General features: G+C 37.2%; 9 protein-coding genes across 18 annotated transcripts; 6 read left to right on the forward strand and 3 right to left on the reverse strand.

The window, feature by feature from the left end:
* Positions 1–3,712: 3,712 nt before the first annotated feature.
* On the forward strand, positions 3,713–24,560 carry ttbk1a (tau tubulin kinase 1a; the record flags this gene model as incomplete). Its single annotated transcript, XM_081357153.1, has 14 exons — positions 3,713–3,781; positions 5,061–5,208; positions 6,899–6,972; positions 7,477–7,617; positions 7,750–7,854; positions 10,231–10,296; positions 10,423–10,515; positions 10,656–10,781; positions 11,137–11,291; positions 12,234–12,438; positions 12,604–12,770; positions 13,777–14,320; positions 22,351–23,858; positions 24,116–24,560. 14 exons carry the CDS (start codon positions 3,713–3,715, stop codon positions 24,558–24,560), a joined length of 3,846 nt encoding a protein of 1,281 aa, XP_081213279.1.
* A 1,934-nt stretch (positions 24,561–26,494) lies between these two features.
* On the forward strand, positions 26,495–34,015 carry slc22a7a (solute carrier family 22 member 7a). Its single transcript, XM_081357155.1, has 10 exons — positions 26,495–26,931; positions 27,636–27,739; positions 28,172–28,326; positions 29,678–29,846; positions 30,109–30,226; positions 30,331–30,440; positions 30,539–30,753; positions 30,858–30,966; positions 33,322–33,528; positions 33,691–34,015. Exons 1-10 carry the CDS (start codon positions 26,530–26,532, stop codon positions 33,770–33,772), a joined length of 1,671 nt encoding a protein of 556 aa, XP_081213281.1. The 5' UTR covers positions 26,495–26,529; the 3' UTR covers positions 33,773–34,015.
* A 544-nt stretch (positions 34,016–34,559) lies between these two features.
* On the forward strand, positions 34,560–36,007 carry wdr83os (WD repeat domain 83 opposite strand). The gene is made up of 4 exons (XM_081357154.1): positions 34,560–34,732; positions 35,166–35,271; positions 35,420–35,517; positions 35,683–36,007. The coding sequence occupies exons 1-4, from the start codon at positions 34,683–34,685 to the stop codon at positions 35,747–35,749; spliced, it is 321 nt and encodes a 106-aa protein (XP_081213280.1). The 5' UTR covers positions 34,560–34,682; the 3' UTR covers positions 35,750–36,007.
* A 4,643-nt stretch (positions 36,008–40,650) lies between these two features.
* On the forward strand, positions 40,651–169,103 carry cacna1ab (calcium channel, voltage-dependent, P/Q type, alpha 1A subunit, b). Its single transcript, XM_081357152.1, has 49 exons — positions 40,651–40,886; positions 61,360–61,626; positions 89,572–89,677; positions 90,114–90,253; positions 110,711–110,802; positions 110,883–111,035; positions 111,123–111,298; positions 111,389–111,492; positions 111,871–111,986; positions 112,185–112,226; positions 112,331–112,417; positions 112,535–112,741; positions 112,926–113,038; positions 113,233–113,345; positions 113,767–113,898; positions 114,032–114,104; positions 114,285–114,402; positions 116,086–116,153; positions 116,293–116,399; positions 118,533–118,665; positions 119,556–120,079; positions 120,502–120,803; positions 121,601–121,736; positions 121,811–121,940; positions 123,352–123,411; positions 123,498–123,604; positions 131,159–131,258; positions 131,353–131,513; positions 132,931–133,071; positions 133,158–133,359; positions 134,947–135,111; positions 135,196–135,306; positions 135,638–135,721; positions 139,085–139,201; positions 139,706–139,771; positions 139,949–140,043; positions 140,494–140,644; positions 141,625–141,752; positions 144,221–144,317; positions 149,203–149,308; positions 149,614–149,721; positions 152,866–152,969; positions 155,012–155,118; positions 158,719–158,863; positions 160,692–160,811; positions 163,568–163,603; positions 165,219–165,441; positions 166,385–166,617; positions 167,985–169,103. The coding sequence occupies exons 1-49, from the start codon at positions 40,666–40,668 to the stop codon at positions 168,639–168,641; spliced, it is 7,284 nt and encodes a 2,427-aa protein (XP_081213278.1). The 5' UTR covers positions 40,651–40,665; the 3' UTR covers positions 168,642–169,103.
* Positions 169,104–178,341: 9,238 nt separating this feature from the next.
* ier2b (immediate early response 2b) lies at positions 178,342–179,476 on the reverse strand. The gene has a single exon (XM_081357063.1). It carries the CDS (start codon positions 179,385–179,387, stop codon positions 178,884–178,886), a length of 504 nt encoding a protein of 167 aa, XP_081213189.1. The 5' UTR covers positions 179,388–179,476; the 3' UTR covers positions 178,342–178,883.
* Positions 179,477–184,331: 4,855 nt separating this feature from the next.
* On the forward strand, positions 184,332–190,339 carry stx10 (syntaxin 10). The gene is made up of 8 exons (XM_081357794.1): positions 184,332–184,428; positions 184,939–185,108; positions 185,318–185,412; positions 185,497–185,559; positions 185,638–185,739; positions 186,430–186,536; positions 186,630–186,724; positions 187,351–190,339. Exons 1-8 carry the CDS (start codon positions 184,394–184,396, stop codon positions 187,425–187,427), a joined length of 744 nt encoding a protein of 247 aa, XP_081213920.1. The 5' UTR covers positions 184,332–184,393; the 3' UTR covers positions 187,428–190,339.
* Positions 190,340–197,482: 7,143 nt separating this feature from the next.
* On the reverse strand, positions 197,483–206,948 carry nacc1b (nucleus accumbens associated 1, BEN and BTB (POZ) domain containing b). Of its 3 annotated transcripts, none has more exons than XM_081357551.1 (6): positions 206,556–206,948; positions 201,236–202,251; positions 200,412–200,697; positions 199,874–199,971; positions 199,008–199,311; positions 197,483–198,843 (listed from the first exon to the last, which is right to left on the reverse strand). In XM_081357551.1, coding segments are annotated over exons 2-6 (1,680 nt in total). In that variant the 5' UTR covers positions 202,227–202,251; positions 206,556–206,948; the 3' UTR covers positions 197,483–198,842. The 3 variants fall into 3 exon arrangements, with proteins under 3 accessions (XP_081213677.1, XP_081213678.1, XP_081213676.1); XM_081357552.1 differs by lacking the exon at positions 206,556–206,948 and adding an exon at positions 205,535–205,731; XM_081357550.1 differs by lacking the exon at positions 197,483–198,843 and having other exon boundaries at positions 198,871–199,311; positions 206,556–206,624.
* On the forward strand, positions 206,703–220,911 carry trmt1 (tRNA methyltransferase 1). Of its 8 annotated transcripts, none has more exons than XM_081357543.1 (16): positions 206,703–206,830; positions 209,038–209,440; positions 209,526–209,745; positions 210,306–210,493; positions 212,381–212,496; positions 212,587–212,699; positions 212,785–212,933; positions 213,279–213,362; positions 213,469–213,538; positions 214,589–214,723; positions 214,852–214,937; positions 216,555–216,663; positions 216,760–216,836; positions 216,994–217,113; positions 217,201–217,315; positions 220,558–220,911. In XM_081357543.1, exons 2-16 carry the CDS (start codon positions 209,061–209,063, stop codon positions 220,627–220,629), a joined length of 2,034 nt encoding a protein of 677 aa, XP_081213669.1. In that variant the 5' UTR covers positions 206,703–206,830; positions 209,038–209,060; the 3' UTR covers positions 220,630–220,911. The 8 variants fall into 8 exon arrangements, with proteins under 8 accessions (XP_081213669.1, XP_081213672.1, XP_081213671.1 ...); XM_081357546.1 differs by having other exon boundaries at positions 206,716–207,369; XM_081357545.1 differs by lacking the exon at positions 206,703–206,830 and adding an exon at positions 208,338–208,420.
* man2b1 (mannosidase, alpha, class 2B, member 1) lies at positions 220,869–233,088 on the reverse strand. The gene is made up of 22 exons (XM_081357541.1): positions 232,919–233,088; positions 232,280–232,382; positions 231,824–231,997; positions 231,088–231,281; positions 230,869–231,001; positions 230,293–230,438; positions 229,988–230,187; positions 229,777–229,897; positions 229,615–229,693; positions 229,423–229,532; positions 229,080–229,187; positions 228,373–228,489; positions 228,097–228,279; positions 226,941–227,038; positions 226,455–226,697; positions 226,245–226,346; positions 225,832–225,919; positions 225,526–225,606; positions 224,499–224,720; positions 224,269–224,418; positions 221,592–221,688; positions 220,869–221,513 (listed from the first exon to the last, which is right to left on the reverse strand). Exons 1-22 carry the CDS (start codon positions 233,009–233,011, stop codon positions 221,410–221,412), a joined length of 2,946 nt encoding a protein of 981 aa, XP_081213667.1. The 5' UTR covers positions 233,012–233,088; the 3' UTR covers positions 220,869–221,409.
* Between the last annotated feature and the right edge of the window lie 3,012 nt (positions 233,089–236,100).

Here is a 236,100-nt window from a genome sequence, read left to right on the forward strand (position 1 = left end):
ACAGCCGGAACGTCATTCAAGAACTGTATCAGCTCAAAGTGCTCAAAACCAATTGCTTGCTAAGTATAATCCATCTCTTCTCTTGTTTTTCTGGCTTGTAGGCTGGCAAAGGAGGGTTTTGGTGTCGACTAAATTGGTCAGTTGCAAGATTTTTGTCAGAGACGTAAGGTTATTGAAGAGATTTGTGAACATGGTGAGAGAGTTACACCGTCCTTCATAGTTCCCCCCTTTCCCTTCCTGGACATGTGGCTGCACTTCACTATTCAGTTTGATCACAAAATGGCTGTTGACGCTTCCCTTCCCTGGGATTCAGAGGAACTTAAATGATTATTCTTTGCTAATTGAGGTGACCTGAATGAAACCCCCTCTGCTTTTCGCTCACCGTAACCTCACATCCCATGGGTCCCCTGGAACGAAACTGAAAAAAAAAAAAAACCCTCACACGCAGATTAGTGGGAATACACGCGGCGCGATTTGAATGCTTTAGCTTTTTTCGCCAGCATTACGGCCTGTGCGCGAACAACACCCCTAAGAATGTTCGGAACCTGCTTTTTAGATAGTCGCTCATAAGGGAGAGGGTAGATAGCAGCAAATGTAGAAACTATTAAGAATATCCATCTGTCCTTTGGCCTAAAGTGGATTCCCTTTATTATGGGAATGAAGCAATAGCATTTCCACGCATTGTGGTTTCTCATGCAATATAAAATTTGACATCATCTCAAAATATAGTCACAAAAGAGTGCAATAATCGGGTTCCGGAAGTAAAAATCTCATTTATTTTCTCCAAAGGGGAATACATTTTTAAAGCTCACTTATAAACCTTTAAAGAAAGATCTAATGTTATGGGATTAACATTAGAGTTAGAGTTGTGAGATTGCTAATCAATGGTATATGCCTTTTTTAAAGGCATCAGCCCACATTATTTTAACTGATTTTGTTGATTAATCACGTATAACAGCTTTTTGTTGAATAATCACTCGTTTAAAACTACACTACCCATGATTCTTCAAAGAAATCTCCATCAATCAGAGAACTGAAACCGCAAATCCTGCCAAAATATCTTTTTAGAGCCTGCCTACTCCCATTAAGCACTGCGAATGATGTAAAGAGTCGGTCTCTTTATGCTCTCAAATTTTAAAGTAAAATATATAATTTCTACAGTATAATCAGCATCTATAATTTTATATTTCTCATGTTTTTATTTGATTTTGTCATTCGCGTTGCTTAATGGGATTGTAGTTCTTTCCTTCATTAATCATTAAAAACGGTTCGGTACAGTACGTAATCTTGTACCTGTCTTTTTGTCCGATGTCGTCATTCACCTCGTAGCTGGTTGATTTGGTTCATGGCTTATAACTCTTTAAATTAGACTTTTTATAAATCCCTATTGATGGAAAAAATACTTCCGGAACCAAGGTCGCCGAAAAAAGTGGGCGGGAACTGTTGCACTCTATGGAAATTGTCGATTGGCTGTAATTGAAGAGATTGGAAAGTAAGGCTATAATGGACGAAACAAGTTGAATAGCTTAATTCTACAACGGCTGTTACAGTCACAACAATATACTGCAGCTTTTAAAGAGCCCATTGATAACCAGCCACTGAAGGGTGTGGAAATGCTGGCTTGATGAACTTCAGTTGTATCTCAGTGTTCAAAAACCAACACATAGTGATTAAACTCTTCACTGCTCACATTCTTTTGCCAACTCATGTGAATTCGAACCAAACATGATTTCAATGTATTATATTTTCGTAAACAGCATCATTCATCCCTGTCACTGCCTGTATAACATTCAGACTATCATCTTCCAGTTGTTTTCTACAAATCTCCTTGTTTGCATCTATCAAGGGTACATCAGTGCAGGTGTCAGTAATTTGGCACATGAGTTGGCAATATTACGCTCTGTCACTGTTCTTGGCTGAACTTTGTCTACCTGATGTCATAGTGCAGTTTGTTCATAGATTATCCATAGAGCACTTCTCTAAGATGCTGCACTAGAGACTGCAGCTCTTGACGGATGCTGGGCTGGGCATGAGTTAGCGATTGAGCTACTGAATCTGAGCCGAGCTAGGCCCTGCATGTTTAACCAACAAAACAACGGTGCTGCATGCCAAATAGCATGTTATTGGGTTCTTATATGCATCTTTCTTAACCTTAGTTTCCAAAATTGAACCTTGGAGTAAAGTTTCTATACTGCATTAAACATTTTGAGTCTTTCATTTTAGTGCCGAATTTCATTTGTGTTAAGAGGCTGATGTTTAATTTAAAAGTAGCGGGACAGTGGTGTTTAAGAATCCAATGACCAATACAGTTTACTGTCAATCACCTGGTTTTAGAATTAGAGATCGACGATATTGTTTTTTTTTTAAAAATTGTATGACCGATACTGATTATTTTTGTTTACGTTGCTTGTTACCGTTATTAAATTAATTGTTCTATTTGTGCTTTTTGACTCAATACTTATGTCATATAATTTATGCAATTACTTTACGTGTGAAGTTTGTTTGCTATTGAACACACACAGATTCATTGTTGGAAACTATTTTTGCCAACTTACCAGATTCTGTTGCACTCTTTAAACTAAATAATTAAGCGCTGATAACTGACTTAACAAAAGTGTGTGAAAAAAAAAATTGGTCAAACTCATTATCTATTTACAATTGCAGTAGTGTTTGGCTGCTTTATTTTAGAGATGCACAATATATCGGTTATTAGCTGATACTGGATATTTACAGTAATTGTGCATGTCTGTTCCCCTTTTTGTAACATCGTCATTTAACACTCAAAGTTAACCTTTAAAAACACTAATAACTTAATAACACTTAAATGCAATCTTTAGCCAGTCTCAAAATTAATTCACTTGTAATATTTTAAAATGACCCATTTTTTACTGTTTTATTTGTAATTAATTTACACAAAATGGTATAGAATTTTAATATCAATCATTTAACACTTATCGGCCATAACATGAACATAATTATTGGCTTACCCATATTAGCCAGGATTTTAATATCAATGTACCCCCTTTTTTGGGAAAAAAGCTAAATGTGTTATTTTAATAAATGCTTAATCGTAAGGTTGTTAATGATTATTTTAGATGCGTTCATAATCTTATGGCTTAATGGAACTGTTTTAGTATCCCTTGTTAGTGCACATCGTAGGCTACTTGGCCTATGTATAATAGCATGTGCTGTTAGAAATATCCTCACTGTTTGTTTATGGGGTGTCATTACTTTTTTTGTTTTCTAAGCATTTCTTCCACTGTTTGTGGCCATTTTATTTGCGTAGGCATTTGGGTCAAAAAGTATGTGGGTCAATGGATGTGCCTAGTAGACTTTTCTTTGTCTGCTAGCAGCATAGTAACATTATAACGCTCAAAGCAGACTTTAATGTCAGCATTTTGCCTCTTGAATATGTATCAGTAAATAACCGCAGGAATAAATTGGTGTTCTATCTCATAACTTCTTTTTAAAACAGGCATTCCAAAGCTAATCTTTGGAATGTTACCGTTTGTTGAAGTTTGATGGCAATTGCATGTAGAAGCCAGCTCAACTGACCTATAGCACGTCGGCAATATGGCAATAGCGATGATGAATAGGTGATTTAACAATTTTTGGTGGCTTTTCACAGATAAATGGCTCGTTTAAGCTGGGGGCTGCCAGAGTGCTCTCAGGGTTGCAGTGCCTAGCACCAGCTCTGCAGGACAACGCCAACATGAACGGCACTGCAGAGCAGCAGGACATTCTGCCCCCAAATTGCATGGTCAAAGAACGATGGAAAGTGGTAAGTTTTCAAAAAATCAATACATGACATTTGTACACACAGGGACACACACTAAATTTGTTTTGGTGTAGAAACAATTTTCACTCAGAAATTGCAAGTAAATTTCACAAGCTATTACAAAGAAATGAATACATTGAATTAAACGTGATATTAAAGTGCAGGTGTAATGCTCAAAATAAAACATTCAGTTTGCTATCACTAATTTGACATAAAATTGGTGCAGAATCCAATATTTCAAGATTTTTTTTTGACATTTGGACTGTTTAACTATTTTTAACATAAAAATGTAATAGAAATACATAAGTTTAATTAAATTAGTTTTAAAGAAATTAAAAGTAGAAAATAAAAGTGACAGTAAAGACAGTTAAAAAAATAAGTTGCACATAAATGCTGTTCTTTTACATTTTTATTGATCAAACTGTCCTGGAATTTTTTTTTTACCATGTAAGTTGCAAATTTTCAGTAAAATGAAAAAAAAAATAGTATGTGGGTACATATAGAATAGATAAAGCTTCCCATCTTTTCTCCTATGCTCTTAGTAGATTATGTAACAGTAAAGCTCTTTTGACCCCAATCACTGGGACTGTCTTGTCAAAAGACATCACATAGAGATAAAATTCCTCAACAATTCCCAGTACAAGGGAGAAGAGAATCTTCTCACATGACTGATCACTTCCAGTCCAAGTAAACGGGCTCAAGAACCACTAGAACTAGACCATCAAATAGACATGATGATTTATGAGTCATTTGAAATCACAAATCTTCTGCTTGTTTTCTCCTTTGTCTTGTGGACATGTATTACTCTGTATGGTGCGGATATGAAATTTGCGACAAATTTATGCAAAGCTGACTAATGTTTGTTCTGCAGTGGGACTGCTGCACTATTGCATATCCCTGATCAATAGATTTGCCCTCTAGATTGGTCTATCAATGAAACAAGGATTATAACACGCAGATGTAGAAGAGATTCTGTTACAGTATTATTTGTTGAGCTTGTTGTTTTAGTCTGAATTGAAATCAATATCTCAGGAGAGTAAAATAAAGGTACTATTGACGCACTTGAAATGTAAATATTACCAAGTGCTTTTTGATGTTTCCCAGATGCTTCTTCCAAAAGACACTTTGCAAGGCTGCGTGCATTTTTATAAGATCATTGAATATTGACAACTTTTAATCACAACTGTTTCTCTGACTTTAGGTTTCCCAGCTCATACTTGAAATCAATACCAAATTAAACAGAAAAAAAAAACATCTTGTTGTGTTCCTTTTTGATGTACAGCTGAAGAAGATAGGAGGAGGGGGGTTCGGGGAAATCTACGAGGCGTTGGACCTGCTGACTCGGGAGAATGTGGCGTTAAAAGTGGAGTCAGCTCAACAGCCCAAACAAGTCTTGAAGATGGAGGTGGCAGTTCTGAAGAAACTGCAAGGTAAGACATGGTCATCATTAGGTCTTGGTTTTTGGTACAGCATCAAGATCACTCAATGACATTTGACATTGACAAGATATCACATTGTCCGATTACTGAAGACAGATTCCCCACAGAAATGCACAGGGTCATTCAAGTTATACAGTACCCTTTGAAGTCCTTAAAACTGTATTCTTGTGTTGTAATTTAAAGGCACACTATGCAAGATTTGTAGCTTAATATAACAGCTTTGAAATCATTTCGATAGTAAACGAACTCGTAGTAGGGCGAATCATCCCGATAGTTTGGGAGAGCAACCAGCAATGCAGGTTTGAGAGGTGGCGCCCCGACAAATTCTCGCGAGAATCACGACTTGCTTTGAAGCAGCCTCTATGGAAGACACTAGCACGCATTTCAGACGTGAATCATGGCAGAGTCGACGAAGAAAGCGCGGTCGTAACTTTACTCCACAAGTACCCCACAGTGACTCTAGGGGTCGCTGTTTGAGAAAAACGGAAACTGCATAGTGTGCCTTTAAGGAAGTTTGTCTACAAATTGCATACCCATTTATAATTCGTTTGTATACACTATCATTTAAAACAACAAAAGTGACTTATAATGCTACAAAAGATTTCTTTTTCAGATAAATGCTGATTTTTGAACCTTCTATTCATCAAAGAATCCTAAGAAAAAGTATATCATGGTTTTCTTCAACTTGATTTCATCATTAATGATAATAAGAAATGACTTCATATATCATCATTTTAGCAACAAATCATCATATTAGAATGATTTCTGAAGGATCATGTGACCCTGAAGACTGGAGTAATGGCTGCTGTAATGGAATAATATTTCACAATGTTTCTGTTTTGCCTGTGTTTCGATCAAATAAATGCAGCCTTGTTGAGTATAAGAGACATAAAACATTTTTAAAAATCTCACCGACCCCAAACCTTTGAATGGTAATGTATATTTTTAACCATTTATTAAAACCATTCTTAAATTACCATACTGACTTCCTGCAAATTTATCATATCCATTGCTAATATTTACTGACGTTTGGGCTGTTGTTTTCCCATCATTATGTAACTTCCTGGAGGATGATTTGATTAGTTAAGACACATAAAGGACTCATAGGATGAAAAATTATATTGAGGATACAGAAAAAAATGATAAATTAATTTACAATTAAGACAATATTTCCAAGAAAACATGTTGGAATCATTATAGAAAAGAAAGACTCAAAGAAACACAAGCCCTGCTGTGTTTCAAAGGCTTTATAGATTAAGTTGCATGCTAGTCGCATTGTATAATTTTATACAGTACTTAGTTGACATCATCATGACTGAGGCATTTATTAAAAGCTGTAAAGACTGACCATCCCATCACAGTGGACCATGTGCGTGGCATGTTGTATATTTAGCACTGTGAATGAAGCGGCAGTAACACAGCCTACGTGACTGCGAACATGTGAAGCTATACGCACACACTCACATTCTGATGATTCAGTTTAGCCATTAGTCATCAGAAAGAAGCAAAAAACAAACAAAAAAGAAGTACAAGTTGTCACATAATGGCATGTAGTATAAAGAAATTGTTGATTGGCCAAGTGGACATGGGTATTAGCCATTTAATCAGCTTGACTAATAATGCTATTCTTTATTTTTGTATATAAATTACTTGCACATGTTAATGTTATTTTCTTTTTTAGGTAAAAACCATGTGTGCAAGTTCATCGGCTGTGGGCGAAATGATAAATTCAACTACGTCGTCATGCAGCTGCAGGTAAACGACTCCCTTTCATAATATAGTTGGCGCATATAAAACCAAAGCTCATACACAGCGATGCAAATAAGTAATCCTTCATTTAAAAAATCATCATTAAAGGTGCATTGCGCAAGTCTCTGAGTTTTTGCAGAACTATGCCCCCTCTGGCGACAAGCGAAACTGCAACACTGCAACTGAACATGCATAACGTCACGCCCAGTCTCAAATTCCGACCCGAATCCCTCTTATTTATTTTACTGTACAGGATTATAGAGGCAATCACAGTGATCAGAGAAGGGCTCATTCAGCCCATCAGGCAATTGTTTAAGCATGTATGGGTTAGAAAAACGGGTATTTTTAACATGAAATGTTGCGCAATGCACCTTTAATCGATGAAAGTGGAACATTTTATAGTGCATCATAGATAACCATCACATGCTGGTTTCTTTCAAATTCTGAAGCTATCTTTACTGGTGTTATGGAGGTGTGAGGGTTTCACTTACACTTCATTATCACTCTCAGGGTAGAAACCTGGCAGATCTCAGGCGAAGTCAGCCACGCGGCACCTTTACCATGAGCACAACCCTCCGCTTGGGAAAACAGATTCTAGAATCCATTGAAGCCATTCACTCTGTTGGCTTTCTCCATCGAGACATCAAACCGGTAATATCTAATAGCCTTCCTGAAAATGTAATTGCCTTGTAATCATGTGTCTAATAATAAGATACTGCAACGCTGTCATTTGATTTCCAGAAGTGATTTTATTTATCAAGGATGTATGGATTTTCTTTCCAGTCAAATTTTGCCATGGGAAGGCTGCCTTCAACATACAGGAAATGTTACATGCTCGATTTTGGGCTCGCACGACAGTATACAAACACCAATGGAGAAGTCCGACCGGTATGTCACAGTTTAATTCCTTTTCAGTATTATTCATTGTTAATTTAATTATTTACTGCTGAATTATGCTCATTTGTTGTATGCGCTGAAGAAAAGTACATGTTTCCTGCATTGCAATGAAATATGACATTTCTTTCAATCAATATTATTGGTTACAATCCAACCATGATATTAGGTTGTCTTTTGATTGAGCCCAAAGGTCTGGTTTTATTAAGAAGCGCCTGAGATTTATTAGCAATAAAAAGCAATATTCACTGTAACACTGCAGGCTGGCAGAGAGACCAGCTTGAAAGCTCATGAGAGGTTTACAGAGCTCTCTGAATCAGGCACTGGGCTGTTTCCTCTTTTAGCTCATTACAAAGAGCTCTTCATTCGCACATGTTCCTCTCTTCTCCATCCTTCACACTATCTCTCTATTTCTCTGTACGTGCAGGTTTTAATGCAGCGGTATGAATATTTAATAAGACTGCATGCATCAGTGAGCAATGCCCCCAGGTTCAGCCTGAGAGAGTGTAATATTTTCAGCCCTCTTTCTCTCTCTCTCTCTCTCTCTCTCTCTCTCTCTCTCTCTCTGGCTCTCTCTATTTCTCCCTCTTTCTCTTTCGCCATTCCTTTCTGCACAGCTGAGTCAGCGGCACTCATTGATTCAGGCAGGAAACTGAGTGTCATCCTTTAGTCCATCTATCTATCTATCTATCTATCTATCTATCTATCTATCTATCTATCTATCTATCTATCTATCTATCTATCTATCTATCTATCTATCTATCTATCTATCTATCTCTCTCTCTCTCTCTCTCTCTCTCTCTCTCTCTCTCTCTCTCTCTCTCTCTCTCTCTCTCTCTCTCTCTCTCTCTCTCTCTCTCTCTCTCTCCCTCTCTCTCTCTCACTCACTCACTCACTCACCTGGGCAATGCAGTGCTGCAGCACTCAAGTGGTTTGGCTCTGCTTTTCTCCTGCAACCTTCAGGAGTTGTTTGTCTGTTCCTGCTGCAGATTGAAAATTTTGCTTAGGTTGATCCAAAACTACCTCTCCAGATCAATTAATAACTTTATAATGTTGAACAAATAACAAAACAGGTTTAAAACCAGACTGTAACTTTACTGTGAAGAAAATTCTTCACTTTAAATGCAATTGCAGCATGTTTTTTTATCCAATCTGTGGTATCCATTCATATTTATGAGATCCTAAAAAAATCATTTTTAGGATTATAAATAGTTTTGGTGTCCTCAGAACTGTATATGTTGCCTTTTTTTTAAATGCATACAGTATAAATAGGACAATGAAGGTCCAGAGTCATATGCTGCCATGTTTGCTTGTTAATATTTGTAAATGTTTTTAATTGTACCCCATTTTTTAAATATAGCTACTTATTTGTTATACTACTAACATTTTCCTATTGACAGCATTTGAAGGACATTGCATGGGGTCATTTGTATAATTTTGCCTGGTGCAAATGGACATTATTTCTGCTTTTACTTTTGTTTGACCATCTTGTCTTATTTTGCAGTTTTCGTTTGGGGTTTTAAGTTATGACGTGCATGTCTGACGTATTTCTCCATCTGTTCCCTTCTCCCCACACTCTCACCAATGGAAAGACTTTCATTGTGAGTGACTTCATGGAGTTCTCATCTTTGCTTTATATCTGACCTCATATTTTTTTCATTTATAGCATATATATATATATATATATATATATATATATATATATATATATATATATATATATATATATATATATATATATATATATATATATACATATACATATATATACAGTATATATATATATACAGTATATATATATATATATATATATATATATATATATATATATATATATATATATGTATGTATATATATGCACGCATGCATTAGGAGAGTTTGGCATTCAAGTTCAGCAAAAGTACAGTTTCTATAATTGTCAGTAAAAGAGTGAACACGGTAAGAGAAAATGAACTGCATCCAAATGAAATGTCATTTGTTCTGCAAAACAGATGCTGCTTGTCATGTCATTTAGTTAATCAAAAATAAATTAGTTGATTTGGTTTGTAAGAAAGTCCCATTGGGACTAATACACACTCATGCACGCACAGACACACAGGTAAATTTACGCGACGGAAGGTGTTTACCTTTTGCGTTGCGTGTTCAATGTTCTGGAAGAGTGGAACGCTATGTTCAGTGGAGTGTGTGTTGTGCATTGTGTATCCCTCTCCTGTTGCTACAAATTAAATTAATAATACATAAAATATACACAGTAATATTTTTGTCTGATTTGTTTTGATTTACCTAAATATATATAGAGAATTCTAAGTATTACAGATGACGAAAATAAAATGCAAAAATAAACTTTTCCTAATACATTTCTGCTTTTAGCCCAGAACTGTTGCAGGATTTCGAGGGACTGTTAGATATGCATCTGTCAATGCACATAAAAACAAAGTAAGTGCTTAGTCTATGTCTACTTATGTATTTATATCAAACAATGTATTTTACAGGATATACAATAATCTAATGTTATTTCCCTATTCATTTTAATGGAATTCTTGTGTTGTTTTTTTATTACAGGAAATGGGTCGCCATGATGACTTATGGTCATTGTTTTACATGCTGGTTGAATTTGCTGCTGGGCAGCTGCCGTGGAGGAAAATTAAAGACAAGGTGCTCTGACTTTCCTTGCCTGATTTGAAAATCAGAGTTTGTTATTTTTTTTTACTACATTTTTTTTTACTTGAAATTAAGTTTTATTTTGAATCAGACCACCATTGTTGAAATGTACTGTTGTCATCTGCATCTTTTAGGAGCAGGTGGGTCAGATAAAGGAGCGCTATGACCATAGGATGCTGCTTAAACACATGCCATCAGAGTTTAATGTCTTCCTGGAGCATGTTTTAACCCTTGACTACTACACCAAACCAGACTATCAGGTACCTACAATAGAAACTCTAACTCTCTATATATCTTATTATTAAACAGATGTGTACCAAATAGAATACTAAAATAGATTTTTATATTGTTTTTTCAATATCTTTAAAAATGTTTTTCCTGTTTATTTGACTGTTTATTTATTACATTTACTTTATATATTGTACATCTCTCTCTCTCTCTCTCTCTCTCTCTCTATATATATATATATATATATATATATATATATATACAGTATATATATATGAATATTAAATATTAAACATTATATAACAATGTATAAGAATTACATGGATGCATTTCATCATACAGAATCAGATATGAGTAGTCTTTACTAAGGTGTCTTTTCTGTGTCAGCTCCTGATGTCAGTGTTTGAGAACAGCATGAAAGAACGCATCATCACAGAGAATGAGGCATATGATTGGGAGAAAAGTGGGACGGACTCCACGATGTCTGCCACCACACCGACAGCAGCACAGCAGAACACACGGCCCACAGCGGCTATGATTGGGTAAGAACCGCATGCATGTGTGAACACATCACACACCATGTGTATATGCCTGTGGACGTGTGACCCTATCCATCCATCCATCCATCCATCCATCCATCCATCCATCCATCCATCCATCCATCCATCCATCCATCCATCCATCCATCCATCCATCCATCCATCCATCCATCCATCCATCCATCCATCCATCCATCCATCCATCCATCCATCCATCCATCCATCCATCCATCCATCCATCCATCCATCCATCCATCCATCCATCCATCCATATTGTTAAATATCCTCTTGTACACGAACACACAAATGCACCACACTTTACAAAACCCACACTAATTCACAGGCAGCCTCTCAAGGGATTTTGTTACTTGTCGTACATTGTCACATAAAAGCCGTACAGATGGACGAAAGGCATGATTAAAGTCTGAAATACTCAAGCAACTGAAAAAACAAGGGACAAGCTTGAATGTGTTGTCTTATTTGCTTTTCTTAATCACTGTTATTTGCATACTGATACATTTTGCAAACTGATTTATTAGTCACAAACATACAATGCTTCTTGGAACATTGTGGTTTGTTTTCAGTAGGTTTACATGTTCAGAGAGAAGAATACTCACTTCTGATGGAAATGTCACTGACTTATTTGAGTCCATTGCAGTTCTGGAAAGGCAGAGTTGTTGTATTGCTCCAGGACATGAAGAACATTTTACCATGAAATAGAAAAACGACTTTTAAAGGAGTTCCCCCTCTGATGCTTATTCTTGAAAGCTCTGGGTGATATTTACAGAAAATGACTCTATAAAGGTGAAGCATGTCATAAACAGATATTTTTTTAAACAACCCCAAGTAGGTTTCCCAAAACATTTTCTAAAGTCATTCAGGGTTGACTTGATTTTTTATTTTTTTTAAATTGAAATTGATTGTGATCTTTTCTTGAACCTTTAGGGTTATAAATGTAACCCAGATGCCTGGTGACCTTCAGAGGGAAAATACAGATGACGTTGTGCAGGACGAGCACCTAAGCGATCAGGAAAACGCCCCTCCGATTCCCTCTGGCCGGCCAGCTGCTGGTAGTCAGTTACCCACTGACGCAGATGGATGGGAGGAGACAGACTTTAATCGCAACAAACTCAGGATTAACATTGGAAAGGTGCAGAGCACTCCAATGAATATAATCCAATCAAATACTTTTCATGATCATATTTTAAAAAGCAATTTTGTTTATTTTAAAACCAATTAAACATAATCCATTTGAAGTTTCATAAGTCAGTTTTTTTTATATATATATTTCATTTTCTTTGATTTTATGTTGCAGGGAGGACAAGAGGAAGATGGTAGCCGGGGTGTGTGTCCTGTGTCGCCACAACGAGGAGGGTTGGACTCTCCGGGTATGCAGGTGCACTCACTCAGGTACCGACGGGTCAACAGCCCTGAATCTGATCGCATATCTGCCGCTGATGGACGGGATGGTTACGGACAACGGTGGGTCGAAATTTTTGTATCGAATCAGCCAGTCAGAAGTTAGATAACGAACCATCTGTTTTATAATATTAGCTTGACTGTTTTGAGTCATAATATCCACATGTAAAGAGATAATAATATAATGAGTAGGCTATTTTCATTGATGAAATTTTAATTCATTGCATTGTTCAAATAAAGGCATTACAACATGATTATTTCATATACACTACTGTTAAAAAGTTTGGGGTCAGTAAGATTTTTTTTTAAATAAATTTATACTTTTATTCAGCAAGGATGTATTAAATTGATCAAAAGTGACAGTTAAACATTTATAATGTTACAAAAGATTTCTATTTGGGAAACAAAATCTGTTATTTTGAACTTTCTAATCATCAAAGCATCCTGGACAAAAAAGTAGCACAGTTTCCACAAAAATATTAAGCTGTTTTCAACAGTGATATTCATAAGAAAATGTTTCTTGAGCACTAAATCAGCATTTTTGAACGATTTCTGAAGGATCATGTGACACTAATGATGCTGTAAATTCAGCTTTGTCATCACAGGAATAAATTACATTTTAAAATAGAATAAAAAACAAAATAGGTATTTTAAATTGAAATAATATTTTAAAATTGTACTGTTTTTACGGTAGTGAAATAATTTTTTTCTTTGATTTTTCCAGCAAAAATAGCTTGTGTATATATTTTTTTTATAAATAACGTGTTTCTGGAAAATCAAAGGAAAAAATATTTATTCTACAGTGAGAAATATTTTTTTCTTCTATTTTCCAGCAAAAATAATGTGTATATTTGTATGTATGTACATATGTATGTGTGTATGTATACATATATATATATATATATATATATATATATATATATATATATATATATATATATATATATATATATATATATATATATTGTTCCTGTAATAATATATAATATTGTGCTCATACTGCCCATTCATACTATTCATATTTTTGTGTCATTTAGCATCATAAATTCATTATTTATTCCTTTCTCAGCTCTCGAATGGACATCCTGGGTTCTCCTTCTCGGCATGTTTACTCCTCCCAGCCTGCTCAGATGCTGTCCATCGACGGTTGTCGCGGAGACCGCGGTCGTAATGAGGCCTCTGCGTCGGTGGACCAGGAAGCCCACAGCAATGCCTTCATCCGCTCCGTCCCACTCGCAGAAGAGGAGGACTTTGACAGCAAGGAGTGGGTAATCATAGACAAAGAAACGGAGCTCAGAGACTTCCACCACCTCCCAGGAGCCGAACCCACCACATCTGGCACCACGGATGAGGAGCCGGAGGAATTACGCCCTCTGGAGGAAGGAGAAGAGCGGCGGAGACATAGAGGGACAGATCCGTCAGTCAGGCCCAAGACGTCACACGGCGACCGGACGACACGAGGCATGCTGCCGCTTACGGAGGAGGAGGCGTCCAGGAGGAGCGGGAAAGGCCAGTCAACCTCAGCGGAGAGCCCTGTGCAGTCACCCTGTCACTCGCTGCCCTCCGGACGGCCACGGCGGAGAGAGTCAGAAACCAACGGACCTCAGAGACAGGTAAGACTATCCTGACTAACCTGCACTGACATTCTTAGCCTAAAGATGGAGTGCATTGCTGGGTTTAAGGTGAGTGAGGCTGAAAATATTTGATGGTGGTAAAGAAATCATGAGGTCCAGTTAGAAGCGATATAATAAATTGTTTGTTTACAGACACTTTTTTTTTTTTGTACATCATTCTTTGGATGCGGTGTGGGTGCAATGTTTTCGAGCTCATGAGATGCTGAAGAAAAATGGTCTGGATAAGAATTTTAAAATTAGATCAGGAAAAGGATGCTTATTCACAAACCAGCTTTATCAGCTGAGTACTGGATTTTATCAGCTAATAATGAAATAAATGATAGGGAAATATCAGATAAGATGGCAGGAACACTATACTGTAATTTCTTTATATTGCATTGCATCTTGCTATTTTGTTACTTCTCTGCTTGCAAATAAATGATATTATTTTAAAAACATATTAATTAAAATATTTTAAGTTTTACAAAAATTTTATACAAATTCAATACAAAAATGTTTATATATACACTACCATTCAAACGTTTGGAGTCAGTAAGATATTTTTTTTTGAAACATATTAAAACTTTCATTCAGAAAGGAATTGATCAAAAGTGACAGTAAAGATATTTATAATATTAAAGATTTCTATTTAAAATAAATCCTGTTCTTTTGAACTTTCTGTTCATCAAAGAGTCCTGAAAAAAAAGTATCATGGTTTCCAACAAAAATATTAAACAGCACAACTGTTTTCAACATCGATGATTATGAGAAATACTTTGCATCTATTAAAATAGAAAACATTTATTTAAAACTGTAGCAATATTTCACAGTGCAGCTGTTTTTACTGTATTTTTGTTTAAATACAAAAAGCATAAAAAAACAAACAAAAATTCTTACTGATCCCAAATTTTTGGACAGTTATGTAAAGGGATGCACGATAAATCGGCCGTCATATCGGTATTGGTCGATAAGTGTTAATTTTTAATGTTATCTTTATCGGCTTGATAAGAAAATGTTGCCAATATATTAAAGTAAATAATGGATTATTTCCTTCAGCTGAGATACTTCAGATGTGCACTGTTCGCAATGATGGTTTTGAATTGCTTGAAATATGATTGCAATCACTTCAAAAAAGGAGTGTAACATGCACAGTACAAGTCTGTCATATAGGTTACTTAAAATTATAATGAGAATATTATAGTTGTGTGCTTGGGACATGGCTTTTAATGGTGAGACTTTTGGTTTTGTAAGCAGGCTCTCAAAAATGATATCGGCCAATGTATCGGTTATCTGCTTTCAAATATAAAGAATTATCGGTTATCGTGTCAGCCATCATTTTCATATCGGTGCATCCCTTGTTATGTATCTGTATGTAAATGTTTGTAATAAATTGTGTAAAAAATATTACTAAACCAACCTATAATCCTCTTTGGAGCGCTTTCAATCTTGTTTTAAATGTGGTGCCTGATCTTTTCAGCCACCACACATACAGTACATCAGGAATTTCTTGTACCTTTAGAAATTTGTTCACTTTTCACTTGTTCCAAGAGCGAACATGAAATACTGGTTCCAGAGACATGTGCAGGAGACTTGGTTTAACTTAAGTCCCGTTATAGCACTTTTTCCATTTTTAAAATAGCATATCTGTCTTAAACCCAACTTTAATCTATATAAAGCCAGTGCTTTGTGATGGGGCGGTGCTATTGTCTCCACTTTTTACAGGGCGTGTGCCTATTTCTTTCTCCCTTTCTTCTCTCTCCATCTGTCACTCTCTCTTTAATTCACTGTCTGACACACAGACTCATGCCTCATCTCTTCTTTTCAGACCATCAAACATTTGGTTTTCACATGATTTGCTACAATGTAATGATTCTTCTTTGTTCATGATTTGTATTTTGGAAAACTTTTGTATGCTGAAGTTCAGCTGTAACCAAGGGGGTATTCAAGGCCATGTACACACTACAAAGCTTTGATCAGGTATCATTTTCATATGTAAAGAATAAGGAGTCTTTCGTACTACAGTTTTGTGAAATGGAGGTAACCATAGTGATTTTTTCACACCCTGCAGTTGTAAACAAGAAACATGGATACCAAACAGTGTTAGTGACTGATTAGTGTGCCATTTGTTATGAAATCATTTATGCTCATTAAGCTGATTTCATTGCATTAACTAAAAAAAATAAAATTGAGTTGCTGCAACCTTAAAGGGATTGGTAACCCAAAAATGGTTTTCAATCTCTGAAAAAAATCTGAAAATGGTTTTCAAAAATTCTGTAATTTACTCACCCTGATGTCCTTACAAAACTATATTTCTTTGTTTCTTTTCTGGAACATAATTTTTTATTTTATTTTTTGTCCATACAATGGAAGTCAATGGTAACCAAAACTGGTTGGCAACTTTCTTCAAAATATCGTCTTTTATGTTCCACAGAAGAAAGAAAATCATACAGGTTTGGTACAACATATAAATAATGACAGAATTTAAATTTTTTGGCTGACCTATCCTATTTAATATTCTAGAAATGATTTCACTTGTTTAATTCGGTTGTCACTCCTGTAATAACTGAACTCAGTATGAACAGAATGGGATTAAAAGTAGCTGCAGTGTGTACATGGCCCAAATTTCTTTTTTCCTTTCCAGATAGAATTACTAGATGATTTCTTAAATCTTCAGAAATATCCGGTTTGTTTTCAGCAGTTTTTCAGAAAAAAAAACAAACACAAAAAACTCTGAGAGTAAACTAGACCTTTGCTAATTGGATTCCGGGGCTGTGTATTTCTTGTCCTTCAGAAAAACACTTTTTTTTACTTTTTTTACTTTTTTTTACCTCAATACTGTGTTTGTGTCTTTGACTGCGTTCAAAATGAGGGGTCTACTGCTGAGCGTTCCTTCAAATTTTTTCAACTCTGACTGTTGCTTGTCTTTTTAGGACGCTCAGCACTAAACCATTCAGTAAAACTCTGCACTAATTCACATTAAAGTTATTCATTTTCATATTTTAATGTTTGTCATCCCTCATAGTCCAAAACAAAATGTGTGAGAAGATTTCAGACGCTCTTTACCACTAGGGTGAGCCAGATGACATATAGTAGACCAGCAGTTTTGCTCATCTTAAAAGTTAGCTAGCTAGTTTATTCTTCTCATTTACCCATGAGGAAATATAGCAGAGAAAAAAAAAAATCTGGGGCATTTTTCTGAATTCTGTTTAGAATAACTTGCCCCTTACATTGTTTCGCTGTAAACACAGTCACAGCCTTTTCAAGCTGAACTGAGATTGCTGGATTGTCTCTTTTGTATGATAGCCAAAATCTCAAATCAAAACAGATGAGGATGCTCATTTTCCCAGCAGTCTTCACCTTTTAAATGCCCACTGCCTTTTGCTCGGCCTTTCGCTCAAAATCACGTATGACACGTTGATTTCACCCACGGAGAAAATACCAAGGCTGCCGCTGGAGCCACAAAAGAAGAGTGAAAGAGGTGTTTGCGGTAAGCACAGTTTAGGCTAGTCCCTTTTGTACCTGTTTGATGAACTTGCTCATTGTTTTTTCTTCTGTTTGTCATCATTTTATCCATATTTACCCATTTTTATCCATGTGTGTTTGTGTTTGTATGCCTGACCATTCATTTTTCTTAAGTTGTCCGCATTTACAACGACGGTGTGATGATACCGATCGGTAAAATGGTTAAAGTACTCTTTGTCTGGAATCTCTCTGCTCATTGTCTTATACATGGTCACATGTGGCACATTTTTGAGAGGTGGATCTGCATCAAACGAACAGCCTCTGTGGAATAGAGGCTCTCAGTGTTGGCTGCCCAACCAAAAAGAAAAAAACATAGCTATCCCTTTAGCTTTGTCTCTTGTGAAACTTGTTTCCAGGCAACCCGTTGTAGGTCTGTGTAAAGAGAGCCCGTTCCTCTCTTTCCTCTGAGTGTCTGGCGTTCTCCTCACTGCATGCGACTGGGGAGATGCCTTAAATGTTACAAATACAAATCCTCTGTTAAGCTCGTGAATTTCAACGCTCGCTCTTTCTCGTTTTATTTCAGCTGGATGATGACAGGCCTCACACGGGCCCGCGTTCCAACCAGCTGCGACGTCTCGCCTCCTACGTCTTCTCGTCCTCGACGTTGGAGACCGAGCAGTACCCTCACGCCGGAGGATCCTTCATCCAGCGCAGCCGGTCGGCCGAGAGCAGCCCGGCTCACGGTAACCTCCGATCGGGCTCGAGGCGTCACGCTCCCCTGCAGCCGCCTGGAAGTCCGCGCAGCAGGCACTCCATGCTCAACGTGTCCCGCGTGCAGATCCAGCAGATGCTGGCCAAACTGATGAACAAAAACAGCTGAGGAAAGCTGACGTAATCTCTTCTCGCACACCGATGTGAAAGACTTTTTTTTTTTTTTAAAGGATGTTGAAATATTTTGGGAAAGATGAAGTCTTTTCTGATGCAATAAACTGTAGAGGGCTGTAAGAAGGGAACGACGTGTTAAAGGGAATGCCATGCTTTTACACACGCTGTTCATAACTCGCACTTTCTGCTTGTTATGAACAAACGCTTTAGTCATTTTAATCACTCTGTGAGTAAAAAAAATCACATTAGATATAGCGAACTATAATGATATTAATAGCCAAAATTCATTACCTGCAGTGGCTATTCGTGTACCTCAGTTGCATTTGCAGCTGTGGTCAACCTGAAACATAATACCGCTGCCTTTAATATGCAAGTTATTTTATTGTCTTCCATGCAAAAAAACATGTATTAGTATTATAATTTAAGTTATCAAACACGTTCTAAGCCATCATCCATAGTACACATTGTTCCTTACCTATACGCAGGCTTTCAATTTTACAATTTTTTTTTTCTGTGCTCTAAAGGTGCTTTTGCCTCACAAAGGAGATGTTATGCAAGTTGAATGAAAGTGTTTTAAATATAAAATGGAACCATAGGAGCAAAAGGGAATAATATGTCAATGCTTTTATAACCAATGAAGTGGCATGCTGGAGTCTGGTTATCTTTTACAGACGAAATATGAGATAAATGAGTCGGCTGTTGTGTCAGTCATACAGGAAATGAAAGAACAGCACGCATTTTGGTTTCTCTGCCACTGATTAAAATTAGTATAGCCATAAATTAAGCAAAAATAATATATATATATATATATATATATATATATATATATATATATATATATATAATATATATATATGAAAGCAGTTTCCATTAAATAGCATCTTTTTTTTGTGCGTGTTTAGGAAGGTGTGTAGATAAAAGCTTCCATATCTCATTTAATCATATATTTATGTGCATAGAGCTTTGAATGCGCTGTGTACGCATTATATCTCATTAAATACCTCCTAGTTAGTCTTGGGTTGGATGCACAGTTTTTTGTTGTATGTTATTGAGTAGCAAATTAATGTGTGTGAGACTGCTGTAGGGTCTTTTGTGTACTGTTCTCACTATTGCACTTTAAAAAAGACACCGAATTGGAGCCATAGCTGTTTCCTTGGCGATGTGATTGATTGCAATAAGATGTGAACGGTGGTTTTGAATTGAGCGGTACAAGATTGTCATTCTCAGTTAAAACCCACTAGTGTTTATACTGAAAAAAAGAACTGAAAATAAGGGCATATTCTAGAAAATATTATGTACATTAGACATTTAGTGAATAAATAGCACCTTGGTTGAATAAACTTCATTTTATGGATGTTGGTGGCTCAAGTTGTTTTAAACAACCTAGGCTTGAAAGTTAAATGGCTCTTGCAGTGTTGTTGTTGTAGCAGGCAGAGATCTTTTGGCAATATAACATAAGATGCATGCCTGGATTGTGAAAGTTGATGGAAAATGTATTTATACTTTCCTTTTGTCAGGAAAGAAAAATGATACGGTCATTAATTGTTTAGAAAACCATTACTTTTGCTAGATTTTAATTTATGTTTATGATTCTATTTTTTAAAACGACTTGACTAAAATTAAACTGTTTTTTTTTGTTGCAGAATAAGTGTTTTTAAACATATTAGAAACATGGGAATTCAGAAAAATTGCATTCGAAAATCTGTTGTTTGTTCACGCATACATACAACTTACAGTTTTGGAGTGTGTACTGCACCTTTATATGATTGAATTGTGCATCTTCAGTCAGTGCATATTGAAATTGTATTAGAACAGAAATGATACATTTCAAAAATGACTTGGTTTCTGTATATGTTTCTGGTACTGTCACAGTCATGGCTTCTCACATGAATGTACTGTTATATACCCAAACAGGCTGCTAACTCTTGCACTTATTTTGCACATTTGCTTTTGCCTGGATTACATCAATATGTTTAGCTGTAATTTTACAGTAATGGCACCGACATTAACGGTGCAAGAAAAGTCGTTATTGTTGAGACTGTCCAGGTCTGTTGACTGGGAACTACTGGAAAGACAGTGCAGTTCAAAACCTTTTTTGCATGACTAACAAATGAAGTTGGTCCATGAAAGCAAGTGAAACTAAGACAATTTTGTATGGCTTATGTTATGCCTTTATGTTTCCATGAATTGTATATTGATTATTGATTTACATACTAAGTGATCAACAGAGAAAATTCCTTAGTTTTTTTTTAAAGTTGACAATATTCAAAATATTTAATTGACAAATAAATTTGCATTAAAGCATCTTTTTTTTTAAGATCTACCATTACAAAAAGTTTTTGTAAAAGATCTTCTTTTCGTTTTAAGCACTGTTTACAAAATTTTCGAAGGCCTTTTATTTTATTTCTACCTGAACATCTGCATGTGATGCTCTGAAATACCAAAAAGAAATTCATTTAGTCTATCACATCCCACCACTGCTCTTATGAGTTTTTGATGGTTTTACTTTATGCCTATACACAATGCCTTTGTCACAATAACACCTTTAGGATGGAGGAAAATGCTGTATCATAGCTGTAATGTGCATGTTGTATGATATATTGTTGATTGCAGGGTCATTCTCTATAATGTATATAGTGAGATGTGATGGATCAAGGACGTTTGGAGCATAATCATGTCTGCAGGGAGTGATAATCTTAGCTTGGTGTTGTGAGAAGCTTCACTTGAACTACAATGAACTCTACTATGTTGACACCGATACACAGCTGAAAAGCAACAATGTACACAGAACAAGCTCTTGATGGAGCTGATACAAGCACCGACTGTTGTCAATATTTAATGTATTCAGTATATTTGCAATTAAAAACAACTATGTGTCAATGGTAACAGCGCTAATTTAAAAGTGTGTGCTGTTAAATAACAGTGTAAAACTAATTTGCAGAAGGTTTTATTTAACTTTTTATGTAACCAGGCAAGTAATTTAAGAGCAAGATTTTATTTACAATGACAGTCTGGTATTGCTATGTAATGTAAATGGGCTGTGATCTGTTAGATTGATGTACAATAAGCATATTACCTTTTCTATCACAACATCACTGTACAGTATGCTTGTAATATTTCCAAGTTTAGCATGTATTTTAAACTTTTTTTAAATGATAGGATAATTGTACATATATATCTAAGAAAGAGAAATTAAATCAATACTGTATAGATAAAAGCATGTTATCTGGTTGGTTTTAGTCTGTATGTATTGTATAGAAAACCTGTATGTTGGATACACTTGAAAAAAAAAAGCAAAATATGACTGGCTGCTGTAAAATGGAAAATTCTTTAACACATTTTTGTGCCTTTTTTATGTATGTAATCTAGACAATCTTAAAAAGCTTGTGTACAATTTAAACATAATTAAAGTCTTTGAGAAAAAAACATTGTTGTATTGTGTGGTTGTATAATGTATAGCAATGATTTTATCTATTAGAAATTAATAAAATGATTAGAAAAAGTATGTGTAAACTCAGTTATGAAGTACAGTATGTCTTCATATACAGTAAGTATGTGTTGCTGGAAAGTGTTTTCCAGGAATATCTTACTGAACAGGATCTCGTTGTTTCTCATAATTTTTCTTACACTGCCTTACCAATATGGCAGTATTGTAACTTTAGCATTTTTATGTTATCCTTTAGGGCCCAACCCCGGGTGAGCCCCTATTGTCACCTACTGACTACAGGACTAAATCCCCATCCTCTGAGAAGGAGATGTTTCATATCCTTCCTAAACTGCAGGCTAAGAGAGCCGACTTCCTCACCGTCATGCTTACAGGAAGCCTACACCAGCGACGGGCCTTCACAGCCACACCGCCTGAAACACAAGATGAGGGACCCAGAGATGACGACGTCACGAAGAGTGAATCTAGTAGTGGCGCAAGCGAAAAGAGCACCGAACCTAGTCAAGATGGGGCTCCTTCCACCTTAGTGGCCGATGATCCGCACAAGGAGTCAAAAGAACCGGGTTCTGTTGCTGAAGTAGATCCTGACCAAGAGGACGTCTCGAACACCCTTGTTTTGTTCTCACCAGGAGACACAAAGAAGTCTCCCAATGTTATAAATGCGACGGATGTGGATCAAGCTGTGGCGGGATCTGATGCCCCTCAAAATGAGCCGTTGGATGAAGTTGGTCGACTAGAGGTGCAGGTCCAGGAGGACATAAAGCAGGCAGAGAGGTCTTCAGATGCAAGGCAACCTGATGCAATTAGTGTTGACCCATCCATACAAACATCTAAACTGGTGGTAACTGTCTCAACAGCTTTGGTGGCCTCAGCCTCAATTGCATCACCCCCTTTCTCCAAAGTGGAGCGAACTTTTTTACACATTGCAGAGACAACCCATCTGAATGTCATGTCTTCCAGTGGTGCACAGGTTCTTGAAGTTTTAGAGGAGGTTGAAGGCAAATCACAATCCAAGCGGATAAAGGACAAGTCAGTCCTTTCTCTAGAGCCAGGAGGAGTTGCAGCGTGTGTCCAGTCTGAAGTGACCTCTCAAACTCTTACAGAGGAACCTCGGGTACTCAATGTTCTGCATGGGTTTTTGCCAAATGAGACTGCTAAAAAATGGGAAGGTCTTGTGCTTCCTCTACTCTCTGAGTCTAGGGAACCCATCCATCAAGGTTCATCAACTGAATCCAAACAGGACAAACAACTAAAAGAGGAATATCAAGAGGAGAACACAGTACCTGAAAGTGTTTCTAAACATCCAGGACCAAGGAGCAAAAGTCGAATTCCTATCCTAGTCCCAGAAGAAGAGCCAGGATCTGAACAATCCCTGCCCATCAAAGAGCGACTGCGTAGAAGAGCCATGCAGCAAGACCTGGCCCGTCAAGCTGTAGAAAGACAACGTCAGGGCCGCTGGATAAGACTAAATTCCAGGACTTCATCCTCACTATCTTCTGGAGACGAGCCCAAGAGACCTTCAGAGACTCTTTCTACTACAGGCTCAGAGGAAGATATTCACGTATCTGATGATTCTGTCAAGAAACTCAAGAAGAAGGCTGAGGAAAAGTACCAAACAGAGTGGCACAGCAGGATCCCACGGCCAGTTACCCCAATAAGAAAGCCTTCAACTAAGCTAGAAGTAGTGGCTCCTGTAATCCATCCTGAAGCTGGAAATGCAAAATTAGAACAAAAGCCAAGCAATGGGTAAGTTCACGTCAAACATGTTTGACAGCCAGGGTTGTGCACCATTTAGTATCAAATTGAGAATGCATTGAATTTGGATTGCAACTTCAACTCAAATTCCAATTCAGTTTTCAAATAGGATGAAGAACATTTAAATTCACACTTAAGAATTTAATGGGAGCCATTTCTTTAATTCAGAATTTTACACAATCCAGTTGACAGCATACCAAAAATATGAATATGGTCAATTAAATTGTATTTTGTTTTATTCACCTTAGGTCAAAGGTACAACCACAATCAGGATCAAGTGCTCCACCACTTCACACAAGATCAAAATCAACATTATCTTGTTCTACCAAGCCAAGTGGAAGCAATCGCATGCCTCTCTCCTGTATTCCGGCTTTGTCTCGTCGCAGCATGAGCACCACAAACTGCACTTTCTCTTCAACCCGTATCGCCAGTCCTTCGCCCCATAGGCTACCCATACGAACTGCAGTTAGCGAATCTCGCAAGCAGCCGTTTGCCCTCCGTACCACTGTGGATCTCCCACTGAAGTCTAGGACTACTACTTGCAGTGGTCCTGCAAAGGACCCCAAACCATCACCAAACCAACCCACCAATACACATGTAAGGAATCAAACCAAAGCTTCTGCTCATTCAAAGAACACAGTACCCATGAAAAGGGAAAAAAGCACAAGCAACAAAACAGCTGCAGCCAGATAAGACACTGTGACTGCTGTTTACTGGGATTGTTTCTTCTCAATTACTTGAACATATTGCCTCAACATGTAATCGGCCCCATTGACCAAAATTAACCTTTTAATTAATTTAATGTTCTTCCTAATCTACAAATGGCTATAGTTCCAATTTTGAATTCTGTACCAAATAATTTTATGTTGTACTATAAGGGTGAACAATGTTGAACTTACACTTTCACTACTGGAAGTTTTTTGGAATATAATGGAGGAAATGTCACATTTAGCTTAATCGGTGCTATACTGTATATGTGTTGTTCTGTTGTGCATATTTAATTCAATATGTTTTTGAAGGTGTACTTTATTATTAGTTAGATGCCAAGTTGTCTTTGACCCTTGACACACAATAATAATGTATAATTATTTACAACATCTAAATCAATCATACAGTATATTATGTGTATTTAGGCAGCACAAACTATTATAAGACCACCAGACACACAGAACATTGTAAAATCTGCCACATATCCAAGGACAAATGCACAAATTTTCTCTGGTCTGCAGCTCGGCCCTCTTTGTAAACCTTGTGATGATGGGCATGCCTTGTCTTTAGCTTGTTACAAGTGTTTGATGATACTGCTGTATGCTTGTATATATTCTTTTCAGTATTTCTTGCAGAGACCTCTTTATTTTTATCAGGCAAAGGAAATGGTAAAGTATTTGGGTTTTAGTTTTCTTAAAGGAATTTATTGTGGGTTCTACACTGAGTTATCTCATTTTCTAAGCATGGCAGAAATCACACATTATTAATAATTGTCAATACGGATTATTTCTAAATGAACAATTTTCACCTCTTTTGCTCTTATTACAATGGTGAGATGTTAAGTGAGATATCTGTTGGAACAAGGAGCATAAAATGATCAAGTCTTAGTCGTGTTATGTTGTTGTTTTTCTACAAGTGACACATTCCTTCATTTTTGCACACAGACTTTTAAGTAACTCAAATTTGGAATTAAGTAAAAAATTAAGTATAATTAAGAAAATAAGTGACTTCAACTTGGCCAATTAGAGTTTGGTGAGTAATCATTTCTACTCAGTTGAAGCTTACCTTGTACATTTAACTCCATCAAGATAACACTATATTAAGCCATACTTTTAAAGTATAAACTTTCCTTAAAATATTTAAGTAAACAGTACAGTGGATATTGTGTGGACAACATAATAAAAGTAATGTGGTACCCAGCCAAACACGAGACCTCAATACTTGGTGCACAATACACAATAACGGTAACATTCATTGGATCATTTTTGAGTATGAATGTGTCATTTTGAGTAAAACGAACTCCAGATATCACAAAAGAGCAAGTTACTAAACCTAACAACAAAAGCAAGGGTAAAACAGTGTAAATACATCTGGAAAACAGTGAAAAATGCAACCTTATTAATTATTAATGCCCCAGTGCATGATGGCAACACAAGTATCAGAAAGTTGCGTAGGTTTTACTAAATTTTATAACGCTGATATTTACGCTTTCATTTCTACAATCTTAAATTGACTTTGTTTTTTTTTGTTTTTTTATTCTTGCCTGAACTAAAATAACATTTGTTTTTTCTGTGGTATTTACTTCACCACAGAATCATTTTTTGTGTAACTAATGTATTTTCCTTTTCCTCTCTCCGGCTAGTCAGTTGAGGGATAGTGAACTTTTGAAGCCTGGGATTCTTCTTTTTCTTGTGCTTACCAAGACAAAGACCTCCTTGTGTCTCATTCAGGCCCTGAAAAGCGTGACAGGGAACAGTATTATGATAACATATAGCAGTTCAATTCAATCTCCTCAGACAACTCGCCGTTCACTGTAGACCAAACCAAGTGTGTCTCTAGAAAAAGAGCAAATTTCATTGGGAAGGTCTCGATTCTGATGGGTGAGTAGAACGAGCATTCGCAAAAGAAACAAACGGATATCAAATCTACTTGGTAGCTAATCTAACTTTCAGCAATGAGGTTTGAGGACGTCCTTCAAGAAATTGGTGGCTTCAACAAGTTCCAGTTTCTGGTTCTATACATCCTGTGGCTCCCACGGGTCATCCTTCCACTGCATTTCCTGCTCCACAACTTCATCTCAGGTGTGCCATCCCACCACTGTGCCCTGCCTCACTTGGACGGCCGGTACACAGATGGCACAGAGAAGGACAGTGAATCGGCACGGATTCTGGCTTTTGGCATCCCACGTAATGCAGATGGCTCCTACAGCTCCTGCAAGATGTACCCTATTCCCTTGGACTTCAACCCTAATGGTGACCTGTCCCTACTGTATGGGAACCGATCGAATGTGTCGGTGCCATGCCAGCACGGATGGGCATATGACCGCTCACAGTTCACCTCAACAACCGCCACAGAGGTAAGAATGTACAAAGCACTTTCCTCTATTTCAGCGGCCTTCAAAGCCCCCATTGTCAAAGACAACATTAGAAAGGCCCCAATATATATATTGTAATTCTGATGTAATGACAAAGCTGCTTATTTTTACACTTTTTAATTACAATTATTAAAAACTAAAACAATTAAATTCTATAATTCAGGGTTTCCATCAGGGTTTACACTTTTTATTACCAATGAATTTAAATGTTTTTTTTTTTTGTCTATACTTTAGTGATTATGGGGATTTTACTGACAAATGTTCATTTCTAGTTTTGCATAACTAGAATAATTCCTATTCATTATAGAAATTTCCATGACTTTTCTGGGTCTATAATTCACACTGAAAATTCAGTCATATGTCCTGGTTTTCCAAGACCATGACAAGCCTGGACAAGCAAGTTGTTGAGGGAATTATTTAAAATAAGAAATACGATTCCAGTTTGCAACTTGATTTTTAGCAGTTCTAGCTTATTTTAAAGCATGTTTTGTCATATTATAAATCATTGTAAGCCATCTTGAGACCCCCTAGTTGAGAATCACGGCTCTGTTTTATATGTTGATGAAAATGTATTAATTCATTTTCATGCTGTTCATGGACTTTATTTCTCCCGTATGTTATAACAAAGACAATATAAGAAATCTGCAAGGACTTTATCATGGTGTGATTTGTCTCTCTTTTTCTAGTGGGACCTGGTATGTGACGACAAAAAGCTAAACCAAGCCCTTGCCACATTTTTCTTCATTGGAGTGACAATCGGTGCTGTTGTGTTTGGCCAGTTGGCAGACAAGTATGTTATTTTTTATCAATATTATGTTCCATGCTATTTTTTTCTATGACCAATTATTTTCTACTATTTTTTTTTTTTTTTTTTTTTTTGATCCATGGACCATATCCGAGTTTCATTTGGCTCAAAGTTGGTCACATGATTTTACTACAATAAAGTGTCTTTACTCACATGTCTGAGGTTGACAAATTATGAATTGCCCTTGATTTGTTCTGCATAGTTGATTTGTACATATGCATAATCGTTCTTTGGTTTTACCATAGAGTTTTTTCTCAAGTTATACTCGTTATTTGTCACGGAACGCCACGTCTAAAACTGCTTACCTCAGGCTATTTGTGTAAAGAGCAAGAGACATTTTCCATGTGATTTTCACTCTTATAAAATGGTCTAATAATATCCTGTGTAGTTAAATATGTCTTTTAAATCATTCCACAGGTTTGGTCGTAAGCCAATGATTCAGGTGTCCTTTGTGGTCAGTGCTATTTTTGGAATTGTCGAGGCTTTTTCTACATCTTACGTGATGTTCGCCATAGCAAGAACCTTGTGCGGACTTGCCTTGACTGGGATGTCTATCACCACAGTGGCCCTGTGTATCTATCAATTTATCATTTCTTTAATCTTCAATCTCTCTAGTCAACATGATCAAAACTGATCCTATTTACTTTCTTGTGAATTATTCATCAGTGCATGTTGTCCAATGTATATAAATGTATATACACTACCATTCCAAGGTTTGCTGTTGATAAGATTTTGTTTTTTAAAGAAGTCTTTTGTGCTCACCAAGGCTGCATTTATTTGCAGTAAATACATATTATAACAACTTAAATAAAGTTTTTCTATTTAAATAGATTTTAAAATGTAATTTATTCATGTGATTGCAAATCTCAATTTTCAGCATCATTACCCAATCTTCAGTGTCACATGATCCTTCAGAAATCATTCTAATGCACTCTAAAAAAAAATGCTGAGTTGTTTCAACCCATGTTTGGGTCAAATATGGACAAACCCAACTGTTGGTTTAAAGGGGTCGTATAATGCCCTTTTCACAAGATGTAAAATACGTCTCTGATGTCCCCAGAGTGTGTATGTGAAGTTTTAGCTCAAAATACCACACAGATATTTTATATTCCATATATATATTTTATAGCATGTTAAAGTTGTCACTTTTTGAGGGTGAGCAAAAATGCACTGTTTTTTTGTCTGTTCCTTTAAATGCAAATGAGCTGCTGCTCCCGGCACAGAGGGTGGAGCTTCAACAGCTTGTGTCCTTTTCCCTCACACAGAGGTAAATTTAAATAATTTTATGTACAAAGTCAGAAAGATGGAGAGACTCAAAAGAAGTAGTGACAACATGTAGACAACATTTCTGAATGGATAGTTGATGAATTTATGTAGCTTATCTGTAGTTATCTTCTAGTCATTGATTAGCATATTCTGTCATGATAATCTATAAAACACGTTCCCAGGGGTGGGGTTTATGTAACTTTTAGGGTTTGTGATGTCACTAACCCGGGAGGAATGTTGTGTAAGCCGTTTGTTGTAGTCCTTAAAAAGCAATTTCTTTAAAAAAAATATATCTCCCTTTGCTTTGAACTTTGAGCGTTGTAACTTTGCAGATGTTGTTCATGCTCAAACAGCATTTTAATTACATTTTTAAACCCAACATTTGGACTTGTTCATATCTGAGCCAAACATGGGTTGAAACAACTCAGCATTTTTTTTAAGAATGCAATAGAATGATTTCTTTATATTTAATATCTAAATATTTTGCAACATTATAAATGTCTAACTTTCACTTTTTAGCAATTTGATGCATCCTTGCTAATTAAAAGTATTTTTCAATTAGTTTCTGGAAGCAAAATAGTTGAGAAAGTATCATGTTGCTTAGACCAGATTATTCACAGTATTGTTTTCACTGACTCTAACATGAACTCTGTACAGGTGTTGAGTGGACAGACGTTAAACATCGCACATTTACGGGTACCATCATCAGTCTCGGATGGAGTGTAGGGAACATGCTTCTGGCTCTTCTGGCATATCTCATCAGGGACTGGCGCCACCTCATCCTGGTAGTGACATCACCCTGCCTTATTGGCATAATTGCCTGGTGGTGAGTGGTGGAACTGCAAGTGAAAGAATAACGGGTTATTGGACCAGAAAAAATTAGTGGGATTTGAAATACAAACAATTAAAAAGGAAGAAAATATTGTCCGATTTCTATTCATTATGAATTAACAAATATTACAGATATTTAAATAAATATTACAAATATATATTTATATTTTTACAAAAATATAATGCATATTTTTAGGCCTCTAAATGTGCATCATGACTACAAGACTATTTTTCTCCTTTGCAATTAACCTCAAAAGGTGGGTTCCTGAGTCAGCAAGATGGCTGCTGGCCAAAGGCAGGGTAGAAGAGGCGCAGAAGTATCTCACTCAGTGTGCTAAGATGAATGGAAAGTGCACTCGTAAACTAGAAACTGAGGTAAACACACCTAGCCGAGCTTTCATTTGTTATAACCAATTTTGAACACATCCTTTATCTCTTCATTAAAACAAAATAAAACATCTGTTATCTATATACTATAGACCTTAAAGAAAATCACCATTTCTGAGGTCTCTGACAAGGATCATTCCTACCTTGATCTAGTGAGGACACCGAAACTGAGGAAGATTGTGCTTTTGTCAGGGATTTTCTGGTATGTGAGGACTTGTTTTCTCTCCATTGTGATATAAAAGTCAATAGCTGCTGTTTTTTTTTTTTTTTTTAAAGAACAATCTTTATTTTAATTGACAGGTTTGCAGTTGCTTTTACCTACTATGGCATCAGCTTCAACATCACTGGGTTTGGTCTGAACATTTATCTCACGCAGTTTGTCTATGGAGTCATTGAAGTCCCAGCTAAGGTTGGGACCTACTTCACTCTGGATCTGATTGGACGGAGAAACGGCCAGGCGTGGTCTCTCATTATAGCAGGAGCTCTGATTGGACTAAACAGTATAATCCCAACAGGTACTCCTTCGTTCTTTATCATGCTGTATCTTTGTCTTTGACCTCTTTACCATATTTGATGGTGGATATATGAATTACTGAATAATGTGCTATTTCATCTGCAGAGTTGGCTGTTGTGCGTACAGGAATTGCAGTTATTGGGAAGGGATTCTCAGAGGCAGCCTTTACCATTGCTTTCTTGTACACATCTGAGCTCTACCCTACAGTACTCCGGTATTTAAAAAAACATAGCACATGTAAAGTTTTAGATAAAATTATATTTAAAATGTTATTTTAGATTAAATGTTATTGCCAAAGGTTTCTCATATTTTTCATATGCCACGGATCCCCAAATATGATCATCCTCGTATGAGGGACCCCCATCTTAAAATTTTAAAGGGGTGGTTCGGGATTTTTGACATCGGACCTCATTTTTAAGTCAGCCTGGTTGTTATTCATCAGTGGAGACATTTTTTTTTAAAAATTATCCAGTCCTTATATTTGGATAGTTAGCCGATGCTAGGCTAGCGCGAGTCAATGGGTATATGTTAGCCAGCCATTAAAAACCGTTTTACCCACTCCACAGTGCACCAAACGCAAATCAATTATAACACTAGACTATCGATGTATATGTCCGTTGAGAGAATAATGTTAGAAATCAAACATTACCTTTCATCTCAATGAACCCAAAGGAACTAGTTTCTCAGCAGCTGCGGAATTTTACTATGCTCTGGTTAGTAATGCGGCAAAAAGTAAACACACAGTGTGCCTGCGGCAGGTAAATGCCGGTACTCTTGCATCATGTGTGGACCGGCTCACTCGGTTGCCTAGGTAATCAATATAACTCCGCTGCTGCTGTAGACAAAGGCTTATGATTATAGGGAACAAATTATAACTAATGCAATGTGATGAAAGGTAAGTTTGATTTCTAACATTATTCTCTTAACGGACATTTGCATCGATAGTCTAGTGTTATAATTGATTTGCGTTTGGTGCACTGTGGAGTGGGTAAAACGGTTTTTAATGGCTGGCTAGCATCTACCCTTGACTCGCGCTAGCCTAGCATCGGCTAACTATCCAAATATAAGGACTGGATAATTTTTTTTTTAAAATGTCTCCACTGATGAATAACAACCAGGCTGACTTAAAAATGAGGTCCGATGTCAAAAATCCCGAACCACCCCTTTAAAGACATCAATATTTTTATGAACTGAAAAGTTAATATTATAAATCTGAAATTAGTTTGTTAGATTTTTTCTGTTACAATTCCTATCTTGTTTCCCCTGTCTTTTGTTTAAGGACTCTTATTTTGAAGTGTATTTTTGTTTTTATTGATCCTGCTGTTTGACTTCCTGTGATTAGTTCCTATTTTATTCAGATGTGTCTCATTTCGAAGGCTGCGTCCTCTGGAGGTCGCATTTGTCAGCTGCTTATGTCATCAATGATGTCTCATTTCTTAATAGTAAACATTACATCCCAAAGTCATAGTAAAAAATACAACAACTTATACTTCAGAAGGAATAACGGTCAATGTAATAATAGTTACTTTTTCTGAAATGAGACATCCTTGATGACGTATACAGCTGACAAATGTAACCACCGGAAGATGCAGCCTTCGAAATGAGACACAGTTTTCATTGCTGCCTCGTTTGTTCCCATAGTTTCCCTTGTTCGTCTCCATAGCAACTCATTACCCACACCTGTTCCTTGTTCCAGCCCTTGTTATCTTGTGTAGTCTTGTTCAACAAAAACTGAAAACTTTGACTTTTGGCTATTCATTTACACATCTGGTGGGCCGGAAATGAAAGCTTTTGAAATTTTAAGGGTACGTTTACGCGATAATGACATTGTAAACATGATGTAAACATTGTCAAAACGATCCCCATTCACACGGATTCATGAAAACGAATAAAAACTCTGCATTATGCTGCCAGGCCAGTAGTTGGCGATGTTACTTTGTAAAGAAACGCTACAAACACTATTCTTGGTCTGGTTTTGTCAAGTGATGGCTGTTTCGATTTTTACTCTGTGTTTTCAGTTTGTTCCTAATGTCCAGTGTTTCTTTAGATATTTTGAGTTACCTTGTTTATTTCTGTAGCTAAATAAATAACGCATTGCATTAGGGGTCCAGCTCTCCCTCATTTCTGAGTCTGCTCAGCATTAAAATTATAGATTTTTTTCTACTCACTATAATAATGTACTGTTAAATGTATTATTTATTTATTGTTGAATAATGTAATTCTAGTTTAATTTTTATTTATTTATATTCATCAAATGTTTATTAATGTCTGATTTATTTAATTAATAACTTACTGCTTTTTAATTTCCATCACATTTTTATTACTTAATTAAGCTAATTAATTAATTTGCTTAATTATTTTTTGTTACTTATTATTGACTTATTTATTTTTTAACAAATTATTATTGATTTTTTACTTTTCCACGGACTCACTGTGACTGTCACTCCAATGCGGCCCCCTGCGGGTCCCTGGACCCCAGATTGAAAACCCCTTATTTAATCCATATTTATGAGCTACCTCTTGTCTTTGGAATGAAGCAACTCACTCTGCTTCTCTTTATCTTTCATAGGCAGTGCGGCTTGGGCTACACCTCTTTTATAGCCCGTATCGGAGGTGCGCTCGCCCCCATGGTCATATTATTGGAGGACATGTGGCGCTTCGCACCGCCTATAGTGTTTGCCGCCACTGCAGTTTTCAGCGGATGTGTGGTCTTCCTGCTGCCTGAGACCACCAACGTTCAGCTTCCTGAGAACATTCTGGATATAGAGGAGGGGAGGTATAGTATCAGATCATATCCAGTATATAAGGGTGCCAAAATTGCTTTCTGCTGAATCACACAAAACACCACAACAACAAATATTAAATTCCATAATACTGCATCTTGATATAAGATCCCAATGTGAAATATTGATCATTAAATTTTATTTATTTATTAAAGGCACACAGTGTCCACGGAATCAGAGAGGGATGTTGAACTCTCTGAGATGAATTCTGGGGCTCTACAAGAGAAGGACTCATAAAGGCAACTGTCAGAAGAACAATGACTCCTTACAGTTCAACATCCTTACGTACAGCTGTGAATACATAACATCAACTGCAATACATTTTATGGTGCACAAGGGATTAAAAAACATCTTTGAGGTTTCACAAGACTAAGAAACAAATTAAATGTCATTGAATTTAAAAGTCAACAAATTGCTGTCTGTTAAAATAAGGTGTTTTTTGTATTTTATCTTCTGAAAAGAAATAAAATGTAATGGTGCAAATGTTTGAATGGTTCTTGTGTTCTTGTACATATGCATTGATCTTGATATGAAAAATAAAACGTTGTTATATCATGGAATTCAAGACATGCAGACGAAGTGTCCATTGTCAGGTATTAATGGACGACGGCGAGGCGTGAACTGTGCCTCCATGGTCATTTGCCAAATAACACATTTTTAAAACATTAGTTTATATTTTAAATAGTTTTACAATCGAAATCTAAAGTTTTTACAAACAAGTACTTGGTTTCCCTGGTTACGCCTGACGGTTTATTTACTAGGTGTCCTCTATCACTTTTTAATGGACACCTTGCAGCCAATCAGAATCGAGTTTTCACCCAGACCATGCTCAGTCTGGACCATGGCATAAACCTCTTTGACTGAAATTTAGAATTTATTAAATGTGGCACTTACACATACCACTATTTCTTAACAGTTATACAAAAATGTATAACTTACCTATACATTTTTTTTTGACTCAAATAAATCGTTACCACTATCATCTGAATTTTCAACGCATTAACACTCCTTAGCGGCAGGGGGTGCTAGTGCACCACATACAGCTTTACATACAACAGGCGTAGTAGAATTCCACAGGTCAGCTGTTCGCTGACGTGCTGATCTTAAACCCCTCAAAGAAATTTTCATTTTATTAGGATTTTAAAATATGACCCAAAACAGCATGGCAGACCCAAGACGACCGAATAAGATCTTTCGGTGAGTATTATGTCTATGTTTAACAATTGTTTAATAAACTATGTGGAGAGGTGTGATTGGCTCTCGTTAGCATCACTGTTAGCCGCAGTTCGGCTAATGATTAGTAGAGATTAAACCAGATTTTCACTGAAGATAGATTTATGTTTTTAACCTAATAATATACTTTAAATTAAATGGTCATTTTATTAATGTTAATTGTTAAATTGTATAAATATTAATTCAATAATGTTAAGTAGTGCTTATTACTGCGTTGCATATTTATGTTATTATCTAATCCTTCATTTATTTCGGGTTGTCCACCTAGATATCGTATGGCTATCTCTGATGAAATCATGTGATGTTTGTGAATATGAAATCGATGCTGGATTAAATGACAGACAGCATTAATAGCATAGACTATTAATAGTCGAGGCATATTGTGTTTGTTTTACAGCTACAAGCCTCCCAATACCGAAACGAACCCGACATTGGAAGATCCTACACCGGATTACATGAACCTACTCGGCATGATCTTCAGTATGTGTGGCCTGATGCTCAAGGTGACCTCATTCTCATCTACAAAAACTGTTAACAGTCAACACTGCTGTTTACTTCATGAATGCTCACTGATTGTGATTAAAACATGAGCTGAATGATTCTCAATGATTATGTAATGTCAAATTGTGTTTCATTTGTGTATTTTGGCAGCTTAAATGGTGTGCATGGATTGCAGTGTATTGCTCGTTCATCAGTTTCGCCAATTCACGAAGCTCAGAAGACACTAAACAAATGATGAGCAGCTTCATGTGAGTTGCTTATGCTCATTTGTCATTCTCATAATTAATTCCAGTGTTTTTTTTTTTTGTTTTTTTTTTATTGATCGATGTTAACGTGTAGTCTACCTGAAGAATTTCTCAAATGTTATGCTTCTGGGATTGTATGCCAAATGAAACATGTATTCATTCATTCAGGCTGTCCATATCGGCAGTCGTGATGTCGTATTTGCAGAACCCGCAGCCCATGTCGCCACCGTGGTAACAAATAATCCAGACCCAGGGAGATATCTCAGCAGGGACGGCATGAGAACCAGCTGATCCTCCCACTGTCCTTCTGGAACACAGGGACATACACTCATCAGCCCAGCTGGCCAATCAGAGGCTGTCAAATTGACCAGTGTAGCTCCTGTTTGACCTTTTTTCAAGTTGTCTCTGTGCTCACTGATTTTTATGTATGTGACTGACCACACTATGCGAAAAATATTCATATGATTTTGAGAAATAAATGACTGTTTTGACATTTCTTTGTGGCTGCATTTTTCATATATACACAAGTAATTAGTGCTAAGTAGGACACTTTGATGTGCATAACTAGCAGGCGAGATTTTGTAGATTGATGTTAATGTATTCATGCTGCTGCTGCTTCCAACTATATGTGTGGACAGAAGTTTAATAAGCTTTTTATTTAGTTAGATTTAGTTTTTCCAAGTGTGCTGTAATATACAGTACCGTACAGACATGCCAGATTCATTCCTCTCTCAGTGTGTCCAAAATGGATTCTGCTCGGGCTTAGAGGATTTATGGAACAACTGGCAACTCATGAATTGGCATTTTTGGAAGTATTGTTATTTTTCTTATAAAGAGGAGCAATGTGCATAGTCTGAAGGCAGTTTCTTTAAAAATCGGTGAAAAAAAAAAATAAATAGTCTGTAACCTATTATGCTATGTTACCACTATGGTTTAAGCACTTTTCTGACAAGATTATAATCTATATAATTATAATATTATATGATTTATTTATGTGATATGTGTTCTGATGGCAAATCTATCCTCTGATTTCTGTTTATATATATATATATATATATATATATATATATATACATTTAGACATGAAAAACACGAGCAATTAAGCATGACTCTAAAATAATAAGAAACATTATTTATTTATTATTTAACCTTTTGTGTATCGAATTTTATTAAATGTCTTATGACGAATGTTTTATGTCACTAATGGTCAAAGCTGAGTAAGACGTTGAGTCAGCATTTTACCGTCATCTGACAATTCAGACTCTCTTACGTCTGATCAATCTTATTGGATAATTCATAATCTATAAAATAATAAATCAACCCAATAATTATAATTTATTATGACTTATTATATGACATTTTATTGTTTGTGGATATTTATTTTTGCGTAGCCCAACGACTGATCAGTGAAATTCGCATTTACATTTCTCGCATGAATAATAATTTGTGCATCTCATATAAACCTGCGGATGGAATGAAAAATTACACAACCACACACCGTCTCTCACCCATCGCGCAGCAGCAGCAATCAAAACGCGTAGTTTTAGTCCGCGCGACACTCAGTGCCATTACAGTCACGTATTCGTTACGCGCACAGAGCGCGAGACTCATCGTATCGTACAAGTGCATGCGGGTCTCGCGCCACGTAGAGTCGTTTCTCGAGAGCCTTCGAGAGCTGTCACTCCTGAGAGGAATACCAATATTACACTGAGAGAAAATACAAATTATCTGTTTTGTCCAAGAAAAATACTTAAAGACAGAATGCTCCGAGCTTGAAGATGGAAATGACCTCCTGCTCTGAGAAAACGGACCTCGGACCATTCAGTTTGTGGAGTTTTATTGTTAGTTTTGTCAGTTATAAACTACAGGTGATCCGGACGGGTCCAGATTTCAGGATCTTCTCAGAAAAAACACAAACCTTTCTGGTAAGTGTTTTGTCTCTTCTCTGTTCAAAATCGCTTATTTTTCTGTATAGCCTACATAAAGATGTTTATACATCATATTTTTCTCTATATACAAATAATTAAAATATATAGCCTATTTTCTATAGTCAAATATAGCCTATATAGCCTAGTTCTATAGCATATTTTCTTTAAAAAAATATATAATTAATATAATGTAAATTATAAAATTATCTATCTATCTATCTATCTATCTATCTATCTATCTATCTATCTATCTATCTATCTATCTATCTATCTATTTATAAACCATAAACCTTTACCTGAAATATCTGGGGCATCACAGAAGAATATTTAATCTTTCTTTGGTTGAAACGTACTATGAAATACCATGGTATTGCTCATTTGCCATGGTAATACTATCTTTGAACTACCTTGGAGTACATACCATGGACTATATCAATGTACTATGATTTTACTACCTTATATATTCAGTGTACAATGGTATCACAGCAGTGAATTTTTGGACTTAACACAGGACTTTTGTATTTGTTAGATGTTCTGCTGCCAGCCTTTTGCTGTTGTGTGATGGCTTTCAGCCAGTGTTCACTCAGCAGGTAGCATATTATCTATGCTCTGAAGGGTACTAAATGCTAGCAAATCATTTTATTGCATGTTCAAACATTTTCCTTTGTCCTTCTATTAAACAATACACATGTCAGCTGCAGAATTGGCTGAGACTGAATTTCATCAACCATTTCTGATAACAGTTCAATTAATTTTTCATTTGCAGCCATATAAATTGCATGATATACTGGCGAGTTAAAAATCTAGTTCAACCCAGTAAAAGTATTCTAGAGTTTGATACTTGACATCTTTGAGTAGGGATTCTCATGGCCATTATTTTTACGGGTAGGCTAAGTTTTTGTGGTTTTGGAGAACTTTGTAAATAATTGCATGTATTCATACACACCCACACAACGGTGAGGCTGTCTGTGGGCTGGTGCAATAGAGAACCAACCCACACCAACAGCCACTTGCTGTAACACACAATGATGAAAATGAAATCATCCAAAATTGGATCTTACAACCTTTTGTGGATATGTTTATGGTTTACCTCGCCATTATAGTGAGATTTATGGTCTTGTCGCTTCAGCAAACAAAGCAAAGAATGATTCTTTTGTCTTGTCCAGGAAGCAGCCAATGCATCACAACCTTTAAATGAGGAAGAGATGTGTTCCTTACTAAAAATACAAAAACATGAATGTCACAATGCTGTCAACCTCCAGGGAGGGACCTTGAAATGTGTGAAGGCCTTTCAGGATGTCTTCTGGTTCTCCTTCACCTCACTGAATATATTCCCTGTTGGAACTGGCATGCTAATTGCGATGTCTTTGCTCTCCATTGGCCAAAAATAAAGAGGCAGATTTAGTTAGTTCCATCTTTAGTGTCTGATCATTGAGACAAGCTGTGTCCCTCCTAATCACGGTCTGACAGCAAATCCCGCCTGTCAACAAAGAGCACAGCCTCAATTAGGAGTGTAGTGTGAATGTATTCCATTCACAGTTTGGACTGTGCTTATCTTTTCCCGTGCTTTACTCCATCTGTGCCTTTCTTTTTATCTATGTACTTTAGGGAAGGTCACTACAGCATTTGACACCTTTTCAATGCCTTGCTTTCGGAAACAGAAGTGTAGAGGTGTTATTGGCCCGTGTTGCTGCATCTCAAAGAGTCCCAGAAATCCCAAAAGCATAAACACCCGCTATTGTTTTTCTTATGCATGTGTGTGTTATTAAAAGTGTTGAGTGTGTATGTGTCACTTTAAATTACTTTATTCCACCTCTCGTGTCACAGTGGACAAATTCTTCAGGCACTGTCAGCATATTGTAGTACTGGAGTGCATCATTTATTTTCACCTGACGTTGGTCTATTCCATTTTTTCTAAACATCTGTGCAGCCTTTTTTAATTAACCTCCCTTGGTGCTTTTTTCTTCCCTTTGCTTCCCTTTCCCTTTTGATAACATGTCACCTATTTTCCCCTTCACTGTCCTTCTTCTTTTTTTGGTTGCTGTCAGTATTATTACTATTATTTACAGCATCATGAACACCATCACAACATTTTTCAACAAAAAAATTATAAAGTGCAATAAGAAATCAATCAAATGATATATTTTATCCTCATTTACATTTATGAATTAGTTAGTTGATATAATTAGTAAATGTATAAAATACATTTTTTTTAATTTTCAGTTATTTTCCAGTATGTATTTATTTGAAGCATTATGAACAACATCGCAACATAGGCTACGTATTTTCCAATAAGAAAAATAGAGAAATGGTATTACAATTTTTTTTTAATAGTAGCAATACCAATACTATAATAATAATAATAATTATTATTATTATACAAACAGGGTATTATATCAACAGCTTCATAAATGAATAGCATAGTATGCATTATAAATCAATGGAAGGATAGATTTTATGCTCATTTACGTTTATGGATAAATCATTTTACTGATTCTACTGATATAATCACATATTATACTCATCATAAAAGATAAAAGATCTTTTTCTTTGAATTTCACTTAAATATTCATAGTCTTCAAAACAACAATGACAACAGAAAAAAAATCACACCAAAATAATTTCTGCCAATACAGCCTGCGTCCGAAACTGCATACTCTCTTGAGTAGGTACTTATTTTGAATAAATAATTACTTTACGACCACTAAAAAAGTAAGTTTGTATAATATGAGTGTGTGTAGTATGAATGTAATCTGGATGTTCTACATTCGTCATGTTGTCATTATCATGTGACCAGCGTCAGTTGCGTCGCTTTACTGCCATTCATAAATCCTCTCCCGCGGCCTCATGGGATAGTAAAGTGTCCATTGTATGCACACTTCAGAATCTCGCCGGAAGTAGTAGGTCATCCGTGTACTTTTGCCTACTCTTTTATGAGTAGTGTGAATTCAGACGTACTTCTTTTGTCACATACTATTTTCCCCCTACTATATAGTAGGGAAGTATGTGATTTCGGATGCAGCCACCTTCACCTCTCTACTTTTCTCCCCATAGAGCCATGCTGTCTCCCATGTATGCAGACAGCTCAGTCATCATGGAGAGAGCGCCGTCCTTGCGGAAGGGTGGGAGAGTGCAGCCACAGGGCCACAAACTGCGCTGTCATCCTCCTACCAGCGGGAGCAGTGTTTGTGCCAACCCCACCTACTATCATACTGTGTATGACATGAGTGATGAAGCATGCCAGGTTGACTCCTTTGACTATAGCAAAACGAATGGAGGGGAAACCGTGGTGATGGATGGGACACTTTACTCTTTGATGCCCAGTGATTCTCTGGTTCCTCCTGTCAGAAGGAGAGGGGGCCTAGTGGACCACCGTGATGTCATCAAAGCCCACCAGTCCCATAAATTGCAGAGCACTCCACAAGCCAGACGAAAACAATGGGAGTGAGTATTAAATAATATGTTACTTTTTTTAAAGGTCTTGGGTCTGACGAGTTTGTTTGTTTGTTAGTTTAAAGTGTACTAGAAAAAAGTCCATCAAAAAGCACCAATCTTGTGTTTTGGCACTTTTAGTCATCTGATGACATTTAAGTTTACTGTAATTTTGCACAAGTAGTTTAATGTCAATGCTAGTCCTATGAATTGAAATTAGCTACAGTATAACCTCGTTTCAAATGAAATGTCAACAATGGTCCACATTTCGATGGCGAAATACACCCACACACCATTCATCTTTATTACTATTATTATTTTATAAACCAGAGTTGGAACGTTTTGGTTAGACCTAGTTTGTTTCCATGCCTCCTCTAAAGCTTTCAGGGAGCATGTCTTCTCAGACTGTCACTCAAGAAATTAATCTCCTATCATATCTCTGAGAATAAAGGGCAGGTCATGAAGGTGTGAGTGTGTGGAGAGGATGTTTATGTTAGAGCCACAGTGATGGACACATTGATGGACATAGTGATGGTCCCTACTTCATTTGGATCCTCTGTGTGGTTGTGCCTGACAGCAGTTAGTGAATGTGGAAACCTTGAGCTCTTGGGGAAACAGAAATCTGCAATGGAAAGAGAACAAACTCAGACAAAGATGGAAACATTAAATAAGGCAAAACAGCTGTGGTGAAGGTATGTTTGGCAAAGATGTTTGTGTAGTAGTGAAGTGAAAGCCTTTTATATTCTTTTGTTATGATTAGTGGAAACATGCTTCTCATAAACTTGTCAGTCTCATAATTGGAGCCCGACAGCCCGTCAAGATGATGTATTTCTGTGGCACTGTAGCACCAAACAGAATTGCAAAAATCATATATATATATGGTTTTTGCTATTCTGTTTGGTGCTAATAGTGCCACATATATATATATATATATATATATATATATATATATATATATATATATATATATATATATATATATATATATATATATGTGTGTTTAAAATGAGGAGAAGATCTACGTGATAACAGAGCCGTAAAACTCGTTAGCGCCAACTAGTGGCCGATTTCTTTCAAAATTCTTACAGACCTCTAGGGCCATGAGTCGAACATGCCCATCGAGTTTTGTTCCGATCGGCTTCCGTTAACCTTGTCTAATAGGTGCTCAAACTTCATTAGCCGATGACGGCCATGATTTTCGAGATACGCCAATGTCCTCATGGCACCTTGGACCAAGACACAGCATACCAATTTTCAAGTCAATCGGACTAACGATCAGGTGGTCATAGCCCATTTTATGTTTTTTTTTTTATATATATTTCCAACTCATGGTCAGAATGAATTGCTATAAATGACATATTTATAGTTGTTTCTGGGAATAGGGGGAAATCATTTTACCTAAATATAGTTCATGTTAGAAAGAACATGTTGTTTTCTACCTTGACGTTGTTAGCACAAAAACTTGTGTCATCAGCTGCAGGTCTCTGGTGTGTAGAAGAGTATGACTTTGTTTCTGTTTTGCGTCACGGTGGGACTGCTTAAAAATGAACACAGAGTGGCAGTCAAATCCAGTCACGATTTCTGTTGCGCTTTAGGGGTGTGGAGGCTTCCACTTTCATTGCTCACCCACTCATTCTGGCAGCCGTAGCAGCGGGGCGACGTGAGATAACAGGTTACTGACAGAAAATGCAATCTCACCTCATTTCACTCATTTCCCCTCACTCTCTTCTCTCTCTCACTTTCCTTTTCTTGTCTCTGGCTGTAATTAAATATGGGCCCAGGGAGTCTGTCACACAGCAGAGTGGTAGAGAAATGCACAAACAAACACTCACATGTATAAGATACACCACTAAACTCATTCCAGCTATGCAACACATATTGTGCAGACATTGAAAACCTTCATATTCAAGTCTTTTTGTGATATTGACCATGTGAACTCTTTTGTGGAGATGGTCAGATCTGTTCTTTTGTCCATTGAATCACAAGCTGTTTCGATCATTTCCAAATTATGCTGGAGAACATTATGTCAGCCTGGAAACAATTTTAGTGGTATAAAAATACTAATTTTATTAATTATATAATTAATAAATGTTATAATAATAATATAAAAAGTAAGATACCATATACTAGGATAGTTTCATGAACTGCCTGGGACAGTAGGTTATTCTTACTGTTGAGACCTTTTCCTCATATTCTCTCAAGGTAAAAACATACATTAGACTGTTTCTTTCTCTCTTTCCCACTCTTTCTCTTTAGCCACTGCCTTGTGCTCAGTGTTTTCCATAAACACGGGGTATGTCTCTCACACGCTCTCAATTAGAGCAGTGCTATATTAAAACATCCTCTTAAATAGAATAAAAAAAACACTTAGCTGTTGCTTAGCTGTGTATTGCATCTCTTCTCCATACCTTCATCTGTGTCCCACATACCTCCCCCTTATCTGTGCTGTAGACTGCTTCACTTCATATTTCAGTGGTTTAGGTTTAGAATGAAAGGCTGAAAATCAAAACACATGAGCCTCAGGCTTTTGAGCATTTTACATATAGACTGCACACACACACACACACAGAGTCTTATACAGAGACACTTGGCAGCAAGTATGGACAGATCAGCCGGCAGTGTGACAAGAGGGCAGCTTTTGTGCGGACGCTTCCACAGTTTCTGTTGGCAAGACAGACCTAAGCCACATAAATAGGGTGGCTGTGCTATTTTTAGCAACCATAAAATTGGCTTTTTAGCATTTCCAAGGCCGCAATGAATTAAAGCGTTGATTTAAGACAGAGAAACTGGGATGATTTGTGGAATGTGATGTTACAGTTGTGAGGGTGCTTGATGATTAAATGTCATCTAGAATGATCTTGGCAGCTGCAGTCCCTTTCCCAAAGACTGAGAGGATGCCAACAGATGCAAATGTAGAGACTTCCTGATTAGCCTCTGCAAATAGTTTCCATGTTGATTTATACCAGTGGCGAGGGAATAAAATGCCAATCGAGTGGACCTTGGCAAAATGTTCCGTAGCCTATATGAGAACATTTTTGCGATGTTTTTTTTTTGGTACAATTATTGGTACAATTATATACAACTGTACAAAAACGATATCTTCACTATTTACTGAGTTGCACATTTACTTTAATACATTAAGGCTCAAAAGTTTGGGGTTAGTAATATAAAAAAGAAGCCTCATATGCTCACCAAGGCTGCAAAAAGTTGATTAAATATACAGTAAAGAAACAGTAATATTATGAAACAGTATTTCAATTTAAAATAACTGTTTTCTATGTTTATATACTATAAAATGTAATTTATTCCTGTACTTACAAAGCTGAATTTTCAGCATCATTACTCCAGTCTTCAGTAACACATGATCCTTCAGAAATCAATCTCATATGCTGATTTGGTGCTCAAGAAACATGAAATTAGTTTGTGCTGCTTAATATTTTTTGAGGAATTGTTTTCAGAATTCTTTGATGAATAGAAAGTTCAAAGAACAACATTTTTGAATTGCATCCTTGGTGAATAGAATTATTAATTTCTTTAAAAAAACCCGACAATGAATAATTGTACTGACCCCATACTTTTGAATGGTTGTTTTTCTTGTGCGATGTTAATGTGGTGAGAGACCTGTTAAAAAGTTTGAATGTCATTGCATTAGATGACAAAATATCAAACCAAGTGGCATTTGCAAACACATTTTTTTTTTAAGTAACCAATCAATGTGATTTTTAGTGGATGCATGTATACGTAGATGCAGTTCCCTTAAAATTAGGATTTTATTTGCTTTTGCATAGCACTTGTAGATTTGAGCTAAATGTTGAGAAAGAACAGAATAAATACATTTAAATTAAATTAAATAGGAGAAGTTATTGTACAAAGAGAACATGAGATTCACAGCTGGATACCGGCCATAAGATGAAACATAGGAGATGAAACATTGAGTTTTTTGTGCTTTATTCATGAGAAAACACTTTTGTGCTTGGCTGGGCAAAAATTCACATTTGAAGAGCCTTATATTATCTATATCACAAAACCAAAAAAAGCTTTTTAATTCGCAGAGGCAGCATAAACCTGTGCATGAATCATAGTTGTGGGGAAAAAAATAGATTGAAAGTTGATTTTCATGCACAGTTGACAGAAAAGATGATATGCAGAGCAAGATTTAAGGCTCGTTTTATGATAGCAATCAGATATTATGTTATTTATTTTTAATTTTTAAACAATTAAATGCAGTAGTTTTAGAACCGGCTAGTAAGGGCCAGTGGTGGAATGTAACGAAGTAAAAATACTTCGTTACTTTACTTAAGTACATTTTTCACGTATCTGTACTTTACTTAAGTAGAATCAATAGTGCATACTTTTGACTTTTACTTCGTTACTTTTTACAGCAATTATTATACTTTCTAGTCCACTACATTTGTACAATGTTTCGTTACATTTTCGTTACATTTTCTGATCAGTTTTTCCTCTTGCCAAAACAGGGATTGAAAAAAATCTCCATGTTTTCGGTGCTGACGCGTTCATGTAACATGTAACTGTGACGCTGCCAATAAAGCATCTAAAAGCTGTCACAAAGAACCGGCAAAAGTAATGATTATGAATATGTAAAATATAACAAGGAGACATTTTAATTGATGCTGACGCACGATCTTTGCAGTGAACGCGCCAGAGAGAAATGCACATTTCATACGGATTACATGCAGAGAACAGTCTGTTTTCTTTCGTTTTGAATTGTTCTGTTTAAAAGTACACATTTCAAGCTTTCTATATACGACTCAGGTCTGTGAGACAAGTACAGACCTGAGTTTCGGTTCATGAGTTTCACCAGTTCACGCGCCTGCGCCTCCGTGTCCTGATCTATTTTCTGCTATATTTACTTATTCATTAAATCCAGGCAATTGGTTGATGAAACATTGATTAAAATTAAGATACAATTAATACGAAACGAAATTCACTTTAAAGAAGGGCTTTTGAGGTCTCTGTGAATGTTCCTCATAAATGTGAACACAAAAAATAAAATGAATATTTTATGTTCTGTGGAGAGCCAACCCTTCTTCATCCAGTGGGTATATTACTTTTGGTTTGCGCAGTGAAATTCACAGAATTACTAAAAAATATTTTGCCACCTAAAAGTTAAAGATTTTTTTTTTTGTGTCACGTCCGTTACGGATTTATATTTCCCTCATATTAAATATAAAACGCATGTGTCTGTAGACTAGTATTTTTCTAATGTCTGGACTTCTTTATTGATGGAGTATGGGGAGTAGGCTATGGATATATAAACAGTTTCAATTGGTATTTGAGAATTTACATTTCAAGTTTTACATTTCAAGTTTTTACTGCAATTTGTCACGTCCTTAACGCTGGGATTGACCAATTTTAAAGAATTTATCCAGGTCTACGTATTGTATAATGTTAACTTCAAATAAGGGATGTGTCGCGATTCTGCCTTCTCACACTCACACCGCGACACAGGTTCGTGGATCCGAGTGTCGCGATTTCGGTTTCATATTGCATATTGTTACAGCCCTAATTATTAGAATATAGACATTAAGAGAATAAATTGTGTGTAAATAATAAATTGTTAAATTGTGAAAGTACTTTTACTTTTAATACTTAAAGTACATTTAAAATCAGGTACTTTTTACTTTTTACTTAAGTAGGGTTTTCATTGTGGTACTTTTACTTTTACTAAAGTAAATATGTCTCTGGTTATTTGTACTTTTACTTAAGTACTGAGATTCAGTACTTCCTCCACCACTGGTAAGGGCAGAACAAATGGTATGTACAAGGAGGAGGAAGTACATGGTCTCTGGAAGAGTTAGGCAAAGAGTATAGAAAATATCATTATCTTCATATAAAAACAATAGAAGTCAATGAAAAGTTTCCACCTTGATAAACAGTATGAGAAAGAACAAAGAAACATCACAGCCTATATTTAGTCCATGTGAGAGGATGGATGGATCAATAGATGAACATCACCTAAGGAAATTATGAAATATGAAGTAATCAAGAGGAGGAGTGAAACGGGAGACAGATTGAGCATTAAGACCAATGAGAACAGAATGTCCACTGAGCTATTGTTTGTTTTTCTTAGGTTATTTCCAATTTCCCTTCTCTTGCAGTCTAACTAAACCATAATCTTGCCCTCCATCCCTTCTTTCTTTTTCCTTTGGTCCCCCTTTACAACTTTCTTCTCTTATCTTCTTTTTATCTTGCATCAATCTAGCTGATTGCCAAGCGTGGCAGACCTGTTCCAGACAGAGGCGTCCCTTAGGACCCAGTTTCTCCAGTGTCTGTGTGCGTGCGTGTATATTGATCGCTTTCTGGTGTGGTTGCAAAATCGTTATTCCTTACGGGTTTCTTGTTGTTATTGAACTTTCAAATACACCTCAGCAGTTTTCATGCAACTATGTCTCTGCATTAAATTCATTACTCTACATAATTACTTGGCTGGATCCAAATAGTGTGCAAATGCATTACTTCAGTTTAGGCATCTGTGTCGTAAAGCAGCTCACTGTCTGGTTTTTAGGCACAATTTATTGAGCCTGGGATCCTGTCAAACCACAGTGTTCTCCCAGCCTGAGACTGCACCTCCTGCATCTCAATTATGCATTTGTGCCATACTGTCTTCCTGTATGAGATCTCAGAGGTGAGCTTGTTATGTGTGCTTGTGAGAGAGAAATTTTGGTGCTTAAAGAAATGTATTAAATCCTTTTCCGGTGAGGTAGGCAGAAACAGGAGAGTCATAATCTGGTAGGGAGTAAAGAATAACAAAATAAAAAACTGTTATAAAGTTCACAAAAATAGTCATACGTCTTCCTTCATACAAATCGAATGTTTCTCAGGGAACTCAAAACTTTTGCGATCGAACACAAAAACATCGAAGTATATATTTTTTCTCCCATATCATATTTTTTTCCCATCACCATGTTATTTTAGGGGCTGCGTACAAACCAGTTCGGAAACATTCTTTAAAATATATTCTTGTGTTGTTCATCTTTTGTAGTTCATGAAAGTGGACTCAGTTGTGAAAACAGATCAAATTCTACCTATGTTTGTGTGTCTTTCTGTGTATCTCTTGTTATTCATGAATGTAGGGCAGAACTCACTTTATTTTATCTCTCTGTCCTCTGTCGTTTCTCTGAGCCATTTAGATGCTAATGCAGGCAGTGAGCTCTTTCCATCTGCTGCTGGCCCAAAGGTCACAGCAGGGTCAGCTCAAATCTGCTCTGGGGGGCTGGACTGTCTGACCCTTGTTCACACCCATTCACACTTCCTTTTTTTCCCTGACTAATAACAAATGACACAATACACACATGGTCATGTTTAATGGGGTCTGTGAATCAGGCTGCTGAAGGTAAATGTGAGTGTTATTTACAGTGCATGTAGATGTTTATTTTTGCATGAAACAAATACCCAGTGTACCTTTTATTTCAAATGCTTCCACATCACTCTGAACTGTATTGCTTATTTTCAGGTGTCAAATAAACTGCAGATAGCCGTTGTCATATATTTATGTTAGCAAATAATACTACAGTATGAGTAGTAAAGGATGTTAAAGCCAAAAAAATTTGGCTATTGTACAGTTTGTGCACTCTCATTAAGCAAGTCAGACAAAGAGAGCTTTTTATTCAAGAAAAGATCTGCTGGGAGACTAACACGCTCACAGCAATCTTCTCAATGGATGTTATGCCATAAAAAATCTTTATGGCAGTGCTTTACTTCCCTCTCATATTCAGAGATTGATCTATTGCTTTCCATTGCCCTTCATTCATATTTTGTTGTCACGACTTGTCTAGATCCTTGCAGATTTCACAAGACACACATATGCTTTAATTTGATTTTATGCTTTAACTTCAAAACCATAAGTAATTCAAAGATATTTATTGGATATATTACTGTATGGATACATTTATTAGATATATTTACATCACACACAGCTTCAGGAACAAGCTGTCATGCCTTTCTGTAATGTTAGAGTTACTGCCCTCTCCTGGGCAAAATATTCAACTGCACTGGAAACGATGAAGATATTTTGGCTTCTAAGAGGATGAGTGTGTGTGTGTGTGTGTGTGTGTGTGTGTGTGTGTGTGTGTGTGTGTGTGTGTGGACTTCAACCTGAATGCACAGACTCATGGGGACTTGTGTCACCGTGGGGACCTAAATGAGGTCCCATGAGGAAACAAGCTTTTTGTGAAAATGTAAAAATGCAGAAAGTTTTCTGTGATGGGTAGGTTTAGGGGTAAGGTTAGTGAAAGGGGATAGAATATACAATTTATACAGTATAAAACCATTACGTCTATGAGAGTTCCCACAAAGATAGCAAACCAGACATGATTGTTTGTAAAAAAAATAATAATAAAAAAAAAAAATATATATATATATATATATATTATCATTGTTTTTTGTGGTTATTTTTCATGTTCACCTGCGGCATTTTGCCATCTTAAAAGTAAAATTAGATGGACATTAAAAAAAGTAACCAGACAAAGATTTTATTAGAGAAAAATTATGTATACTATATTTTTTTAAATAGAATTTACAGTGAGACATTGACATTGTTCCTAAAAAAAAAAAATCTATTTAAAATAAATGCTATTTTGATATTTCTATTCATCACAGAATTCAGGAAAAAAATCATCACGGTTTTAAAACTGTTTTCAACATTGATAATAATAATTGTTTTCTGGAGCAATGGCTGCTGAAAATACAGCTTTGCCATCGCAGGAATAAATTACATTTTAGAAATATATTAAAATAGAAAAACAGTTATTTTAAATTGTAATGATATTTCACAATATTACTGTTTTTGTTTATTTTAATCGACCCCAAAGTTTTGAACAGTTGTATATAATTTTACATCTATATTATATTATTCCATTATTATCTTGTGTCTGTAGATGATATATAAAAATGTGTAGAAGATATATGTAGTGTTTGAATTTAGTGACTAACGTAATTATCAACACACACAATGCTTTTTGCTTTTTCATTTGCTGTTAAAATGTACAGCATGGATGTTGTGAATTTAACATCGGCCTTCCTGTACTTTTACCCTCATCGTATTTGCCTCGAATAAGTTATAAATTAAAATGGCATTGTTAATGGCTGTTGACGAGACAAAACAATGTTTGAGGCCAACCTCAAAGCATTAAGCTAGACATTTCCTGAGTAAATGATTCATATCCACAAACTTTCCTCCCATGAGCTGTACAGTAGGGGGAGCTGTGAAACCTTGTTACATTTTTAGCCTGCTCTTCCAATATCAGACACACGGTGGCACTGCAGACAGTGCTGTTAGATTTCTGCAGCCCCACCTACTGTTTTGTCACCCTGTAATCACCCACAGCTGAGGGGATCTCCCATCTTGATTCACTCAAGCACTCGCTCCTCTTCGTCTCTCGCCCACTCTCTTGCTCTAAGCCTCGACACATACCATTGTGATGATCATTACAGCAGTAGTGTTACAACTCATTTTGACAAGCTCTGTCTATCAGTTTGATTGAATGGATTTAATCAGTATGATTGCCATGTGCTGTGCCTGAATTCTCTCTGATCACAGTTGCAGTGAAAGCAGTAAAAGGCTGCGAAAACCTGATCCACCATTAGAAAGGACTTCACTAACATTTTATGCCGTTCATGCTGTGAATAAGCTGCTCTCCCTCATGTCATTTTAAACCTGTATAACTTATTTCCCTCACACAAAAGGAGACGTTTAGCATGATATCTGAGCTGATGTTTTCCATTGAATAAAAGTGGATGGTGACTATGCGCTGTCAAGCTCCAAGAAGACCAAAAGAAAAGCATCATAAATGTAGTTTTTAAGACATGTGCACTATGTTCAATGTCCTCTTAAACCATACTCTATACTTACTTTGACTTAAAGTTATGTATGGAAAACCCAAATTAAAGTTGTTAACGGAAAATCTTGCATGGCAGCTGTGGTCACCATTCACTTTCATTGTAAGAAAACATTTAGTACATTCTGTTCTAAATTACTCCTTTTATAGGTCACCAGTTTCAAAAGACATCAGGATGAGCAAACAATGACAGAATGTTCATTTTCTTCTGCAGAATAGAAAAGAGTTTATTTTGAAGTACGCTGGTACCAACATTGGACCCTATTGACTTTCATTTTGCTGAGTCCGTTGCCATTTTCAAGAAACGGCTGAAGACACATATTTTTCGGCAGCACTTGATCCATTAATACTAACACTTTCTCTTCTATTCTATATCTATTTATAAAAACTAAAATAAAAACATGTACTGCGTTAGATTAAACTGGGAAGGGTCATAGCACTTGCATATTGTTGTCCTGTTGTTAGTTTAACTGCGTCTATTGTTCTCATTTGTAAGTCGCTTTGGATAAAAGTGTCTGCTAAATGAATAAATGTAAATGTATTTTTATTTGCAAAAAATAAAACGCTTTGTTTTCCATAAAAGTAGTTTTGGAACAACATGACGGTGCATACATTTTTAATTTTTTGGGGATGAACCACCCCTTTAAGGGTTCTTGTGGAATACCACAATTGTTTATTTCTGTCATTTGTCAGAAGCACCATTTGGTCATTTTCGCCTTTCTAGACTATTATCTCATCAACTGAATTAAGTTATCAAAAAACTGCAGCTCTTAGGTTTGTGGTTGATGAAATGCATCAGTGTTTATATACAGTACGTGCCGTATTCCCAGCAGCCACCATGTCACCAGTGTTCAGTTCTAACTAGCGTCACCGTTAAGTGCTCCAGCTTGTCTGAGTAGCCATGCGTCCCATTGCTCACATGTCTTCTCAGGGTCACTCTCCCTGATTGGCTGGCTGCCAGTTTGTGCTCGGCTCTTTTCTCAATGAAACGTTCAGAGAGTGTGATTTACGCTGTCCTAACGGCATGAGTGGAAATGAGATTCAGCAGAGTGCGGATGGCAAATGCAAACGCACAAAAACTAAAAAGGATTTCAAAGCGATAGATACAAAGCAAATGTTAATAGAAAGATTCATAAAAATCTTTCATTATTTACTCCAGCTTTCAAACCCATATGATTTCCTTTCTTCAATGGGACAGGACACATAGAATAGGTGAGTCAGTAGTAGTGCAATTTATTATGAAACGCATCAAATCTGATGTATGTGTGTGCGGTAAAAGAAACTTAACTAGTCGTTTCATCATCAGTCGAGTTTCGTAGTCTTCTGCACGAGACAAGCTCATGCTCATAAGCACAAACACACTCTCTCCCTGGCACACACACCTTTTCTCTCTCGATCTCGCCCTGAAATAAAATGGTATGCAAACACAAGACTGTACTTAATACAGTGTCTTGCTAAACACATCCATCTGTGTCACATACTTAAATATTTGCAGCAGCCTGTAGTACAACGAGGGTGCTCTGTTATATTTTATCCCACCTTGCTTCATGTTCTTGCTTTCTCTGAACAAGGACACTGAAAATAGGTCGTATCTTATTATTAATCCTCTCCCTTTGTCACACTCATTTTATCCTTTGCACTGTCTTTCTTTCTTTCTTTTATCCATCCATCCATCCATCCATCCATCCATCCAAAATTAAGTTTACTTTTTCTGAATTTAGAATCATTTTAATTTACCTCCTACCATAAATTTTCCAATTGTATGTCCTGTTTGCTACTTTAATTCAATTTAAATTTAATAATCGTTTTTCTCGACATAATGTGCACTGGCAGATTGTGCACAATAAAACCAGGAATTATTTTTTAAAGGATTTTTTTTTTTTTTTTTTGGTTTTATGTTGAGATAAAGCACTCCGATTAATTTATGCCGGAAGGACACTGATGCAATGCACGCACACGGAAATATACTTCCTTCTCTCTCTTTTCCCCTCCCTTTCCATTTCCATCTTTCTCTAACTCTTTTGACTCCTCCCCCTCTCTCTCGCCAAGTGTTTTCACTTTAATTGAAAGGCCTTCAGTGATGAATCAGGGCTGATTTGCCATTTGCAGTTGCAGGGAAAAAACGAACGCTCAGCACACTGGCTAGATGCATGGATGGATGGAGGGAGGAGGGTCGGAGAAATGGAAAGAGGGATCGATTGGCTGACGTGGTCACAGCGCTCTTGGCCAGACTCATTCACCGTCTCTCCTGCTTACTCATAACTTCCCGTCCACCTTTGATCACACCTCCTGCTTTTAACATCATTTCCTGCCTGTGATATGCTCTTTTCATTTTCCCTCTCTCTGTCTTTTAGTCTACTTTTTCATCTGTCCTTTTGTACCACATGAATTGTAAGCATGTACGTCATCTTGGTTATGTTACATTGTTAATAAGTGCTGATCATCTACTACTCCATAATGAAATATTAACGATATTTTGCTTGCAAAAATATATATTTCAAGAATACATGGCTAATTTTGAATGACTATCAAAGGAAAGATTATTTTTTTGGTCCAGATGGTGTAGTTGCGGCATCTGCTGATTAACCAGCCATATCTTGACCGATTAAGAATAAAAAGGGGTGACAGGTTGAATGACTCAGCGTTCATATTCACAACCTCTGAAAATGTTTTCTAATTCCATGTCACGGATTGTAGCGGTCTATTTTGGCAACGTAAATCCAGTGCAAATACCGTGCAAACAATAGTTGTGGTTACAATTTACAATGGGGACATTTGTTAACATGAACTAACAATAATTAATTTCTTAATCTCAACATTTACTAATACATTATTAAAATCAAAAGTTGTACCTGTTCTTATTATTTAATGAAGCTAACATGAACTAACAATGAACAGTTGCATTAATAAATAACAGAGATTAATAAATACTGTAACAAATGTATTGCTCATTGTATGTTAATGCATTATTGACTAAAGGGACAGAAAGCTCTCAGATTTCATTAAAAAGATCTTCATTTGTGTTCCGAAGATGAACGAAAGTCTAACGGGTTTGGAACGATATGAGGGTGAGTAATTATTGACAGAATTTTCATTTTTTGGTGAACTACCCTTAAATGGATTCAAATGAATTTAAGGGAATAAAGAAAAAGAAATAAAAATGGTAAAAGAAGTTCTAATAATATTTTATTTTAAAATATGCACACAATCACTCTTAGTCATATGTTTAATGTTGAAAGCGCTAATTTTTTCTTTTCTCATCACACTGAGTTATGAATTACATGAATCATGTAAATGATAGCATATTCAATTCAATTCAAATGCATATGCATTTCAATTCAAAACAGCGAAACTTGATGATAAAGTTGAGTTTGAGTCACTGGATATTACTGTCAGTTGTTTAACGTAAAACACTTGTCAAATATGAAATGTTTAGCTACTTACATTTTACCACACACTATTTCACTGTTACAACTGAAGCGTTGGAATTCGCACTCGTCTTCTGTGAACTGTAAGGCCTGTCTCTGATTTGATTAGCCATCTTTTCGAGCAGTGTTAGACCGCTGAAGCAGACAAGCCTAAAAATTTAGCTTTTAAAACTTTTTGTCATCCTAACAACAAACAGAGCAGTGCAGAATAGTGCGCAGCAGAGCAGCATTTACAATATCAAATATTGAGATTTGGGGGTGGGGGGTTGACGTATCCCCCTCAATATCTATTGTGGTTATTGCCCTGAATCCATTACACTTGGATGCACATTACAGAATAAAAGATCTGTCGCTACTGAATACGATTTACATTTAATTAACCAAGACTATCCTGACTCAATATACGAAAAATGCAGTTATGTTGATATGTGGCTTTGCATTTGGAGAGGAGATTTTGGATCATATCCTATCAGGACAATGAGCTCGTCTGTACATCAGTGAGAGAATAAGGCCATTGGTCACTGCTCAGTCTGTCCCAGTGACTCAACGATCATTTCAAACATCCTGGATGTTGTCAGAGGGTCAGAAGGGCCATTATCTCAGCAGGGAGCGGGCCGCTCTGACTCCCTCTGATCCTCGACTATGCAAATTAAGCTTAAATGCATGTGTCTTTATATTGTAGATGTTTCTGTGCACATACACACTCAGCGTGTGTGTGTGTAAGTGCTGATCCTCCTCAGTAGACTGCTTACTCCACAACAGTCTTAGGCCATTAGCTGAGGCCAGCAGTGCAGTCTCACCCCTCCATTCGCTCTCTCCACCTCTCGCTCTCTCCCTCCATCCCCCTCATCAATCAGTTCATTAATTAATACACACTCAGTCCCTCTGCAAACACACAGAACAGCCAAAAAAGACCAATCTCCTAATTACTGTGGCTCTTCTCCCATCCTCTCCCATTCCTCTCTCTGTCACTTAATTCCCCCCCACTCATAAACTCTCCCTCTTCTGCTATCCTTCTCTCTCTCTCTGAAGAATCTATCCATTTAACCTCATTGGCCTAAGAACTGGATGAAAAAGATGCAGATAAAGACAAGATATTTTATATAACGAAGTAAATGTCAGATAGCATCTGAAAGGCAGCAAAAACAATACGGTCAAGGTTAAGTTTCGATACAAGAGATTGTTCTGATACAAGAGAATCATCACACAACGTGACAGATTCAAGAAGACAAACCACAATTAAGTATACGATTCATATTTAATACTAATATTTAAATGAATCAAATTTAATATTAAAGGAAAGGTCAGCCAAAAATGTACAAAAAACTTACATAAACATAGACAAATCTTTAAAAATACATATGTGTAAATGACTGTATGTGCATAACACTTGAACTCATCAGTTAACATTAATGCATTAACTAACAATGAGCAATACATTTGTTAGACATTTAGTAACCTTTATTAATGTTAGTTAATATAAATACAACTATCTATTGTTAGTTAATGTTAGCTCAAGTCCATTAAATAATATTAACAGATATAACTTTTTGATTCTAATAATGTTTTAGTAAATATTGAAATTTTCTAGGTCAGAAAGATCAGTTCTGATCATTTGGAAGTATATAGAGCGGAACCTTTCTTTGTACTGAAGCACCTTGGTACTTAATGTATTGCCTAATAAAATATTAACCAATTGAAGACAGGCCAGCATGCATCAGTGCATAGATATAATTCTGGGTAATGCATTGTCAGGTTGGTGATGATGTGTATGTTTGTGTACATTTTGCAGTTTGAATGAAAGAAAGAAAAAAGAAGTGACAGAAAAGTGAGTTGGAGAGTGAAGACTAATGGAAGAGAAAAACGACAAAAGAGATGGTCTTCCGGTCCCAAAGCTGTATTAGGAAAACATCCACACACTCATACTTACACTTGGAGATGCTGCAGAGAGTTAAACAGATCAAAGTTTAATAATGAGAGCTGGGCTGGTATGCATGGCTGCTATGAATTATTTAGGTTTATGAATCATTGAGTATAGAATCGTTTTCTGGACAGAACTCAAGACTGGCTCAGCCTTAAAACTCAAGTGCAGATTACTGGACACAGGTGTATGCAATTGGAGACACACAAATATGATATAGCTATTTATTTAAAGACAGATAGCACAAACATTTCACAAAAGAAAGAAGAGTTGTAATGACAACAATAGATGTAATGTTCAATGAAGATAAATAGAAGTTGGACACTGTTTGTTGAATGTTTCATGACTTGATTGCCACTAAAAATGGAGAAAAGTAATACAAGTAAAAGTAATTGTCCATATATTTATTTAAAAAAGCAGATGCTAATTGGTTTGATATGTATGTTCTACTGGAATGCAGTTCATGCAGTTTTAAGTATCTAAATATATTTTTGGGCCACTGTATTGTTGCATTGTCCCTTAAACCCAGATCTCTCCTGGCTGAGCATCAGAGCGAAGTTTGAGTAAGACTATTTCTCCGACTCTTCCTCCAAGACTTCATAAGAGCAACTTGTTTTTGGGATTATAATGACAGCATCTATTGCCACAAGTGTAGTCTTGTCACATCTGATTGCTTTGATTGACACCTCCAAGCTGGGGCATTTGTTCTTGCTGTGGGTGAGCGAGGTGCTTTCTAATGTGTTGCAGTCACAGAGCAGTAGAGTAAGCGAGTTCTCGAGCATATTCTAACCTCTTGAGACAGCCTGTAAAGAGGCTACACACACCTCCTGCTGCCATACACCGAGAAAAGCTGAGGATGAATCTATTGCACTCGCTAGCCCGGTTTAAATATAGTAGCCCCCCCCCTCCGTCTCCGCATACGCGCACTTTATTGCTCAGAGACTCATGGGTTCTTGGCATGTGGTGATTTTCTGTGCATCCTCATGTGCTCTACATGCTGTTTGACTTATTTCAATCATTTTAAAATGAAAATGCACCTGAAAAGTGATATAAAACAACATCAACATTACTAGTGGCACAGCATATAATTCCAACTCTATTGATTCATTTATCCATTACTTTTTTTGGTAGGAAGATAGGGCGAATGCCAAATTCTCCCAACCTAATTGTTTTATAACAATTAATTGTCTGCTTTCCTATTAGATCTGATGCTCACTGCTTGCTTGTGTGTGGATGGATGTAAGGGTTATCATGCTTCACGCTATGCTCAGTCAAAACACCATCTGGTAACCCTGTATATTCCTGAAGGGCCAGAGCTTAGAGAGCAGGTGGTTAGAGAGTTATATGTCTTACCATTATAAACAAACGCACTCATATTTGCATTCCCGACTTCCTTTTCCCATGTGTTCTGATACATTCTCTCGGCTTCTTGCTGTACTTGAGGCTAGATGGGCGCAGTGAGAGAGGAAGTGGAAGGATGGAACGAATAAGGAGAGGAGCGGGCCGGGGAGAGAGAGAGAGCAAAAAGCAAGCCAGAGGGAGAGAGAGAGAGAGAATGCGGGGGAGCACTGGGTGCTTCCTGCAGGGTTTCCGTGTGAACGCGGTCTGAATGACAATGGTGCACATCAGGGCCCCAGCACGACTCAGTCTCACGGCTCAGCCAGAAACACAGGAACGCATAGCATGCTGTTACATCTATTCTACACACAGGCATGCTGCACAGAATGCACACAAGATATATAAACATTGATTTAATTTTCTGCCTTATTTATTGCATTTGAACTGGTTCTGAATCAAATGTTAAAAATTGGACTGTACAACAACAAAGAGCTCAGAAATTAATTCTAAAATGTGTTGCTGAAGGCTAGCAGTGAATAGTCACCTATGTGCAGTGTGTGCTGCAATGGTGATTTCTCTCTCTGTCTCTCTCTCTCTCCCCTCTGTGCTGTGTGTTATAAAACCTTTTGTCAAATTGTCTCCCCAAGCGAATGCATTATGCCTTAATTAACCATGTCTCTCAACGCGGAGGCTCATCATCTTTGTTGCATTACACCAGGCGCTCCGGCAGATACGCTACAGACTGCGCATCCACGCCCCTTACCGACACTCACGCTCGCCCACTACCAGGACAACCACTCCACCTCCTCAGCGGGAATCCTCCCCTTTTATTGCATTATTATGGGCAGCTTGACTCGAAAGCTCCCGGAACAAGTGCGCTGACTAATCATGCTGTACCTGCACCGCTATATTTCTGATATAGAGTTTGTTCTTTGATTTCAGGACCACGGATAGCGCAGTTTCAGTGCAGGGGGATAGTGCAGTTTCAGCACCATGGACAGCGTCGATCTAGAGCGCCCGTTGATTTTACACTGCAAATATTACACATTCCTTCAAACAGAACATTTCCAAATTCAGTTCACAGCCCTTTAGTATGCCACCAGCTGTCTTCAGATGGAAATCGGACACGTTTTCTCAGCAAGTTTAGCTGGAGAGTAAACCCAGGGAATTAGCAACCAAAGGCATTTCAGAGGCTGGTGCCAGGTGGACAGATGGGCATGATATGAGCAGAGTGTTTTTAGGACACACACTCTCTCCTGAGTGTCTTTTCAGGCTGACAAACTGTCTGTTCAGAGAGAGAGCATCACATTGCAATGTTATATAAAAACGTGTTATTGGTTAACTGTACTGTAAGTTATCTGCCATATAGCCTACGCTAAAAAAATTGAAAATTATATTTAAAGGACATTGCATTTAATTTGACTAATTTTACAATGTAAAAAACAGTGGAACTTACCTCATAAAATTAGGGAAAATATTTAAATGTTTATAAGACACTGTATATTTTTGCAGTAAAAGAAAATGTTAAACTTATATATTTAAAATAACTAAAAAGTAAATCGCTTTATAGTTTATGGGCAAAGGGACATTCCCAGAATTCGGTTTAAACCATCAAACCATCTTTTTTTAAAAATTTTTTATTAAACTCTTCTTATTTATATTATTAGTTATATACGGTGCATGTCCGTTCAAACGTTTGGAGTCGGTAATATTGTTTTGAAAGACGTATCTTATGCTCACCAGGCCTGCATTTATTTAATAAAAAAATTCATGAAAAACAGTGATATTGTGAAATATTATTACAATTTAAAATAACTGTTTCTTTTCTTCGTTGAATATATTTTTAAAAAGTAATTTATTCCTGTGATGCCAAAGCTGAATTTTCAGCATCATTACTCCAGTCTTCAGTGTCACATGATCCTTCAGAAATCATTCTTATATGCTGATTTGGTGCTCAAGAGACATTTATTATCAATGTTGAAAACTGTTGTGCTGCTTAATATTTTTGTGGAAACTGTGATTCATTCATTCTTTTTTTTGTTTTTGTTTTTTATTTGATGAATAGAAAAAAAAAACTCATTGACCCCAAACGTTTTGAAAATAGTGTCCATTGGAGTGTTTTATGTTGCATTCATATTGTTTAGTTAATGTTTAATATTTTTGTGTAGTGTGTTTCCTGATGATGTTTTATGCTACTGTAACAAAATGTGGATTCCATTGTACCACCACTTCTATTATGTGTACATTTACATATTTTAATTGGTCAAAAAGATTTGTATATTAATATTATACACTTTAATGACCTACAAAAAATATAGTTACTAAAATGCTTCAGGTAATAGTTATAGTTTTAAGGTAATAATAGTTAGTTGAATAATAGTTTCAGGTAATTTTTGAACCGTAGATTTTTCAGTGTAGTGATTAATTATAGTAACATTTAATGTGGAATAAGGACACTGTAAAGTCCCCACAAATCCATACTTGGTCAACAAGTACACACTCCCTCTTCCGGAAAAGTGTATGACTCAGACACAATACGTATTGAGAGATATGAATCCATCCATCGCCTTTGGATAATGTCTCGTCTCACACGGTTTGCGAGAAGAAGCAAAATGGCACGCACTGTTCGGTTGAGTCTTGTCTTGGCCATAAGGAGGAGTGAGCTTGAGGATAAGCGAATCGCTACGGGGACGCGCGTCATGTGCTGCAAGGCTTGAGCACGAGCGTTAAATTGATCAGATGCTCTAAACCCGCCAGCTGATCTGAAGAGGATTGCGCTCGAGACCCCGCGTCTCCGTTTCATTTTCTCCGCCAAAAATAAAACTTTTAAATCCGAAATAATCGGTCGTCGTCCACTGAGGCGACAGAAAAACCCCGAGGCGGAGCATTTTAGGGGGGCTTCAGGCGATGGGTGCCTCTTGGTTCCTCTCGGTTACCACAGAAGATGCGAGCTCGAGCTTCAATCCACGCGCTCCGGCGCCTCTCCAAAACTGATTATGCTCGTTTCAACGACCACCGTCGGATTTTTCGCGTCTTGGATTTGTCTACGAGTCCTGGAGTATAGATGATAATTGTTTTTAGTGAAGAATTGAGGGAGAAACCGCAAGAGATCATCATTATATCTTGACATGGTGTTTTTTGTTTTCCCAGCGCGCGCTCACGCCCACCATATAGGACCGATATGGCTCTAAAAAAGCAGATAAACTTAAATGACTAAAATCAACAAATGTGACCGAGGTGTGGATTTTTTTGGGGAAGCCCCGTTGTCTGCATTTGCGAGTGTAATTCGAGAGTTTGGCGGAGGGGAGTCTGAATATTGCCATAGTATACCAAACATTGCGGATACCACAGAAATAAATTAATAATTAAAAGGTTTTCACCATTTTTCTATTCTATTTTCGTCTTGTGGATGTGGAAAAAAAAACAAGAATGCAACTCCTCAGAAAGACGTATTAGACCTAAAATAGTTGATGCTAATTTACATGTAATTTATTAACGCAATTATGCTAAAAGGATCTGTATGCACACCTTGCAAATGGCAAGACGACCCACACCGAGCTGTTGAGACGGGAAATACTTCTTAAAATGTGGATCCCACCCTCCTGAGGAAGATAATTCGTCGACATTTTATCTCTTTATGTTTGACTATTTGTTTGACTATTTGTTGAGCTGATTGCACCATTGAAAGGACATACTCCATCTATCCATCCATCAATCTCGTTATCCGAGTCCCTTTTTGGTGCTGACACGCTCTCACACACATTTCCCCAACCACTGATCTTGTTTGGTGCTTTATGATGGACATTTCTTAACCATGAAGATCAGATCTGAATGTCTGTGTGCTCTGTGCTGAGGCGGATGGGGTGTAATGTGGTGTTGTCACCCTGAGACTTCACCCCCTTCTCGGCTGCTTCGTAACGATTGGCGTTTGGTGTCTACAGAATGGCTCGGTTCGGAGACGAAGTGCCGGCCAGGTACGGCGGCGGGGGCTCCGGTCAGGGGGGACCCGGCCGCGGCGGCAGCAGGCAGGGCGGCCCGCCAGGGGCCCAGAGGATGTACAAGCAATCGATGGCCCAGAGAGCCCGGACCATGGCCCTCTACAACCCGATCCCGGTCCGACAGAACTGCCTGACGGTCAACCGCTCTCTGTTTCTCTTCAGTGAAGACAACATAATTCGAAAATACGCCAAAAAGATCACCGAATGGCCATATCCTTTACTAAACCCAGATACGAGGGCTCCTGGGAACAGGTACAGATTTGTAATATGTTATAGGTTAGTGATGGCTCCTTCACTGGCCCCTGCTTGATGCTGCCTCCATTTCTTCTAGACATCTCTATAATGTAAGTTAATTATTCATCCAAATCATTATAATTAAGCACAAAGGATGTAGTGATTAATATTCAAACGCTACTTTTTATACATTTAGTTATTTATCGTTGGTTGTAGAACATTTTGAGATGCTGAGCAACAGTCCCAGCACCAGATTTCTCTAGTTTTTTTTTTTTTATATATAATTCTTTTAAGTTGCCTACCATAGTATTACCCTTTGGTTTGGATTTTAGGACAAATACCATTTCTAATGCCATGGTATTTTTTAAAATACCTTAAAGTAGCATGCAAATAAGATAAATTCAGTATTGTGGTACATCAAAGCACCATGTTGTTTTTGGATGAGCCGTCACTGTTCAGCAAAGCTAATGTAGACATGTTTTTTCCCACTTAAAGTAGTCTATAAATATTCTTTATTATTCCTGTAATATTAAGGAGATTGTACCGCACTCTTTTACATTTTCTATAGAACATCTTAGAGAACACCCCAGTACTCTACCCAATAAAGAGGGAGGTGGTTGCCAGCGTGGGCTAGGCTGGCATTGTCCCCTCTGTGGAGCCAGGCCTGATGTGCATGTGTTTTCATATCCATGTGTAAGCATGTGTTAGGTGTGCAGGTCTGTGTTCAGAGGCCTGTGGCTGCGTGGGTGTGCGTGGTTTCCCGCTGGCTGGGATTGGTGGAGTGTGCAAGTGACTGTTTGAGTGCCTGTGTGAGTGTGGAGGGGGGCTGCTGATGTCAGCATATGAGCTTTAATGGAGCCTTGCAGTGTGGAGCGAAAAAACAAGGAGAGAGATGAAGTTACCTTTCAATACTGTGTGTGCACAGTTGAGTAAACCACATCAAGTAGTGGCTTAGTCAGAATTGAGCTGGTAGTCCTGATTACATGAAAACAGAGAGTAGCGAATTGTGAAAATGCGCATAAAAAACATAAGTAGTTTGAAGTCAGTAAGATTTTCCTCTGGTTTCACAGACAAGGCTTAAGCCTAGTTCTGGACAAAAATGCATGTTTGAGCTGTTTTAACTGAAAGCAACTTGCACTGACATATCTTAAAATATGTCAGTGCCATTGCTTTCTCTCAAGATGCACACCGGTAATGTTTTAACGTTTATAAAAGCTACTTAGATGTCTTAATTAAACTAAGGCCTAATCCTGGTGTAATCTAAGTCTGTCTGTGAAACCAGGCCATTGATTTTGAAGACAAAAAGTGATAGTTCACATAAAAATGAAAAATTTTTAAGTAGCCTGTATGACCTGGAACACAAAAGATTGGACCCCACTGACTTTCATTGTATGGACAAAAGACCTTGAGACTTCAAAATATCTTTTTTTGTTTCACGGAAGAACTCATAAATGTGTGGAACAACATGAGGTTGACTAAAAAATGACTGATTTTTTTATTATTTTTTTGTGACCTGTCCATTAAAGATTTAATGTATCTTGTATTCTTTACTGCTGCTTGTCATCTACCAAATTTATTACATTAAAAGGTTCTTGCAGAAGACTTTTTACAAGAGTATGATCCCTGAATTGGTAAAGTTCCCTTTCACATTGAACTTTTGGGACATCGACTAGGCCAACGCTATTCTTCTTCCCTGTGCATACACTTATCCGGAAAGACATGGATCAAGGCAATGCAATAGCAACTTTAAAGAGACTTTAATTGATCAGTTCTTCTATCATGATTGGCAGACTGCCATGAGTTGAGGTGTATGATAATTTCTCTAATATTAGCTGTACTGTTACAGAGAAGAGGTACTAATGCTAATGTATACTCCATCTCTTGGAGAGTCGTCGCATGTAACTTGCTGTTGAGTTTAAAAATCTCTGTAGAGTAGAGGTTATTCAAGAACTGGACAGGGCAGCTATTGTGATAACAGTCCTTCTCTGCCACCGTTTGGTTTTAATCTGCAGCAAAACTTTCTATTGGTCAGTTTCCTTAGCTCAGTATATTGGCTGGTTGCTTATAACTTCTTTTTCCATCCGAGTGCTAATAGTTTGGTAAAACAGTGCGATGGTTGAGGTGTTAGACTGTTTTAAAAATACTCTGTCGGAATGATGAGTTTATAAGGTCTTTGCTTGTATGAGTGCCAGTAAAAAAATTCCCTCTCTCATGCTCCTACGCCTCCCCTTTCCTTTTGCCATCTCTCTCTCTCTCTCTCTCTCTCTGATTCTCTCAGACCATCTGCTCATTCTCTCTGTTGTCTGTATGGTGGTGGTGCTTCCTGGGGTTCTGTTGGACTCACTGGGCATGAGCATGTGAGAGGAAACGGTAAAAGAATGGAAAGAGAGTGATCTGGGGAGGTACACTCATTTCTGTCCTTTTGGACGTGCGTGTGTGTGTGCATGTGTGATGCAAGTGAAACAGATTTGTAGCTATTTGACCAAAGATAGCATCATAGAGATCAAGCACATGGTGTTAATTTTTAGAGCAGGGCGGAAGTTTTTTTAAATGACAGTTAAAGATCAGTTTGATCAGTCATATCTCACCCCAGAATTAAAAGATAAATATAATAATGTAAAGAAAATTAAGCTATTATGTTAGGATTTTTAAAGTTATTGTTTTTGCATATTTACATTTGAGTGACAGTTAAGCACATTTCCTATCAAGTTATCCTTTTCCTAAATTCAAAGAAAACGTATTCTTTATTCTTACTCTACTGTAATGCTGAAAAAATACTGATTTAATTTACTGAATTACGTACAGTAGATACACTTAATTTACTTATGGTAGTGTCTTTAAAATAAGATTAATGAAAAATATAATTTTACTACATTTTAAAATGTAATACAATAAAAATTACTAAATTGAGAAAGTAAGAATATCACTATTAAGAATATTGAGAATGGGAAAGTGTCCTGGACCGGGTAACACACCCATTAAGGTTCTTTATAGTAAAGTTTGCTCAGTAAACCTTAAAGGAGAACTTTTTTTTAAAATTTGGAGTGCTGTGAGTGGATAACTTTGAGAAATAACAGGTCATGTGAGTGATTCCTTCAGAGTGAACACGGTGAATCTGACTGAAGTAGATGTGAAAGATATGAATAAAAATTATGTTATTTCAGCCAGCGCACATACCTGTATTTACATCCTGTTTTCGGTCGAAGTCCATAGTAATGTCCACTCACATGACCTGTGCACTTGTAATGACACATCAAGGATGTTAAGAGGCTAAAAGCAGGTTTAAAACTTGCCCCATTGAAGTCAACAGGGTGCAAATTTTAAAAAGAGGATAACACGGTGTAGGCAACACCGATTTTTGTCATTGTTTTCTGTATTGACAGCACTCCAAATTTACAAAAAAAATGAGCTCAATGTTAAAATTGACCGGAGTTCTCCTTTAAGCAAAACGTCCCATGTTAAGAACCATTTTGGAGGAAAAGGTGGTGGGAAAAAAAATCTTAGTACAAAAATAATAACATTTTCTTTGCAAATTTCATGCAAATTGTTCTTTTTCACATTTTCTTTATGCAAAATATATTTTATTTTAATAAAAAAAAAATGTTATTAATATTTTGAATAATATTTTTTTAAATATATTTTTTCATGTGAGTTTTGTGTTACATTTTTATACATTTTTTGTGCTATCTTAATTTTTATTATTTTTTGTTTAATTTATTTTTGTTTCAGTTTTTAGGTTTAAAGTGTCCTATTATGCTTTTCTTTTTTTTCTTTTTTTTTTTACATTTTCAACTTTCTTTGAAGAAGGTCTGCAAATTTACAAATCACAAAGTTCACTCGAATGGGAGTTATGCTCTATATCAGTAAGCACCGTTTCTGAACTCCCTGAAACGCCTTGATTGTAGTCAACAATTTTATTCCGGGAACATAAATGTCACAATATCCCTCATTTAAATAATTCCCGCCCAAGTTATACACATAAAAAGGGACGAGGCCTGGTTGAGCTGCATTAGTAGTGTACTAAAACTCGCGGTTATGGTAAGGGGCGTGACCAATCACAACACACCAATCAAGCTGACCAATCAGAGCACATTGCGCTTTTCGGAAGGTGGAGCTGAGACAGGAATTAAACAGGGGTTTTCCGAAACCAACTATAGTCACAAGTTCCTTTGTTATCAACACAATTCAACTGAACTTGCAACCCTAGTTGGCCAACGGTGCTTTTGAGAAACGCACCCCAGAGCGTTACTGACAGACTGGTAAGAGAGGTGCTGCAACAATGTAAATATGTGAAAAATAATTTTTGAACACTCAAGCATTAAAAACAAAATAAAGACTTTGTAAAAGGGCATAATAGGTCCCCTTAAATAAAAAAAAATAACCCTGAATATGACCGAGACATGTTTTGTTTTTTTCTTGCTTCAATTACCTTATGTTAGGATGGCATGGTCAATGGCATGGTAAGCCCTTGCATTAATGGATTGCACAGTGATGTGTAATAACAGAAGAACAGGGGTTTGTAAATGTTTCGGCTGGTTTCACACTTTGGCCTCGTGTCTAAGCTGAATGGAGATTGTGCATCAGCAGTAACACACAGTGGAGGGATCATTGCTGGGTGAGTGGAGACTTGGTAGGGCGGCACAGCCTGTGGCATCAAACACACAAGCACACGCACATGAACTAAGGCAGCTAAAACAGTGACACCTGTTCTGTAGGATCAATCTCCTCAGGAGACCAAAGGAAAAAGGAACCGGGCCAGGACTCAGCACCAGCCTATGGCATCACACACACACACCATGTGGGACATTCACGCTTCAGTGTGCAATCGTAGAGACACACAAGAAATGGATACATGCTCACACTCGCACACCCACACACACATACCAGATACCAGACACTAAATCCATTGCTTTTCTCTGGCTAGAAAACACAATCTGGCTCTCCGCTGCAGTGCAGACTAGAAGGGATACAACATAGTTTGAGCAGAAGAAGCATCTAATGGTCTGTGTGTGTGTATGTGCATCTGAGTGTTACTCAAAGAGTAAGGAAAACGTCACAATGCACTTCACAATAACCATGTTTATTGTGTAACCCTCTTAGACACACAGACACACTCTCCCACACATATTCATATTGAAATGCTCTTTTTTGCTTCCCAGTTGGACATTTCCTTCCTTATTGCCATAACCTTTAGGTACCCTCTGCTGGTAAAAGGTCTTTTTTATGAATACCAAATAATGTTTTTTTTATTAATATTATTAATTTTGTTGTCCTGCTGATGCATTTGCCCTTCTATTTGGAGGAAGAAAGTCCAAGAAAGCTTTGAGATCATAACCTTTTTGCAGCTCCCATAATGCTTTGCTAAACCACATTTAGATGCTTGGCTGGACCCAGGTTGCAGTTGATTGGATCTCAGTAGATTTGAGACTGTGATTTGATAAAGAGTTTAATTGTTCTCTAGAGATGCTTGATATGCAAGTACCATATTTTTAGCGATGATTTGTAATTTATAATTTGATATTGGGTATGTATGGCAAGCTTTTTGTCATGAAGTGCCATTTTTAAGTTTACGAGTGCCACTGTGCCACAACCCAAATTCCTAATGGCTAACATAGAAATTGTACAGAACCTTAAATATTCTAAAGCAATTTTTCATAAAATTTGTTTTCAATTTGTCAAAATCCTTTTTACAATCAAGTTTGTTTTCTTGTTTAAATTAGACTTTGAAAAACAGGTTTCCAATGGGCCTATTTTTGCATTTTTACTGATTGGATAGCTATCCGTTTTGTTAAAATTGCTCCATTTACACTTGGCAACATAAATGTGTCTCTGCAAAACCAATATAAATCTAATCTTCAATTCCTGCACTATAAGCAAATAAAACAGATTTAAACAGTTATATTAAATTGTAACATTTCACAATATGTCTGTGTTTTTGATCAGCTTTTCTGAGCATAAGAAAATTCTTTCAAAAACATAAACATCTTACCAACCCCAATCTTTTGAGCAAACGGTATTGCATAGAGGTTTCAACAGCATATCTGCTTTTAAACCTCCCAGGGTGCCTTGACACATACAGTAGACTTAAATTGCATCGCTTTAAAGTATTTTTGTTTGTTTCTTCTCAGTAATGGACAAAAAAAAAGTCTAAATTCTTTTCCGTGGTAATTGACAGATTGTCATAGTTGATAAAGCTTAAGTTGCTTTGAACATGGAACATTCCTTTCTTGTATGTGTGTGTGTATCAGTGGGCACAGATCACCCTCATCGTTCAGAGAGATTCAAGAGTTCTTTCCATTGTCTGGCATGATGTGTTGGACGTGAGCCATTGGCTGTTGTCCAAAGTAGCTGTATGGCCTTAGTGTCACTGCTGTCACTGTAAGGAAAGTCTCACCTTATGAGCTCCCATGTTCCCTCTTTAGTTTACTGTGTCTTATGGTTAAAGACACAGTTCGGATTTTATCGACGGCTTTAAAGTGATAGTTCTCAAAAAACTGAAAGTGCTGTCAACATTTACTCACCCTCATGTTGTTATAAACCTGTTGACATTCTTTCTTTTGTGGAACACAAAAATATGCTTTTTTCATAACAGGAACCGAAGGTATTATGCTCCAAAAAGGGCAAAAAACTATTCCATACAAGTCATCTATACTGTATCACTGCTGTAACAGCATGATGTGCAATATTTGAATTGAAATGAACATGAATGTGGAATGTGAATGTAGTTTTTTCGTGGAATATTGCAGTATTTATTATAAATGATTTATTCGTTCACATCATTATTTTTTTTAATTCACTTGCTCTCGTAATCTTTAACCAAAATAACTTCCCCTTCCTCTTGTAATGACTTATCTTCTCTTTTCTGATGATGTGTTTACCGGCAAGTGGGCAAGCAGCCTGTCACTCACATGAGATCACAGCAAAAGCAAACCACAACGACTAATCAATTCCTAACGGACAAAATCAAGTCCCACCCTACATTTTTTCTTGTTTGAGAAGCTGTTTTACTCGCATATACGTGACATTAGGATACGTGTCCACCAAAGCGCTTTTTCACACGGCTGGCGTATTTTTCCAATTGTTTCCAATGGGAGCGCTGTGTTAATAAAACGGCAGGACCGTAACGCCACTTATTTCACGCTGAATCGCTGAGCGATCAATGTTTTTTTTACCGGTTGTTGAGAGTTGAATTTTTTTTTACTTTGGGTAAAACGCAGCGCTCATCACTGTCAGCTGTCCAATCACAGTAGAGGAGGGGCGGGACAAAAACCACATCGACCAACCGTCACATTCTGCTTTTACAATGTCAACAGATGACAACAACAAGCATAATAAAGGAACAAAATAATTTAAAACAAGAGCCAGAGCAAATACTTTACACTGTATCAACATTTTATATAGAAACAACACAGAAACAAACTATCTGTGTCTAAGCGTCTCAACTGAAAAAAAAAAACGCTACGCTGCCAAAATGCTATCAAGTGCCCACAGCTAGGCCTTTTCAGCAGAGCGCCTGGTGGACGAGCGGCCTTAGGTTTCGTTTCATGCCGACTAACAACATGGATTCATGGATCATATGGCTTCATAAGACTTGGAATATTAATTGGCGGAATTTTGTGTGAGGGTGAATAAGTTTGCCATGTAGACTGTGCTCATGTTCAAGTTAGCCTTGCAAATTCACCACACTGACCAACAGAAAGCTGCTTGGTTTGAAAGTGCTTCATGCATCTCTACGCAATGGACAAGGGAAAATGGAGACTTTTTCAGCTGATGTGGTCAGCTAATGTGACCACACCTTTACTGACCCTAATCTTCTGAACAGTACTGTACGTTTTAGGGAAAAGGAATGTATTTTGCAGTTGAAACATCATCAGGACTTAGACCCAATGTGATCTCAGCCCCTGCATCCCAATTTACATACTATCCACCCTAAATATAGTATTCAAGAATCTTGAATACAGTTTGGGGCGGATATTATGCGAATTGGGATGCAAAGAGTGTAGCATATGATAAGTCTTCACAGCCTGATGCCAAAAAGCAATGACAAATAGCTAGTTCATGTATTTTAGGTAGACAGGGATGTTGTGAGCCCAGTTGCTTGATAAGATCAGTAAAGTGAAAGAGAGAGATATAGAAAGGAAAACTGAGCAGATGCTGCTGGTTTGTTCTTTTGTTTATTTAACAGCCTCTTCTGTGCTTTTCTGTTCTATCAACATGATATTTATTGGCCTTTCAACCAGGCACCATGTTTGCAGCAAGTTTGCTCATGTTACAGGCTTATGTGTGTTTTGTACCCATGCCCCTTTTCCATGTGACTTAAAAGTGCCTTTGCCTCAGGTATCCCACATTCTCTTTGGACTGTTTCTGGCCCTGGTTTTATATATCGGTGGCGTTTCTCTGCCCACTGGGCATGAGCAGTCCTGTTAAATATCACAGTGTGTGCTGTGAAGCATTTCCTGATTCTTTGTCATGTACGCTTTTGGCTCCTCTCCTCTTCTCTTCTTAATAATCTTCTCATTATAAAACCATGCGACTGTAAGAACATCTCAGTACGTGGCAGAAAACAAACCCTCCGCCACCTCCGATGGCTGAATGAGACTGGAGGTACTGTGATATTTTGCCCCCGTTCTTGGTCAGGAGCCATGTTTTCATCTGTGTCCTGAATCGATCAAATAGATATCCAGCCTAATTGTTATTTTGCCATTAAAACACTGCATTAATGAGAGGATACTAATAGGAGTGCTTATGCAAGGGAGGGTAATGATAATAATTATTCTGATGACAGTGTGATTTGGCATTACAGGGGCTGCTTAAGGAGAAACTGAGAGAGCAGGGGAAAAGGGATTGGCAAGGGTGAGGAGGGAAAGAAAAATGAGTATAGGTGGAGGAAGAGACTGTGTGTGTATTCAAATCAGTTTACATTAATATAGAGCCGATCATCCATTTATTCTATCCATTCTGTACTATCTATCATTCCATCTGTCATCATTTGTTCTATCATTCATTCTATGTATCATTTTATCACTGTATCATTCCATTCCAACATTTTATGCTATTCATCATTGTATTATTTTATCATTCTATCTCTCGTTCTACTGTTCCAATTCTTTGTTATATCATTCTATCTGTCATTCTAGCTATCATTTGTTCTATTGATCGTTCTTTCATTTTGTCTGTATGTCTGGCCGTCTGTCTGTCTGTATCTAATATGTTTATCTGTCATCCTTGCTCACATCCTTCTCCTCTCATTCTCAGAGTATTCTCTATTCCTCAAAAGTACAAATGTCGTGTGTGTGTCACTCCAGCAAAAATAATTCCATCCAGAATCCTCACAATTAGGAATTTTGTGTGAGGGTGAAAAAGTTTGCCATGTAGATTGTGCTCATGTTCAAGTTAGTCTTGCAAATTCACCGCACTGACCAACAGAAAGCTGCTTGGTTTGAAAGTGCTTCATACATCTCTACGCAATGGACAAGGGAAAATGGAGACTTTTTCAGCTGATGTGGTCAGCTAATGTGACCACACCTTTACTGATCCTAATCTTCTGAACAGTACTGTACGTTTTAAGGAAAAGGAATGTATTTTGAAGTTGAAACATTATCAGGACTTAAATTACTGTAAATTTGCTGCTCAAACAGAGCCAATTAATAAGTCCCCCAAGTGGTTGCTCTATTGTAGCTCAGGTATGGGTTATAACAGAAAAGTTAAAATTGTAAACACATGAGACCTATGTCTACATAAAGTAAAAGTATAAGTTACTAATTAAATTAATTACTTAGCTCAGAAACTTTGATCTTAGAAGTATTTGGTATGAAATGTTTGAGTTTTTGATTGTAGACCTGTAGACATCATTGCAGATCTGAGCATGGTTTGAGATACTATCAGAGAATTTCTTGTCAAACTAAAGGAGACTCTCAAGAAAAATTTGAGAAGCAGAAGACTTTGCTTTCCATTTTATCTTGGTGTTCTCTAGGAGAGCGATTTTGAGATATTAAAGAGATCTCAGTTGTGATTTTCCTTTCCTGCAGATACTGTAGTCATCCATTTATTTTCAGGTTTGACCAAGTTGGTGTGTTCTGACAGAGCTAACATGTGATTTGGTGCGACAGCCTCCTCTCATAGATCAAACAGCTCTGAAATAAAAGTGTGCACTAGTGAGAAGTCACAGCTAAGTGTGTGCTAGTGAGAAGTCCTCTTGCCCTCATAAAATACACACACATTATGCAATCTAAGCATTGAATGACAATGAATGAGAAACTGTACAGATATGCAGTAATATTTTACGGTATCAAATATTGGTACAGATCAGTGTTAGTATATTATATATGATTATATTTGTATTACTGTAAGGGTTAACAGTCTCCTTATTAGACATGAATTAGGATGCATGCTAGTAGTTTGTAGTCAGATACACACACACCGCAAGTCTGATGTAAAGATCACCATGGTCTGATGATTGCTATTGATTCTGACTTTATATAGCTGTTTTTGGTTACCATGGTAACTCGTGGGTCTACCCCTGCAGTAGCACACAAAGCCAACACATATGCGCACAGACGAAGATGGAAGGAACTATCTAGGGGATGCAAGCACACTCAAGGCAGTATACAATACCTTTTAAAGATGGGGGCGAAGAAGGGGAAGTGTGTTAGAGACAGAGAGAGAGAGGCATCAGCTTTCCATGTATCCTTCAGGGAGCAATGTGTATGATACATGCAAGTTGATTGCATGTACATGTGGTGTTTGACTGAGAGGTGAGAGGTCGCAATCCACTGTCATCTTAACAATAAAGGGGATGGGTGGTGATAGCCAGTGTTTAAGATGGTAACAGAAAGATTGCAGGTTTAGTCCTCAGTAGGAGCGGCCCATGAACTGCACAGTTAAACCACCCGTCTCTGCCTTTGTGTAGGGTGTTTGACCCCAGCTTAATGGAGGAGAAGTGACCCTGCAATTAGTGAACTACAAGTGGAGATGGTTTGGATAAAAGTCATCAGCTAAATGCACGGCAGAAACTCATTTTCCTAATCAGTATTTGTCTGGTTTTCCATTTAAAATATCTAAGCATCCTTAACGTGAGATAAATATACTTGAAAAGGAAAATGTGAAGTTTGAGCAACTTGAGAAGCCTAAATCTTATAAAATATTGTTAGATTAATGCTTAAAGAAAGTGACTCAAAATGGCCAAATATTGACCTTTGAAAATAAATTCACTCCAATGTAGTTACTATTCATTTAGCATGTGTTTTTACAGTACATTAATTACTGCAACGGTAACCTGGGATTAAGTCTTGTGCTGGAGGGCACAGTGGTAATGAGGACAGTGATTTCGGTAAGTCTTGGGTCACAGCAAGCTGGGATCAGGCTGTTGAACTATATCTGCAACCATTATAATATCAAAGCCATAAACTGGTTTATTTGTGAAATATTTATAGTATTATATTTTTCAGCATAACTCATCCCACAATGTTTGTGCTATTGACATACAGTAAACTATTCTTCAAATTGTGTGGCTTGTGAGGAGAGGTGTGCGGTTACTTTTCTAAGATGATTTTCATCTGGTGGAAAATAAATGAATATACTGTATGGTGAATATATACGTGTATATACAGGATATATAATATATCTAAAATTAAAATAAAATTTATTCCTGTGTTTGAAAAGCAGCCATTACTCCAGTCACATGATTCTTCAGAAATCATTGCAATATGCTGATTTGGTGCTTAAGAAATGTTTCTTATTATTATCAATGTTGGAAACAGTTGTGATGCTTAATATTTTTGTGGAAACCGTGATAAAAAAAATGTCACGATTGTTTTGAACATTGAAGCAGGGCTTGATGCATACTTTTTCCCTAGGAGCACGTGCTCCTAATTTGAAAAAAGGAGTGCATAAATAACTTTAGGGGTGCAATGAAAATGTATTAAATATTTTTTATAAAGGGATACGAGGATACATTTACATGCAAAATGGTTTAATTTGTTTGAATACAAAAATGACACTTTAAAAAATATATTTCTGCTTCAAACTGTATTTATTTAGTAATTATAAAAATTATGTATATTCTAAACATTAAATTAACTGCCAGATCAAGTTTATTTTGTAACAAAATGCCAATAATAAACAGAATAATGCAGGACTTTTATTTATAAACAAGGCCCAAAATACACTCGGACTATTATAAAAAAAATGTCTTTACTTCTTCCAGCAGCTCATTAAAATACACAAGGGAGATGAAATATGCATGCTTACAAATATCTAAAACATATTACAATACAAAAGTTAAGGGAAGTAAACATTTTCAAAATTCATTTCAAAATTCATTAACCATATGCGCGGTATTAATTGATTGCGAACTGCTCTGAAACCGCAAGCCTATAGAATAAGCAACCATGCAGCGTTTTGACTTTGAACGTGCAGCATTCATATTTATTGAAGTAAATCATTGTCAAAAATCACATTAGGCCGTATCACGATTCCCGTTTTCTGGCCTCAAATTTAAGACCTCTTAAAATGATAATTGAGAATTTTATTATATCATAAGTTATGACCTTAAATTTGACAAAACTGACTTTTTATTCACACGCTTTTTATTTAACATTCAAATGTTAAATACATTTTACGTTTCACACAGATCTATTTTAAGTCGCTAATGCAATTAAAATGCTCGCTCTGTGGAGCCCTGTGCAGATCTTCTTGTCAAAACTGCTTTGTTTAAACAGACACAATACTTGATGATGTGAATAATATTCAAATGCAGTAGAACTGCTTAAAGATGATGTTGATCATCTCTGTGGCATTCTTTCCAAACATATTGGTTGCATACTCTGATCGGAACAGTCACAGTCATCAATATGTGTCAAGTGTCTTTAGAGATCCCAGAGGTCAAACCTTCAATCCACTAATCCCTCCATGAATAAGTCGAGATTTAATAGGCTGAAATTGCATTCATACTAAACAAGTTGCGTATTCTAGAAATCTCAGCTGTGGTTATCAGTTGCGTGGCATTTTGCAGTATAAAATGTAGTTTAATTGGGTTTCAACTCCTTTGCAGACACTCTTCTCTCTGTCAGTCGTCAGTGTTTTTTTTTTTTATTAATTAATTTTTCAGTCAGGCTCTATTTCTAGTAACTGGGACAAGCTTGTGGTCACCGTGCTTCAGGCATCCAGCGAATTATGGTAATAAAAAAATAAAAAAATTGTAAAATGGAGTCCTCTTAATTACTGCTATACTCCTGCATGAAGACACAAGCCCTGATTTAATTAACCGTTTGACAGTTGGGAAATCTCGTAGTCCTTTAATTACACTCATATCCTGTAGTATTTTCAAACTAATGATTTCATGATTTTTCACATTCTGGTCACTTGAATTAAATTCAACATTAGATTTTGACAGAGGTCTTATCAACATCTTAGCATCTTACTCCCAGCATTAAACTCTACAAAGGTGCTGCCAACTCCTAAAATCCTAAAAACAATTTTTATTTAGAAGTTGCTTGTAAGTTTCACAATAAGTTTCCATAAAACTGCACATTGAATTAAATGTAAAATTTTGAAGTAGAAAAACTTTAATAAATCATTTTTTTTTACAGTGCAAAAGTTACTGTAAGTAATGCAAAGCTCCTTTGATTCAATGACATTTAGCAATCACATGCAAGTATCACAGTCTTTCCATAAAGATGACAGAGAAGTAGAGAAGTTAAACTTCTTTCCTTTTTCCAGAGATGCAAATAGGCCACTGTGAGAAAAACAGGGTTTCATAGGGGAAGGACCAAGTCCCCAAGATGATGATCTGGTTCCATATATAGTACACAGAGTGTAAATAACTAATGTGGCTAATTCTGTGTCCATCATGATTCAAGGGTGACTCACTGCCTGGTCCACACCTGTGTGTGTGTGTGTGTGTGTGTGTGTGTGTGTGTGTGTGTGTGTGTGTGTGTGTGTGTGTGTGTGTGTGTGTGTGTGTGTGTGTGTGTGTGTGTGTGTGTGTGTGTGTGTGTGTGTGTGTTTTGTTTAAGCACTGTTGATTATTTTTAGGAGATCTAGACTGGACTAGACGAGCCTGATGTTGCACTGTACGTTGTTTTTATTTGATTATATTAATGTAAGGACATTTCAACTGTAGCTGCGTTTCCATTAAAGATTCGCGCAAAACTTTTGCGATTTTTTTCTAAATATCGATAAAAAACTATTGCGAAATGACGGCGTTTCCATTAACCGATGCTATGCGACTAAAACGTCATTTTTTCCTCTCGCGATAAGTCATTCCAAAAATCATGGCAACGGACGTTGGTAAGTTTATATATATATCACAGCCACGTACCGCACTAGACATTATTATTATTAATGGAAGGAAACGTAGGCGTGTTATCCAAGCATTAATGGCAAGGAAAGACCTTACTGTGTCTGAGCGGCACATATGAAGTGTTTCTGGGTTTTTCTCACTCATTTCTGCTCCGAGGTCTTGATTGTGGCATTTCTTTGATGTTTAGAATCCAGTATTTCTGTCATTCTTTTGTCTTTTATGAATTAAATAAAGAACTTCGTCTCGTATTCTGTCCAAACACACCGCGCCTTCTACGTCAGGTGACCTGTAAATGCGCAAAAACTGTTTCCATTGCAGTTTTGCGAAATATTTATTTTTCGAATTGCCTGAAAAACCACCTCATGCGAGCGTAAAAACTTTTTTGCGATAAACGCGAGTTTTTGCAAAATTGACGTGTTTCCATTGAGCGTATTTTCAATTCGCAATTTCAATTTGCGCAATTTGAAGGGTAATGGAAACGCGGCTACTGTGTTCTATGTGGAGCTCTAAAAGCAGAACATCAAAGAAAACAATTATTTTGGAACGTATGTACAAGTTCAAAATCTGTGTGTGTGTCTGTCAGATGACATCGTCTTATCTGAATGAATGTTTCACCTGAATAAGCTCATATCGTCAAAACTATATAGGAAAGATTTCAAATATTTATTTTCAGATATATTTATAGATATCTTACATAGATATAGAGTGGGTTTCAGATATACTTTGTTTCTACACCTGAACACCTGGTGTTTTTAAATTCATATTAGCATCAATTGTACTCAATTGTATCTTGGTTTTGAACTTTGATTCCTTATACAAGTGTTGATTTCACACATTTTTGTGGGTCATGACATTAGAAATCACGTTTGCCTTGAGCTCCAAAAACAGCTCGTTTGGATATTGCGGGATCTGTGACATCACACAGGCAAATGCATTTGCATATGACTTCCTTCAGAGCAAGACATTGATGAATAGTCATTGCACCATAGGCCCCGCCCACTGGCATTCAGTTGCTTAATGGCTGACATTTGACGTTATAATCACTGATGCTGTCTACACTGGATACAGTATACAGATGCGCGTTCAGTTTCTGACATACTCCACGCGTGACGTAATTTTTACACAGGTTTATAAACTTGCGAAAGCACTGGTTATACCGATAACACTGGGGGTGGGGTCGCATTTGAATGCGTGCATGCTTTTTTTACTTTCGCTTCCGAATTCGCGATCATGCGTACTCTGTGTATAAAGGGAGCAGCGCTACTGACTGCATATTTTACAAGATGAGATAACTGTCAATGACGCTCAGGATCTGTTGCACACCAAAATCCTCCGCCATTGTCTCTGTCTGGTCATATAATAAGTGAAATCTGACTCCTGCTGCTCTTTGCTACGACTCTGCAGCTTTATGGAGCAGAGCAGACACTTTCAGTTTATAATTGTTGGATCTGTTGTCAAACTGAACTAAATGGTTTTATTTCTATAAAAAAGCAAAACGACAGTGGGGGTGGTGCCGAGGTGGCCATATGTAATCGGTGTACGGCCGAGCACTGTGAAACACTGGTAACACAGACTACCGCAACAAGCCTAATGTAAACAAGGAACACTGTAGTGGAGAGTTCGCAAAGAAACTTTTGTTGAAAGCAAAGCAGCCGACTGATCTTACAGCAGCTGCATTACAAAATGTAAGTAAATGATTTCATAATGCTAAATGACAGTTTTATACAGTATTTTTCAAAACACTTGTGTGCAATAGTTAGTAGGTGTTGATAACGTTTCCAATGCAATGATGTCAGCCAATCATAACAGTAGCATTTACTGACAAACCTTAAAGGAGCCGCCCCTTAAAGTCGACATGAAATCAAAATTGACCCTATTTACTTTGTTAGCGCATATTACTAATCTTGTGGTAAACAATTAATCCGTGCAAGTTAATACACAGAAAAAAAATTGTTTGCCGTGGTAATCTTTAATCAAAATCTGAAAAGTTGCTTCCAGTCTAGAATGGCGTTCCTTTTCTGACGACGTCAGTTTGACTGCTTGGGTTGAAAACGCTTAACCACTCTCCTCAAACCGTTAGTCTGCTATGAGCGAGAGATGGAGAGGAGGAGAGCTATAGTAAAACCCTGCCCTCTGTTCAATATTCTGTTTCACTTGGAAATACGTCACAACACTGGAGAAAAGTCGTTTGCAACTTCCCGACTTTAAAAACAGATCATTTTAGACAGAGAGTCAAGAGAAGAAATCGTTTATTTCCTACGTGTTTTTTTTTTTGTTTTTTTTTGCCAAAACATTACTCGCATTATAAGTGAAACTTATGGAAGCTTGTTTCCGCCACAAAATAAAAAAAAAAAAAAGATAATTGCGACTTTTTATCTCACAATTGCGAGTTTACATCTCGCAATTCTGACTTTATTTCTCAGAATTGTGAGATATAAAGTCAGAATTGCGTGAAATAAAGTCAGAATTCTGAGATATAAAGTCAGAATTGCGTGATATAAAGTCAGAATTCTGAGATATAAAGTCAGAATTGCGAGATATAAAGTCGCAATTGCGTCTTATAAAGTCAGAATTCTGACTTTTTTTCTCGCAATTGCGACTTTATATCACGCAATTCTGACTATAACTCAGAATTCTGACTTTATATCACGCAATTCTGACTTTATAACACATAATTGCGAGTTTATATCTCGCAATTCTGACATCTTTTCTCAGAATTGTGAGATATAAAGTCCAATTCTAAGGGGAAAAAAAAGACACGCAATTCTAAGGGGAAAAAAAAGACACGCAATTGCGTGATATAAAGTCAGAATTCTGAGATATAAAGTCAGAATTGCGTGATATAAAGTCAGAATTGCGTGATATAAAGTCGCAATTGCGAGAAAAAAAGTCAGAATTCTGACTTTATAACACGCAATTGTGACTTTATTTCACGCAATTCTGACTTTATATCTCAGAATTCTGACTTTATAACACGCAATTGCGACTTTAAAACACGCAATTCTGACTTTATATCTCGCAATTCTGAGAAATAAAGTCAGAATTGCGAGATGTAAACTCGCAATTGTGAGATAAAAAGTCGCAATTATCTTTTATTTTTTTTTATTTTGTGGCGGAAACAAACTTCCATAGAAACTCAAGGAACATAATAAAATAATTTAAAAAATCCATGTCATCATGACCCATTTAATAGAAAATGGTTCTATAAAATCTAAAATATGATAAAAATAATTGTGTAATAAATTATGAAATATTATTTAAAAAATCATTTTGATTTTATTATTTGTAATAGAGTAGTTATTTTTTCTGGATAATTTTTTTAAATTCTTTTTTTTGTAATTTTTAATAAAATTATTGCAATATTATTTTTTTCTGTAACAATTGACACGGATGTTGTTTTTTGCTTCATAACTGGGGTTATTGCAGGTCACAGTGGATTGTTCAGAACATGCATACACCTTATCAACAAACGCACTGTAGTCTTAACTTATCAATACCCCTCATTGATCCGTGAATCCTTTTCCCTCTGACCCAAGCATTTTTCTCACTCTAAATGAGAAGGGGATTGGGGAGAGGTTTTTTTTTTTCATTCGGAGGGTGGGTTGTGCAAGCTCTGACTTTCCCCCCGGGGTCCTAAATCTCCCATGGGACAATTTAGAAGTTGCAGTGCTAAGACTGCAAGCTTTTAGCCTCTCTTATCAGGGCCTGGCCTTGCTGACATGCGCGTCTTACACACATACACACGCATACGCAGGTGCGCCCCACCGGTTAGCAGTAGATCTCCCAGATTGCATTGGGCCATTGACATTCCATCAAATCCCATCAGCACTTGCTTCACTTGGCTGAAGCTCAGAGAGTTCAGTTCAGCCCTGGAGCCAAAATGTTACGGTGTTCTCTGACGATCGCACAACGCTGGGGTATTGACATGGAGAAATATGTATTACAAATGGTCACATTCAGTTCTGTAGCTCGAAGTACAATAAACATGCAATTACTGCACAAATGCTTCTTTAAAAGAAGAAAAGTGTTGATATGTTTAAATCAAGTAATGCTGATGTAGCCTCACTGTGGCGGGTTGTGCTCGGTGGCATATTGTGCATTTGCTGTAGCTCCGATCAATACAGAAGCTCTATAAAACAGAAAGAACTCTCAGTGCCTGGCCACAGTAATGTAATGCATGTAGTCCAATGTGGACAGTATTCATGCAGGAAATATATGGAGAGCATATACAGTGTGGCTGCTCTAAAGGCCAAATGGTGATAAAATCAAAAGTACACTATACGTTTCAGGCTTTCGATAATAACTAATATACATATTTCGTTTTTCAGTTTCATGTATTATCCCTAATTTATTTAGGGATGTAAAAACGGTTTATTCTGTCCCTAAACCTCTATCCCTAAACTTACCCATCACATAATTATTTTTTTGAATTTCAAAAAATTAATTTAGTATGTTTTTTTTATATACCATGTTTAATATTATATTATATATATTTAAGACTTCCGTATGCCTTTTTATGGAGCCGGGCTCATGACACTTTGAATCAGAGTTTTGAATTGACTAAAATTAAATTCACAGAAGCTAATCAAACGTTTTTTATTGCCTTTTTGAAAGTTTAAATCCGAGGTGCTATTGAAACATCTTACGCTTGCAAGTTGCGAGTTTGGATCCCCAAACAATTACCTGTTTTTTATTTTATTTATTTATTTTTATAGAAACTAGACCCAAAACTCACTCAGTTTGGCCAGTGGGCCACCCTAATTTCTTTGTGTGTTTTTACAAATATGTGGTCTGAAAATTAGTATTTATTATGCATGTCCGTGTGTGCATGTCTGTTGTATGATATGCGAACACATGATCGCACTTGTGGTTGAGTGTTTTTAAGCCATCTGATGATAATCTACTTCCTGAAGCCCACTCGCAGAACAAGCAGAAAAAGAAATCTGCATCTCTTCTTTCCCCTCCACCCACATTTCCCGTTTTCTCATTCTCCCTCTTCTCTGTTTATACACCCATCTTTCTTTCTCACACTCTCCATTTCAGTTTCTCTCACTAGGGGCTCTCTCCGTCTGTTCTGCCACTGTTTATGTTCTTTCTTCCCTCTATCTTCTCTCTCTCTCTCTCTCTCTGCAGAAATGCTGAGGCGGCAGTAGCGCTCTGACTGAATTAAGATTGTATGATTGATGTGCAGCACTCTCAAACGAGAGCGAGAGAAGGAGAGAACGAAATGCAGGAGGGAAAGGAAGGCTGAAAGGGAAGGATAAAAGATAAGACGAGGAGGAGTGAAGAGAAAACAGGGTGGAGTAAGCAACAAAAAGCTTTTCAATACTGGGCAGACCGACAGAGAGAAACATGCAGATGTCAGGGTGTGAAAGGTGCCGGATTTGACGTTTAAAGACTGGAGAGAAAGAGGAAGTGGAAGAAATTGGAGTGTTTGGTGTTTACTGAGATTATGCAGAAAGACTGAAGGATGAATGGAAGAATGAGAGAGAAATTAAAGTGGAGAGAGGGAGTGAAAAGGAGGCATATCGAAATGACGGACAGACTGTAAATATGAAAATAGAGAAAAGACATTTGACAGAAATGTTGAGTGAATGTCTGCTATATCTGAAACGTACTGTATACGTACACCCATGATTCTCCTGTTCACACACAAGGGTAGGTTTAGAAAAATATAGGGTCAGTAAGGTTTTTAGAAAATTAATACTTTTATTCAGCAGTAAGAATATAATGTTACAAAAGATTTCTATTCTAATCATCAACACTAAAAATGCTGGGTTGTTTCAAGCCATGTTTGGGTCAAAAATGGACAAACCCAACTGTTGGGATTATTTATATATATGTATATATATATATATATATATATATATATATATATAAACCAACGGGTGGGTTTGTTCATATGGGACCCAAACATGGGTTGAAACAACCCAGCATTTTTTAGAGTGAAAGAATCCATCACAAAAAAGAAATTCCATTTTAAAATACATTAAAATAAAAAATGGTCGTCTTAAATTGTAATCATATTTCACAATATTACTGTTTACCGTAAAAGCCTTAGGGCCCTATTTTAACGATCTGAAACGCAAGTATCAAGGGCGAAACGCAAGTAACTTTGTGGGCGGGTCTTGGGCGCTGTTGTTATTTTCCCGGCGGGATAAATGACTCTTGCGCCCGACGGAAATCTAAAATGGCTTGGTCTGAAGTAGCTTCATTATTCATAGGTGTGGTTTGGGCGTAACGTTAAATAAACCAATCAGAGCGACTTCTCACATTCCCTTTAAGAGCAGGCGCGCTTGTTCCATGGCGGATTGCTATTATAACGGCGGATTTGCAGGCGGCAGGAGCGGTTCACAGCCGAGGAGACTGACGTTCTCGTCAGGGCCGTAAAACAGGCGTATAATAATTTGGGTAAATGTGTACACTAGATTTATGCCTATTTTTTCACATCTTCATGGACACAACAATGATTTCCCTCATGTGTTAATATTTTTCCTTTTAATTATGTATGGTTTTCTAAAAATGAAAACTGCTGAATCTGTGTGTAGATGAGATAAGCAAAGTGTATGCGCATTGTGCACACGCTACATTGATTATGGCCAAGCATGCGCTCTTAAAATAGCATATGAATAACATGCGCAACGCGCCACTGACTTTAGACTAGGTTTTTCCTGGTCAGTGGCGGAATTGTTTTCTAAACCTGCAAAATAGCACCAGGGAACGTTTGCACCAGAACACGCCTCCTCTTTGCGCTGAACCGCCCCCGGGAGCGCAAGTTCATTTCCTAATTTACCGACGTGCGTCTGTCAAGGGAAAAGTCCGCTGTGCGCTGGTGCAAAATAGGAATGATACATGCGTCGGTGTACAAAGTAAATTGCGCTGGGTGCAAGATAGGGCCCTTAGCCTTAGTGAGCATAAGAGACTTAAAAAAAACATTTATTACTCCATTTCTGTTGGCTAAAACAGTAGTTTCATATTTTGGTATGACCTTTAACATTTTAGCTGATTCAATTTTGTTTTGTTCTTGATAATTGTTTTGTCATCAAAATTTTGCTTAAACCCAATATGAGAACTTACACCATATAGTTCCCCAGAAACTGTATCTCCGTTCCTGGTCAATGATCTTTGATGATCTTTGACTTTTTTTGTAGTCAAAATGTAAGGTATGTGCTCTTACAGAAATTGGGCTTAAAAATAAACCTTCCCTGAGAAATATTCCCTGCAGATAAAATTATGACAACAAGAAACGGTCTCTGCTATATTCATATCGAGTATGAATCATATTTTACATCCCTGCACATTAGAGCTGCAATCATCCTGTTAACTAACCTTTAGCACTACTGCAAGAGATGCAGAACGAATCAGTGGGTGAGATGGTGTTTGTGCGATAAAAGGACAGATTAAGAATATAATACCACAAATGTTTGTATAGAAAAAGTCGAAGAACAAGGCAGGAGAGAGATAGAGAGCAGTTCTCATTTACACTATTACAGAATGTACAGAATTTATTTCATAATTACAACATATTTTTGGTCAATTTTCAGCAGGTTCTGGAAAGTAAGCAGGTCGTTATATTAATATTTCAGGCACACAGATCATAGCTGTAAAGAAGAACAGCTTGAAATTGTGGTTGAAACCTAAGAATGTTTTTCCATACAGTCTATATCGATGTCACAGCACAACACAAACTCTCAGCCAGAATAGATCAGTATGATCACTGGCAGCAAACACATATATGTTTCCAATCTCACAGGTGGATGGTGTGTGCTGCTGTTTCTATGTAAAGCAGAGACACGTTTGTTTGGATTGCTCAGTGGAATCTGACCAACAAACAGCGTTGGGTCAGTTTTCATAAAAGAATAAAATTAAACTGAGCTTGTTTTAGTTGCAGGATTGCAATTAATTTAAAAATACACAATCTTTCATATATATATATATATATATATATATATATATATATATATATATATATATATATATATATATATATATATATATATATATACACACACAAAGTATATACCACGTAAAAATTTGGGAACTTTGGGGAAATTAGTCTAGATTTTGAATTAGATTGTTTTCCAATATGATTTCATTTCATATTTGGACAGATTTACAGTGAATGGAAACTAAGACATTTTACTGGCTAATGTCAATGAGATATTGATACCATCTCTCTGTTCAATCTAGAGCGGAATCTAGAGCAGTACGTAAAGGGATATTCACTGTTTTTGTTCATAAAATGAAAGTCAATGGGGTCCAAACCAACATTGGCTATTGGACATTTAAAAATATATATATCTTTTGTGCTCCATAGAAGAATGTCACACAGGTTTGGGATGACATGAGTGTGAATAACTGATGACATAATTGTAATTTTAGTTGAACTATCCCTGTTTTAGATGTATTAGAGCAGACTGTTTACATGAGTGTGTTGGTTTTGAATGTAATGTTACTCCAGCTGCCGAATCAGGATCTTTCTGCATATTGCATCAGTAAACCAGCCCTCATGAGCATGCAGTTAGCATCCAGCAGTCAGCTCAGTGTCTAACACAGACTTACCGCAATGAAAACCATTAAAGGAATCCATGATGGAGGAAGAAAGCTATAGAGAGTGCGTTAGAGTGAGAGAGAGGGGAAATGAGAGAAGAGGGCACTATGACAGTGGAGCAACGAACAAATCTCTGTGAATCAAGAGTCACTTAGACCTCTAAAGACCCGAACGCAGCAGGATGCAGTAGAATTTAACGTCACAAATAATAAAATACAGAAAAAGAGAGCGACAGAGTGAAAGAAATGGGTTTCAAGGAGGAGAGGAGCAGACTCTTTAATCTGTCATGTATCTATTTTTAGTGTAGCGTATATGGAACAGGAGGGGGAATTCATAACTGAAGGCTTTTTAGCATGATGGATCACACACACGCTCGCTTCAGGTCCCTCTGCAGGAAAAAACTGAGCAAACGAAGAGGAAAGGAAAATGCAAAGATGGAGACAGGAAGACCACGGTGTGCCAAAGACAATGGGAAAGCGAGTTGACGAGAGCCCTTGCTGAGTCTTGTGGATTCTTTCATTCAATTTGTAAGGTTGTTTGTTTTATTTCAGTTGAGTTGTGTGTATCTCATCAGCTCTGTTTCCCCCTAAAGCACACAGTCAGCTCAAATCTAGAGCGCAGAAATCCCTCAAAAATAAAAAAAGGATAGAAAAACCCTGGCCAACACTTATGTCCATCAAACCCATGCATCTACAAGATGTGTAATTCTTGTCATTAACTAACAAAGTGCTGTCAACTCAAAGGTCAAATTTGCAATGAAGTTCTCACTGTTATTTCTCGCAGGAAGTGGCAGAAGTGTTCATTTGAGCTTGGTTTTTCAGATTAAACATTTGCACACACAAACTAAAGGTGCGTAACTAAAGGTCAGTCCTTTTCAGTTTCAGCTGGCAACAAGGGTTGTTACAAATATGACAAAGTTGAGTTCAATAAAGGAATGCACAATGACGTAATGGGAGGTGCAGACAATGCAAGTCTTGTGACTCGTTGTCCTTTAAAGTTTAAACGATGCCCATGAAAAGTTTCTAAAGCCCGAAGGTCTAACTGACCGTATTAGACGACTCTCCTCTCCTCTGGATTGCTTTCTGATAGTGTAATATGGAGTTTTTAGTTGTGAGCAGTCGAGCATTAATATGCTGATGCTTAATAATGCAGTGTGTGCATGGGAGGGAGTGTACAGTAGGTTAGTGTATGTGAGGTGATGGGGAAAGTAGGGACAAGATGAGGTGGTCATGGGAAGGTTTCAAGGACACTTTAAAAAAAGTTATATTAAAAGGAAAAAAAATGCCTTTTAGAAGTTAGTTGAATCTAACAAAGCCTCCCATTGGGGACATCCTTAATGGTAAAAATTTGATTCCTTCTTAAAACGAGAATAAATTGCAAAACGCAATTTAAGATGAATTTTCTGCAAATAATTTAATTTATCATCGTTTAATGCTATTTAGATACTAAAAAAAAAAAAAATCTGATTAAGATGTAAAAAAAAAAAAAGATTTCTATTATTACTGTGTAGCTAACTAAGCGTGTATGTTTTTGAGAAGAGACAAATATGTATACCGTATATAGAAGGAAAACGTATATATTTGGCTGTGTGCAGACTTTTTAATTAAAGCAGAAGAGATTGAAAGAGGGACCTGGCACCATCACTACCTCTTATTAGTATAATACACATTTAAACTGCTGATGGAGAGATGCAGTAGAGACTCTCAGATGCTGGCCAAATTTTCATTTAACAGCTCTTCTCTCTCTCTTTCTCTGTTGCCAGCTCTCCCTGCCTTTCCTTTTCTTTTCCTCCTCATTTAAATACATCTACATTCTCTCTGTTGTCCTTCTCTGTCTTATTTTTCTCTCCTTCTCTCTCTCAATTACCCTTGTACAGAAACAGAACAAGAGAGAAGACTGTTGAAATGAGAGGAAGATTTCAGTTGTTTAGTAGTTTAGTGTGCAGCACTCTGCAGCATCTCTGTCTGTGGTTTCTGCCGTGAAGGGTTTGCACAAATGCTCGCATTTCATTTCTCAGAACATCCGCTCTGCACATGCTCACTTCAGCGCTCGAGTGGTTGCCATGGATACCACTTTAAGTCTCCCAGCATGCATTGTACTGCTAGCCGTGTTAGCCCTGAGCTAACTGTCTGTTGGTGATTTCAATAAGCTCTGAATAAGCATAAGTGTGTGTTTGTGTGTTAGGACTTAATCATGATGTGAGCTTAAGAGGTCTGTCTTTGCTCTTTTTGCACCACAAAATAACTGATTTAGGCTACTTTGAACAGTTTACATGCAGTATACAGACAGATTGGTGTGAATTCTCGTGGCATGCTCATATGCACGGCTCCAGACTGCGACCAAATGGATGCATTTTGCAAACTTTTTCCTGATGATGTGACTAAATTTTGTTCAAGGTCATCAGCCCAACTGATAGAACTGCCATTTTTGTTGCATATGAGCAAACGAAACGAAAGCAAAACCCTTATGCTTGTTATTGCGCTGCTCGGACAGATTATTAGCTCGGACCAATAATAGACAATGCATTGCGAGCTCAGAACAGGTACTCGCGAGCCGATCTTTGTCTGATCACATGACACTGTTACTACACAGCGCTGAGAGATCCAGTGAGAAAGAGTTTGAATTCGCCACAGAATTAATAACATCCCTACAAAATCTAGTGAGAAGCATTCAAATTTGGTGCAGAATTCTCAGCTATAAGGGTTTCCAGTCCACAAATCACCAACGTTCACCATGGATTTAATGTAGTAGCACTAACTGTAACCATGGTATTGTGGCAGAAATAGTAGAATGTTTTTACATTATTCATTTCAGGGTTCGTACAGCCTTTTGAGAGTGAAAATCAAGCGCTTTTTAAGAACTTTCAAGTGCTTCACACAACTTTTTCCAGCAGTTCAAAACTCAAATATTTATTTATTATATTTCATGTAATTTTTAATGTGATGACCAAAAACATTGTTTGTTCATTCTACAGATATTGTCCCCATTTGTAAAACTAACAGTTTCAAGACTTGGTGGCAAACAAACACTTTTATTATTATATTATATTATATTATATTATATTATATTATATTATATTATATTATATTATATTATATTATATTATATTATATTATATTATATTATATTATATTATATTTAGCCTAAATCTTACAAAATTGAGTTTTATTTTTAAGAATAATCAGTAGGTTAAGAAAAATGTTTATTAGTATTTATTTATAATTATACTTTTTTTTATCTTATCTTATCTTCTAAAACGTCTTGAGTTAATGTATCTTGTTTTAAAAATATGTTTGGATATTTTCTAGTGAAAACAAGACAAAAATACTGATTAAGAATACGTTTTTGCAATGTGTTGAAATATATTAAATATACGCAGTACATATAGTATCAAAGTTTCATGAACTTTATAATAGTTTGAATGAAGATTTATGCTTGTCATCATATAGTGTAATGCAAACATATTTATCCATGTAATTAATCAAATGTTACAAAAGTGTGTAGCAGTCTTCACACAGACTGCATGTGTTTTTGTATGTGTGCTTATCTGTGTCACATGCATGACATAAGCGGTTATGGCAAGTGCTGAGAGTGTGTGTGTGTGTGTGTGTGTGTGTGTGTGTGTGTGTGTGTGTGTGTGTGTGTGTGTGTGTGTGTGTGTGTGTGTGTGTGTGTGGTAGTGATGGGAAGTCCGGTTCTTTTCCACAAACCGGTTCTTTCGGACAGGTCGTTTCAATGAACCGGTTAAAAAAAACGGGTTACCAGTTCTTTTACGTCCTCACGTAATGACATCAATTCTATCATCCCGGCGGATAAAAATACATTCAAATAAAGGCATTTTTAATCATAACTTCAGTTAAATAATAGTAATCATCGTCATAATCATCTTCTAAGTTTAAGTTGATTAACACATTATAAACATTTACTTTGCACCCTTAAAACCTTGGCAAGAGTTTACGTCAAAGATTTATATCAACTTACTTAGAAATTAAATTAGCTGTTCCTGAAGATAATGTTTTAGTATAATAATAAATGTTTAGTTTGACAGTTTTACAATCCATTCATTGTGTTTCCAATCTTTAAAATTATCCGGTGATAAGACAGTAATTTGTTTCCAACATGTTTTATTTTGTTACACTTATTGATGTTCAACAAAATACTTAAGAAACATGCAAATCGTCCCTCTTTAAAAATTGCACGCATGCTCAGCTCATCGGTTCTCAGTAGGCTACAGTATGTCGAACGTGTCTGAAAGAAACAGTTCTCGGTTGTGTACTGGTGTAACCTGTACGTTCGGTAGTACGCGCATGCGCAGTATCAGCTGCTCATGCTCATCAGTTCTCTCAGCACAGCATGTCTCAGTTCAGTGAACTGTTGGATTTACTGGAGTAAAATATACTCCGGGATATTGGTTTATTTCGAGTCGGAGGGACTGTCAGGCATGTCCGAAAGAGTAACATTGGTAACTTGTGGATCAGCGCTGACGCAAGACGCAAACTGTTTTGAACGATTCAGTCCGATTTAGTGTACTGGTTTGACCGGTTCACTAAAAAGAACCGGTTCAAAAGAACGATTCGTTCACGAACCGGACATCACTAGTGTGTGGTATCAGTGCCAATGGCAGCTGGTAAAGAGACACACAGTAACTGGATAATAAGTGCTCTATTACAGCCAGGCTGAATCTTTCCACAATCATCTATTTTATACAGCCCTGCAGACATGTGTGTGTGTGTATGTGTGTGTGTCTGTGTGTGTGTGTTTATTTTTGTATGTATATGTGTGAGCCCAGGCCTACAGCTCCGTATCACTTACACTTGAACGCACATGGTTTATCCAAACTCTGCAAGCGGAAAACATTATGTGCATGATTTGTTGTTGTAATATTAATTCCTTAATACAATTTCTAGTAATATTATAGCATAATAAAATTTTGACTTTATATTTGGTGACATTTTTGTAACATTGCAAAGTTCATACATTTTTATGTTGGCAAGGTGATTTTAATATCATGGTAAAAAAAACTTTTGAAATATAAATGTTTGATATGAGCCTTAACTTTGCCTCTTACTCCGTTTGAGTGGATGATTTTAACCACCATCATTGCCAACTGCATCGTACTGGCTCTTGAACAACACTTACCAGATGGAGACAAAACTCCACTGTCAGAACGACTGGTAAAGTGCAATACACACACTCATACACGCACACACGCACATTTACTTAAATGCTTAGCTATCTAAATGGGGACATTGCATAGACTTCTGCATTTTTACAGTTTTTACAACTTTATTTACTGTATTTTTATACTATTTTTACAAATGCACTTCAAAGTATACACTTCACAAAAACACTTAATTTAGTATGATATATAACCTGTTTTCCTTAAAAAGTCCCCATAAGGTCAAAATTTAGTGGTATTACTAGCCTTGTGGGGTAAACCATCCATTTGGTCCCCATAATGTAGTGAATATCACACACACATAGTAAAAGAATAGTTTAACACTGCCATATAAACATTTCATCTACTCCTTTCTGTTCAAGCATGCACAGGACAATTTGAAAGTCACTTGTTAATAAATACAGGTACTGTGTGTTTTCTTTCTCTCACAGGATGACACAGAGCCCTATTTCATTGCTATTTTCTGTTTTGAATCGGGCATTAAGATTCTTGCGCTGGGATTTGCCTTCCACAAGGGCTCCTACCTGAGAAATGGCTGGAACGTGATGGACTTTGTAGTGGTGCTCACGGGGTGAGTTAAACAAACACGCTCACTGCATGGTGTCTGATGTCATTGCTCTTGTATACAAACTGCAGAGACCAAATTAAATATAATTTGAGCTGCTCGATTTATGAGTCAATATAAACAATTGTCAGATGACTCTCTGGAATATTTGATTCTGTTGGTCGATGGTGGAGTTCTGATGTCAAATATTTTTGTGTAATAATTTGTATGTTTAGTGAAGGACTGAACATTAAAATTGGAGTGGCACTTTTTGACAGATTAATTAAAAGAGTCATTTGTTCATGATACAGACTACACTATTCATTATTTTTACTTTTACATGCAGTTAGAAATGACAAAGCAGACTTTTCTTTTTGTCTGTTTTATTAAGCATTTCATGGCCTTTTTAAGCTCTTAACTTGGATATAAAATAGATGATTTGTCTGTAGATTGCCTTATGACTGCACATTATTCGCAAAATGTATGCTAAAAGATATACTTTTCGCATGGCCTAAATTAGCCTAGAGAACAACACGCCCCCTCTGGAACTCTCTGTCTGAAACAACAATACACACACAGCAGAGGTCTGGTTGGATGCTGGCTCCCTCATGCCTTAATGAGCACACACACACACAGACACACACACACACACATGGATTCTCAAACACAAGGCAGATCACAGCAGCACCTTAGGGAGCAACCATCAGGGCACGTCTGAAATGTCACCTCACAGGGAAGCAGAGAGAGAGAGACAGACGGGTGTGTTGTAGTATTGCAGTTCTAAAGAAGGGCAGGGTCATGTGACTCCATTACTCCATTCCCCTGGGCTTTGAAATATTGGAAAATTAGAGAGAGAGAGAGAGAGAGAGAGAGAGAGAGAGAGAGAGAGAGCTCGGTGTTGGTTGATGTGGAAAGATATATGGACTGGAGGAGGAGGAGATGAGAGGCTGAAGAATCCATGATGGAGTGAAAATCCTGAAAAGCTAATTTATGCTGGTTAGTGCTGGTTTGGTTGGCAAAATGCTAGTCAATTAGCATCATCATTATGATTGACAAAGGGAGGCTTGGTGGTTAAGCGAAAGGACTAGTTCACCCAAAAATGGAATCTCTGTCATAATTTACTTGTCGTTCCTTTCCTGTATTGCCTAATTTCATACATGGGACACAAAAGTCTCTTTTCTCCAAACTGCTCTTTTCCATAAGTGAATGGTAACAAATTTGTCCCCATTAACACTGGCTTTGTATAAAACAGCTACATGGACATTCCAGTAAATATATAAATACATTTTTATACAAAAGGGGTCAGCAAGGACACATTACTCAGCAAGGACACATCAAATAGGTAACAGTAAATGCATTTATAATGTAAAAAAAATCCGTTTAGTATAAATGCTGGTCTTTTTAACTTTTTATTCATCAAAGAATTCTAAAAAATGTATCACGGTTTCCACAAAAATATTATGCAGCACAGCTGTTTTCAACATTGATCATAATAGTAAATCTTTCTTGAGCAGCAAATCAACATATTAGAATGATTTGTGAAGGATCGTGTGATGCTGAATACTGGAGTTATGATGCAGAAAATTCAACTTTGCATCTCAGGATTAAATTATATTTAAATTATAAGTATATATAAAAATACAAAACTTTTATTTTAAATTATAATAATATTTTACAATATTACTGTTTTTACTGTTTTTGATCAAATACATGCAGTCTTTTTGAACATAAGAGACTTCTTTCAAAAAACATTTTAAAAATCTTACCGAGCTCAAACTTTTGAATGCTAGTGTAAATATATTTTAAGTGTAAGAAGTCATGCAGGTTTAGAACGACATGAAGGTGAGTATATGATAATGGAATTACTTTTGAGTGAACTGTCTCTTTAAAAAGATTGGTAAGATCACCAACATATCAGCATCCAAAACATGTTGACGAGCAGTGCTTGTCTTTTCAACAGAAACTTGTGAAAGTAGAAATGATGGGAAGAAGGAGAGAAAAAAACTAGAACATGGAGGATAGAGGTGGAGGGGGAAGGGAAGAGAATGAGAACGATGGAAACGTAATGGAGCAGGGCGAGCGGGTGTGTGTGTTTTTGTTAGCTGCTGCAGTAACCTGCTTTTCACTACTGCAGATGATCAATCAACTAGCCCTGCTTTTAGACACAGCCAGATCTTCACACACACAAGCAGCTGTATAACTGAACATGGCTAATCATTAACTACATCCTCAATACACACATTTTTACTCACCGTCGACTGCTGTGTGCGCATATTGGATACATTTGTAAGCATCAGCTGACATTCACAGCAGTGTGTGTGTGTGTGTGTGTGTGTGTGTGTGTTAGAGAGAAAGAGCTACACTTTGATGATACAATGCATTCTCCTCCATGCTGCTTCCTGTAGCTTTGATTTCTATTTACAGACAGACTCATACATACCTTTACTTACTGTAACAAACACGCATGCATACTTTCATGTTGGACTGTCATGTTGTGTCACTTTTGGAAGAAAGTGATAGTGTTTTTTTCTCTTTCTGTCCAAGAAAAATGTATTTTATTTTATTTTATAATTATTTTTTATTTTTTTTAATTTCTATTAATTTTTATTTTATGATTTTATATTATTAAAATAGTTTATTAATTATATTTGTATTTTTATATTAATTTATTTTACTTTTTATTAAAATACAATCTTTTAATATTTTATATATATATATATATATATATATATATATATATATATATATATATATATATATATATATATATATATTAGGCATGTTTATCCCCCCCCCAAAAAAAAAAAATGGGGGGGGGGTATTAACATTGCCTAAGACTTTTGCACAGTACTGTATATATATATTTTTTATTATTATTTAATTTTTTATTAACAGTATTTATATTTTACCAGCACAGACCTTTTAGATTTAGACCATTTACATTTAGACCATGACCCAGCAGCATAGGAACAGTCTGAAAAACATTTCCACTTTGAAAAGTATTTTAATATAAATTTTGTGATGGGATGTTTACTCAGTAGTCCTGATTTGATGACAGTCAGGTAATGGGCGCTAGCCATAGTAGGATTACTGCTCACTGCTTGCACAGTTGTTCAGTCCACTGCCAACATTACCAGCTGGCAGAAGCTTTTTCTTGGTTTTAAAGTTGTTTCACAGACCCATTTTTTTTCCTCATTCTGCAGCCATGCAAAACACAACTCTTTAAATATGATTAGCTATTTCTAAAAATGTAAGGACATGTCAGTCATAATGCTCTTAAAAGGACAAAATAATGAATATTTAATTCATGAAAGCTGATTGGTCAAAAGCTTCAAGATTCAGTCAATAAGATTGCTCGCTCAACATTTTAATAGTCTGGTTCATTGTTTGCTCTAAGCTAGTCCTGAAACCCTCCACCTCCCCCAGCTCCACCTGCCTAGATCTGCTACGGGATTTATGTCTATTTTGTCTATTTATGCAGCAGCAGCATATCTTACATGATCACAGCAGCGTGTCTATGTATCTATTCCATACTTTCTCTACAGTAGGCTTGCTACGATAGTCTGTGTTACCGGTGTTTCATCACTTGCCTACCGCGGCTCTGCAAAAAAAAAAAAAAAAAGTTTAAAGTGTTAAAAATATTTACCGCAATTACGCAGTATCCGTTTTTTTCTGTCACCTAGTGTTGTATGATCACGCTCTTATTAATGTGAATGCTTTTAAACCATTCAAGCGCGACAAGACTAAAGAGACTGCGCTGTAAGGCCGGTGACACACTGGATGCGTGGCGTGAGCGTCTCAGCTGCGTGGCGTGTCCGTTTTTATTTCGGCTCCCATGTTAACAGGTTAGAGCTTGCACACTGCGTGCGTGACACACGCGTCTCAGGCGCGGCTCGAGCCGCGCGGAAAACGCGTGCCTACTAGAAATAGAACCGACGCCTATTTTTCACGCGACACGCAAGCGTCTTGGAAGCGTTTCCAGGCAAAATTGAATAGGAAAAGATGTTTATATGACATTTTGACACGAATACATATTAATAAATGTCATTTTGATGTTTGAAAGTGTCTAGGGTTTGACATAAATGCAAATATAAATGCAATTTAAAAAAATATTATCGATTTTCAAATACTGCACCTGTCAATACAGAACGAAATATTCTATAGTCTATATTGCCGTCAACACTGCCGACGTTGTCTTAGCTGCTATATATTTATGTTTAACATGAAGTATAGGCCTTCCACAACTCTCTCCCCATATGTCAAATATATCACCAATATGTCACCTAGCAGCAGCAGCGCCGCGTCAGACACGCTTCTGGTGTGCAAAGACATGGAAAACGCGATGCAGCCGCCACGCAGCTGACACGCAACAGAAACGCCACGCTCACGCCACGCATCCAGTGTGTCACCGGCCTAAGTCCTGCCTATTACACACACACATGACCCACAGAAAAGACACACGGCAGTATCGAGTTCTCTTTCGGGCTTGAACAAACCATAACACGAGTGTACAGCTTATGTACGCTCAACGGCTGTCCAAATTTGCTCACTTGTTTTCATTCACTCTTTCAAGTGAACAGTATAAGTGGACTAACGTAGGGAATAGGCCTAACTTAGTGAATGAGGGTTTAGGGGGCGATTTCGGATTCAACCCATGTTCTCAAGCAGTGAAAAATAGAGGACACTGACAACGCGCTGACAGGCAGGACCGAGCAGGTAATATTTAATATGAAACAAAGTCTCAACTTTCAAATTTGGTCAGTCAAAGAAAATTAAACAATAAATAGGCCTACCGTTTTGTGGCTCTTTAATGTGTCGTGACGGATTGCCTCAATTAAAGACAAGTTCAAATCCACCAACGTTAATCTACTAACTCTCCTGACTGCTTTGTCAGACAAAAAGGGTGGATTTTGATTGGTCAGACTCAGATCGCATGTCAATCAAATTCCCTGCGAAGGATGAATTGACGCTAATTTAAAAGTGAAAGTGAAGTGCACACTGCCGCACCAGCTTTTTATAAACGATGTAAAAAAAAAAAATTGCATCGCCCAACCTATATTACCGGTGTTGTCACATGTCGATTAACCGAGAATATTATCACCGTCACATCTCTACTCTACAGCAGCAGTAGCAGTAGCTTAGCAAATCTAGTCCTATGAAGAGCAAATACATTAACTCTCCATATTCAATAACATGTAATGAGACCTACATTAGTTTTAGGTTGTTTCAGCCTTTCGACTGGCACGGAAATCAGAATTGCTTTGTCTTTTAATAAAAATATAGAACTTCAATTAGAATTAGTCTGAAATTATCAACAGAATATTGGACAATGATGTCGTTACATTTCATTGTTTCCTCTCACGTTTAAACGTTTAACCGTGGTCGTCCGTTTTTAGTGTCTGAAATGCTCTTTAGTGTCAGTTGAAAAAGGATGTTACTTCTGACAACGGCTGTGGTTGCAGGACTCCCTCGAGTGCCTCTCCATCAGCTCGAAAACTCTAGTTCTACATTTTAGTTTCACCTCGTGGATTTTACATCAAGACGTCAATGAAGCTTGACAGCGGAGTGACAGACTCTCATGACCTCTGAGCAGAGTTCGCTGCTGGTCTCAGAGCGGTCACTGGTCACAGCGGACAGTCTGAAAGAGCTCAACCTGAATCTGCATTTGAGTAGTTGACAAATAACGACATGAACTTGTTTTTTTTCAACATCAGGATCTTTTTAAAAGTCAGTAAATGCGTGTTTGTACATAATGAAAAGGCTTGAATATAAAATTGATGCATTTGTAATTTACAATATAAATATGATATATTATATGCATATATAATGTAAAATTTTGTATAGTGAACTATAATTGTTTTTTATTGTAGTTCTTAATTAATTCTCCTCCATTTAGTAGGACTGTGGGTATATTGAGTTTGTATGATATATTTCTTACAAACAATATGGAATGAGGCAATACCGTTTATACCGATATACTGTACTGTAGTTTGATACAAGCGCATCTGAAAAATAGCGGAGGACGCAGAGTGTGCTGCTGCGGGGAATGTGCATAATTCACTTTGTCCTACACTGTAAAAAATTTGCTGTAATTTTGCAGCTGTTTGCCAGTAACTTACTGTAGATTTAAATTTATGTTATTTACTGGCAACAGTTTGTTCAAAGTTAAATGAACATTATACATTAACAAGTCTTTGTCTTTAAAGAATAAAATTATAAAATAACAATCTAATGCAAAGCATTCTGGGAACCAGAAATCTTCATAAACCTTTTTCTGTTTTTTTCCTTCAGATTTTGGTTCCCAGAATGCTTTGCATGAGGATGTTATTTTAGTTTTATTCTGTAAAGATAAAGACTTGTTAATGTTTAATGTTCATTTAATTTTAAACAAATTATTGCCAGTAAATAACATCAATTTAAATCTACAGTAAGTTACTGGCAAGTAGCTGCCAGTAATACTGTAATTTCTACAGATTTTTCTAACAGTGTAAACATGAGCCATGCTTTATATCAAGGGCTTCATAATAACTCATAAGATATAGTTAACACGGATAGTTTAAAGCGGCTTGCCCCTTTAGATGCTCTGACAGATACAGTACATGCTCTGTTTAATGAGTTTGAGTTGTGGTGTTTTCCTCAGTGCATACCTTAAATTTCACAGGTATATTCTCACTCTGTAAATGTTAGAAATTCATGCAAATATTTCCATTTTGTTGTCAGGAGTGGACAAGCCTTATGCAAGTGAATCTCCGCTAAACGGACAGACTCCGGTGAACGAGCGCCAAACAGTATAATAATTCTGACTAAAATAAACATATTGCTAAAATATTTGTAGTTGGATAATAAATGTGCTATATTTGAAATTTTAAACCTACAAGAGAGTTTTTATGATAGCAGTAACTGTAAAGTGACTATTGCAATGGGTTAATCAAGGCTAATGGCCAATGTCTGTGCTTTTGTTTTTATTTATTTTCAATTTTTGCACATAATAGTCTAAATGTCATAGTCTACATGGTTACATTCACTATATTTTTTTTCATAGCCTTCAAAATGAACATTGTTTGTTGGACAACACTGGGCAGGATGTGAAATATACATATTTTTAAATAAATACAATCATTTTTATCCATGTAGAAAACGTATAAAATACGCCATTCAACCAAAAATGCAGAGATATGATTTTGTGGCCATATCGCCCAGCCTTAGAACTAAGTAGTACTTCCATTTTGAACCAGTACCGTTATTAGTTCCCTATCACATTCTGCATTACCACTGCCATTGCTTGTGCTCGTGTTGCCAATGTACAGCTCTTACTTGGCAGATTCCTGAGTCGTGACTGCGCTGGCTATTGGCTGCCTGCTCTGTGCCAATCTGTGACTTCACTACTGGCACACACAGCGAAGAGAGACAGAAAGGAAAAGAGCAAGAGAGTGAGCGAGACCAAGAGAATAACACCATGGTTTAGCCTGTAGAAGATTTCTCAGTTTCTGGACACACCTTAGCACTGCCATGTGCAGCTGTTTCCATAGCAATGTTATGTAATAAGAGAGAACCGTGGAAGGCCAGAGAAGACACCACTCTCTCTGCTTTTCTCACTTTATCGTTCTCTCTCACACTCTTTGGTTTGCCGTCTCCCTGTGTCTACACTCACATACAGTCGCTTATTTTTAAATTATGGAGGAGAGGAACATTTAAACATTAATATGGACCAAGATGAGCAGTTAAATTGGATTAAACAACATGGAACGGCATTCTGGTATATTTGTTAAAAAAAGACTACATTTATTTGTAGTTTGTGTGCAATTAGTCCAGTTTCTATTTGATCCAGTCCACACTGTCACCATTTTGTGAGTGTACTCACTCAAAAACCCATCAAAGTGTGTTACGTTAAGCATTATGCTTAATTGTGCATGTTATTTCAAAGATAAAACGTTTTCTCCATAATATTGAAGGGGAGGGGTGTCAGTTTGTGGAAGTAAAATATGTTCAAACATATATTTATACAGAAAGTAGTATTTTCTCGTAATACATGCAACAATCAATAATCAATCTGATTTTGAATCCGGCTTGCCTCTTACCCTAACCCTGATTCTTCCGCTTCTCTGCATCATTTCCTGTCTTCTCGCTAATATCACAATTTTTTCCCCCAAAAAAGACAGTGTGAACTTGTGCGCTTGTGTCTATATGATCTTTTTTGAGAACATGTCCAGGAAGTTATGTCTGTGGTAACGGTACCGTTGCGCCGACCGGACACCAGGTTAAAAGCGTGTTTCAGGAATAGATGCACTTTGAGTTGAGTGTGTTTGTGCGTGAGTGTGTGTTGATGTTAGAATAAGTGTGTTTCAGGGTGAGTGTGTGGTTAAGCCCTATATGGAGGTGAAGGGAAGGATGTCTTTCTCTAAATGACTGCAGAGCAATAATGATAATGGAAATGATGGCAGTGGTACAATATCCACACAGGTAGAAAACCTCCCTCTATCTCTCTTTCTCTCTCTCACCACACACACGTCATGTTGCACACATTAACATACACCTTCTGCGTGTGTGTGCTGGTGAAGTTGCTCTTTCTTGTCCTTGAGACGGCCACACACATGCTGGTTGCCACATAAGGACAGGTGGGAAGGACAACAACAGAAAGCCAGAGAGAGAAAGTAAGGCTCTCAGTAATAGACGGAGAGAGAGTGTGTGTGTGTGTGAGTGTGTGTGTGTAATAGAGAGAGACTGCATCAGTGTGTTATGTAGTTGTAAAGGGTAAAAGAGGTTTTCCATGTTTCTCTCACCCTCATTTTTCTTTCATCACAAATGTAACAGTGCAAGAGGGGGACTAATAGGGAAAAAGCATTCGTGGAAAAAGGAGGGCGGTAAGGGAGAGGTAGGGGGAATGTGAGAATGCAGAGAAAACGCGGGTGCTTGGTAACAATGAGCGGAGAGGATGAGAGGAGGGGGAGGGAGTGACCAGATCAGAAGGAGCAAAAATATATGTATATATATTCTAGTCCTTAGATTTTACTTGGTCGCCCCCCTTCAGTATAGGTCTAATGGATATTTAAGGATATATTGTCTGCCAGGAGAAAATCTGAGGGTACACTTAAAAATTTTTGATGTAGGATTTTCTCTCAGAAATTGCTAGTGAAGTTCATAAATAATTACAAAGAAATGGCAAGTAACACTGAAATTGTATTGTAATTGAAAGTATTTTCTTGTAAACCTCCAGTAATCTTGGAAACTTTGGAAAATAAGGTTTTACAATGTACTGTATGAATGCCTAAAGTAACAACCAGTGCCAGAATTTAACAAAAATTAAATCATTAATTTGCCCCTAAGATTCATTTGCTCTCTAACTATGTATTAACGCATTACGTTTTCCCATTAATCTCAAGTACTTCAATTGAATCAGTCCATCAAAATCATTTTTATATATAGTTTCTAAATATAGAATATTATGCTTAAAATATTATAATATTTGTGTTATAATAGTAATATAAAATACACAAAGTTTGGGGTCTATATTATTTTATTTATGTTTTTGAATGATTGTCACCAAGGCTGCATTATTTAATCAAAAATACAGTAAAAACAGTAATATGGAACTATTATTACAATTTATACCATGGTCTGGGTGAATACTCGATTCTGATTGGCTGCAAGGTGTCCATTAAAAAGTGATAGAGGACACCTTGTAAATAAACCGTCAGGCGTAACCAGGGAAACCAAGTTATTGTTTGTAAAAACTTAAGATTTCGATTGTAAAACTAATTAAAATATAAACTAATGTTTTAAAAATGTGTTATTTGGCAAGTGACCATGGTATAAGCGGGTTAATGCCCGACGAGGTGTCCATTGTCAGGTATTAATGGACTTCGGCGGAGGACCTCCGCTGCGCGTCGGACAGTTCACGCCTCGCCGTCGTCCATTAATACCTGACAATGGACACCTCGTCGGGCATTAACCCTTACTTAAATGATCTGTTTTCTGTTTTAATATATTTAAAAATATATTTTTTTCCTGTGATGGAATAAATGGATGGAATCAGCATCATTACTCCAGTCTTCAGTGACATACGATCCTTCAGAAATCATCCTACTATGCTGATTGGTTGCTCAAGTAACATTTATTATTATTATCAATGTTGAAAACAGTTGTGTTGCTGCTTACATTTTTGTGGAAACTAGCACTGTCACTAACGTTTATTTTGGTAATCAAGTAATCGTCGATTATTCTGCCGATTAATCAGATAACTTTTTTTGTGGTAAAAAAATTAGACCTAAGCCTTTAAAATGTCTTTATATATATATATATATATACATTTAATTCAAATGTTCACTTAATCTTTAATATTTGGCCATTTCTTTATGATAGAAATGCTACAGCCACTGTAATTTCTTGAACAAGAACATGTAGACAGCAAAGCATGCAAACTCAGAGCGAGGGTTTAAACTTTTATTTTAAAATCGCGATGAACAGTTCGCATTTTTAGAAACACGATATTCTCCTGTGCTGGCGTAGGTTTATAAATGATTTACCTGGCAAATCTGACGAAATAGTGCACATTGCATTCCCAGATCAAAGTGTATAAGCAAACCAAACTCACAGCATATGCAGAGATGGAGTTTGAGATGCATATATATATATATATATATATACACTCATGTCATTTTAACTTTTTTTTATTTATTTATTAATTTTTTTTTTTTTTGTTTAATTAGCTATATACTTATTTTTTACTGACGCTATAATGCAGATGTTACTCTCTGTGTCATTTAATTGCCCCTTGGGGATGAATAAAGTGTTTTGATTGATTGATTGATTGATATATATATATATATATATATATATATATATATATATATATATATATATATGCATCTCAAACTCCAAACTCCATATATATATATATATAAATGATAATAGTTGCAACAGTACTTGAATTTAATCGAGGAATCTTGACACCCATAGTGGAAACCATCTTTCAGGATTCTTTAAATAGAAAGTTTAAAGGAGCAGAATTTATTTTAAATAGAAATAATTCGATTACATTTCAATCCATACATATTTACTATCACTTTTGATAAGTTGAATGCATCCTTGAGCAATAAAAGTTTTAATTTCCTAAAAAAAAAAAGTTTCCTAAATAAAATAAAAAGTAGACTAATGCACATATGGGGCAACACTTTTGCCCACACATTTTAAATTTCTGGGGCATTTTTGTAACTTTGCCCAAAAGCTTAGTTAATTTCTGACACTGGTAACAAAATGGTTTACCTCAGTAAGCAACATGATTGTGGCTATCATTCATGTCTGTAGCACAAATAGTGCAGGTCAAGTTATGCACCCAGGTGTAATGCTGAGAGTTAAGGGCTAATCTAAATCCATAACCTTAAGTGTGAGCAATAATAACAGGGATATCAGCATTATCAATGACTAAGAGACTATAAGAAAGAAAGCTAAGTCAAGGAGGAGGAGAATACCATTTAGGAACAGTTGATAATTTTTAAGGAATTAAGTTATATCATCTTCCCAGTGGTGAAAATGGACTCTTCCAGCAGTCTGTCGCCATGCTGATCAGATCACACTCTCACACAGACGCCCGATATGAGAAGTTAACAAAGAAGAAACCTATTCCACCACTAACAAGAGGCCTATTTTACAAACTTTGGTACAAGAAAATAGATTGTGATACCAGATCCTTGTCGCACTCCCCAAACAAACACCCTCACATACCGCACAAATGCACTGTATTCCCAGATGCCCCGGCCTGAGTGTACAGCATTGAATAATGTAGAGTTCGGCTGCATATCAGGATGACCTACATTCAGCACGAACGAAAAGCTGGAGGATTCCTGCGCTGTTTTGTTGCAGGAACCAGCTGTTTTCTGGTGCCGGCAACATGTAGAGGACGTGCTAATGAGGTGGACTTTATGTAGTCAACGGTTAAACTGCAGATAAGTATGACACTGTGGTCAGTCAGTGAATTCTCACCATATAAAAGGGGGAGGGAAGGGAGATCAATCGAAAGGGGACACTTTATCTCTCACTCCTGGCCTGGTTGCCGCAGCAATACCGAGATTCCATCAATGACAGAGGTCCGTTGCCGTGGCAACGGTTATGAATGAGAGAAGGCTGGTAACCGTGGAGACTCCGTAAAAGAGGAATCGCCGGTTGCTATGGTGATGCCGTGAATGGGGAGAGACCTGGTGGCGTGATGTTGGAGAGAGACTTCCACGATCGTCATCCACATCTTCATTTTTTTTTTAAGTAAATGAGCAAGACAACACAGAATCTATTCTTAGAAACATTCTTAAAGCATACACATATGAACGTAATATGTATTATCATACACAAATAGACTGTAAACAATATTTGCCATTTCACTAACTTCAACCAGATATAGCCACGCCCTTTCTCCAAATCAGAAAATCCTTCCTGTCAATAATTTTTCATGGGTTGTGATATGTCTTTCAAGGGTGCTTTAATTTTTTGAAGTTACGTTACAAACACAACACCTACAGTGCAATAGAGGAGAGAAGGAGTGATAAACTGGTGTTGGGAGAAAAAGTAAAAAAGAGAAAGTCCTTTCTTCACTGTGTGTGCTCTGATTGATTGTCAGGTTTTCCCCAGCAGACGAAGGCCTTGACGCTCCTGTGAATCCCTCACTCCCTTCCTCCATCTCACCTTGTCATCGTCCTCTCCCTGGGGCCGGGATGCTCTTTCTCTTTACCTCTCTCTCTGTTGCTCTGTCATTCTCAGGGCTAACTGTGTGTCTTTCAATCTTTTCTCACCAGTGTGTCCCAAATCACACTTTATTCCCTTCACAGGACCCTCCCACTGGTGCTGAGAGAGAGGGCAGTGACTACCTCATATAACACTGTGAGAAGTGTTCTTTCAATAAAACTTGGCTGCCTATACAGTAGAGATGCGAAGAAAATGTTGAAATCGGTGCTACCAAACTAGAGAAAACAGAGATAACAGGCTTCCCTTTTGCCAAATCGGTAGGGAAACCTCAACACCCATAATGCACTGGGCATTTTGCACTTTACGGCCACCCCCACCAGTCTGATATGGATATGCTTGAGCAGAGTCAAATACCACATTGCTTTAGTAACAAATACTTCTTAGCAAACTTTTAGTCATAATGGTGTCGACTTGTATTGTTCCTGCGTGCAAGAATTCAAAGAGTAAACGTTTAGTGGGAGTGAGTTGCTTCCAGGTTGAAGGATCCAGAGAATTGTAGGCAGCGGCTAAAGGCTGAAAAGTATCGTAACTAATTTACTTTACTAATTTAATGAACATATAAGAATAATTCTGGGTAAGAAACAAGTTTTGTTTCATTGTTTATTGACTACAGATATAATTTTTTAAACAATTTCATGTGCATTTCTTAATATTGTACAATACTTTTTCAGACACATTTTCAATATTAAATATATTGGGAAATGCACATAACTGATTGTAAAGAAGTGGAATTTTACTTTATTTAAGAAAACCTATATATACGTGTGTATATATATATATATATATATATATATATATATATACTAGTGCTTATCAACGTTAACGATACTTTTTTCAGTTTAACATGTTAAATATATATAAATATTGTAGAATAAGAAGGACACAGTCACATGTTCTGTAAAGTGAGCACAAGTGTAATCGAATGAAAGCACTTAACTAAAGTTTATGTGTTTAACTTTACCAAATGTAACTTTCTGAATGAATGTTCAAATAAAGTTTAGCTTATTAGCGGTCGAAAACATGCTCAAATATGTGAACCAGGGTTATTATAGTTAACTGAAATCATAAAAAAATATTTGAAATAAAATAGACATTTACTGAATTAAAATAAAATGCTAATACTTAAACTTAAACTTATGGAAGCTTGTTTCCGCCACTGAATAAAACATTTTAACCCCCTGAGGTCGACGGTATCGCCGGCGATACCAGCTCGCTTTTTTTTTATCAGTGTAAAAGAAACTCATGAATACTCTGTTGACTTTGATTTTCCATAGGAGTTCCATACATCAATCGATTCTGTTAAATGTGTATTATTTTTGTGTATACTCACAATAAAAACATAGTGTTGTGCTTTTCGACAAATAAAGAAAAATTAACACGAAGCAAGTTCTGCCTTCTCTCTGTCCGTGTAGTCCATTCTGAAACGCGTCCGAAAATGAACCATAACTCAGTGAATACTTCTCACACATACAAGTGATATATGTCTTTATGAAGCTTGAAATCTCTTCTTTTAAATGAAGTAATTTATATAAAAAACAAATATTCTCATCTTGTGAAATTTGTATTAAAAGAGAGCGATTCCAGTCGACCTAATTAGAGCTAATTCAAATGTAATGTGACTCCGCCCACGGAGAGCGTGTGCTATTCAAACGCAAATGGCTGAGGTAATCCGCGCAATCCTGTGAACGCCCCCATCAGCTCGAGAAAACCAAAACACAAGTTTATTCAGAACATTACTTGCTTACACCGTCTTGCAGCGCTGTGAGGAATAATGAGGAATACGAGGAATACGAGCTGAGGAATACTAGTAAGTTTTTCCTTCTCGGGTTTCTGTTTATTGACGAATGAACGGCATGCGCTCTGTTTTTTCTCCATTATGGACGCGAGCTCTAAAAAAAAAACCACTAAAAGACTTTCAAACTTTCACAGAGACCTCAAAACAGAAAGTACAAATCCTTTCTTTAAAACGAATTTCGTTTTGTATCAATTGTATCTTAATTTTAATAATTTTTTCATTAACAACTTTCCTGGATTTAAAGTAAATAAGCCTATCGTCAACGAATGATGATGTTTTAGCAAACTGTATTGCTATACTGAGATGAGTAAAAATCGACTGAAATATGTTGAAATAAAATGTTGGCTATTTGTATAAGCAACGTAAACTGCAAATTAACATTTATATGCCCTAATATTTCATGAAAACAACTTTACAGTCAGGCGAAATATGAAAGACAACATTTTGTTTAGTAGATTTGGGTACAGTTTTTACTGTAGAATATACTGCCTCGTCAAATAAGCTTTTGTTTAGCAATTTCTATATATAAAATAGCCTAATATTTTTGTCAAAAATAGTCATCAACTAAGATGTTAGCTGTTCCAATGTTGGCTATATTCAAAGTAATGAATACATAGATAAAATGTAGGCCTATAATCTTTCTCTTTTTTTACAAAGAAAGAGTACACTTGAAATATTGTTGAAATTGTAATTATTGTTGTAATTGTAACCTTTTTAATAAAATAGCACAACATATGTACAAGATAGATGTAAGCAAAATCTTAAATGGTCAATATAAGTCTTCTTCTAAATATCTTTTGTCCAAGCATTGTGGCTCAGCCAGTTTCACACCTGTGTGAATGGCTCATCATTATGCAGAGTGGGTGGTAATTCAGGTGAAAACCACTCCTCGTTCACGCCCCCTCGCATATTGGCTTTCCAAGCAAAACCTGTTTTACATCAATTTAAATCAATGTATGGTTTTATTTGAACGATAAAGCAAGACTATTTTCACATAATTTTGAAGAAAAAACTATAGGCGACGACATCCATTGGTCAAAAGTCTTATTGACACATATTTACTATGTGTTTTGTGGCCTTAATTCAGAAATTTTAGTTTTTAGTTTTTTCAATATCCACGCATAAACATTATTCTCTCAAAAATTAAAACATGTACATACACGTGGCTCACATATTATGGTAGCCCTGTTTGTGCTTTATAGAGTGAATTTACACCTTTGCCATTAATATGTTTATAAGCAACTGAAAAAAGCACAAATGTAAGAGCATGTCAGAACATCTCAAGGGCCCAGAAAACCGCTCAGACTCCAGAGGGTTAAAAGATAATTGCGACTTTTTATCTCACAATTGCGAGTTTACGTCACAAGTCAGAATTGCGTGATATAAAGTCGCAATTGCGAGACTAAAAGTCAGAATTCTGACTTTATAACACGCAATTGTGACTTTATTTCACGCAATTCTGACTTTATATCTCAGAATTCTGACTTTAAAACACGCAATTGTGACTTTATTTCACGCAATTCTGACTTTATATCTCAGAATTCTGACTTTAAAACACGCAATTGCGACTTTATTTCACGCAATTCTGACTTTATACCTCAGAATTCTGACTTTAAAACACGCAATTGCGACTTTATTTCACGCAATTCTGACTTTATATCTCGCAATTCTGAGAAATAAAGTCAGAATTGTGAGATATAAAGTCAGAATTGCGTGAAATAAAGTCAGAATTCTGAGATATAAAGTCAGAATTCTGAGATATAAAGTCAGAATTGCGAGATATAAAGTCGCAATTGCGTCTTATATAGAATTTATCCTAAAACTATAATAGTATCCTAATGATAGTAAAATAACACTGAAGTGAACTTGAATGCTAGTTTGTTGCATTCTTAGTGCTGCCACTACGGATGCTATAACTAGTTATTCAGAGCTACAGTTTAGAGGTAATCTTGCTGAGTAAGTTAGTTAAACTGACATTTACAGCTAGATGCCTTGTATATCACTGGAGATGGGTTGTCATTGGCTTTTTTGACTGGGCCAATAAGCATCCACCTAGCAACCAAATAGCAATGTGCTAAAAACCACTCAGAACATATTAGCAATCACACCCACAATAGAATCATGTTTTTCCATGGCCAACCACTATATACTCGCATATGTTCTTCAGAAATTTTTTTTAAACAAATTGTTATTCATCAATCCTAAATTGTCCCTATTTCAGTATTGGCCAGTTAGTGTTGTGTTCAAAATAACATCCTATGAAAGGCACTTTCTTTGACAGCTCACAACAGAGAGTTCTTATCAGCCAAATAGATTTGGACAGGCCCGCTCTTCTACTCTAACCCGAGAGCAGGGGCTACAGCCTTTCATTTCAAACTTTTGCACATATACACACTCTTTTCCTCTCTCCATCTGTCTCAGACTTGTACACGCTAACACACACATACACGTCAGTCCACTCTTCCATCAAAAATACCACAGGCCTTTTAGTGTGTAGTAGGATATGAGCGCTGTCAGCGGTGCTCTGTTATTCTGACTGCACTTACTGTACATAAAGTGTTCTTCACCGCCTGACCGGGAGGCAGTTTATTCCTTCCCGCATCTAAGTATTCACTGTTCCACAAAAATAAAGTGTAAACTGATCTTATATCAGCAGCCAAAGCACTTTAGTCCTGATCTCAGATCCGTTCTTTAAGTGTTGAATGTAGATTTGCGTCTGTCTTAGGCTTATTTAATCACACGAGATGGGTCATAAATAGGTGTTATTTGTTACGTGAGACAGCAGATATATGTAAATGAATTACTGACCGTTTCATCCAAATATCTCAGTTGGGTTTGCTGAAAGAGGGCACAGTCTGCTGATCTGTGATCAGGTTTTCAATTTAGGTTTGGTTGTGAATATTCTAGACAGATCTTATATGCTTATTATATAGGGTTGGCGCCATCTCCTCCTCATTCTCAAAACATTATTGCACCATGTGACATCACAAATTAACTAATATGATTCATTGATTGAATTAGTCACAATGTTCTTGCCAATGGAACGGCTTAACAGAAAGAGCTGAAAAAGCAGAAGACATTAGAGAATGAGTCAGGAGACAAGTTTGCTGCATTCTGTCCAGTCTCGCTTAAGTCCATCCATCCAACCATTCTCTCTCTTTTCTTTAAGCTTACGTAGGTGTTTGCTGCATGTGATGGTAGAGCAGTTAAAGGCCTATTGACTGAGCCAGTGGCTGGCGCTCTAGATCATAACCACTAATGAATGAGCTCTTAGCAACATTGGCATCGCTGCATATACAGGCGACAGCAGAAGGGAGTGAAAATGTGTTGGAAAAAGAGCAAGACCTGCTAAATCCTGAATTCAGTGTCATTGCTCAACTATAACTTTTTCTTTTGACTACAGATATAATTTTTCTAGAATTTTCAACCCATTTGTATGCATTTCTCAATACTGAGAACACTTTTTCATCCAAATTTTCAATAATATTGACAATTCTTAAATAAAAACTGTAGATTTAAAAATCATGGTTTCCCCTTTATGGTTGAATCACAGAAGCTACACCAGTTACCTTTGCCAAGAGATTCAATTTATTATGTATCATGTGTCAGACAGAGAGAAACAAGCATAAGAATAAGGCTACATGAGAGGTCTTCATCCCAGATTTCTCTGTTCTCCATTCCTTTATCTTCTCATCCCATCATACTAGATGTAAATGGTTTCTCTGGCTTTATGTTTCTCTGCCATTAAGGTTCTCATGCCTCTACCCTCATAGCTTTGTTTCTCCTATGCCTCTGTTTCTCCTATGCCTCTACCCTCATAGCTTTGTTTCTCTGAGGTGGTACAGTAAGGTTGAGCTTATATACATTACAGAGCAGCTTCCTTTTAAGGTAACAAACATGTAGCTTAAGCTTTAAAAATGGAACGTATATGTCATACGAACACATGGCACAATTCACTTCCATATTAAGAAACTATCTCTGTTGTTTACATCAGTTGCATCAGTTGAACACATGTTACAATGTACACACCCTGTACAAAATATAGCTCATCCACCTGTCTCATGTGACATGATCTTCACATGGTTCATGCTATCTATAGTCTCCTCATGCACTGAACACATGCATAACTCTGGCTTGACAAAATACATTATGAAATTATGAATAAAAATGAATAAAGAAAAATAATACAAATACGTAACATTAAACAGTAAATTTTTCAGTCTTCAAAAACAATATTAAAATGGATTCCGAATTTTTTTTCCCATCCAACAGGCCAATAGTGTCCCACAAATGAAGAATCACTGCACCCCGAGTCAAGTCAAGTCAAGTCATCCTCATTTATATAGCGCTTTTAACAATGTAGATTGTTTCAAAGCAGCTTTACAGAGACAAACGTATAATTTAGGGTAACAGAGATTGTTTTGGCTTTATAGAGGTTCTTTAATAAAGTTATTTTCCAGCTAAAGTTAGTTTTGATTGATTCGCTTCCGTCGCAACGATCATTTGTTATTTTAGTGTGAGCGCGCACACACACACATGTCTGGTTCACTATTTTTGTGGGGACTCTCCATAGACTTAATGGTTTTTATACTGTACAAACTGTATATTCTATCTCCTTACACTAACCCTACCCCTAAACCTACCCATCACAGAAAACTTTCTGCATTTTTACATTTTCAAAAAAATATAATTTAGTATGTTTATTAACCCATTTCCCTCATGGGGACCGCTGGCTGGTCCCCACAATGGAGGTGATCTCAGGTTTTACTATCCTTTTGGGACATTTGGTTTCCACAATGTAATATAAATCAAACGCACACACACACATGTAAAGTCACCAAGACATCAATATTTAAGTTTTTTTGAATTTTGGATGAATATGTTAGCCTTACGGTTATCTATAAGCTAGTGTGCTCCAAAACAATAACAAAATTCGCATTTAGAAGATATAAGCATTTAAAATTACAGTCTCTCACTTCCACCAATATGGATCAATGATTTTGATGACATCACTCTGCACTTCAGCTTCTCATCAGATTTTCTGTCCAATCAAATGTTCTGTAGAATCTAAAGCGTCCCGCCCCCTACATTTTAAATAGATGAAAATCAACGAAATCGACTGATGCGACGAAAATCAGTCAATTGTTCACACATTTACTATTTTCTAAATGGTGAATGGCACATAGTGCACAATATGGGAAGGCAACTATTCAGACAGTGTAAGTATGCTTTCCATTGGGGCAAATTAAGTATGGTTTCACATTAGGGTTAATCGAATCGCCGCAGTGCGCACACAGTGTGCTCCGGTCCAGAGACACTATAGCAAAGAGTGGATCATATGCGCGTGTCAGCGCATACCAGAAAATGTATCAGACCCATTTGAATTCTGCACAGAAAGCTATATTTTAAAGAGGTATGGAGGAGATTAGGAGGAGAAACGGTTAGAGATAAGGAGGAAACTGCGGCTTTACCGAGCTGAACGGCTCTGATATAAACTAAACGCTATTGGCTATTTTAAAAAGGGGAGGAGCTATTCAGTATGTCCAGCCCTGTCGCCCTGTTTCAGTAGAAATTACATCAACATGTTGAATAATGCTGCGCATTTCAAGGCACTTCAGTGGGCCTTTAAAGATCAGATGATCAGACCAGTGTGTGATGTGAGAACAGAGTAGTGTGTGATCAATTATTTACCTGCTATTGACCTCTTCTCAGGTTAGTGTGTATGCATGTGACTATACTATTGTTTGGGTCCAAATTTCTCCCCATAAATGAGATAATATGACAAAACTTCCTTCGAAAGAGATGTGAAGAAGTCATAATAAAAAAAAATAAAAAAAAAACATCCTGATAAACCGATGACTGAATCCGAATGAAAGAGCAGAAAGTAGATTAAAGCTGTTAGGTTTAATGAGCATGTATTAACTGTTTGTTTTTCTGCCTCCTTTTCTCTGTTTCAGTATCCTGTCCTCCGTGGGGTCAGAATTAGACCTGCGGACATTGCGAGCAGTCAGAGTGTTGCGGCCACTAAAATTGGTGTCAGGAATTCCAAGTGAGTGTTCTTTCTGTCTGCATTGATCAATGTCTGACAGAGCTCTTTGTGCAACATGCAATAATGTCATTACTCTCCAGGCCTGCAGGTGGTGCTGAAGTCTATCATGAAGGCCATGATTCCACTTTTGCAAATTGGCGTGCTCTTATTTGTGGCCATCCTTATGTTTGCCATTATTGGCCTGGAGTTCTACATGGGCAAATTCCACCAAACATGCTACGACAATGTCACATGTGAGCTTTTCCTTAAAGACAAAAGAAAATCAGTTGACCTTTGAATTGTATGCCTTTTACCAAAACCTGTGCATTTACATTATTCAGTTGAGATTTTTGACGAACAGCCCTGTGGTGCTCGAAGCTGTCCGGACTATTCGTTGTGTATGGGATACTGGATCGGGCCAAACTATGGCATCACACAGTTCGACAATGTCCTTTTTGCAGTGCTCACTGTTTTCCAGTGCATCACCATGGAGGGTTGGACGGACATGCTTTATTACGTAAGAGCAAAAGCCAATGATTTAACACTGATTCCATTTTTTAAAATTGGATCTAGATGACAATATTTGATAAATATTTGTGTATTACAGAGCAATGATGCCTTAGGGAGTTCATGGAACTGGATGTACTATGTTCCCCTCATCATCATAGGATCCTTTTTTATGCTTAATCTGGTGTTGGGTGTCCTTTCAGGGTAATATCTTTCTATCTATCTATCTATCTATCTATCTATCTATCTATCTATCTATCTATCTATCTATCTATCTATCTATCTATCTATCTATCTATCTATCTATCTATCTATCTATTGTCTTGTGTGTCATCTATCAATCGGTCTATTGATTGTTCTTTTATTCATCTATGTCTATTTATATCTGTCTATCTGTTGTTCTATTTGCATATTGTTCTATTGTTCTATCAATCATACTACCTATTTATTGTTCTATCGTGTCTGTTGTTCTATCTATTGTTCCATCCATCCATCATTTGTATAAAACGTTCCTATATTTGTTTTTGATTAATAAGTTGCTAACTATATAGGTATCTTTCTGTCCGTCTGTTTTCCCCCCAGCGAGTTTGCTAAAGAAAGAGAGCGTGTGGAGAACAGGAGCGAGTTCCTCAAGCTCAAACGTCAGCAGCAGATAGAGAGAGAACTCAATGGATATCTGGAATGGATTTGCAAAGCAGGTCTGTGCATAAAGGACATAAACAAATGCATAGATATAAATGAATGTCCTGAATTATCTGCAGAATGTAACCATTCGTTTATACTGGTTTGGACCTGTTTGTGTTTTTGCATAAAGAAAATGCATCTAAAAATACTGGAAACTTAAAATTTTGTATACATCCAGCATTTTTCAATACTCTCTCTGTCTCTTTTTTCAGAGGAGGTCATACTCGCTGAGGATGACAATGGCCCCGGTGACAGTATGAATGTTCCTGTTTTGTGCATGCTAAACAAAGAATTTAAACATGCTGTAATGTCTAAAATGCAGTAATAATTCACACTCCCTCGATGTGTTTTTGCCCAGGATCTCGTCGCAGGCCCACATTAAAGAAAAACAAAGCTGACCTTTTAAATCCAGAAGAAGGAGAGGACCACATGGGAGATGCAGTTGGTAAGAATCATTCAGATCATATAGGAAAGCAACTATGATTATTGAATGTTTCTTTAATTTGTAACACAGAGGAAGTGATCTGAATGTTGTCACAATGTTATGTGCGTATGTTCTCAGGGTCGCCTTTTGCTCGTGCGAGCATAAAGAGCGGGAAGGGTGACGGAACTCCGTTTAATAAGAAAGAGCGCCGTTTTCGCTTCTTCGTTCGAAAGATTGTAAAGACTCAGGCGTTCTACTGGACCGTCCTCAGCCTGGTGGGACTCAACACACTGTGCGTGGCCGTCGTACACTACGATCAGCCCGAGCTACTGTCAGACTTCCTCTGTGAGTTGTTTGTTTGTACATTTGTTATAGTGGCAGCTATTTTTGAATTTGACCAGCATTATTTCCCATTGTTCATTTCACTCCTCAAATAGTTTTCGGTTTTCTCTACTTTTGCTGTCAATAAACTCCTTACTCGCCTCTGTTTTCTTTTATCCCACTTTCTGTCTTTTCTCTCTTTCTCCAGATTATGCTGAGTTCATTTTCCTAGGCCTCTTTATGTCAGAGATGCTGATTAAGATGTACGGACTGGGGACGCGTCCTTATTTCCACTCCTCATTCAACTGTTTCGACTGTATCGTGAGTGCCCTTCTCTCTTGGCCCATTTAAAGTCTCACTTTCTCTCCCTTTCGCTTTTTTTTTTTTTTATCTCTGCCTCTGTTTTTAACCTCCACAAGCCGCTGACCTACATTAGATGCAGACTTAAGTCCTTGTTGGCCAGTCCTTAGAGTGTTCCTTATTTGTTTTGGGATTTGACTGTGTACGTGTTTCAGGTCATCGTTGGCAGCATATTTGAGGTGTTCTGGGCCATGGTAAAGCCAGGGACGTCCTTTGGAATCAGCGTGTTACGAGCTCTCCGACTGCTTAGGATCTTCAAAGTCACCAAGTGCGTTCTGTTGCTTTCATTCAATCTCTGAGTCACCCATCATTTAGATTTTTGTGTTGTCCCCCTCTTGAGATTTGAACCAAGAACAAGATTACACTGCTGATTTTTCATGTCTTCAGTTGGGGTTTGTTTAGATTAAAGGAATAGTTCAAGCAAAAATTGTTTTCTCATCCTCACATCTCCAAACTTCTTTTAACATGGAATACAAAAAGAGATCATGCTCTTTTCCATACAATGAAAGTCATTGGAAACTGGGGCTTTCAAGCACCAAATCAAATGCTATATTCCACATCTTATTTGTCTGAAGAAAATACTGGAATTAAGCCATTTGTCAATTTTGAGTTTGAAGCAACGTCAGGGGAATAAATGATATTAGAATTTTAGTGTTTACTATATTCCTCTGTCTCTCTGTGTTTTTCAGATACTGGGCGTCTTTGCGTAATCTGGTAGTGTCTCTTCTGAGCTCCATGAAGTCCATTATCAGTTTACTTTTCCTTCTCTTCCTCTTCATCGTGGTCTTTGCTCTTCTCGGCATGCAGCTGTTCGGTGGACAGTCAGTATAGATCTACATTTCGCTGCCAACTCTCTTAATCAGTTTCTCAGTTATATACAGACAACCAATTATTATGCATAGCATGTTATCATTGTAAAAGTCCATTTGATGTTTTTTTCTATTTTTTTGCCAGGTTTAACTTTGAGCAAGGCACTCCTCCCACAAACTTTGATACTTTCCCTGCTGCCATTATGACAGTGTTTCAGGTAGGTTATGTTAGCTTCCAATACCTTGCAATCTGCCTACATATACAGCATTCTAAGGCACGTACAGATATAGAAAATAGCTAATTATTCTTAAAAGAACTTAGATTTTATGTGATAAAATAGACCACGTTTGTGTGTTTCAAGAGCACCTGTTTATATAGTATATATGTGTTTATATAGATTCTAACAGGAGAGGATTGGAACGTGGTGATGTATGATGGCATTGAGTCTCAGGGAGGGGTGGACAAAGGAATGATCTTCTCCGTATTCTTCATTGTCCTCACACTCTTTGGCAACTGTATCCTTCTTAATCACATACAAACACAAGCATTTTCGTTACTACATAATGGGTTGGTAAATTTTTCACCATGTACGCATTTATTTGATAAAAAATACAGTAGAAACAGTAATATTGTGAATTATTATTATTATAATTTATTTTAATATATGTTAAAATGTTATTTATATCTGTGATGACAGCTGAATTTTCCGCTGCCATTACTCTTGTTTTCAGTGTCACATGATCCTTCAGAAATCATGCTGATTTGGTGCTCAAGAAACATTTCTTATTATTATCAATGTTGAAAACTGCTTTTATTATTTACCATAATCAATTTTTTTCAGGAATCTTTGGTGAGTAGAAAGTGCTGGAACAGCATTTATTTGAAATAAATATTTATAGGACTTTTTTAAGTCTGCCTACATGATGTGAACTGATGAATTGGCAGTTATTGTTAGGCAAGGCAAGGCAAGTTTATTTATATAGCACATTTCATACACTATGGCAATTCAGAGTGCTTTACATAGAGAGGAATAAAAATAATCACAAAATAAAGGCAAGGAAAATTCAAACAGTTATTCAAAAAGGAATTATAATAATCACACTATAACAATTCATAGAGCTTTGCATAGAAAACAGACACAAAATAAAAGCAGCGGAAATTAAAACAGTTATAAAAAGGAATTGGTACAGTACTCATTCAGTAAAAGCACAGCTAAACAGAAGTGTTTTGAGTCTGGATTTGAATGTGACTACTGTAGGAGCACATCTGATCTCTTCAGCTGCGGCTGACATAATAGCTAAAAGTGGACTCGCCATGCTTAGAGTAAACCCTTGGTATTTCTAGTTGATGTGATCCTAATGATCTGAGTGGTCTGTTGGGATTATATTCAGTGAGCAAGCATATCTCCAATGTATTGAGGTCCTAGGCATTGAGTGATTTATATACCAGTAATAATACTTTAAAATCAATCCTAAATGTAACTGGGAGCCAGTGTAAAGACCTGAGGACTGGTGTGATGTGTTCATGTGTTCTGGTTCTGCTCAGCGTTCTGTATGAGCTGCAACTGCTTTACGGTCTTTTTGGGAAGGCCAGTGAGGAGTCCATTACAGTAATCCACCCTGCTGGTGATGAAAGCATGCACAAGTTTCTCTAATTCTTGTCTGGAAACAAAGCATCTAATTCTTGCAATATTTTTGAGACGATAGTATGCTGATTTAGTTGACTACTGAAAGGTCTGACTCCAGAATCACACCGAGATTCCTGACTTGATTTTTAGTTGTTAGACCGCTAGCGTCAAGGTATGCGTTCACCTTGAGAACTTCATCTTTGTTTCCAAACGCAATGACTTCCATTTTGTCTTTGTTTAACTGAAGAAAGTTTTGGCACATCCAACTGTTGACTTCATCAATGCATTGGCACAAGGAGTCAATGGGGCTGTAATCGTTAGGCGATAGGGCTAAGTAGAGCTGTGTGTCGTCTGCAGTGGAATATCTGTAACTGAACTTTGGACTAGGGATGTCACAAGATAAGATATTTGTCAATGATGCTCAGGATCTGTTACGCACCAAATCTGCCATCGTCTTGTCAGTCATCTCTCTTTACTCTCATCACGTGATAAGTGAAATATGACACAGTGTCTGTGACAAACTTTGTAAAACACAACTACTGTCTGTTGTTTCTTAACCCTGTCCTCTCAGACACACTACTGAATGTATTCTTGGCTATCGCTGTGGACAACCTGGCCAATGCTCAGGAACTAACTAAGGTTAAACACAATTTCTCTGTCTCAGATTCAACATTCATGTAAATTTCTCCCCAGAACCATTTAGCTAATTTTTATATGCCATGCAGTGGTTAGCAGCTGTCACTACTGAACTTTTTTAATTTAATTTTTTATTTTCTAGGATGAACAACAAGAAGAGGAGGCCACATCACAAAAGCTTGCTCTCCAGAAAGCAAAAGAAGTTGCAGAAGTGAGCCCACTGTCTGCTGCCAACCTCTCTATTTCTGCGTGAGTTACTCTACACACTAAAAATCCACACCTTTACAAATACAGATACACACACAAGTTTGCCTGTCTATATGGGTATGTTTCTTTTGACTTCTACTTTTCTTAAAGGTGTATTGCAAAAATAATGACTGCTGTGGATCAAACAATCAGAATTCAGGGGACAAATTTTGCCAATGTTGTGCCCAAAAGTAATAGCTTGGTCAGAGATACACACACACACACACCATAGCAATGAAGCCATACCCAGTTCTTCATAAATATTCATGATCAAAAGGTGAAATTCTTACAAGACACCTCTGACACTCAGTGACTCGTAAATACCATGAATAGGCATATATATGCAAATGAGTCAAAATACACTTGCACATTAATGTGACAAACTGACATAATATAGAACACTTCAACGTTATTACTGTAAGAGGCCTTGTCTTATGTCACAGGAATTTGATTAGTTTAAATGCTTAAAGCCTAGCTTAACTGAGTTTAGCCCTATCAGCTTAACTTTATCATCGTGTTTGAGTAAATCCACTCTAATTCACTTTCCAGCAGACTTGCTTAAACCTGCTTGATCATATAGTATGAAACCCCCTTAGGACCATTTATGTTTTTGTTGTTAAGGGATAGTTCACCCAAAAATGGAAATATTTGTCATTTACAACTTTATGTTGTTCCAAATCCATATGACTTTGTTTTATTGCAAAGAACACAAAATGTAGATATTTTACAGAAGGCCTAAGCTGCTCTTTTCCTTGTGTTTGTAATGCAGACAGTAAACAGTGGCTGCCAAACCCCCCAAATAGACCAAAATAATACCAAGAATACCATGACAATGCATGACTATATAAGTATTTTGAAGGCATGCCTCAGAACACAAAATTAAATTTGCTGTTGAACTACCGTTGTATGTGTGGTATCTGTTTGTGACGTGGGTTTTTCTAAGGTGTTTGGTTCCTCATTAAATTCTTCATTCAGTTACTAAAAATGGTCAATAATGTTTTCATTTTTTTGTGTGTGCGTGTATGTGTGTGTGTTATAATCAACTAACACTTACACTATGACCTAACCAGGCATGATGCGACAAGTTTTCTGTGATAAAATTTGTCTTTCCACACTGAAAGTAAAACTGCCGAACGTCGTGAAACAATCAAGCAGAACATATTTGATGTTTAACACCGTTACATGGAGATTTAAGTCACTTTATTGTGTCTGATTAGGACATGGTTACACATTTATAGTGAAAATATACAGTTAGTCTATTTATTTTTGTTTAGTAAATAAATATGTTAATAACTTGACTGTGGTTAGTCAGATAGGTTTAAGGATAACTTGACACAAACCTGGAATTTGGAATAGTTAGTCTGCCAGCTAGCAGTTTTGAGAAGTTTTATATTTTCCTTATTTTAAAAAGCGCAAAATTCCTGGTTTATGCCAAGTCATCCCTAAACATGTTTGACTAACCAAACAAGTTACCTTCAGTGAACGGGACCCTGTGAGGCCTGTTCGCTTTGTCAGCTGTTTTCTGTGATAGTTGTGGCAGCGTTGTTTTTATGTTCCTTGTTTCACCCCCCTCTCCTCAGAGTTACAGTAAAATCTGAACGTATCGATGCCACAGACAGTTTACTGGACTGGTATTTATTTATTTACTTACTCATTTTTTTGTTCTGTATCCCTTTTTCTTTTGCTTTCCGCCTCCCTCATGTTTTGTATGGGTGTTTTTTTATGTTACCTGCTGCTGTAGCTGCAGTCTTGTGTTGTAGCACTGAGGCTGAGGTATCATTGGCTGTGATAACACACTGTCTCCTCCACAGCAGCATTGCAAGCACAGGGCTGCTTGTATCGCTGTTTTGGTCTCGATCCATCTCTGCCTTCCTCTCTCAGTCTGTCTGTCTGAACATGTCTCAGTGCTCAATGCTATTGTTCAGTATGTCCCCCCTCCTTCCCTTCCCCCTCCCCTTCACAGAATTCATGAGCCACATCCATGTTCTCTTGCTGGGGACTAAGGGACACTATCATTTCCTTCCACCCTGGGTCATTGCTCATAGGTGCTTTAGGGGAGGAACACTTAGGCATTTCTTCCTCCCTTGGTTAAAATCATTCTCTGTTTCTGTCTGTCTGTATTTCTTCACTCTGTAGTAAAGAGCAGCAGAAGAACTCAAAAGGTTCTAAGTCAGTGTGGGAGCAGCGCACGAGCGAGATTCGCAGACAGAACCTGATGACCAGCAGAGAGGCACTTTACAATGAACTCGATGCAGAAGATCACTGGAAGGTCAGAGACAATTCATAGATCCCGAACGAAGAGTGATGATGACATTTTTGTTTTTAGAAAGAAAGAAAGAAAGAAAGAAAGAAAGAAAGAAAGAAAGAAAGAAAGAAAGAAAGAAAGAAAGAAAGAAAGAAAGAAAGAAAGAAAGAAAGAAAGAAAGAAAGAGTTTCATTCAATTATTACATTTTTATTCAGCAATGATACTTTCATTTGATTGAAATGACAGTAAAGACTTTAACATTGTTACAAAATTCCATTTCAAATAAATACTGTTCTTTTGAACTTTCTATTCATAAAAGAATCCTGAAAAAAAGTACGGATTACGGTTTCCACAACAACAACAAAAAAAGCAGCACAACTGTTTTCAGCAAGTCAGCATATTGAATGATTTCTTAAGGATCATGTGACACTGAAGACTGGAGTAATGACTGCAAAAAATATGCATTAAAATAGAAAACAGTCATTTTAAATTGTAATAAAACTTCAATTCTTGCCAACCCATAACTTTTGAACAGTAACACCAATTAAAACACAGTTAAGTGTAATCTTTAGCAAATCTCAGAATATCCATTTATCATGCTGTACGTTATAATGTTGCGATCCCTAAATTCATTTGCAGCATTTAAATGATTAACTTTGGTTTTTAGTGTTTTATTTAACTTATTTAGTTAAAATAGCTTATTTAGACAAAATAATATAGAATTTTAACATTATATGTAAATAATTATTTTATATTGACCATTATTCTAATATCGGTGCTTTCCCAGTTCACAATAAAACTGGTTTTGTAACATATTACTGTAAATGGGTCAATTTTGATTTAATGTTTACCACTCTTTTTCTTAGGAAAGTAAAAATGTTTAATTGATCAAATCTACTTTTTGTATCTCTAGATGAACTACCGCAACCGTCCTGACATGAAGACCCACTTGGACCGCCCACTAGTTGTTAATCCTCAGGAGAACCGCAACAACAATACCAACAAGCCCCGACCGGGTGAACCAAACCCCCAAGAGCTGAACCAGCAGAGGAGTGAAGAATACTTGCAGCACCAGCCCCGATACCACCATCATCACAGTCATCATCATCACCATCACCACCACCACACCCACTCCAGCCGCCAGTCCCTACACCACCCAGAGCTGGGGGACGCAGGGTGCGAATATGCCCAGAGAGGAGGCGAGGACATGGAGGGCACAGGCGAGCACAGACGACCCCGACACCACCAGCACAGAAGGAGGGATGAAGATGGAGCAGAAAGAGGGAGGAGACACAGAGAACACCACAGCAGAGGAGAGACAGGAGGAGAAGTAGAGGAGGGCCAAGAGAAGAGGCAGAGGAGGCATCGCCATGGAAACCATGGGGATGGAGATGGAAGGAGGGATAGGGATCGGAGTCGACAGCATCTAGCTAGAAAGTGAGCGTGCTAAATTTGTGTATCTGTGTTCGTTTGAAACTGCACAGGAACTTGATGAATTGAATTGAATCAGTGAATGATTATTTTGTTCAGTGAATCATTTACAAGAATCATCTAAATGAATCGTCTGAAATAAATCTTTGAACAATAATAAAACTAAAATAGGAATAAAAATAAATAAAACTTTATATGCATATATTTAAACATATATATATATAAATACTACAACTAATAACAATGACAATTAATATCATAAATTAAAAATTAATGACATTAATAAACACTATAATAATATATGAATGATACTAAAATAACACTGCTCAGAAAAAATGAATAATTCTAAATCTAAGCAGCTAATTACAGTGTTACTGTTGTTTCAGCTGTTAACCTGTCTTCCCCTGTTTTTATTTATTTATTTTAAGAGAGGCTAGTTTATCGTTGGCTCGTCCAATTCAGCCAGGTCTATCTCACACGGAGAGCCAGTACAGTGAGGATCTGGACAACCTGCGAAACAGCAGCAAGATGGCCATCCATGACCCTGATCCTGATCTGTATGACCCCTACTGTGACCCAGAGCAGGCTAATAATCTGCTGAACCTGCGTGGACCAGATCTCCATGACAGCAGTCTCATTCTGACAGACTCCACCAAAACCCCCAGCAAACTCGACCACACTGCCATAGATATGCCCCCGATTTACCCCTCACTCAACGCCAAGTTACAAGGTGAGGGATGTGCATGTGTGATTACAGAAAACTTTTGGAGGATTTACTCGCCCTCATATCTTTCCAAGCCTATATGCCTTTTTTTTCTTCTGTAAAACACAAAAGAAGATATTTTGATACGTTTTTTTAATGTTCATATAATACAAATCAATAGTCCAGTGTTGTTTTGACCCCCAACTTTCATTGTATGCGCAAAAACAGTTTATAACAGTTTTATAATCACATGAGGGTGAATACATAAAAAAAAAAAAAAAAAAAAAAAGTGTGTGAACTTTCTCTTTCTCTGTAAATCTTAGGCCCAAATCTATACACCTTTGTTCACATTTTATTGCATTGATTTTAAAAAGAAAAACTGAATTTAAATGTGGTCAAATGTGTTAAATGTAGCTTGAGATTGGTTGCTGAAATATACAAAATTGCTCACAAATTTTTTTTTTTAAGTATAATTTTTAAATATACAAATTGCAATTATATAAAAAAATTGCAGTTCAATCATGACAACTCTCGAAATAGTTTTAGCATGTTCATGATTATGGAAATGTTAATGTATTTGGTCTTGGCGGACTAGATCTGCTACACTGCTGCTGTTGATTATTGCTGCTGCTGCAGAGCAAGTATGGACTTGGTACTGCCAATAGAGGGCACAGATTCTGTGCAAGCCTATCTATAAGTGACATTATGCATTGATGGTCAGACAATTATTAATGTTTAAAAGCTGATGTTGGACTGTTTTATACTTGATTATGTTTGTGGATTTCTGAGCATTTCTTTCTTCCCACGTTCCCTTCATTGTGCAGTAAACAAAAATGCCAACACAGAACCGGCTAAAGAAGGAGAGAAGAAAGAAGAGGAAGAAGACAATGGTGGCGACGAAGACGGACCCAAACCCATTCCCCCATTCAGTTCCTGTTTCATTCTATCCACAACCAACCCGTAAGTGTGTTCAAGTGTGGAAGTGCGTGTGTGCAAAATAAATTTTACTTATCATAACCAATGTGGGTTTTCAGGTTCCGGAGATGCTGTCACTACATACTGACGCTACGTTATTTCGAGATGTGTATTCTGTCAGTCATCGCTATGAGCAGTATTGCATTAGCGGCTGAAGATCCTGTATCGCCAGAATCACCTCGAAACAACGTAAGACTAATGTTCTGAATATTTTTTGTGTTGAAACTTTCTAACCTTTCTAGAAGTAATGTTCTGCCTACTTGAAAATACCACCAACCAGAACAATTTTAGGCATTCAGCATACAGCAGCTATGGTAGCTAGCTATGTATTACAAGTTTTAGAAGAGATCTTAACATTAGCCGCGTTTCTACTGTCGGGCCTAAAGCCGGCGTGCTAGTGCGTGCCAGGGCCAGTCGTGTTTCCACTGTCACTTCCGGGGCTTCCTCGGGCCTCATCAGGGCTTCCTCAGGGCCAACGGCCAGGGTTTTCTGGCCCGACGAATACCTTGGTCCAAAGCGGGCCAACTCGGGCTAGAAGAGTGGTTACGAACAGAGGCGAAGATTACCTGAGCCGGGAGACGGCAGCGCCAGATGACTTCATATACCAACTAACATCAGCATTAAAGACTTTCAAAATCATTTACCTCAAAACTCACTTTCATGTTTGAATGCCTTCTGTTTGTGATCCAATGTGGATTCTGATCACCGTATAAGGTAGAAATATTTATACGCGATGCAAAAGACTATGCACACTAACCATTACCATAGTAAACATGGGAAATATGAACGCTTGAAGAAATCAGACAAATCATAAAGGCTATCACAGTCATGTTTTTTTTTTTTATCCGTCAGTAGCCTACTGTCATTCTAGTCTCTTTATACCACACTGGGAGAGAGTGGTAAAGCTCCTCAGGTCGTATTTTTGGTGGCATATATTCTTTATAAATGTGATGTAAATACAGTATGTCCTGTAACTACAAATAAACAGAAACAGACGCGACTGAATAAGTAAATCTGTCCTTTCTTTTTTGAAATAGACCTAATGGTAAACCACTTTATTTCTGTGTGACTAATGTGCAATTTTGACACAAATTAATTCATTATGATAAATGTATCACTTTGTATTGTAAACCTGTGGTAAAACATTGATTCTTGGGTTTTAAATATGGAAACGCAGTGTGGTTTTGGGCTTGATGCTACAGGCTCGAGGCTTTTAGCCTGGCACGGCCCGTTTAAAGCCCTGGCTCGCACTTGCCCGACAGTGGAAACGCGGCTACTGTCTCAAGCTGTGCTTTCAAATAAATCTTCTTTCACAAATAAATCTTTTTAATAGGAATTGTTATGAAGTAATTTTTGCCCATATTGAAACTACAACCAGCAATCAGATATATTTTAGATGTTTGACATCTGCAGTGTTTTGAACCAATGAGATTTCACTGTGGGCGGGACAACATGAGCAACCAACAGCTAGTCCTAACAGCTAGTTTGGACAAAACTCAGATTTAAATAGATTTGATGTGATTTGTGTTGGTTGTTTTGTTCTCGTATAGACTGTATTTGATAGCAAACATTTTCAATGCATTTGCTTTCTTTTTTCCAGGTTTTGCGTTACTTTGACTATGTATTCACGGGTGTGTTCACCTTTGAGATGCTCATCAAGGTAAAGTGTGCACGAGATGATTTGTGCGGTGGCTTTTTAGTGTGTCATTTTATCTATTTGCTTTAATCCTGTGCTCTGTGTTTCAGATGGTGGTGTTAGGCTTGGTTTTGCATGAGGGCTCATATTTTCGTGACCTTTGGAACTTTCTGGACTTTGTAGTGGTTAGTGGTGCCCTGGTAGCCTTTGCCTTCACGTAAGTGCCCTTTGCTCCACCGCTTCCTGCCCCACAGTGCTGCCTGTTGCCCCTTATCTTCTCTTCTGCCACCCTGTTGCCCCACTGCCACCTTGGAGTCTCTTTAAATCTCTTTAAAGCCACTTTCTCTTTTGGTCTCTTTCTCTGTTCTTCTCCTGTCAGCACTGCATGCTCTTCTTCTCAGATCTCTATTTCTATTTATTTATTTTTTGGTCACTTTGCATTCTGTCTCACTCAATCAGACCCGAAGATGAAGGTCTTTCTCTCTTTACACACACTCACGCTCACACAAACACTCACTTTCTGGCAGGACTGGCCTGTCTATCTCTATATTTTCACTTTGACCAATGAGCTCCCCCAGCTTTCTTCTTGGCTTCAGCCCTATTTCTTTCCCATTCAACTCCTGCCATTAGTTCTATGTGATGCACAGAAACTTTTTCCCTCCATTTTACTGTGTGTCCGACACTTCTGTCTGCCTGTCTGTCTTTCGTCCCTCACCATTCATCTTTTATCTCATCTCACACTCTGTCCTTCCTCCTGGTGCTAAAACAACTTTTCTTTGTTTCCTCCTTTAACCAAGACTTTCAATCAATCCATAAACTCTAGATTATCTGAAACAACTCCAGTCAAAACCAACAAATGCACAAATGGGATCTTAGTGAAATTATCCAAATTGAGCAAATGGAGAATTCTGCTAAAATCTCAGATATGTGTCTCAAATTTTTCTCTTAAAGTCCCCACTTTTTTACATAAATACATAAACTTAAATTTCTATCTAATAAAGTTTATTGATTGATTTTATTTTGTTCTTTTAGAAACCCTACCATGACCCAATTTAAAATTAAAAAAAGATTATGTTTTAAAAAAATTGAATAAAATAAATAAATCTAATCAACTTTTACTAATACATTAATTAATTTATTTAGTGAGTTAGTTATTAGATTTTTTTAGAAACTCTACCATGATATGGAATTTATAGAATTGGTTAAACATAAGCAAAATGTTTGTTTTGTTGGAGTATCAGGGCTCTTTTCCATCGTCATTGCTCCACCAACCAAGTATTCACCATAACCTTGTCCCCTCACACTTTCCCCCTGCTGAGAAGGGTAGTTTTGTGCCCTTTGGGGCCCTGTGGGGGTGAGGGGTCTCCAGGCACCTGTAGCCCTTTAGTGCCCAGGCGGTTTCCATGTTTGGATCAGCGAGAGATCGTCCTGCCACAGGTACTCTGGTTTCTTTCCTATGCACGGCCTGGGGGAGCAGCAGCCTGGGGATATAAAGAGAGTGGTTGAAGAATAAACTGAACCCCAGAGTGGGAAGATCAGCTAGTCACTAAGAAAGGAGAGCAAGTGAACACTGCTGATGGGGCTTTGAGCGTGGAATGATTTTTACTCTTGTTTAGCCCTTTTTGGTTATTCTTTTAAGTGTCTGTTGTGCATGTATGATCTAGTATGTGTACATCCTCCTCAGCCCCATAGGCCAGATATGTTTTTCATGTTTGTAAGAGTATTTGGTGGATTGCTGGGTGTCATAAATGGCATAACACTGGTTTTTGTGGTATTAAAAGTGTCTGCACACTTTTAAACAAGGCTTTGGAATAATAATAGCAAAATTAAATAGGTAACTAAATAAATATATCATCCATAGTTTCAGATCTTTTTTGATGTGGTATAGGCATCTATCTGTTTATTATATGTGATTGCACGTGTTTACATTATTGCATGTGCATTCAGTTCAGATAATTTTTTCAGCTGCGCATTTAGCCAACATCATAACATGTGACCTTAAAAGAAATAATCACCTTCTAATCACATGCTACTAGTAATTCTGAAAAATCCATTCTAAATAGCAACTTGCTAGCTAACCAAGAGCCTTTTGAAAAAGTTGTCATTTGCGTCACTGTTTGTCAAACTGTTTTGTCATTGTTAACACTTAGCTATCCAAACGTCTTTGCAAGCAACATTGGCCCTAACAAGCAGTAAAAATTAGGAACTGAGGAAGGTGGACATGATTATTTACATCAGTCAAACTATCAGCATACATGCACTGGCATCAAATTTAATATGCAGATTTAAGATTTAAGCTAATTATTGTATTTAAAAATGTACATACAATACACAAGTAATTTACTTTTCTTTTTTTTTACTTTTTATAAAAACATCCTGGAAAAAATAATAAGCAGCGCAACTGTTTTCATCATTGATAATAATAAGAAATTTCTTCAGCACCAAATCAGCATATAAGAATGATTTCTGAAGGATCATGTAATTGAGTAACCAATTTTCTCCTGTTTTTATTGAAATATTTGCCAAGAGAATTCACATGGTATGCTGATATGAATGACTGTTAGCTGAATGCCTGTAGTGAAACCTATCAGGCCGTACAGTATGTTCGAATACACATGGCCTGATATGTTTAAATCCTGCTTTGAGTTAAAAATCACTCCACACATAACGCCCGGTTCCCCTCCCCTGACCCTAATCTAAATGAACCCTCTCCACCCTCTCAACCCTGTTTCTGTCCTGTCTTTTCCTGTTCTCATTCCTCAAAACAGTTCTTGCCCATCCAATTTCCTTTCCTTTCCTTTCCTTTCCTTTCCTTTCCTTTCCTTTCCTTTCCTTTCCTTTCCTTTCCTTTCCTTTCCTTTCCTTTCCTTTCCTTTCCTTTCCTTTCCTTTCCTTTCCTTTCCTTTCCTCCATCAGCACTAAGCTGCCTTGGACCAACTCCAGCTGTCAAGCTGTTTATCATTTTGGCCTCCATTTGTTGAGTCTGACAAAGTGAGTGAAAAAGAGAGACCACAAGAGATGTGGAGAGATAGAGAGAACAATAGATATAGAAGGATATGGTAAATGAAATAAAGGAACACAAGAAAAGAAGACTCCAGGTTGACAGTTGCTTCTCATTAATTGGTGTTTTTGACGTTTCTTCATCTTCTGTCCTTCATCTCATTCTCTCTCTCTCGCACTCACACACATATGAAATGAAAGGTTATACCGTTTCATTATAACCTGTGATTATTTACTCACTGTCATGCTGTTTCAAACCTGTATTTTGTTTTTTCAATTTGCCTCATTTTGTGTTTCATGGTTAACAAAAAAACATCTTGCAGGTTTGATACAACATAAGGGTGAATAAATGACAAAATGTTATTTTTGAGTGAACTATTGCTGTAAGTCTTGTTCTCTCCACTGCTTAATGCTTTCTAAATGGATGAATTCTGGGTATAGGCATGGTCATATGACATACAAGCATCTCTGATTACCCAGAATACCTTGGTTTGGTGGAGGAAAGGCTTGCCCATTTGTTATAGTCTCACAATAAGAACAAAACGACTCAACAAATGATTATGCTTTTGGCTCCTTCATTCTTAGAATAAAGAATGAAGTTATTACAAATACCTGCGAGGCATGTAAACAAATAGGTGCTGGAAGTTTGGATTGTTAAATTAGGTATGTGTGGGGTTGTGGACTGTATGTGTTGCTTGAAAGTTACTCAAATAAATACCGTCGAACACTGCCACCTTGAGGCGACAGCAGTGTGGCGGCCATTTTGGCTCCATTGCAGTCAGTTACGGATTCCACCTCCATTCTGGCTCAAGTGTCTGATACAGTGTGCTGATTCAGGGCTAAGGTGGCGAGAATCTCCCCCTGCTCTCAGAGTTGGCATGGCAGAGGGAGGATTCTCTCCTACCGCAGTGGGTTGTCCTAATCTATAAGTGTGACAAGTTTGAATCCTTAGTTATTGATTGGGGACAGGCCCAGAGTAAAGAACTGCCAAATACCTAGCAGGGGTTAGTGTATGAGAATGATTCAGTCAGAGTCAATAAAGCAGCAGACTCATGCTCGAAATTGCCCCCCCATGTGTGTGTGTGTGTGTGTGTGGCGATTGCGAGCATGAGTTAATCAATAATAAAGCAGCTACATTTGATCAGCAGATCAGTTCACATTAATTTTATTATAATATTTGTGTAATATTTTATTATAATATAATTCGATTTTATTATATGTATATAATAATATTACATACTAATTATGATCATATATGGATTATTATGATTCTGAAAACTTTATATATATATATATAATCTTTTATCAGATAATGAGCTTGTTTGTGAAATGAACATAGATATGATCTTGTCTTAGAACTGTACACTGCATATGTTTATTAGATCTCTCAACAGCTTTCTAAAGTTTTAAGGATTTCGTCTGGATTTTGATTGACCCTTAGCTAATCCTTGCCTCCAACATTACTGGCAAAACCCACCTTAGCAACTGTTGCTGACTAATATGCGCCTATGGAGGAATTGTTTTGTTTGATAGTTTTACCCCAACATTTTACAGACATTATTAAAGGAGAACTTGGTAACTTTTTTAACTTAATAAAACTGTCTAGAAATCATTTGGATGGTTAAACAACCTGTTCTGGTGATACTGGTGACTTTCCCCGCTCCCCCCAGCGTTCCCAGGCGGAAAACCAACCTTGCAACTTGGGGACTAGCGTCCCGGCAAAATAGAAATTGGAAGTCTCGTGAGAAGCGGGAACGAGAACGAGAACGAGCGCGAAACACGAATCGCTTTACGGCAATTCAACATAAACACACACGCATGTATGATGTATTACCAGATTACCCACCTCGGTAGACAAAGCTCCACACGATTCAGTTGGCTTGCTCCGATCAAAACAAACGCACATGAGCAGCGGTAGAGAGGGGGAGGAGGCCGCCGCAAGTGAGTTTTTTACGACCGTGTTGTGACATATACGCCCCCCCACAGCTGTAGGGGGAGCTCGTGTGGAAAACATGCGACAACAAAAGGGAAAATCAGCGAAGAAGTGACTAGAGTTCGCTAGAGTTGCCGAGTTCTCCTTTAAACAAATATGCAAATAAGCATATATAGACGAATTTCATGAAAATCTCCAATTCACTCCTATGGGACTCTCTGTAAGGCTTGTGTGAGCGAATAAAAGTAACCAAGTAGGCAGCGTTTGGCAAAGGGTCAGTTATATGTGTTTATAGAATTGTTTTAGAATACATTAATTAAAGACGCACTAAGCAAAGTTTCAGTACTGACCACTGTTGGAGGGGATGTTGTATCACACAAAAGCAGTTGTTTTTTAATGAGAAATTATGTGAATTAACATATGTGTCAAAAGTCCTATTATATGTGTAAAACATTGCTTGGTGCATCTTTAATTTTGTTTGACTTGACTTGATCTGTAGTTTTAAATATCTGAACACGGGGGCTTTCAACTCTTTTAATCATTCGCTGGAGTTTTTTTTATTTGGTCCTTTTTCTCTGTCTGTTTGTCTCTCATATTGATGTTGTTCCTCTGCAAACCACTCCCAGTATCTTGTTTCTTTTTCTGTCTCTCTTTCTCTTTTTCTGTGTGTGTGTGTATTCCTCTCTTTTCTGTCTCTTTCTTTCTTCCGCTGTCTGTCTCTAACCTCTCTTATGTCTACGCCTTGGTGATCAACAGGAGCCTCTCTCGGTAAAGTCTCCCCTCCTTATTGTCGCACGGCTACCGTCCAGCTCACGCGATGGCTTCTCTCTCTTTCTTTCTTTTTCCCTTCCCGACAATCCCTCCTCTTCCCTTCCTCTTTGCTCATCCACTCTGGTTCTCTCCATTCCACTGCTTGTTTTATTCTGCCCGTGACTTACATTGGTTATAACGGGTCCATCTGTGGACCTAAACGTCTGAACACAAAGTTACAGAAGAGACCGCACTTTTGTACACTGCTTACAGTACTGCACACCTTTCTCTGAGCACAGTCAGGAGCGAGTAATTGATTATTGGTAACCTGGACCTTTTCCAATGCGACTCAATCAATCTGTCATGAGCTGGCTGGTCTTCAGCTGGGACTTGCCTGGAAGTTCATAGTTAAAGACAGCTGTCTTGGCCGCTTGATTGAAGAGTTCACTTCTGTTTGTGTTTGGGACCTGTGTAAATACTTAAAAGAAATACCTCTGCCACATTCAATAAGACTGAGCTTGGCTCAATAAGGATTCATGCTTGATGGCTAACACTGTCTACACTGGATGCAAGACCACTAACATTATCATTTAATATATCAAATAAAACAACTTTATTCACAAATGTTAAATGTCATTTTTTTTACTATGAATATTATTAGTTATATATAGTCCTGACAAATCGATTCATCGTGATTATTTGTGTGTTTATATGTGTGTATACATACAGTACATGGATGCATATATATATATGCACACACAGACACGCACACACATATTTATATGTATTATATATATAATATAATATGATATATATACACACACACACACATATTATATAAACGCAAACTTTTGTTAGATGCAATTCATCGCAATTTGACAGCACTAGTTATATATTTAAATAACCTCATCATTAACCCATTATTAACCTCAATTTTTCTTTTTTATATTTATTTTTAATTTGTTTTTTTTTTTTTTTAATTTACCAAGCATTCATTTATTTTCATGTCATTTTTATATATATAAATGTATATATATATATATATATATACATATATATATATATATATATATATATATATATATAGATAGATAGATAGATAGATAGATAGATAGATAGATAGATAGATAGATAGATAGATAGATAGATAGATAGATAGATAGATAGATAGATAGATACTGCATATAATCCATGCAAAGTCCATTTAATTCCCCGATTTCTGTTTGCAATTAAGCAATTATTTTTTTAACCTTGATCTTACAGCTGATTGATCTGTTATCATGAATATTTTAGGATAATCAAGTTTGACGCTTTCCAGTGTAGACAGACTATGGCACTATACATCAAGTTTCCTGGTCAAAAATTCTTCAAAACGGCAAGCATTTCTTGACGATTTTCTTGTAAAAATCCAAATGGCAGGAAATTAATTGACAGTTTTTCATTTTGTTTCCCTTATCGGTTTGAATGCAATGAAATGTCCTTGTAACTTGTCTTTGTCTCCTGGTTTGAGCTTCCTCAAGTTCTTCTAGGGACAAGATACAGTTGGACTCAAGTCCGCTAGCCTTTTGCATCTCAGTGAACCCTCAGTCTTGTCATGTTACCTACAATTAACACAAACAGCCTCCATATCCCAGACCTCCATTCCCTTGTCTGCTCTAACACAGCTAAAAAAAAACGAAAAAAGAAAGAAAGAGGTTTGGCTGGGCATTGCACCAGAAAATGCCTGACAGTTTTGATACTTACTTGAATGTGTTATGCTTTTGGAATGTCCAGAGAAGAAAACATCTGTCCAGAGAATCTGAAGGCCTGTGAAAACTTGCTTGAAGAAAAAAATAAATATTTTTTGATAATAAGCATTCCACAACAAATTAGTCTACAACATAATATACGTATATATAATAGTATTAACTGTTGCATGGTGATATTGAAACTATCTTCTACATTAAGAGTAAAATGGAAGCTCAAAGAATGATCTAGAAGTGAAATGTGATGGAAATAGATGGAGACGGTCTTTCAAAATGTCCTTATCACTCTTTTGTTCTTATTGAACAGCATGTTAATGTCCTGTTGTTTGCCTCCACTCCTCAGGGGGAGCAGTAAGGGGAAAGACATCAGTGTCATCAAGTCTCTGAGGGTCCTAAGGGTGCTGCGTCCACTCAAGACCATCAAACGTCTTCCTAAACTAAAAGTACAGTCAAAGACACACATATACCTACACAGCTGAGATGTTTTGTTTGCTAAATTAGTGCACTATACTAATTTCATTCGTCTCCTTCTCCCAGGCGGTGTTTGACTGTGTAGTAAACTCTCTGAAGAACGTGTTGAACATCCTCATTGTCTACATGCTGTTCATGTTCATCTTCGCTGTGGTGGCCGTGCAGCTCTTTAAGGGACGATTCTTCTACTGTACCGACGAGTCCAAAGAGTTCGCCCGTGACTGCAGGTAAGGAGAGATGACTTGTCAAAAATCACAATTTTGCATGCAACAGGTTTCCAAAAGTGACATGGTCCACAGTAATACACTTAAAGGGATACTTCAGGATTTAGCATTAAGCTTTGTATTAGTAGAAAACCTGTAGTATTTTCGAATTACCGTGCTTTCCACCCTCATATCCCCCTGAGACAAGAGATTTATGTTTTTTTGTCTGGAAAAAATCCTCCGATGACGCAAAAATCGTCATTTTGCGTCATCGGAGGATTTTCTGGCCAGAGGCTAAAGACTACAGCCAGTAGAAGGCGTTGTTCCGCATGTTTTCAGCCCGCCCATAGAGAGTTGGATCTCACTCACAGAATGTACACAGTGTCAGCCGTCTTTCTTTGGAAGCTAAGCTAGCAGGCTTTTGTTCTGCGAAGAAAGCTGAGTAGTAGGAGAAAGCTGAGTAGTAGGGGTTACCATCCTCTTTTTCCCGGACATGTCCGGCCGTCGAGATGGTCCAAAATGTCCGGGATTCGGCTTTTGCTTTCTGCAGTCGCCATTCATTGTCTACATGCACACCTTTTGTTTCAATCTAGCTGAATTCATTCCGATTGGTGAATCTGAATGTAGTGTTTACATGAACGCTAAACAAGTGATCGGTTGATGTGCGTTTTAACATTGCTAAGAAAATTCCCGCTCCTCCGTGAGAGATGCGAGACCGGCGCGTCGCAGTAATGACGCCACTGGCCTCGCGCCGTTCTCCCGCGGCCGTCAGCCTCGTCCTGCTCGCCACAGTAAACATGATGAATGGCGACTGCAGAACGCAAAAGCCGAATCCCGGACATTTTGGGCGATCTCGAAATCCCTGGCAAACTCATCACGGAGTCTCAATAGTAGCCTACCCTTGTTGTTTGTTTTCAACTGCGCTCTCTTACCGGTAGGCGTGGCTTGGGAGTGGCCTCCTAGGGCAGCAAAGCAAGTGCATTCTGGGAGTTGTTGTCTTTCATCCACATAAGCCAAAAATACATTTTCTGGCTTTTCTCAGTCTAGAAAGCTCCAAATTCAGAAATTTCTTCACATTTCTTCTACTTAAATGACCTATTTTAAATACACATTCAAGTATCCCTTTAAGGTCCGTTCACACCAATGATAACTATAAAGATAACTTTATCGTTAACCATATTAGCATCCACACCAATGCATGATAACAGTCTGTTTATTATAAGCATGTGCTGACATTTGCCACTTTAAATGTTGAACTTTTTAAAGTCGGGTGGATTCTGATTGGCATAAATTTTTATCATTCTTTAGCTGGGAAAAAAACATTCTAAAAAGTTGTTCCAACAATATTGTTCCTCTGTGCCGTTACCGTTGTATAACCGTTATAGAATTACAACAATAACTAAAACTTTTGTTGAGTTTTTCATGTGTATTTGTGTTTCAGGGGCGAATATTTGGTGTATGAGCGTAATAACGAGGTCAAATCGCAGAAGCGGGAGTGGAAGAAGTACGATTTCCACTACGACAACGTGCTTTGGGCCCTGCTTACTCTCTTTACTGTGTCCACTGGAGAGGGATGGCCGCAGTGAGTTGGCATTCTCTCAAAAATAATCGCTTGTGTGTCATCTCTGGTGTCATCACCTCTTCTTTTCTCTTTCTTTTCTCTTTCAGGGTGTTGAAGCACTCTGTGGACTCCACCTTTGAGAACCAGGGCCCGAGCCCGGGGTACCGGATGGAAATGTCCATCTTTTACGTGGTGTACTTCGTTGTCTTCCCCTTCTTCTTCGTAAACATCTTTGTAGCTCTCATCATCATCACTTTCCAGGAGCAAGGAGACAAGATGATGGAGGACTACAGCCTCGAAAAGAATGAGGTAATTGCTATTTTATTCACATGAGTAAACCAAACTAACATAGCTAATTTTGACCAAAATTTCAGGCAACATCCTTCAATTGCATTGGGTGCATTGTGTTTATAAAATTATATCCGAGATTGTGGACAGAGTTTAGTTGTATTCATTGCTAAAATGTTGTTTAATGGTAAATCATTTCATATAATTAAAAATGTGGTATTTCAACCTGCATTGTCAGACTCATTTTGAGTCAAAAGTTGCAATAGCCATTTGTGTACAAATGTGATTATGAACTTAAATATTGACTGTTTTGTTTTTTGAAAATCTCATCTGTGAAATTGTCAATATTATTGCAAACTCTAGAAAGGATCAGATTGCTAAATATATAAATATATTCTATTGTTGTTATTATTATTATTATTATTATTTAAAGTGTTAGTTCACTCAAAAATGAAAATTCTGTCATCACTTACCATCATGTCGTTCCAAAACCGTAAGAGTTTGTTCAACTTCGAAAACACAAATGAAGATATTTTTAATAAAATCTGAGAGATTTCTGTCCCTCCATTGACAGTCTATGCAACTACCACTTTGACGCTTCAAAAAGTTCACAAAGACAGTGAAAACGAATCCATATTAATCCAATGGTTTAGTACAATTTTAGGATAAAGAGTAGACTGACTTATGCCGTTGTGGCTCTATACATCAACTTTCCTGGGCAAAAATTCCATATGAAAAGGGACGCGAGCGGAGCCAAAGGAAAGAAAAGAACTAAACAAAAGCCAAGGCTATTCGCGTATAATCCTCTAATCTAACTAACAAAAACAGAAGTAAGGAAATCAAAAGTCTTCAGCCAAAATACAAAACTTACAGGCCACTTCTAACCAAGTGCATCTAATACCAATAAGTGTTGCACAATGTATGTCACTTGACATCTTACCTGTCTACTTTTCCCCAGTACATGGTGAAAACAATGGGAAAATAACAAAAAATTAATGAAATGCAAGATGACAAAACCGGTACAAATAAAGATTGTCACAGTTAGAACAACGCTAGCAAAAGGTTAGACTAAACAAAAGCAGTGAAAACAGTGACGTCACACAGGTTATTGATGGTTGACTTTCATCAAGGAATGAGCCTAAGAGATGACAGAGCAAGAGAGAGCCACACACACACAAAATAATAATAATAATTTAATAAAAAATATTTTTTGTACATATGGGAATCAGACACTCCAAGCACAGACACTCTTGTTCCGGCAGAGGAACTGTTCGCTGGATGTTGTTGGACTTTTCTATAGTTTGAGATAAAATTTCATAGATAAGGCATGAATAATTACATCATTAGAAAACTTAGTTTTCCTATTCATGTATATTAAACTGTGTTTCTGGGGCATAATCGTCTCATTTCAATTGAGATGATTACATTTATGCACACACATTTTTTATATTTAACCACATGCTAATGTAAAAAAAAATTAGTTATGAGCATTATTTGGTTTTATTGCTGCACAGTTTTACTTTTCACTTGTCTTTCCACTGCAACGAACATGCAACGTGATATGTCAGATGCTTCTTTCACTGTTTTCTGTTGGTCTGTGTCTTCTAGAGAGCCTGTATTGATTTTGCTATAAATGCCAAACCTCTAACGCGCCACATGCCTCAGAACAAGCAAAGCTTTCAGTACCGAATGTGGCAGTTTGTGGTGTCGCCTCCGTTTGAGTACAGTATCATGGCTCTCATTGCGCTCAACACAGTCGTCCTTATGATGAAGGTACGAGCTTCTTCTTCCTCCCCTAGCATCAATCATGTCTGTACATCCATCAGGGTCTACATTTTCATTAATCTATGTTTCCAGTATGACGGAGCCTCGGAGGCGTATGATAAAGTCCTGAAGAACCTGAATATCGTGTTCACGACACTCTTCTTCATGGAGTGTATTCTGAAAATCATTGCCTTTGGTATCAAAGTAAGTCGCGTTCATACATCCTGCTCTTCCTAGCATTACTCATTGCACAATCTAAAGATATCACCCATTATTAATTCATACATCCTGTTACTTTTTTAGACCTGAGATATTTATGAAACGTTTCTTTCCCTAACCCCTTTCGAAAAATGTGTTTGGGGAAAAAAAAAACATCTAATGCACTTGTCTGCCTGTCTCCATGGTGACAGGCATTTGATTGGCTATACTTCTTTAATAGTCTTGTCATTGGAGGATTGGGTAAAATATGGGTTCTCACTCCCCGAGAACTCTGACATGATTGGTTAACTCACGCTCTCCTTTTGTTTCTCTGCAGAATTATTTCCGAGACGCTTGGAATATTTTTGATTTTGTGTCCGTTATCGGCAGCATCACAGATATTTTAGTGACAGAGTTTGGGGTAAGTGCACTTTTAGACAAGTTTAGAAAGCAAATACAGATTGCAGTTTGATTAATGTTGGAATTGAATGGACAAATGTGAATTCACCCACTTGTACATAAATACTCCTTTTAATCCCTGTAAATGCATCTCTTACAATCACTTCCCTTTCTTGTGACTGTAAAAAGTTGCATTCCCACACACATGAATATTTAAGTGCTGAATATATAGCATGTTTAATAGATCAACCTATTATTATCATACAGTATTTTACATGTTTGAGGAAGGTTTAAATGCAACACTTCAAACTTTATTTTGTAAAATTGCTTGTCACAAAATGTTAGAACTTTTGTCTACTTGAATATTTACCCGTTCAGTCTTCCACATCATGTGTTCATGCTATTGCTAAGTGTTGTGTGTATTTGTACTGGGTTTTGTGTGTGAATGTCAGTGTTCGAGTGTGTACTTGTGCTTGTGTTGTTTCCTCACTGTGCTTTTTGGGTGCTCTGTCTATAAAAACTAGACAGACACTTTACTCTGATGTGTTACACTGAAGTTTGTGGGCTCTCCCAGTGGCCACACATTACACAATGTGGATTATTATTCCAACTTTCCCCTGAGCAGTATTATTTTTATACTATTACTGTATTTATACATATAATAATTTTAGTTTAACTTTTAGTAATTTTGTTATGTGCTTGTCATTTTTCTATTTATATTTTTCTTATTTCATTTTGTATTTTAATATTTAGCTGTATTTTTTTATTTCAGTTTTAGTTTTAGTAATGTTAGTACTTCATCTGAAACATATTTCAGTTAGTTGCCAAGATAACATTTATAATTTTCGCTTTTCAGTTTTTTATCTAAAATGTATTTAATTTTAGCTTCATTTCAATCACCAAAGACTTTTTAATAAAATAATTTTAATTTTAATTAACAATAACAACACAGCCCTGAGGTATTTAGCATTGTATTTGTAACATGGTTTTTAAAAAATATATTTTTAGGTCATAATCCTCATATTTTACTGTCTGGTCAAATCAGTAAAATATGGTTTGGCCACTGGAACAGCCTTGATAGTGAATCAATGCTCACAGTACCTGTGTTTGATTAATCAGCCTGTTGACTGTATCCATAACGACTTATTCCTGTTTTATCTTTTTACATGCTTTCTTTGTTCCTCTGATTTGTTGGCGATAAACCCATCCAATCCAAAACAAACAAAAAAATGCACTATGAAACTCTCATATCTTCCATCTCATATGTACCCATCCAAACCCCTCACACACTCACTGTACATGTATGCATCCATCTACTGCAACAACACATAGAATCCGGTTGGTTTGTAATTTATTCTCAGCTTCTATTGCATCCATTACCCAAAATTCCTTGCTCTCCCTTCCCTTCCTTCCTCAAAGCATGTGCTTCCAGTATAATGACCCCCAACCCCAAAGATGCTTGACAGTTGGACAGCTGCTCACATTAATGTTCATACACTCTATTAGCAATAAAAAAAGCTCAAAGAAAATAGGACTGGGTGGTATGATGGTTAAAATGTGTCAGTATTTATATCATGATACATTTATCCACACAGCTGTTTTTGCAGAGCGGGATAACTCTAAATAACTCTTTTGTGATTATATGTACTATTACCATAATGATGTAAAATTACTCATAAAAGTGTTTGGTCATACTGTCCACCCTAATAAAAAATACATATATGTATATTTAACCATATATGGGCAAATATCTAGTAAATTTTACTGACAAGTTGATTTACCTAAATGCATTTATAAGAGGTTAAAGACTTAATGACTTGTAGTTCTAATCTACCTATTTACCCAGTAACTAATAAAAGCACTAGTTTTTGTTTTTGCATAAAAATGCCTTTACACATAAAAATACCTTTACACTTGCACAGTTAGTCGCACACAGTCGTTGCCATATCATCGCTGAATGCCATGCACTTTAGCAAAGGCTGCATGATGACTTTTCTTTCATTACCTTATTTCTTCCCTCCTTTTCTCGACTCATCCGCCTGTTCTGCTCTACTGTAGTTCCTCCTCTGCATCTCACTCATTGAAATATGTGTATGCTGGAATGGGGGATTGATCCTCAATAACCTGTCCACACAGTTGAGACTTTTTATTTATTGTACCAAGTCTAAACGCAACATTTTGCTGACTGATTATATCAAATGTACTTAACTCTTTCCCTGCCACCGTTTTAAAAGTTGCCAGCCACCGCCAGTGTTTTTGGCCCCCAGTGAATTTCATGGCCCCCAGAATATTTGTTTGCATGAATATCTGAACATGCAGTACATCAAAGATCCTAGCTTTTTATCAACACTTGAATGTAGGTAAGTGTCATTAAAAAAAGCAACATTTTGAGCAGAAAGCTGAGAAAATCATGTTTTTGTCAAAGACTACATCCAGATCTGATTCAGAATGATAATCGAAACATAGCTGGAGTAGATCCGAGTCCATCAAGTAACATTAGGCAGTTTTTATTTATATGCTGTTTAATTTTAGTGATCGCATTATTTTACATATGCATATGATTACATATGTAAAAACCCTTTGTTTTGATCAGGAGATTCAGTACTCTTTCAAAAGAGGTGTAACAGCGCCCCCTACCGTACCTACCGTAGTGAAAACAAGGAAAGCCTGTCAATGGCGGGGAAGCGTTTTCTCACAAATTACGGAAATTTCCGTCAGTGGCGGGGAAAGTGTTAAAATACCACATTGAAAATGTGAATTTTTAAGTACTTCTAAAATGCCATGAAAAGACTGTTGTGTGTGGATTGGACCATTGAGAATTACATGACCAACGCAGCTAATCCCCATTGGCTAATGTTGTTGGTATTCTATTCCTTATGCCTGAACTTGCTAAGGCCTAAATAATGCGGTGCATCGGGCTGCTTCCATACTGTGACTTGCCTGTCTCAACAGATCAGTGCATTTGATTAAAAAAAGTTTATGCTTTAATATATGATTGGATGATGACTGTTACAGTTTAGTGATTGTTTTTTTTAGCCCCTACTGAGTTAATTTGATAATTTTTTTGTGATCTTTTTTTGTTTCATTTTTTTGTCAATCCCATTTTAAGTTTATTTTATACATTACTTTATGTATATACATTTATATGCAAAATATTTGTATAACTTATTGATTACTTTAACCCACTCTTTCCTTCTAAATTATTATTTTTTTATTTTACTAAAAAACTGATTTGTTATCATTAAGTAAACTGATTGTGATTTTCTTCTTCACTTTACCTCACATCTCTCTACTATATCCTCTGTCTCTTTTACATTCTCCATTTTCTTCCGGAACATTCTCCTCTGTCTCCGTTTCTACATTCGTCTCAATCTAATCTTCCCAGAATAACTTCATAAACCTGAGTTTTTTGAGACTCTTCCGAGCAGCACGTCTCATTAAGCTCTTGAGGCAGGGCGAGACCATTCGCATTCTGCTTTGGACCTTTGTTCAGTCATTTAAGGTACGAAAACATCCACACCAATTCTCAAGATTTAAGATATATGAAAACATTTTTCACGCCAAAACCTTTACACCGATTTTGATGCCAAATTTCATGCACTCTGAAGTCCCACCTTTCAGTTAAAGAATGAGAGACTATTTTATCTATACATAAAAAAAGCATTTCCAACTGCCCTGCCTTAAAGGGATTTAAAGAGTTAATTAATTCTTTAATATTGTAATTAATTGTTTGGCATCTGAACATTTTACAAATTGAGCTTATTTATTGAATTGAACATTTTTAAAAAATGAATTCTCCAAAAATTAACAAAAAATGAGATCATTGCAGTATCATAGAGGTGCATTTTATTGATTGTAGAGATGTAATACTTCTTTATAAATACTTGTGGTCTTGTAACTTTTAAATAAAAGCATATTGACAAATGCACTCGACCTATTTTACAGTTTACCAACCATCAAAATTAAAAAATGTTCCACCTTTCATGCTGTTTTTGTCTTTTTACAGGCTCTGCCATATGTGTGCCTGCTCATTGCAATTCTGTTCTTCATCTATGCCATCATTGGCATGCAGGTAACAGCTGTTCTGTTTAAAATGAGCTGTAACATCACTGTGAGTTTTTAAAGAACTAAATCAAGACAAAATAAAACTTCTATCGACACATTTAAATGGCATATGGTTGCTGGGATATCACACCTGTGAACGTTGTGATGTGTGCATAAGTTTTATATCTGCTCTTTGATACTTTAGCTGTTTGGGAACTTGGATATTGAAGATGAAGACAGTGCGATCAACGAACACAACAACTTCAGAACCTTCATCATGGCCCTAATGCTCCTCTTCAGGTCCATCCTGTGTCTTTACCAGTGTTATTTTAGTATTGCTATTATTATTTTTGAATTAGCTTTTTGTTGTTTTTTTATTATTATTATTTTAGCATGTGTTTTTGTCAGGTGCTTTTGTAATTTTTTGTTTTTACATTTCTATTTAGATTTAATTTATTTTAATTTTAGTAATTCCAATTAAACCTTTCTATTTTGTTTTTAGGAACAAGACTTAAAAAACCCACCACAACCTTCACTTTTAGACTTATTTTTTAGTAATTTTGTCTGCTTTTTATTATTATTTCTTTTTATATATTTCTGTTTAGCTTTAATTTGTTTTCATTTCAGTTTTTTAATTTGAAGTTAGAACTTTTTTTTAAGGTTTTTCCTACTAATAGTATATATAATATATTTTTTGTCAGTTAACAAAAACCTTTTTTAATATCATGTATGTGTGTGTTTTGGTAACAGGAGTGCCACTGGCGAGGCATGGCATGAGATCATGCTGGCATGTCTCGGAGGAAAGAAGTGTGATGTTAAATCTGGGAACGAAGGGCCAGAGTGCGGCAGCAACTTTGCCTATGTATACTTTGTTTCTTTCATCTTCCTCTGTTCTTTCCTGGTGAGAACAACCTCCACTTGTTTCTTTACTCCTTCCTTTACCTTAAAGGGTCATGAACTGAGAAATGTTCCTTGATCTTTTGACAGTTTAAAGGTCGTTATACTATAAAAATTTCCTGTAAGTTAAAAAACGTACTTGTTATTCCAAAAACAGCTTATTGAAACCAAGGCCAGAAAAAGACAAGATCTGAAAAGTGTGTAATTATGACGTCATAGTGCCGTGAAAGACCGCCTTTGCCGAAGAAGATTCACATATTATTCTAAAGTTACCTTTTTAGCCCCGCCCACCGAGTCACGTATGCCATGTAGTAGGTAAATAACAGAGAAATGCTAACGCTAGGTTACTGTAGCTAACAAGCTAAAGATGAAGATGGCTTCGCGTAGTTGAAGTTTATTTTTAATACAGTTCCAGATTGCGTTAGTTAGAAGCTGTCCATTTGTTCGCTACATTTTACTTCGGATTCCTTTGTAAATAAGGCACAGTTCGATGCAGGATTTGCTTGAGAGACTGAAATTTAAAAAAGAAGCTGTGCCCTTCTGTATTGGATCTGACAGGAACAGCTCAACACACATCTGTGAAACATTTTTTCTTTATCCTTACTATTGCTTAGTTATAGATCATTTGATATGTTAATATTTGTACAAAATTACAACAGCGTCAATTGATGAAGGATAAAGTCTGTCAAAAAGACACGCAGATTTTCACATCGGTGGGCACTCAGATGTCCTTTCAAACTTTGGGACCTAATTGGTTTAACCTATTGGTTTAACACTATTACCCAATAATAGCAGTGAGCAGTTACTTCCAAGTCTTCCATGCGGCACACCCAGTGTTTCAGGAACGAGGCTCAAAAACAGGGTAGAAAATAGCCAATTACTTACTAATTCTGATGTTTTTTTAGATGCATCTGTACATTTTTCGCTTCAAAACAGTAAATAGTTGATTCAGTATGTTTTTGGGCGGTCTGTTTATGTGTTTAGATGCTGAATCTCTTCGTTGCTGTCATCATGGATAACTTTGAGTACTTGACCAGGGACTCCTCCATCCTGGGTCCACATCATTTGGATGAGTATGTCAGGATATGGGCAGAGTACGACCCAGCAGCCTGGTGAGTTGCACGCACAACTTTTTATCTCACACACACTTTTTTAACAAAAAACACATTTTAAAGATGCTCATATTCTTTTAGGGCCCGTTTACACCTGGTCACTTCATGCGTTTTTACTGATCGTATAGCTTTTTTATTTAACAAAACGATTCCATTTATACTTGGTCGCATAAATGTGTTTTCGCAAAGCGGATATAAATCCGATAAATTCCCAAGCTATAAGCAGATTTAATTTAGTTCACATCACCGAAAGCAACAGATACGAGCTGCGTTTTATTGATCATCAGCTAATTTCAAAATCAAAGACCGCAATAGGAGAGAGAGCGACATCAGCACTGGTAAGATCATTTAGTTTCTTTACTTTTAATGAAGATGATTGTGTGTTGAGCGTCTGCCACTTACTTTCAGTTTTATTTGCGGTAGTTTGCGCGTTGGCTTGGTAAAGAGATTATCTGCGGCGATGCGTGTTGCAGTAGCGCCATCATGTCTGGCTATAACATGTCATATAGCCAATAACACGCTCTCACACATTTATTTTTAGCATTGTTTGGAGGAGTAAAATTTACATATGTGGTTTCAAAAACCAGATGCATTTTCATTTGTCCAGTTTCATCTGGAACGCGGCCCAGACCACCTCCTGATGTGGTTCGAGCGATCGGATTTAAATCCATCTCGAATGTATTTCGGAGGGCATTTACACCTGGTCTTTTCGCAATCGGATAACTATCCGATCACAGAAAACGCATGAAGTGACCAGGTGTAAACAGGCCTATAGACACACGTGCATTGATTTTTCCTTTAAATTGTATAATGTAAATCCTAAATCAATTGCAACACCTAATAACAACAATTTGTAAAAACATGCTTACTGCAAGCTAACAAACACTGTAACATTCTAAAGATTATTTTATCACAGATATGTGCACACAAACTAACTTAAAAACTAACCATTCTTCTCCATAGCTCTGTCTTTTGTTACTGAAAACATCCCCAAAATGTCCCAAAACACTGTCCATGGTCACTCAAGATAAAGCCCTGTCACAAATAGTGGATCTCAAACTCTCAAAATGCCCCAATGTTTGTCTTTAAATCCCTCCTATCCCATCCTAGGGCTGATGTGACCACTGCAGTCTGATTTCTTGTCACATATGTAGATGAGCCCGAACTCTGTCTGCCCAGTCAGTAGTGTCTCCCACTTCCCCCCGTCCCAGTGCTTGCCTCATTCTCAAGTGCTGTTCTGCAGGAGCGCATGGAGATGGTCTGAAGAAGCTCAAGAAGAAAATTAATAATAATGTGTATAAGAAGTACAGCAAGAATCAGAGGAAGTAATTTAAAAGAATATAAGCGAGAGAGAGAGAGAGTTGAACGTAAGACCCTGTGCATGGCAGATTCTGACTTCACAATGACTTAATTCTCCCATCTTTATGGCTCAGGTGTGCATGGCAAACATCTTCACAGACAAGCTGTCGCAGCTTATTTCTGTACTTGCCACTGCATACAAACGTTAACAAAATACACCTCATGTATTTTGCCTGTAAAGCCCACATAGCTGTCACTGTATGCAGTTCAATTAAGTCATTGGACTCGTAAAGATGAGAGAGCCTCTCATGTGCACGGTCATATCGGTGGATTCGTTTACTCCGCACCGTGATGGGGGAGGATTCAGAACAGCACTAAAGATCATTCAAGGACAGCTGTACCAAATCTTTTTTTTCTTCTTTTTTCACTTACATGCATATAGCTGGGGTTTATTGCACTGGATTTTGACATGCATTGAAATCTCGGCTACAGTAACCCTCACATGCATGTTTGAATTTATCCAAGACAATGGCCCCTTTTCACATTTCCAGGTTTTTATTACGGAAGTAAACTATAGCATGAGAACTGTCTTAAGAGGGAAATGGGCATTTATTTATAATGGCTGTAGCATGCTTCTATGCATTTATTTATTTAGTTTATAATATTTGGTTTGAATTATTTGCACCCTTGGTAAATATGTTCAAAGAAGGCTGTGGTAATAAATCTGCATTGTTTATCCTTTTGATATTTCATCGAAACAATCACAAAAATCTTTCTAATTGTGCTAATATTGCTAACAATTCTATTATTGCTAGTTTTTAATTAGTGTGGAAATTCATCATCACAGTCTTGTGAAAAGTGTCCATTCCAGGAAGATTTCAGTCTTTCGTATGACCTGAACATGTTTGTTATAGCTTAAAATCGGTTGGGCTGTCCTTCGAATGATCTGGTTTTCTCTTGGTTTGAGGCAGTGGAACAACTTCACTGGGTTTGGTCTGTGATTTGTCAATGGATATGTGTGCTTTTATTCTCTTGTTCTTTGTGCTCCTCCTCTTGTTTCACTATTTTTTCTTCTTCCTCTCCATCTCCTCTTTGGCTCTCTGGCTCTCTTTTTTTCTCTCTTTTCCTGTGTTTGCCCCCTCTCTAACCTCCCTGTATTCTTCTTGCAGCGGGCGCATTCATTATAAGGATATGTACAGTTTATTGCGGGTTATCGACCCCCCGCTGGGCTTAGGCAAGAAATGTCCTCATAGGGTGGCCTGCAAGGTTTGGATCCTACTAAACAAAAAACTTAAGCACCTGCTCGCATTGAAGACTGGAATGAATGTTGCTTTTCTTTTTTTTTAGATTTTCTTTTTTCAGTTTCTTTACTCTTCTCCACAGTTTTTCTTCTTTTACTTGAAATTCATTTTTGTTATTTTATTTGCCATCTCTGTATGCATTCTGATATGACAAATGAGAATGTGCAGGACAATGCAGACACCTTTTTAGAAGCATGACATGCACTGCCATCGACAGCCAAGTCTGTACGAACCTCTCTGTGGAATAAACCACTCTTAACAGCCAAAAAAACAAAAAAAAACACAATCGAACGAATCAGTCATTTTGTTATTTTTTTTTCTTTCTGCTTGCTGTTGAACCATGCCTTGGCAAACTGGGTGTAACAGTGTGCATTGTTCTTGTTTGGGGACGAAGTGAGGGTTGGGGATCAGAGGACTGCATTGACGTGACTGCCATAGTTCACCACCAAGCAGCGGAGCTTTTCTTTGCCTGTTTGAAGCCCCACTGCAGTTCTATGGGACCGTCCTACGATCGCATAGAACAGTGTTTTTACTAGGACTAAAAACCAGCTTCCCCTCCTCCTGTTTAACCTCCAGCCAATCAAGAGCTCTCACGCTCTCAAAACCCCGCCCCTCGCCCAGATCAAAACAATAACCTATGTGTCTTTGTTTTTCCTTCTTGCCGTTCTTATTTCCTCCTCCTTTCTCCTTTTTTGGTTTAAATCCCACCATCCTCCGGTTTGTCCCCCTCCATTGTTTCTCTTCTTGTCCATTGTTTTATTCGTCCTTCGTTGTCCTCCTATTCCCCCCCCCCCCCCCCCCCGTTCTCCTCATTTAATTTTTGGGGTTCTCACCCCTCCCCTCCCACCCCACTCCCCCTTACAGCGGCAGGATCAGTTACACTGATATGTATGAGATGCTCAGGCACATGTGTCCTCCGCTAGGCCTGGGAAAGAGGTGCCCGGCTCGGGTCGCCTACAAGGTTAGCGGCAGCAGCCCGCCGTGGGTGCGCCACAGCCAATCAAAGCTGTCCGTTTTTTTTTCTGTTAGTGTTGGTGTTGGTGAGCTGCTGTATCTTTCTTTTTACATTGTGGGGTACCGGTGAAAGTGTTAGCCAGCTGACACACACACACGTACGCACACATCCACTGGAGAGCGGGAACGGAGGGTACCTTGCCAGCCCTTCTGCACCGTACTCAAATACTCACTCACTCACATGCAGATGCAAATGATTTTGTTGCAAACTTTTTTTGCAGTCTTATTGTTAGAGATGATGTGTTTATTAATTTAGACATGTTAAAATCAACATGAAATCAAAATAGATCCTATCTAGTTTCTTAATGCACTTGCCAGGTCTTGTTCATTGGTGCAGTATTATTCCGAACCCCAAAAAGTTTTTCTTCATAATCTTTCATCAAAAGTTAATTAGTAGTTCCTCCTCTGCAACAACTCAAATGAATTCCTAGTGAATAAAATAAAGTCACCTACAACTTTTGTTCTCTTTGAATATCCAGTTTCACTCTTGAATATCACATTGCAGAAGTAAAATGGTTTTTGAATGCCGTTTCATGTTGACTTTAACTTGAAAACAAGGAATCTTGTATTATTTTCGCATTATGTTTTCCATGTTCATTGCAGAAATAGAGCCTGTGATAAACTTGAAATACAAATATGAAGCATATAGACAGAAATATACATGTTTCACTGTGTGCGTGTACAGAAGGACTGGGAAGGATTGTGTGCCTTTGGTCCTCTGCGTCTCTCCCTCCAGTGGATGATTCCTAAAGTCTACAGATGTCCAGTATATTTTCCATGAGTTTGGCAGATGACTCTTCCGTAGGTTCAGCTAGTGCGATCACACAGCTTTTAGGAGTCTTTAGACCCACTTTATCCTTTTGATTTTTTTCCAGCAAATCCACTAGAATCACAGATAAGCTTTCCCACCTGTCCTTCGTTTGATTCTGTCAATGCAGTTCTGACCTGTTTCCGTTCCCCTCTCTCTTTCTGTCTTACTGTCTCTCACTCTATCTTTTCTCCCCCCCCCCCACATTCCTCCAATTTGCATTTTCAGCCACTACATCTCTGCATCCTTCTCCTTTCTTTCTCCTGCTCTCTCTCTCTCTCTCTCTCTCTCTCTCTCTCTCTTTTACATCCTGTCTCCTTCTCCATCTCTCTCATTTCTTCACTTTTGTCAGCATGATTCTTAATTATGCAAATAGTAATAATCTGAATGCATCCTTATGTGACAGTTACATCCAGCCATTTTACATGTCATTACATGTTCATTATAGGCCATGGACCTTAGTCAGATTAGATGATGGTGTGTTTAGTTTGAGGTGAATGAAACCAGAGCCATGTTGTTAGTTTTTTTTTTTTTTTTCATACAAAATATTATTTGTCTCTGTCGTTTTGCAGGTGGAGACTGTAATTAATGTCCCATGATGTATATCTGTGTAGTCTCTTTTTAATACAATTCATGCTTATACTGTGTACAAAACAATGATTTGTTCTTACGCCATACACTATTTTCTGCATAGTGAATCTCTTGTACAATACTGTTCAAAAGTTTGAGGTTGGTAAGATTTTCTCTTATATGCACCAAGGTTGCATTTATTTGATCAAAAGTATAAGAATAGTAATATTGCGAGATATTACGATTTAAAATAGCTGTTTTTTATTTTGATATTTTAAAATATGATTTTCCAGTCTTCAGTGTCACGTGATCCTTCAGAAATCATTCTAATTTGTTGATTTGGTCTTCAAGAGATGTTGGTTATTATTATCAATGCTGAAAACAGTTGAGCTGCTTAATATTTTTGTGGAATTTTTTTTATATATAATACTTTATATATTATTCATTTGTAAATAAAAATGATTCATTTCTTTAGAAAAAACTAAACTTTTGAACAGTGGGGTTTTTGAGGACAGAGTGAGATAAAATTAGTGTATTTTGAAAATATTGCAGAAAATGCACACATTTCTGAGGAAAAAACTACTTGATTTCTCATGTGACCATTCAGTCGTAGATTGGAAACATCATATTTTATGCGTTTTCTGGAGTTTTTTGTCCCCTGCATGTTTCATCAGCTGTACACAGCGATATGGTTGTACTTGGACAAACAGTACTTCCACTTTTATAATTTACGTCTAATTACAACTGGCGTCTACACTGACTAAGATCCACTGAACGGACTTCCTCTATGCCAGCATGGACAGTTTTAATGTGGTAGACATTTTGTGAAGTGCAATTTAATTACAAGCTCTCAAAGCTTTACTCCCTTCACTCCTACCTCTTCCTCTCACTTTCCTCACTCTCTGATTTCCCCTCATCTCAAACAAACAACATTCTTCTTTTTTGCTCTCGTTCTCCTCTCAGACTTTCTCTCTATCCATTGCCAAGCACACCACTCCCCCCCTTCTCATTATTTTTATATGTGGTGCATATCTCATAGCTTTCCAGTCTGAAGTGAACTAACCTCTATACCTGTTGCCCCTAATCCAGTCCTACACCTCTCGGTGTACAACACAGCCATTTTTCCTCTTTAACTCTGTAGGGAATGCCACCCCTTATCTGACCTTAAAAAAAAACTGCACCCGTTTTGCATCGAGAGATCAGAAAAAATAATAATAATAATAATGCAAAATATCACTTAACCCTATGAGAAATCACCCAATGAAAGATGCTAAACTAACCCAAAAATACAAGTGGTCAATAAAAGATGAAATGATACTCTCTCTGCGCGGCTGCACTGCTCTTGTTCTGTGAGGGATGGGGAGGGAGGAGGGGGGGTGCATGCTGCATGAAGTAGGGGTTGATGTTCGGGTGGGCCGGGACCGTTGGGGAGGGCGGGTCGCCACTAAGCTCCTATTTGGGGTCCTGCTGCATTGCATGCGCTTCTGCATGACCACCACTGGAACCCGGCTCGTACTCGTTGGTATTTACACCTCCAAGGAACGACGGACTGGTCTGAAATGGGCACACGCGTATACACAGGCTCACACATGCTCACGTTCTCACACTAATGCCATGTGGTGTGCTTGTGTGTTCCAATTCTATGAAGGTACATCCAATGCATGGAAAAAGGCATCTAAAAACTGCTGGTTTTAGTTGCCTTTCATTCATTGGTTTGTCCAAAATATACAACCTCCAACAGGTAGGGGGAGCTCTTTAGCAGTAGTCTTTTGAAATAAATGTCAAATTTAGCTGATATTTGTTTCCTCAGCCTTTGCCAGCTGATTCAGGGTATGTAACTTACTGTTAATTGCACAAAAAAGTACTTTAAAATGTATACATTTGCATTAGATACAGTATATCAAACCAAGTGGCATTCGCAAACAAGAGATGCTTATGTGAGTGATATTTATGCCTGATCTGAGATCAGTTTTCACTGGCAGAGGAACACTGAGGAACTACATCCTGTGTGATACTGCTCCTGTTATCTGTGAGGGCTCCAATTAAGTTACTTAATTGATGTGTATGTATTGTATATGTTCTATAAGATGTGTGAATGGTTCATTCACACATTACAAGGTTGCAGGATGTGTACTGGTCAATCATTTGTCAGTCTAAGAAAACTGCTCTCACAGATGTCAACGAAATCTCCCTTTTTTGTGTGGTTGTATGAGTATCACCTGAAAATGAATTGCATGATGCATGGTTTGTACACAACCACTGCATCAAAAGAAAGTCAGAACTACAATCAAATGATCTGTTTAACAGCTTAATCTACTGAAATTTGTATGGCTAGAAGTTTATTTTTTGGCTACAGACTGCTGAGCTCCCCAAGCCTTTTATTAGTCCACCAAAGCATCTGACTGGAGGTTTAACTTACACAGCCCCGCCCTCATCCCCTCTGATTGGCTCTCCACAGAGACTGCTACGTATGGACCTCCCTGTTGCTGATGATAACACAGTGCATTTCAACTCTACTCTGATGGCTTTGATACGCACAGCTCTGGACATCAAAATCGCCAAGGGTACAGAACGACATCCCTCTTTCTTGTATACTGTATTTTATTAACTTTTTATTCTATTTTTACACAAATTTAAACCGATTTGAGTCAGATATGCACTTTCTTTTTTTCTTTCTTTTGAAAAACATTCCAAGTATGACAAATATTAACCAAAACAACATTTCCTGTGTGTTTGTGTGTGTATCTTCTGAATGAATGTGATTATAATTATGTTTGTGCTTTTGGTGTATATGCATATTTTGTTTATCTATACGTATGTGTTTTGCTTACGTGTGTATGTACACTGCCCTGACATCACACACTTTCAGGAGGCGCAGACAAACACCAGATGGACGCGGAGCTCCGTAAGGAAATGATGGCGATTTGGCCAAATCTCTCCCAGAAGAACCTGGATCTGCTGGTAACGCCACACAAGTGTAAGTTGCAGATGGGTTTGTTGAGAAAAACAACTAATAAAAGATCACTAATTCATCAGAGGACAGCTTCTCTCAGCCCACACCGCTCAGCATCCTCTGATCAGGCAACAATCTCACAATCTTTCTCCCGTCCCCACATGCCAAAGCAATATCTTACACTGTTAATTAGATCAGGAATACCATGCTTTTCCATATTATTTCTATTTAAAACCATCCTGCTTCCTAGCTATATTTATTGCTCATAAAGTAATTTTTTTTTCATATCAGATATTCAGTGTGACTTGCATGGCTGGACTGGCCATTGGGCATACCGGGCATTTTCCCGGTGGGCCGACGTTTTTTTGGGGCCGATACATCTCATACTCACACATACTTTTTATTTTAATTTTTTTATTTGATTTTTAACGGCCCATAAAATTTGTACATTCGGCCCATTCGGTTTGGTTTGTTTTGCTTAATTGGCGGCGCTGGGTTTGTGCCGGTGTAATGCATTGGTCAAAAAAAGTCAGTTTTAGTTTTTTTTTGTGACAGACCAGCCCATGCACGTAGATCAGCGGCCCATTGGCTCTTTTCTTGATTGACACTGGGCTGGCCCAATCACAACTTTAAACGAGTGAGCGAGCGTGCAGCAGTGTCAGTGTGTATCTGTCAAAATAGTCAGTGAGATGGAGAAGAAACGCAAGGAATGTGCAGAGAAATAGCGTGAAAAAATAGAACCAGGCCCTTAAAGCAGACACTGTAAACTGTGTAAAAATATTTGTTTTCTGACCTTCATCAGCTCCAGCGGCAGATGATGATAGTGAGGAGGATCAGGAGAGAGATGAGAAAGTGTAGAGCCTGCGGTAAGCAGAACTACTTTCAAAACACTTGAGTGTAGGAACCCATAACCCAGTTAAAGATTATTTCCACATCTGCAAAGTTGACGATTACCACAATTCACTAGAGATTTAATGAGAGGCGTTTGTAAACCATGTTTTCCGCCAAAATAAAAGCTTGATGCAGTTTGCGTCAAAATAAAAGATCATGTGCTTATCTCTTTCAAGTATAGAAATTGGTACAACACTAATTATGAAAGTTTCCTTTATTTTTTAGTGCATTTGTTTTACAAAATATGGCTATTACTGTCATTGGATTAATATTATAACTATTATTATGTAGTAGGTGTAATGTAAATAGACACTGTAACTAAAAGAGGTTTGAATTTTTCTTTGTTTAATTTGCACACTGAATATGGGTTGGAGCTTTTAATTTTGAACTCTCAAAGTGCACCAGATTGATGAATTTAACATTAAAATGCACAAAATTTTCTCACGGGGGGACATGCCCCCGAACCCCCATAGAAGGACCGAGGTCCCACCACCACAGTTTTAACAAAAATCCTGTAAGAAACACTTGTATTGCTATGCCAATGCAGCTTATAGCTTGTTTCAGGATTCATCACTGTGTAGTATAGTTCAACTGTATTAATAAATGTTAAAGTTTTTACTAGGGCTGTCAAACGATTAATCGCGATTAATCGCATCCAAAATAAAACAGCCCTAGTTTTTACTTATTTCATCTGTCAACTATCACTCGTTCCTATACTCACTCATTACATGGCATTAGTGGTTTTAATGAATAGGAATTGGTATGCATATAATTAAGGGCGTGCAAAGGTGTTTATGATCATAAAGTGGGCCAGTCTGGGCCAAAATGCCCTGGCCGATTTTTTGTCCCAGTCCAGCCCTGGTGACTTGTTTAGTTCATCCATTTCGCTATCCACATTTAGGCTTTCAACATAGTCATCCCACTTCTACATAACATATCCTCTCCTTCCCCAACCTTTTCTCCCTCTTCCTTTCTCCTATCTTCTGTCTTCATTGCCTGTTATCAGGGGGTGCCTCGCTATAGACGGATCCTCTATAGAAGTCTTTTCACTCCAGCACGTGTAAAGCACAAAGCTGGGCTAAACCTCCAAATCACAGAGCCTCATAAACTAGCCCGAGTTAGTACCTCATATCTGATGGTGTTAAAAGATGTTAGGTACTTAAGAGTTTGATATGATGCCCAGAATATATGAAAATCTGTTTGTATAATCTATGGAAAGTAGCTAATAAACAAGTAGCCTGGAAATGCTTTTATATGCTTTCTTTTGGCATGTTTTCTTTTGAAAATTTTAGCATGTTTTACATTTATTTATATTTTTTATTGTCAATCCTTCGGGTGTTTCATGCCATTTTACTATGAAATTGTCCTAACAAGAAGTTGTTTGATGTGAAGGGATTGCTTTTTTTGTCATTTGTGGCAGCTCAAATTTTTTCAAATTTATATGTTATATGTTTCATTCAAACTCCGGATGCCATTGCAGAGTTTTGATGAAAAATTTGAGCTCCTTGCAAAATATTGTACTCTTAAGGTACTGTTACTTTTGCCTCATTCATGGCATCTTTTCGTAGTAAAATGGCTCTTGAGTCCCTATAAGAACGTAATACAGCATAGAAATGTGAAACAGTAAAAGGTCATGAGAGGTTCTTTAATTAATGAGGATCTGACTGTGAAAAGACTATCAGCTCAGTGGCGTTTTGTATTTGTCAGTGTACTTTGTATATATATTGTGTATAATGTAAATTGTGTATTTATATTACAGTATATATAGTGGCCCCAAAAAGTATTTGGACTATCAAGCAACACTAAACATGTAAGAAATTCATTGCATTTGATAACAAAACACCAGGTGGCATTTATTTTGAAGAAAGAAACAAAATATTTCACAAAAACTATACAAAAATTGGTTCTGGGAAAATCTCTAGCGTCGTTTGTTTGCAAATGCCACTTGGTTTGATATTTTGTTGCCAATGCAGTAATATTCATACATGTGACCGTGACTCTAGTGTCTAAGTGCTTTTTTGGGGCCTCTTTATTTGTGTAAGTTTTGTTGTATACCTGTTGTCCAGATTCTCAGACCCAGATTGAGACTCGCTCTGGACTCTGAAGAGCTTCTGTTGGTTCATTATTGTTGAGGTCGTGGATGAGTTTTGTCTGGGTCTGAGAGACTAGACCTTAGTGTTTGTGGCATGCCTTGTCTCCAACTCCCATTCCCCTCTCGGCTCAGGGTCCCATTCCACCCCGGTCTAATTGTGCAGGTTAACTTTTTCATCCTCTCAGCAGCGACAGACCTGACAGTGGGCAAGATCTACGCCGCCATGATGATAATGGAGTACTACCGGCAGAGCAAGGCCAAAAAGCTGCAGGTGCTTCGTGAGGAGCAGGTACCGCCTCAGACAAACAAACAAATGCCAAGTCTGCTCTGCTTTCTCAACCTTTTGCTACTCTTCTCCCAGCAAATCAATCATGTAGTGTATTAAGCCAAGTTTGCAGTTGATTAGCTTCACTAATTAACATTGCAGAGGAAACTTCCTCACTTTGCTAATCAACATTGGTAGCATTTTTTTTTTTATTATTCCTGCCTGTCCACACACTTATCTTAAATTTGGCTACCTTCTCACTTATTGGCTATGTATGATTTTTTGACTTTATTTGCATCTTGGTGCTTCCATGCAGCATTTTTATGTGATCTTTAAATATGCTTCAAAATACATGGTTGAAAACTGTTCACAGATAGGCAGCGGCCTGCAGTTTCAGATATAGCCAATGCATCCTTCACACTTCACACATTTTAAGCTGAAATTAGCCATTTTTAGATGTACACATTCCAAAGTTTGGGCTGGTAAGATTTAAAAAAAAAATATTGTTACAAATAATATGCTCTTATGCTCAACAAGGTCAGTTTATTTGACTAAAACTATAGTAAAAACAGTAATATTGTGAAATGCTATTACAATTTAAAAATTTTATTTATTCCTGTGATGGCAAAGCTTACAGCATCATTACTCCAGTCTTCAGTGTCACACGATCCTTCAGAAATCATTCTAATATGCAGATTATTTGCTTATAATAATACATTTTGAATACAGTTGTGCTGCTTAAACTTTTTGTGATACATTTTTTCAGGATTCTTGAATCAATAGAAAGTAAAAAAAAAAACTATATTTATTTGAAATAAAAAACTTTTGTAACATTATAAATGCTTTATATAAAAATATTAATTTCTTTAAAAATCTTGCCGACCCAGTATACACAGTAGTTATGTCACTTCCCACATGGAGCACTAAGATTTTCATGCAAACTCCCCTAATATTTCAGAGCTTTTATGGCATGAAAACAGTAAACTGGTTAAACAGTAGATCTGTATGATCATTTCACATTTTATTTACAGAGTTAGAGCATGCTTAAAAACACATGCAGTAATTTTGCAATGAATATACAATGATGAATGATACAACATGGCCTTTTGTCAGTGTCACTCCTGCCCCCTTCCCCAGAAATGTTCCCATCCTGAACAGGCACAGTGTCCATTGTTTCTGCCTATCATTGTTCATATAAAAATTGAATTAGTAATACTTTGAGCATGGACACTCTGCTGGCATCAGGGAATGGTCTAAATATATGTCTGTGTCCTGCCTCACCTGAATCCCTGTCTGTCTCTTTACCTGTCTGCACTTGTACCTCAGCACCGTCCTCTCAACATCAGCAGTGCGTTTGTGGCTGTCTCACTCTCTATATCTATATCCATCCTTGATGTCTCTAAATGCCTGTCTGTAAACTTGTTTGTATTTTTTACTGTCTTCCTTCTGTCTAATTCTTTTCAATTCAAAAATTCCTTTTTGTTTCTATACTTTTTGGATCCACTGTCTGTCTCTTGTTCTTTTTCATTGTGTGTAATCTTCTGTTTTGTCTTGTTTTCCTCCATCCGTTGATCGGTGAGGTTGATTTATCAGTCACTAACATGGAATCTTTTCTCCCTCCGTGTGGACACGTTTGTTCAGCCGATATGTTCATTAATGGATGTTGAGGGGAGGTTCTTGGTGTAACCTTTGGGCTACCACGGTCTCTGAGATTTCTAGTGTTCATAGTTTATGTATCATCCACCCAGAACCTGTAGTTCTGTAAGTATGAACCTTAGATCTTCACTGTAGCACGCCCAAACTGTTACTACCACCCATATCTTTTGGTGGGTTGGATGGAAATGCATTGAGCCATCGGCACCTACCTAGACAGCACAGCCCCAATGAGCTACTCCGTTCAGGTTGACGAGGGCACAGGAGGAATCCATTTCCCACGGTGCCCTCTGGGTGACCTCTGCTGTCTGGTACCCCACCACCTGTGTAATGCACGGTGGCTTGTGTGTGTTACCCCATATCCCATGAGTGTGTCTGATCCCAGCTGCAGGCCATGTTCGTATCTTACACAGAACCGAACGCCATTAATGTTTCAGCGCTTGGAGCCATCCCCGAACCAGGAAGGGGGACCGGGGGTGAACGGTCTCCCAGAGTTGCCGCAGGAACCTGTCAATAGTCTGTGAGTAGCATCTTGATTACAAGTCATGTTTTTTAATTAGCTTTTAGCTTAATCTGTATGAGTACGTCTCATGAAATCATATCCAGGTCATATTTCATTCAAAAGCTAAATTAATTATTAAAAGATTATTTATGTGCTATTTCATTGTGCCATTATTTTCATGAGAATAAAGCACATTTTCCCCCAGAATTGCTGTAATGCATTCAGAAGTTTTACTAACAATTTTTAAAGCAATTCATTTTATACAAATAATCTTAAATTCATTGTAAACATTTTTTATAAAATAAATCATTTAATTTTTTTATTAATTAATTAAAAAAAAACATTTTCTGTAATACAAAATTCAATAAAAGCATCAAAGAAATCACAACAGTATATACAGTATATATATATATATATATATATATATATATATATATATATATATATATATATATATATATATATATATATATATATATATATATATATATATATATATATATTAGGGTGCATCAAATTTGAATGGGAAATTTTAATTTAAAAATATCAATTTGGCTGGCATTGCATTTTGTTCCAATTAACATAAAAATGACTTTTGCAAAGTTTTGAGGAATTCCATTGAGATTTAGGGGTGCCACCTAACACATGAACTTTGGCGAAATTTCAAAAATGTGCAATTTTTAGTCTAATTGCCAAAAGGTTGACCTGGAAATGTTGAGTACAGTGAACTTTTATACAGTAACATGTTCTATAGGGTTATCAAAGTAAAAGTTGTTTGTTTGAACCCTTTGGGCAACTTGGGCATTTCTCAGAATTCAACTTTCAAGATTCTCCATTCATTTGTCCTATAGACAAAATGAATGGAGGTCAATGGGACATGTTCACGTGGCCTTACCCTGTTAATTTACTGTAACAATTACAATGCTACTCTCAATACACATGAGACATCTACAGTGGGGAGAACAAGTATTTGATACACTTCAGATTTATCAGGTTTTCCCACTTACAAAGCATGTAGAAGTCTGTAATTTTTTATCATAGGTACTCTTCAACTGTGAGTGACGGAATCTAAAACAGAAATCCTGAAAATCACATTGTATGATTTTTAAGTAATTAATTTGCATTTTATTGCATGACATAAGTATTTGATACATCAGAAAAGCAGAACTTTGGTACAGAAACCTTTGTTTGCAATTACAGAGATAATACGTTTCCTGTAGTTCTTGACCAGGTTTGCACACACTGCAGGAATTTTGTCCCACTCCTCCATAAAGACCTTCTCCAGATCCTGCAGGTTTCGGGGCTGTCGCTGGGAAATACAGACTTTCAGCTCCCTCCAAACATTTTGTATTGGGTTCAGGTCTGGAGACTGGCTAGGCCACTCCAGGACCTTGAGATGCTTCCTACGGAGCCACTCCTTAGTTGCCCTGGCTGTGTGTTTCGGCCCATCTTCAATGCTCTTACTGAGGGAAGGAGGTAGTTGGTCAAGATCTTGCGATACATGGCCCCATCCATCCTCCCCTCAATACGGTGCAGTTGTCCTGTCCCCTTTGCAGAAAAGCATCCCCAAAGAATGATGTTTCCACCTCCATGCTTCACGGCTGGGATGGTTTTCTTGGGGTTGTACTCATCCTTCTTCTTCCTCCAAACACGGCGAGTGGAGTTTAGACCAAAAAGCTCTATTTCTGTCTCATCAGACCACATGACCTTCTCCCATTCCTCCTCTGGATCATCCAGATGGTCATTGGCAAACTTCAGATGGGCCTGGACATGCGCTGGCTTGAGCAGGGGGACCTTGTGTGCGCTGCAGGATTTTAATCCATGACGGCGTAGTGTGTTACTAAGGGTTTTCTTTGAGACTGTGGTCCCAGCTCTCTTCAGGTCATTGACCAGGTCCTGCCGTGTAGTTCTGGGCTGATCCCTCACCTTCCTCATGATCATTGATGCCCCACGGGGTGAGATCTTGCATGGTGCCCCAGACCGAGGGAGATTGACCGTCACCTAGAACTTATTCCATTTTCTAATAATTGCGCCCAGCCTAGCATCCCAGCCTTGTGCAGGTCTACAATTTTATCCCTGATGTCCTTACACAGCTCTCTGGTCTTGGCCATTGTGGAGAGGTTGGAGTCTGTTTGATTGAGTGTGCGGATGGGTGTCTTTTATACAGGTTCTGAATTTTTGTTTTAGATTCCGTCTCTCACAGTTGAAGTGTACCTATGATAAAAATTACAGACCTCTACATGCTTTGTAAGTGGGAAAACCTGCAAAATCGCCAGTGTATATCAAATACGTGTTCTCCCCACTGTATACTCTGAATATGACATTGTCCACTCTAGAATACTGTTGATGTTAAGCTTAATAGCTTAGCTAACATAGATAGCTAACTGTGGTTAGCAAACTGTTGCTAGCTAACGTTAGCTAGATGTAATGAGCACCAAATACCTATAAATATGACTTAAATGACTTATGAATAATAAGTATACAAAGACAAAATTACAGATATGATAGTAATTATGTAATAATACATACCCAACACAGAAAGATCACCTCAAACAGAAAGATAATCTCAGTTTTCTTGAGCTGTAGTATTGTTTACCTCAGATCTCCATTGTGACCATTGAGCACTGTTAAGCACTTTATCCAACAAAACCAGATGTGCGGTGGCACCCCTAAATCATCATGTACTGGAAAAATATTTTGCATGTGTTGTTTCTACATATATTGGAACATTTTTAGCACCCAGCCATATCAAAATTCAAGAATTGTGTTTTTTGATGCACCCTAATATATATATAATATTATATTATATATATTTTTTTTATAATATAATATATTTTTGTTTATTTTATATACCAAACCTGAAACAACACAATCTCTTTTCATTTCCTCTCAGTTTTGCATATTTATGCAAAATAAGTTTTTAAAATATTTGATTTATTAATTTGTAGTGTAAAGCTTGATGTTCTATTTGTAATATTTACTTTATTATTTTTACTTATAATATTACTTTTGAATAGACAAAATCTGAAATCACTTAATCTCTTTTTATTTCCTTAAAAATTGTTTATATTAAAATATTTGTCAAATTAATTTGTTATATAAATCAGATAATAATTAAAAAAATTATTTTAAAATTAAATTAAATGTTAAATAGTCATGAAAATAATGTCAAAGTTCTAAAATTATTAATTGTACAAAAATAGACTTTGATTTCCGTATTCAAAATATATATATTTTTTCTCTCTCTCTAATTTGGGGGGTAAAATATTAGTAAAACCTGGCAGGTTTTATGAGATTCACCTGTTTCGACTGGTGCTCTTTGTCTCTTTCTTCACTGCTTAGCTTTGCTTTAATTGTTGTCTTTCTTCTTCTCCTTATAGGCTGCACTTCTGCTCTTTCTTTGTTTTACCTTCTCTCAGCTGTATTTGTTCACATTATGTTTCAATTCTACGATATACGTCTATCTGCTTTTATGTTAATTCTGCTGTAAATACATAAATACATTTGTAATAGTGTTTCTGTACTGCAAAAGGCATTCTGTATGTACAAAATTGCTTTTATGTAAGTGTGTGAGAGTGAGTGAGAGAATTAGCCAACCAACACCTTTCTCTGGTCCAGGCCTCCAGAGGGTGGAATGAGTGAGAGCCAATCTTGGGTGACGTCCCGTGCCCAGGAAATGTTCCAGAAGTCTGTTCCGGAAAACTGGAACCCTGACAGACCATCGTATCCTGATGACCATCACAACAGCCGCCATAATCCACAGGTAATACCGGAGATCTTCCAATCAGAAAGGTGATTTTGTCTCGTTTAGATCTGAACTTTTAGCAGGAGTTTATCTGGCCAACTGAAACCTGACAAAGTGGCCGTGACTATATCAGCAGAATCTGTTTCTGGCCTTTTCTCAGCCTTCGGTATTCCAAGAACCGTGTGCTTCCCAGCCAATCACTGTCTTCCCAGCCATTGTCTTTTTCAGTGCCTTTGGGCACACTTTCCATTCATATGATCACTCTTTCTACCTCTTCTGTCTCTGTCAGTCTCTAGCTCACATCTTTATCTATCTGATAAATATTTCTGCTGAACTTTACTGCCCATCGTAGACATTTGTATAGACCCTCCCACCTCTGCCAGACTGCGGGGGTGATTCACTGCTTGCTGCTTCTTCACTGTCTTCTGGATCGTACCAAACCCCCTCCAGACTCTCATCTCTCCTTCAGTGTGACTCTTCTCTGTAGCTCAGCAGTCATCCGACCCTGATGTTTCCCTGCACTTGTCACTCATCCTAGTACTATGAAGCAAAGGAGATTCTGAATAAACAGCTGTAGGCTTGAAGGGCATGTTGGAAAGCACTTAAACCAGTAGTGGGCAATCAGACAGGGTTAGTGTGCGCCTAGTCTCAGCCTGCAAGAAGTCTATAAATGAGAGCTGTGTCCTTTTTACTGTGAAATTTTAAGACCAAACCTGAAGTCAATCTATGTCTTTTTATTTCCTCTTATCACTTTGGATATATATGCAAAACAGGTTAAAATATTTGTAATGTTCATTTGTTTTTCCATTAATTAAAACCAAAAATCTAAAGTTAAGCTTTTTATTCAAAGTTATTTTATTTTATTTTACATTTAAAATATAAAATAAAAATATGTATGAAAAAATATGTATTATAAATAATATATATTTATATTTTATGTATTTATTTTATATACCAATCCTGAAACAACACAATCTCTCTTTTTTTCCTCAATTTTTTTGCATATGTATGATAAATAAGTGATGTTAAAATATTTGTTTTATTATTTTGTAGCGTAAAGCTTGATGTTATATTTGTAATATTTTTTATTTTATTTTACATTTCTCTTTTATAGACCAAATTTGAAATCACTCAATGTCTTTTTCTTTCCTCAAAAATAGGTTATATTAAAATATGTGTAAAATTAATTTGTTATATAAACCAGAACAACAGCTTTTTATTTTATTTTATTTTATTTTATTTTTACAAACATATAAATATATATATATATATATATATATATATACACAGTATATATATATATATAAAATACATTTAAAATAAATAAATCAATAAAATAAAATTATATATATATATATATATATATATATATATATATATATATATATATATATATATATATATATATATATATATATATATATATTGGCATGCTTAGTAGTAAGTAAATGTGACATCTTTGTGCTTTACTCTCATACTCGTATCTTATTTTTAGATTTACCTGTCCTTGAACATTATATTCAAAAAGCAAACTTTGGTTTGTCACTTTATATATCAGTCAGACTTCCTAACTTGTCTAAATTGGCCGGAATAAGTTGTAATATGGGCCGATAATCGGAGACTAGTGTGCACCTGTTCCTTTATTTCACTCTGTTAGTGATATGCCTCATTTGTTAATGGCTAATGACTACATCAAGTGTGCTAATCTTCAGTTCAAAGCACTTTTGCACATGACATCACCCTCTACTGGTTTAATCCCTTATGGGTCCAGTATCACACCCCATAGAGCTGTAGGCCGGTGAAGCAGGCATCAGCCCGGCCCACATGCTGTTGCTCTGTTTTGCAGACGGTAAAAATGAGAAAGATTGGCCCTGTTGGGGACGGTTACTCGGACACTGAGCCCTATCACCCAATGGAAGGGCATGGGCGGACCATCTCCATGCCACGCCTCTCAGCAGACAACCAAGTGAGCACCTTCATCCTTTCATCCATCCATTCACCCATTTCATCTTTCCACCTTTTATCTGTTATCATCCATTCCCGACATCCGTCATTAGTCAGTTATCCAGCTTACAGCCTTTGACCGCTTTGGAGGGGGGAACCAAACTTCAAATAGTTTGTTGTGCTGTCATGCTAACATGTCAATAAATGCTAGCATGTCTTTGTCAAGAGTCAAAGGGCACATGGATAAGTGGCTCACAACCTTACCTTCACTTACCTGCATGGCTGTGTGAATGCATGTATGCGTGAGAGAGAGAGTGAGAGCGAGTGTGTGTGTTCTCAGCATCATCATACCACCCTAGCTCACTTTCAGGAAAACCTTGGTGTGTCTGGTGGTGTGTGTTGCTGCCAGAGCTTGATTTGAGGTAGTGACACGTCAGACAGAAATAGGTCAAAACAGCCTGTTTGTGCATAATTATAAAATGTATAGCTCTAGCTTTAAAAAGTAATTATATCGTACAGAATAACTTACGGAGTTATCAATTCATTATAATTAATAAAAACAGCAATACTGTGAACTATTATTACAATTTAAAAAAACTGTTTTCTGTTTTATTATGTTTTAAAATATAATTTATTTCTGAGTTATAATTTAAATTGAGTTAAAATATACCATAGGACAGTTCACATATGGAAGCAACCAGTCGACTGAATTTAAAGGAGAACTCCGGTCAATTTTAACATTGAGCTCATTTTTTTGTACATTTGGAGTGCTGTCAGTACAGAGAACAACGACAAAAATCGGTGTTGCCTACACCGTGTTATCCTCTTTTTAAAATTTGCACCCTGTTGACTTCAATGGGGCAAGTTTTAAACCTGCTTTTAGCCTCTTAACATCCTTGATGTGTCATTACAAGTGCACAGCTAATGTGAGTGATTCCTTCAGAGTGAACACGGTGAATCTGACTGCAGTAGATGTGAAAGATATGAATAAAAGTGATGTTAATTCAGCCAGCGCACATACCTGTATTTACATCCTGTTTTCGGTCGAAGTCCACAGTAGTCGATTGTCGAGTTCACGCGCATAGGTTTAGTTACCTATGATCACACGCGTGAATGCGACAATCGACTACTTTGGACTTCGACCGAAAACAGGAAGAAAATACAGGTATGTGCGCTGGCTGAATTAACATCACTTTTATTCATATCTTTCACATCTACTGCAGTCAGATTCACCGTGTTCACTCTGAAGGAATCACTCACATTAGCTGTGCACTTGTAATGACACATCAAGGATGTTAAGAGGCTAAAAGCAGGTTTAAAACTTGCCCCATTGAAGTCAACAGGGTGCAAATTTTAAAAAGAGGATAACACGGTGTAGGCAACACCGATTTTTGTCGTTGTTCTCTGTACTGACAGCACTCCAAATTTACAAAAAAATTAGCTCAATGTTAAAATTGACCGGTGTTCTCCTTAAAGAGACACCCCTTTGATGCAAAAAGGTGCAAAAATGTGATATGTAACATATGCACTGCTTTGCATACCTAACACCGATGTCCTGTGACCTCCTGACCTGACAGATATATTTCACCTCATCCTTTTGAAACACTAGCACAAATCAACCTCTAGAGGCAGTAACACGCTCACAACATATGACTCTGCAAACACACACCCAAAACACATCACATAGAAGCAATTACACTACTATGATGATAAAATGCATAAATATACACAGCGTTTCTCACCCTTACATAAACCCCATGATCTCTTGGTTGACTATCCTCTGGAGATGTGTCTGAGTTGAGCGTTTTGTCCAAGTGTGAGGGAGCCGTGTGTCCCCGCATGTGTTCCAAAATGTGTGTGAAGGTGAGCTAAGCGTAGAAACCTCACAATCTAGTAACAATCTATATATGTTCACTTGTGTGTTGGAAGTGTGGTGCATACAGTGCACACCAGGAAGTGTGTGGATCCAAAGTCTGTGTTTGTGCGTTCCGTGTAAAGCTGTAACGTAGATGTGGTTCTTGTTCTTGTGACTCACTCTTGTCTAACACTGCTCTGCCCCACAGAGTGTGCATTCTGCTGCGGTAAGTGTGTTAGTGTGCTTCCTATCTTCCTCTACACTCGCTCAATTTTTGTCTTTTTTCTCTTTCCTTTTCCTCCTCCCCCTCCCCCCAACTCATTCCTGTCAATGCCTGTGTTCCTTTACTCTAAATTACAATGGGGATCACGATCTCTCTCTCCTACTCTGCTCTCTTCTCCACTTTGCTTTTAATCTCTCCCCATTCCTTGTTTTTTCTGTCTCCTTTTTGTACCCATAATGCATCTTGGTTTCCTATTTCCCTTTTCCTTGCTTCCATTTTCAACCATTTCCTCTTGGTTTTACTTGCTCTTTTCTCTCTTTATTTCCCTGTTTGTTTTTTATTACTTTTTTGTTTTGGTCTCACTACTTTTTTCATGGACTTCCTGTGGCACACTCGTCTTTTTAATTTCTTACCAACTCACTCGATCCCTTTCCTTTTGACGATGTCTCTCATTCCTGGGATCTTTCTCGTCTCTTCTGTCATGTTGCACATTGAATTTGTCTCCATTTTTACCCATAACCCCATGGTTTCCTCCTGCCCACTTCCTTCCTTCCTTGTTCCATTTCCTCTTTTCTTCCTTTACCTTCCCCTCTCTCTCTTTTTTTCCTCACACACTTTCTCTGCTGTGCTCTGTGTGTATCGTCCCTGTGGTCTCATGCGTGTGTCCTGTTCTGCGCATCGTCTGTGTGCTATTCAACAGCGACGGAGACACAGGCCGCGAGGAAGTAACCTCAGTGTATGTACCGTCTCTGGCTTTCTGCCTCTCTCTCTCTCTATCTTCTCCATGCTTTCCCTTGTTCCCTCTCTCATTTTGTCTGTTTAAGGAGTCTGCGTCTCTCTTTATGTCTTGATGTCACACTGAACTCTTTTTTTCAAGCCATCCTGTTTTCCCTCTGTATATTCTACCCGTTGCTGTACCTTTCTCTCTCTATACCTTTTTTCGTGTCCACTTATGCAGCCCTGTATCCCTGTATGTATGTGTGTGTGTGTGTGTGCGAGCGTGTGCGCAAGTGTTTGTGTGTCTGTCTGTATCTTATCTCTGTATTTCTGGTCCTGTGGACATGGGGAGCTTTTGCTGTCTCGTAGTTCTTGGCGCATGGATTTCAAACAGGAAAACCTGCTGCTAATACCGGTCATGTCGTTAGCATGTTTCAGTAAGGCGCATGGCATCAAGCATTACGTGTGTGAGTGAAAAGAAGAGCGTGAAGGGTTATTTCAGTTTTCAGATCATGTTTAGACGCATAAGAGTGTAATGTGGCCAAGTATGAATGTGCGTCCACACGTTCTACCGACTGTCATGTTGACCATCATGCCTTAGGGTGTGTGCATTGATGAATGTGCTGAACTTTATTTGGCTGGATTGGGTTCTTCTGTGTGCTCAGCTGTTGCAGAGAAAGACATTGAGTATTTATTGTTTCCGCTTGTATTAGAAAGGCTGCAGTGCATGTAAGGCATGATCTGTCTGTCTATCTATCTATCTATCTATCTAACTATCTATCTATCTATCTATCGTATGTTTGACTGCCTATCTATCTATCTATCTATCTATCTATCTATCTATCTATCTATCTATCTATCTATCTATCTATCTATCTATCTATCTATCTATCTATATATATATATATATCTGTGTCTCTGTCTGTATATTTATCTATGTATTTATCTGTCTGTATGTTTTCATTTCTGGCTGTCTGTCTGCTTATTTATCTTTCTCTTTTACTCTATCTATCTATCTATCTATCTATCTATCTATCTATCTATCTATCTATCTATCTATCTATCTATCTATCTATCTATCTATCTATCTATCTATCTATCTATCTATCTATCTGTCTGTCTATTGTTCGTATGTTTGACTGCCTATCTATCTATCTATCTATCTATCTATCTATCTATCTATCTATCTATCTATCTATCTATCTATCTATCTATCTATCTATCTATCTATCTATCTATCTATCTATCTATCTGTGTCTCTGGCTGTCTGTATGTTTATCTATTTATTTATCTATCTGTATGTTTTTATTTCTGGCTGTCTGTCTGCTTATTTATCTTCTTTTACTCTCTGTCAGTCACAGAATATCCATTTATCTCTGTATTCCTATCTAGATCTCTTTCGCTTTTCCTGTTGATCTCTATTTCTCTTTCTGTCTTTGTTGAGCATGACAGATATACCTGTGCTTTGGTTTTCTCTGTGGGTGTGGAATGTACTGAGTGTTAATCTGGTTACATTCAGATGTTTCCACTCACGCACACTGCATTTAATTAAACCCATATCAATGTAAACTTCTGTCCTTTCCCATTTTTTTCTTCCTTTTCTCTGTCTATCTTTTTTTTTTCTTTCTCTGTAGACCATCACTGACACAAGTCCAATGCGCCGTTCTACATCCTCACTGGTCCACGGACGTTCTGGTCGAGGCGTACGATTGGACGATTATTCTTTGGAGAGGGTGGTGTCAGAAGAGGGTCACCGACACGGTCCGCGAAGGAGAGAGCGTGATCGAGACCGGGAGAGAGACCGCAGTCACCGCACCTCAGAGAGATCCCTCGCTCGCTATACAGACGCAGACACAGGTCTTGCACAACTCATTGCAAATGTGTCTTTTTTTTATTATATTATTATTCTCTTTTTTTATATTTTATTTTAAGATACCCAAGTTTTGTAGGTGCTATGAGAAACTTATTATCTAAAGTTAGCAGTGCTTCTCAATTTTTGTTAAACTATAAAAATGTTTGCCCCTCCCACTACGTAATCTAAAAATCTCTCTTTATTGACAAAATGTACATTATTTAAATGTATTTCTTTAGCCGATTCTTTTGTCCAAAGTGACTTAAGAATTAGAATAAATAAGCAATTAAACAAAGTCACTGCAAAAAAAAAATTGTCTGTGAAAAACAAGAACTGGCTTTTTCTTTCAGTTTTATCTCACTTTCCTACAGAGTCCCTAAAGGGACATGGTGATGAAAAATATATATGAGATGGGAGTAATAAATATATTTCAATGCTTTTGCGTTCGCTTGCAAAAGTTTTGCGTTCCCCCTAGAAACATTGTATTTTTTTACAAAACTTTTGAGATCTTTTGTCAATGCAAAGTTTCTTGTGGGAACACAAAACATTTGCGAGAGAACACAAAAGAATTGACACGTAATTTTTCCGCCCGTCTCATATTTATTTCCAATCACCATGTCCCTTTAGGGTCTCCGTACTTTTCTGATGAATAATGAACAGATTTTTATTTTAAAAATCAATTATTTTCTTCATTGAATTTTTTTTTTACTTTGTTTGGGGTTTTTTGTAAACATTCTGTTGCTCTAATTATACAAAAAATAGCCAAAAACAAATGAATAAAAGTTTGCTTTACAGGACCAATAGGGATAGTTCACCCAAAAATAAATAATCATTTACTCACCATCATGACATTTGAAACCACCTTATAATCCCTAACAACTGACAGCGACTCATTTAGGCGGGTTTGTTCTTACACATCTCGTCTCATTTCTCTGTTGTCTTTTGTAGGACTGGGCACAGATCTTAGCACCACTACACAGTCAGGTGAACTTCCACCTAAAGAGAGAGAACGAGAACGGGGTCGAGCAAAAGACCGTCGCCACCACCATCATCATCATCACCACCACAGCTCGGTGGATAAAGAGCGTTACGGTCATGAGCGTGACTACCACCGTCATCCTCAAGACAGATCTGATCGCCAATGGTCCCGCTCACCGAGTGAGGGGAGAGGGCACAGACAGGTGGGGCACACACACTCGCTGAAATACCACTCGTATACTTACACACAAATTCAACTTGATATTTTCAACTTATTTCACTATACTTCTTAAAGGGGCCATGTCATATTGAGTCTTTATCTTTATAAATTAAGCAACAGCACATACTGTATGAGTTGCAGATTTGCTGTCAGGTCTAATATAGTTTGCTCTGTTCTTCAATAACAGCCACTTTGCACATTGCAGCCGGTTCACAGAACAATCTGTGCTGAAATGTGCCACCCAAAAAGTTAAAATAAAAAAAACAAATATTCTCTTGTTTCCTTATATTGGGATCCTTAAGAAGAGCTACACACAGCCACGTACTAATGCATTTGAAACAAGTTGCTGCAATATTATTTTTTTTGCACTGGAGGAGGTTTTGCACTCTGAGAGCTAAAATATGTTTATATAACATGTCAAACTGTTTTTTTTTTTTTTTTAGGAGTGGGAAAAATACGGCTGTTGAAGGCAAACTTTAAATAAGAGGCATCAGTATCATTATTGATATCAGTGATACTGACCTTTATTCATAGTACTTAGTAAAAAGATGCCATTAAACAAATGTTTTAAATATTGAATATTTTAAATACTATGTTATTTCACCATTAATTTGGAGATGCAGTGGAAAATATATTTACAATTGTTTCACATTTTAATCATAGGTGCCGTTTAATCGTGATTAATTTCTGAAAGCGGTGCGATTAATTCGTTTTCTTAATCGATCAACATCCTTATTATTTTTATTCGTTTTCTTAATCGATCAACATCCTTATTATTTTTATAAAAAGGTAAAGGAAAATGACACATTTGATGATGTGACCCCTTTAAAGTCATACCCATGAGTAGTCATTTTGAACATTCATGTGTATGTGTTCGTGGTTTAGATCTTTACAGTAATCTGCCATGAGAAGCCAGAGGAATGAAACTTAGAGTATCTAGAATACGCAGGTGTGGGTCCAGCTGGACAGTAACCAGACAGCTTATGCTCACCTGTGACCTTATCATGACTGCTTACTGAAATCAGTTTCTCTTTCTTGTGTTATTCTTTTGTTTATCTTCTTTTATCACTGTGGTTTCTGTCCATTTTTCTCGATGTGACTCGTGGCTTCTCTGTGTCTGCTGTTTTGCCTCATTGCCGGTTTGTTTCTTTCTGATTTTATTGATGTTGTTGTTGTTTCCACACACCTCTTTCTCTCTCTTCCTCTTCCTTGTCGCTCCCTCTTCTTCTCTTCCTCCTCCTCCTCCTCCTCCTCCTCCTCCTCCACCTCTTGCCGGTGTGTGCTCCTCTCTTTTGTTTGACGTTAATTTTGTGGTGTTTTTTTATTTGCCTTGTTTTAATTTTCATGTAGGGCAGTAGTTCTGTGAGCGGGAGCCCCGTTCCCTCGACGTCGGGGACCAGCACCCCCCGGCGTGGCCGACGGCAGTTGCCCCAGACCCCATCCACACCTCGTCCTCATGTCACCTACTCCCCAGCCGTCCGCAAGCCTCCATACGGCTCCCCGGGCCAGGGTCGTCTCCGCTCCCCTTCCCCGCGACACTTCTCTCCACCAGATCACGAACCGCCCTACCACCGTCCGCCCTCCCGCCATGCCTCGCCCCATCACAACTCGCCCCGGCACGCCTCCCCGCGCTCCCCCAGGCACGCGTCACCCAGGTCCCCGCGTCACGGCCGCTGGGGCCCGCCGCCGGACAGCCTGGAGGGCGATGGAACATTCTATGATCGGGACTATGAGTACGAGCGGCACCACGAGCCACCTGCCTACGAGCTGAGTCTATCGCAGGGCAACCCCCACCCTCATTCTCACCCGCACCCCCGGTCCCCAAGGACTGCTCGTCAAGGGCCTCCCTCACACCCGCGTCGTGTGCCGAACGGCTACCGTTCCTCCTCGCCCTCCCCGCACCGGCGCGACCCCCACCCAGGCCCACACCGGCCGCCAAATGGCCGTGGGCCCCGGAAGGGGTTGCACGAACAATATAGCGAGACGGACGAGGATGATTGGTGTTAGTGCGCAGGGTGACCAGGAGGGGGCGCCGCTCAACTCAAACCGAGATGTTTATGCACCGCAGCAGGGAGAGAGGGGACGGAAGAGGAAAAGCAAGTGGTGCTTTTGCGCCATCGTGAGACTCTAAACCTTGGAGTGGCACATCGAGCTTCCCTACTCCCTCTCTCTCTCTATTGCTTTCTCCTGCTCTCTAGACTATGTTGCCCATGCTGCTCAGCAAGCAAGGGAACGGGAGCATACGAGATAAATGGGGTGGTTGCGTTTAGATGGACTGAACTTTAAAGATCAGAGTCGTTGTGTTTGAACGCTCCACTCCAGACTGAGCAAGACCGATCGCTTCTTGCACGATGGAAAAAATGAGCAACATCATCTGTCAATCAAAAAAAAGAAAAGAAAAAATGAAGTTTGAAAATCAAGCCAGAACCCCCTTTTTCCCCCTCACATCTATGCCTCTTGAAAAGACCCAAAAAAATAAAAAGGGAAGAAAAAAATAGACATTGTTGAAGAAAAAGCAAGTTTTCTTGTGAACAAGAGCTCTACCTACTGCAAAACCAGCCCCATGTGCTGGCCAATATCGATGAGTTTTATCATCTACGTTTACTGTTACCAACTCAAGACGCTGAGTGACCTCATCACCTGGGGGAGGGGTTAACTGTCGAAGAGGCGTGGCATATGAAAGGACTCAGTGCAGGCGGGAGGCGGCGGGTTGGCGCGGCACACCGAAACCCCGCCCACAAACTGCCACTCAATGATAAAGGAAAAGACAGCGGGAAAAGAATGAAACGGCAGATGAGGGAGGGACGGAAAGACTATTTCCTCTTCAGAATGTCTTCAATTGATTACTTCTTCTTTTTGAACATTTGGAGCTTGTTTATTCTGTTGCATTTGCTCAGCTTTCTTTGATATTTTTGGACTAAAATCTGATGGAAACTTGCATGAATGATTTAAAAAATATATATATATATCAGACAGAAGATTTACTGTGGGAAGGGGGGGTGATAACTCTCTTTTTTCCATTCAGTTTAAGGAAGTTCTTTCTCTCGTTTTCTCCCTGTTGCTCTTGCCATGTCTACAGACCTTTATGTGCAGATGGAGTTTATAGATAGTCGTTTAAGCAGACCTTTCTAGATAGCGAGACAGATCTGAAGGTGTTTTCTATGTTATTTCCATCTGAGGATCCCAGATGATGTTCTGCACTGTTTATAATTACTTTGGATTGCACTAAAAACTAGCCTGAATGGTGAAACCTCCCTCACTACAGCTGTCAGCCATGGTTGTGAACAGAGAGAAACGGGGTGAGAGATGTTCTCCTTTCTAAAGGCTTCATTTGCTATTGTCAATAACAGTAGTCTTATAATGATGAAAACTATCTTAATGCAATTGATGTAGATGACGGTGATGCTGATGAAGATAGAGGTGGTCATGTGACTTTGTTGTCTTGTTTTCAGGAGTTTTGTCTGTTGTGGCCATCTTGTTTCGAACTCTTTGTGTTTGTTTTTGGTTCCGTTCACCACAGATTGAAGTCTATAAGGGTGCGCTCCTGATAGCATCCTGAAGTTTACGTACTTGTGACCTCAGCTGAGTAGAATATTCCTATCAGTAGTGAATAGTTTTGGTCAGAGCTCATGAATGTTTTAAAAGAGAGAGTCAGGCCATTCAGGATACCCTCGGACAGTTTTCGTGTCAGAGTTTTTCAGACAAATTCAGGGTCCATTTCATATTTTATTTTTTGACAGAAAAAGATGGTCACACAACAGTGTGATCGGTAGAAATTGTTTTATAGAAGGTCAGATTTTAACCCCTTCAATTATTTCACAGCTAATGTAGAGTATGTGCAAGTTAATATTTTGGGCGATGAATGTTGTTGTTTACTTTTTGTCCATGTTGTGGTGCTGTCACACAGCTTTAGTCAGGCTAGACTATGGACAAACGATCCCTTATGAAATACAGTCGCCAGAGGGCGCTATTACATTTGCAAAACTGTTCCCAGACAGTAGGTGACGTAGCAGGTCTGTCGAAACTCGTCGACAGTCGTTTTTTGAGAATTTTGACCTGGATAGTCTTTGATCAAGTAACTGGAAACGATTCTTCCACCCTGCCTTCCTGTTCCCTGCCATGGGCAGTTTGTCATGTCTTTGGCTGCCTGCTCAATCTGAGACCCTCCCCCTTCTGCTCAGGATACAACGATACAGCCAAACGTATATCTCACAGGGGTGTAGAGGTGCGGCCTTTTCAGCCTCCCCTACTGTCATTGAACCTGTCCAGCTGACCCACACCAATCCAACCATCTCAAAACATCAGAAAAGACCAAATGTTTATTAAATATCCCATTACAACAGGGTTTTTTCCCCTCCAGATAAGGCTTTTATTGTGCGTAGGTTACTCTTTTATAGCTCAGGAGCCGTGTAATTCTCAGTTTTAAGTATCAACTTTGTCTCAGATGTTTCTCCAAAAATCTATAACAAAAAAAAAATCACAAATGAGACAATTGTTGCCGTGCTGTTTGAATATAGAGCTATAAAAGAAATGTGAGTAGCATCATCTGAAATCGTTTTTCTGAGACGCATGTGAGGAGAAAAAACTCCAAAAGTCTCAATTTTATCTCATTGCTGTCAAGGAGTAAGAATTAAAGAGATCTCATTTATGATTTTTCTTTATGGAATGTTCAAGATCAGAAACCCTGACTGTAATTTTGCTTAAAAAGTTTCAAAATGTGAAACCGTGAGGATTCATAATCTCACTTTATTCAGATAAAAATATCAAAGCGTCTCAGAATAGTTCACCACATTCATCTAATCTTGAAGTCAGTTGGGCGGTTCTGTATCGTCTCATTTTCTGTCCCAGAATCATATGAAATCCACAGTACAAGGGACTTTTTCTTTTCTTTAAAATGGTGTCTTTTTGTTTAATCCCTTCTCCTTGCCAACCCATATCCAAGACTTTTAGGGAGGAAACCACTGTTTTCTGGGTGTTTGTTGATGTTCGGCCCACATTTACCCACAGCTGGCCCCCAATTAGCCACAGGTTTGATGCCCATGGGTCCAGATGAACCTGCAGAGCCACAGTGCCTTCTGTTCTAGTGTCACACACTAACCCTTCCCCTGCCTCTCTTCCCTCTCCCCTCTATCTCTCTCTTAATGTGATGGACTCAGTCACACTACGCCTTAACAAGTTCCCATGTCTGCGCTGTCTGCTGGGCTTTTTAAAGACAGGGAGGCACGGTTATATGATGGGGGAAGATCCCAGTTACTCTGAGAGTAATGAAGGGAAATGACAACCGAGTTCTGTCAGGGTGTCCATCTCGGCTCTCTGTCTCTCTTAGCAATGCTTCCTCAAGTGGATGGCAACCATTTTTTAATTTGTCTCACCCTGCTCGTTTAGAGAGTTGCATCGAACATCGGAGGGATTGTTCTACTTCTCAGGTCTTTTAGCAAAAGGACAGGAAGGCTTATTTTTGTCAGGCATGAATGTTAGTTAGACCTTTTGCATGGTTAATATAAAGCCCATTTAGAATTTCTCTTGGTCTTGAATTCTTTTGCTGAAAACACTTGAAATGCAGCTCCATTTTAGCTCAAGGTGTGGATCGATAGTTTATTAATAGGATTTGATTTGTATTGATTAAAAAGAGATAGCAGAAGGTTGTGGTTTTTAAAAGAACAGTTCACTCAAAAAAGAAACTTCTGACATGATTTACTCTCCCTCAACTCATTCTTTACTATTATGACCTTCTTTCTTCTGTAGAACAGAAAAGGAGAAATGTTAAAGAATTATTCTGGTTGCTCTATTCTATGCAGTTCAAATAAATGAGGACTGAGGCTTTTAAGCCTCTAAAAGGACACAAAGGTACCATAAAATATCAAATTGGGACAGTGTTCTCATTTTTATAAGCCATACAATAGGTTTGTGTAAAAAACGGACTGAAATACAAGTCATAATTTGCTAAATATCTTAAAATCCACCTTAATGATTTCGAACTTTTCAATGAATCAGTTGATCCAGTTCACAAATTTTACCGATCCAGTTACCTGAAGGGCTTAAAGACTTTACAGCTGGCATGTAGAAATTGCAGTCATCTTTGTTATTTTGATGTATATCCAGTGAAACAGCTTCTGTTTGGTGACTTTAAATATAGTGCATCCAAAATTTTCTCCTGCTATGTTTCACAGAGGAAATGAAGCCATATTGGTTTAGATAAACGAGAGTGAGTGAATGAATGATGTCGGAAATTTCATTTTTGGGTGAGCTGTGCCTTTAAAGGTTTATGCATGTAACTAAGACTGGTGCATCATTCTTTGGCTCTGCTTGTTCATCAGTTTGGTTCTGACCCTCTTTTGCTCTCAGTGTCAATGCCTTTATTGCTTTATGTTTTTGACTCGCATCTTCATTTTCTGTCCCAACAGAAAGCCATTTTCAGTTTGCAACACACACAAGTGATCCATCGTAGATACACAACACACTTGCATTTGAGCATGTGTTGTTTGTTTTGTATCGTCCTAGTGGAACAAAGCTGTATTTTCTTTCTGTTTCATACGAAATAAGGGCTTTCCTTCAATGGTTGAGTGCTGCCAAAACAAGTCACCCTCTATGTAGCTACACCACTTCCTGTGGTCTCCCTTTGTACAGAACAGAATTACATGTGTGTGCATGCTAATGTGTGGGGGAACTGGAGAAAGGGAGGGGGGTGATGGGTAATGTAGTTTTTTTTCCCTGTATGTATGAGAGTGAGAACTTGAGGCACAGCTGTGGCCAGCACAGGCATTGTGCATGCCAAAAAAAAAAAGAAAAAAAAAAAAACCTTATCAGAAAGGGATACTAATGATATTGTGCACCTTGGGTAATTTAGTGCTGGGTTTGCCAATCCATTTCTGCTCAGCATTTACCATGGCATACTTCATTATCATCCTCATCTGATCCCAATCCGAGATTGGGTACGGATCCATTGCCACCTTTTCCAGAAGATCGGAAGGGTTGGGTTCATCCATGTGACAGTGGGACGGTCGACTGCGAGTTTGTGCGTTTGTCCGTGAGCTGATTTGAAGGCAAGTCGTTTTTTAGTGCCTTACAATGAACAGTTTCCCATCGCCGTTACATGACCGTAGAAACAAAGCCATGGCGAAAGCGAAGAGAGTCATCGTGTTTGTACCTCGACTGTCTGTCCATGTCTATCTAACTTATTTTGTTGGGCCTATCTATCTCTTTCTCTTCTGTAACTCTTGTAGGCTATATCTCATTCATAAACTTCCTGCAACAGTCTGTGTTCATCCTCTTTCTTCAGCATTCCCATGTTCCTTACCGTTTCATTTCCTCTCGTTCTGTATGCATGTCATGGTTTCTTCATTCAAACACATTGCTGATTTGATATTATATTGATAAAAATAAGAAATATTTTTACATATAAATGTATTATTAGTAATGCTCATAGTTACATTAATTAAAACATAACATTTAAATGGACAGTCCACCCAAAAGTGATTTGGAAAGTCGTCATTTACTTAGTTCCAAATCTGTATGAAATCTGTTTCTTCTGCGGAACACAAAAGAAGATAATGAAAGTCAATGGGGTCCAATGTTATTTTGTGTTTCTTCGAAATGTCTTCTTTTGTGTTCCACAGAAGAAACATAGTAAAAGATGACAGAATTTTCATTTTTGGCTGAGCGATCCCTTTAAGCGCACTAGTTGTTCTGCCTAAGACAGAATAGATGCTAAAAAACATGTAGCAGACAAACGAACAGATTTCACTTGAAAGAGAAACGAATGTTGAGGTTCTCTAAAAGGAAGCGGCTCACAAGACAGGAAGCGAGTTTTCACCACCGTCAGCCGGAGTGTGCTTCTTCACAGCGCTCGTGTGTGTCAAAGGGGAAACAAGCGTGTGGTGTGAATGTGCGAGTACGTGAGGAGTTCCTGTGAGCGCGCAGCCACTGTCACCATGACACCCACAAACCCGTCCCATCTCTCCTTAATCACCCATATCCCACCCGCCATCCATATTACTATTGACCTGAACCATTTAAAAGCAAAAGAGGAAGTTTAAAGAGAAAAAAAGGCCATGATAAAGAGAGGTATTTAATTACTGATTTGCATGTGCAATGTGCATGCCACTATGTGGGTTAAAAAGTCAACTTCAGGAATTCTAAAATATAAAAAGAAATATAAAGAAAAAGAGTATATATATATATGTATAAATATATAAATATAGTTAGATGTTTTTATGAGCAATGTGTTCCTTTTTTCTTCTATTTTTAAAAATGAAAAAGACAAAAAAGAGCACCAAGAGGGGGAAAAAAATAATACAAGAGACGATAAATGATAAATCCTCATAGAATGTGTGTTTGTTTCTATTGCCAACTGTTCTCTGAGAATCGTGGGTGAGGTGAGCACACTACATGCTGTGGAAAAATGTATTACAGAATTAAAAAAATAAAAATAAAAAAAAGTTAAAAGATATCCAGTAACTCTCAATGTGAGGGACTGCACATCACTCTGATTTAAGAAGAACTCCAAAACCCTTTTTGCTGATGTTGAGCTGTGAAAGAGGCTGCCTGAACCTGGTGATGTTACACATTTATTCTGGCTATGAAAAATCACCCTTTTTTCTCTCTCTTCCTCTGTCTGTTATCTCTCTGCTATTTCTACCAGTGCATTTTGTAATTCCGAACAGACCTCTTCCTAAAGAACCTGAATAAAAACCAGAGAGAATGCATTCTAAACCCATCTCTTGTCTTCAGATGCACGACTGTAGTTTGTGTGTGAACGTGTGTCTAATTTCACTCTTTGTACACAACTGATGAATGTTTGTAGAAGACAAAAGCCTCTCTTTGACACGTGCGTTCACACCTACACGACAATCTGAAAAGGATTCAATCAGGTTTCAGGTGGGGGAAATGATGCCACACATTGACAGCTGTTGAGGAAGTGTTGATAGCCGGATTATTAAGGATCTTGGGCTGTTAACCCAATGACTTGTGTCCCAGGAAGTGAAGAAATAGTGACAAATAATGACTCTGCATCTAAACACTGTCATACTTCCTCTTTAATTTAACTGTTAGTCACCATGAAGCAGAGAAGGGCAAATATTTTTTATATATATATAAAGATTTGCCCTTCTCTGCTTCAATTAGTAATACTTTACAATAATGTCTCTTTTTTTTACCATTAGTTAATGCATAAACTAACAATGAGCATTACAGCATTTATAGCTTTGTTAATGTTAGTTAAGAAAATGTTCATGTTAGTCCACAGTGCATTAACAGATACAACTCTTGATCGTTATATATATATATATATGTATGTATGCATGTATATATATATATATATATATATATATACAGTGCTATGCATAAGTTTAGACACCCATGCTAAAGTTGACTAAAAAGAGGAATAAAAAATCATCTTTTGGAAATTGAACTTAATGCCTTAATTAAAAAAATTAGGAAAAATCCAACCTTTAAGGACAACAATTTTCTTTGTGAATGAATAATGTATCGTAAATAAATAAATGTTCTTCCTTAAAATACAGGGTGCATAAGTCTGGACACCCCTATGTTAAATTCCCATAGAGGCAGGCAGATTTTTATTTTTAAAGGCCAGTTACTTCATGGATCGAGGATACTATGCATCCTGATAAAGTTCCCTTGGCCTTTGGAATTAAAATAGCCCCACACATCATCACATAGCCTTCACCATACCTAGAGATTGGCATGGAGTACATTCCATAAGATCATCTCTCAATGCAAATCAAACCAGCTATTAGGCTAACTGAAATAAAACCATGCCAATCTCTAGGTATGGTGAAGGCTATGTGTGCTGTATGTGTGTGTGTGTGTGTGTGTGTGTGTATATGTATGTATGTATGTTATATATATATATGTATATATATGAAGAGTTCAGATGCAAAAGCCTCTAAGTGCTGTCTAAAATCTAGAATGATAATTTTTATCGTATATTTAAGTTCAGTAAATTCACTTAAATGGCATTGAAAATGACCTATTAATTGTCATTTAAGTGAAATTACTGAACTTAAATATACAAGCTTGATAAAAATTATCATTCTAGAAGAAAATTTCAGATGGCAGAGGCTTTTGCATCTTAACTCTTCAATATATATATATATATATATATATATATATATATATATATATATATAGTGTTATACGTAATAACTAAGTCTTTAAAAAAATAATGTTAGAAATATTATGTATCTTATAAATGAAAAAGATAATTATGGTTAAATGGTTGATCTTGAGAAAAGTTTGATGAATTGTTTCTCTTCCTGCAATGCTCTATTTTTTATGTTGTTTATTGAAAAAGTTAACAGTTAAGCATTCTTTGAATATCAGTTCATCGTTATGACACTGCTTTGTGATTTTAAATATATTTTCGACAGGTCAAAATCATAATTTCCATAATTTCCCCCCTCCACCTCATTTGTCAGGTCAAAGACCCACATCAAGACCACCCTGGAGGAAACTAGAACATCAGAAACCTGTTTGAGGTATTCACCTATAGTCCACACATGACCACATCAAACAGATTCATTTAGGTTTCACTCAATCTGAGTTGAACTATAGGTTTCAGTGATCAATCTTAAAATGAGTTTCAGTTATTAATCATCCTCCTGAGCAATTATCTCACTGCAGTTTCCCAGCAGAGGATTCAGCCTAAAATGATCTCCACCTGAAAATTTGACTTCCTGTCTGCTCATCACGCTCCAAAACTTCCTACCTGAAATTACATGCACACCTATTCAGATCCACCCCCACAACCCACATATACATTCAGAGCAATGATTCATACTTACTCATGCTAGTCATTTGAATTTAGAGCCTAATCACATGCTTTTGTGTCACGCTAAATCTTAGAATAAACTCTTTAAAAAAAAAAAGATGTTTGAAACATTTTATTTTAGGTATACAAAACCACCCAACCACCCAGAGCTTAAGACACAACAGTGTTAACATAAACAAGTGATTAAAATTCATGCTCTGAGGCCTGTGGACTCTAGTTTCACTCTCTTGCATTAATTATTTCTCATTGTGCTCAGTTTCGGATGTTGTAATGCCAGTTGAACTGGGACTTCAAGCTTATATATTGTCTGACACTGGCCACTAGTCAAAAATGTTTATCAGTGTGTTCAAGGGAAAAGTGAATTTCATGACTCACGGTCATGTTCGGACACATCTTGCTGACTAATGAAGGGAAATTACACTTTACCGTAGTCTTTCCTGCTGTTGCCTTTTTTATCGCCCACACAAGAGTGACAGATGATGAGCTGTATGTTTTATCAAAAGATTGGGTTTAGGATCAGTGAGATAAGCATTACAACTCATGATGAAAGGCTGTGAGTGAGTTATAGTCACATATTTCAGAGATGATCTGTTTGAAGAACCTTAACTAATTCATGACAGAAGGACTTGGAAAATATCATGGAAATCGTGTTTAAAAAATACTTTACTGGATTTTTTCTAGTTATGGTCAACTCTGAGATATTTCATTGGCTAGCTTTTTTGTGGGTGTAATCTCTAAAATATATATTTGTTAATCCTTAAGTAAAAGCTGGAGAATCATGGTTCTTCATTGGTTAAAAGGTGTGGGGGAAAATATAACTTCAATCAGAACTTCTTAATTTAATCCACAAATATTAGCCCAAACTTTAGCCATCAAGAGTTTCTGTGAGCTCTTCAAAATGAAATCTGTACAACATGATGATTTTTAAACATTTGCATGTTTATTGCAAACAGTAAACACTGAAATCAACATCATATCAGTCCATCATGCCCTTCTTATATTAGTATTTTCAATACATATGTGCAATTGATCAGTGTGCAACAGTGACATTTAACACGTTCTGGCATTTTCAAGACATTTTCAAGTATCAAACTCGGATAAACATCATGTGTTATGTGTCATACACCGTCAGAGTTCTTCTTATTTGAGGTTGTAAAGTTCATAGGCTTGATAGAAGACATCAGAGCCCAGTTCATACGTGATTCAACAGAGTCATCTGACTCCTCTCACTGAACAATGAAGCAGCAGCTCGGTTGATTCCAATGCGATTGGGATCATAGTAGACTATCCACCACCTGTCCTGTATTCCTGCTGATCCTGGCCTCTCTCGGAGCTCTTATGGCGAGCTGAGCCGAACGCGCAGGTGTCAGGCTGCATAACCAGTCCGTTCTGAACCAGTTTGTCCAGGAAATTCCCATCAAGGGAGATCGATTCTCGGAAGGATCCAAAGTGCGTCTTGCTCAACACGCCCCGATGGCTCGATTTGTTGTGAACGCTGTCAGGGTTTCAGCCTGGCGACAGCTGTTTCCATTATTAGTCCTCAAAACCTCGCTTTGGAGATGTTGCTTCTCCTCATCCGTGTCCATTCTCGCCTTCTTCAGAGGTAGAAAGTCAGGCTCGAGCGCCGTCTTACCGCGGCGCTTCCTGGAGTGCCGTTCAGAAGCGCACAGGTTCTCTTTGTCCTCTTCTGGAGTGTCTTTAGGTTCCTGAGGCTTCATTGCGACCTCATTAGAAGTCTGAGGAGAGTCTTTAGTAATCTCCATGTGCTCCTCCGGGGCGCACGGAACGACCTGCTCCTCCTCCGCGTCTCTGAGCTGCTGCGCGGTGTGGTAGATGTCCCGTGCGGCTCTCATGGTCATGGAGAGCAGGAGACTCCGGTGAAGTCTCAATCCCCCGCGCTGGGTTCTCAATGAATAGAGTTTACTAATAGAAAGAGCCATGATTCTCTTTGCCTCGACGTCCATTGTGTTTACAATGTATCAGGATATTTCAGTTCTAGACTTGCTTTCTATTTTTAAATGTCTGCGCTTTAAGGTCTTCGCGGTGGATTGTAAAACTAAAAGTTTTCTCCTCTCAGGGCGGTGTTTTATGTGCGCTCAGGTGACGTAAAGAGTTTCCATTCCCCTGGGTGTATAAACACGCCCTTCCCGTCTTGTCAACATACGTCATATTGGCACAGCACTGAGGTATCAAGTCAACATATGCGTTGTGTTGCCATGTCCACTCATTATACGCAACTTTAAGCTTGGAAGAGTAAGGTAATACATACGTTAAATTGAGGCAGTGTGGATCAGTGTTATTTTAGTATTATCTATATAGACTACTATTAAGCGTTTTTATTAATTTATTCACATTTTTGTTAAATCTTTTAGTAATTTTTTTAACATGTTTTTGTCATTGTTTATATATATATATATATATATATATATATATATACATATATATATATATATATATATATATATATATATATATATATATATATATATATTTCTCTTAGTTTTTTATTTATTTCCCCCTTCAACTTAAACTTATTGCAATTATTTGCCAATGCAACATTTATAACTGTCATTTAATATTTTTCATTTAATTTTATTTCAGGTTAATTTCAATTAATAATAATTAATCAAATGTTTTAGTTTTTAATATAATAACCCTGGTGTGGGTGTGAGGGAAAAAAATACATTTGTTAAGAAGTTTAATTATTTAGCAAATGCAGAAAAATGTAATTGTACATCAATAGATCAGAATGATTAAATAAAGCAATATTCACTGATAAACACAGCCTGCACCAGAAGCACAAAACAAACTTGTTTTATTGAATGAACATTAACATTATTATACATATAGGCCTACTTTTGTTCAAATGCAAATGTTGAACAATATATCATTTTTCATGCAACCATAAAGCAGAAAAAAAAGAACAAAAAAATACAAAAAAAAATCCTTAGGGGGGTGGGTTGTTGTGTAGTAATATTAAATCAGAATAAGGTTGTTTAGAAATATTAAAAATATTTATATTTTAAAGTCTTTAGCTTTCTTATTTAATAAGTCTTTAATACTGTCTACATTACAGCCTTACTTCAGTCAACAAATCGTAAACGTTTTTCTTTAGTAAAATAAAAAAAATTATGAATGTGATGTTTAAAAAACGTTTCATTTTCTTGTAGCCAAAAGCTGGACGCTTGCTTATTTTGGGCTTGTTTTGTAAAAAGAAATGTATGGGGATTTTTTTCTAATGAGATCTGGCAACACGGGTCTTAATAGCACTGCTCTACACAAGTGTCATCACAAACAGCATATGTCATTATTGCACTGTATCAGATGTCTGCTAGTACAGTAATAATAAAAAAAAACTGCTTCATTACCTCAGGTGATCTGTTTCTCAAATAACCATTACTTATTGATCTCATGTAATTATACTAATGACATGTGAATGAATGCATTAAATATTCATTAAGTGTAGGGGAAATGATAACTAAGTGCATCGTTTTCCTGATTATTAGCTTTTGTTTTGTTTGTTGTTCTTCTTCTTACAGTGTATTATCTAGGCTATTTATTTTATGTGGTATTTTCAATTTGAAATGGCCTAACAAGCTCGCCTTTCTCGTTGAAATATTCATGTTGAGGGTTTTATCAATGTGCCCCCAGTGTTTACAGTTCACTTTTTTCTATTTGCTCGACGTCACGTTCTATCGCCATATTTGGCAGATCCGTCGTGTCTCCCGGGAGCGCGCGCTCGCAGTGGAAAAGCCGTGACGTGCCGCAGCTTCCCGCAGCCTCAGCAGAGGCAGTGATGATGTCACCGCGCACCATATTTGGACTTGTCACCGGTCCAACAGCCCCGCCCCTTCTGCTCACATGAGCGTAACTAGGAAGCAAAGCGATTGAGGTCAGAATACAGCTGTTATTCACAGCAAATGCGTGTTCTATTTATAGAAAATTGGCTACCTGCTGACTATGTCGAAATTAAAAGATTTTGTTGGTGTGCAGCATTGTTGTACAGAGAATTGCTTTTAAATTATGAGCGTGAAAAAACATTTGTCAAGTCGAATGTGTTTGTATGCCGTGTAAGCATTTTTGGCAAGAAATCTCATTCGGATTATTTAGATTTATTGCTCAGCATGGGTAGTAGTCTTGTTTGTGAATGTGTTTACTGAGAAACAGAAGAGGGAGGAAATCATTTATTTTATTAAACACTAGGGCATCACATTACAAACCAGTTTTGTAAACAGAGTGACTAATCATGAGGACCTTCAAGCTACCGCTTGTAAAAATAGCTCCCTTATTACAGTTCTCTGACAAACTGCATTCCATGTGATCAGGCCTCCATTTAGGTCCACCCTTGCTTTCTTTCCAAGAGCGTTCTTTGCACCTGAGATCACACTGGTTTCATTACATTAATGAGGGCACCCCAATCTTGTCAACAGGTTTATTTGAGGGTTAGGGTTGAGGTTTAGCAAATGAAAACCATGTGAACCACATTGACCTAATGGTTTTAATATGTACATAATGATATTTGCTAAACCCCAACCCTGAAATAAACATGTTGACATTTAAGGTAAAACATCTTTTCAGCCAAATCTGTCTTTCAAATAGTCAAAACAATTTCAGATGTCCTCTAAAAGGCAGTTTTCACCTTGTCTCACTACTCACAAGCGTGGCCCTGACAAATACAACCAACCTTTATGCTTTTCACAGGAGGTGGAGTGTGTGTGTGAAACAGGAAACAGTGTGTGGAGAGAGGAAGGCAGGAGGCAGGAAGGAAAGGGTGACTGTTTAAGAGGTGGGGGAGGAACTGAAGGAGAATAGTGTTGCTAAAAGGAAATGGAGGAGAGGGGACCAGACGTCAACGATTTAACCCTATAGCTTGCATTAAAAACCATATGGGAATCCTTTAACACACCTCTTGCAAAAATGTACGCAAGCCGTATGCACCCACCACCCGTCTTTAGCCTATCATATTTTACTGCCTTGAGCGTCAACCACATCCAGGCCAGTTACATAACCGAATTAATTATGAATCAGGTCAGGACTGCAACATAGGTGTGCTAACAGCCCTGTTTTGGAAATGAGTGATAAACAATGCTAAAAATATGCCATTTCTGCTTAGCCACAGATGAGGTAATGCATCATGCAACCGATCCAAAGAGGGAACGCATTGTTTTCTCAAACAAGTAGGCTATTCAAAGACATTAGTGCATTAACTCTCTGAAAAATTACAGATTGTTATTACTTATTATTATTGTTAGGATGGACTGATAACATATTAAAACAACTGCATTCATTTTATTTTACATACAAATGAGGAAAATGTGTATTTTGGAAACTTGTGCTAATGCTTTAAGATGACTTAAGCTTTTGATATTTTCTTTAACATATAAATAGGACCTTTAGAGTTTGACTAGACTACTATGAATATTTTTGTGCTTTAGTCTACCTTAAAATAAAGAGTAATCACAATTTTGTGTGCTTAAAATTTTGTATTAAATAAAGAGAATATCAAATCAAATGGTATATTTGTAATAAGGACATTATAGTGGACATCTGAATAATGGACCTTTTGCACGTTCCCTGGTTTCTCAGAAGTGGAAGTCGTCATAGTTGGGTAAACTTCTATATGGTGAATGAGAGACTACATTAAATATTTACATTAGCCTACACATTTTTTGTGTTCCCATTTGCTCAAATAACAAAAGAAAAACTCCACAATAGTGTTTTCACATCTTTCAAAAAGAGAGATTGATAACGCTGTCAGAAGAGAGAAATATGTCAATTTTCCCATCACTCCCACAGCCACTGTATTAGAAAGATCACAGCAGCGTTAAATAGTTTCTTGTAATGTGATGTAAAGGCAGAGGTGGACAGTAACAAAGTGCATTTACTTGAGTACTGTACTTAAGTACACTTTTTGAGTATCTGTACTTTACTTGAGTATTATTTTTTCTTGAAACTTTTTACTTTAACTTCACTACATTTGAAAGACAAATATCGTACTTTTTACTCCACTAGATTTCTTTCAAGGTCTTTGAGTAGAAAGTAGTAATATTAGTCAGGGGGTGATTTTGGTTGGAAATGAAAGTCGGGTTGACATAAAAACCTGACGTCAAAATGACATTAGAACCCGGCGTCGGGTGGACGTCAACATCCATCGTCGGACAGATGTTGGATTTTGGTTGGAGAGGAAAGTCGGGTTGACGTCAGAACCCGACTGATGATGGTTTCTGACGTCAACCCAATTTTAATTTTCAACCACAATACAACGTCTGTCCAACGTTGGAGATTAACGTCAATCTTACATTTTCATTTCAACTTTTGGTTTGTTCTTCTAAATGCAAATTTTGGCATTGTTTTGGAGTACACTAGCTTATAACAGTAAGGGTAACATATTCATACTTAAAGCCAAAAATCTTTAAATAGGGCACTTTTAAAGCCATTTGGGTGTCCTAAACCAATTGTGGACGTTATTGAGTGCGCTTATTCAACCTTACATTCAATCCTACTATTGGAACTGTGTTCCAGAAAAAAAAATGATATTGATATGAGGGTAGGTAGGCAGGCATAGATTCAGGGGCATAATACTGTAAGTACTACATACAACAATGCAACAATAATAAAACAATGCATTGTCTTTTTATTTTTGATACTTAAGTACTTATAAAAACGAATACTTCTGTACTTTTACTTAAGTAAGGAAGTTGTGTACTTTGTCCACAGGTTATATAATACAAAGTATAGTGTTATAAATGTACATACATTTTTTTAGAATGAAAATATTAAAAACTTTGCATGATTTACGATGCTGATGGCCGTTAAAACGCGTCATCACAGTCTGTGAAAAAGGTCAAAGTGTTAATATTGGAACATGCTATGATTAGAGTTCAGGGACTTTTATTTTGAAAACTCGTGCGTGCGTATACAATCCATCTTGCCGTTGACTTCACGCAGCTCCTAAACCAGAGGGGCTAATATGTCGATGGAGGATCCTTTTTTCGTGGTTAAAGGGTAAGAAAAGTTATCTTCCTCTTTCCTGCCTTAATGTCTGTCTTCCGTCTTTGTCTAAATGACACGCGTTTGATATTGACAGGTTCATTTAAGTGTTAGTGAAGCATCTTCATCACTAACTTACCTGGAGCTCCAGTTCTTGTCATATTATTAATGTTTCCAAGTGATTTTACTTATAAACTTCCCTAATAAACAAAATATAGGTGTGTTTTTAGTTGAGTTTGAGTGATCAGGAAGGTTGAATTAAGTCTAAAGAAGCCAGATACATTTTATAGTAATGGCTTGTGTTGACTGGAGTGTAAACACACACTGATTTATGTGTTTGTGTGGCTCTGTCATTCATTTAATGTACAGATACAAACCACAAATTAATCATATACATCACCCCAAGGTGACTGTAACCTGACTGCCACCGGCGTAGTGCTTATGTAAAAGTTGTTTGCTTCTGATAAACACCTTTCATTTCTTTGAAGTAGAAAGGGTTTGACAGTTTGCTCCTCTATCTGGCAGGGAGGTGCAGAAGGCCCTGTCCAAAGCACAGGGGCTGTTTGAGCGCTGGGAAGAGCTGCTGCAGGAAGAAACACCCGTCAGTCGCGATGAGCTGGACTGGAGCACCAATGAACTCCGAAACTGCCTGAGGGCCATCGACTGGGACCTAGAGGACCTGCATGAGACCATCAGTATCCTGCCATAAACCAAAGCCCAATGATGCCTTCAAACATCAGAATGACGACACTTTAGTAGACGGAATGTTACACAAATACTGTGTGCCTTGATACCTCTAGATTAATGTGCTAAAAGACTGTATAGTTCTTTACTATTCCACTGATCTCAAACTTTTGAACGGTAATGTATAAGCAGAACTCGTTATAATTCTTGACAGTATCAGGTATTGTGGAGGCAAACCCTGGAAAGTTCCGTTTAGGGGAACATGAACTCCAGGAGAGGCAGGACTTTGTGGAGCGAACACGGAGTTCTGTGCAGGTGTCAATCACTCTCTCTCTATATGGTATATATATGGTGTAGTCTTAGTTTTTGTCTTGTAAATGAGTGTGTTTCTGTGTGTAGCTGATGAAGGAGCAGCTCTCTAGTCCCTCAGCTGTGGCCCAAGCAGAGAAGAAAAACAGACAGGTGAGTGATTCATTCACTATTTCACTAAAATGAAACTGAATGGATTCATATGGTCATGTTTGCGTCCATGTCTGACAGGCTCTGCTGGGGGCCACGACAAAGGATCGTTACGCCGGTCTGGAGCCTCACCTGGTGTCTGCAAACTCCAGATACATTCAGGAGCAACAGGAACAGCAGCAGGTAAATGAATTATCGGTGCAAATATTATTTTCTTATCCAGCATTACTTGACAATATTCCAAAGAGCATCTTATAAGCTTCACAGAAAACAAGGAAATGTGACCTTTTAGTGCCAAGTAGTTCAGATAGTCCACCTAAAAATGATAATCATCCCATAGATTACTCAGCCTCAGGCCATCCTAGGTGTATATGACTTCCTTCTTTCAGCCAAACACAATCTGAGTTATTTAAAAAAAAAATCCTGGCTTTTCAGCTTTGTAATGGCATGGATTGGAAGTTGTGATAGTATTTTCTTCTCTTTTGTGACGTATATCAGAGTGAAACGGCTTCTCGGACAAGAAAAAATGTAGGGCAGGACTTGATTTTGATCAATCGGGAATTGATTGGATGGTTGGATCATTGTGGTTAACTATTGGTTGATCTCATGTGAGTGACAGGTTGACCCGCCCTCGCACCAGTAAACATGTGATCAGAGAAGAGATGTCCCTGCAAGAGTTATTTTTATTAAAGATCACTAGGGCACATGAATAAAAAGATTTTGAAAACTGCAGTTTTCCATTAAAAAACAAGAATTGTCCATTTTGATTTCATGGCAACTTTAATAGCACAATTTTCAATTGGCATAAAAGGGTAAATATTTCTTCTTTGTACATTTTACATCATAACTTTCCCAACTTGTCTTTCCGTGCAGCTGATCATGCAGGACCAGGATGAGCACTTGGAGCTGGTCACAGGCAGTATCCGTGTCCTGAAGGACATGTCCAGCAGGATAGGAGACGAGCTGGACGAACAGGCAGTGTAGGATATTGAAGAATAAACACAAACACTAGCATGTGGATTTTTCTAATACTCAATGTCTATTTTTATGGCCATGTGTGCTTTTTGTCCTAGTATGCTCGGGGAGTTTAGTGAAGAGATGGACCAGACCGGTTCTAGAATGGACTCCGTATTGAAGAAAATGGAGAAGGTTTCACACATGACCAGCAGTGAGTGCTTTTACTTCTTATTGTGTGTTCTTCAACTTCTCACGTTTTTATATTTCAGCCTAAAATGTTATGTTATTATCTTTATCATTCAAAAGTTTGGGGTTGGTATTTCTGAAATGTTTTTGAAAGATGTTGCGCTCACCAAGGCTGCATTTATTTGTTCAAAAATACAGTAAAAACAGGAATATTGTGAAATATGATTAAATGTAATTTATTCCTGTTGAGCATCATTACTCCAATCTTCAGTGTAATGTCTCTTATTATTATCAATGTTGAAAATATTTGTGCTGCTTAATATTTTTGTCAAAAACCGTGATACATTTTCTTCAGGATTTTTTTATGAATAAAAGTTTTCAAAAGAGCAGCATTTATTTAAAATAGATTTGTTTTTGTAACAGTGCAAAAGTGTTTGTCATTTTTTTATCTGAATAAAACTTGTTAAAGAAAAAATCGTACTGACCTAAAAGGAAGCATTTCATTTTTTCTTTTCTTTTTTTCATTTTTTTCTCAAACAGGTTCTCATTCATTGTTTTCACAAGCTTTATATCTTTAATCATCTTAATTTTGCTAGGCTTGAGAAACGAGCATGAGATTTTGACTCGGATCATATGTTTTGTGTGTTGCAGGTCGGAGACAGTGGTGCGCTATCGGAGTTCTTGTAATCATACTGATCGTGGTGCTCATTTTGTTCTTCGCCATTTAAACCAGACTCTTCTTCGGTTTGGCCCTCCATCATGCCAAAATCTTACAGAAGAATTTCCCCATGATTCTTCCACCTCATCTTCAATGATCCCTTGTGAGAAAGAGATCCCATTATTTTTTATAGTCCTTTCTCGTCTTTTTGCCTTCGTCTAATCCATACGTCTTCTGGCTCTCAGCATTTCACTCTCTCCCGCTGCTTTTGGATTGGACTTATTGTCGAATTTCACTAATGCTGAGATGGAAGTTAACAGTTATTATATTTCTTATGTTTTATTGTGGTACAGTGGGGATGAGGAATTTGATAATTGCCTTATTATATTTTTATATGTTTGATTCTTACAGCAGCATAGTAATTGTGTACATTATAAATGCCAGTGAAAGAGGTTGACCATAAATATGTTCACCAATTATGTAACAATTTAAATGTTGTTGGTTGATTCAGATTTCAAGCACAATGAGTAATGCAGTCTCATAGCGCCCTCTAGATCTGTAACATCATGATAAAATCATCCAATAACGTCATCAAACAACCTATGATGGTGTGCTTTGGAAATTGTTTGTAAATTGGAAAAGGAAATTATAGCAAGGGTTTTTTAAATTGTTTTAAAGCAAAGTCACACCTTTAACATGAGGTTAACATTTGCATTTTACATGTTTGCTTTTGCTTTATGGATACATCTGACACTTTATTGCATTATTTGAGTGAGCTTATGGAAAATTGCTTGCAGAGAAATCATCTAATTTGCCTGCACTTTTCATGAATCTTCATGGATGTGCTGCTTTTATGGATTTTCCCATATTTTAGACTGATTTGGTTATTCTTGTAATATTTGAATTTCCCCATATTTTAAAATATAAGATTTTTGAGATTACTGTACATTGGACTGTGAAGTTTCATATTACTGTGGAGATGTGTATAGAATCATATGGACAGACATTTTGTCTGTTGATGGTGTGGGTTAAGCCTTCACTGCATGCCAAAGTGATATTCCAGACCCATTACTCCAATAATAATAATATATAGAGGTCGACCGATTCATCGGTTTTGCCGATTAATCGGCACCGATAGTTGATTGGTGGAACTATCGTTATCGGCAAAAATACATACCGATAGTTTTTCCTGGTTGCGTCCGTTGCTGGAGCGGCTGAGAAGCGCGCGCTGTCATTCATTACACAGTATAGAGAGAGCTGAGAAGGCTCTGCTGGCATCATGCAGTACAAGAGCGGCCTCTAGAGGTGTAATAAAAACTATCGCTGATGCCTCGTGTTGTTTATTTCCACACGTGATTCTGCGTGCTGCACTGAGAGCACACGCTGCGTGGAGAGCGCTCAGATGCGCGTTTAAACCACCAACAGCTAAAAGGTATTTTTTCATATCATTATAAAGCGATTAATTTGTTGACTAAATGCAGCATTAGTAGAGAAAGAACAGCACAACAGTTTGTTTGTTTGCCTTCGAGGCTGAGAGGACGCTAACATTAGTACCAGTACCTCAAGTGGTTAAAACACTGACAAAAATAAACTAAGTCCGAACCAAATGTTTAATGTCACAATTGTTAACATCTATTTGCATTAGTTTATATCCAGCTAGTCACTTTGATGCATTAAATATGCAGAGAAGTTGCATATTTAAAGCTAGAGATGTAAGATAGCAAACTGATATGTTCATACAGCCGACAGAAACATAAATCAGAAAAGCATTCGATTTCGGTTATTTTTTCATCATCACTTTAATATGTATTTTGTTATTTTGATTAGATAATCATCAAGTGTTTATAAAATAGAAGCAAAAGTGTGAGACTATACATGTAATATTTATGTCATTTCAATGCTCTGGCGTTGTAGATATTTAAAGTTGGCCATCTTTAAGCATGACTGTTTGGATTGATATTAAAATGATAACACTTACAATAAAATTCCATATGTAACATTAACTATGGTTAATAACTGCTGTATAAGGATTGTTCATTGTTTGTTTGTTAATTAACATGTACTAATACATTTTTAAATTAAGGTTTTTATTTGTTTACCATTTGTTAACCATCAAACTAACATGAATGATTAAGGTGCAATTTGTTTTTATCCAGTATCAATTTTAAAAACTATCGGTTCATTAATCGGTTATCGGCAAGTATGGCCCAACCTAGCTATCGTTATCGGTAAAATCCACTATCGGTCGACCTCTAATAATATATATATATTTGTCATTTTACTATTTTTCAAAGGAAAATGCTATTAACTGCTCTTTTAATTGCAGCGAGATGCATGTACTGAAAGTCAGCTATATTAACTGACAACATCCCATAAAGAGCTGATCGGACCCCACAGTTAGGATCATCACTTGATATTTCTATTCCTGAACTTGAGCTCAGATTGTGCCCATCTGTGGGTGTGCTAATGAACATTTTGTACTGCTATCCTCCGTGCCAATGAGTTGTTTCCAGTGTGCCCTCTGATCTGAGACACTACGTGCCTGTGGGTGAATGTATTATGTTCAGTATAAATGCTTTCCTCTCTGAATATGACATTTCAGTATTCTCTTGTTTCTTGTAACATGATTAAGTAAATAAACCCTTAACTGAAAATCCGATCCAACTTCAAACTTAAGATTTTTTTTGGGAAATTTTTAACATATTTTAGTACATATTTTAGTACATTAAAAATGTGGAACAATTAACTAAAACTTATTACCTCTTACATGCCCTTTTAGGGAGATTTGGTACGCATTTGATTGTCTTTTATTTGCAAAGTAATGTCTTTCAGTGCTGCCTGCATATAAATAATTGCATTTCAAAAGTCTAATGCCCTTGTCACTTGTTTTTGTAAGCATTTGTATTGTATACAAATTTTGCCTTTATTTAGGCATCTTGATAAATTCTGGTCCCTGAATAAAGTTTATGACTTTGACATGCCATTCATTTTCCCAGGTCATTTTTCAAATTACATGCACCACATTATGGAATAACTTTATGACAGGGAAATATACCACTTTCTTTCACAATAAAGATAGGCCTTCCATGCAATATAAAATCCAATGGACCCTTTTCACGGACTGTGGTGACACGTTTCCACTTTTATCAACGTCGCAAGTCCAGTAAAGTTTTAAGTAAAAAAAAACACGAAGTAACGTGTAACGCTATGTTGTTTATATTACCTTAGTAGTAAATTACAAAAAAACGAATTAATTCAGCAACAGGGTTTCTTACAGAAAGGCCGAGAGAGTGACACCAATTTTGACATCTTTCTCTCTTCTGACTGCTGTAATAATCTCTTTATTTTTCCCCTCTTTTTTTGAAAGTCATGGAAACGCTGTTGTCTGCGTTTACACGACAACGATGTAGAAACTTAAAGCAGAAAAGTTTTTCCTTTGCATTTTTCACGTACAGACGACAACGTTAAAAAAGTCAAACGTCAAAAAACTGTTCACACGGATCCGTGAAAATTATTAAAAACTCTGTATAATGCCGCCAGGCCAGAAGTTATCGTCACTACAAAATCGCATTTTTGTAGTTTACATGGAGACAGTGACGGTATCATTTTCAAAAACTTGAACTTTGAAACCAGATTTCTAAAGTTTACTTTTCATGCGCCCAAAACGCCGTTGTCGTGTAAATGAACGACCAAAAACGCATAAGTTTCAGTTTTTAGTTGAAAACGGTGTCGTGAAAACGGCCCCTCATTCGACTTCCGCTTCTGAGAACCGGAAATGTGAAAAAGGTCAATCTGTAACTGCTTTAAAATGACTAAGTCACACATTAAAACAAAAGCCAAACACAATAATTTTCTTTGTTACAAACCTTTTTTTATTAAGATGTATTTTCTTGTTTATCTTTTCTTTTTTACAGTAGTTAATGTGCAATTTTCTTTCTCGTTGGGTCACAGTTAAGGAATACACAAAGTTATTGGCACTTGGAACACAGAGGAAACACTGGCATGTACTCAGGGTGGGGTGACGGGTATTTTGACATCAGTAGACGCTACTGCATTTGTTTCCAAAAAGGTTTCTGGGGAATAACATCTCATGCTGTGAGTGCACAACTAACAACCAAACTTCATTAGTGTTTCTATGTATAATGTACAGTATATATAGATTTGTATTTATATATGTATATTCATATATCTATACTGGAAAATAAAAAAGCTGCAGGATCCCTGCGGCCACACCAGAGACATGCTCTCCGGAGCCATGCTGACGGTCGGAGCTCCCGGCCCTTGGTGAGGTATGAATCTACCATTTACATCTAGTTCCTGTAACACCGTTCAGACAAATCTGAACAGCAGCACGTCGACGGGTCTCCTGCATCACATGACCTGTTTTAGGGCACAGGGAGGTATGGCTGAAGGTGTCTGGAGGTAGATCCACGCACATGTATTGGTCTCTGGTGGGCAGGGACATACAAAGAGCAATATATGTTTGAAATCTGTAAAAAGTCTTTGAGGTTGCCGGCAGCGCAGAAGCGCACAGAAGGGTGAAGTAAATGTACATGGAGCAGAGGGACAGAGGCATGTTTATACTGGGGGAGAGAACACTGGAAAGGTGAAACGAGATTATCAGGTTGATAGACATCTAAGGATAAAATGTATAACAGTTTAAAGGGTTAGTTCACCCAAAAATGAAAATTCTGTCAGTAATTACTCACCCTCAAGTTGTTCCAACCCTGTAAGACTTTCGTTCATCTTCGGAACACAAATTAAGATATTTTTGATGAAATATTGGCAGATATTGATTACCTAGCAGTCTATGAAGGAGTGAGCCAGCTCTCAGATTTCATCAAAAATATCTTAATTTGGTGTTCCGAAGATGAACGAAAGTCTTACGGGGTTGGAACAACACGAGGGTGAATAATTACTGACAGAATTTTCATTTTTGGTTGAACTATCCCTTTAAGAGAGGTATGTCTTCATCCGAGGCTTTTGATTGCATCTTTCATTGTTTTTCCTGTGTACATGCCTCTACTTTTTCCACATAACTGAGGTGGAGCGTGTGTATATATACTGTATACACACACACACTGTATAGGTTAAGTCATTCACACAGAACGCAGTCTTGCACCTAAAAACACATTGAGACGTGCTTTTAAGTTAAGATACTACAGAGAAATCCGTTTGGTCAATTTTGACATTTTGGGCTTCCATAACATCTTTTGGACTAGTAAAAAAGAAAACATCCAAAATACACATTTTATTACTCTTTATCTAGCTGTATTTGTTGATTTCAATTACAATGCATACCTGAAAGGGCTATTTTCAAAAAAATATGTTTTCCCCCCTTTCTTAACTTAGCTTTATCCAATGTTCAGATTTCTAAGCTGGAAATTTAATTATTGCCTCATTTGCATATATAAACAACATTTCAGAAAATGTGTAATACAAAACATTTTTCTTAATGTACCATGATTAATCATCTGGGAAAGTATTATGATATCCATATATATATTTTTTTTTTACCATATGCACCTGTGGTGTCTTGCCTTAAAATTCTAAATTTTACCTTTTTTTTTTTCAACCACAATAAACAGACATCGCCCTAGCACAAGGTTTACATATAAAAACTTGTTTTTTTAAACAGCAAAGTTAAATGCAAAAATGTGTTCTGTGTGAACCAGCCCTAAGACTCAGAATTAAAGAAAAAAATTACTGAAAACGTAAAAAGTTGAACTCCCCATTGCTCAGTTGAATCAGAGGCAGAGAGAGGGCGCTGAAGGTGCGAAAGTAGGGGTCTTCAACTTATTTTCAGGCCAAGCACCCCTTGCTGTTCATAAAGACGGAGAATAGATCCCCTTTTACATATTGTGTAAAACTGAGTGTTGCACTTTAAGCCTGGCCATGCATATATATTACCATATTAATGTATTTACATATGACGCTTATATTGCAAACACATTAAAATAAGAGATAACTATTAATTATTGTATTTTAAAAATAAAATATTCATTTTATTTAACTTAATGTGGGAGGACAAATACAATTTTAGCTGAACATCTTTAGCTGTTTATTTTGTAGTCAATCAACACTACAAAATAAAAATAGGTTTGCAGACCCTCCATTGAAGACCCCTAAGACAAACTATGAACACTCCCTCTCTCTTGTAAAATAAATACAACTGAATTTAATATCTTCAGAAAATTATTAATTTGTAACGCTCTAAGCTCCATTTACAAACACATTTTACAATGCTTAATTTCATTCTGCAGAGTCCCACAGAAAAAAAAAAAACAGGATTTTAATAGGAATTTAATAATAAAGTTTCACATAAAAATTGCAGTGTCGAATACTTAGTTCGTGATAGCTGTTCGCAATTCCCCATATTGGCCATTTGTTAATAAAGTGTCATATTAAGTATTGATTGTTTTGATCGTCACATTGGTAAAATTCAGCTGAAACAATTTATTTTAGTTCGGAATAATCGCATTTCCTTGTATTTGGCAGTTCAGAAACATTTTAAGCACAGCTGTGTACATTTTCTCCTGTTCAGGGGTTATTAAATAAAACATCAAAAATGAGAATTAAAATCAAGTCAAATTACAAGTAGTTTTTTCTAAATCCTTTGCTGTCCCTTATTGGCCAGGAGAAGTAACTGCATTGCAGTTCTCTTTTCTACCTGCAGCATTTATGAAGTCTGACACCAGGTGGCGCTCATCCACGTGCCATTCAACATCATTCAAAGATCCTATTTACCAGCAAACTAATTCAGTAACAAATGATTTCTTTAAGACAGAAAAAAATAATAAAGCCCGCAGTGCATTAAGACCCTAACTCCTTCCATCTACGCTCCTTCAAACTCATCCATCCCTTAAAAATGACATTTGAATACAGTAAAAACGCTTTCAGCTAGTTTCAGCTGCCCTCATCCTTTCCCAGCACTTCTCTTGATCCTAGCTATCGTATATTTCAAAATGTTTCTTTACAACTCTACGGTCTATGTTAAAAATGAGTAGCATCTCAATGGCCAAGCACTATTCTAAAGCAGAACAAAACATAGATAAGAAAAACAAAGATACATTGTCCGCCTTACATTTTATCCCTAATTTTTTTATGTTTTTTTTTTTTTTTTTTTGCAAGTCTCAATTCGAAGCTTGACCTCAATTGTTCTTACTCAGAATACATGTAGTTCAATTGAAGAACTAAAAGGATCTTGCGCAAAAGACCATGAACCCAGGGTGCGGGTCAAGGGTTAAACTTCTCCACTGGGTAATTCCACTCAAGTTCATCGGGTTCAGAGTTCAGCGCACACTGTGTACCCAATCTCACCAATGCACCACTGAGCAGAACATGTTAAGAATTGAGTCGAAATCCAGCCCCCGTGGACACACATGCTGGCTGCTTCCTAAAAAAACCTCCTGGTCTCTCCCTGCGTGTCCAACATTATACCAAAAAAAAAAAAAAAAAAAGCTGTACATTTAGGATTCAGCTCCTTATATGTACATTCCAAAAGGATGAAGAAATGTCGACAGCTGTTATCTTTTCCTCCCTCGTATTTCAAAAGGTGCAATGAGGAACAGTCCAACACAAAGCCGTATTTTTGCAGTCACCATCAATCTATCAACTATCAAATATTTTTCATTCTTTTGGACAGTGGAATGGTACTTGTGCGCACACACACACACACACACAAATGTGTTCACTTGACATTTAAAGGGATAGTTCACCAAAAAAATTATATTTACTCCCCTTCAAGTTGTCCTAAATTTCCTTTATTTTTCTGCTAAACACAGAAGACAATATTTTGAACTGTAGCCATTGACTTCCATAGTATTTTTCTCCATACTATGGAAGTCAATGGCCACCCGTCAAGTCTGGTTACCGACATTCTTCAATACATCTTCTGTGATTAGCAGAAGAAAGAAATTCATATAGGTTTGGAACAACTTGAGGATGAGTAAATGATGAAAGAATTTATTCTGGTTGGTCTTAAAGTCAACATAAAAATGGCATTCGCAATCCCTTTTAATTCCACAATATGTTTGAATTGGAATATTTAATAAGAAACTGAAATGTAGGGCAGGATTTGATTTGATTTTAACAACTTGAATGTGATTGGATCATTAAAAGTGGTCGTTCTACACCAAAATTGGAGCCTAATGTAAAATTCAAACTGTAAAGAGGATGCATTAGCATTAAATGACTGGTTTTAGAAACAAAGCAAGTTATTTCAAAGCAATTTCTTTCATTCCGTTGGAAAAACACATTTGTCATTTTGGAATAACATGCACAGAAATTATTCACAATAACAGCAGGGGCCTCATGAATAAATGTTTCATAAGCACAAAATAGGCATTGAAATGTGCATGATATGTTTTCCATGCAAACAGATATCAAAAAAACTAACATTCTAAAATGGATGAATCATTCATAATAAGATCTATTATATGCATTTAGAAAATAGGGTGAATTGTCATTTCATGACGACTTTAGATGCAGTAGGAAGATATCTGGATAATGCATGTGTAAATTGCATGCAAATTAGGCTATGCATAATAAAAAGCTTTGTGCATTCCATATATGGTTATTTCAAGGAGAGACGAGGTGGAAAAGTTCTGGCAAACGTATGGTTTTATAAATCTGACACCTTTTGATTATACTCAAAAACTGGCATGTATCTTTTTTTGTGCGTGTATAAAGTTGAATACATGAGACCCCAGAAATGTGCATTAAAAAGAATCAATTTTGATTTCATTTGAACTCTACAATGATGAAACAAAACCAATGGAGCCAAACCAGATTGGATTCAATGCGAGCTGATGTTTGTTTAATCAAAGCGTACCCGTTTGATGCCTCCATTTGGGAAATGGCTCACTGCACCAGTTGTGTGTTTAAGTGTGTGTGTGTGTGTGTGTGTGTGTGTGTGTGTGTGTGTGAGCATCCATCTCCTCACCATTCCCTCCCCTCTCTGCTTGCGTCTGCACTGTATGTCTCCCTCTCTGAGTCAGACAAAAACAAACAGAGCTCTCTGATCTCTGCATACACACATACCAACCACCCACCCATCCATCCATCAACCCACACACACAATGCACATATTCCACAATCAAACACCAACACCACCCACGCACACTCTCTCAGACATGCATTTGGCACACAAAAACCAGACGTACACACATTTGAGCACGTTCACATAAACAAATGAGCGCGCATAAAGAGCATGCCTTTGGCTCACGCTCTCGCTTTCCTGTCAGCCTCCTCGCATGAATGCACAGACATTAGCACGCGTGCCTCCAAAAATGGAAATAAAAAAAAGAAGCTCAAACTCAGAGAAATAAGTAGCGGAGCACACCAGCTCACATGCATACAGACTCATCCAGGCATTCTGTGCCCTCCCTTCCTAGAATTTCTTTCTCTGTCACAGACTAGTTGTGTAAGACTCTCAGACACCAACTTCCACTCTTTAAGGCAGTGCTGAACAATCCAGCTCAGATTTCTGTGCAAATATCTCATTCGTATCCTATCGTACTGTGATTAAGACTTGGTGCAGTCTCTTAGGATCGTACCACGTGGCCGAGAGGTAAAATTCTTCTGTGCCCTGGCCTAGTGCTAAAGAAAACAACAACTTGCCTTTGTCCTTTTCTTCCATGAAATGTCTAAGTAAACGGGTTTAAAAATGTAATTTAAAGAGATGGCTCACCCAAAATTATGATGATTATATTTTGAGCAATATCAATGGTCACTAAAACCATTTGGAGCGATATCAACATTCTCTGAAATATCTTCTTTTGTATTTCACAGAATAAAGGTGCGGTCACAAATTTCAGCAAAACTTCACATGCGAGAAAAAATAGTAATAGCGTAGAAAAGTATGAAACTCCCAATAGCGCTTATATTGGAATGACATGATTTTACCCATAATATTTTGTTGAACAACAGTAAATGAGACCACATCTTAAAGAAAATCATAGGTTTAACGACATAATTGGGCGAGTAGATGACAGAATTTTCATTTTTGGGTGAACTATCTTTTTAAAAGAAAAGGTAAAAAAAAAATATAAATGTAAACATTAAAAACCCCACAAATAACGGGTAAATGTGCTAATATAATTTTTTTTTTTTTTTTTTTTTGTTAGAACTCTTTATCATCATTTTGGATTGGGATCATTTTGGACTGGGATGATCTTGACCAATCGCAGCCTTTCTTAAGCCATAATCAAAAATTCAAACAATATAGCCAACCATTAAAGGAAATAAGTGTGCTTAAAACCCCTGAAGATGCAGGTCATACTTTGGGAATCTAATTTTAACACATACTGGTGCAACTCCACTTTGAAATAACATGGTCACTTTCTTTCATCTCCGAACCTGGGGTTACAACAGCTCTTTATTGTGATTATAGACTTCAAGAACTTCTCTTTCTGAAACCCGAAACACTTAAAAATGGACTTTTCAAATCCACATAATAAGACTACAAGAGCTTCCAATCTCAGAGTGGTCTTTACTGATCTGGAGCCAGCATAGCTGTGGCACTGATGCCCGTTCAGTGCCAATCTCTAATGCTGCACTCGGCCCACTTCATCAGAGCGTTTAGTGCAACTCTGTCAGAGGCGCTGAGGCGTAGCATGTCAGAATGCGCCATGCGGCAGCATGCACCACACTTGTGTGTTAGGTGCATGAAGCAGTGAGCTGTGAGACATAGTCTGCAGACGCCATACACACTCATTTACACATCACACAGACGCCAATGTGCCATCTATACAAAATAAAGGACATAAAGAGAAATGTAAAAGGCCTTAATGATTTTTAAGCTTGTGGGAGTGTTTTGGGATTTGCTTTGCAGATATTTGACACAGTAAAAACGTGTCGATTTTTGATTAAACCTACCAAAGTAACAATATTAAGCCTTGGTAATATACCAAAATAAAAATGATTCAAATAGATTTTGGATTTTGCTAATGCAAAAACATGTGGACAACAATTCACCACTCATTGATTCAAAAGGTGAGAATCTTGCACAGACCCTCTCTATCGACGATCAAAACGACACAGTAGTTTCACACATAGCAAAACAGATTCATCTGCCTCTTACAAATTCATATCACAAATCATGAAACTCTTGGGATACTTGGCAAGACAAATAATGAAAAAGTTGGCAAAAAAATTACAAATGTTGTACAAATAAGAATATTTAAAAGAAAAAAGGTGCCTAAGGGTGTTGGTGCAAGAAGAGGAAATGGGGTCCAGAAAGCAGATATACAGCTACTAAATATTAACAGATGAATACAATCTTACATCCAGCTAAATTAACTTTCTGGATTCTCCAAAAAGATACATTCAGAATCATGCCAGTGTTCTCAGACTGGATAGGAGCTTCCAGACACCATTTCCCCTTCAGATCACCCCAAATGTCCTCAAAGGTCCCTCCTCTTCAGGAATGTGTTTCTGCAGTATGGAGAGGAGGGCCCACAATGTACAATCAAAAAAAAAAAATTCTGTAGGGAAATAAAAACAACCAGATTTTTAAGTGGGATTCAACGACAGTCTTCATAAAGATACACTTCTCGACTCCGTGATGACATCAACGCCCAAGGTGAGACTGAGATACGATGGAGGAGTGGAAGGGAAAGAATAACTGAACCATGGTATTGTTACTCACTAAAACAGACTGCTACCATCCCCGCTCACACCTTGCAGGGCATCTGTAGATGAATGGCCTGAATCAGAGGCTGTGCCACCTTCCAGGGATCCTGTTTCAAAAGCATGCTCCACTCCTAAGCCGTCAGACTCCATTTTGGCAGCGTCCGGAAGGAAGTTGGCATAAGCGTCGCTTTCTGCCATCAGAAGCTTCAGTTTCGGAATCCAGCTCTTGCGTACCACGCGCCGTGCGTTAGTGCACATGTCTGCAGCGATCGCGTTCATTTCGCTCTCTTTGAAACTAGGAGCAAAGTTCTGGCAGTAAACTGGAGATTAAAAAACAAACAAAAAAACTATTATTTTTTACTATCGTTAGCTTTTCATGCACTTTTTACACAAAGATATTTAATGCTTAAAGTTACAAGCAGCAACAGATATTTCGTTCCATATTGTTGTGAAGAACACAAATATAGTAGGTCAGGACTAGTTCTATCCATCGGTTATCCATTGATTGGATTTTGAGATTTGGGTGTTGCACGCAAAACAAATTTGAGCTTTAAGTCATTTGTGGAGGGTTGGGGTTTAAGTGAACGACATGATTGGAGAAGTCCGGCATACATCACCAGTCTGTTGTTTTCACTGGAAGATCGAATTATGACATTTTGAGGCAAAAATACATGAATACACAGATGAATCATTCACGATAACATCTATAACATGCATTTACAAAATAGGTGGGGTGAATTTTCATTTCATGCTAACTTTAAAAATTCAACTGGACTGTTTTAATGTGGATAAAACTGCTGGGTTCATATTAGAAATAGCTAATTTGTTTAACCAATAACAAAATATTATACCACAACATATCAGCATCAATACAGCACTTACACTTAACAGCGTGGAGAACCCGACTGTCGAGCGGCTTGCGGTTGGGGTCATTTGTGGAGGACCGGATGCCTGTTCCACAGCTGTTTGCAAGAGTGCTTCTACAGGAAAAACAGAAAAGGACACTTTTAAAGTAACACAGAATCTGACCTGTAGATTGCAAGGGCAAATGGGATCAACAAAGTACTGGTCACACAAACTCTTTGTGGACCGTTTTCTTCTACTAACTGAAATTGTATATATAAAAAAAGTCACTTTCTAAATCCCTAATTGGTTAAATTTCCATTAATAACATGTAAATGTTGGCATTATTTACTCACCCTTGTGTAATTCCAAATCCATATGACCATCAACTTTCAGTGATACAAATAGGACATTATGCTAAACATCTCTTTTTTTGTGAAAGAAATTCATACGGGTGAGTAAATGATGACAGAATTTTTATATTTGGGTAAACAATTCCTTTAAATACTAATTTATTTATTCTAATTTATTTTAGTTTATTTTCTGCAGAACACACAAAGTCCAGAACTTCACTCACCGGTCAAAAAAGGCAGCAAGTAGCCGCCTGAGCAACACTTTGTGGCGTGTGCCTGCACTAACGTGGCAGTTCATCAGCTGAGCACGTGAAATAAAAACACTGGTGCCGGTTACTAGCTCCAGTTTCTCAGCAGGGTCACCTTCTTCATAGAGTTTAGGATGACAGCGGTTTCCGATCTGTGCAATGAGCTCAGTGGGAAGAGAGGCCAGATCTTGCCTCACTCGAACTCCTCTTCCCCTTGATTCAACTGTGAGGTGGTCGGGCAGTGATTCCACTCTTTCATTGGCTGAACCCAGATTGCAAAGAGGAAAAGACGTAAAAAAGAAAAACATTACAAGAGCTTACACTGACTACCAAACTGAAGACAAAATAAATTAATGAAATTGGTCAAGATGTTGAATATATCTCTCCCCACTGATTTACATTCTGTTAATGTACATGTAAAATAATACACATATAAAATGAATTTCTCTCTCCATTTTGTTTAGTTTTTTCTCTTTAAGTAAACATTTTCTTGCTTTTTATTTGTTGCTTAGATTCTTTTTGGGGGAACCGTGAATGGAAAAACAGGACAGTTTCCTCTACTGTTTATCTGTAATTTTGAGTTTTCTGAAAACAATAAAATATATATTTTTTAAAAATAAAATGAATTGTCTACTTTACAATAATCCTATTGACGGAGTTCCTCAGACCTCGATACGTGGCCCAATTCATTTCCCAAAATTACACTACATGCTGAAGTCTACTATCACGATGTCAATAAATTTAACTGACAAGGATTAGCAATCAGACAATGAAATTAAATTCTAGTCAACTTTTCTTACCTGTTGCCCCTACATTTAGCATGCTGTACATAGTGTACATATTACAGATCTGTCTGTACTGTTCTTCTGTCGTTTCGTCTGCGATTTCCTCTTCTTCTTCATCATCGTGGTAAGAGATTGGTGAGTCACTGGTGTACATGCTGGGGGTGCCTGGGCTGGTGCCTTCCGGCGTGCTACTGCTGTTGTTGTTATTGTTGTTGCTGTTGCTATTAGTGGTACTGCTTCCACCCAATAAAGCTGCACTTTGAGGTGGGGCCCCGCCCATGCCCCGTGCTGCCTCCTGCGAATAACGGGCGGCTTTCCTCATACCTCCTCCTCCACCTGCCCCTGATCCTCCACCTCCTTCACGGCTACCTCCTTCCCAAAGACGCTTTGCAACTGGAGAGCAAACCACTGAATATGATGATGCTTCCTGTTGGGGCTGATGGGCCTGAGGTTGCTGCTCTGTCTTCACCCTTGACATCAATGGAAGAGGTGTGAGACAGGAAGCGGGTCGAGCCGTAGCCGTGGTGACCGCACCTCCTCCCATGTTGCTACTCCCAGTTTGAGTAACGGGGCTCTGGGGTTCTGAGGGCGTTTCTTCTGTGTGAAGACCCTGTGAGTCACAACTTGGTGAGCTGACCTTTAGGAAGAATTCTGTGCCTTTTTCCATAATCTGCTGAATCTGCAAGAATCCTGCTGTGTACATTAAGAGAAACTGATCACCCAAGTTCATGCTAAGTCGACCGGTGTAACAGAAGGAAAGGATCTGCTGGAAGCTCTGAGGCTGAACCGCTGGTGGTAACTCCACTACAGAGCTCTTACTTCCAGAGTTGAACAAATCACGAAAGTAGGAGCTGCTGGCAGCCAGCACTGCCCGGTGGGCTTTAAATGTGTGACCCTTCACCACCACTGACAGATCACAGTACAGACCCTGAAGCCTCTGCTCATTAAGGCACTCCAGGACATTGTTGCCAAAGTTGGGAATCGCCATCTGCAGCATCTGAGCCATATCGCAAAGCCCAGCACCACAGGGTCTGTGAAAACAGAAAACACTTGGTATTTTATTTTTCACCTCAATTATAAAATTATCATAATAATGATGACCAGTGGGTAGGCCTGTACAGAATCCACATCAACGCAAATTTTATATCAGCAGCTTCCCAAAAGATATTTAGCCTGTCATTCAAATTTATACACATTCCCACCCTTTTCAAATATTTTGATCATTTAAAGGGATAGTTCACTTTGAAATTAAATTTTGGTATGTTTTGGCTTACCTCAAGGGCATCCAAGATGAAGGTGTCTTTTTTTTCCGCAGTAGTTTCAATTTTGATATTTTTAGGTCAAACCGTTCTTGTCTGACAGTCATATCATGCAGGTCTATGGTCACCGTCTCAAAGAGCATGCACAGAGTCCAAATTAAAACAATTCCCCATCGTAAGTACACATTGATGGCCTAAGACACGAAACGAGCGGTTTGTGTGAGAAAACGAACAGTATTTATATTGTTTTTAGCTCTTATACACAGCCACGTCCAAGTGATCTGAGGGCGTGCGCGCATCATGGTGTGTGACGTGTGCGCAGACTGGTGCATAGATATATACACTAGATGTCGCCTTGGCTACGGCAGTTCATTGGAACGAATGTCTTTAATGCGACATCTAGTGTATATATCTATGTACCAATCGGCGCACACGTCACACAGCAGGAAGCGCCCGCGCCCTCAGATCACTTGGACATGGCTGTGTTACAAGAGGTAAAAACGATATAAATACTGTTGGTTTTCTCACACAAACCGCTCGTTTCGTGTCTTAGGCCATCAATGTGTACTTACGATGGGGAATTGTTTAATTTGGACGATGGGGAATTGTTTTAATTTGGACTCTGTGCATGCTCTTTGAGGGGGTGACCATAGACCTGCATGATATGACTGTCAGACAAGAACGGTTTGACCTAAAAATATCAAAATTGAAACTACTGCGGAAAAAAAAAGACACCTACATCTTGGACGCCCTTGAGGTAAGCTAAAACATACCAAAATTTAATTTCAAAGTGAACTATCCCTTTAATGTTAACAGTTACTTATAATCAGTGTCGTTTAATACATTTTACCATGTCAATTACATGGAATTCCAGACATTCAGTGTGGAAAATGTGAAAAAGTGTGCCGATTACATACAGTCTTACCAATGGGATATGATGACAGGTACAGTTATATTCATAAAATAACCATAAATAATTTTAAATAGTTTTTAAGAAAGTTTGAATATCATGCAATTTCAAATTGTCAAATTTAAAATCTTGTACTGTTTTTTTAAAGAAGCTGCAAAAATATTTAGGCAAGATGACATAATAGGTTATTAAAAAAGTTATAGAAACAGGTTGAGTCCGTAAGATTTTCTAAATGTTTTTTGAAAGAAGCCTCTTTTGCTCATCAAGTCTGCATTTATTTGATAAAATATACAGTAAAAACAATAACATTGTGAAATATTATTACAATTTAAAATCTATTTTAATATATTTTAAAATGTCACTTATTCCTGTGATGGCAAAGCTGAATTTTTAGCAGCAATCACTCCATTGTCACATGATCTTTCAAAAATCATAATATGCTGATTTGGTGCTCAAGTAGCATTTCTTATTATTATCAATGTTGAAAAAGGTTGTGCTGCTTAATATGTTTGTGTGAAAGAAACAGTGATCATTTTTTTCCAAGGAGAACTTGATGACTAAAGTTCAAAAGAAAAATCTCTTTAGAGGTTTAACTATCACTTTTGATCAACTTAAAGTAACTAAATTAATAAACCTTAATTGAACCCAAACTTTTGAATGATAGAGTAGTCACAAAAGTTGTCTCACATACATATAATTTAAACTGTGTCCCCTTAAATAAAGCTTCAAAGATTTTTTGAATCTCGACACACACAAACACATATATCATCTATTCTTATGAAACCATGCAGACACAGTGCTACTCTCTGTTCTAACTCCAAGGTCAGTGCATGCAGTCCCACAAACAACATCCCATGACTAAGTCTGTAACATAGAAACAGAAAAAAATATACATTCACCGCAGGAAATCAGACAAAGAACAAAAGCAATAAATGTTGATACACATTCTTAATATAACAAGATTAGAGCTCATGCCTAGGACCATTCAGAGGTTTTCTTTGGGTCATAAACAATTTATCCTACGGTCTATTCTTTTTAGGATCATACATATTTTAAAATCTGCTCTAAGCCAAAGGTCAGCATGTACGTAAAATCCTTTTAGGAGCAGAAGATGAATGCATTGTCAACAAGAAGTGGTTCAAGTGAATATTCTTTAACATAATTAGAGCACATGCCTAATGCAATGACACTATATCCATATTATGAAATCCAACATGCTTCAGCATACATTGTTTACTTATGTTCATTCAGTTTGCTCAACACTTTTAAAACTTGTATCTCAAGAGTCAGTTAACAAAAATTCTATTGCTCATCATCACAGGGTCTTCTTCAGTAGACTACTGAAAAGTACCTTACAGTTTGATCAAAAACCCCCCAGTAAGGGTGTACTGAGTAATTTCACACCAACTTATTGCTCTGAGTCTCTGTGCAAAGGTTGATAAGATCGCATGCATATATGAAGCAGATCAAAGATTCGTCTGGCTGAGCAGTAAGGTCATGCAAAGTTACAAAAAAAAAGTTAATTTTGCTGCCAAAAGAAACTTCCGTTTACACTCTTTAACACATACATATACACACACATATACACATTATATATATATATATATATATATATATATATATATACATACATACAGTACATACACACACACACACACAATCATACATTAAATTATCAAATAATGTCTATTTTCTATTTCCAAGTTATTCTTCCTACTGTAAAACTCTGATAGTAGCCACCACTCTACCAAAAATAAAATAAATAATAATTACAGAAAGATTCTTATGCCGTTTATTGATATGCTAAATATTATGACCAGCATAGTAACTATGGTATTTTGGAAACAGTACAGTACCCATAGTTCATTTTTCGGATTGTGCCTTCCTAATTTAAAGGGTTAAAGCTAGTCATTTAGCTACTAGCAATCACATTTTTAAAAAATTCTCATAAACTTAGTCTAAGAGTAGTTTAGATGGTCGATTAATGTCTGTCTGTAGTTCAGGAGCTATGAAGCGAAATGCGGTTTAATTCATCCGGACTATTCCGTTTCACTCGAACAACACTATTTCCCAAAGGAGTAATAATAACAACAGTTTTAATTACAAGCATAAATGTAATAAATTAGCGATAGTTTGTAATCTCACAGTGATAGTCGGACGCCGGTGTTTCTGTGAGGTGTGCGGCCGCGGAAGGGCTGCGGTTCCCGGTGAGAGTGTGTGCCCGCACCGCTGCCCAGCTGGACACGAGCTCCGGGTTGGCACGGGCCCAGGGGGGCTAAAAATACAAGAAACAATGCCCCAATTTCCTGGTTTCCTCACTTGATGCTGCGACCAAAGAGCTAAAATCTGCTCAGCCCTCAAAAATCCTGTCACCAAAATAGTCTGATAGATGAATTATTGAGAAGCCCACATCCGTTTCTCTCGCCCCCTCGGTGCCAGTGCAATGCTATGCAATGTCGGGCTGAATTACAGTCCTGTGCACACCAGAATATCAATACCCAAAACGCTTTGACTCGACCAACAGCATCCATATGCATGCATTTTTTTTTATTATCCTAACGTTACCTCTACTTGCAATTTGGCTTTCTTAAGAAGTAGGCTAGTCCTAATTGTATGCACGCAGCGCAATTCACATAAAATATTCTGTGGTTAAATTCTACTCCATTTTGGAGGAAAGGGAAGGGGGCTCGACTTCATCTTTTCCCGACATCAACAGGTCATCCCGGGACAAATGCAGCAACTGGGGGGCGAGTCACACTGATCCGCGAGACAAGACACCATTAACCACTTGAAGTCTGAAAGCGATGCACATCATGCCCTCATCCATTATAAATCCTCAAATCGCCCAGAAACAAGCGCTAATTTGCAAGCGATATTGTGTGGGCTAAAAAAGTTGGAAAATATAAATGGATGTATTAATGCACCATAAATCAAGCTCTCGGCAGCAAGTCATTGAAGTGGTTAAAGTTTAGCAAGCCCATCCCCCATCAAAAGCAATCGCACACCTTCACAAAACAATACCCCTATCCAAAAATCCCCTCAACATTTTCTGTTACCCCGTGCCACAACAATAACTAACGCGACCCCTTGTTCAACCCACGTGATTGCCCCTTGACCCCACTCAAAGTGGCATGACCCTCTCTCGTGCATGCATTAAAATACTCACCCCCTCGATTGCAATCTGCTGAAAAGTGGTTCAGTGGTGGAGGAGTCAAGACTCTTTCTCTCTACGGGCAGCCATTCATCGTGAATGCACAGGCAAGACACCCGAGCGCAGAATAATCGAGGGGTGCATCATTTTGTCACCCCGGTTAGAGCACAGAGTTACCGATCAATCATGCACAGACCAAGAAAAAGGACGCTAGCGTGCAACCGTGCCGCGCGGTCTCCGCTGGATCAGTCTGTGCGCAGAAAGCGAGCCTTGCGAGCGTCTAGACTCAGGTGAAGCCCTGGGGTCTGGGGTCTGGGTGCTACGCGCTCTGCATGCCAACGGAGCTCTGCATGGCGCACTGGAGAAGAGCATGCACTAAACGCCTCCCAAATATGTCCATCACGTCGCTCTAATGGGGTCACATTGTATGGCGTATAGACAATTAGTGTTTATAGAGCGTGACTGGATTAGATTATTAGTTCGAATGTGACATTTGCACAGAAGGAGCCACTGTAGTAGTGACATATAAATATCAAGAATGTTTAATGCTGTGCAGAGAAGGTATACTTTACGCAGAAAATGTTGAATATAGAAATTTGAACTATAAAATAGCTAAACGTACTGTCATGACAATTGCAAATTTTAAAGGGGTGATTATGATTTCACTTTTCTAACTTTAGTTAGTGTGTAATGTTGCTGTTTGAGCATAAACATTTGCAAAGTTACAACGCTGAAAGTTCAAAGCAAAGGGAGATATTTTCTTTGAAAGAAATTGCTTTTTAAGGACTACAACAAACGGCTGGCAAGGACTACACAACATTCCTCCTGGGTTAGTGACATCACTATTTACATAAACATTTACATAAAAGAATATGCTAATCAATGACTAGAAGATAACTACACATAATAAGCTACATAAATTAATCAACTAACCATTGAGAAATGTCCTGTTGAATTCTTCTTGAGTCTCTCCAATGTCTGGCTCCAGTTTGAACATAAAAGGCAAAAAAAAATTGAAATTGAAATTTTCAGTGCATGTCTGTGTGAGGTAAAAGGACACGAGCTGTTGAAGCTCCGCCCTCTGTGCCGGGAGCATCGACTATTTGCATTTAAAGGGACAGACACAAAAACTCACCCTCAAAAAGTGACAGGTTTAACATGCTATATAAAAATATCTGTGGCGTATTTTGAGCTAAAACTTCACATACACACTCTGGGGACATCAGAGACTTACATCTTTTGCAAAGGACATTATACCACACACACAAAAAAAACCTTTGACATTTTGTTTATTTATTTTTTTATATTAAACACTGTTCACATCAATATACACCATATGCATAACAATACTATTGGTAATAATAATGGTAATTCACTGAAATATTAAGGAGCAGATAAAATACCCAGTACTATTAGAGAAATTAGTCTGTTTATTAAACAGTACAGAACACTTTTCTTTCTTAATTGTGGATTTACTTCTCATTTACTGGCATTCAGTTTAAAAGATTTTTTGCATGCAACATTGCCAAAGCATAGACAAGCACAGACTAAAATAGGGTCAGGAATGTCAATAAAAAAGCAATATAATATAAAATACAATATTATATTATATTCTGACCCTGTTAGTTACTGAAATTCTCTAATTTCTGCTATGTGTACAGTATATATAAAAGGTAGTATATTATATATATATAAAAAAACAATTATGAAAAAACCCTAAATGCGTTGAAACTAGTTCCTTAATGACACTGCTTTGTCCTCGTTGTCTTTATTTTACAGTGTAGTGTAGTACTTTCTATAGGTTGCTGTGCGCGTGCGCAGTGCCTGGCGTCTCAGTCAGGCGTTTAGTACTACAAGGCTTCCGTAGTTCACACACAGCGGTGAGCTGCACGTGAATTCTCCCTGAAAACACAGGAGCTAACAGTTGATAAGTGTCTATGGTAGTGTACATTTAGCGATGTGGTTTATTTTTTGTTCGTGACTGACTTGCTATGACATTACTAAAGTATTTTTTTGGAAGGATAATTAGCGGTTAGTAGGAAGGCGAGATAAATTGTGTAATGCTAGCTTGGCTAGTTACATTGTGAATGTGAAGATGCCCAGGTTTAGAAACATTTGTCTAGTAGTCTATATATAATTTAGTAGGTTGAAATTTTATGTGAGTTGTATATGTATATAAATGTATATAAAATGCTTTTAAAATATTTGACTGAAAAAATGGTAAACTTATGGAAATCCATCAGTCAAAAGGTGTGGGAAGTTGGGAGCTCTTGTGTGTGTGTGTGTGTGTGTGTGTGTGTGTGTGTATATATATATATATATATAATATATATATAGAGAGAGAGAGAGAGCATATTATTATTTATATATATATATATATATATATATATATATATATATATATATATATATTTATATAAAAAAAAATTTTTTTTAAGTTGACAGAATGTGGGAGTTTGTAAGTACTTATTAACTAAAATCAATTTTGTGTTGACAGGTCACAGGGTTTTTCTTTGGTAGATGTTAGCAAGGACTACACTTCAGGTATCCCATAGATGTCTTTGTTTGTCATTAGCATTTCCTAAGAAGAGAGCATCCTTCCTTCAGATCCTCCCAACAAGGCGCAGTTGCGTCCTGAAAAATTTCAAAACAATGGACAGCAAGAAAGAACCCGAAGAATCCCAGGACACCATCAGTGCATGTGCTGACAGTACTACCACAGCAGTACCAAAGGAAGACACCAATCCCTCCAGCTCTACAGAACTAATTCAGACCTCATCTACAGAACCTGGGCTTTTGCCTGGGGAGACGGTTGTCAGGGAAGGAAAGGCTGCCATTTTATTCCCAAGTGCTAATGAGGTGTTCTACAACCCTGTGCAGGAGTTCAACCGAGATTTAACGTGAGTATGTCATCCAGTGTGACATCTCGTGATGTTTTGTTTTCTAACCTCGCCTTTAAACTTCCCGTTTACCTTCTTTAATCAGGTGTGCGGTGATCACAGAGTTTGCCAGGGATCAGCTGGCTCAAAGGGGCGTCCGGATCCTGGTCCCGGGGGAGAAAGACAGAGTCGTGGTCCGACTCTCAGAGGAGAAGAATGGAACGGTGGATCAGGAAGCATCAGAACAGCCTGAAAATGAGCAACTAAAGGAAGAAGAGGCTGATGAGAAGGAATACATCACTGCATCTGTAGGGGAAAGATGTGAGGTCTGTGTGTGCTACAGTGAAATTTTAGTATTATAGATGCTATTATAGTATTTATTAATATTTTGAGCTGGCTTTTGTTTTGTTATTTTCAAATGGGATTTTGACATTTTCATTAGGTTTTTGTTTTATTTATTTTTCTTTTTAGTTTTAGTAATTGTATTACTTTAACTTAATCTCATTTAATTTCGGTTAGATGCCAAGGCAACATTTTTAATTTAATTTTTTTTTTCATCTAATATTTGTATTTCATTTTATTTCAGCTTTATTTTAATTGATGAAAAGGATTATTAATAATTTTTGTTTTAGTTAACAATAACAACGCTTATTTAAATTATTTTGCTAAAGGTAATGATTAAAATGTATGTAAAATGTGTTTTAGAATTTAAAACGAATTTTAGATGTAAGATTTTCTTCCATGACTATGCACACTGTCTTGTTTTTTCAGTAGTTTCCTTATGACTCGCTTGTTGGGATTTTTTTCCTCATTTGTGAATCACTTTGGCTAAAAGTGTCTGCCAATTAGTAAATGTATTGTGATTTATCTCTCTCTTTTGCTCTAGCAAGGTCTGTGTGTGCTGGAGGGTCTGGCAGCGTCAGGCCTGCGTTCAGTACGTTTTGCTCTGGAGGTTCCTGGCCTGAAGAGCATCACTGCTAATGATTACTCTGCTAAAGCTGCAGCCCTGATCGCCCGCAATGCACAACACAACAACGTGTCCCACATTCTGCAAGCCAGCCAAAGAGATGCCAGGTGCTCTTTATATATTCACGTATTTGCTTATATACTCACAAACATCTATTGACATCTGAAGTATGTTTTGGCTTAGTCTGTTAAGTGTAATTGTAGTGTTATTTAAATACTGTTATAGGATTTCTCAATATTTCGAATGAACTTATTTTTTTGTTTCAGTTTTAGACATTTCTTTTGTACACGTTTTTGTGTGTATATATACAGTACCAGTCAAAAGTTTGGAAACATTACTATTTTTTTTGTTTTTGAAAGAAGTCTCTTATGCTCATCAAGCCTGCAGTTAAAAAAAAAACAGTAATATTATGAAATATTATTACAATTTAAAATAATGGTTCTCTTTTTTAATATATTTTAAAATGTAATTTATTTTTGTGATGCAAAGCTGAATTTTCATCAGCAAGTACTCCAGTCTTTGGTGTCTTATGATCCTTCAGAAATCATTCTAATATGATGATTTGATACTCAGTTATTATCAATGATGGGAACAGTTGTGCTGTTTAATATATTTTTTTGGAATACTTTTTTCAGGATTCATTGATGAGTAAAACGTTAACAGCATTTATTCATAAAAACAGCATTTATTCAAAATAAAAACATTTCTAACAATATAAATCGTTACCATCACCTTTTATCAATTTAACGCATCCTTGTTGAATTAAAGTACTAATTTCTTTAAAAAAAAATAGTTATCGTTCCCAAACTTTTGAACGGTAGTGTATATTGTTACAAAAGATTTCTATTCTAAATAAATACAGTTCTTTAACTTTTTATTCATCAAATAATCCTGAAAAAAGTATCTCAGGTTATAAAAAAATATTAAGCAGCACAACTGATCCAACATTGATCATAAATCAGCATATTAGAATGATTTCTGAAGGATCATAAGACACCAAAGACTGGAGTACTTGCTGATGAAAATTCAGCTTTGCATCACAAAAATAAATTACATTTTAAAGTATATTAAAAAGAGAACCATTATTTTAAATTGTAATAATATTTCATAATATTACTGTTTTTTTTAACTGCAGGCTTGATGAGCATAAGAGACTTCTTTCAAAAACATAAAAAATAGTAATGTTTCCAAACTTTTGACTGGTACTGTATATATACTTTATAATCTAATATAATCTTTAAGATATAAGATATAATCTTTAATTCATTTTAGCACTTATTTAAAGTTAAAGTTATTATTTTAATATTATTTAAATGCTATTATAGTATTTATTAATATTTTGAATAAGCTTTTATTTTTATATTACATTTCTTTAAATGTTAGTTTAAGTTTTAGCAAGTACATTTTAGTAGTACATTTTATAGTTTTTTAACACTTTACAATAAGGTTTCATTTATTGACTTTAGTTAATGCAGTTATTAATAAACTAAAAATGAACAATATATTCTTACAATGTTAGTTCATGGTGCATTAACTAGTAGATGGATACAACTTTGTTTTTATCTTAAAGTTATTAGTATTTGTTGAGATTAACATTAACTAAGATTAATAAATGCTGTAGAAATTTTGTTCATTGTTAGTTCATGTTAACTAATGTAGTTTACAAATAAAACCTTATTGTATAGTGTTAAATCTTAAAAATGTATTTATATATAGCTTAAATACATTTTATTTTATTTTGATATTTTAGCACTTCAACAAACTTTTTTATTTAATATTAATAATGATAATAATAATAATATTTTATTTTTTATATATATATATATATATATATATATATATATATATATATATATAATTTTTTTTTTTTTTTTTTTTTTTTTTTTTTAAATTGCATCTTTATTTCACCAACCAGATTTTTTTTCTATAGTTTTAGTTAACAATAACACTGATTCTGTTTTGTCCTAAATCCTGGTATATCACCATCTTTCCAGTATGGTGATGTATGAGGCAAGAGGGAGGAAGGAACGCTATGATGTCATTGATCTCGACCCCTATGGCAGCCCATCTCCGTTTCTTGATGCGGCTGTGCAGGCTGTGAGCGAGGGAGGTGAGTCAGTCGCTGTAGCTTTTCTCTCACATGCACATTTTGAATTTATCAAGCACATATACATGAGTAATCTCGCTCTCTTGTTGTCAGGGTTGCTTTGCGTCACATGTACGGACATGGCTGTAATGGCTGGAAACAGCGGGGAGACCTGCTACAGCAAGTATGGCTCTATGTCCATCAAGTCCAAATACTGTCATGAGATGGTAAGAGGGGCTCACTGGCGTTTTGATGAATGGATGGAATGAAGGCTTCTAAAGTCTTTCTCACGCTCTCTTTCTTTTATTCTAGGCCCTGCGTATAATCCTGCACAGTTTAGATCAGAGAGCAGCCGTGTATCAGCGCTACATTGAACCTCTCTTGAGCGTGAGTGTGGATTTCTACATCCGTGTGTTCGTCAGAGTCAAAACCGGCCAGGCTGTAGTCAAAAACTCTGCAAGGTAACATACACGGTTTACTCTGACTGTCTATATAGAGAGAAAATAGCTGAGTAAAAATAATCATACATGAAAAAAATGCATATACACTACCGTTAAAAAGTTTGGGGTCAATTTGAAAGAAGTTAATACTTTTATTTCAGCAAGGATGCATTAAATTGATCAAAAGTGACAGTACTAATGACATTTATAGTTTTGCAGAAGATTTCTATTTCAAATAAATGCTGTTCTTTTGCAGCCCTAGGAAGCATAAGTGACTTATTTCAAAAACATTCAAACATTGTGTGTGTGTGTGTGTGTGTGTGTGTGTGTGTGTGTGTGTGTGTGTGTGTGTGTGTGTGTTTGCAGTAAGCAGGCGCTGCTGTATAACTGTGTCGGCTGTGGTGCGTTCCATCTGCAGAGGATGGGGAAAAGGACAAGCCAAGGCAAACAGTGAGTATTTCTACCTCCAGGATTGATCTTTTATCTCCCGTTTCACATTTTTCTCAATGCTTTTGTACTGGAAGTATCATTATGTATATTTATGTGTTTGTTACAGAATGAAGTATTCAGCAGCCACTGGACCACCTGTAGGGCCTAACTGTGAACACTGTGGGCAGAGACACCAGGTCTGAACCATCAATATCTCCTCTTATGTTTATTAAAAAATATATATATATCCCTTTGATGTTTGTACTTGTATATCATGCATCCCTACTTATAAACCATGTTGGTTATCTGCCGATATTATAGATTTTGTTCCATACATCCAATTCAGTTGATATTGGATGTATATCAGCAAATATTACAGATATTTAATTGTTCCATTTAATTTCCCCTATTGTTATGTTTAATATGTCTTAAAAAACACAAATAACTTAATAACGCTGTTATGTGTCATCTTTATAAAATCGCAATGAACTAATATTAATTTCCATTCATATGAATCAAAATTAACATACATTTTTCATACTGTTCATCAGGGATTCCCCAAAAAAAGCTGTAACCCTTTGACCTAAAATATTTATTTGAAGTACCATCTCAGATTTTAAGTTTCATGTTTCAACTCTTTATGTAGGTGTAAGTTAGGGGAAAAATTTAGCTGCACTCTCACAATTTTATTTTTACCAGTGTTTTGTCAATCAGTCTTTATCAAGGTGATGAAGGCTTGTTGCTGAAACATTGGAAAAAATAAACTTACAAGTGAGTGTGCAGTTATATTTTTCAATAATTTAACAACACATTTGCAAGGTGATGGTTCCCTGAGGTTTGTTAATTGTCACATGACATGCAGGTAAACAAATAAAATATTTAGTCTTTTTAATAAGTGTTTTATTTGGATTGTTTTTATTTCAAAATTATTTATTTTACGTTTTTATGATTCAATTAATTTGTTGTCATCAGCTCACAAACCCCCTGCAGTTCCATCACAAAGCCAGTTTGGGAAATACTGCTGTAAATTATAATGTTGTAGTGTTTAAAATGATTGGTTTTAGTTTTTAAGTGTTCTCTCTTTTATATATTTAGACAAGATAGTATATAATTTTAATATCAGCCATTTATCAGTTATCTTCCATAACATAAAAAAAAATTTTGGCCAGATATTATATAGTATATAAGCTATAGTATATTTCAACCATGAAGTTTTGATTTCTTTGTTCCTCTCTCTGTGTTTGTAGTTGGGTGGCCCAGTCTGGGCAGAGCCTCTTCATGACATTACATTTGTTCAGAAGATTCTGGGTGCCGTTTCAGGGAACCCCACTCGCTTCAGAACGTCCAAGCGGATCGAAGGGGTGCTTAGCATGGTGACTGAGGTCAGTCATTATTAAACTTAGTATTAATAATCATCAACACAATTATAACATCTTTAACATCTCCAGGCAATAACAGATTTGGTTCACTGAACAGAGAATGAGTGCTGAGTGAAAGATGTGTGTTTCAGGAGCTGCAGGATGTTCCTCTGTACTATGCTTTAGATCATCTGAGCAGCACAGTTCACTGCAACACGCCGCCCATGCTGCAATTCAGGTAAACTCAATACAACATTTTCAACCTGCTTATTATATACTACTGTTCAAAAGTTTAAATATTGACTTCTATTGAGCAAATACGCATTTAATTGATCAAAAGTTACAGTAAACACTCTTATAATGTTACAAAACATGTCTGTTTCAAATAAATCCCAATAACATTCTGTTATTTAAAGAATCATGAAAAAAAGTATCACAATTTCCACCAAAATATTAAGCAGCAGAACTGTTTTTTGAGCAGCAAATGAGCATATTAGAATTATTTCTGAAGGATCATGTGACACTGAACCCTGGAGTAATGATGCTGAAAATTCATCTATCACATGAATATATATATATATATATATATATATATATATATATATATACACATATACATACTGTACTGCACTGTAACAGATATGTAGACAGGGCTTTACATTAACACCCACCAACCTGCCAAATGGAGGTGGATTTCAGCAGTGGCGTGTAACGCAGTCACTCCTATTAGCCACTTTGGTTCAATTGTCATTTTCAATTGTAGTCTTTTAAAATGGCATCTAAATTAAAAACTAAGTGCAATGTGGTGTTGTCAAAAATATCGATTTTTCAATACATCTCGATACTTAAATATCTGAAGTAATATTCCAATACTAATTTTCTGTAGATACACGATACCAGCTGCACTTTCTCGCTCTCTCATCTCTACGACAGCAATTTGACACAAACCCGCCTCCCCTCACTCGCTCGTTTCATTTCCTCCAGATGAATATTGTTGGTGTTACAGGGCTTGAATTTCGGCATGGGATTGCGGGTATTGCGAATAATTTCCACAGATTTTGTGCTCACAGACACCCAAAGTGTGGCACATAAAGTCAAGTCAAGTCACATTTATTTATATAGCGCTTTTTACAATACAGATTGTTTCAAAGCAGCTTTACAGAGATAACAGGAAAATAATGCAACAAAGTTTGTTTCCAGAAGAAAATAGCTTCACAGTCCAGCTTAAGTAAGTTCAGTGATGTTTCGTTTTTGTTGTAAAAAAGATATTAATTTAGTTAATTTATATATATAGACGCTCTGGAGAAAACCGTGATGTCATCATCCAATGCAGTTCAGTTCTCATATAATGGTGTCAGTGCAGGCAGATCAATAATATTGTTGAATATTAAATTAAATGTTAAATTTAATGTCCCCAACTCAGCAAGCCAAAAACCAATGGCAAAAGGTGAAAAAAGGCCAAATTTAGTTCTTTTTCACAGGTTATTTGCTCTTAAACAGTCAAATACACACACATAATGTCAAAATTCTGGTCTTGAGTATTCACGTAAACACATTCAGTTATGTTTTAAGTGAACGTAAGCAGTTGAGAAGGAAAATGCGTGTGTAACTGTGAAATGGATCCGTGCGTCAGATTTTTAAGTGACAACTGCCTAATATAGGCTGCCAAATTATGAGACAATATTAAAAATATCTAAATGGCAGTTTTTCCTCATGGTGTCAAAATTGTGGCCAGTGAAAATGCTGAGTGGCTAGTAACTTTGGAGAACCACTAGCCACAGTGGCTGGAGAACAAAAAAGTGTCAAGCCCTGTATGTAGATAGCAGTGTGTCCTCACTTTCTATCTATTGTGTAGGTCAGCTCTCCTGTACGCTGGGTACAGAGTGTCTTTTTCTCATGCCTGTAAGAATGCTGTGAAGACAGACGCTCCCGCTGGGGTGTTATGGGATATCATGCGCTGCTGGGTGAGTGAGTCCCATTCACTCTTAAGATCCTCCCCAAAAGTTCTTAAGACAATGCCTTGTTTTCTAATGTAGTTTCTCTGTTTGCTTATCCCTCAGGAAAAGTCCAACCCTGTGAAGAGAGAGCGGTTATCGGAAACCAGTCCTGCCCACCGCATTCTCTCCACAGAGCCAACGTAAGCATCAGACGCCTTACATTTATTCATCTAGTGGCTATTTTACATTTTATATTAAAATCCCTGTCATATCTGTTGCTGTGCCTTTTAGTTTAGTTTAATTGGTTAATAAAATATACAACTTTACTACCCTTAATCTTCGTATTCACTCATTAAGTCTTCAGGCCTGCTTTGAGATCAGAGAGGACGCAAACCCTCAGTCACGGAAACGTCACCTCACGCGTTTCCAGGAGAACCCACAGGCCAACTGGGGACCCAAAGCACGTGCCAGGGCTGGGTTGGTCATACTACTACTGTTCTTTAGTCAAAATCTTTCAGTTGATCTTAAAAGTGTTAATCATCTCTTTTTCCCTCTTGTATTTAGTGGAGGAATCTCATCTGAGCTGGAGGACAAAAGAAAACACTTTCAGGGTAAAAGAAAGAAACCGATCACAGACTCTTCTCAACTCAAGAGCCTCCCATGTAAAAAGTTCCGAAAGGTACGTTCACTGGAATACAGTATAGGGATCTCAGAGACATTCAAACATGTTGCTTTATAGGGATGCAACGGTACACGGTAAAATCCCGGACCGTTCGGTCAGCCCTGCATGGGACAATGTACCCTCGTGTCCCGCGGTACTTCGGTTTTGCCATTGAGTTTGCGCTGATCCTTTTAGTTTTTGCTTTAGGCGCCGGTCACATATCGCGCCTAAAAACGCGTAGAAAACGCTAGGCGCGCTGCGTTCTCCTTTTTCCAAAGCGCTAGGGCGGTTGCGCTCCGGAGGCGTCTGTCGTTGCTAAAGCAACCATCAGCTGCGCTCTGGTTGGTTCTTGTCACGTGACCTACGGTGCGCTTGCGGCATTCTGAAAAGTTGAGAATTTTCTCCACTGCTGGGGACATCGTTAGTGCCAACCGGTCTCGCCTTGCACCAGACAGTGTTGATAGACTCATCTTTTTGCACAAGAATCTCTCAATAGTGGATGAGTAAATAACATTGCACTTTGTATCCTGAATGCAGTATTTTTTTATTATATTATTTTGCTCTGCTTTTTTTATTCAAAGCACAAGCTAATTTATGTTTGTTAAAGGTAAAAGTGCACTTTTTCTTTCACATTGATCACTTCATATACCAGTTATCAAGGTTTGGAATTTGGATCCACTTGAATATTTTGAAGTGTGTTTGTTTACATTTTGTATTTCATATGTGATAGTTGAAGAGCTTGTATTACTTAGTGTTGTTCAGTACAGACTAGAGTGTTAATTTATTCCATACATAGATGTTCTGCCTACTGTGACATTCTGTTTATGCTCATAAGAAAAATAAAACATATTTTTGGGATGAAATGGCAGTCTCTTTCTGCACAAAACATGTACCGAAACCGAACCGAGACCGTGGCCCAAAAACCGAGGTACGGACCGCACCGTGGGCTATCTGTACCGTTGCACCCCTATTGCTTTATTAGCTACTGTATCGTTACCAAATTGGTCAGTGTTTGAGAATTTCAATTGATAAGTGAATTTTTTTTCTTTTTAATTTTCGAATGTATAGAGGACCTATTATGTTTTTTTTACATTTCCAACTTTCTTTAGTGCGTTATGTTGCTGTTTGAGCATGAAAAAGATCTGCAAAGTTACAAAGCACAAAGTCCACTCCAAAGGGAGTTATTCTCTATATCAGTAAGCACTGCTTCTGAACTGATGTCTCCCTGAAACATCTCGATTTGTAGTATTGAGTTTTCTTCTTGGAATGTAAACGTCACAATATTCCTAATTTAAATAATTCCCACCGAAAGCATACGCAAAAAAAAAAAAGCAGGCGAGGCCTTGGTTGAGTTGCGTTAGTTTTGTGTTGAAACTTGCGTTTTTGGTAAAGGATGTGACATTTTCGAAACGCACTCAAAGCAGTTGACCAATCACAACACACTTATTCAGCTGACCAATCAGTGCACATTGCGTTTTTCAGAAGGAGGTAGGGTTGTGCCGATAGACGATAGTATCGTGTATCGACGATAGACAGAGATATCGCCGATGGCAGATGCCTTTGACGATATCAATACGATAACTGGCTCGTTTTCCTATTAATGTATTAAATCATTATTATTATTATGAAGCTAGTATATTTACAATTATATTTGCCTTGCCTAAATTCATAACAATAACCACACTTGCGACATCACATAACCACACATGCGACGTCACCGACGCGCGCGTATGAGGACTCCTCAAAGAAAATATTTTTAAAACAGACTAAAAAAAACTACATCCCACAACGAAATTTAATTGCAAGGTGATCCATTCACAAATTGCCAAGAGTGCTTGTTTTAACAGACGCATCATTCTTATACAGAGCCAAGATGAAGACGCGGCATCGTTGTTCGTCAGTAGCCTATTTTGTTTCCATAGCACATTAACAAAATATTTAATGACAGTAAAAACACTAAAAACAGTACAATTACAAAATATTAATTATAATAATAATATCAATAAAATTATATAGGCCGCCTAGGCCTAATAAAGTTACACGAAGCATCTGTTGAACTCTGCCTGTGAAAATCACAAGCAACTTCGAACTTGTTTAACAAGAAATATTCTTCTATTTTTTTCACTGTCAATAATGTAAGTCCACAAGAGAAATATTAAGCCAGTAAATTAAGATGCTGTAGCCTACCGTTAGGCTATATCCACCGTCGTCTCTGAGAGAACGCGCCGTTAATGCAGTGAAAGCGCAGTCCGTTTCTGCTTTCACTTTCAGGGAATGAGCGCGTTTACATGCACGTTATTAACTCGATTATGCTGAATAAACTGACAATGCATGTGGTCATGTAAACGGATTAACCCATTTTCCTTTATCAGAGTCAAGTCATAAGTAAGTAGGCTACCGATCGACTTTTAGATTTTTGCCTCTGATTTCTCCCGGCATTTAAAACCCGCGCTATTTGGGCTTATTGAAGTGCGGTGCGCATAAGTGAAGTGCATCCAGACAGAGGAGGACATATCGCAGACTCCGACTCTTTCTTGACCCAATGAATTAAAACGTGTTTTCATGATCTCGTGCAGAAGCAGCCTACAGTCAAAATGCTGCATCTGTAACGGCATGAGAGGATAATGTGTGTCCGTAAATTTCCCGCTGACATGTTGAAATATACAAGAATGGTCAGATACAAGAATGATTAGGATCTTTTTTTTTTTTTTTTTACCTCACTATACCAGGAAATAACCTGATTTAGCCTATTAATAAACACTCCACCTTTGCTAGCAAAATAGAAAAAGATTCTCATTTAAAACGTAGTAATAAAACAAGCAAATTGATGAGTAAATAAGCAAGTTAATAATCAAATAAGTAAGCCCCGCCCCCCTCGCGATAATATCGTGTATCGCCGATCTCACAGGCTGACGATAGGACGATATGAAAATGGAGCATATCGCGCAACCCTAGAAGGAGGGGCTGCAACAATGTAAAAATCTGTTTTTTGAACATTCAAGCATGAAAACCTATTCTAGTAGAACCCAAAAACAAAATCAAGACATTGTAAAAGGGCCTGTTTAAGTCCAAAAATTATCCGACTCTTTTTCCAGGATGTGTGATAAATGATTTAACGTATAAGTGAGATTTTAAAAAGTTATTTTTTAAGATTTAGTAGTCAAAGAGTTAAAAATAAACCACTCGTATAACCAAGAATTCATACATATTAAATCACAGTAGCTCTCTTTACCTAAAAATGCTATTCTTTCTTTTTTTAGGGAACATGTACACATGGAGACAAATGCTGCTATTCACATGAGCAAGAAACCAACGAGGACAAGATGGACTAATTGGTTTTCTCACTACGGGATGTACATCACACAGCTGTGACAGCTAGTTAAAGACTGAGACTTTATGACTTGCAAATTACTTTTCTCTTATAGCTGTCTGAATGTCTGCACTTCTGTTCACAAGGTCTGTACAGATTTGGACCTAAAGCTTGTTTTATGTTAATTGGATTTGTGCAAGGCAAGTTTAATTTACCTGGTAGCCCACGAGTAAGGGAATAAGTGGGACACATTTTATTATTGGAAATAGTTTTATTTTCACCTGGCAAATAAATATCAAGTGAACGTGTGTTTTTGTAATGTATTCAGCATGAGCAGTACGCATCACGTATCATTTAAAAACGTTTTTATTTTTATTTCTGGTCATTATATTTATGCCACAGTTCATTCATTAATAATGTAATTTTTGTATGAAAGGCACAGTAGAAAAATACAATCAAAATTATTGCACAAATGAATTTAAGGAGATGTGTCTTCAACACAGAAGAAATACGATGCTGATTTGGCCAAGACAGCTCATGTAGAAGAAACCTGAATTTAATACTTAGAGTTCTTATAGATCATATACATCTTTATGAACATGTGGCACAGTGCAGTTTGAAGAATGCATTCTTTGAACATTGAAAACAGAAAAAAGAAATTTTGTTCCCTGGATTATGCAACTGAAGTACACAGAAAAATCCTCAAACATATGCCATGTAGTTCAGATCTGAATCAGTCGCAGGCAGGGTTTAGATACTGCAATTCTACACTCTGATTGGCTCTTACAGTGATCTGTCAGTTCTACAGCAGTCGTACCCGTAACAGAAAGGTGCGGATCTCCATTGGGTTTAGTGTCACTTCCCATGGTGAGGGGTCTCTGACACTGAGGGGCTTTGATTTCTTTTCTGGAAGGTAAAATTTTAACAATTGAGCATTCAGATATAATTAGAGTAAATAACAATTGTTCCCAGAGTAATTGTTACCTGTGTTCCACCGCAGGCGGTTCATGTCATCTTTCCATTGATTCGCCCCTAGACTCATCTCAGACGCTCCGAGCACCTCGAGAGTAGAAAACAGCTTCTGCACAGACGAAAACAGAAACATCAGTATTAAAATGATTAATTATCTGTTTTTTTGTTTTATTTTATTACTATAAGAATCTATAAGGCCTTCAAGATTGAACTGACTATGCTTACAATAGGTATAGCACGACTTCAAGTGCCTTACTGCTTCTTATAAAATGATTAATAAATATAAAAACATTTGTGAAAATGAAACGCTTTTCATCGACTGTGATGACACAGTTATGAACATCATAAATCTAGCAAAGGTTTATATATATGTTTATGATATATATTTATTTTTAAAGAAAAAAAGTGTATATATATATATATATATACACTGCTCAAAAAAATAAAGGGAACACTTTTTATTCAGAGAATAGCATCAAGTCAGTTAGACTCCTGGGATATTGATCTGGTCAGTTAAGTAACAGAGGGGGTTGGTAATCAGTTTCAGCTGCTTTAGTGTTAATGACATTAACAGCAGGTGCACTAGATGGGCAACAGTAAGACAACCCCCAAAACAGGAATGGTTTTACAGGTGGAGGCCACTGACATTTTTTCCCTACTCATCTTTTCGGACTGTTTTGTCCAGTTTTGCATTTGGCTAGGGTCAGTGTCACTACTGGTAGCATGAGGCGATACCTGGACCCTACAGAGGTTACGCAGGCAGTCCAGCTCCTTCAGGATGGCTCATCAATACGTGCCATTGCCAGAAGGTTTGCTGTGTCTCCCAGCACAGTCTCAAGAGCATGGAGGAGATTCCAGGAAGACAGACAGCTACTCTAGGAGAGCTGGACAGGGCTGTAGAAGGTCCTTAACCCATCAGCAGGACCAGTATCTGCTCCTTTGTGCCAGGAGGAACATGATGAGCACTGCCAGAGCCCTACAAAATGACCTCCAGCAGGCCACTGGTGTGAATGTCTCTGACCAAACAATCAGAAACAGACTTCATGAGGGTGGCCTGAGGGCCCGACGTCCTCTAGTGGGCCCTGTGCTCACTGCCCAGCACCAGGGAGCTCGATTGGCATTTCCCATTGAACACCAGAATTGGCAGGTCCGCCACTGGTGCCCTGTGGTTTTCACAAATGAGAGCAGGTTCACCCTGAGCACGTGACAGACAGGAAAAGGTCTGGAGAAGCCGTGGAGAATGTTATGCTGCCTGTAACATCGTTCAGCATGACCGGTTTGGTGGTGGGTCAGTGATGGTCTGGGGAGGCATATCCATGGATGGACGCACAGACCTCTGCAGGCTAGACAATGGCACCCTGACTGCCATTAGGTATCGGGATGAAATCCTTGGATCCATTGTCAGACCCTATGCTGGTGCAGTGGGTCCTGGGTTCCTCCTGGTGCACAACAATGCCTGGCCTCATGTGGCGAGAGCATGCAGGCAGTTCCTGGAGGATGAAGGAATGATACCATTGAAGGGCCACCACGCTCACCTGACCTACATCCAATAGAACACCTCTGGGACATTGTGTTTCGGTCCATCTGACATCACCTGTTTGCACCTCAGACTGTGCAGGAGCTCAGTGATGCGCTGGTCCAGATCTGGGAGGAAATACCCCAGGACACCATCCATCGTCTCATTAGGAGCATGCCCCAACGTTGTCAGGCATGCATACAAGCACGTGGGGGCCATACAAACTACTGAGTACCATTTTGAGTTGCTGCAATGAAATTTCAGCAAAATGGACAAGCCTGCTGCATCATTTTTTCACTTAGATTTCCGGGGTGTCTTTGAATTCAATCCTCTGTAGGTTGATCATTTTCATTTCCATCAAACGATGTGGCATCCTTTCGTTCATAACACATTACCCAGTCCATATTAGTATAGGTATCCAGCATGATATTTTTCCCCATTGAGATCTGATGTGTTTTCAAAGTGTTCCTTTAATTTTTTTGAGCAGTGTATACACACACACACACACACACACACTTTTTCCTTTTATTTTATGTACATTTATAAGACAATACTTTGTGTTTTATTACCTTGGCATTAAATAACAGAAAACTGGTTAATGCTGCTTAGTGGGTGTTTCTGAAACCATGGCGAAGGCAGTGATGGAAAATATGACATATTTCTCTCTTCTGACCAAATGGGAATGCAAAATTATATTTGTTGTAGTTTCGGTTCACCGCTATAGGGTCCACTGGATGAGAATTATTATTATTATTATTTTTTTAAAGAAATGGCAATTCTTAATAATGAAAATTCTTAATAATGAAAATCATGAACATGCTTCACGTTCTCTGTGAAACACAATCAGTGTTTGACTACAGCGGGATTTACTGGAAGTGTGTAGGTGGGGGAAAAAAATTTGTCTAATTATTCCCAGCGCTTGCATTATGTCTTTTAAAGCACTTGCATTGCATTACTGAAGATAAAAGCTTTCAGTTCATCAAAGAGCCCAAGCTAAAAGATTAGTCAAGTTTAGTGCAGTGCCAAATGCATAAGATCATTTAAATAGTTAGAACATCTTGCATGGCACCAGAACTATTTTGGATGTTTGTTGTCTATGAAACACAATCAGTGTTTAACTACAGCGGGATTTACTGGAAGTGGGTAGCTGGGGATGAAAAATTTGATTGTTACCTGTAAATTGACCGTAACGGGTTGTGAGTGTGTTTTACTCTCTTTGGCCTGGTACTGATGTTCCAGCCTAATGAGAACTGAGTCTTTATCCCACTGAGACAGTGTCAGCAGGTGAACAGCAGGGGGCAGAGCGGCCTGAAGCCCAGAGAACTATGGGAGAGAGAATGAAAGAGTTCAAGCTTATAATAAGGAACCAGTTCAGTTCATCCATCCACCGATCCTCTACAAACCTCCAGTTTAGTGTTGGCGGGAGGTGTGCCGTCCTGGAAGGAGAGCAGGGGTTGGAGCACCATGCCCTGTGCGAGGGGTCTGTGGACATCTGCGGCCGTGTCTGGGGGAGTGAGGGTCAGCAGCAGACGCCCTCGAGCAACTAAACCATGAAAAAACTCTCCTGGTTCAGAGAGAGGCTCTCCCACCCCCCTAAAATCATCATACAGCAGTCTTCTGTGCAGCTGAGAGAGAGTTTGATTAGCTGTCAGCATATAGAAACTATGAAAGCTTGTTTCCATAAAGGAAAAGTGTGACTTTATTTCTCACTTTATAACTCGTAGTTGCAAGGTTATATAACGGGATTCTGAGAAAAAAAGTCTGAATTGTGAGATGTAAACTCGCAATTGCACAAAACAAATCTGAACTGTGGGATAAGAAGTCGCAGTTAGATTTTTATTTTTTATTCAGTGTCGGAAACAAGCAATAAGAGACCATCTCATAAATAATTATTATTATAATAAACTTTATTTGTATATAGCACCATAAAAGAAGATTTTGGAGGCACTTTACATAAGAAAATAATAATTTATAATATAAATGCATATTCCTATATATATATATATATATATATATATATATATTAGGAATATGCAGTTATAAATAATATTTAATTTATATAAATATAATTAAAAAGCATGTATATAAAAATAAAACTAATAAAAGAGAATGCAAAACAAAAACTAAATTAAAACCTTTCCTAAAATAAAAATAATTTGTAAAGTCTTGTTTATAAACATTTACTTGAAAGTTTGTGATAGGTGGAGAGAGAAATATTGAAGGGAAAAAAAAGTAATCCTAATTTGAAATTACACTAATTTATGTTTATTTATTTTTCATTTTTAACTTATTTTAGATTTTGTTCTCCTTGTTCAAGTTTCATTTTCTAAAAATACACAGTAACTTCTGTATTAAAGCCAGAAAAGCATTTTTAAACGGAAGTGAACGGAGAGATTTTGACAGAGAGAAGGGAAGATCATTTTACTTTACCATGATTTCCAGCGAGCCGTTATAGATGCTGCTGGCCCCTTGAGAGCGATCAGTCACAACTGTTAACTGCCGCTTGTCATCCTAAATCCACACACACACACACATATATTACATTTCTTGACATGTTAGGGCAGCTTAAGGCTATTTATGACAATCTGAGTGACAACAGAAAGCGAGGATGAAGACATGGAAATATAAAAAGACAAAAAATTATATGTTATACATTATACAAACAAATCAATAAAATTATAAACAGGATTTAAAAGAAAATAAGGAAGCTGACATGATTGGCTGCAGGACACTTGCCTTGATGTAAGCGCGTGAGTTGATTGGATAGTAGTTTCCAGCAACTGTCTCTGTCTGCTTCAAATCCCAAGTGGGCCGATAATCTTTCCTACAATGACAAAACCACTCCTAAGATTATTTACAGTTGTGCTGCTTCATACTCTTGTAGAAGGGATTTATTTTAAATAGAAATCTTTTGAAATATTATAAAGGTCTTCAGTCACTTTGATCAATTTATGCATCCTTGAGAATTTCATTTAAAAAAAAAAAATCTCATTGACCCTAAACATTTAAACAATAGCGCACATGACAAACAACACAGCAATTAAAAGAAACTTTCTACAGCAATTTAAGCAAATTGTGATATTCTACTTCTGTCATGTCTCTTTTCTTTCTTCAGTTTTCCATTTCAATCATTTCTTTAATCTCCTCACCGTCGCTCTAAAACCTCTCTGCCATTAGAATCAGTGTAGAAATATCCAGAGGACTCGATATCAGTGTCCAAACGAGTGATCACTTCTTTCCCTAAACCATCCCTGTAAAGAGAAAGAGAGCTGATATTCAGAGAAAATGCCTTAACTTTCATTTTCGCAGGAAATCCTTGATCTAGAGAACTGTGTGTATGCGTGTGTACGTTGACTCACGCGACAGGCACGGGTCCCACGGTCCACTCCAGCTCCAGTTCCCTGCGGTCCTTGTACAAACGGACAACCTGAGACACCCACGGGCTGAACCACTGCGTCACCTCTTGAACTGCGCTGGACACCGTAACCATCTGTATTTCAGCAGTATTGTTAACGATGAAGGGGTCTGATGAATTTGGTCTGAAGATGTAAGCCCCGGACGGCTGCCTGCTCTCCTTGTTATTCCCAGCGCTTGCATTATACCTGTAAGTATACAAATATGGTGATTCACTTTTTTATACTATCAAACACGACAAGGAAACATTCAATGCAGATTCACAAGCAAAATGTACAGTACTGAATCATTACCATACTCACGTTTAATTGTATTTGCTTGTACTCCACGGTAATTCAAAAAATAATATAGTATTAGAATGGTACATATCCAAAAAACAAGGTAATGCTAAATTGTAGGGAGAGACTGATTCTGAATCAGCCTAAACTGACCAGTAGAAGTTCTGAGTGAGTCGAATGGTTTGCTGTGTTTCCAGGTTTGTCAGGCTGCTTAACAGACCTGTGGTGTCATCAAAGGTCACCTTTAAGAACTAAAACACATACAGAAGAATAGATTTATTATTTATGCTAATTGAAACATGATGCAGTTTTAGTGTAATTTAACACTGGTCAGCCTCACAAGTTTTCCGCGATTCTGCCAGTGAAACACAACAAAAAAGCATCCTGCATGTGTAAAAGTTGTGTGTCAGAATTTAGTACTCCAAAAAAACAAAAACAAAAGATTTCTGCATAATGTGGAAATGTGGAATCCTAATGATAAAAAACAATAAATTCATCACCACAAAATAAGTCATTTTGATTGCAATAAATAAATGTGTGAAATCCTGGTGGGACTGACTAGTAGATTTTGAGTTGTTTGTTGCATCAGAATTACTACTTACTTTATTAAATAGTAATGACTATTTATTTATTTATTTTTATTATATAATTTATAATTATATAATAAAATTATATATAAAATAAAATTATTTTCTTATAATTTATTTATTTACCATTACTCTTTCACCCTAAAAGTTCAATATATTTTGCTACTGTACCTTTAAGTCATGTAAAAATCTTTTATTGTACTTTCGGTTCTATGAAAACATGCAAATGACATTTGTTTTCATTTAGCTAACCTTTGCATGTGAAAACCACCAGTCAAGTTCACCTAAGGTAATTCATCATGGCGTACAAGTTGATAAATACAAAACGTGTTCTAGATAAAGATGCAGTATTAGATGCTAAAAAAAATAGATCTGAGTTTCATATACTATTGTTCAAAAGTTTGGGGTCAGTAAATATTTTTTGAAAGAAATTAATACAAATTAACTAAATTGATCAAAAGTGACATCAAAGAATAAAACTAAATATCCACCACAATATTAAGCAGCACAACTGTTTTCCACATTGATATAATAATAAATGTTTCTTGAGCCGCAAATAATCATATTAGAATGATTTCTGAAGGATCATGTGACACTGAAGACTGGAGTAAGGATGCTGAAAATGTCACATTTAAAATATATTAAAATAGGAAAGTTATTATAAATTGATATAATAGTAAAGATTTTAAATGGATGGTTTCCACTTATACTGCTCCGTTTACCTTGTTCTGAATGGAGCGAGGGGCTGTCGGTTTAAAACTGGATGCTGGAGGCTCATCCTGAACCATGGAAATGACGTACGTACTGTAGCCAAGAGGAGGAGCTTCAACCTGGAAAACCAGCTCACCTTTAGCCCAACCCCTGTTCCGTCTAACTTCCTGTGTGGACTTGGACAGTGGGACCACCTGACCGATAGCAAGAGAAGTGGAAATATTATTGATTTCATTTCATAAATGTAACACATACGATTCGTAATTCATGCAAACACAGTTTCCAACCTGACTGTCCACTGCTTTTCCATTTGCATCAGTAACACTGTACACTGAACCATTGACAGGCAAACGAACAGGCCAGCTTACAGTCCTGCCCAGAGGATTGTACACATTCATAGAGAACTGAGAAAGATTAAGAAAAAGAATGATCAGAATTCAATAGTGAATGTGCTTTTTATTGTATGCATTTATTTACTGAAATCTGTGTATTAGAGCTACACGATTCGGGATAAATTGAGAATCACGATGCTCGCACAAAACAACTAAACAAAATAACGTAATTTATTAGAGGTTCTGACTAAATGTTAATTGCTGCAGTCTATTTAAAATGTTTAATTAATCAGAATTATTTAAAATGAATCAGCATTTTTGAATGAATCTCTTGAATGAATGATTCAATGACAAAAACCGGTAATTTTTTTTAATAGTCACTTGTCGCCACCTAGTGGTGAAACAATGTAATCAATATAATCGTTACTTGAAGTGCCAAGTTACTTTCAAATCAAAAGGTGATTATTTTGATCACTACCATAGACATCCGTTTTAATATCCAACCTTTTTAATATCCGATTTTAATGTTCCAGTGTGATTTTGTCAAAGGCTTAATAGGCACAGGTGAAATCATTGTCATTTAAAAATGAGATTGCATGGATATTTGAATCGAGATCGCGATCTTTTAACGATTAATCGTGCAGCTCTACTGTGTATCGTACCTTATGGCTGCTTTCTGTGAGAGGACACACACTTATGTTGAGATTCTCACAGAACACACGCAGAGCTTCAGAACCACTGAGAACAGCCAGAGAATTAAAAACCAGCACCTACAACAAGAAAGGGAGAGTGGCAAAATATTTGTTTTGCAATATCGTTGTTTTATTTGTATATTTAGACAGTGGGGAAACAGATTTAATTCTAACAGCACACCTCTGCATAATAAGCCATATTAATAATATGGCTTATTATGCAGAGGTGTGCTGTTATATAATATGATATTATATGTAGCAAGCACCACTAATGGATGATGCTTAGTTAGGTTGAAATATTTTATCTTTGTACCTCACAATGTTCCCAGCCTGTAGCCAGTCTCCTGGCGTAGTCGTTTGCCACATGCTGTTTCTCTGTCCCAGACACAGCATCATGATGTTGGGCCACACCCATAGCCCTCTCTGATCAAAAGGATAAGATTTCAAACAGACCAAGTGATTAAAGCCAACATAAGTGATTTATTTACAACAGATGTAGACTTACTCATAGTATCACTGTCCCCTTCACCAAAAGGACCCGATGTGGACTTGGGCCCGCCGAGCACCTCCAACTGGTTGCATGTCTAGAAGGACAAAACCAGACATTACGGATTAAAGAAATGTTTTGTTTTTTTTTTATTTCAGAGAGGAAGGTTGTGGGTCTCACCTGTAGTCGGCTGTTGCTCTGTCTCTCATATAACTTCAGTGCTGGCCGGCTGGTAAAATAACCAGTCCAGAAATCATGAGCATCATCAGCATAGGGGAAAAAATCATCGGTCTTCAGGGGCCTATGATAAACAGCCAAGACCGGAAAATGTCACAAGGAACATTTGAGAGGTATCCTCTTCTAAATGTATTATCTATATATGCACACTAACCAGGTGAGGTTGGCTAGGTTGAGTTCCTGCAGGTAGCAGGACGGTGTAGAATAAAGCACATTCACCATGCTCCCTTTAGCTTGCAGGGCATTTACATACTTGATCAGCTTATCCATGTTCTTGTACCAGAGATTGGCGTTCTCATACTGGAAGTCTGAACCCATGGTCATGATGATGTGGTTTGTCTTATAAAAGGCAGCCTGGGAAATAAAAAAAATTTGATGGCACACCCATGCTAACCACAGACGGGTGAACTTCACATATAATTGACTAGACTGAGCATTGCTGCAATGCTGTTTACTTACCTGCTTATAGGATGCATTGAGAAAGTTGCCTACTATCTCATCCACATTGTAGTCCTCAAGGTCTGGGTCGTCTCTTATGGGAGCATCATCACAAGACTGGTCCCAGCAGAAGCCCTCAGGAGGGTTATAGCCATTTGGGAGAACGCCTTTAGAGATGAAACTTGTCTGAACTAATATTCACACTTGCACACAGGACGAGGCCGAGGGCCTTGACATTAACTTTTTTGCTCTCCAGCCACTTTGGCTAGTGGTTTTTCAAAGTTACTAGCCACTCAGCATTTTCACTGGCCACAATTTTGACATCAATACCATGGGGAAAAACTGCCATATAGATATTTTTAATATCCGTTTACCTTCACTTAAAACATAACTGACTGTATTTAAGTGAATAGTCACCAAGACCAGCATTTTGACATTATTTTGTGTGTATCTGACTGTTTAAGCGCAATAAGCAGCAAAAAATAAAAAAATATATAGTTATATATATAAAGATCTATATCATGCACTATGGGAGAATTAAAAAAACTGAATTTGGATTATTAGACAGTATAAAACAGCATGTTTATAGATTAGTACCTGTGAAGAGATCAGCGAGCGGTGGCATCAGGCTTTCACTGGCCCTCCAGAGCATTTCCATCTCTTTGGTCTTCATCCTGCGAGCTTTGTCCTGGTAGTCCAAACGGCCAAAGAAGAAACCGTCATAGCCCATCTATAAAAATAAAAAAAGGAAGAACCATCAGCACCACTATACCACAAACTGACCATTCATAATCTCATATAATGTGCTATGATTACCTGAGCAAAGATGGAGGCATGTTCTCTGGCGTGTCCGAACGGGTCGATGTGCCAGGCCACCCGGGGACGCCCGCACTCGCCGAAGGTGTCATTCAGGAAACGCAGCCCCAAAGTCATCTGATCTATGACAGCGCTATAGTGCGTGGTGGCCTCATCGCTCATGCACCAGCCGCCGTTTATGAACTCAAGACGACCTACGGAAAAAGAAAGAAATGTATAGAATTCATGACATTTGTGAAAAATATTTTTTGCTTTGAATAAAATATTTTTTTGGAAAAGATTCAGGGTGTGAGGAAAGTATTTTAGTACTTTTTACATCATTTTAGCATTTTTAAAAACAACGCTTTTGTAAAAAAGTGTTTTATTAATCTTTTCTTTATTATTTTTTATCATTTTTATCATCTCAGACATGCTTAAATATGGAAAATAATTATAAATATTCAGGAAGTAAGGAAAGTATTTTAGGACTTTATACATCATTTTACATTTTAGCACCTTTACATGCAATGTTTTTATTAAAATGTGTTTTATTAATCTTTTCTTAATTATTTTTATCATCTCAGACATCCTTAAATATGGAAAATAATTATAAAGATTCAGGGTGTAAGGAAAGTGTATTAGTAATTTTAATACTGTTAACTTTACATTTTTAGCATAATAAAAAAAAAAAATAATAATTATATATATCCTCAGGAATATCCACAGTCACTGACCCCAAAACAAATACCCTCCTCACCCTCATTGACAAGCTGAGTCACAATTCGGCGTGTGTTCTGGCTCTGTTGCCTCCACCAGCGGTAAAAGAAGGCCGTCTCTACATAGATGAAACGTCGGGCTGGATCCTTCTGTAGCTGGTCTATCACAGAGTCCAGAATATACTGAACACCTGCATGCTGGATGTTGTTTCGGTCTGAAAAATTGCAAAGATTGGAATAAAAACACAGAGGTTTGTGGTTTATTTGCATGCTTGAATAAGCCTGACACCAACAAAATTGCATTGTGTATTATGGTGTGAGGTTAAACATTACATCTCCACTGCGTTGCCATATCATATGACAAGCAGCACACAAATCATGTGCAGAATATGGACTGTCATGTGCAGAATATGGACTGTCACATGAAGAATGTAATCTACTACCATATCAATGCATGTTTGCGAACAATAAAACACTTGACATGAACAGAACTTCACCTCCATAGTAGTACTGATCCACAGTCTTGAGCCAACCAACATCATCATGTGTGTGAGGAACCAGGTGGACGTTCAGCATGGAAGGCTTTGTGGCTGGACATGACTGAAAAGATCCAACAAGGTCATCAACAGTGAAAACATACAAAAACAGTTCACATAAAATATTCACTTCCTCATTCTACAATCGTTTCCTTTATACTTTACTGGGAAATAAAGCTCCTGTATTCAAAATTGATCTGACAAAATTGCAAAAACTGTGTCAAGTGATATTTTAAACTACACCGAAAAAATTAAATTAAATAAAAATTAGTCCATAAACAAAATAAATGTATTGGTTGGTGCACGACATCAGTCCCGACCCTTACAGAAACGTATTGTGGTGGTACCATGCACTGTACATGTTCCAAAACATGGTATTTTCAAGGTACATGACCCAAACACCATGTAATTATCGTGACTTCATGTCCCAAAAAACAAAAAAAACGAATGTCCAAAATAATTACTACTAAGGTATTTTTGTTCTTTGTATATTTCCCTCAGTGGCAACTTAAGTTTTTCCATTTAACAGTTACTCAAATCTCCCCTAAGGATCCTACAAGGAAAAACTTCAGAAAATTCACCCAGTAAGCCAAAACTCACCTTATAACCGCAGATGGAGTTTCGACCCGTGGGTAGAGAAAACACAAGACAGAAAAACAGCTGGAGCAGAAAACTGATGTGCAGCGCAGCCATGTTGAAAATGAAACTACTATCATATGACAGCCGAATTTGTGTTGTTATGTCATGTGACTTCTGCTTCGCTTACAAATAAACAAAATAAAAGTCATTAAATAGAAGTCTTTGGTCAGATCATCTACAAAAATACAGTACTAACAAAATTAAAGGAATTATAATATAATCTAATCTAATATAATATAATATAATATAATATAATATAATATAATATAATATAATATAATATAATATAATATAATATAATATAATATAATTGATATAATATAATAAAATATTTGAATTATTATGAAATAGAGTATACTATGATATTCCAACATAAAAAAAATAAAACTTGATGAATTACCATTTGAGTAGTTATTGTGTGAAAATAATTTAGATGTTTCAAAATATATTACTATCCATATATATATATATATATATATATATATATATATATATATATATATATTTATTTATTTATTATATTTGATTTATAAATTTTATATTAAATTTATTTATATATATATATATACATATACATTACATTGCTTCAGTCAATATCCTGCTCACAAAGTGTTGTTTTTGCTATCAAAATGATCTGTGTTTTTTAGAGGTGGACAACGTACGCAACTTCCTTACTTAAAGCTACACTGTGTAATTTTTTAAGTTGATTCTTAGCAAAAAACACTTTGTTCTTTCAAAAGTATATGTGCTCATTAATGTGTAATCACTTCAACCAACTAATCAAGTATTCTCGTAAGTGTAGAATCTGCCATTTAGAATACGAGCAAGCCGCTCGAATGGCGGCAGCCATGTTGCGCCTCCATCTTGAAAATATATTCGCCAAAGAGGGACATACCTGGAAATTTAAGCTTCGCCTGTCGCGTTTTGACACTCAGTGGCACCGTGACGAATGCGAGGGGGAGATTACCATAGGGAGATTACTCGCGACTGCCGGCAGATTTGAAATAATACGGCCACCGTAGGAGTTAAAACGCCCTCGGAATGGGAGGGGCTAGAAAGTAATATTCAGTTGGTAGTCATAAACAATTTCACCGCTAGATGGGAGTAAATCCTACACAGTGTAGCTTTAAGTAAAAGTACAGAAGTAGACCTTTTTAAAAGTACTTAAGTATCAGAAGTAAAAAGTAAATGTCAATACATTGTTTTATTATTGTTGCATTGTTGTATGTAATACTTACAGTACCGTGTGCCTCTGAATCTATGCCTGCCTACCCTCATATCAATATCAAATTTAATTCTAGAAAACAGTTCCAGATTGAATATGAGACTGAATAAGTGCACTCAATAACGTCCACAATGGTTTAGGACACCCAAATGGCCGTTCCCTCAAAGATTTTGGCTTTTGGTTTGAATATGTTACCCTTATGTTATCTATAAGCTAGTGTACTCCAAAACAATGACAAAATTTGCATTTAGAAGAACAAACCCAACGTTGAAAATGATATCAGGTTGATGTAAGAATCCAACATCAGATTGACGTTGATCTCCAACGTTGGACAGACGTTGTATTGTGGTTGAAAATGAAAATCAGGTTGAGGTCAGAAACCAACATCAGTCGGGTTCTAATATCATTTTGATGTCGGGTTTCGACGTCAATCCGACTTTCATTTCCAACCAAAATCATCCCCTGACGGACGTTACTACTTTCTACTCAAGGACCTTGGCAGAAATGAAGTGGAGTAAAAGGATATTTTTCTTTCAAATGAAGTGAAGTTAAAGTAAAAAGTTTCCAGAAAAAAATAATACTCAAGTAAAGTACAGAAAAAAGTGTACTTAAGTACAGTAGTCAAGTAAATGTACTTTGTTACTGTCCACCTCTTACTCTTATTAAGGGAGGAAGCTTTAACAGCTGTGGTTTACTGCCTCATCTGTCTGCGGCTGGGAGCATGATGTTGACCTCACTTTTATCTAACTCTCCCTGAATCTTTATTTCCTTCCCCCTCCTTTCAAGAGTCACATACCCCTATCTATCTACTGCCTGACTCCCATTACACATAGCTAACATTCCCCTGACCTGAAGAACTGGTTATAATCTTGCAAAATTCAGTCAATCAACAGCAGGTAGAGAGGTTTTTAAAAACATTACAATCTATATCAGTGGGTTTAATTCATTCAAATGAGAAGCTGATTATTGAAGGGTTTATCATTCTTTTGAAAAAAAAAATGACTGACATTTCAAGCGTTACATCATAAGTGTCTCTAGTTACACCATATGAAGTCATTCATCACCATCTTAAATGTCAGACTATGCACAATCAAATTCAATTCAATTTCATTTCCCCACGAATGACTCCCTAGCTTTGTGGTTATCCCTCCATAATTGTTCATGAAACTTTGACTTTTTGGAACTTTATTGTTGGAAAACCCAAGAAAATAGTACAAGGCAGTTCAGCATGAGTCCAAGAAAAAAAGATCAGCAGGGAGCTTCTGTGACTAAAGTCTTTGTTCACACTTTAGTCTCTTCATGAAAAGACAAGCTAAAGGATGAGCCACATCGAAAGGAATCCGAGATCATGTTGCTGCATATATTTTCACTCAGAGTCTCAAACTGTGGCTGCCGTATCTCTGTGAGGTATCTCTGTTCTTTGTACAACGATGTAGAATTAGTACAATTAATCTTTAAGTCTAGACAAGCAGTGACATTAACCAGCCCTATACTGTGCTTATATATGTCTGGACATGTTGGTAATTTCCTTCGGTATAGTGCTTTATTTTACAGCCCTGTTCCCTTTGTAGCAACATACTATAGTAATTACAATAAATGGGTAATAACTGGTACTAACCCTCCTACACCATAACCTTAACCCATGAGGTTATCTATATTAGAGTATTTTCAGTTACACTTTATTTTAAGATGTCCATATTAAAGTGTAATTATACATTTAATAACTGAGTAATAATAATTAACTGTATGTACTATAGGACTAGGTTTTGGTTTAGCATGTAATTATGCATAATTTATAGTTACTACCACAGTAATTACATGTGTAACAAGAACACTGTATTACCGTATTTTATTAGGTTTTTCACTGTAAGTGCACCTATACTGTACAATAAAGTGCAACATAGGTAAATAGTAATTC

The sequence above is a fragment of the Scardinius erythrophthalmus genome (genome assembly GCF_964197995.2).
Source record: "Scardinius erythrophthalmus genome assembly, chromosome: 25".
Lineage (NCBI taxonomy): Eukaryota > Metazoa > Chordata > Actinopteri > Cypriniformes > Leuciscidae > Scardinius > Scardinius erythrophthalmus.

Coding starts and splice junctions, on each gene's coding strand:
- wdr83os (XM_081357154.1), top strand. CDS start 34,683: ATGACCCAAAACAGCATGGCAGACCCAAGACGACCGAATAAGATCTTT. Junction 34,733..35,165: donor CGACCGAATAAGATCTTTCG/GTGAGTATTATG, acceptor TTTGTTTTACAG/CTACAAGCCTCCCAATACCG. Junction 35,272..35,419: donor TGTGTGGCCTGATGCTCAAG/GTGACCTCATTC, acceptor GTATTTTGGCAG/CTTAAATGGTGTGCATGGAT.
- ier2b (XM_081357063.1), bottom strand. CDS start 179,387: ATGGACGTCGAGGCAAAGAGAATCATGGCTCTTTCTATTAGTAAACTC.
- man2b1 (XM_081357541.1), bottom strand. CDS start 233,011: ATGGCTGCGCTGCACATCAGTTTTCTGCTCCAGCTGTTTTTCTGTCTT. Junction 232,383..232,918: donor ACTCCATCTGCGGTTATAAG/GTGAGTTTTGGC, acceptor GGATCTTTTCAG/TCATGTCCAGCCACAAAGCC. Junction 229,694..229,776: donor AGAGCAACAGCCGACTACAG/GTGAGACCCACA, acceptor TTGTCCTTCTAG/ACATGCAACCAGTTGGAGGT.
- nacc1b (XM_081357551.1), bottom strand. CDS start 202,226: ATGGCTCAGATGCTGCAGATGGCGATTCCCAACTTTGGCAACAATGTC. Junction 200,698..201,235: donor GCTAAATGTAGGGGCAACAG/GTAAGAAAAGTT, acceptor ATCTGGGTTCAG/CCAATGAAAGAGTGGAATCA. Junction 199,972..200,411: donor CTTGCTGCCTTTTTTGACCG/GTGAGTGAAGTT, acceptor TTTTTCCTGTAG/AAGCACTCTTGCAAACAGCT.
- trmt1 (XM_081357543.1), top strand. CDS start 209,061: ATGTTAGCAAGGACTACACTTCAGGTATCCCATAGATGTCTTTGTTTG. Junction 216,664..216,759: donor GGGATATCATGCGCTGCTGG/GTGAGTGAGTCC, acceptor CTTATCCCTCAG/GAAAAGTCCAACCCTGTGAA. Junction 217,114..217,200: donor AAAGCACGTGCCAGGGCTGG/GTTGGTCATACT, acceptor TCTTGTATTTAG/TGGAGGAATCTCATCTGAGC.
- cacna1ab (XM_081357152.1), top strand. CDS start 40,666: ATGAGTGATGAAGCATGCCAGGTTGACTCCTTTGACTATAGCAAAACG. Junction 112,418..112,534: donor CCACATGGGAGATGCAGTTG/GTAAGAATCATT, acceptor GTATGTTCTCAG/GGTCGCCTTTTGCTCGTGCG. Junction 118,666..119,555: donor ATGCAGAAGATCACTGGAAG/GTCAGAGACAAT, acceptor TTGTATCTCTAG/ATGAACTACCGCAACCGTCC.
- stx10 (XM_081357794.1), top strand. CDS start 184,394: ATGTCGATGGAGGATCCTTTTTTCGTGGTTAAAGG. Junction 185,413..185,496: donor GAACACGGAGTTCTGTGCAG/GTGTCAATCACT, acceptor TTCTGTGTGTAG/CTGATGAAGGAGCAGCTCTC. Junction 186,725..187,350: donor GGTTTCACACATGACCAGCA/GTGAGTGCTTTT, acceptor TGTGTGTTGCAG/GTCGGAGACAGTGGTGCGCT.
- slc22a7a (XM_081357155.1), top strand. CDS start 26,530: ATGAGGTTTGAGGACGTCCTTCAAGAAATTGGTGGCTTCAACAAGTTC. Junction 29,847..30,108: donor ATTGGCATAATTGCCTGGTG/GTGAGTGGTGGA, acceptor TAACCTCAAAAG/GTGGGTTCCTGAGTCAGCAA. Junction 33,529..33,690: donor CTGGATATAGAGGAGGGGAG/GTATAGTATCAG, acceptor TATTTATTAAAG/GCACACAGTGTCCACGGAAT.